At 46.2% G+C, this 288,358-nt stretch overlaps 3 protein-coding genes, 1 non-coding gene and 1 pseudogene across 4 annotated transcripts; 2 read left to right on the top strand and 3 right to left on the bottom strand.

The window, feature by feature from the left end:
* Positions 1-41,806: 41,806 nt before the first annotated feature.
* LOC121046941 lies at positions 41,807-46,768 on the bottom strand. Its single transcript, XM_040501699.1, has 3 exons — positions 46,745-46,768; positions 44,853-45,055; positions 41,807-42,323 (listed from the first exon to the last, which is right to left on the bottom strand). The coding sequence occupies exons 1-3, from the start codon at positions 46,766-46,768 to the stop codon at positions 41,807-41,809; spliced, it is 744 nt and encodes a 247-aa protein (XP_040357633.1).
* Positions 46,769-47,231: 463 nt separating this feature from the next.
* Positions 47,232-48,272, bottom strand: LOC120841607 (annotated as a pseudogene).
* A 37,750-nt stretch (positions 48,273-86,022) lies between these two features.
* LOC8052330 (N-sulphoglucosamine sulphohydrolase) lies at positions 86,023-244,404 on the bottom strand. The gene is made up of 7 exons (XM_040212533.2): positions 243,852-244,404; positions 148,150-148,416; positions 144,017-144,167; positions 140,876-141,117; positions 124,141-124,316; positions 108,056-108,379; positions 86,023-86,371 (listed from the first exon to the last, which is right to left on the bottom strand). The coding sequence occupies exons 1-7, from the start codon at positions 243,943-243,945 to the stop codon at positions 86,078-86,080; spliced, it is 1,548 nt and encodes a 515-aa protein (XP_040068467.1). The 5' UTR covers positions 243,946-244,404; the 3' UTR covers positions 86,023-86,077.
* A 3,776-nt stretch (positions 244,405-248,180) lies between these two features.
* LOC120841608 lies at positions 248,181-248,352 on the top strand. The gene has a single exon (XR_005715783.2). It is a non-coding gene; the product is annotated as a small nucleolar RNA snR85 (small nucleolar RNA).
* A 24,528-nt stretch (positions 248,353-272,880) lies between these two features.
* On the top strand, positions 272,881-275,866 carry LOC115332587 (multiple C2 and transmembrane domain-containing protein-like). The gene is made up of 6 exons (XM_042294707.1): positions 272,881-273,027; positions 274,077-274,178; positions 274,269-274,343; positions 274,919-275,038; positions 275,535-275,663; positions 275,723-275,866. The coding sequence occupies exons 1-6, from the start codon at positions 272,881-272,883 to the stop codon at positions 275,864-275,866; spliced, it is 717 nt and encodes a 238-aa protein (XP_042150641.1).
* The last annotated feature ends 12,492 nt before the right edge of the window (positions 275,867-288,358 follow it).

Genomic DNA, 288,358 nt, shown 5'->3' with positions numbered 1-288,358 from the left:
CTCGAGAGAGATGTTCGAGTCATTTAACATTAGAATGCAGGGGGATGACAAGTGCATTAGTGCCCCGTCAGTCATCTGACAGACAAAGAATTTGAATTCTTACTTGAGAAGTCCGATTGGGTATAGAAATAGTGTGTCTTCAATAAACATTCAGTTGAAACCAGCGCTTCGTGTTGTCTCACTTACTCTGTCCATGTCTTGCGGCGCATTTTGTGAAAATAAGTCATGTACCAACTGGCCCATCTTTCACTATTGATGCAAGTGACTCATTCAAAGGTCTTCTGAGTTTTTTAAACAGCCCCGGAGTGATTCGAATGGCTCTCACTTCGATTGGAAGTGAGAGCCCATCACACAGAACCACAAGCAATGAAAAACAAGGTGCGCGGTCAAGGTCCAAGTCAAATTCGTTTAAGTGTTTATACGGCGTGGGGGTACCAAAACGTGTCTTCCGCGCTTACGAACGTTATCATGACCCATGGAAAAGAAGTAAATACAAAGAATGGAACAACAATCAGCGGGAAACATAAAAGGGCGCGCACAGAACGCGGGAAGTCGCGAAAGAAAAGCGGGCGCCGTCATTGGTCGAAACGATGTGTAAATAGCGGTGCGTCAGCGCGTCTGAGGGGTAAACAAACACACGAGGTGCGAAAAGAGCTGACTAAGCCGGTTATTTTTAAAACATGGAAAACTATTGAACCCGGCTTGCAGCGTTCCTGTAAACTTTTTTCGATGCACGTCGCCGTGCTGTTCTGGGGCACGTATCGTCGGTTCGCCCAAAACTGCTTTTACTTCCCCACGCTCTTTAGAGCCTGACATTGCACAAATCGGGCAAATTGGGCACCAGCCCGTTCATGCGCTTCAGGGTCGTTCGGTGATTCGCGCAGATGACACTCGCGTACATTTCGCAATGTTTAGTTCTAGCTGACGCCTCTTGTTATTTTAGCGGTGCGCAACGATAACAACTGATTCGCACCTAAGGGACTTTCCGTAGAGTGTTCTGATACGCGAGCGTGGAGAATGCAATCGTTGCCCGTGTTTCCGAAGAAAATTGTTTGCTCGACTTTAAAGTGAGATAAAGCCCTTCGTCGAAAAGTTCACCGGAGCATTGTTTCTTTTTAATTGCGTTTGCTCTTGACCATGCGTCAGCGTGTCAAACGAGATGGCTTGTCGAAGCAATCGCTGTTCCTGATATGGAATGGCCACACCGTGCATGCGTACCGCCTGCCTCCACCGAGCTCTTTCAGCAATGAAACAGCGATCTTGTTCTCTGAACATCTAGAAAGCCGGAAGCTTTCGGAGAGAGAAAGAAAGTAAATACAGGTTGTGCAAGTTTGATGTCATTAAAAACGGCGCCGGCTCTAATGGTTCTTGTAACGTTAGAGCCGTCTATTTCGTAACGAAAGGTTACGAAATAAACATTGATCGACACAGCGTCAGGCGGCACTTCGCGAATGATAAGCTTGCTCGTTTTAATGGATTTAAAATCAACTGACGGGCCGCTCCTAACGGCCTTGAGATCCCAGCATCCAACGTCATGTCATTATATAAAACTGAATGGTAGGAAGACAACAAAACTAGCTTTTTCATGCAAAAAAACAAAAAATAAAACATTTATTGGAAGGCATCACTTAATTAATAAATTCATTTACTTCGCGGTTTGGAGAAGAGAGAGAAAATATCTTTATTAAAACAGAGAGTTTAGTCTGAGCCTTGCGCTCTAACGGCTTTCTCTGGTAGGGAAGGGGAGAGAGGACAGAAAGACAATCAACAAAGGGTCAATGATGATAAAATGAAATCTTAAATTATATACATGCTATGGTGTCTAGTTTCAGAATAAGAAATGAGAGAAAGATGACAAATATAATTGTAGCACTTTCAGCAATTCAATGTGCTTGAGAAATTTAAAAGAGAGCTTTTAAGGCTACTCAATGTTTCTTTTCGGGCCAAGGTCCGAGAAGTTTTGGTAGATCAAAAGACCTACAGTCCAGAGCGTCCGCAGATTTTTTCTAAGTTTTGTGTTAATTTTCATATGCTTGACATGTGAGTAAAATGTGTCTGATGGTTTCCGGCGCACCGCATTTCTCACAATTCGGAGTCACGCGTTGTTTTATTTTAAAGCAACAGTTCTTTGTGTACTCACAGTTGAGACGAAGTTTGTGTATAAGAGTTTCTAAATTTCGTGGTAGGTCACCAGGTAGTCGTGTTGTTAATAAGGGATCTGTCATAGAGAATTTATAGGTATAATCCGTAATGACCAAAGCATCTCACGTGCAGTTTTTGCAATTTGTTTTGTCAGAGGTGTACAATCACCTTTCTTAAAAGGAACCAGCCGTGTTGAGATGTGCTGGTGGGCCCTCTTGGATGATTTGTTAGCGCATTCGTTACCCCGTATACCGGAATGTTTTGGTACCCTTTGAAAGGTAATTTGGTGACCGTATTTGAATGCTAGGTGGAGGTACTCACTATTCAGCTATTCCTAGAAAAAAAGTAGAATACATTGATTTCTTTCCGATAGGGCTGAACGACTGTAAAGCGCATTTTGAATATGTAAATAAGGTCCACTGTTGTGGTGCTTGTTTACCTATATACTTAATTGCTTCCTTAATTCCGTGAAGCTCAGCGGCTGTTGACGTTGTATGATGGTTTAGACGACAAGATCTTGCAAGAAATCTCGATGGAGCGAAGAAGGCTGACGATGAAGTCGTCGTCCTTCTTGAGCCATCGGTATCGATGTGCGTTGTTTTAGAGCAAGTCTCATATATGTAGCTCAATACCAGTTGAAGCATAACTAAGCTACTCTGTTGAAGTTTTGCAAGGATTCCGGGGATGTTCAGATCAATATCCATTTTTCGAAGCGTCCACGGAGGTATTTTGGAGTATTTAGTAACAGTGGCCTGCTTTGGAATATTGTCAATATTTCCATTTAAAGCATCCCCGTAGCTGGAGTTTCGACGTTTTATGCGTATTTGAGTAAGATAGTGATTCTTCTGCTGAGTTTTATTGCGTAAATGAATTCGTACTATTTCTTGTTTCTGTAATACTTCCAAAGGAAGGCATCTGGCTTCTGTTACCGTGCCAGGTCTAGATGAACCTCTTGGTATACCAAGGCAGATTCGAATGCATTTGTTAAGCGCCCCTTGAAGCTGTCGTTTACTCGTCAGTCTTATATTTGTTTGCAGGGGGACAAGCTTCGCATCAATGTGACTGCTCTGTCTCGCATTCAGGGGCTCCGGGAGTATATCTGATGTGTGGAGGCGACGTCCGGGGCTCATGTCGCATCGTGTAGTTGACCTCTCTCTCTCTCTCCTCCTGTCTTCCTACATATATATATATATATATATATACAACACGGGCACTTCACACCATCGTACGTGATCTCCAAGGAAGATATAAACGAATATGTGCGGATGAATGAACCGTACTTAATCCAATTAATCAAAGAATCAAAGTTTTCAGGAACCCGCCGAAAGCCAAAAAAAAAGGCGGAGCCAGGATATGAACTCTGGGCCTCCCAATGTCCGGTCGGGTGTGCTAACCTCTACGCCACTCCACCTTGGCTTTCTGGCGTTTCCTACCTGTCTTATTAATGCACAAGAAACGAAATGTATCCAATCGGAGGTGTTCTGGAAACACACGCCGCCACGTGGAACGCGGTACGACGCTTAGTGTCACGTGGCACGTGCTCGTTTGTGCTCAAGAAATCCTCCCACTGTTTGTCTCGTCCCGTGTACATGTAGTATTCTTTGTTTATGAGCTTTAGAGACACGGTATCATCATCATCTGCGAGAATCAAGAGCCACGTTATTGAATATACAACACGGGACTTCACTGGTCTCCGAGGAGGATATAAACGAATATGTGCAGATGAATAAACCGTACCTAATCCAATTAATCAAAGAATAAAAGTGTTCAGGAATCCGGCCGAAACGTCAAAGAATAAATCGTCCGTTATTGTTGTTTTCACCAAGGTTTTTTTTTCTTCTCAGTTATATATATATATATATATATATAGGTAAAGTAAGGTAAATATGAAAACAATGGACCGGGAAAAGTTAATAAGTCAAAGATGCGTACTGTCGGAGTTACTAATTCAAAGTTTATTACGACGTTTCGAGCGGGGACCGCTCTTCATCAGGTAGCGAGTATACAGCCCGCGAATGTTTATATACCCCTAAGAAGAAATTAGAGGGAGTAAAGTGCCGTAGAAAATGGAAACAGCGTTGACAAAACAGATAGATTACACAGAAAGGAGAGGGCACCAAAACTTGACAATCATCAAAAAAAAAAAAAAAAAAAAAGTTGTTGGTGGAGAGATTATTTCCTCTCACACAAAAAAATAAAAAAAATAAAAATAAAAAAGGGGGTGGCTCGTCTTCAAACCAGAAATAGGATACATGTGACCACCGACGCCCCCAAATCCCGTGACATTCCTTTGTGCTAGAGGTCGAAGTTAAACACTTTGGGGGATTTTTCTTTGGATAAGGAGTGGTAGGGATGTGACAGTCTATGCCTGCCTGAGATTAACCGCTTGAGCCGCATCTATCCGTTTTGGAGGTTCTCTTCGGACTTAAACGTATTAGAATGTGGTTTAACTATCGATTGTTAAGTTTAAAGATCTCCTAGTGTCTTCAGTGTGTGCATCTAGAGAAGCTCAAGGGCGGAGAGGATCAGCTCTCCAACGAGCCAGCTGCAAACTAAACAGCCTTCCCGGACTTTCATTAATGCCCTGGTTGAAGGTATTAAACTTATAAATAAAATATGATTCTTTTTGCTCTCTTTCAATTTTTGTGCTGAAGCCTGATTCCAAAATTACAACAGAAATGTGCTTGATTGAGTGATTAGAAAGAGACAGGTGCTTTGAGAGCGGAAGGTCGGGGAGTGTTTGTGCGTGACATTTGTGGTTGTTAAAGCGTAGTCTGAAAGCCAAATTAGTCTGTCCGACGTACTGTTTATTACAGACATTGCAGTGCAGGAGATAAATCACGTTTGACGTGCCGCAATCGTAGCTGCCCCTTATGTTCCACGTGAACTCTGAATTTGTGCTCGTGGCGTTCTTTGTTTCTAACATGTGCTTGCATACTTTACACCTGGGCTTTCGGCATGGTCGGCAACCTAGGTTTGCGGGAGTGGTAGTTTTTGATTTTACTAAGACGTCCCGGAAATTCCTGCCGCGTCGATAGACGACCCGAGGAGCGGCGGGAAAGATTTCTTTGAGGCGGTCGCTCTGTGACAGAAGATTGTAATTTTTGCTCAATATGTTGTTGATGTTTGGAAGATTGCCTGTATACGTTAAAATAAGGTTAGACTGTCTGCTTTCTTGAGGACGCTCTATTCGGTTGCCAATGATTTCTGAGCGGTCGAGGTTTCTTGCCTTGTTTATAGCGTCATCGATTACATTTGCTGGATACCTCTGCTGGGTTAGTACGCGTTTCAGTTCCTGAGCGTTTTGTTCAAAGTCGTTGTTGTCTGAGCATATGCGCTTAAATCTGTGCGCTTGAGAGTACGGCAGACTAGTCTTACAGTGTCGAGGATGGCAGCTGTTAAAATGGAGGTATTGTTGTCTATCGGTAGGTTTTCTGTAAAGTTTCGTACTTAATTTGTTGTTGGAAATTTCCACAGTTACATCCAGGAAGTTTATGCACTTTTGTTCGGTATTTCATTTTATATATATATATATATATATATATATATATATATATATATATATATATATATATATATATATATATATATATATATATTACAATTTCTGTTGGTAGGTCCTGACAGATTACTATATTACCCAGCTATAAATAAGAAATGAAATAAATAAAAGGTGGGCTTTTTAGAAAATCGACTTCAAACTTGCAAGTCTTTCTTTAAAAAAACTTGCAAGTTTAAAGTCGATTTTCTAAAAAACAAAACTTTTATTACTTTAATTTTTAGTTACAGTTAGGTAATATAGTAGTCTGCCAGGACCCGCCAACAGAAATTGTAATGTACTATTTATATGGCGGCTATTAGGACTCGAATCTCGTGCTGTGAGGGTTTTGAATGGGATTTCGCATAGGCGCTCAGCTGAGCAGAATTTTGACCTACGTAAGGTTTTCTATTTAATGTTAGTACTTACCTCAATATCTGAGCGTAAAAGCCAGTGAAGCAACAGTATTTATCCTAACAATATTTATTTACTTGGCACTGGCGTGATTTGCAAGGTGTGTGAGCTTCGCCCTATGTATTAACGGAGAAGATACGTACTCTTGACTTTCACACAAACTTAAGTCAAGAGGAAAAAGTCAAAGTAACCCGGCATGAACCACTGAAAATAGAAATGAAGCCTAAACACATGAATCACACGTTGGAAGCCTTACACGCTACGCAATGCGTTATTTTACGAAAGAGTCCGTGCGCGCACAAAATAAACCGTACTTCCTAAGCGTCAGATACTAAATCGTACATAGGTATATGCACTGCACATCTGTTTTACGTAAGAAAATATGACAATTACATATCAAGTTCGGTATTTCAAACTCAAAGCCGAAAGCAAAAGGACCCAGGGGAATTCTTTGACGATCTGCATTCCCCAGTATTGGGAGGAAGTAAGCGCTGGGGGTCCCCCCCTTGTGGATACGGGCTTCAAAGTAAATTTGTTTAAGTGCACTACTCCAAATTGTATTAATGTTTATGGTTGGATATTGAGGTAACTGCTAACGATAAATAGAAAACCTTACATAGGCCAAAATTCTGCTCACCAGAGCGCCTGTGCGAAGTCCCGTTCAAAACGCTCATAGCACGAGATTCGAGTCTTAATAGCAAGCATACAAACAATATATTACAATTTCCGTTGGCAGTTTCTGATAGACTACTATACTAACTAACTGTGAATAAAAAATAAAAGAACTAAAAAGTAGGTTTTTTTTTTCAGAAAATTAACCCCAAACTTGCCAGTTTCTTCAAATTTTCGTTTTTCAGGCACATGTAGCGCATTATATACATATTGCAAAATAATGAATCTATATTTAAAAAAAACAGAGCGTAATTGTAGCTTTACGAGGATATAGACCTTTTCATTTCAGTAGTTGCTTGACCGCCGGGTAGAGGGCGCTGGCGCACTCGCCGCCATTAGGTTGCTTCAGTTTGGTCGGTTTCGGTTTCAACGTGCACGCGATTGTGATGCTGTTTCATGACACTTTCGATTAATTTTACGATATAAATTTCTTTCTTGTAGCACACAGCGAATGAAACAATAGTATTGAGCCACTTGGCAAACGACGAAGTGGTTTCGAGCCTAAATTGCGATCTTTTTTTACGAACACTATATGCGTCCGATTCCGTCCATCGTTAATTTCGGCCAGGTTCGGCGGTGAAACAACTGCGCTGATGCACAGGGAAAGTTCCATTGTCCAGGGCCGTACTCGCGGATACTAATTTCCAGAAGAAAAATAAATAAATAAAGAGCAGGACAAGCTCCGCCTGCAGCGTGCGCTCGTTGCCTGCCGCCGTGCTTTGGCTGTGCGTGCACCGAGTGGTACGGAAGGTCGATAGCTCGCGCTCAAGTCAGAGCTGCTACTGCTAACCTTATATTCCAACAGACTATATTGCATGAGTGCTTAGTGAAAAAGCAGATCGACAACATGATTAACAATCTGCTGAATCACCAAGAACAGATGAACTGACAAGTTTACTTTTCGATGTTTGGTTTCCGTACACCAACCTAACTGCGAGACTGGAAACGTCTTTTATAATGCCTAGAAAAGTTTTATATAATCACGTAGATAATATAAAAAGTGATATTGTCTCGACCGGTTTTATTTAAGGAAATTAAGCGTCCGAGAAATATTTTGATACACCAGCGTAGGCTGACAAGACAATTTCTTTAACTAAAGTACTCATTAACAGCATTTCAAAATATTGGCCTTATGAAATAAACTTTTTGTTATATGGACATTTGCTTACGACGTTCTCAAGGTATGAGAATAATGAGATAAGTGAATGCCAGACTTCAAATAAAATCTAATATTCATCTTCTGTAAAATTTCCCGAATGAAATTGAAGAGCGCAAAAGAAATGATCTCCGATAATTAAAACTTGTTGTTGGCCTAGTTGCTTCATGATGCAGTCTAGAGGTTTTTGCGCGACACAAGGGACGATCACAAGCGAGTAGACACGGACAAGCGCTTGTGATTGTCCGTGTCTACTCGCTTGTGATTGTCCCTTGTGTCGCGCAAAAACCTCTAGACTTCTTCTCCGATACGTTTGGCTGAAGTCGAACGCCAGGCGCCACCCAATGGACGAAAGCTGTTCACTGATTTGAAACGATGCGCTTTGCACATTTTGACGTCGCCAGCTACTGAAAATAACTCAATATTCGCCGTCGACAACCGGCTGCACTCGGGTGATTTTCATGCTGAAGCATTCTTTTCGGCGTCACATTTTGTGAATCATAGGCACTATCAAGCTGTCTGTGACAGTTTCTTACGCGGGGAGTCCAAATATTTGTGTTGAAATAAATTAATTGAATCTGCATGGTTATATTAAAAAAAAATGTCTTCAGCAATTTAAAGACTATGGACATGGGACCAAGCACGATATTCAATTCCGTAGAATTCATAAATAAACCGATAAAGCGAATGCTTATATCGCACACGCGATTAAGAACGTAAAACAGATATAGGTATGATATTGCGAACAAACAAGTTGCCTAATGTTAAGGTACCGTTATTTCTAGCATAAAAAAATAATTCAAACTAGACGTTTGTTCCCGCGTCTTGTCCACAAGTTCTCTAGTGTAATCAAAACAAACTGCTTTCGATTTGTTGTAACTACAAAACACCATGCTTTCGGGAAAAACACGTGGCTAATTACGCTGAGTGTTTTTGTTTCCTTCCTTGACACCAATGCGCACTCATATATATAATAACATTGGGCTTCCTATTGCAAATATTCCGCCCTTATTAGTAACCAAACCTCAGTTCTCATTAGATATTGGTATTTGAACCCTCGAGGCTCTCTTCAAGTCATATATGTATTCGATGTGCGCAAGTGCTAACGCTGATTCCTGTATCCCGCACGCCGACGGTAAAAAAATATTCAAAACGTGTTACAAAATCAACTACAGAAGATACGCCTATAATGATGTAGTGGAATTGCATAGTAAGTATAAGTATCTGACGACACTTTACGGAGTAAGGCAAGAGACGCGGCGAAACGCGACGAAAAACACGAATTCAAAGCATCCGCCAAGGCGCGGACGGGAGAGCGGAGCAACAAGTTGAAGCAACCTAATGGCGGCCGCATCACGTGATTCCAAGATGGCAGCGCCCATGCGGCGGAGGGTGAAAAGGTCTATAAATATCATAAACATATGTTGATTAGGTCACACAGCACAGCTTGCTGAACTTCGTCAAATATCGTCGCAGAGAGGCGGTGTGACAAATAAAAAAACAAATCATTAATAATGTTATGACTTAGACACTTAATTAGTGTGAAAAAACCTATGTCTAGAGTGTTCCCAAAACGTTATATTGATGTAGCGTAAAAAGTAAGGAAAAGGAATGGAGTGAAATATGGCACCACCGATAAGCTGGAAAAACATCAGTTTCCACCTTGGCCGCTTCAACGGTTCATAACTTGAGAACAAAAATCTGACGAAATTGCTGTTTGCGTCTTCTTTTATTATAGGAATTGTCCCAAAACATTAATTTTTGTTGTCACAATTAAAAATTCGACCCTAAATCCGTGCCTTAGTTGAGATGAAATCAGCCATATATACAACGGGCACGGTAACGGGGGCCGAAGGCTTGGGTATAACTGAGGAGAAACGAAACCCCTCGGGTGAGAACACCGGAGTCGAAGAATAAACCGTCCGTTGTTGCTGTTTTCACCAAGGGTTTTCTTTTCTTCTCAGTTATATATATATATATATATATAGGAACAGCACCGAGGATAAAAAGAAAGCACTCGAGAAAAAAAAATATTTGCATTTAAAGGGCAACTCCGCTCAATTCCGAAAAATTTAGGCTTCCATGTGATTCAAATTCACAAAGCACTACTAAACAACTCTACGTCTTCGGATTCGCGAAATGTGGAATATTATTTGTGTAATCTTAGTTTAAACATCAGCAGATACCGAAACCGAAACTTCGGTTGCGTCAGGCAACATTGGTCTCGGGTCGTCAGAGTCATGGTCACGTCACGTCGAACCACGTGGTCCTGTGACGTTTGGGAGGGAGCGAGAAACAGGACACGCGACGCGGGCAGGTCTTTTTTTTTTTTTATTGGATGCGGGCAGGTCGCTTCGCATGGTGTGGACGGTGATGGCCCGAGGGAGAGGGGGGAAGGGGAGAAGACGAAAAAGGAGAAGGCGAGCGGAGAAACCGACCGATAAGCGCGCAGGGCAGCGCAAACTAGCGCATCCGTGTTACGGTGATCACTTGAACGCCCGGTCAGCCAACACCGGGAGAATAAACTCATGACGTCATCGTCCAATTTCGCTCTGAGAAGTAAAAACAAGCAAAAACGTGAAAATGACGTATCATGCCTCTGACGTAGTGGTTCAACGTTGGCCGCTCCAACTCCGTCGCATTGACTGCGCTGATGATTGCGCCTCGCGCCGCACGCTAGAGTTGGCAGATTTCGGCGACTTGGCTCGCTTGAAGGTTTGCTGGCCAGTTTATTAAATATATAAACGGAATTAGATCGTAATATTTGACATGGGGCCTTCCTATGTGATACTGAAGAGGGCTACATAGTTTTCTAAATATCAAAATTGAAGCGGAGTTGCCCTTTAAAGGGGCCATGAAACGAATTTTGGGTTGGGATGAATGATTTTAAATGGGGACTTTACTAATCGCATATCGTTTAGTTGGGCAAAAGAAAGAGGCTAGAAAGTCAGAAGCCAGCTTTTCGGTACGAACATTTGAAAATATAGCGGACTATTTTGTACCTTCTTGCCTTCGAAAGCTCTCCGCCTTTTCACTATGATACATCCGTGGTTCCAAAAGCGCGTCACCGGCGCCAAACTGACGTCAGCAGAGCCCAGCTCACCCATTGGACACGAGAACTGCGTCACTCGGACGTATGCGCTCGTCAACAATCAATCCGTCGACGAATATTTGGATTCGTGTTCGTGGCCAATGAGTGCACTGACGGAACTTATTGTCACTGGGGAATGACAAGTTCTATGGTGTGCATAAAAAGCACGGTGGAAGCTAGGAGTCATCGCACCGGTGCCGAAGGAATGTCATGACCACGTGATTTCACAATTCGCATTTGAGTTGAGGATTAAAGCTAAGGAGGAAGAAGTAGGAAAATCGTTTCATGACCCCTTTAAGAAGCTGGTCGTCCAAATCAAGGAAAAGGTCGCCAGAAAAGTTGTGTATGGAAACGTCTCAAGCCTGGTAGCCTCTTCGTCAGTCCGTGAAAGAACACTTCGTTTTCCCTTTCTTTTAGTCAAAGCAAAAACGGCTGCAAAGACGAAGAAGTAATTTGAAAAACGCTTACCGCTCAGCGGGTATTTACTAAACTAAATTCTCGCTTAAAAGTCTCATTTATCCCGGTCAGAAAGCAATAAATAGAATTCAAATAAGTAAATATAATATTATTAACGCTATTATTATCACAAAACCAGTTTTCGGGACATGTGGTTGGACATAAGCCAATTATACCTGGTGTCATGTGAAGCCAATGAGAGGCCCAATGCAAAGCGTTTGCTGGTGTCACCTTAAACGATCAAGCGAGAAAAACAAAAAAAAGCAACAGTGCGGCACCGATTAAAAGATCTCAATTAAATGTAAAAAAAGGGAAGGCGCAATGACCCCTTTGAATTGTTAAGGCCCTTTGGTTCTAAGGTGTTCTAAGGTATTAAATTTATAGATGAATTCGGATTCTTTATTTTTTCGATCTCTAATGGTTCGAAGCTTGCCACCCTGAAGTATAATAAAATTAAAGTCAGAAAATCCTGTATCTCCTGTGGAGTTTAAGTGACGAGAGACTGGTCCGGCAACGTGTTTACATATGTGACCTTTATGTAGATTTGTGCGCTTTATTATGCTTGTTTTAGTTTCTCCTATCTATGGAATTGGGCATTTTTTACATTGTATCAAATAAATAACATTTTCCAAATTACAGTCAAAGGTATCGTTTATTTTCCAATTAAAGTTATTTCATGTGCTACGAAAAGAGTTAGCCATTCTTATATCAAGACATAGACTGCATTGTTTATTATTGCATTTTGTGCAACCAAGAGGGACCAAGCTACGTCCGGTGTAGTTTCTGGATTGTCAAAAAAAATCCAATAAATTACGTGGTCTCCTAAACGCTATACCGGGCGGTCGATGGATAACAGTCTTTAAAGCAGTGTCCATGTGTAAAATATTCATGTGTCGTCTAAGAATATTGTTTATGTTTGGAAGTTTTAACTGGTAAGGCAAGATTAGTCGTAATTCATGGTCATTTTTTTTCTGTCGCTCTACGAAACAAGCGTTCCGAGAGATCCCTCGACTTTTTGATATTGAATTATTTATTAACGGTAAGGGGTGCCCACGGTTAATGAAATCCTCTCCTAGTGCTCTAGCTTTTATAACGAAATCCTTACCTTCTGAAGTTAAGCGTCGCAATCGTAGCATTTGGCTATATGGTATACTTTTTTGTTTTGTTTTGTATTGAATGACAGCTTTTATAATATAAAAATTGACGTCTATCTGTGGGTTTTCGATATAAAGTTGTTTTCAAACCATTTTCTGTAAGTATTATTTTTATCTAGAAACTCTATTTCTGTATCGGAGTGTTTATATGTAAATTTAATATGTGGATTAAAATTTTTCTAAAATGAATAAATTCAAAGAGTTTATCTTCTCTATTATTCCAAATTATAATTATGTCATCGAGGAAACGTTTATAAAAAAGGGGTAGACATCATTTCTCTTTCTCCTATGACAGCATAGGAGGAAGAGAAACGCGATCCCATTGCTGCCCCATGTATCTGTAAATAGTGCTCATTCATAAATGTGAAGTTATTCAGTTCTAAAGCTAAGTAAAGGTCCATTGCCTTCCGTGCCTGCTAGCTGACATACACAAATACTAACACACGGAGGACGAAAACCTCGCAAGGCGAGTGGCTAATCGGTCTCCGTTGCCAAGGCAATCGCCATTTCGGCCCCTTCAAATCTTCGAAGCTTCCAGAGGGTCGTTCTAATCCAGTCGCACGAAGATCTCCATGGAGCATCATCGAACTGAAGTCGTTGCTCGCCAATATAAGCGTCTTTAGCTGTGTCTATGCAATCAACTTATCAATCATGCCCATTTATACGGATCTCTTACAATTATATTGTTCTTCTTGCGTATTTCAAACTAGAAAAATTATTTTTCAATTCCTCCAAGCTTTGACATTGCATCTTGTGCCGGTACAAAGATGTACGCTCAATTCGCCGGTGTGTAAATAACAAATCTTGGTGTACAAGAAACGTGTCTATAAAGCTGCCCGTCACCAGCGAATTTATAGGCTGACTGAAGTCGCCAGGCTCAATCTAAAATGGGCCGTAGAACTCGGCGCCTGCACGTAGAAATCTAAGCTTTTCGTCAAAGGTGTATTTCACAGGTCGGTTTTTTATGTAACATTAAAAAGCGTAGCCCCCTTTCTGTAAAAAATAGGGCCAAGGAACTTGCCAGGCACACCGGCGGGCGGCGACTCAGACGACCAAGTCGAGTGGTGTGGCGCGTTTGGCGCTCGTATAGGGGGTATTCACTGGCCGCAATATTTAAGGTCACTGTTTAGAGCGCATGCTCAGAACGAGCTCGCATTAACAGGCTGCTGAGACCGGCAATCCTGATGGTGCGGGTGCACGTTGCAAAATAACTGTGGAAGCTCGCCATCAGCACGTGCTCAGCATTAGCGCACACAGATATGCCAGTGAATACACCCTACTGACAGATGACACTACCTTCATGTCGAGACTGCTCGTGACCACCGTGGTTTGTTAAAATGAACATAATCTTTATGTAATGTACATCTAGTTAAAAAATAAATGCGGACAATAAAAGCAAAACTTAATGTAATAAAAACAAAACGCGTTTGCATAACGACGGCGCGTTTGTTGTCTACAGATTTCGTCTTACGTGTCATCTGTTTTCTTTCGCTGGTTGGTTACACCTTCCGACGCTGCTCCCAACGCCATCTATAATATAAATAAACGCGTCGAACGCGCCACGCAACTCGACTCCGTCGTCTGCGTCACCGTCCTGGCAAGTTTTTTTTTTTAACAGAAAGGGAGCTATGCTTTGTAATTTTACAAGAAAAAAACTACTTGTGAAATGCACCTTCGACGAAAAGTTCAGTTTGCTTCGTGCAGTCGCCGATTTTTACGGCCCATTTTAAATAGTGCCTGGTGACTTCAGATACCCTATCGATCGACTCCCAAAGAATAGAGGCGCCAAGGAGATATTGCTCATTTCATGAGCCGAAATGGCCACCATACGAGGAGCTTGGCGCAACTTTCCTACGATCCATGCAGTTACTTTAATACTGAACGAAACACCGGGGACGCACTGCGTATGCATCATACAAAAGACAGTCTGTGTACAGATTCGAACCCGAGTCTCGGCGAGATCCCTGCTTCGAATGCCGCATGGCAATGAGTTCAAGGAAAAACTTGGCATTCCGCATTCGAATCACTGATATCGTGGTGCTGTCTTTTGTATGATGCATGAGCACTGTGACCCCGGCTTAAAGAGCACTCGCTCACAGCTGCCTACGCACTTCCAGACATTGTACTGTACGGAAAAGAACGCATTGGCATATTCCTCAAGTCCACCACCGCAGACCTCATTGCCGCTTGGATAGCCACCTTGCGCATATCGCAACACGAACTCTCGCCCGAAGTCGCCATCTTCACGGTCTCTCGTGATGCCTTACAAGTCGTTTATTTGAAAAAAAGCCTGTCCCCTAGCCAAGTATATGACTCAGCTGGAAAAAAAAAAACTTACTGCAGATGAAGGAATGATGGTTTCAGTGAATGCGATCGCATGTGCACCTGGAAATGAGAGCGCAGATATACTGGCTGCGGAAGCCCACTTGGATTCCTACCATTTTTGTTCCCCCATCCAAAGCAGCAAAATATCCGATTTCCACGGCCATAAGAAGCGCAAATCCCCATTTTGAATTCAATACAGCACCAATCTCACTCCTAGTCTCACCAAAAGGTTATCCAAAAAACAAAAAGCCCCTCTTCAACGGTTACGAGCCGAGCGTTCGTCTACCAGCAAGCCACTTCATCTTATCAAAAAAGTTGAATCACATCAATGCAATTCGCGCGACATGATTAAAGATAGGCAGTACATCATCTGAGACTGCCACGCGCTGGAAACAGAAAGACCTTCATTAATTTTGAAGACGCTTCCCGTATCTTCGGAGTATTCCAAAGCCCTATACTCTTCCCGACGTGCTCCCCGGCAAAAAGGATGAACATAATTAAGGCCCTAATTGATGTTCCAGAGCAAGGGCCGGCAACCTTTCGCTGCAGCGGGCCGAATCGCTGCAAATTGGGGACGAAGCGGCCGGTGTAAAAGGTGGGAGGAGAGGGGGTATCCCCCCCCCCCCCTCTAAAAAGTGCCTCAAGCTTAAAGATAACTTACTAAGGGGATGAGCTGAGCTAATTGGATATTATACATCACGGGTGGAACCACTTGAACAAGGAAGGAAGGAGAAACAAAAAAGACAACCGACCGTTGATTGTCTTTGTTTCTCCTTTGTTTCTTGTTTAGCTGGTTCCACCCGTCAAGCATAAATGAAAGCGCAAAAATGTTTACTTTATTTAGGCACACTTACCCTAAGATTGCTTAAGCCAGTAGGAGTTTTAAAGCAACTAACTGAGAGTCGTGAAGCTTTTTGGAGGTACTCATTGGTTCATTAGCGCACCCAGAATTTTTGCCTGGGGAAGGGGGGGGGGGGGGGGGTGGAATTTTTGCCCTTTTGTTTTTCTTCTTTTGTGCGCGCCACTGTTAAGTTTTATTCCCACTGCGCGAATTCATTTTAATCCCATCGACAGGATTGCATTCTTTGGTATGTACATTTATTTATCAAAAACTGTTGTTTTACATTCATAGAGTGCAGTAACCTTTTTGAATTTTTCCGAGTTTTAGAGCCCATATCTTTGCTTGAACATAAAGAGGATTAAAATAGGACTTCGCCAATACCAATATTCCGTAGGATAACGCGGGAAAACGAATTTTAAACTGCATAAAACGATAATCAAAAACCACCTCGAGGATGTCTGTGAAGCTTCGATGGAATGTCTTGGCGACAACATGCCCATAAGAGCAGCACCACAACGGGAAGTACGGTCACTCATAGGCATTACTTAGGCTTGAACGTAATACCGAGGCTCTTGGTGAAGAAAGTAACAGCAGATTTGGCCACCGTTCGTTTCAGTATCGGGTGGAGTTTCCGGCAACACTTGTTTGGGGGGGTTTGGAGATTTTGTCCGAGCGATGTAATATTCACGCTACGAAATGTCTGTTTGAACGGGCCCGAGTGCCCACCTTTCCTGATGACGGGATAGCCACCTTGGTCGACCGCAACTGGTAACGAACTTGATCGCTAAGAAGTCAACACAACTACCATCGTTAATTGCTAAAAGGAGACGGCCCGTACGGCTCTGCAAAGTGGCGCGCATGAAAACAAATCGCTGCGGCGTTTTTCGGGGATGCGGAAGAGAACCAACGTCCAGGAAGATACGTTTGAAGTAAAAGAGTGTCAGCAAGATCGACGTAAATACCTGTTCGCACTGGGAGCGGAACCGCACTGGCACCGCGTTCTCGGTAACCGCTTCGGGAACGGTCCTTTACGACCGATTTTATGAACCACTGGGCCTCTTACAATCGCAACTCAATGCTGACACGACGCTCGGCAGAGAAAGATTGGACTGGCATTGAGTCGCTCCCAAAACCTCTCTAACTCGACATGTGTTGGCGTATCATCATGTCTGAATAAAATGGACATCTAAAAAAAGTGTTCGTACCCATGTTGCGAAGACAATCCATATATCGTTTTCACACACACACAAAAAAAAGAGATTGAATCGAGAAGAGTGTCGCTTCTCGACTAGAGCGTTCGTCACAGCTGCATCTGAAAACAAGCTAATGACGACGAGGGGAAGGGTTGGCCTTTTTACCCCAAATTAGAGGTCCGGGTTGAAACTGTTCATGCGAAAACGGTCCACAAAGGTCGCGTGGGCGTATTCCATTCATCAAGCCAGCCGGTCGTGTGCAGATGGTCTTGTGCCGGATCGTCGAAGTGTTTTGCTAAGCCTAGCGTCTTTGCTGGTGGCTTGGTCGGTGGGGTCCTTGTCGTTGTAGCTTTTTCAGGTATCCGTGATTCTAGCGTTTTTCTCCGCCGCGGCGTTCAGTGTCAATTACCTTTTTCTTTTCGTTTTCCTTCTTGATGGGACGCGCACAGAGAGCAAATAGAAATGCACGTTGATCGTCGCGACGACGTAAGCGAGCGATGTTGTCGGCGATGTAAATTTGATCATAAAAAGTGCGAAAAACTTTGTATCTGTCGTAGGCGTGGTCGTAGGATTTCATCGTAGCGTGCGAAAAACTTGCGATAATTTTGCTTCGTGAATACAGATCTTTTCTTAGGTTTTGCTGTAAGATCGTTTTGTGAATAAGCTCTGTTACCTGTTGTGGAGGATGAAGACAATGCAGATAGGTCGTACAAATACGACTCTAGGCCGAATCGCTTCTCGGCCATCATGACCACTGGTGATGTAGCGGCGACCGTTCACTCGAACGGTCGCGTTGGTCGGCGACCGTTCCCTCGAGGCAGCTCCGCCGGCTCCGTAATATGTTACAGCCCTCGGGCACTTCGACTATGTGAGGTTGTGACACGTTGACGCCTCCAAGTGGCAAGACTCATAACTGCGGTACGCTTGGCCCTCCTAGGCATGATAACGTCAAGACCGCGCCGGATAGGCCAGATCTCCCGAGATGCATCGCGCTCTTCGACGGTTGATCTTGAAGCGCTCGCCAAAATCCAGGCATTTAGAGCGAAGAATACAGCCATCCGCTTAAAATATAACGATGCGACTATCAATTACCAGTCTATTTGATTCTATTTGACTCACCCCTAGGTGTTTTTTCTATATTTTAATTTTCGATTCAGTATCTCTTTAAGGGGGGAGGCTGGTCTCTAAAATGGCAAAAAGCTGGAGAAAAGTCATTTTTGAGAAAAATGGCTCTTCTGATATGTGGACATACCCACCCAGCTCTGTACAAAATATTATTGCTCTGTCTAATTTTCAAATATGAAAAAAAAAATGATGTCTTAATTTTTTATGAACATTCAGTATAAATTCATATACTGCCACTACTTTTTCCCTTCTTTACACTTATTTCACAAGCGAGCGTTCCCGTGACTGAGGATGTCTCGTCTGTAAAACTTTGTTGTTCAACGTTGCACCAGTGGAACGAGGTTACCTGCGATGCAAAGAAGGCCCGGCCTGTGTGCAAGCCATCCGAACAACAGCGGTAGCGCACAGGGACCAGTCATGGGACAACGGGAGAAAAAAAAAAAACCTGGCCGAACCCGTGACATTGAACCTGTGTGTAATCCGTTATTATGTGCGAGTTACGAAAATTATGAAAACAACATTCAAGACTACAACCACTTCCCCTGGAAATGTTGTCATTTGATTATTTGATTACTTGACACGAAATATAATTGAACGTCGATCCAAAAGAAACCATTCATTTTCATTTTCTCTTTGTGTAACGTGATTATTGCGGCTCGTCGTTTTATTTAGTGTGCTAATCTTAATAAGCATAATAGAGTGGCTCTCAGCACTCTGAGTAAATACACGTAAATCTAAGAAATAACAGGTTCCGGCAGTCCAATTACGTAAAATATGCACATCATATTCGGTTAAATAGTCTCAAGGAAGAGTTATGAAACGATTACGGCTTTGCTCTTCTTGTTAGTCAACTGGCGGAAAAATTCTGAATTCCCTGGAGACGAAAAAAAGAAAGAAAAAAGACAAAAAAGATGCTCCTTGCGACTGAACACGCTGCGACTTTTCTTTGACTCGTTCGGACAATTTTTTTGAAAAACTTCAAACATAGAAACTCTGACATAACTTGAACAAGAAAGAGAAACCAAGCAAGAAAGACATCCAAAAAGGGGTCATTTCCAAAATTCCCCAAAAGTTAAAATAAATCAGTCCCGAACTTAGCATTGTTGATTTCAACTTTCAGGTCATCTTATTAGTTAGATGCAGCATACAATTTTGGACGTTATGTATATAAAAAAAAGATTGACAAAGATTTAAAAAAAAAAAAAAAAATCTCCAGTCACACTTACTGGCTTTCTAACGTAGATCTCAAAGTCATTTGGGTGAGACGCTGCAGAAACTGGAAGATGCTGGGCAGAGACGGATCGCTCAGAGGAATTCGGTGATGATGATGTCGTCTGTTGAATGATCGACTTCTCGATGCTGGGAGTCATACATTCCGATGGTAATGCATTAGTGGGCTCCAAATCGCGATTTTTTTTTTTTTTTTTTAGGGAAGTAGTAGGTAAGCACAGAATCTGGCTGGCGCTTCAATGAGGCGGCCTTGGTGATATAGGTCATCGCGGACTCTTGCATTCGTACACCGATCAGTCTTAGAAATTAGTTGTTAGACTTACACCGTGGCATGGGTGCGCACTGAGCAGTACTAGTAGAGTAGATGCTCTAAGAAAGATGAAAAGCGCCAGTTTGTTGTGTAGCTCGGATGTCGCTGCTGATGTGAGGGGGGTAGCGCACTGAACTTTATTGCATCTGTGAAGACGCGATAATTATCGGTTCTGTGAAGACGCAAATTTTCTTACTCTATCTATAAGTCCTTTCCGCCAGGCCGCCTGACGGCCTGGCGGAAAGGAGGAAATAAGTCGAAAGATAAAGAACGAGACAGAAAAGGGAACGAGAAAGAGTAAGAAAATGCACAACAAGAGAGAGAGAGAGAGAGAAGCGTAAAGAGGACACGGAAGCAAAACTTCAAGCGTTTTCCCTCTCCAGGGACGGCGAACCAACCATTTTAAAACACTCAACAGAGGCACAGCCTACAGGGTGACCCCGGCACCATAACAGGACAGTACACGACAAAACAGCACGCGACAAAACAGCACGGTCAAAACAGCAAGCGTCAAAACAGCAAGCGTCAAAACAGCAAGCGTCAAAACAGCACGGCGACAAAACAGCAAGCGTCAAAACAGCACAGCGTCAAAACACCAAGGCGACAAAACAGCACGCGTCAAAATAGCAAGCGTCAAAACAGCAAGCGTCAAAACAGCACAGCGTCAAAACAGACGGCGACAAAACACCACGCGTCAAAACAACACGGCGACAAAACAACACGCGTCAAAATAGCACGCGACAAAACAGCACAGCGTCAAAACAGCACAGCGTCAAAACAGCACGGCGACAAAACAGCACAGCGTCAAAGCAGCACGGCGACAAGACAGCACAGCGTCAAGACAGCACGGCGACAAAACAGCACGCGTCAAAACAGCACGCGTCAAAATAGCACGGTCAAAACAGCAAGCGTCAAAACAGCACAGCGGCAAAACAGCACGGCGACAAAACAGCACGCGTCAAACCAGCAAGCGTCAGAGCAGCACAGCGTCAAAACAGCACGGTAACAAAACAGCACAGCGTCAAAACAGCACGGCAACAAAACAGCGTGGTCAAAACAGCAAGCGTCAAAACAGGACAGCGTCAAAACAGCACGGTCAAAACAACAAGCGTCAAAACAGCACGGCGACAAAACAGCACGCGTCAAAACAGCAAGCGTCAGAGCAGCACAGCGTCAAAACAGCACGGTGACAAAACAGCACAGCGTCAGAACAGCACGGCAACAAAACAGCATGGTCAAAACAGCAAGCGTCAAAACAGCACAGCGTCAAAACAGCACAACGTCAAAACAGCACGGCGACAAAACAGCACGCGTCAAAACAACACAGCGTCAAAACACCACGGCGACAAAACAGCACGCGTCAAAATAGCACGCGACAAAACAGCATAGCTTCAAAAAGACACAGGGACTGAAGAGCACGTGCCAAAACAGCAGAGCGTTAAAACAGCACCAAGACAAAACAGCGCAGCGTCAAAACAGGACATTGACAATATGGACAGGGTTTGGCGCTTTTGATTTTTATTAGTTCTAAATTCGGCGTACTTTTTTTCGGTTTTTATTCCAAACAGAAATTTCCGGCTTATTGACGAAGCCCAGTATACTGACGAAAATGCAATTTTTAAAAACGTTTGTTTAAAATGTATAGTGAGTAAACCTAGGGTGCCTTCATGTGCGCTTTGCTTAGGGTGGTGGCATTTCGCCATTTTGTCACACACGTTTATTTTTATTTTTTGTTCAGAAGCGCGTGAAAGAGCGTGTCCCTGCACGCGCTTGTGGCGCTGACTGTGCTATGGCGACATTTTGTTTTCATCGATTTCTTTGTATTTTTCCCGTGAGCGCGTGCTGTCGGCATGTGGTACTACAAAGGGTGGCATCACCCTAAACAGAAGGACATTGAGGCACCCTAAGTAAACCAGGTATTGATTTTCTTATTTGTTGCTGTCTGTGGCAGCCGACGCGGCCTGTTCTGCAAGACGCACATCGGGCCCTATCGTCATCTCACATTATCGCCGTGTGCTCGTATTTATACGTACCAGAGAAGGACAAAATACATTCAAATATATATCGAAATACAAATACAAAATACTTCGTCAAAAACGTATTTGATTACAAGTCTAATTACATTTCCAAAAAAGCATTTAAGTACAAAATACAAATACAACCAAATATATTTGGTCTCCTCCAAATATTTTTCCAAATACATTCCTCAAAATTTTCGTCCGCGACTTCAGGGCACCTGCAACGGGTTTCTGGGTATCTCATTTTAATTTTGCATCGCAAACTCGGGAGTTAGTGTGCGAGGCTCTAGTAACGTAATAGAAATATAATCACAAAAAATGTAATCAGCTTGGACGTAATAGGTGAAAAAAGTACAAAACTTCAAGCAGCTTTTTTTTTTTTTTTTTTTTTTTTTTTTTGTCGATTACAATTTGGTATGGGCCAACAAAGAACCGAGACGGCCAAGACGCGCAGAAGTAGCTAGATAATTTTTTTATTGTTGCAACTCGCACCAGTTACGAAATTCTGGACGGCCCGCGCATTTAGAATGTTCCAGGCAAAAATATGGATGGAAATCAGGCTGGAAAGCATCACAAGTTGTCACAGGCTCTTATTTAGCCAGTCTGCCTGTGAACGTCGATTTCGTCATTATTCTTGCCCTGGACTAGCACCGTAATCACAAAGTCACTAAACGCTTGTGCTTGATTGAGAGACACAGCATTCGGTGCAGAACGTAGTTTTCTCCCTGCTCTGGACACGTCTTAGGAGGAGCAAAATGAGTCGTGACAATAAATTTGAGGAATGTATTTTAGCCCACAAAATTGCATTTAATTACAATTGTATTTGAAATACCCACGTTTTAGTATTTAAATACAAACGTCAAATACATTACCTAATTTGTAACTAAATAAACATGCAAAATACACAAAGTATTTGAAATACCTATTTCAAATACTTGTATTTAAAATACTGCTCATCCCTGGTACGTACAAAGGACGAACAAGAGCTTCACTACCACTACGGTGCCTGGAACGCGTCTCCGACTGGCGTGTTTACCGGGTCCCAAAAAGTGGTCCCTCAATTTCCGCCTCATGACGTCATAGAAGTGTCATGCTGTCGCCGGTCGCGAACCTGGCGGCGTCCCAATAGCTGTGGTGTATGTGACAGATGCCTGTTCTGCTGCAAGTCGCCTATTCAATGCGGCAGTCCACGGAAGATACAGCAGCCGGAAGTTGGGACGCCTGGAACGCTGTGACGACAGTGACCCTCGCGTTCGCCTGTGGTTTTCGCCAGTATTTCTGCAACCAACCGCCAGGATCGCGACAGTCAACAGCATGACACTCCGGCTTCTGTGACGTGTTTGTTGCCACTTTGGGACCACTGTTGATGTATGGGCGGGATAGGGCGCTAAACACACCAGTCGGAGACGCACTCCAGGCACCAAAACAATCGTATTGATGCCCTCCTGTAGTAGACGGAAGCTAGGGGTGTTAAAAAATGTGCGGCATTTAGGGACGTCCTTGTTTTTCACTGTTCAGTTCACGATTCAACTCTCTTCTTTGAACAAAGGATCAGGCACACAAATCCCTATCCGATGAAAAACCGAGATTTCGTCCTGAAGACAACTACGCCCCCGGAGATTTTGTTGAAAGTTAAACCGATTTCGGAGACAAGCTGGAAACGGCAAAAGGAAGTGGTCATACGGTCAGTAATGGGTCATATCTCCCCTCCCCCCCCACCCCCCCCTCCAACCAAACGCCCTCGAAAATACTGACCTTTTCAGTTGAAAGCCCGAATTTGGAAAATTGAATTTGGCGTACTTTTACCGGTTTTATCCGGTATAAGCCGAAATCGCTGAACCCTAAATATCGCGTATGGAGTTAAGAAATGAGTTTCTCAAAGTAGGCACTGTAGAGAAATGGAGGGTCTAGGCCAGGGGTGGCCCGACTGCGGCTTGCGAGCCGCATGCGGCTCTTTGCGCGTTGAAGTGCGGCTGGCGGCTTCCTTATAAATCTACTCCCTCCCCCCTACTTTTCTCGCCTTCCTCCCCGTCATACGAGCACTTCCTTAAAAAGAGAAAAGGAACGCGTTTCAAATTGAAAGACAGGTTGAAATTTGGTCTTGTGCTACTGCTACCATAGTAACCATACGTACAGTTGGGCTGCTTTTGACTGAGATATATCTAAAGTAGTTTAAGCTCTATTTATTGCTCTAAAACAAAAAGTTCGACCCCCCCCCCCCCCCCCCCCCCCTTTTCTGCTTTTCCTCTTCCAGGTGGCTCTTGGAAGTTTAGTGGATTTGTGCGCGGCTCTTTGGCCGGGTTAGCCTGGCCACCCCTTGTCTTGGCCAGTTCGTCGAAATTCAACTCGTCGACGGCCAATTTGTCGAATCTGTTTTCGTGGGAGCAAGTTCGGAGTGGGGAGTATTAGCGGCGAGGTGTTTTGGTGGCGCCCTCCCATGGTTCCCTCTCGTGACGTCATTAGACTCATTACCTTGCGAAAAACATGTTCGATGGTGTTTGTAATGAGCATGGTGTAAGCTTGAAATCATTGCGCTCTGAAACCAACACTGCAAACACCGTCAAAACTGAAGTTCTTACATTACTTTTATTTCCGTCAATGAGAAAGCCTTAGCTGACGTCATATTTAGCATTCGGCGAATCGTGAAAGGCTGAACACAGCGACCGCTTTCGATCGCGCACGTCTCTAATACTCGATGCGCACTTGAAGACTACCTGGGCAGAAGCTGGTGCGTATTCTGGCTATTTCTCGAGCATTTCCACTAATTTTGACGCGCAAATTTGCTGATGGTGTCACCTACAAAAAATGAATCAATCGTAATGTATTGTCGTTAGTTGTTAAAAGAAAAAAACAGAAAGCGTGTGCTGCAACCGTGTGTTCAGCCCAGGCTGTACACTGTGGCTGTGGCATGTTTCTGCTTCACCGGTTTTTCCTTCATCGAGGCCTTCGTAGGAAATAATCTATGAATCCGACTCAAGACAATTTCTCGCCTGCAAGCTGCAGCCGCGTGTTTCCGGGACATTTTATTCACAGCGAATGAACCGCGCAAAGTTGGTGCCCATGGTACACCTTGAATACGGTCAACATTAAAGTCACATTATCTTACCGGTTCTATCAATGCATCTAATATTGGCGCATTTCCTTCTTTTTTTTTTTACTTTTTTTTTGGGGGGGGGGGGGGGGGGGAAGGAAGACGTTTTACTCTTAGGTGCTAATTACGGAACGACGAGTACTACGAACCTCGCCGGACCGCCGCAAACCAGGCGGCTCATAGCTTGAACTTATGGATTTCTTTTTCCAAATAACTTTTCCTCTTTGGCCGGTTCTACAAAAAAGACCAGTCAACGCGGCCAACATCGAGGCCAAGATGTCACCTCTAACTACCCAACATCTTCATAGATCAGCGTAGTTAAGTAGTTGTAGTAGTAGGCCCCTATCCTTTATAAACTACCGTCAATAAATGAAAGGGTCAAGGAGGTTCGAAACTATTCGCGCAGAGAAGGGTGAAGAGCGCGCTCGAAGTTGCTGCATGCGTGCTGTTTTGTCGCTGTGCTGTTTCGACGCCGTGCTCTTTTGGCACGTGCTCTTCTGTCGCTGTGCCGTTTCGACGCTGTGCTGTTTTTGTCGTTGTGCTGTTTTAACGCTCTGCTGTGTTGGCACGTGCTCTTCTGTGCTCTTCTGTCGCTGTGCCGTTTCGACGCTGTGCTGTTTTGTCGCGTGCTGTTTTGTCGCCGTGCTGTTGACGCTGTGCTGTTTTGACGCGCGCTGTTTTGACCCTTCTGTTCTGTCGCGTGCTCTGTTCTGTCGCGTTCCCGGGTAACCCCCCCCCCCCCAATGGTCGACTGGGGGTCAGTCAACAAGCTCATTAGAATAGATTAGAATTGCAAAGGGCACAAAGTGACAGTTATGTAAAAGCATATTATTTCTTCTCTTTTTTCGGTTTGTGTCAAAGCACAGCTTTATCGTCGGGAGGATCGCCCCAGGCGGCGGGTCAGGACCGGAGTGGAGAAAGCATCACGAGAATGTCGCTCTCAGGGGCGCTTCGAGCGGGTGTATGCCTAATTCGGGAGCACGGGATGCACTGGTTCCCATGGGAAACTGCCGGATGTGGTCTCGAGTCGTAAACCGCGCCAAACATAGCGGTTTTGCGTTCATTGTGTAAGCGGGCCGGGTTCGTGGGAGCGCCCATCTTCACGGCACTTTCTTGTCATGTCCGTCGACGAGAGCGTGGTGTCTTTTTTGTTTTACTTTGGTTGTCCGCTTAAGAGAGTGTGTTGTTGTTCTGATCGTAAGCTTTTATGGCCAACCGTCTACCAGAAAGAAATTAGCGGGGGAACCTGGGATCCTCTTTGGTTTTGGAGGATGGAAAGTGTCGGGCGGCGACGTCTGGGAGCGCCCAACATTGTCAGTGTACTATGTTAAATAAATCTAAGTTAAAGTTGAATACCACCCGACTGAACTCCACTTCGAAACGTGATCGTCATCAGGCCCCTTGTGGCAAGTGTCCGAACATCGTCTACATCCACGACCTTCATAACTGTGGCACTCCCGTATATTTCGATAGAACAACCCGCCGGAGCATACCCGGCGCCACGCCAAGTCCGTTCATGACAACTAGGGATGCCGCGAACCACCCTAGGTTCGATTTCGAAAGATTTTGATATTTTCAAACCGAACTGATGTTCTAATTCAAAAGGTTTTGATATTTTCGACCGTACGGAGATTCGAAATCGAAAAATTCGCAACTTTCAAAAATCGTGGAGTTTCGAATTCAGAAAGTTCGAAGCTTTCACGGTTTCTAAAAGTTCGGGTTCGATCATTTCGAATATTTGTTTACTTGAGGTTCGAGAAATACGAAGATTTCGAACTTTCCTAACTTGAAATGTGAGAGAATCGAATGTTTCGAATTTCTTTGGATCTGAAATTCGAAAAATCGAACGATTCGAATTCTTGTAGACATGAAGTTCGATAAATTCAAAGATTTCGAATTTCTTTCTACATAAAGTTCGAAAAGGTCGAAGGTTTCGATTTTCTTTTAGCGCTAAATTCGAAAAAGAACCTTAGGTTTCGAATTTCTTTAAAGTCCTAGGGCGCAAAGTTAGAAGTCCGGTTTTCATGCTCCGCCACCCCCAGTTTCAGTCTCAAATAACGTTTTCACGCCTCACTGGTTTTCACGAAATCAGATTTAGAAATGTTCGGGTGTGATATTCAGATTGCGCGAAGTTTGTCAGGCAATTAAATGAGACGACGAGTGTCCCAGATGTGCTGGATTATTTGCCAGTGCAGAGTGACGTGTGCGGATCAGTAATTGTGGCCGCCAGCCCGAGGGGGGGGGGGGGGGGGGGGGTCTTTAACGTGCATCACGCAGTAGTGATCACACGAACGCACTGTTTAACGATACTCATCCAGTTCGAAACGACCAGGGGCAGGCAGGTGGTTGAGGGTCACTTGAGGCTCAGAAAAACCTTGAAGCGATCTGGCAAACTACCTCCCCACCTCCCTGCACGCTGGTAGCAATCCGCTCGAACGCCGCCTGAGTGACGCTGGCATATAGTAAGTTTAGTTTGTACATAATGCAAAATCCTGAGACTGGGAAGGAAATTTGAAAAAAAAAGTGTAATAAGACAGAAAAAAGGGGACATGACAACGTCTCAAACTCAGCTCAGGACAACGTCTCAAACTCAACTCAGCTGAAAACTCAGCTCAGAAATAATGTCTCAAACTCAACTCAACTGAGTTTGAAACTTTGTCCTGTCCCCTTTTTTCTTTCTTCTTACACAATTTTTTTCTAATTTCATTCCCAGTCTCGGGATTTTCCATCATGATCAACATACACCAGCTCGCCTGCATCTTGACAATTTTTTAGTTTGTAATTGTTTTGGAGGTTTATTTGCGGAGACGGAAGAAACGCCTAGCAAAAAGCACAGGAGCCGACACAACTTGAGGTCGAGGAGCGTTCTACCATACCAGCAGCGTCGGAAGAGGAAAAACGGGGGGAAGGGGGAGAGAGGGGCTCCAGTCTCTCCCCCCCCCCCCCTCCCCCGCCAGATATTTCGGGCAGTTAAAGAAAACAATACGGGGAAAGAGGCATGGTCGAGCTTATTTTAATCTGAAAATATTTATGCATATGTGTAGCTAAACTGTCACTCTTCACTGCATAAAAGATCGCGTAGATGGTCATTGTTAGAAACTCGTTGTCAGAAGGCACTACTCGTCACATGCTTAGTGGTTCGGAAGTTCAAAGCTATGTATTTTCGACCTAAATAACTGTGCCATTGGTAAAAAATAATAAATAGATACACATAACAATAAATGCAAAAAATAAAAGCTGGAGAAAAAAAAAAAAAAACTATGAAGAATCCGCCAGAAGTGTGGTATTCTTGCATATTCAGAAACCCAGAACTACGAAACAAATTTCTCCTACCAAAATGTGTACAGGCTAATAGAAACATGTCCTAAAAAAGTGAAATTAAAAAAAAATAATAATTAATGTTTTTTTTTGTATGACGTGAGCAATATTAGAAATCTTTTTCCCTGTGTTAATTTATTCCTCAACGTGAAAAGAACAATATATACATTAACTTGTATTCTGCAGATAGTAATGATATGTACTGTCTGTGGTGTTAATTCAAATGCGATACCTCAAACAATTTCGACGAAACAAATTACCAAGTTTAGGGCATAATTTCCCGTAGACACATATTTAGATATTTCTTCGAAACTCGTCTTGAACAACAATAATCCTATCTTAAGACGGCACTTACCTAGGTTATACATTGATCATTTTTAAAAAGTTTAACATCTCTACCATAAATATCTTCGGCTATAGCGCGCTTCAAATATGCCAGAAACGACAATTGTCAAAAACCCGTCGTCCTTCCTCGCTCCTTCGGATATCTATTTCTTTAAAACCAAGCATGCCAGATGATTGAAATAAACAGCATTGTCTTTCGCAAAGAATGCGGCACCACATGTAAAAATGCGGGGAAAAAAATTACGAATGTACCTAACTGCTTAAATCCAAATGAAACCGCTCGCCCGTCTTTCGAAGTTCAACGAACTTCGAACTTTTACCCTAGAAATTCGAAGTTCATCGACTTTTGACTTTTCGGGAATCGAAAGTTCGACAATTTTAGAATTCTTTAGATTAATAAGTTCGAAAGTTCGAAACTTATCGAATTTCTTAGCGTAGGAAGTTCGAAAGTTCGAAAAGATTCAAACTTTTTAGTGCAAAAAAAATCGAAAGTCCGAAAATCATCGAATTTTTTTAGTCTATCAAGGTCGAAAGTTCGACAAGCATCGAATTTTGCAGCGTAATAGTTTCAAAATTTCGAAAAGCGTCGAACTTCTTAGTTTAACAAGTTCGAAAATTCGACTTCTGTCGAATTTCTCGATATGGAAAGTTCGAAAATTCGAAATCTTTCGAGCTTTTCGAACCGCTTGATTCGATCATCGAAACTTCGATTCGAAAAAAGTTCGCGGCATCCCTAATGACAACTACTTCGCACCTTCGTAGTTTCGCTAGTGCTCCAGCCTGCCGTCTCGACGGCGCCCAGCCGAGGCCCCTCGGCAAAGTCACAATAGGTTGGGAAAGGAGACGCCGGGGACCAGCTATCTCCGAAATCTAAGTCCTTCAGACCCCTCAGAAAGCAGGCCCGCCGTAGAAAAGACATGACCCCCACGAGACGCGTGTAAGTCGGCGAAGGCCACACAGGCTCTCCAAAACGAATAAAACTAACTGACTTTGCGGACAGTGCGATCCCTGCCAAACATTTACCAAAAGAAAGAAAAAAAAAAACAAAAAAAAACAAGGAAGACATCCAAAAAGCGATGTCATCTCTAAAATTCGCTAAAAGTTAAAATCAAATATCCCGAAATTGACATTGTTGATTTCAACTTTCAGGTCGTTTGATTAGTTAGATGCAACATACAATTTTGGACGTTATGCAAATAAAAAAAAAAAAAAAAAAACAGAATGACAAGAATTTGAAGAGAAAGAAAAATCTAGTCACACTTTCCGCCTTTCTGACGTAAATCCCCAAATCATTTGGGTGAGTCACTGCAGAAACTGGAAGACGCTGGACAGAGACGGGTCGCTGCGAGGAATCCAGTGAGGATGATGGCGTCTGCCGAATGATCGACTTCTCTATTATGGGAGTCATACATTCCTTTTTTGCCCCCTCGCGCCAGAATTACCATGTCTACCCTCGCTCGCCTGCCTACTTGCGTTAAAGGGGCGGTGCAAAGATATTCAATTGGAATGTTTTTCACTTCACACGGGCTTACTGGCACCGGTGGGACTCAATGATACTCGCACGCAACGCCACTGACCGGGAAACACCTTTGTTGCGCTGTAATTTCTAGGACCAAACCGAGTGTTTTCATTCAATCTCTCCTTCGCAAAACCTGATGACGTAGCTAAGCGGTAGCAGTACCGCCGAGTGACGATATTTGAATGCGCGGTTCCTCGATTGGACCCGAGCATTGCGTGGGCACTCGATTTGGGCTCGTGATAATCACTAGCTCGAGAAGCATTCGGGTAGAGTCCTGTGTTTAATCGCTGCAACGACGACAACAGCCGAACCATAACAATGTCTGGAACTCAGCGCGTGTCCTGTGCCTTGCCAACCCCGGCGCACGGCTATGATCAACATTGGCGGAATATAATTGGCTCCAGATCACGTGGCCGCTTGTTCTGGCTGTGAGTTGAGGTTGTGAACTCTGCTCGTTTTTCTTTATTTTTTTCTGCGACTTCGATTGCGTGTGGCGAAAAATGAACGGGTATTTCACAGGTCATTAGACAGTTTTAATATAGCGTTGCTGGACCTTACGTACGCAATACGCAATATTATAGCGTACGCTAAAAATGACCTGCTCGGACCGAATTTAGTTGTGCGTTACGTTTTCGAGTGAACAGCGCGCATGATCTTAGTTAAATTTGCTAGATCCGTAGAATTCCGCGTGCTTTTAACGCAACCATGCTCCTGGAAAGAAATATCGAAAATAAAAACGTGTCCAATCATTTTATTTCAAATTAAACCAAGCCACAGCTGCCTCGCCAAGCGCGCTTTTCTGAGGGGTACAGAGGCTACGAGTACGAGTGCGTCGCCAAATTCGATCACGGAGCCTCCGTCACTCGTCCCGTGGAAACGGCACCTTTTATCAATGCTATCGCGGAATGAAATTCATGACCCTGATGTCCAGTGCATAGCGAGAACTTCGGCGATTTCTTTTAGAGTCGTTCGTCCGTCGGCGATGAACTGTGGGAATAGGCTTAGCGTTGAGCGGATCGCAGCGTCGACGCACATTCCGAGCGGCGAACATTTTCATTGTGCACTCCTTCAGCTGCACGGCGATCTGATTCGACCGCTGTAGGTCCCAGAAAGACTCGCCGAGCTGAACACCACGCAATTTCACGTAACACAGAACTTCGAAAACACCACGTCGCCCTTACTGCACCAGTCGAGGCAGCCGCCATCTTGAAACTGGCGCTCTCGTTGGGTCCGAGATTTCTCGAGAGCGTCCCACAAGGCCCGCTAGCCAGCAACGCAAAATCACCAGCGTTGCGCGCGCGCGCAATACGCTAGCCCTTTTATTGCGTTCTGCGCATGCGTATTCACGCAAAGCTATAGCGTACGGTCCACTGAAACTAGACTGTTTTAGTGGACCGTACGCTCTGAGACAAAAAACGTCTCTGAGACAAAAAAAAAAAAAAATAGAAAATGAAATGTCACACAGCAAGACGCATTAACTAAGGTTGCGTCATAATGTCCGCTATTTTATTTTTATTTCGTCTCAAAAACCAAGAAAAAAAAAAACGCTTTTATTAGCGTGCTGGATTGAACTTATCACTTTCAAGAATACTTCTCGCAAAAATACGAAGTTAATGTATAACTCGATCCTAGATGGTTCGAAATGCGATGGCGCACGCAGTCCATGCAAACAATTCATATGGAATCCTTCTGAAAAGCTTTTTGGAAACAAATCTGAAAGTTTGTGTGGAAAGCATAGCCCAGCTTTTTTTTTTTTTTTTTTACAACATTTTTGACTGCTTGCGTTACACAAAAATAAGAAAGCGCTAAAATAGCCTAAAGTGTTGAGGTTTTTTCTCTGACAGTTGGGGACCGAACGCGTTTCAAAAACGACACAACGGTTAACTACTGGAACCGCTTCGTCTTTTGAGAGTGTTTATTTCTTCATATACGGAACATGTCCGAACATAGAATTAATAATGACTTCAGAGAGATGCACAGGAGAGGAGGTACAAATAGAGGTCGCGAGCTTCGAATCCTCCGTTTATCTTGTTCTAGGGTGCCTACATGTATGTCTGTCTGAGGGTGAAGACATCCATTGTTGCCCTAAATGTGCCAGCGCGTGACGTTCTCGAGCACTCGGTGCGTGACTTAGGCGGTAAAATGGCGTCTTTGCATTAGCCAAAGCTGCGTTCATGGCAATGTGGCTCCAATGCTTCTCCCACACCGAAGGGCACCGCATAGGGAGTATTCACTGGCGGCCATAGCTGTGTGCGCGAATGCTGAGCGCGTGCTGATGGCGAGCTTCCACAGTTCTTTTGCAACGCGCATTCCGCACCATCAAAAGTGCCGGTCTTCGCAGCTTACTGATGTCAGCTCGTTCTGAGCATGCGCTCTAAACAGCACCCACAAATATGGCGTCTAGTGAATGCTCCCTATATATTGCAAATACTTTACTAGGGGGAATACATTCCACTCTGCTCATTTGCATTAGACAGAACGCCTACAGCGCCGAATCCAGCCCTGACGGAGGGGAGGTCTGCGTCAGTCCACGCGCATGTGCACGTGGATGTTCGCGGCGGCCGCGGCGGTGTCGTCTCCGATTCCACCTAAAGCCCCTTCATGTTTCAACAGTAGCGCAAGGTGCGTCGATGCATGAGACACGTGCACCGTGCAACCCTTGGGAAAATCATGGCGGCACGGTGCAGCAAAGTATCTGGCGCAGCACTGAGCTATAGATTTTAGAAGCCACGTTCTTCCTAGAAGTGACGCGCGGCACGTGTCTCGAGCATTTCCACAACAATGAATTTGGTATATAGAACAACCACCATCATCATCATAATTTACCGCCCGACAGCCGAGACCACTGATCTCTATTGTAGTAGGCTGGACCGCGGACCGCGGCCTCGGCAGCTGGGACCGAGTGTCGCCACCGGCGGTCATTGATTGACACAAGCCAATGCATGGGACTCTATGGGGAGAACGAGCAAAAATGCCGTTTCCCCCGTTCCTAAGCTGTTATCAGCACTGAAACTTTTTGGATGCTTTTCGATAAGCCCGACAAATAGCTTGCTTACAACCATTAAAACCGACAGCCCTCGCAGTTCTTATAAATAAATATTTTGCGGTCGAGAGTGCAGCTCAATAAACTGCATTCTCGACGCTGTAGTGCAGCTCAATGAGGCGGGAGTTAACTAGAGTTACCACGGAGTCGGTGGCGGTTTCGTTGAGTTGGGTTTAGCAGACGACAAGGTCGAAGGCTTTGCTACGCGGAATTCACTCATTCCCGGAAAGCCGCTGACGAGATGAAACTTTTTTGTCATTCATCAACTTCTGGGCTTCCCCGAGGACGGTCTCATTGACGGCAAGTTCCTTTGTTTACTCCACTACGACAGCAAGCTTGCCAGCTCAGCCGTAGGTGCTCCGGTACGTTTGATTTTTTTTAATCAGCGTTCAAACTATTGCCAAATACCGATTCCATCTCCAAACACCCAACATAAGGATCGCAGCACACCATAAATACTAGCTTTCGAGCACCGCGTATATGCTTCAATATTCTTACTTTTGTGCGTTTCTCCCATAGACTTGCGTGTATTGCCTGGTGTCAAGTGATGGCCGCCGGTGGCGACACCGACGGGCTCCCAATCCGCGATCCAGCCTACTACAATAGAGATCAGTGGCCGAGACCTCCCCGACCATAGATGGCTCTCGCCGAGCCCAGAAAACCTGTCGGCACCGAGGCTATTGTGTTTGAGAGAAGTGGAATGTATTCCCCCTTGTAAAGTGTTTGTATATTGGTTCGCTCCACTTTCATGCACGGTTTACGCATGGTGATTGGATGAAGTTACCTAAGCGGTAGAATCACACTGGTGAAAATCTGCTCTAAAGCCCCTTTATCCTGGGAAAAGTGGCGCCATACATTGCTGTAGAAATGCTCGAGGCACGTGCCGCGCGCCACTTCTGGGAAATTCATGGCGTCTGAAATCTAGCTCAGTGCTGCGCTGTGCCGCCATGATCTTCTCGAGGGCTGCACGTTGCACGTGGCTCGTGCAACGACAAACCTTGCGATACTTTTGAAACATGAAGGGGCTTTAGGTTGCTCAAGGTTGATACGCCACGTGTCGTGAGAATCGGGAACTAAAACAGCGTGTCCCAGAGAGCTGGCCGTCTGTGCAACACTTCAGCAGTTCATGTTGTCACCCGACTTGACAATTTTCACCGTCGGAGTACCGAATACGCGTGAGGATGAGGCTCAGGAATCAGCGTTAGCACTGAGCAGCCAGGGCCGGATTAAGGTAGGGGCTAAGGGGGCTGCAGCACCGGGCCTTCGGCTCTCTAAGGGCCCCCATGCAGGTCGTAGAAAAAAAAAAAAGCCGAAATTTAAACATATTTTGGAAAGCGATGTTGCTTTGCCGCAGCATTCGAGAAGAGGGAACGCGCACTTCGCGTAGCAGACCCCTGTCCGTGTACAAAGCCGGCCCTTTGGGTGGGTGACCGGCCCCTGAGGGTGCTTGTCCGCTTTCTTTTGAAAGCGGCTTCGAGCAAACGAAGAAAACACACGAGGGGCCCCACGATCTGGGGTTTCCGCTCCTCTTTTCTTTTTTCATCAGGAAGGGAAATGTCACCTCCCCCTTCACCCTACTCGGGCTCGTGTCTCGTGCGCGAAAACACGTGTTTTTGAGCAGCGCTTACACTTTGAAAGTGCGGCCTTCGACGCTGCTGGGGAAGGGAACAAAGCTGCATACCGCCACCGCGGTGGTCTTGCCGGAGTGCTCCCTAGTTTAAACCAGACAGGAATAATAAATCTTTTTATTTTGAGGCTATTTCGGAGCGTTAGTTTTACGAACAATGGTGGCCCTCTAGGCATGTGCACGATTGCTTATGCACACATGATTCCACTTCGCGAGAAGCTGAGTCCGGGTGGCGCGGAGTAATTCTTTTTCGATACACGACTTTTTACGGAAGCGACAGTTTTGTCCGTAACAGTGAGCTTGAAAGCCCTGCCTATGACAAGCCTGTAGGGATACCATCAGCCCCCAAGAAATAGCAGCACATGGTAGTAATTTTCAGGATTCCCAGAAAAAAAAAAAGAAAGAAAGGGAACTCTTCGAACAGCCTATGAATGACGGTCTTATAGTTACTGGACTTTACGTTTCAGTTGCAGATTGGCCGATTTCGACGAGACGATATCTGAATTTTCAAGCTTGAAGGGTCGCAAGGTGCCGTTTTGAATGTAAAGTTAGTTCGCATTCAGATTTTTGCTAGTTGTGTTAATAATTGTTGTATTTAAGACACCCGTGACAAACACTGCTGTTTATTCGCTCTTCCATTTTATTGCACGGAGACATGTAAAACGGTCCAACGTGATGGCCATTTGCGTTCCTTTGCAACGTAGGGAAACTGACAAATCACAGATATCATTTCATTGTGTATTGTTACAAATTAAGCGAACTATAGACGGCGGGCAAAGTAACTAAAACAACATTCATTTACACTTCACCCGTGACACCCGCGATTGCGGCCTTCGCGAGTGAAACCTGTTTAGCTTTTAGCTGAAAGCGCGTGACTATGTTCGAAAAGGTAGAAGACGAGAAAAAGAAGTCTCGGCGACGTGAAAAAGCAAGAGAAAAAGAAAAAGACCGAGGACAGACAGTAATGCTGAACGGGCGGAACACCATGACTGATCGCGAACGGAACGGGCGGAACGCCAGAGTAATCAGCGAACGGAACGCCAGCTGAACGCCAAATAGTGAACGGAACGAACGGAACGCCTGCTGAACGTCAGACAGTGAACGGAACGAGCTGAACGCCAGCGGAAGGCAAGCAATCGGATCGAACTGGACGGATCGAACCAGACGAACGCCATGAACTGGCTGAGAATCTTCAACTGTAAATATTTATACGTTTAATTTATCAGTGTAAATACAGTTTTCGTTTTCCTTGAAAGTTATCGGCCATTATTATAACAACGACACCCACTCGCTCTTTAATTCTGAAACATTATGGTGCCGAAACCCGGGAAAGAGACTGAACGGGGTAAGCGGAGTTTCGAACTTTGTTGACCGCCTGCCTGGAACGCTGTCAGGAAGCCTGTGGGTGTTCTGAAATGTTGAAAAATGACTGGATAAAACGGAAGGCGACAAGAACTAACGCAACCGACGACCCAAGCGTCATCCTCCTCAACGGGCTTGGAAACAACGCCATAACAAGTAAGAGGACCCTGCAACTACCAATTACTAAATTAACATAAAGAAACGAAGTCGACATGGAAACACTCAAGGAGAAACAAACCGCACTTCGAAGTCAGTTGACGCACATTTTCAATTATTTAGACGTAGCCTTCCAACATACGGTACTGAAGGAAGAACTCCATGAAAGTAAAGAAATCCTGACAAGCATTCAGTACCGGCTCAGAAGTACTGATTCTGAAATCGAGCCGCTGATACCAGACGAAGATTTAGAAGAGGAGTACCTGGACGTTTGCGAATATGAAGATCGAATTGTCGGTTACCTCTCAAGACTCAAATTTGAAATTGGAAGGGCGAAAGACAGTCCAAGGTATCAGAAAAACACTGAACAGATAAAATCCGCCATTCGATCGGTGCCTGTGGAAATGATAATGAAAGAAACTGAAGAGTTGAACGTCTTGACTACAGCACCAAAGAACAACCTTGACGTAAAAGGTGACAATCAACAGGTTATGATTTCCACAGTTGACCAAAGCTGTTGCAAGTGCCAGAGCCCCGAGAGCAACTTGCACGGTTCGGAACGGGCTGGAGCCCGAACGTCAAGATCGAAAAGCACAGATGTGAACGAAGCGCAGCTAGTGGAGGCGCAGTCCGGGAGCTCCAATCGGACAAACCCAGTACGGTGGAGTCCTAGAAACAATCTACGACGCAGGAAAGTGAGAAAGGTCTTGCCAAGAGATGAAGCTCAAAGATTTATGAGAAAGCTGCCCAAGGGGATCAGCCATGACAACAGCGGGCTACTCCGAAAAAGCCAAAGATGGACGAAAAACCTCAAGGGTCGGGGACGTCCGGTCAACGCTAAGAAGAATCGACAAAGACGCCAGGTCAGCTGTGTACAAAGACGAAGGGCCACCACCCAGTTCAGTCACAGCTCAACCTTACGTTGTGGAAAACGTGGAAAACGTCGTACAAGGAGATCGCGAAGAAAAGGGCGTGCCGCGAGAAGGACGGGAAGCACTCGAAGCTTTAGGTCATACGATTACACCCAAACGACTTATTGGCTGGCGAGGGCCAACTTGGAAATTTTAACTGCCCACATCAGAGCGACGAAAAACAGAAGGAAGACTACTGAAGTCATGAAACGTGTACGCGGAGACATACGAAAATCACGAAGCTCAAAAGCAAGTGAAACATGCCAAACCGATAAACCAGTAGCAACGCAAAAGTATACCAACGCGCACACCAGCAGCATGAGCTACCAAGACTACTTCGCTCGCCGCATGGAGGACTTCAACGATGGCCAAAGCAAAAGATCGGTGCGGTCTACCAATCCAGAAGCTGGAAGTGAGGACGAGGACACCGCATCAAAGACAAGGCCAGAGAGCAAGACTAGAAATCTACGGGCAGAAGACACATTGCGACAATATGCAGACAATATGCGATATGTACGGATTATATCGCTAGAATCTGCATTGTAAATATTGTTAATACTTGTATATTTGCGGTACCTTTTTGAACTTTCATTCAATTTCGAGCGTGATTGTTTGAATAAAATATGTTTCTCATGGAAAAGGTTTTGTTCTGCACTTCGGTCTATGCCTACGTGGCAGAGCGATCATTGTGGACAATCGAAACTCAACAAATAGACCGATCCACAAATTCCACGCCATCTAGCGGCAGGATTTCAAAACAACGCGCGGGCGCTGCTGGCAACACGCTGGCAACCGCCGACCGCCATTGATAGGGCGACAGATGGAAGCGGGTGCGCAGCGAGTGTTCCTGCAGCTGCAGCCCTCGCTCGATTCTACTCGTACGATGCCACTTCATTGCTGCGTGCCCCTCTGTAAGCAGAGAGGCGTAAGGGATGATCACGGAAACAAGGTGAGACGTTTTGTTTTGCTAATTAGTCTATCGTCTCATCTTATACTTCGTTGCACCTTATGTGCCAGCGAAGGCAAAGCTGGAAGCGCGAGCACGAAAGCTCCGTGCGTTCAGGCTTTGCTCGAGCGCGCGAGCTGGGGAGAAACGCAAAAAGCGCTGGTCTCGCGCTTTTAGCTTTGGCTTCGCTCGCAGATAAGGTGAAACGAAGTATAGCATGGACTGACCCCAGAGGCTGTGCTAGCGCGAGACGGTAGCCTTAAACTGGCGCTTGCGTTGCACGGGCGCTCGCGCAGCCGCCGACGTGTTGCTTTTAAGCTCTGTTTCACCTAATGTTGTACCGCAGGAAAAGCTGTAAGCGCGAGCTCCTCGCTCTGGGGCAGATCTCGGCGGCACGAGCTCTCGTGCAGTAAGGGCAGCTGTCAACGCTATGAGCTCGCGCTTCCAGCCTTCGCTGCGGTACAACATAAGGTGAAACGGAGTATAGCACGTGCGGCCAACAATAGTCCATGCTAAGCTGAGACGAAGTATAAGGCACGCGAAATTACTGCTTCGTGAAAAAGTTTCGCGTATATGCGTAGAACTTCAAAATGCGCTACACCGCTACTTTGAAACATGAGCTTCATTCCGCTGAGCCCAAGTTAACATCTGTTATCATTTTTGTTTTCCAGGTGTCTTTCTTTGCTTTCCCCAGCAACCCTGTTTTACGAAGAAAATGGTTGATTGCCATCAAACGAGATGAGGGAAAGCACTTCACCATTTCGAAATTCACGAAGGTGTGTTCAGCACATTTTCAAGAGAAAGACTACCTGTCAAATATGGCTTGTGGCCATCGGTTCCTAAAACAAGATACTGTGCCAAGCGTGTTTGCATTTAACGTAGCGAAAAGACCCCCAAGGAAGGCGCCCCTTCAAAGGATGCCACCGACACCCAAGATTCCCACAGCGGAAAAAGGTGCAACAGACTACACCAGCACGGACGGCGTCGCCAGCGAAGCTAAAACAAGTGCTACGACCGTTAACGAAAGTGTCGACGGAAACCTAACCAGCTATGATGTCGCAGTTGAGGGCAGTTCTGCCGACGAAAACAGAGGGGACACGATGGTCGATGACACAATGAACGCCGCCGTCGACACTGACGAAAACGAAACCAGCTACGCTGTCTCCGTTGAGGAGAGTGCTCCCGACGAGAACACAAGGGACATGATCGACAACACAGTGAACGCTGCCGCTGACATTGACAACGCCGTTAATGAAGACGGCACTGAAATCATCACTAACACGACCGCCGCCTCAGTTGCAATCTGCGACTCCTCGATGGCCGACGACGCCACCGATATGGACGGGACTGAAACTTTTGCCACCAACCTCCCTACAGATTACACCATAGTTGAGTTGGTGCCCATCACTGAATTACGACGGCTGGAGGAACAGGCTGCATCCCAAGCACAGGTTATCAAAAACTTGCAGATTCAACTGAACAGGTGCAAAGACCAGTTAACACAAGCTGAAGACACCCTGCATCATGCCCAAGCAGAGCTTCAGGCCGCTCTCGCCAAGTGTAGCTCTTTAGAGAAACATGAAGCAGAACTTAAAGAAACTAAGCATGCCCTGTGTAAGTGCCGAAGAGAGCTTGAGCTTGCGCTACAACAGTGTAAAACACTAGAGGCAAAATCAAGTCGCAGATTTTGCATCGATTGTTTTAAGGACAGCCCAGCTGATGTACTCTTCTACACCGGCCTTCCAAGCCAGGATCACTTCATGCGTCTTTTAAGGTTCTTAGACCCAGGTGAGGACGGCGAGAATGTAAAAGTTTGGTCCACCACCTACAGTGACAAAGCCAGAAAAGCCGGAAGGCGCTCGATTTTGTCTCCCGCTGAGCAGTTCTTTTTGCTACTCGTCCGCCTCCGTCTTGGACTCTTTGAAAGAGATCTTGCTTACCGCTTTCGAGTTTCTAAGGCTACAGTGTCAAAGGTGTGTATAACGTGGATAAGCTATGTGTATCTACACCTTGGTCAGCTGCACCTGTGGCTGCCAAGGGAGGCTGTGGATGACGCAATGCCACCTGCATTTAAAGATCGCTACCCAACGACAAGGGTCATCTTAGATGCAACCGAGGTAAAGTGCGAAGCCTCCAGCTCGCTCGTGCTGCAGTCGGCTACTTTTTCTCCATATAAATCTACAAACACGTTTAAAAGGTTGATCGGCATTTCTCCCGATGGGACAGTAACATTCATATCTGAGCTGTTCACTGGTTCAATGTCAGACAAGGAATGTGTAGAAAAAAGTGGTTTCCTCAAGCTGCCCTTTGATGACGGCGACTCAGTGATGGCTGATAAGGGTTTTAGGATAGAGGAGATGCTGAAAAAAATCAATGTTCGACTGAATATACCCCCATTCCTTCGTAAAGGTTACTTTACGACTGAAGAGGTAAAGGAGACAGAACAGATCGCTTCTCTCCGCATTCACGTGGAACGACGAATTCAAAGCATTAAGAATTTCCACATATTTGACCGGCCGGTTCAGGTTTCACTTGCTCCAGTTGTCAGCGAAATGTGGGCGATTTGCGTGGCTCTCACCAACTTCCAAAGTCCTCTGATGAAAGCCTCCGATGACTAAAGCATTTGGCTCTCTTAGAAAAAGCTCCTCTTTCTACAGTGATTTGTCTACCCTCAGTAAGTAAATGTCAGTGTGAGGTAAATGCTTTGCCACTTTGTGAATAGTCTTTTGTCATGAATAAAGAGACAGTATTTGAATGCAAGGTATGCACTGAAACAGCGTGCCTTCATGCTTTATTCCTCTGCCGTTTCAAGTTTCAACTAAACAAAACAAAAAAATGAGGTAGACTTATACCTCCCTATATAACTTTATTTACAAAGGCTGCACTGCTAATAATTCACAAAATTTATACAGCTGGGCTGGTGCACATTACGTTATACACTGCTAACAGTTCCCTAAATCAAACAAGATCAAAGCAAACAATATGAAGGCTCATGGTCTCGACAACAGTGCAAACAGTGTTCTTGAAAATAAACTAAGCAAGGAAAATGACCAAGGCAGGTCAAGGCGTGTACCCAACTGGCAGTGCAAACATTCGCCGACAAGCCTAACAGCTGCACTGACAGTTACGCAAAGGGGAAAGGCTCTGCAACTGCCGTAGCTTGTCATTAAATGCCCGTGTTGCAAGTTGGAACACTCTTATTCTCTATTAGTTTTTTTTTAGTTACTGTCCGATATTTTTGTAGGCTAAATCGATGCGAAATGAATGAACGCTCATGATCTCGATAACAAACAAACAATGTTCTCGAAAAAAACACTAAGAAAGGTAGCAAAGATGACCAAGGCAGGTCGAGGCGTGTACTCAACTGGCAATGGAAACATTCACCGACAAGCCCCAACGGTTGATTGGACAGTTATGCAATAAGGAAAGGCTCCGCAACTGTCATAGTTTGTCAATAAATGCCCATGTTGCAAGTTGGAACAATCTCTTATCCTGTATTAGATTCTTTTTAGTTACTGTCCAATATTTTTGTAGTTTAAATCGATGCGAAATGAATGAAACCTCATGGTCTCGACAACAGTACACAGTGTTCTCGGAAATACACTAAGAAAGGTACCAAAAATTACCAAAGCAGGTTGGGGCGTGTACCCAACTGGCAGTGTAAACAATCGCCGACAAGCCCCAACGGTTGCATGGACAGTTATGCCATGGCCAAAGGCTCTCCAACCGTCGAGTTTCGTTAATAAATGCTTCTTCTGTCGGTAGCAAGCATAGCCTATTCTGCACCATACTTTTTTTGCTTTCTGTCAGTTATTCTTGTAACTTAACTAGCACCCTCTTGACTAGGTCGAGGTTCTCTCTGGTCTGACCTACCCACTTGATAGGGTAGTAGAGTCTCAAAATAAAACTTGTCGAGCACCTCCTTGCACTTAATCCAACTAGAAGGGCAAAATCGAATCCGTTCTATGATCAAGAAGTTCTGACAATATACCACAAAATCTCCCCAGGTAACGCCAGAAAGGGCCATCTGTCCCAATAGCTGGTGGTAATGGCTATGGTCACGCTTTAGCCTGTACACACCTGCGGCATCCTTTACTACAAAAAAGCTCTTAGAGTCGGGAGTGGCACAGTTCCACATAGTGTAAGGGCACTTGACTTCGACAACCCCGTGAGGAGGTGTCTCGGCTGGATCAAAAACGCGCCTGTCTGGGGACGCTCCCAACCATGGCGAAGAGGGGTTCACCATGAGGCCACAGCAGGTAGTCTGGATCTGGTGGCCACGAGACCGCAGAGTCTTTTCATAGTGCATCACGGCATGGGGCTCCTGGGTGATACCATGCCTGAAATAAACAAGTACAGCAAAAATGCTGTTATCAGGAATCTTCACTCCCAAGAGAGAGAATAGAAAATAAACAATCCCTGCTCCCCTGAAAAAAGATTAAAAAAAAAAAGATTATAGGCAAAGGGCACGACCAGCACTGTTACAGAAGATGGCAGGACAAAACATTACAGGTCTGGGTTCCGACTGTTTTGGAAAACATTCAACGGCTCTTTATGTTTCATTTTATGATCATCTGCTAATCCTCTCTTTGATGGCTACATTCTACTGTTTGTTTTCGGAACTGCCAAATGATCCTACCAGCTCGCAGGTTGACCTCTCGGCTATTAGGGCATGAAAGTGTGACAGATGCACAAATGCCGAACGCTATATGAAATGCCAAATGTCATACGAGACGCCAAAGGCAACCGGACACCAAACATAACTAGGCGCCGAAACTGAACGGACTGGATTCTCGTGCAGACTGTGGTCGTGACGAGTGAGGGCATGTGTTCTGCAACTCGTTTAATCGAGATGAACAAGTTTGGCAACGATTTACTGCAGTGGTGTATCAGGTTAGGTGAACTTGTGGGAGAGTGCCTTTCTTGTCAACGCATTGCGGTTAGGCTTAAGCATTTGCCGCGTCGCAAATGCGGAAGGAGTGGGGGAGGCAATGACAAGGCCAATTTTTATTTAGACGTGACTTATATTTGTCAAATGTTGCACATGATCCTTCATAGCCTTATTGTGAATCATTGAAGTGTGACAAAGGTTTTACAATGTCTTTTTGTGCCTACCCTGATGGCCTAAAGAGCTGAAGATAGCCTTCACAGGGTCACTTAAGCCTAGACAGCGATTACGAAGGAGAGCCGGCAAGGTACCGTCAGTCAGCTTCTGTCGTCTTTCTTCGGGTCATTTCGCTTGCCATGACAACATGAATTGACATTGCAAATAAACAATGTGCACTGAATAGACCTTTTGCAAAATCCCCCAAGCACCCCGGCCCGCACGCGAGGAATTGTGAGAGAAGCTGTCCCTCGCCGTTGCTACCGATTCCTGTCGCGCTGTTAGCTGTTCATTTTGGTTCAATTTGACCCACGCGCAGTCGAGACGAGCCGTTTAAGAATACCCGCGCACATGTCATAGGGCTAGGCGGAGCTCTGAATCAACAATCGCGACGCGAGAGCCGAGTGCGCTGTGATTTGGCCGCCCGCACTTGCTTCGTTGACTTGCACTGTAGTGTATGCCTTCGAGTGCCGCTTACTTGACCAACATACAGCACGCCGCTTTGCTGCCGCGAATCATTTGTCCGAATGTTTGCGAAGCTGACGCACATGCAACGCTGCGGCGCCTGACAACTGTGTGTTGCGGCGCGAGCCCTTCGCACGCGCCGGTGGCCCAGAGTCGCGGCTTGTATACATTGGTTGCACGTGACGTCATTCAAAGGGTGCTACGATGATCACCAGAGAGGAGGGCAAGAAGAAGCTCCGCTCTTATCAGGGCTCCCTTTTGTGCCTCCCGGATTTGCACAGTCGTCGCTATTCTCCCCCCAGAAAATTATAGAAGATTAGCCCGTCACTCAAAATTCTTACAAAAGCAGCTTCCCTCTCCTCCTCTTACATGGAGGCCAAAAATATGCGACGTGACGTCAATGCAACCTATGTATGTGCTTATGGTATTCCTTCTTAATCTATCTGCTAAGCGGTTGTCAGTTGCAAAGAGCCTTTTCCAAGTGCTGACAACTGCGCGCCGCTGCGTGCAGTTGTCAGGCGCCGCAGCGTTGGATATGCCGAACGGTGTCACGGTTTCGCAGGCATTCGGACAAATGATTTGTGGCGACAAAGCAGCATGCTCTATCTTGGTCAAGTAAGTGGCACTCCAAGGCATACATTACAGTCGGCGGCGTCCACACAGAATGAATCGCCGCATGTCGCAATATTCATGCAAAGTTTTGCAGTGTAATGAGCCTCGGTAATTTCACTGAGGCCGTCAAGTAGTCAGACATTGCCAGGAAGACGTAGAATCAACAATTCCAACGCTTGAGAAACAGCATGGGGACTCACACTGACACCGACAACCTTATATAGCAAATGGTTTGTTTATGGGACGGCATGCTTCTTGCTCACACTCCACTGCGCATGTGCGGCACCGGTGGCATCCGCTAGGGGCGCTTTGGTTTGTTTGTGAACATGAATTAGTCTATAGGACCGTTAGTGTTAATCTCCGCTCTGTTGATCGACAAGTTGGTAGGTTTTGCACTCTGCCGGTTGCAGTGTTTTTGCAGGCCCTGGTACAGCTTAATAGCTTCGAACATCAACATTGATATCTAGAGTCACCGTTTGAGAGCTCCATCTGCCGTTTGGATCACTCAGTAGACGGTCCTTTGGAATCGAGGAAGCTGCTACTGAACGAACCAAATAAAAGCTTTGATTCAATGCGAGAATTTTTGCATGCATGCATAGCCAAGCTACTCTCCTCTGAGGAAGACCAAAATATCTGGGTAATGTACCTTCTAAAAGAGTTACATTGCATAGAAAAGTTAAGCACTCACTTGACTGCCCTGACTCGAGACAAGTCCTTCTCTTCAGTGAGGTTCCGAAGCCCGACATCAGTCCACGATTCTCTAATCAGGACTGCTCCAAAGGTGGACGCTGTGAGTCTGTTGGTGCGAGCAGCCTTCCATGTAGCGCTCTTTGACTGCTGCCGGCTGTTGTTCTCAAGCTGGCGTGCTTGGTCCGGAGTGAGAACCAGCTCCTAAGTGGACAAAGGCAAGATAATGGGCAACTGAAGGCTGGATATAGTCGGGAGCCTCTGTACCGGGGCTAAGACACCATGTGCTCCTTGATTTCTATGAGATGGTTAGACCCAAGCAGAAATTCGGAGGTCAGTTAAGCAAGGAGAATTTTTTTTTTGTTTATTAGATATATTGGAGATTTGTAGTAAGGGGGATTAAAAGATATTTATAGGAAGCGTGTGGCACCTAAGAGGACGCGCCGCTTCACCGCCAATGGTTGCATCGGCGTTGCACTGCGGGAGCCAAACCAGCGGAGTGGATGAGCACCGAGTTACTCCCATTCCCACCTTGTAGTATGCACATGCTCCATCCACGACTTGCAGCACAAGTCTTCCCACTCAAGGTCCTCAGTGTGTGTCAAAGCATCTCCTTGGCATTCAAAAACCTATCTGCATTCAGCGCTGCATCTCCTGGATTGAGTTGGAGCCCCCTTCACTCCGTCGTGTTCCTTTGTTTATCTGTTTCCGTTTTTGAATGATGAGTTTGCGGCACGCTGGTTTACCAGAACATGCTTTTAGAAATTGGTTGCGCGTCCGGCGACAGCTCGACAGCTACTACATATTCAGGAGCGAGTCAGTGCTTGATTACAAACATAACGTAAGTAGATTGCTTGTCCACGACTTTCTGCGTGCTTCTCTGCTTATCTCTGTGTGTTTTCGGTGAGTCTGATGCAAAGTGGTTCGCCGAAACATGCTTCTACAAATTGGTTGTGCATCCGACAGCTCAACAGTTACCACATGACAAATTCATGAATCCTTGTGATTACAATAATGAACGTAAGTAGTTTTCGTTCCCATTTTAATTGGTCGCTTCTCATTCGCTGTCGACGCAGTAATGTATGAGAAACTGGACATAAAGATGAGGTAGCTTCTTGAGTTTGCACGTTTTTCGCCTGCGTGCGAATTAGTGGCTCCGTGTTTTCAAGTCTCATCGCTTCTGCAAAATGGTTAGTGTCAATGTGCTACTGCAGTGACTACAAAAGAGATCGGAGGCGGCGTCCAAACTGCTCCTCGATAGGGTGCTTCGATAAACGTCCCTCTGGTATAGATCCACCCTACTCCTCGAGGCTCGTGCTGGGTTACTTTTCCCAGGGCTGACCAGAAGCAGTCCCTGCCTTTTTGATAGCTACCTTCGTGGCCTCGAGGCAAGACGATAGACAAGCGGTCCCCGGTCAGCAGGTTGGAACCGAGGTGACCTGGGCCGGCTTGCTAGAACAGTGTCTCAGCTGAGACTGGGCGAAGGAAAGCACTGCAAAGGCTGGGGCGCGCGAGCGTCTTGAGACGGGACTTGAGTTCCGCTCAGCTCGTGCGCTGGCTTTGGCAGTGCTTTCTTTCACCCAGTCTCAGCTGAGACGCTGATTCTAGCAAGCCGGCCCTGGTGCCCTTACAAAAGAAAAGGTGGTCCTCCACTGGTGCATGCCACATGGCTTTTGTTTGTTTGGCATGAAGCAGCTTCATCGGATACTAATCGGGAGCTACACAGGAATCCAGAGGCTTTAGTACTAGCGGCTGAGCCGAAGAATGCTGACGCACGATTCAGTTGTTCCCCATTTCTGCAGTACTGCCCGTCTTTGAAGTATTTTATGTGACGAAAAACTAAAAACCTTCGTTCTGGGCAAAAAAATGTTCGTAATAATGTGCACAACTCACGAAGCAAAACCTCGTTTTCGACATTTCGGTGTTCCGCTCACCGTGTACGCAATGGGATCGCTACCCGCTCTTGCAGCCAGCCGTCCTGTTAGATAGCTCCGCCAAGACACGGCGGCGCCACCATCTTGTCTCACACCTCCTATGGCAGCTTGTTCTCTGCCATTTCTTTTTTGTGACACTGTGTTTTGAGGTTACGTACACAACCCGAGGTTTTGAAAGAAATTTGCGGGATTTCTGTTTGACACTAAAAAACAAAAATAAAATCATTAGAAACGAAAACACATACAGTAACTTGCGGTTAGGAATGTGCAGGGACTGTCTGGTGAAAAGTGGATAGGTCATGAAAACTACCATGACCCTTACTTTCAGCTATTGTTAATGGTCTCATTGAAGGTACTCACTGATGCAAATTTTCCCATTAGATTGTGAAATATCTCTATTTCATATGTACTAATTCATTTCAGTACCCACCAAGGCATGAACCGTATTATACTCTTTGATCACTGAATATGGTATGTGACGATAAAGCAAGCTAGAACAATACCTTAAAAAGTGACCTTTCAGCATCACTGAGGCTCCGTGCACCAGGCCCGAAAGTGTCCGACAGGGGGAAAAGCACTGGCCAGCTGGGCAGTGCAGTGCTTGAGGCATCTCTGCCACAGGGAGCAATGTTCGGGCTGACATGCACCATAAACCCGTGTGGCGTGAGTGGTTGCTGGTAGGAGATGGGGCTGCCCTCGGGGACTTGTCCAAACATCGACGCTGTGCCCAGTACCTGCACAGTCCGCAGGTGTTTGGCAAAAGGGGAGTCCCTGAGGTTGCCGAGGTCATTTCCCAAGCGATGCATGGCCTGCTGCATGCCTGCCAGGTCTCTTGGTCGTTTTCTGGCGTCGTACAGCCTTGACCCCTGTGCTTTTGAAGGTCCTCCTTCCCGTGCACTTCTCCAATCCAGTTCCGCGACGCTGGCAGCACAGATTTGCGAACCACGGGGCCGACGCCACTGCTGCGGCAGCTCCGTGCACGTCACCTCGGGAGGTGCTTCCGTGTACCCCTGCCCCTTAAGGAGCACGATTAGCCTCAGAAGGGCTAAGGCGTGGTTACAAAGGCCTTCTTTTGGGGGCGCACTGGCAGCTGCACTCCGAAATAGAGCCGTCCGCAGCGATCGTTGTCGACACGCTGTACGGCTTACCGGTCTTCCTTTGGCTTCGGTAGCACCGCCCGCGCACAACGACGGCGGTCGCATTCCTGCGTACGCAATATGCGGGCGTTAAAAGAGAATAACCTTAGGCTACTTAACGACCAGCGATCGCTAATGTGGAATCGTCAACTCACCCATTAAGACATGTCGTTTCCAGCGACGATGGCTCAAGGTAACTTTCCGTTACGAACTTGTAACTACGCCGCCGGTTACGGTCGCTCGTTTTCCGGGCGGCGTAGTTTTGAAGTCCTGCGAGATCTTGCTTAAACTCTTAGTCCATACGAGGCTGGTAGCAGCAGAACTAGGACCAGCGACTACAACGGACGCCATATCAATGGCCGCTCCCCCCCAAACCAGCGTTGCCTGTCGTACTTCACAAGACCGCCAAAACAGGCGTCTCACAGTTGCCGGAAACAATTTCGGGAAGGGTCTATTATCCCTTAGACGATAATCAAACGCGAGCTGTAATGAATGCGTCGATGACACTGAAAAATATAGACTCTACTTTCTATTGATTAAAAACTAAAGAAAACTGCAGTATTTCCCAGGTTCATTAACTTAACCAGGCCGCATTATCATCATCATCGTCGTCATCATCATCATCATTAGGGCCCCTGGGCCCCGAAATGCCTTAATCCGGCTCTGTGAGCAGCATTGAATATGTAAATGACTAAGACAGGACGAGGCTTGAAAGGCGAATTACTTCTGACAGCTCAGCTTCTTCACTAAAAGTGGCGGACCATCTCTCCTGGAAGGTACAGTGCTAATCACACTTGTCTATAACGCGCGAGCGTGCGGCTTTCTCCGGGGAGCGCTAGACTGGTGCCATTCGCGGAAACTAAGCTAGTCACGTGGTGCAACATGGAACGACCCGCTCGAGGTGTCCTGCCCACTTTATCAGCTGGCGCCGAACGCGGAAGGCTGCTCGCAGCACACTTCACGGATATCCGGCCTTTCGGACAAAGGCCGGACTCCGGACGAAACGTCGAAAAAATAAACTCGTTCGTTGTTGCTGTTTTCACCAAGAGGTTTCTACTCCGCTACATAAAATGGTTTTTATATAATCAAAACGACAGTTGGAGGTCTGAACGACCCTCTCTCGATTCCAAATGTTATAAAGATGCTTGTGAGCATCTTCACAACTTAATTATTCCAATATTAAACATTGCGATGACGCTTTATTGGGTTTTGGTGAGGACAACCTACGGCGATGCACCCCTGGGGCCTCGGTTTGCTACTTTTTTTTTTTTTTACTAACCCAAGTGTTATTTATTCGAAAATCATCAAACAATCATTACTAGTGAAAAGGATGCACCTTGCACTCTAAAAACTCATCTTGTCAGTGGAAAGTTCGTCATCACCAGCTTGTCAATGCGATGTGCAATTTCGCATTATAATTGTTGCCCCTTTTTTAGAAGCACCTTGCGTGTAGCCTGTTCGAAGCATCGTCAAATATGAATACATTTCGAAGTAAACAGATTTTACGGAGGTATTACCTGGCACAGGCTGGCCTCCACACACTCTGTTGTTGGTCCCAGCATGTGGTGAAGCTGGACTCGTCAGAAAATAGCACCTCATTCCACTCGTCCGAACCCCAAGACACGTGCTCTTGCGCAAAGAGAAGTCGCTGGCGTCGATGGCTGTCGTAAAGACGTGGTTTCTTGGCAGCTATGCGGCAGTGGAGGCCTGCATCCCACAACCGTCTTCGAATGGTGCTTACAGAAATGTTGAGGTTTAAAAGCTTCCTAATCTCTGAAGCCGACATAAACGGATCATCCACGGCGGCGGCGACGATGAGCAGGTCTTCATTCAAAGCCGTACACGAAGGAGGACGACCCCGGGGAGCATCGTCGATGCGGCCTTCGTCCCGGTACGCCTTTATGATTCGGTTGACCGTCACTAGAGACACGTTTGTCTTCGATGAGATGTGTCGCTGGGACAACCCCGCTTCACTCATTCCGACTATCCTTGTTCGGACGTCTTTCGGCACTCGTGGTGTCATTGTCAGGGATCAGTGCTTTTTTCCCGTAGCATTCTCTCGATGCTATGCGCAATCCTGTTAAATCCAATCCATTGATATACTTTAGTTTTTTCTATAGTAGCAAGCCTTATACCAGCTTGATAAGCGATAAAAGTAAAGTCCTTAGGATATATTTTTTTTTTTTTGTTTTTTGATGACGACATTGTTGATACGCCTTGATGCATTAGTTTATTTATTGCTCGAGTAATGATGTTTGTAAAAAGCGTGCGAGCAGCCTTCCGCGTTCGCCGCCAGCTGATAGAGTGGGCAGGACACCCCTCGAGCGGACCGTTCCATGTTGCGCCACGTGACCAGCTTAGTTTCCGCGAATGGCACCAGTCTAGCGCTCCCCGGAGAAAGCCGCACGCTCGCCCGTTAAAGGTGTATCCACACGACGGACCAAATTGCTGTTTTGGTCCGCGGGCCGCGCATCACGTGATCTTACGTCACCACTTTTCGAGGTCCGCCGGCGGCCCGCGGCCCGCGCTTGTGAGAAATGCCAAGCGCTTTTTTCGCCCGGACCTTGGCGGCGGACCGGGGCGTTTTTAGTATAATTGAAGCGCTAAGTCTGGCAACAAGCTGACTTTTGTTGTTTGGATTGGAATCCAAATCCAAAGTCGTTTTCTTCTGGCGCCAACTGTTGAAGACGAAGAAGACGAACCTTTCGTTGTGCGACGATGGAACTTTTTACTTCATCGCGCTCGTGGAGCAATTGCCCGCTCTGTGGGACAATATTCGCGACGACTACTCAAATAATCATCTAAAGATGTCCCCGTGCCTTTTTCGCTTCACTTAAGTCCTTCTCGTTCTCAAGAGTCAACGCCAGGGCCACCGCGGCCAAACGTCCCTTTCGTTCAACCTCCATCTTGGCTCCTTACAAATAGCCTCAAAACAGCTCGCTGCATGCGTTTGGCCGAGCTGTGAGGTCGAGGGTTAGACCGGCCCGTTCACTCTGTCGTCTGCTCTTTTGGTCCGCCGTGTGGATGCTCATTGCAGCCGGGCGGCCCGCGGGCCGCGCATCACGTGATCAATCGGTCCGCGGCCCGGTCCGTCGTGTGGAGAAAGGTGTATCCGCACGACGGACCGGGCCGCGGACCGATTGATCACGTGATGCGCGGCCCGCGGGCCGCCCGGCTGCAATGAGCATCCACACGGCGGACCAAAAGAGCAGACGACAGAGTGAACGGGCCGGTCTAACCCTCGACCTCACAGCTCGGCCAAACGCATGCAGCGAGCTGTTTTGAGGCTATTTGTAAGGAGCCAAGATGGAGGTTGAACGAAAGAGACGTTTGGCCCCAGTGGCCCTGGCGTTGAATATTGAGGACGAGGACGACTTAACTGAACCGAAAAAGGCGTGGGGACATCTTTAGATGATTATTTGAGTAGCCGTCGCGACTATTGTCCCACAGAGCGGGGAATTGCTCCATGAGCACGATGAAGTAAAAAGTTGCATCGTCGCACAACAAAAGGTTCGTCTTCTTCGTCTTCAACAGTTGAAGCCAAAAGAAAACGACTTTGGATTTGGATTCTAATCCAAACAACAAAAGTCAGCTTGTTGCCAGACTTAGCGCTTCAATTATACTAAAAACGCCGCGGTCCGCCGCCAAGGTCCGGGTGAGAAAAGTCGCTTGGCATTTCTCAGAAGCGCGGGCCGCGGACCGCCGGCGGACCTCGAAAACCGGTGACGTAAGATCACGTGATGCGCGGCCCGCGGACCAAAACAGCAATTTGGTCCGTCGTGTGGATACACCTTTATCAGCAGCCATTTAGGCATTGTATGACACGATTTCTTGTATGTTGGCTATACGGTAAAATATATTATTTTTTGTTGCTTGATTTACGATGTTTTATATGTTTGCACTACTGTGCATGCTTTTATTTTATTATTTTTGTGTGTTTCATATATGATGTACTTACCCCCCCCCCCCCCCTTTATGTAATGTCCTTCGAAGAAGGACCTTTGAGGTATTTTAATAAATAAAAATAAATAAATAAATAAGAGGAGCTCATATTCATTATCGCGCATTTAGGATCGGAAGTTTACGATCATAGTCAAGGAAGGAGGCTATGCTTTTTTGCTGAAAGCATCTTCCTTCGTGTTTATAATAAATCGAAAACAGTTTCTCTGAATTATGAGAGGGAACTCGTGAAGGAGACAGCAACCAACGTTATACCTGCATTTTATCCGATGCGGGCAATAATGCTATGTCACATGAGGCGATTCGTTGGTACATAATATCACACCTACACGTGTTTGACGTTATCAATCGTTTTGGCGATGTAAACATTCGCTTTATAAGTTACAACTTTCTAATATGACTATCCGCGAGTCGATAGATTAGACCATAATCGCTCAAGCGGTCGTCGTGTTCAGGAATAGGTTGAGTTAGAGCAACTAAATGAGCTGCGCTTAGCGTATACCGGCACTCTGTTCCCCGACATTCCTGTGGGCCCGCCATTTTGGTGCTTGTGCAGAGGAGACGTAACTGCCGATCGTCATGGTTCAAAAGTGCGACTATCTTCAGCATTGGAATTGGTGTTAGGAAGCTCACGTAATATTGCTTTGCTCTGTCGCGAACTGTTTAAACATTTATGGAGAGCGAAAGCGTTTCCTGTGATTTCAGATAAAGCTTCAGATAACTGGCAACCATGATTTTAAGACACAATATGGCCAAGTGTCGTTACTCTGAAGCGTAGCTTATTTAATGGCCCTAGGCTGAGTATGATGCCGATGGCTGTATTTTTTGTTATAAACGGCCCCCTCTGGCAAGCGCTCGCAGAGCAGCGAGCAAAGAGCACGTGACATCCGGCGCAATCGTGACGTGGCCTTTCTGATGACGAGCAAAGCTGGGGCGAGCCTGACGTCGACAAGACGATTGCAAGCAGGGCATCTGGTAGCTGCTCGTGCGGGCAAGTGCGCGCGATTGCAAGCTTGTCAAAGCTACGTTCACGCGCGCACTGCACACGCTTGCATGCATGAGGCACCAATGAGGCTATTGGCGACGTGTTCCACGATCGGCCGAATGCTGACTTTGGCGCCAGCAAAAGATTTCCCATCGACGGAAATAAGAGTAATGAAAGAACTTCGATTTTGTCGGTGTTGGCAGTGTTGGTTTAAAAGCGCAATGATTTCCAGCTTACAGCATGCTAATTACAAACACCATCGAACTTGTTGTTCACAAGGTAATGACGTCACGAGGGGTAACCATAGGAGGGCACCACCCAAACAACTCGCCGCTAATAGTTCTAGAAACCTTTACGTTCTAGGCGAGACAGGCATCGTCACTAGCTGCCAATGTTCCTGGATGGACGTACATTACAGACGAAGCCTTTGCGAATTCCTTTTGAAACTACTTTTCGTGTCTTTTTCAACAATAAATTGCTGTATCCGATGTGATAATGCTCCCTTGAACACGTATAGACCAAGGAATAAGCGCTGAAATTTTGTTGTAGCGTCCCTTTAATGTAAGCAGGATGTCAACATGCCACCGTACACAAACTCGTCTCGATGTTACACCACTGGTGCGCGAAACAGATCGAGACATCGACGACGATTCCAGTTATCGTTCACAGCACACAACACTGCCACGGTGATGTTGGTGACTCACAGAAATATAAAACCACATTCATCGTCTGATGGCACTCGGTAACAGAAAACAAACCGAAACGTATCGCAGAAAACGCGCAAGCACCAACAAAAGAACCTGTCCTGATTTGGGCGCAAAGTTCCGGAGACGGCCATTTTAGCCGAGTGCATAGCACCGCTGAGTGCTGACAATGCTCTGGAACTTCGCTGTTTCTAACATGATAAAACAGAAAGCCTGCAAAAAATAAGCACGAAGAGAGAACACGCACGACAGACAAAGAGAAGCCACGTACTTGCGACAGCCGAAAACGTGAGGACACGTTTGCCGTACGTGTCCTCTCTTTTTCGTCCTTGCTTTTTGCGCGCTTTCTATTTTATCACAAACTGCTACCAAGTAGCCCAACTTTCAACCCTGCTGTTTCCAACTGCTTCATTCGCTCGTTTGACAGAATCAGCGGTAGAAGCGTAACCGAGGAGCCCGGCGTGTTTTAACTAGGAGAATGAATTACAGACAGCCGCCGTTGCCGCCAACGTTACTAAAACACTCAGTTGGGGGACTCACCGTTGAAACCTGGACCGCTGGTGGCCACCGAGACCAAGCTAAATTAGGGTGCCTACATGTCTGTCTGTCTCAAGGTGAAGACGTCCAATAATACCCTGAATCTGCAAGCGCGTGGCGCTCTCGCGCACTCGGTGCGTGGTTTAGGCGGTAAAATGGCGTATATGCGCTAGCCAAAGTACAGTAGACAAAGCTACGCGCTCGAGCTGTGTGACACAGGATTGCGCGCACTTCAAATGCATAAAAAAATGATTGGGCGGGAAAATGACTGAGATGTCACCACTGAAGCAAAAGCGCGCGTGTGTATGAAGCAGAGTTGGACAAAATACTTGATAAAAGTATTTAAGTTACTAAATACCTGCTTCATAAAGTATTTAAAATACTACTCAAGTTACTTTCACTGTAAAGTATCTTGAGTAGAGTACAAATACTTAGAAATTTAATTCTGTTACTTTTGAAGATACTTCCGCATTGCTTAATTTTTATCGACGTCATTGAGAACGACAATTATGCACCTCCGCAAATCTGGGTTAGCAGAATGGTTTATTAGCACGAAACAACACAAAACGGGGAAAAAACTATCGTAGGGCTATTTTATGCAGTCCGGTTATAAAGAGCAAAATATTGTCACGAATGACAAATGATGAGGCGGTGAATAACTGAAGAAACTAAACGTTTAATGGGGCGAACTTGTGCCCAAAACAAAAGAGAGAAAGGCTAGCATCACAGGCGTCGACGTCGGCGAAACAGCAGGGTCGATCGCTGTGTCGAGACTGACTCCGGACCGCCACTCGGAGCACCTTCTGTACCCGCGCGTGTTTCTGGAACGTTCGGCGTAGAAAGTTCGGCGCGTAGAACATTCGTAACTCGATCAGACGACAAGGTTCTCGAACTTACGAGACTGTCAAGTTGAAGTAACAAATAAAAGAGGAGTCCGCTTTCTGGTATCGAACCCGGAGCCTCTGCGCGAGAACCAAACGCGATAACCATTCGGCCGCGCGCTTGCTCGGCAACACGCGTGGCAATATCACAGATAGATGTTACAGAACAGATCAGACCGTGGCGTCCCAAGCGGTTAACTTTATAACTACATGGATGAGGAAAACAAACACAATGACTCAGCGCTCGGCTGACTTAACCGAACGCGGCGTCAGCGTTCGGGTAAAGTTCGTGTTCTCCGGTGAAGAGGAGGAGGGGCTCTTTTGTTACCACTCCGGCCTGCATGAACAATGCAGCATGCATGGTGCCCAGCTTAGCACAAAAGCCCAAGTTGGTCAAACTCACATCCTATGACGACTGCTTTCGGGAGAGATCCGGCACGTCACTTCACTATTTGTTGGTATTTTTCCATTACACTGTGCCCCGCGCTCTACTAAGAAGATGACATGAACATGCCCACAAGGCCTGTGGGCATGTGCACAGACCTTGTGTTGGGTAAACATCGAGGTGTGGGGTGACAAATGGGTCAGAGCTCCTCGCCAATAGTGACATCGCTGAATATCATGTCCTGCGGCGCACCTTATGCGCATCGTTTAACTACAATCCATATTTCCTATATGGGGAGTTCACTATAAACCAACTTGGGATACGGATATGAGTGAATTGATAACAAAGAGAATCCACATAATAGCCACCGCAGTGGTCACACTTTCTTCAAGTAGGTTGTGTTCAGAAAGGCACTCAGCGTTGGGGGGCGCTTTGTTGGGATTTTGAGAGGTTATTCAGATTTTAGTTCTCTGCTTATCAATGTTCGCTTACAGACATGTTCGCGAGAGCAATAAGTGTCGGACTGACGACAAAAGAAATACACAAAATAAAACCTCGACGTATTGCTTTAGCAAAATCAAATATACTAAAAGCAAACAAAAAATGTCGTTTCCTTGTTTTTTGTGTCCATTTCCGATTTTATTTTATTTGTTATTTTCTTGACACTCAAGTCTGCATTGCTGTCGTAGGTCGTTTCCCGGTCTCCGTTGCGCTCAGAGTGGCATCTTTGCTTCCGTAAAACCACACCTTTTGTTTGAGGATTTTTTTGGGGGAAACTCTATGGAAACAAACGGCGCCTTTGGGTAGGCGAGGGGGAAACCTTCATTGTACGAACTTAGGGCTGAAATATGAGTCACAGTCGACAAAAAAGCGCTATTTCCACGAGCTCAGTTAAAATCACCGTAGCTAATCGGAGCTACACTCTAAAAATGGTCACGCAGAGCAAGCGTGACGCAAAGCGATTTTTTGCACGCTTGTTCTAAGCGTGCTGTTTTTCAACGCTTATAATTCACGCTCCCTAAGCGTGAACTGTGCTATGGTTTAACGCTTGGCAGGCGTGAGGGGGCCCTTGTGTTTACACGCTCATTACGGCGTGCGTTTTCTCCACGCTTAGATAATGGCGCCTCCTAGGCGTGTGAAATGTGCGTCGCGGTGGAGACCCCTGGCCGTGGACATTGGGCTTTTTCGCATTTAGTACATCATCCCAATATTTAAGATTATCGGGACGATATACTAAATGCGAGAAAGCCCAATGTCAGCAGCCAGAGGTTTACACCACGACGCACATTTCACGCGCCTAGACGGCGTCATTCTTTGAGAGTGAAGAAAACTCACGCCGTAATACGCGTGTGAACACACGGGCCCCCATGCTTTGTCATCGGATATCGTTATAGGAGCTACAAAACAATATACTAAATCTCTCCAAGTACTCCTTTGGACGAATTTAGTAGTGCAAGAAAGATCAACGTGCTGCTTCATGTATAATTACGCACATATACGAATGGAGGTTGTGAATCATGTTGCGCCTGGTACATTGCGCTAAGTAGCTGCAAGCTGTTCACAGCTGTACAACTTGTATAAAGATTTTAGGAAATTTATCTTTGGCATTTAAAAACCCAAAGAAAGAGAGAGAGAGAGATCTCGTTAGGCTCCAGTTACAAGAAGGAACAGTCCAAAAGGAACTAAATAGAGAAAGGCATACAAATTTCAGCTTCGGGGCTAAACTCTTCATTAAAAAAAAATTTTTTTTTGCACAAATAAGCCGTTAAAAAGTATAACGCCCACTAACTGCTAAGAACTGGAACAACTATGAGTATCATAAAACAACTATGAACGAATGTCAATATCTGGAATTTTTAGCGGGTTTGAATCAGGATATGTTTTTCAGTAAATGTTAGTAAAAATATCAATATATAATTCGTTACCATATGTTTCGCAGCTACAGTGATAATTGTGTCGTGTTATACTTCTTTGCGGTTCATTTTCTACAACATACAACAATTGGTATATTAGAAAAATTGTGCTTGGTGGCAAGTTTGTGATTTTGTAAAAAAAAATTAACCACAAAATAAGAAGAAGGTCTTTCCTTCTAAAAATGGTTCGTAACGAAACACAACCAGTTTAAACAACGACAACACTTCGCTAACAAAGTTGAAACTGGCATAAATATTGGATGAGTTCAAATGAGTAAAGCGTTGACTTTGTTCGGAAAGTCAACATTTGTTAACAAAACTTGAATTGGCGTAATGACTAGATTTAGTTTTGGAGCTATCGACCACGTGGCACTTGAAATATTTTTCTACATATCTTAGATTTTTCATTATTAAGGGCCTTTTCGTTCACTTGACTAGATCTATTAATATAATGACGTACATAACTACCCTCCAATCATTCCTCAAAAACAAATATGAAAAAATAAAATCCATTTGCGAGAAAGTACAACTTTGAGAGAAGATCACGCAACCTTTTCTGGGCCCACGCTACCTCAGACCTGCTTGCTGGTTTCACTACTCTCTGTACAAAACCAAGCATCTGCCCAAATGCTGCTGGGTAAATTACGTTCCTTAAGTAGTAAACACAAAGGCATAGCCCCAGCGCTTTCTCGAGAGACGTCTCTGGTTGCAGGTCGATTCCATTTCGTGGTTTGTTGCCGCAGACTAGCCGTCTCGTTTCGCCCCACACAATGCAGGGTCCCAGAATATCCGTCGGTGCAACCTGCTAACAATAAGATTAAGATATTATGGCCTAAAAAAACTTAGTATTACAAAAATGAATATAAACACTTGAACGTTAACATTGTCCACGGTGCACAAACTGAAGCGCTCATAACAGGCTGTTCTTAGTTTGTAAAGCTGTGTAACATTAAGTGCGCTATGAGCGTGCTTGAAGTATTCTCTCTATTGCGAAAGTGCTATACTCGCCGCCGAAATCAGTGTGTTTTCTTGCGAGCGTCACGAAAAAGCGTTACGCCGACGCGTTATGGTTGCGCCGACGGCGACGCCGCTAAGCTAACTCGATATTTCTGCAAAGCTTTATCTCAAAGAAACGACTGAGTTGAGGCCGATTAAAACCAAAATGAAACATGCCTGCAAGCATCGGAATATGCAAAGATTCACGCGGCTGCCTCTGTTGTTACTCAGCATCAGCAGACTTGTACGTAATTCAACTACTCTACTCAGGTTACTGTAGTTTAACTACTTTTCGGAGTAGTTTAGTAACTTTCAATTACATCTTTATTTCGGTAATTAGTAGTTTACTTCAATTACTTTTTCTGCGTAACTTCTACTCAAATTACAAATTACTTTCGAAATTTAGTGGTCGTTTTGCCTATCAACAAACATTCCTGCACAAAGGAGATAAGATGTCGGAAGATCAGCTGTTATTTGCAAAGATATTTGCATATGGCGTAGGAAAGGGGGGGGGGGGGGGAGAGATTGTTTGGAGAGTCTGAAACCCCTACAAATTTTCACGAGCCCCCCACTGCAATTTTACTGCTACGATGCGCGGGGAACGAATAGACACGACGCAAGTAGGGCCCAGTAAATGCGGGATTAGCGCCGAAGACTGGCGTTTTTTTGTGTCCCAATGCGGAAGGAGGCTTGACTCATTTGAAGAAAGGGCTGCTCCCCGCTTCTCCCCAACGTAGAAACTCTCGCCCGCAACAAAAGATGCACACACTGCGTCCTCAGTCAAAGGAGGCAACAAAATGCAGCACCTCCTCTTGAGCTTATCTGGTGCTCCCGTAGTTTGTGCTGCACTCGAAGAACCGCGTGCTAAAGGGCAACACGAAGGGGACCTTTTTGCGTTGTCTTCCTTCCAAAACTCTGAATATGCAGTTTTTGAATGGTTCGAAGATCGTTCGAGAAACCTTAAATAGTAATTCCCCCAATGTTTTTTGTTTTGTTTTTGTTATAAAAATAATAAACAAGCAGTGTTGGGAAGTACTCAGAGCACATGGAACTTAAAGTGCTACGCTTTAGAAAGTGTACTTACTATTTTACTTGAAGTACATAACCTCTAATTTATTTTGTACTTTACTTCAAGTACTTTTTACTTTGCGCAACACTGTAAACAAGCAAACATTGTCTAAAAAATCAAGCTCAGGCAGTGCTAAACCTCAAAGCAGAAATGACACCTTTGCAGTACATCATTGACCAAACAAGCAAGAAAGTAGAAAACAATTAGGCACGCAGTAGCAGGACCAGCTATTAAAGCATTTCTGTAAAAAAACAAGCCGATTCTTATTTGGCTAGCACTATGTCGCTAATGAATCCAAACCTATGTACTTCCTTTTTATCATAAAAAAACATATAAAAGTAACTTCAAGAGTAACTTCAAAAGTAATTCGCAACTTTTTTTTACGGTAATTAGTAATTTTCTCAATTACTTTCTATTTGACTAATTTCTTCTCTACTCAAATTACTTTTTAGGACAATACTCAGTAACTTAACTTAATTACTTTTTTGAGTAACTCGTACATGTCTATGTTACTGTGATTCTTTGCGTCTCTTTCACCGCTGCGACCCTTTTCCTCCTACAATGCAACGTTGCGTACCCTTTCCCTTCTTTCCTGCTGCCACCCTTTTTCCCTTGCCACATTTCCACGTACCCATTCTCTCCTTCGCCCATATTCTGGGTGTTCGTCGATTCCGAACCGTTAAGCGCCGTTCACACTCTTGCGACCGAGTAAGACCGAGGGAGACCAGACCGGTATTTAAGCCTTTTGCGACTTCTTAGGACCGGATGGGCTGCAGCGGAGCTTGTCCTAAGAGATCGCAAGAGGCTTAAAAACGGTCTGGTCTTTCTCAGTCGTACTCGGTTGCAAGAGTGGGAACGGGCCTTTAACTTTCAACACGGGAGATCGACGCAGAGGCGGGACTTACGACAAAATATGCTTTTGAAGTTTTTGCGACAGCAATGCAACACTTGGAATAACAAGCTTATTTATGTACTGCAGTCTCCATATACATCCGAGAACAAACCCGCCCGACTACCTCAACTACGCCCCAACATGCACGGTTCATTCCTTCACCTTTCCAAATAAACATTTGTTTCAATTCCGCGCTCAATCACAAGCAGCAAAAACTGTTTCCTAGATGTGTTAGTTATGCTGAAAAGCACGTCGCTTCGAGAAAACCAACACGGTGGAGATTGTGGTACTTGATACTTGCGCTTTCACAACAAAAGAAAAAAAAAGAAAACAGCGGATTAAGACAGTGATGAGGGATAAACGAAAACGGGGTTCTTACCCAAATATTGCACTCTTTCATGAATAACTGGCGAATGGCAGCAGTAAAGGCACCAGCCAAATGGGAAGCCCTTTCCTTGGCTGGCATTCAGATACGTCTCCCGCATGAATTCGGGGCACTCGCACTCGCTGTTTGCAGCGACTTTGCGGCACTCCACGCACGTCAAGTGCGGTAAACATGGCACACTGCATACTTGGGTAGTAATTCAATTACAGTAATTGAATTACTACAATTTAATTACTTTTCCTGGTAATTTGTGATTGTAATTAATTACTTTTAGCTGAAAGGAATGGTAATTGTAATTTAATCACTTTCTAGCGTCAGTATTGGAAAATTTCAGGCACAATTACAATTACTTTGCAAGATTTTACGGCGCCGGCGCTTTTCCTCCCCTGACCACGGGTACGGCAGTACAGCCAAAAGTGACAGGGGAGAGTGTGTATATCCCAAGTTCCAACCTGCTCAAAGAAAGGGAAAGGGGGAATGGGAAAGAGAGGCTGGGATAGAACGGATTGAACGGTTTTTGCAAACTGTAAAATGATTTATTGAAAAATTTGAGAAATAATTTGATACATGAGGACTACAATCACGTCGTGTTTCGGTCGGATCGCAATTGAAATCTGTCTCGCTCGCTTCCTGTTACTCGCGCTCCTAGGGGTCTCTCTTATTTCTCACTCCCATCAGGGGGCATCGGGGTTCGAAGTCGAGCTGGTTGGGCTCCGATGACATCATCTGGTCGAGGCGGGGAGGTTCGAGGTTCTCCTTACGCGTCTTCGTCACTAGCATATTCGCTTACATATTTCAGTCAAGGTTGGGGACTTTTATTGTCCGTGAAATTATTCTCTTTTCTTTATGAGTTCTTCATGTCTCTCTACTCTAGCTTGTCTGTTGGTACCACTTGCAGTAAGTTGTGCTACTCTACCATCGAGGCGAAGAAGCAGCAGGTCTCATAACACGACTCACCCCACCTTACTTCCAACCGTTGTTGCAACACTGCTCTTCCCTCTCCCAATCCTCGTCTACCTTTCTGCATCCATTTTCATGATTTACTGCTTGCTCCAACCCCTAACCCTTTCAACCGCTTCGCAACCTGATTGGACGAGGTTCAAAAACTCGACAAACCGCGGTTTTAGACTGTCAAGAGCTTGTTTTAAAATAAAATAAAAATATGATAAAAAAATTATTTTTATCTATTGAGAATATAAGAATGTAGGAGTTCAGTACTCCAAACTGTTAAGTTCTATAATCCATTTAACAAATTTAATAAAGGAAAAGTACAATACGTGACATTTATACAGCGGCCATATAACTGATTTAAAGTTACATGGCCCAAGGTGGGTAACTCTCAGAAATAAGTAATTGCCTTACTTTTTTAAAAGTAATTTCTAATTGTAATGAATTACTTTCGCGGAGTAGTAACTGTAATTGTAGTTAAACTACTTTTGGAGCAAAATAATTGCAATTGTAATTAAATTACCTTTCGAAAGTAATTTACCCATGTATGGCACACTGTGCCCGAATTCACGCGCCGTCTCCCGCTAAATCTCGCAAGTCGCAGTCAGTCAAGCTGGTCCAGCCACCAGCCACAGCCACAAACAAGGCGTGTCGGGAACTAAATGAGCAAACCAGGGAGCAACCATAGAGTAATATACACAAGGTAAAGAGCGGACACTCCCATAGGCCCCAGCGGCCCAGATAGACCAGTGACAGGTAGCGCTCCTAGCGAGCGGTATTAAGCATTATCTGATTCCGTTTCCGGCCAAGTCAGTTTCGGTTTCGGTTTGGGCGTTTCTGCTCCGGTTCTCCAGTACCCTTCTCTATCTCTTTCCTCCCTGCCTCGCTCGGCTCTCGGGAGCTCCTTGAATCCCGAAGCCGCTGGTTTTCTTTTTTTTTTTTTTTTTTTTTAATACTGACCCACTTTTGCTTTATTTTTGCGATAGAGTCCGTGCAAAATGTGTCAAACAATAGTTCAACTTACTTCACAAAGCAGAAGTATATATATTTCTTGTTCTTTTTCTATTGTAAAGCATTGAAGTTACACAATCGCCCCATTGACTCCTGGCTGGTGGAGCATTTTGGGGTCAACAGCAGTAAGTGGTTCGAACACATTTTATTGGACCACATTCATGTATACATGATTTACTTCAGAAGCTCGGTGTGTTTTATACGAAAGAGATCGATACTCACAAAAATTAATGAATATGAAGGACTTCGGCATATCGTACACTTCGTAATAGATTCTTAGCGGAACCAAGTTAACAAAATCTTTCCACGGAGAACATGCTGTATGATACATTCACTTTCACGCCGACTCGGGTACGGGAAGTGAGTGCCACAATAAGTAAGACATCGCTATCATTACCAGACATAAGAGTATAATAACAGTGCGAAGCACACGCCGGATAGTACAAATTCCCGATTTCCGGCAAATATAAAAAAACACCAATTTGCATAGCCTCAAACTTACTGCGGGCGAGCCATTACCAAACAATGAGAACTTTATTCGAAATCTGACAAGATTCAACGTCTCTAAACATTCCCCGAAATTGTTCAGAAAAGAAATATGGTTTCAGAAAAAAGCGGCTAAAGAACTATGGACAGTAGATACAAAAGTGGATACATTTTCTTTCAAATATTTTTAGCCTCTATACACTATTTTCTATCGAATTTTTTTAGAAAGTGGACAAATATTTTTGTTATGGAGCCGTGATACACATTCGCTGGAAAAAGGGGAAACAAATATTTGGAGAGCAAGCTGCACCACCCACTTAATAAGCACTTTTTGTTTTTGGTTTGGCAACCGCCTCTGTTAATACACTATTAACAGTCAAACCTGTCTCGTTGCTTACTAGCCACTAAAGAGTACAACCGAACTTTGTCCAAATTCCGGTTAAGAAATCAAACATGTCAACACAAGCGTATTCTGCAAAACAATTTTAAAAACCCTTTGTGGTACTCCTCTGGGCAAAGGCTAAAACCACCCACACTCTTAGAAAAAAGGGTACGTATAGTCCTCCCTTACGGGAGGAACGGTCTTGTAACCTATGTTCCTTTAGAAAGGGAGAAACCTTCGTCCCTGAAGCAGGGGAGCAAAGCTCCTCCGTCGCTTGCATCTCAATATGGCGGCCCCGAATCGAGCAAATCGAGCCCAATAAGGCTTAGCGAGGACGCTACGTCTCTTGTACGGGACGAGAGCAACTGCAAATAAAAGCGTAACACGAGCTTTCCGCAAACTGTGTTTATTTCCGAAGCCAGATTCCCACCACAGGTACAGAAACTTGCGTTTCGAAAGCAGTTACTCAGTCTGCTCGTCGACAGCACTGCGATGTTAAACGGAGACAACCGATACCCAGTTACTTCGCGCACTTCGCGTCTTACCTTTGGTGTTCCTCGAGTAACAATTCCTTCGTCAACCACACTTCACAAGGAAGGGCAAACTCAATCCGCGAAACCAAAAGCCGCTCTCGGAAGAACGAACTCGAAGCCGCTGTTTATCGCGTAGCGTGAAAGAAGGTTAAATCGCTAGCCACCAGATGGCGGGGTCAAGCAGAGTAATTGCAAGTAGCTAGGCTAGGTGGCGCTAGGTACCGCCCAATTCATGTTCTACAAAAAATTATTTGCTTTTCTTAGGCCACTACTGCGCTTGAGGACCCTCTACTATACACACTTGACACCCACACTTATTACAAGCATCAGGTGAACATACATTAAGCACATGCACTGCACACACAAATATCAATACAACGGAACACCACACTAACCCGAACACTACATCCGTGCTCTGCGTTTCCGTCTTTTATACTGGTCGTTTTGAACGTGCGGAACTTTTCGGTGACTCCCTAAGCAATAAAAAATATTCCCAGCATGTTGATTTTTTCCCTGCAATGTCATACCTCTGAAAGTATTTTGAATGGCTCAGGGGTTGAATCTCTTATTAAAAAGTAAACGCTCAATCATGCCGTAATTATTTGAAAGCCAATAAATCAAGCCGCTCCAATGCGGTTCGAAGCCATGAGTTTGTTTCCCCACACGGCACGTCGTAGCTTGTATTTCTATTTGTTTTTCTATTTGTGCTGTTCGCGCAAAGCTGCAATTGCCGTTTGAATTAATCTCTGTAGAGCGGATATTCAGTCAGCTGGAAGTGATGCTTCACGAACTGAGAAATTGCTTTTCGATCAACTTGAATGTAGTCAAAGCCGCGACTTGCGGCAGGTTTAAGTGTACGGAACTACGCCGTGGCGAGCCCGAAAACTTCTAGCGCTCATCCCAGCGCGCCACGGAGGGCAGTTTCTCCAGCAACCGTAGTATAATTAAACAGCAAAATAAAGGGCAGCTTTTTTTTTCGATTTTACCTACTATTGTTTTTAATGCCGAAATTCCATACTGTAAATATACGTACTTTACGTCACGATTTCGTACTGTTCAGTCCTTGCCCCAGAGCGCAATCGCTGTCGGGGACGAGACCATTCCGACAGTCACATTGGCCACTGTACGATAGGAGCTTCTACTGTTCAGACCAGCGTTCCAACATGACTATCCGCACGTTGATCGATTGCACGTAATCCCTCAAGTGGTATTAAACTTTTTAATGTAAAGCGGAATGTCAGCCTGCGACACCCCGCACCCTCCGATCACAGCCTGACCAGCGGCATCAATGCCCAACAGTTTACGATCTCATCTTCTTGTTACACCACTGATACGCGAACACAGGGTCACATCGGCGATAATTCCAGTCTTCTGTTCACAACCCAACACTGTCATCACGATGTTGCAGCTATGTTGCTGACACGCACAATCACAAAACCACGTTGAACGCCGGTTGCACTCGGCATCGGAAAACAGAACCGAACTCAGGGGGGAAGGCACCCAGGCAGCCGGCAGCAAAACCTGCCTGTCTTGGACGCTGTTCCTGCGGTTTCCATAACGTCGAAAACGTCGACACAGTTCCGCGTGCTTTCGCTACTGTAGTCTGTAGTGCTGCAGCCTGCAGTGACTGTAGTTCCGTTGGTTCCGTGCCGCGCGAGTCACGCAATCCGGAGACGGCCATACCCCAGTGTACGTGGCGCTGCTGGCACTGCTCCGGAACTTCGCTGTTTCTAGCGGCTTCGTTGGCTCGTTTGATAAAATTAGTGATAAAAATGTCAATGCAACCGAAATGTTCTGGACGTTTAAACTGGAAGACGAAATTACAGGCGGCCTTCGCTGCTGCTGAAGCTCAATCAACTCAACATCAATTTATTAAACAACGTGTGCGATGTGCTCGAAAAACGAAACCGAAAGAAGATGAGTCGGTAGGGCGAAAGCTTTCTCCCGTCTGCCTGGAGAAGGAGAAAAACATTTCGTTCCTCCCCTTTTCTCGTGTCCGCTTGGGGGCGCGTCGGTAGAAGGGAGGAAGGCGCGCCGTTGCTACTTTTTTCCTCCATTTTTTCTTAGAGTGCAGACCTCAAAGTGTGCTATACAAGGCGGCACACACTCCTCGAACATGTGTTACACTCTGTATTATGGGAAGAAAGTGATTTTCTAGTTGCTGAATGAAATGAATGGCAGCCTGTGATGGTGCTGCTAAGTTTCCGAAGAATTTTCCAGGCACGTGGTACGCTTTAGGAACAAGACAGTACTGGTGAGGCCTGGTCAAGTTATTAGACTCATCCGATAGCAGCTGAGAACAGCCACAGCTGTAAGTTGTCTGTTCAAGCAAAAGCTTGATCAAATAGCCCCAAACGTAATAAAAAATGTGGTCGAGTCATCAATTATGTTAGACCTGAAGTCTGATGCCAGCTCAGGAATATCCTCTAGTGGCGGGAAGTTATCAATTGGAAGACATTCCACAATGTCTGAAATTAAACTTTCATGGTGCGAAGATATTTGCAACTCCTTTAGGAGGTCTAGCCTTGTCATCCTCTACGTTTTCATTGTACGACAGTTTGAACAGTTTCTTTATCGAGAGGTGTTTTAGTCCTGAGGTGAACTGATGCACATTTGGGTTTGTGTTGCGGCCCAGCATTTGTCGTATACAGCTCCAAAAACGTTCTCAAGTGTGTCTTGCTGCAGGCGTCGTGTAAGTTAGAACTTAAAGTCATGGCTACTTGAAAGCTCATCCCAGAGCATAAGGACACTTTTTATAGTAACTTGCCACCCAATGATGGCTTATGGCTGCCTCCTACTTTGGAACTGCCATGCTGAAATCCATCCGAGTTACTGGTGGAGAAAATCAAGTAATTCAGATTCTCCCTTCAGAATGGCATAACGCAACTTCTGCCCTGTCTTCTTGATTTTTTTAGCTATTTAGACAATCAAAAAGTATGCACATTCTGTCTCAGAAATAGGCTGAAGCCATGGCTGCCTCAGGAAGCTAGCAACACCTCTCTATAAGTGCGGAGCTCATCACCGCCAGATTGTCGCTACCTCTCTGAACTCCATTTCCCGACCGATCGAGCCAATTACGCAGCACCAAAAGTGCACCGTCACGGCGCTCGCCGTCTTTCTGCACTTGCTATCCCCGGCTAAACCAGTCACGCATAGAATAAGCACATCGTATGAGTTGTGAATGCGAAAGCATTCTAGGCGCCGAGAGGAGCAGATACGGCCGCAGCGCCGGCAGGGAGTGCGGCGGTGCGCCGCGCAGACCGCCCTGACTAACTGGTGACTGCTGCGCCGCTTGGTAAGGCAGCGGCGGGACTGCGAAGCTCTGCGCGGCGCCGGGAGTGCGTGACGACGCGTCTTCGTTGCTGTGCTTTTCTTTTATTTTTTTATACTTCTGAGGCGCGTCAACTTTGACCTCGAGCGGTCTCGCCGGCTTCGGTGACGAAGCATATGATATGACAGGTCGCAGCCAATCGGACTTTAGGTGCCCTTTCGCTCAGCCAATGGGAACATGGGAATCTAGGTCTCGTTTTTCGCGGTTACGGACGCCGCCGGCTTTGCTCCGCGGGACGGTTAATACTTTCGCAATAAAAAAGCGGAGGATTATGGAGCATTCACCTTGCATGATTGGTTTAGCCGGGAACGTACAGATAGTACGAGCGCTCTAACGACGCACTTTTATCACCGTTTGATTGGCTCCATTGGCTGCGGTCAGATTTCGGACAAAACGGTGTACAGACATGTTCGTCGAACCACGCTACATCACACTCTGCGTTGGCACTGCCACGATAGCCCGGGAAAGGTCGATTTTTTTGTACCCAGCTAGCCCTCGGGAACATATTGCGAGATCTAAAATAAGCCGCACGCGTGCACAGCGGCCTCGGCGCGATTGAGTCCGCTGCTCTTCTCGAAGGGATCAGCTATTGTGTACCGCTCCCCGTCGACCGCCCCGCTGCGAGCGGACGGCAATCAGCGAGAGTGCACGATCCAGCCGCCCGCGTCCATAAATCTCGTCAAGTGGCGTGTCCTCCCTGCACCCGTATCCGTCGCGTCTTCCAGTTCATATCTTTCGGACGCAGAAAAATCGCTCCGCCCGACAATCAACCGTCCCGAGCGGAGACACGGGGCTCAATGGAGGTCACGTATCCAGCCACGCCGTATATCTCGGCCCAACGGAGCACTCGGTAACAAGTGCGCTCGAGGGGCGGCTGTCAATCGGGCTTGTTCAAAATGCTCAAATGAGTATTAAGTCGCAGTCACATTCCTCATACATCTTACAAAACACAGCCTGGAGACAGTGTCCGAGGCGTGTCTTGTATGACGGTCACTTTGATCATACAAAAACTGCCTGCAGACATGTACGAAGCAAGCATGCTGGAAACATGCTTCTGGCGCGTCCACGGACAATAGACCCATTCCAAAATTCAGTCTGGCCACTTTGGTTTACAACTATCATCTAAGTGCACATCCTCTGTACATGCTAATGGCGGCCTTTTGATGGCTCGTGAAGAAAGAATTCGAAGGCAGGCATCGATGCGCTGCCTAAACATTCCAGATGTTAGCTCCCTGTATTGTTCGATGTCACCGTGACGAGACTTAGTAGCTACGATGAGCTGCGCATTTGTGGAAAGGGGGGGGGGGGAGGGTCGGGTCATCTACATCCTTGGAGTGTTCGGCTTCGGAACGCACCGACAGCTCATGACAATAGAATGTAGTGAATTTTATTGACACTTTCACTCCACAAGGCGCCTCGTACCGATCTGTGGTACATACTATTGAAAGTGAAACAACTTGAGAAATAACTGTACCGCGAAGAAAACCTTAACTTTCGTACGTCTGCCGTTAACGAATAAGCACTGAATTTTAACACTCTTAGCGTACAAAAATGAAGACTTTTAGTTGAGCTTCTAGATGGTACTGGATTTGTGGAAGGGTCTATTATTTCGTCATGTCTGCGGGAACAAAGTAGAGAGTTTTAGAATAGGGGGTCCCAACGTTTGTGTTCCCCTAAGAAATTGGGGGACCCAAACACAACACGGCTGTTGTCGACGGCTTAACGAATAGGGGTTTCGCAACGCCGCGCAGCGCGCTTAAGTTTCCCGCTTGCAGCGCCAATGCGGCTAACGAGCATAATGATCAAAAAAAGAAAAAAACATTAAAGGGATTGTCCGGTCAAATTTTGTAGTCGAGAAAACAAATGAATATCATTGTTATTGCCTCGAGACGCATCGTACGTGCAATATCTGAATTGTATATGCCCGTCTGCGTGAGTAATTGAATTTATACTGCTCCAACCGCATTCTAGCGTAAACGCTGCTTTCGTTGGCAACATTGAAGCTCTGACGTCACAAAACACAAAACGAAAATTTTCGTTTCGTCGTTTGCCTGCGAGTGAACGCCTCAGTGTGCCTCGTTTTTGCTGTGCTCGACTTGTTTCGTGGTTGGGTGAGATTTTTGTTGCGCGGTTGGGTGCCACAACCACCGGGCAGCACATGCGAGCCAGGACATGACGTTCCACACTTTTTCGCGAGACGTGGAGTGACGAGCAAAGTGGAACGTCGTCGTGCGTAGGGACTGGGTTCCCGTCAAGATCGAGATCCCGCTTATGCAGCAATCATCTCACAGAAGAGAGCTACGAGCTGAGCTCTAAGCGGACAGAAGGCTTGTTAGCTGAGGTGTGATGCTGTGCCAACGATATTAAACTACGTCCACCCTCTCCTCGCCCAAATCGGATCAGTCAATTTAGGTCTGTTCGATTCGCCTGAACTGGCTGAACTAGTTCAGCAGTGCAGGAACTGGTGCATTCGATTCAACCGGAAGTTGCACGGACTGGCGCATTCGATTCATTCCAGTTCTGAACGATTTTGAGGAACTGGGTCTGAACTCGGAATCAGTTCAGCGTCCGTGCAGAAGCAGACGACAAGAGCAGACGGCGATAGCAGACGACACTCCTCGTCCGGCTTGCTCGCGGTGCCAGTTTTCGCAGCTTTTGCTCGAATGTCTGCGATGTTTAACAATAACACCGATACGAAGGTTGCATTTCCTCTCATTTATGATAGTAACGTACCCGCGGTGGACGCGGAATCGAGATCATAACCGAGGGTAAGAGTTTGCTTGATTATGATATTCTGAAAGCGTTTTAGGCCCCTGCTCGCGCAGGTTGGGCTCCCTGTGGTGAGTGGTGAAATACTGGCTCATGTCAATTGTTTCTTTTTGAGGCTATGTTGGGATCCACAGTGTTGATATTCTTACTTACAGATACGGGAAAGGTATTTCCCTCTTGATAGTCCCCGCCTTCAGTTGCCCTTGGATGCATATTGACGACTCCGATACATTGCAGAGGTCTGGGATTTAGTGCGTTGGCATTCGCATGTCCCCGTAGCTGGGCATAATACTGCATGCTTTGTCCGCTGGTATCTGACGCCCACTAACAGGCCTGAAAAAAACGCCGAGAATCGTCATTTTTGCCGATTCTCGCTTCAACTTAACGCCAAAGTTATGGTCGATAACTGTCTTGGCCAAGACGCTATCGTCAGGCCTTCGTCTTCGAGGTGACTGGTATACCGACCGCGCGCTGCCGCCAGTGACTCCCGACGCAAAATCATCCTGATGCCGCAAACCTATCGTCGAAATGCGAAACTCGGGAGACTTGGCATGAATCTACTATTGCTAAATTAATGTGAAGGACACGAACGCTTATGGAAACGACAGGAACTGAACGGCCGTTAAAATGCAGAAAGAAACACATTTCGTGCAGGAAACGTTTTTAGTACACTCGAATAAAAAATATTCACTGAAGAGATTCCGTTATTATTCTTTAAAACTAAGGAAACACGAATGGTCACATCAAACCGCGACTAATTATAGCATAAAACGTGGCGTGGAGAAACAAGAGCCAACAGATGCAGACGACACCCTGGGCTTCCGCTCGGAAAGCCGGTCACAGCGCCACTTCTAACGCGGCGACTGCACTGGTTCTGCGCCGCCGCTGCGCGATTCCTTCACTCGTCTGAACTCGGACAGAACTAGCTCAGAACTTTCTGGCCGAATCGAACAGACCTTGATTATGCAGCGAAACTGAAACCGACAGCTAGGTCATCTCGAAACGATACCAGAAGTTGTATTTAACACGCGTGCAGCCCAATTCTGTTTGACCCGCGTGTGAAAATGGAGCGTGACACGATTCACCAAGCTCGTCCAAGTCAAGTGACGACATGCATTTGAACAATCCGCCGTTTGCCATCGACCCGCGGACATCGCCTCTAATGGAATAACTCGCAGCCTCATCGCCGACCCAGTGGATCCGCCGAGATCTGTACCCAGATGCCGCTTCGTGTACCTAGGTGCCGCTTCAGAGGCGAAATCTCCATCCTTTGCTTTGCAAGCGCCCCTAGTTCGATCGGCGTCCGTTGCAGTTGTGTTTGGGCGAAACGGCATACATTTGCTCGAAGCTTATGGCTCTCTGCGATACTTTGTTTCCCCTTATGTTGTACCGCAGGAAAGGCTATAAGCGCGAGCTCCTTTCTCTGGGGCAGATCTCGGCGGCGCACAAGCTCTCGTGCAGTAAGGGCATGCAGCTGTCAACGTTATGAGCTCGCGCTTCCAGCCTTCGCTGCGGTACAACATAAGGTGAAACGGAGTAGAGTAATATCCTGCTAAAAGTCGGTGACTTGTTTTGCACGTGCTTGGAAACTGCATTAAAAGAACCGTGTATATAATTCGAAACAAAATACAAGACATCCATCGACCAATGCTTGCTATCCCGACCATCTGACAAACCTCTGCGTTTTGTGACGTCACGCAGCACCTACGGATGTCAGCCATTGACACTGGCGAAATTCGGGCTGCAGTTTTATACATAGGCTCATGAAAGGTTTAATTAATAACGCCGAGATCATATATCAAAATAATAATGACGTTTGTCTACATGAAGGCTCCCTCGACGTAACGAGTGCAAGAATTTAAGTACTTCCGGGTTCGACCGGACAATACCTTTAATAAACGTAAGACATATGCGCTTAGCAAGAAGTTTTTGTTTACAAAAAATAGTTAATGTCAAGCCCTATCAATCCGACTAAATCAAGACACAATCTAAAATCAGTATAAATGTTGGCTGTATTCAGCAAAAAGAATCCAATCCGTAGCGCTCTAATTTGAAGCTCGTTTTCGGATTTTTTGGGCGTCCGCGTGCGCTTTGACCGTCTGACGCCGAAGATTTAGGCGTTCAACTACGCCGAAAATCAGACGAACGTGAGCGAGCATGCTCTGAGAGCAGCTGCTCTATTTATATCTGAGCTGGAGCGACTTTCAAGCCTTCAAATACTTGTTTTCAAGCTGCAGGTATCGTGCCATGAACGAAATCCACTCGGAGCCAGGGAGAAGCAATTTGTCATGTCAACGGTTACCGCGTCTCTTTAGGCTTAGGAACGGCCAGAATCGCCCACCTCTCATTTTTTTGTGACTTGAGCGAGATACAGCAAGGCGAAAGCAGGTTGGAGCATTCAATGGCAAGGAATTTGGCTAATACTGCAGCGACCATGACCAATTTGTTCCGAAGCGAGCGGAGAGGGCGCCGCCATGTTTGCCGACGCAACCCGGGCCCCACGCTATTTCTTGAATTCTGCGTCGGGGGCGAGCGCCAACCCAAAACCCCCAAGCGGACTTTCGGTTTTGCGCATGCGCAGTGGTGAGCCCCTACTTCTTTGGGGCCCCCTATACTAAAACAGTGTCTTTGGTATGACGTGGGAGCAGCGTGACCCCCGCTTTAAATGGGCCGTGCAACGTCGTTGGGTTCAAATGCCTCTATCGTAGGAACCGAAGGAGAGGAGGAGACTTCAGAACGCCGAGCTCTGGTCGGAATGATTAGTGGCTAGAGGCAAAGCTGCCTTTTGTCTCCACTCACGCTTCGAACGCGTTCGATTTGTGCCAAACTATCGTGGCGTACCGAGCGCTTTGCGTTCTGGGGTAGTTCCATGTGCCGCCGCTTCATGACGACAGAACTGGCGCTGTGGTCCGGATACCGGTTAGATTGCGTTGCGTTTCTGCTCGAAGGAGAGTGGCGTCAAGTGTCTCCTCGGTATTTGCTGCGTACTAAAATGAAGTGTTGTGCGCGAGCGCGCGGCGCACGAGAGCGTCTCGTACTCCGCGTGATCATGAGGGACGCTGAGCCTCATCGAGTGGAGCCCCATTTGTTATCATGCCTCGTTTTCCGTAAAGCTAATATCTTATCGCGTTTAGCTTGTGCTCTTTTTCGCTAAGAATTTAACAGCACTTGCTGGCTACGATTGGTGGTGCCCTCTCCTTCATAAATGAAGATAAAGAAGGGTATCAACTGCTTCACGTCTCGCTGCAGGACAGGCGCGGAAAGCAAGTCGTCTACTTCTTGTGCAGGGGCTGCAATGATGTCAGAATGCTAAGCTCTTATTGGCTGATTGAAAAAAAAAAAATAGTGGGTAAGTAAACCTCAAAGCATTTGGCATTCAGGTCTACCCACTATTATTATTATTATTTTTTTTTTTTCAATCAGTCAATAAGAGCTTGGCGTCGTTCTGATGTCGCCGCAACTCCTCCACAAGAAGCAGACAACTTTCACTCCGTATGATCCGCGAGGAAAAGGTTTTGATGTGTTATTATTTTCTGGTCCCGAAAATTCGAATATTTTTGGCAATTATCGCGCTTTGACCGGAGGATAAAGAGCTACAGCCTTAATAATTGGTTTGTTACCTCCATGGTATAGCTAAAAGAGTGCATGGAGAAAGTTCAGTGAAAACCACAATGCATTTGTAAGGAAGCAGAGTTAGCTTTTAAAAAGTTTGTACACTTCAATATGACTTCTCAACCTTTAGCATATTGACTGGAATTGTTAGTTGAGTGATTGAGTAAAATATAAAATTTCTGCATCATAAGGGTGATTGTTCAGACCTGCAGAACCGCAGTGCTTTTCCATCTCACCAGAGAAAAGCCAACTGGATTCTCGCTTATATTTTGCTTATAAGAAATAAGCTAATTCGCACACACGCGAGAGGCTCGAGGCACTAGCTACCGAAGAAAATGCAGACGAGTTTGTCGGCGGTCTTTCGATCACGCTTCACAACAAAGAAAAACTATTTACGTTGTGCTGCGGTCCATGGTGGTGGAAGAGACACATTTGAGTCGTTCCATGTCAAACGTCCCAGATGTTGCGCTCGACCCCTTCTGATTTCTGAAAAACAATTCATGGCCTTTTGCCGCAATGTCCGTAGCCATGCCTTAAAATATTTCTTGCGAAAATGTTTTTTTTGATGACGTGAGCGCGGTTTTAGCTTTTAAAAACAGCGTGAAACTAGGCATCAAGAATAATTGATGAAAAATCTGCTTTTTAATGAAACACCCAACAATATTTTTTCTTAAATTTGCACGGCTTTCGACTTGCAATGTCGTTTGGCTTTATGAAACTTGGGGAAAAAACCAAGAAGGGACGGACAAACATAATTATCCATACCAACCCGCTCGTTCTGTCCTTACATCGTTGGGCTTGTAAAGTTTTGTTTAATTTAAATATTAAAAAAAAACTAAAAAAGTTTGAAAAATTAAACATTTTTGTTATTTTATCAATTTATCAACACATATCTAATTGCTCCCGGGACTTAGTACAACATTTTACCGGCTGCTCTGCAGGTATATAATCTATAAAAAATGTTTAAAACCGCACAATTAAATATCTCGCAGTAAACAAAAATCCCGAAGCTGCAAAAACGTGCGTTTTGACGCAAAGACAGCCGTCTATTTCACCCTGAGGTGGTCCAAGTGAAAATACAACATATGATGGGTTTGGAAGAACAATCGATAATCTTTTTATTTTGAGAGTTTAATCAAAGTAAGTTTTGTTTAAAGTGAGAAAACAATTTTGTTTTCAAGTTGAACTCTCGCACCACTACCCGACGTCGGTTCTTAACACCTCTTCGCCGCACAGCACGCCACCGGCGACGATAGCTGACACGATTAGGTCCAAAGAAAGAACGGAGTTTTCTGCCGCTTTCCCTTGTCCGTCTTTCCGGCTGCAAGAGAAGAAACGGCGAGTATTGTGTTATAATTGGAGGTGCCGCCAGCCCGTAGCAATAGCAGGCCCGTTGTGCTCCTTAAGTTGAACCCGAAGGCGGCTCAAAACGCGATGCCTAATACGGGCGGCATCAGTTGAAAAGGCTCGGAGTTGACCTGGACTTCTCATAAAAGGGAAACGCAATTAAGTCGATCGTACTGCGGTGAAAAGCGGAACTATTCAGCGACGCAAGAATTTGCCGTTTCAAAGCCGATGAAACACAAACGAAGCGTGAGCCTCCAACTGCGCGCATTCGTTAACACCCCATCGCCTCGTCGTATGAGAATGTCCGTTCACGGGGCTTTTATGTTGCTGTCTACTTCTGTCCTGACGTCGAGAAGAGAGAGTGATTGCGATGTGTACGTAGGAAACAGCTAGCTTACCAGTGAATGCTCTTACCTGGCAGCGCTAAGCATTTGCTGATATCAAGACAGTGGAAGTCCATAGGAGGACAAAGCCGCACAATAGGTCAAAATAGGAAAAGCCATAAAGCAACAAGAGTAGAAAAAAGCCTCTTCCCACCAAGCTGTACCCGACAACTCGAGGTCTACCTACCTGCGTGCGCATACCGTGACACCGTCGCACGCTTTGCCGGGCTCGACGGTGGCGTGCTGTGCAGAGAAGAGGCGCAAGGAACGACGCCAGGTTGCGGTGCAAAAGCTCAACTTCAAAATGTTTTTTTTTTTGCTCTTTAGAACAAAATTACCTTAATTAAACATTCAAGAACAAAAGAAAATAAACTTTTTTGTTGGAGTCACCATGTTACGTATTTTTCTTTGGGCCACCTCAAGACAGAATTGACGACTCTTTAAACGGCAAAACGCAATTTTTGCTAAAATTTAGTTGTTTTTGTTTGCTGCAAGATATTTAGTTGTACGGCCTGAAACCTTTTTTGTGTACAGTACACCTACAGGGCTGTCAATAAGAGAATTTACAGTCGCATGCAGCAAAGCCATAGTTTGTAACAAAACTAAAAATGTGCTAAAAGGCTCATGTATTCCTTTTTTTTTAACTGCTTCGAGCATACCGAATTCCATGACCATGATCCTTATTACATAGGAATCCAAATACCATAGGGTTTTTAGGCAAAAATATTCCAGTGTTCCGTAAAAAGAATCTTACATTTCATCAATTATTGAATGACTCGTAGTTCCACTCCCCTTTTACTAGTTCAAACCGCCATCACCCCATGAAATTTGCTTTTCGTCAAAAAAGTATGTTAGAGAGGCACCACAAACGTTACGGTGAAGAGCCATCAATCTTATTTTAGGAATGGGAGGTGGCCGTGAGACCTTTGGCATGGCGTGGAGAAGTCCTGGTCACTTGATGCCGCCCGTCGTTTAGGCATCGCCTTTCGAGCCGCCCTCGGGTACAAAGGGCACACGGGTCTGCTATTGCTACGCGCTGGCTGCACCTCCGATTATTACACGATACCCGCCGTTTCCTCCCTTGCAGCCGGAAAGACGGACAAGGGAAAGCGGCAGAAAACTCCGTTCTTTCTTTGGACCTAATCGTGTCAGCTATCGTCGCAGGTGGCATGCTGTGCGGCGAAGAGGCGTTAAGAAGTGACGCCGGGTTGTGGTGCGAGAGTTCAACTTCAAAAATTGTTTTCTCGCTGTAAACAAAAATGACTTTGATTAAATTTTCAGAATCAAAAGAGTATCGATTGTTCTTCCAAACCCACCATATTTTGTATTTTTACTTGGACCAGCTAAGGGTGAAATAAACGGCTGTTTATGCGTCAACACGCACTTTTCTGCAACTTCAAGATTTTTGTTTACTGCAAGATATTTAATTGAGTCTTTTTAAATTTTTTTATAGGTTATATGCCTGCAGGGCAGCCGGTAAAAGGTTCTATTAAGTCACGGGAGCAAGTAGATATTTTGTAATAAAATAACAAAAATACTAAAATTTTCAAAAAAATCTAGTTTTTTTAAAGAAATATTTAAATTAAACAAAAAATCACAAGCCCAACCATATTGTAAGTCCAAAGCCGTGCAAATTTAAGAAAAAATATTCTTTGGTGTTTAACTAAAAACATGATTTTTCATCAATATTTGAGTGATGCCTAATTTCACGCTGTCTTTAAAAGTTAAAACAGCGCTCATATCATCAAAAAATTTGTTCGGCAGAAATATTTCAGGGCATGGCTACGGACATTGCAGGAAAAGGACATGATTCTTTTTTTTATATAAATCGGAAGGGGTCGAATGACATGGAATGACCCATTTAGGTGGTGACTCTCTGTCCGACGCGGCAGCCACTTTATGTTCGGCGCACCGAACGCACTTCATTCGCACGGGAATAGATGGCCCCCAAGTATGGGGTCCCTCCCAAACCGACCGCTCCGGTTGTTTCCCCAAGTGGTGGTCCCACATTCCCTCGCTCACCGCGTCTTGTTGTACCCACGGTGGAAGAAACATATTTGGGTTATGACTTTCTGTCCGACGCGGCGGCCATGTTATGCTCGTCGCACCGAGCGCGCTTCACTCACAGGAGGTAGATGGCGCCCAGGTATGGGGTCCGTCCCAAACCGACCGCTCCGGTTCTTTCTCCCAGCGGTGGTCCCGCATTGCTCCGCTCACCGCTTCTTGTTGTACGTCACCGCCGCCACGCCACCACCAAGTCACCGGAATCCGTAAATTTGTGTTTTCTGGTTTCTTCTTTGGGTTAAGGCTCACTTTCATGCACAATACGGTGGCACCTGTGGTCGACACAGCACCGAAGCAAAACGCGAGGCCAGCAACTGGCCACACACCGCCACCACACCACCACACCGCGAAAAACGCGAGCACGTTACGCCGCCGACACCATGGTCGCCAAGGGGGAACATCATACCGCAGCGCCCTCCGCGGCGGCGCGGAGCTAACTACTCCTGGTTCGAGGCTACGTCCGAACACGATCTGTTCGCGCGCTCCCGCGGAAACAGCGGTGAGTGGCATCACCTAAATGTGTTTCTTCCACCGTGACTGCGACACACTGACTCATAATGACAGCAAATACTTTACTAGGGAGAATACACGGCACTATCCTCCTTCGCATTAGACAGAACGACGGCCAAGCCGATTCCTCCCCTGGTGGAGGGATTTATTTGGCGACGCTTCTCCACCCAACCCTCTCCTCTTGCTGCCAAAGCACGTGACCAGACACAGGGCTGGGCGGTATATCGCGATACAAATGTATCGCGATTGTATTTTGGAGACACTTTCGAGTATCTGTATCTCTGTTTTGAGATATCCTTCAAAAATGTATATTTATTTCAGTAGTGAAATGCATTTGAGATGTATCTATTGAATCGCGATACTCTGCGCGGTTTTCTAATCTCATTATATTTCATTTTGAAAATCAAAAATCGGGTTTTTATGATAAACTGAAAAACGGACACTCCACCTTTCTGGTGCAAGGGGTTCCAGGATTCGCAATATGCACCTGCCGCACAATCCTCCCTACAGGGAGGAAGCCTACCTGTCTGGTATATATCAGCATAGCCTCCTATATACTTACAAAGCCTGGCAGTTCGACGACGGAGCCATAGAGCGCCCGGTCGCCGACTTAGAGCGCGAGGATCTGGTAGCACAGAGCATTTCTCGGGGAATCGTGTAGTGAGCGCACAGCTTTTGAGCGGCGAGGACCCGAAACACACTGTTCGCTCGGGAGGGAGAGAGATGGAACTTTATTAGGCCCAAAGAATATGAGCAGGGGCCTCAGTCCAGGCCCCATCTAATCGCGTATTCCAGAGAGGACTCGATGTACGCAGCCAGGTAAACTTGATCTGATTATATATGGTGGCCGCAGTCAGCCACTCGGGGTTGGAAAGGAAGGACAGGGAGGTGGGATTAGGGAGGGGTGGGGGAGGGGGATGGCAGATCCATAAAATGTGATGGGTATTTGGGCGGTCGCCACAGTGGATGCAGGTTGGAGGATCCTCAGGGAGTAGACCTCGTAGAAGGTGGATGCGGGCTGGGGTGGGAGGGTGTTACTTTGGGCGTCGCGAAGGATGGTGCCTTGGTGGCATGTGAGGTGAGGCTGAAGTAGGGCGAGTCGACGGGCTCGTCTATATGACTTAAGGGAACGTAAGGCCACGGGAAACGTCTGGACAGATCTGGGGATGTCGGGTGCCCGGTGGAGCGTTTCGCGGGCGAGCAGGTGTGCTTTCTTGTTGCCCGGCATGCCCCCATGACCTGGGATTCAGACGACCTCCACGGGTGATAGTAGTTCGCCTTCTATTTGTTCTGCGATGGCAAGTGGAAGTGAGTTGTGTATGAGTCGCCGGCAGGCGGCCATATAATCGGTGAAGATGATGGGGACAGACGAGGCAAAAAAGCCTGCGGAGGTATATGTGATAGCCGCTGCAATGGCGTGTTGTTCCGCCAAGCATGGGTCCATGGGCGCACGACCTACTCTATACTTACAACAACCCTATCTGGAAACACTCCAGCACGCACCCTCCAAAGGGCCGAGTTTCAGCGGCGCCTCGTGGCAAAACCTGGAACTCGGTATATTTTTTTTTCCGTCTTTTCCGCGCTGCACCAGGTTGTATTGGCCTCTATAGCGTTGGTGGCGCGCGGGCGCAGCCAATACCATCTGGTGTTGGCTGCGCAAACTAAAAAAAAAAGCAAACAAACAACGAATTGGTATCCTTTACATAGAGAAAAACATTTACAGCGTGAACGCGCTTGAAACCAGAAAGCGCGGTCGGCTGGCGCGCACCCACGGATAACAGAAGAACCCGACGAGGTAGGAGGACCGAATTTTCGTGCCGCCTACACTCTCAAGAAAAAAGGGTGTAAAAGGGTGTATAGTTACACCCTTTGTCCCATATAATACACCCCAAAACTTCATTTCAACGTACAGAGCCCGATAGTCGAACAGACGGCCCTAAATTTTGCGAGGGGCTTGATAACAGTGCAATATAACTTTTTAAATAGCTAAAGCACGTATCAAAGACCACAAAAAGAAAACACCGAGTTTTTACTGTAGGGCCAAGAAAACCGCGATTATTTTTGTTGTAGTCAATAACACGTGCATTAGCTATTTTAACAAGTTGTACCACACGGCTATCAAGCCCTTCGTAAAATGTGGGGCCGTCTGTTCCACTGTAAGGCGCTGTACGTCGAATTGGAGTTTGGGGCTGTATTATGTGGGACAAAGGGTACAACGATACACCCTTTTACGCCCTTTTTTCTTGAGAGTGTAGTGAGAACACCTCTCACTAGGCGGCGCTAAAAGTCGGCCCTGATTTTTTTTTGGCGTGTCTATTTAGTAGACGCCCGATTCAAAGGGGAATCGCCGCATAAATACATACAAATACATACATATATACATATGGCCCTCAGCCTGGACCAGGCTCTTCCATAGGGAGCGCTCCGATGGACTGGTTGTAAGTATAGAGTTGGTCGTGCATGGGAGGAAGAACGGCGGTGTGTATTGTACTGAAACGATGATCTGCGACCGCTATGGCCGTGCCTGTATCAGTCGTATGGCATCTGTGTAGAGGCATGTGCGATGAGGAGTGCGGGTGGTGTAACGTATGAAAAAGGCAATACATTGAGCGCGTCGTGCTAAATTCAGCATCGGATGCATATGCCGAGGGAGTGGTGCTATGATAAGATGTGAATGGGTGATGGTGGGGAGAGCTGCTTCTTTCGGAGGAGGTGAGGATGGGACGTTATGGCCCAATCGAGTGAGTATGTGTCTTCCCTGGGGGGTGAGAAGGAGGCGGATTTCCTGACGGCGTTAGTGGATAGCAACGAGCTCATCTACGCTATTCTGATAGCCCATATCCAGGAGGTGGTGGGTGCTAGTAGTGATGGGCAGGCCCATGGCGAGCTTGGTGTTTTTACGAATGAGAGCATCCAGTTCCATTTTAGAGCGCAGCTCCTAGGCACCCGTTTTCGGCTTGAGCGGCGTCGCCGTCGCCGTCAGCGTCGGCGTAACCGCGCGGTGCATTATGGGAGGTGTCCCATAATGCTCTGCGCGGGGAGGAGCAGGAGGGAGGAGGAGGGGAGGAGCAGGAAGGAGGAGGAGGGGACAGAGAAGGGAAGTGGGATGAGGAGGGAGGGGGAAGAGAGAGGAGGAGGAGAGGAGGGGAGGAACTTGAAGGGTGAGGAGGGGAGGAGGAAGAGAAGAGTAGCAGGAAGGATGCGGAGGTGAGGAGGGGGAGGAGTGGTATACCCTCCCCTCAGTACCCTTCCCTCCTCCCCTCAAGAGCTGCGCTCTAATTCGGCGTTAGAGGGTGTTGCAAACGTCTTTTTTGTCCTTGTGTGAGTTTAGTGTACGGGAGGTGGTAGGGCGGAAGTGGTATATCAGCGTCGCAGAGCCTCATCATGCCCCTTTCTTTAAGTCCGCTAGAGCAGTGGTTCTCAAATGGGGGTCCGCGGACCTTTTGGGGTCTGAGACGTCATTCTAGGGGTCCGCGAAGCCCATGGCCTCATCAGTCAAGCCCGGCAATAAAACTTGTCTTTTCTTAGATGTTGAAGAAAAGTTCCAATTTTCGGGTGAGTTTTCTCGTGTATATGTCGATAGGAGAAGTCTACATCACACTATATCACTTAGTTATATCCATTTATTAAATCACTATCATAATTAACCTCTCTTTCCTTCACCACAAATGGGGTCCTCCGTCATCTCTGCCCATCCACAAGGGGTCCGCGAAACATCAATGGCCGAGAACCACTGCGCTAAAGGAAGTGGAGACACGGCGGAACATGTTGAGAACCTGTTCGCCTTGTTTGAAGAGATTATTAACATGGTTGAGCCACCGCCATCACGCTGGAAGTAGAGTCCTAAAAGACGGATGTTGTTAGACTGTGGGAGGGGGCACTTTGTTGTTCAAGGTGAATCTGTTCCGGTTTCCAGCGCGGATTGTGAACTAGAAGGAGTTCCGAATTAGCGGGAGCACATTGCAGGTCTATGTGGTTGGCGGCTTGTTGGATGCTGTTGAGAGCGTGTTGAAGCGTATCCTGTATGTGTCCTTTGAGCTTCGATTTAACCAGAAGGTGATATAGTCGGCGTATATAGTGTAGTGTATGTCTGGTGTGGGAGCTAGCCCTCGATGTATATGGTACATGGCGAGATTGAAAAATAGTAGGTGAGAGTACTGAGCCTTGTGGAGTGCCGCGTTGTGGATGGTCGAAGGTAGTGGATGTGATTCCACCTAAACTGAGGGAGTATGTGCGTCCGTGAAGGAAGCATCGGACGAAACCGATGCGACTGGCTGTTGATGTCGAGGCTACGGTGATTGCGGCCGCCGAAGCCTATGGTGGAGGCTACGCCATCAGTGTGCTCAACCTCGTCGTCGCACTGTGCAGCTGCGCAGCGGAAGAACCCATAGGGAAGAACCGACTCTTTTGTTTCGACATCTATTTACGGCGTTGTTTCAGAAGCCTCTATCCTAGATGCCAACTTCTTTGTCTTCGTCGTCTTCGCCTTCGTCGTCTTTCAGAGGTCTTCGTCGGGACGAAGACATCTCGACCAACTGAGGACGTCCTCAGGACCATCAGCGTTGTCTTAGCAGTTGTGTGGCCTATGGTGCATGGACCGCCGAAAACTGAAAGCAGGGGATACTGATCCTTTCGATGCTGTTTCCGTGTATCTATTCTTAGCCACCAGAGCTAAACACAGTTTCAGAACACCCAGACTTTACTGTTTCCGTTGTTATTTATTGTTTCTAGATTTAAAATAATCACTGAAAGAAACGGCAAAAAAAAATATGCGATGCCAAAACCAACATTTAAGTCTCCCCGAGCTCTCCAGTGGGTGGCCTCGCATGTCGTATAAATCGCAAGTCAATCACGCAGTCTGGAGAATACAGTATTGTGTGTCTTTTTGTTTTGCTGGCATGAGGTTCCCCATAATTCATTTCAGACCAGCAAACGCCATGTTACCAGACGGGAACGAGCCCTTACTGCCTCCATAAGTACAGCGCTGCGTCATTATTCGCCTAGGACTCTTGTTCCAGTGAAAACATGATTCTCAAACCATAGCCTCCTGCATACCGATAATGCCTGCCCCATCGCAAGTTTCCAGCCTCAAGGGTGTGCCACTTTCCCATACTGTTCAAGACAGAAAACGTAAACAATGTGACAAAGCCTCTCTCGTACGTTCTCGCATTCTTGGTGTCATTTTGGGCGTTTGGCGTGGTAGCCGTGGGTCGTACTTATGCAGTTAATTATTTTTCTGTTTTGACCACGCTTTTTTTTTTAACTTGTTTTAGGCTGGCTCACCAAAAAAAAAAAAAAAAAGGTCAGGGTTGTCATTTCCTGAGACCCCAGGCATCAATTGGGAGCACGAAAAGTTACCAAGCTAATTTCGAAAACATACTGCGTCCCAAATTCTATCTCCTGCTACCCAAGAGAATCCAGAAGGCACCTTTTCTCGACGGATAGTAACGAAGGCCTGTCTATACAGGCCTTACTCAGCGTCTGTTCGAGTGATGCCTCAGCACGCTGCTGATGAGGCTTCACCAAAAGCCCAGCTGAGCTTGGTTCGGGTGTCCCAGTTGCCAAATCTGGATCAGCCCATGTATAACGTTCCACAACCTAGCTCTTTCGGTACTGCTTGACTGGCTCACCTGCCCAGCAGGGGCTTCCCAAGGAATTAAAATTAGGGGGGGTCTAAATATTTATGGGGGGGGGGGGGGGGTAGGGAGGGGCATTGAAAATAGAGGGCTCGTTGCGAATTAAAGAGGTGCCTTCAGAAAAACAAGAAGGGGTGTACACCTCCCCCCCCCCCCCCCCCCCTAGGGGGTGTGTAGTGAAATGACTGCTCCCCAGCTCTCTTCCGCGCGCCTCGAGCCATAGTGACAGGTACCTGATGACAGACAAAATACGTCATATACGAAATGTGAATCCCGCACTACTAAGACCTTCCACACTGATTAGGGGATATTGCAGCGGTTGTAACCCCCAAAGAACCTGGCCGTCGCAATTTCTCTTCATCTCCTGATTTTCGCCTAATCCTTTGCTTTAGCGATAACAACTGTCAATGTTCCCTGTTTCGACATTGAGAAAGTTTAGCAGCTCGTCCGTCTCACCTATAATTCGTGTTGGGTCATACCTACTGCTTCCTACATTTATTCACTCTTAAAAAATACATATGTTGCTGCTCACCCGCTATGAAATATGCGTTCCGGAAGTACTGGAATACGCCCGTTGAGGTAGTAGCAGTTCGCAGCAGACAATTATTGCCTTCATTGTATGAGAGGTGGTGCCACTGGCGGTGACTGTGTGAAACAGGCGCAACGGCATTCAAGCACGAGGAAGCCTGAAATTTGTCTGGTCTTGTTTTCTTTCGGACTGTGTCCGAAATAAAGGCCAGTACAAAAGGCTGTCAAGCCTGACGAGGCTCTTGTCATTACAGTTCAGTATACAAAACAATGTTCCGCCAAACGCCACGACAAACAAAATACTCAGAAAAACGCTTAGAAACAGACGATATAACGAAGTACATAACAAGGTATGATTATACAATATCCTCATGTAAAACACGGGAATCTGCACGAAAAATGAAATATAACCTAGATTGAGGAACAAACAACCATAACAAATATTTGTTACAGTCTAAAGTAAATTTGGTTTATTGAAAGTGTATATCGTTGCCCACCAGCAATGTCCTGCACTGTTTTCTTTTTTAAATATTGGGAAAGATTGTTTATAGTTTATACTTATAGTCTAGCAGTTCATATTCCATAGTCTAGTGGTTCATAGTCTAGTTTCTTTTTCAATATTGCGCATCCATTGTCGGTATAAAGGAGGTAATGCTCAAGCGAACGTCACCGAAGCGTTCGTGTCCAACCTTGACGTCAAATGGATGACATAGGGAATCCGGCGGTCTACCCATACTCCGTTTCACACGAAGTCCGACTGCAGCGAAATCGATGATTCTATGGAATGACTGTCGAGACCGGCTATAACGAAGTCAGTTATAACGAAATAGCGGCTACAGCGAAGCGATCACCATTTCCCATTCCCTTCTGCACTTCGTTATAACCGAAGTCGGTTATAACGAAATAGTGGATATGGCAAAGTGATTCCCGCTTCTTGCTGACTTCATTATAACCGATCTCGACAGTATAAGCGGAGAGGGAAGGGAGACGCCACAGCATGTCGTTATGGGCTCACGCGGAGAGGCTGACTTTCTCGCGGCCCTGGGATTGAATGAAAACGGTGGAACAAAACGTTTTCATGAAGTAGGGCTTAGTAAAAAACGAATCGAGAGATGGTGGCTAAGTCGACAGACATATACATGTTACGTCGGATCAAACAGGCTTAAAGGAACACTGAGAGCTCGACACCTGTACTCATTTACTTCCTTAGACGCTCCGAAATGATTTAATAATCCCCCCCCCCCCCCCAAAAAAAAAATGCAATGCGAAAAAAAAAAATTAACGCGTAAACGTACTTTTTAAGAAGGCGAGCCCTGCTCTCCTACCAAACGCCTCCTTGCGATCGCTTGTCTAATCACGTGCCGCGACGTCATCGAAGGTTGAATGTTCGTAACTCTTGATGTTGCAAAATGGAATTTTTTAACGACGTGCGTGAAACATATTTTGTACGGGCGTGACCGGCGCACGACGTTGCCGTGTTCCTAAATTATGCTGCCCTCGATAAGAGGGGCACAGAAAAATAAAAACAACAGAAAATGTTTTACGTTTAATTTGACTTTACCAATAAGCACGGAAACTTCAAACTCGCTTTCTGAACATATTTGCTTCCTCTGTGAATGCGTTGTTTCCAGGGTTCGAATTTTGAGCGCGATGTCTAAGTAATATTCCCAGCCGTCTGGTCAATTGAACAAAACTTAATTTTGAAATGTTAATGCCCCTTTAAACATTGTTTAATTTAAAGAAAAATAAAACAATTGGCTAGGCTGTGCAAGTCATCGTCCGATTCAAAAGGAACAGCCGCCATGCATCCCTCTATCCATCTATCTATCCAGCCACCCACCCAGGTCCATTTCGACCAGGAAGACAAAACCTATATGGAATCATGTCCCCGTAAGATGGACTCCAGGTATCAGAGACCGTTGAGTAATGGGAAGCACTGGGGATGTTCTTTGTAGAGTCCGCTATCCTGCAGGACGCCGTCAGGGGCGCACATCCAGGGGTCGTGGGTGATCTGCTGCCATTTGAGGAGCTGGGTCTGGAGCGCCTCTAAGACGGCCGAGTGGACGGGGTCTTTGGCGAGGTTCACCGCTTCCCTCGGGTCGTGGTCGAGGTCGAACAACTCCCACTGGTCCCTGTAGTAGTAACACCGCAGGGTCTTGGTCCAGGGCAGGGGCCTCCCTTCGCGCGTTCGGTTGAGGATGTCCTGAAAGCGATCAATACCCAGGTTTGGATTGTTTCATCACACTAAACTGAAATGTTGATAGGCACTGATTTGCCTCAAAATTAGTTCAAAACGTTAATAGATCTCAACTAGTACCCGAAGTTACAGGTCACAATAATTTTTGTTTTTCTGACAAAGTCATGGCATATTAAGGTTTGGACTGAGAGGCTGAGAAGCTCTACTGGACACCCTGAAAAAGTAATGTAAGGCGTTGGAATATCCGTACAGCTTTTTCCCGACAGTATACAAGAACTTTGATGGTGTGAACTGAATGCTGGTTAAGCTTACGCCAACAAAAATAAAATAAAACAAAAAAACATTTTTTTTATTGGTTTAGGAGAGCCACGGCACCGCAGAAAGGCAGCAGCCCGTATCATGGAGGCCCTTGATACCGCCACGTGCAAAATATTGTGTTTTTCAGGCTGCCCGCTCGACTTGCGGGTTAAGCCCCATTAACGTACGTCATCCCATCGAAGAGCGCGGGAAAATACGAATTTTGGTTTTGACATCACCTTAATTTTTTCCTTTTCTCGATAAGTATCTTTAATTCAGAGATAATGCATAGCATTTTGTGAATAGCAAACCCTGACTATTCCGAAGATGTGTTGAGTTTGCGGAGGTCAAGAGGCCGCCGGAGCTCCCCTTTACGGAGCTACCCAAACGAACTACATTTTCGGAAGACTCCTGATTTACTCTTCTCGGCGTGCTATCTATTATCTCTTAATTCAGGAGAGTTATGAGGAAACGGCAGATGGTGGTTTTGCCAAAGCCAATGTTCGAACTTCCGCGCGTTTTCCCGTGGGGTGCATTCACTTATGTCAACATAACAATCGAATAGGCACTAAAACAAAAAAAGGGTGCCGCACCTTTTTTTATCCGTGGAAGTGAGCATTTATAGAAAATATTTCGCACTACAAATATTTTTGCAATCCGCCGTCGGTGTGTCCCGTAAGAACCTTATGTTAAAAAAAGTTAAAACCAAATTAACAAAAAAAAAAAAAAAAATTCGCGCTTCCCCCCCCCCCCCCCGTTCCCGAAATCTTCCATTTGGCTAGGGCCTCCTCTCCCCCCTCCTCTTCATACAGCAATTTGTCATGGGCGCCCCCCCCCCCCCCCCCCCCCCCCCGGAAACAAAATCCCGGCTACGTGCCGGCTAATGACATTGCCAGTGGCAGAACCGGTAGTAGGAAACAAAACTATTGATCTTTCAATACCTGGTCTCATGCAAGATTCGCAATCATAAGTGCTAATGACATTGCCAGTGGAAGCACCGAACATCAAAAGTGGGCATTCAATTTATCAGCAAGCTTAGCCCTTGTACTGCACATGCCTTCAATTATAAGCTCAGAAATACATTTTCTTTCGTTTTTAGAAGGTAGGTTGTTTACATTTGTTCCACACTTTTCTCGGGTTATTATACATATCTGCGAACTTACTTTCAGGATACACATTTCGTGCTCGTTTATTATCAATGCCCAGTTTATTATTATTTTTTTTAAATTCAGCTAGACAATCCGGATGTGTTGTTTTTATAAAAAGGGCGAATAGCTTGTCTCGTTGTCTTATTCTTTTTAGAAGTGCGGCATTAATCTAAGCCTTTCTTGATTTCCTGCTCCTTTTTAATGGCACCATTGGAAATGCTTGATGATAAAATTCCTTGATTCTTGTTAAAAGAGGTTGTGTGCTGCAATGGGATCATCCAACCGAACAACGAAGCTCCAGTTCTCCTCCTCGACTAAACTTTGAAACAACATAATGTTTTCATCATTAATTACTCTATACATATGGGTGCATGGTTTGTGGGTTCTTCTTGTTGTGTTGAATAGGGTGTAAAAAAACAAGAAATGGGCAAATGGTCACTAAGATTCGACAGCAGAATACCCGCCTCTAGCTCATTCACTTGATAGTTCGTAAAGCACAGGTCAAGCAAGGTCTGAGACATTTTCTCACCCTGGTAGAGACAGGAATTAAATTTTCATGACCAAAAGAATACAAAAAAAAAATTAAGATCGAAGCCTTTGTTTGGCTGGATCTGTTTATAATACATCTGTATTAAAGTCACCAAAAACGATAGCACGTTTACCGACGTGCGCGCACCACTCCAGCATATTTTAAAGGAATTCTAAAAACGTGGCCACTGTACCCGAATATAGCCCCGAGAAGTTCGCGTGGCGCCCCCTTACGGCGAACCGTGGTGACGTCACGGCGAGGAGAGAATTTTTCCCCGACTCGTCCCGCTCGCCCTGTGGAGGCTGTGACGACGCTCGCTGTCGGAGCGCTCGTTTCTATTCAATTTTTTTGGGCGTGTTTTTCGCAGGAAGTGTAAATTTCTATATGTGCCTTTATTGAGGTATGGCCTGTAGCTACAGGCGAAACTTCAACCAACATTTTACGCAAGGTTGACAGGGAAGGCAATGCAGGAATCACAGCTGGCATAGGAAAATAAAGAAATATGGCCACAATTGCTGGAGCACCACTATAGATTTACATCTCGCACAATAAATGCTGCTGATGGCCTGAATGAATTGGCAGGTCATGTATACTTTTTTTGTTGTATCTCTGTTTTTAAACCAGATCGCCGAAGCAGAAAAGCTGCATGCTGCTCGAGCAACATGCTAAATACAGTCTGGGCCATGGGGAGAAAATCACAAGTAAGACAGCCCAAGTGCAGGGGCAAAGTAAAAAAACAAGGAACATTTATTATATACATTTCTCGCATTTCACCTTTGCTGGATTCGCATAGTATTTCAATGGACTACAGGGAAGGTATCTGTGGGCTTGTTTATATCAACCCTCAAGTAATGTATAACAAGCGTAAGCGAAGATGTCTAGCTCGTTATTAGTTCCTTAAGCCCTAAAATTGAGATTTTACTTAAATCGTATTGTCCTGAAGCTAAAATACCCGAAGCTTTTCTCACGCAGACTGTCGCCCTTCACATGATCCACATTTTCTGCTACTAGTGCTGCGTCTATACCACTGGACAGACGTTCGAATGCTTGCTTTTACTCCTGTTTTCCTCTGTTGTCAGCGAGTCCAGCTGTAGGGACAGTTTGGAGGCTGAGGAAGCTTTTGGGGACCTGCAGCAGTGTCTCTTTTAATTCGGAAATGACAATTCAGACTAAACGGTGTATTTTCCGAATACTCAAGGCTGAAATAAAGAGTGTCAGGAAAAAGTATAAACATTCCAAATTACGGCACTATTGCTGTGCATATTTTGGGCAGTTCAATACATATCATACAGGCCACTGGGGGCAATTCGGCCGTTTTTGCTGCTACCATACAAACTAATTTCCAGTAATTGTGCATCTCCTAAGAAATATGCCTGCATACGTGTATAAACTATATACTGTTAACGACTTAATTTTCGCGGGCTCAAATATTCGCGAATCGGGCCAAAGCTGAAGATTTGAAATTATTCGTGGGTTCTAATTTTTTGGCGAATCGATTGTAGCTTCCGTAGCGTTCACATATTGGCCGGATTGTTCGCGGGACGTATTTTTCGCGAAATTTAGTCGTTTACAGTAATTAATTCACAAGGAAGCTACATTTATGTAAAACGACCCTGTTCCACGAGCAAGTGAAAGATCATCAGACGCAGGGCCTTTAAAACATCTGCGAACCAGCGCATGCAGAGTGGCAGCGCAGAGTCGGCGTCGCGAGCTAATTTGCCGACCACCCAAAGGCCCATCATATAAATGCATCTTCAAATGCCTTGAAAGCGGGATGTAATATCGTCATAAATCATGAACATGCAAGGAACAGAATTCCAGCGTCTGAAACACTTACGCCACCGCTTCACCGACCCCTCGCAAGATTGCCTTGTGTCGTGTGGACGGACGGGGAGGTTCATCGGCAGAATCGCCTCCGCCGATAGCTTTCGGGATTCGTAACCCAATTTTAAAGGTAAAAGGGACAAGCGGGCTTATAAAATGTACAGAAGCACGTCGATATCGTCCTAACTCAACGTCTTGTACACCGGGTAACCGAAGTCCAGCTCCTCGAAGAGCTTGCGGCACACAACGCCAAACCAGGAAACCGGTGCTGGGAAGCGAGCCGATGCGAGATCGCGGAGCGGAGTCCTCCCCCTGACGTCACGGTACACTTCACCCAATCAGGGCGCGGCGACCGTAGCGACGCTTGTGTTCGCTCTCGGGGCTAATACACAACCACAAATATGGTACCCGCACACGTTACCATGAGAGACTCATAATGCGGGTTAATTATAGATAGGGTTCCGCGTTTTCGGTTTCTATTATTTCAAAATTTGGCGTACTTTTTTCGGTGTTTATTTTAGAATTCAATCTTCGTTTTTTTATGTTTTTTTTCGGTGTATATTTATGCCCAAAAAAGTTTATCGGCTTCTTCCGGTAAATTAAAATAAACACTAACGGACACCGGATCAGACGATCGCTGTAGCTTTGATATTGCGATCACTCAAAGAATAACTGCACAGATACATTGAAAAAGAAATCAACACTTTATTTGGAAAATGTGCGCAACTGTAAAAGAAACAACAAAAAAAGACGGAAGTATAAACAAGTCAGATATGAACCCTATGCTTAAAACACATGGAACGTCACCTTCTGTACATCGGGATTACGTGATCTTATTATAGTACACACACATGTACCTTCCCAGGTTTTCTTCGTTGATCCGCACTTTTTCTTTTTTGTTAATATGACCCTGAGCTTCGAGAATGCCCTCTCAACGCTAACACTGGACACTGACGGGCTGAGGAGATGAAGCGCTGCCCGAGCGAAAATCGGCCAATCAACCAGTCGTGACCTCCAAAAGAGACACGGTGCGACGTTTTGAAGCACAACACAACATGCAGAGCTTGCATCCAATCTTCCTTACAACGAGTTCGAAAACAGGCTCGTACATGGCGAAGTCATGGGGCATTTCGGACTTCACGTTCCGATCGATGATGCGCACATTGAACCATAACGTCATCATCGCCATTCGTGTATCCCATACATTCGAAAACTTTCGGTCGGCACTGTCGTTCCACGTTTTCGCCACGGCTCTGCGGTACGACTGGAAGGTCAAAGTGGCCTTTTCCGGTAAAACTGAATTTTAGAAAATGAATTCGACATACATTTAACGGTTTTTATTGGTTTAAGTCGAAAATGGCGAACCTACAAACTGACCTTTTTCGGTTAAAACTGAATTTCTAAAAATGTATTCGGCGTACTTTTATCGGTTTTTATCGGTTTAAACCGAAAACTCCGAACCCTAATTATAGAGTATTCTGATATGTCATGTAAATCTATGTGTTTCCGTACGTACAGCGCCACACCTCGTCCTTTCATATTGTCTCGGGATATTGACGTGCACTCAAAACCCGCGAAGATAACGACAACGTAGTTGTTTGAAAATGAAGTTTCAGTAGAAGCTAAAATATCAAAATTATGGTTTAGCTGATCTAGTAACATGTCAACACCTTCGTGTTTATTTCTTAAACGTTGAGCATTTAAATGAAACAGAGAAAATTGCTTTTTATCGCGCAGTTCATTCAAGCGTTTAAAAGAACCTGAATCATAATAACTGCGTCTTGACTGCGCTAACAATATCGTAAACTCACAAAGAAAAAAAAAATAAGTGTTGGTAGTCATTGACACAAAATAGTAATAAAATTTGGTGAGTTCCAAAACCCACAAATAAAACTCACACCATTCGCGAAAATTCTGAGACCTCTTTACCGCACATACATAAACAGTGTATCCACCCAAATGATCGATAGGCTCGCCAGAACGACGCCAAGTTTCAGTTAACGTAAGTAGACCCAAAGGTAATTCAAACTCTTCTGAAAACATACTAAACTGATCGAATTTGTTCCGCGCTGATTAATTGTTTAAGTGAAAAAGCAAAAAAAAAAATTTGGAGGGGCGCTGAATTTGTTTTTTTTTTTCTACTTTATTTGGCTGTAAATACGGGTTTTTGTTCATGATAAAGGGGTATATGATCTCGATTCTAACTTGACATACACTACTTGAGGAAACATACACTCATAACAAAGTAAGCACTGAGAGACGTAGATGGGTGCCCTCGTCTCCCTGGCACCCGTGCTTGGGGTTAACCAGTAGAGCGGCTGCCTCCGCTGGCGAAACGGCCGTCGCTGACTGCGTCGAAGCGGCCGTCTCTGTCAGCACAGACCGTTGGCTTGGTTCCTTTTGTACTACTTTTGCCGGTTTTTCTTGAAAAAGTGGCTCCACCATCTCGATCGCAGCCACAGCACCCAACGAAGCCTTACACGTCAGGTTTTGCTCGTTTACCTCCTCAGTCTCTTCGTGGTCTATCTGTGGAATGTTTGCAGTGGTGGTGCCGTCTTGTCTTGGTTGCGTAGGTGGGGACGCAGTCCTCTTCCGCGTGTCCGACCTCACGGCACAGACGACACCATGGAGCCTTACACTGGCGGCACATATGACCCAGCATGCTTGCAGCGTAGGCCCAGAGGCGGTCGGCCTGCCACTGAAACAAGTACCGGATAGCCGGAAACTCGCCTGGTGTGGCAGCTCATCCTTAGTCAGCCCGTCACGAAGCGAAAGTGAGATCATCCTGGTGGAAGTTTCGATCTCGTTCTCACCGCTCGGCGCGCGCCACATCTCTCGACGGATCTCCTTGATCCTCCCAAAAGAATACAAAGTGCCGCTAACCACCGCATCGTCCACGTGGGTCGGTAGTCAGTGCTCTCGAAGCGATGCCTCCGTCACGTTGGGGTCCACCACGACGCAACCTTTCTCTTTCACCGTCAGCTCCCCGAGAGATGTCAGCCGTTCTCGTGTCTACACATCATGAAGCGTAAACACCCACACGTGGTTCAGCTGGAAAGCGCCGAGGGCTGCGACGTTCTGCATTCCTACTGCTGCATCCAGGGCGCTTGCGAGGTCGCCGATCTTGTAGGGCTTGGCCCTCGGGTCACCGTGCAGGAATACGATGGTAGCAAGTCTCCCGCCAGAAGAGAGAGCCGAGAGGATCATCCTGTATTCCCCTTTTGACCGGCCAGTCCCAGCCAGCGCGGACGCTCCGTGGTTGCTCTCAAGGAGCTCGGTAAAAGCGCGACCGTCCCGTGCCAGCGCGCCTGGCACTGGTACGGTATCCCCATGGGTAAGACGCTAACCTATAGTCATGGTACCCCACGGAACCTTCTCGAATGTGGCGACCCCGCGCGCAAAGGTCCTCCACCGGGTCCACCCCGTAGGTTACATAGACCACGATTCCGGACACCCCGAATAACCACCCATGTGTCCACCTGGAATGCTGTGAACAACGAAAGAAAAATCGAGTGGGCCGCCAACCTACCATAAACATATAAGGAACGCATCGAAAGAGGTATTGCATGACGGGAAGTTCCAGAGCCGTTTTGTAGGCCTTACCTGTTTGGAGCGGCACCCACGAGAACCTGTAGCAGAGTACATACCAACAGAGCTCCGTCTCCTCTTCATGATTACATCGTCATCATCATGCCCAATGCCGCGGAATAAATAAAGAGGGGGGAGGGTGGAGAGGGGGGGGGGGGGAGCAAAAGAAGAACGAAGTAGTAGCTCGGGCGACAGAAGCGCGAGTGGGGAACAAAGAATACCTTGGTCTGGACGACCGGTAGAGCGCCACGGTAAAACCCTGATCTCGATATTGGTTTTGTGGTCCCCTCTCAGGCTAGGGACGGGCCCGAATTCTACAAACCCTACCCTTACTACAGCGTTTTAACTCCTTCTGAAAGGGAACCCCAATCTCACAGTGTTGGCTTCTTTGTTCAGGGTCTGATTTGGAGTAGTTACCAGAACATATCGACCCACACGTCGTGGGGCCGCTTGCTTACATAGATTTATGCGGTACACCTCTTCCTCTTCTGCTCCAAAAGATGCGAGTTTTGATCAACACGCGTTTAGCCAAACAATATTTCAATCGGCGCACTACAGTTACTTATGATGAGTACATTGGCACACATTTTAAGTCACTGTGGTCGGGGAACACTTGTTCAGGGTGCTTCAGGCAGCATTGGGCAGGGTAACATGGTCGCACCAAACCCCGGCTAGACAAAATTCCATTGCTTCTAGGCGAGAGCGCAGGCCATAAAGAACGCGTCTCTCTAGCCCGGCCACAACAAAATCCAGGGCAACACTGAGCATCTCCCTTCATTTTATTTCACAGCACTGATTGCGGACACTTCAAGAAACGCAAGAGAAGCGCGAAAACACATCACGGGTTGTGATTCTGGCTGCTTACATCTGGTTGCTACCGGTAAGTCTAATGGTGGATGTAAAACGCAGTGTAAGCTTGGAGTCGCCGCATTCTCAAAATGCAACGTCAAACTTGAGCGTCTAACATTACTAATTATCTTAATAGAATATATAAAATAATTAAGGGAAAACGAGCTATTGCCCATTGTGCAACGTTTTTGGTAGCGCACGCCTGCCTATTCGTACTTCCAAACCACGGACAGCCGAAAACGACACATTTCACGTGTTTCCACTGAGCCTAAATTTTAATTAATTTATATCTTTTTTATATTAAGATGAAAACGAGTTCCCCTTCTATGCAATCGTGTATATTAACTTTTTTTAACCAACCAAGCGTTCAAGTTTTTAATATTTCACCTCTAGATTTTGATATAAATTCAAAAAAAGGGTACCTAAATATTTTCTCCGTCAAGGTATCACGCTATTAGATCATTTGCACTTCGCCCAACCGGCCAGGAATGCTTTTATCGCTAAATCACAAAATCATGCCATAGCGACAAACAAGGCAACAAACAATGCTTTCGTATTCTCGGCCTTGCTGTTATCTCATCTGGATTGAGGTCGGATTGATTACACATAGCGTTCAGTGAACCTCAGCAAGGGCGTCGAAGGAAACAAAAAGCCAGTAAGTCTCAAGCTTTGGATCACAGTTCTTGGTTCGCTATGCAGAGTCTTTCTTATAGAATCAGACCCGAGAACAGGTATGTCGCCCGAGTCTATACAAGAAGGGGGCGGCGGAGGAAAGCTCACCGGAGAAAAGCTCACCGGAGATAAGCTCACTAGAGAAAAGCTCACCGCAAAACCGGCAGATGCGGAGAAAAGCTCACCGATTTTTTAAACTTAACGGATTCTGCGTCAAACGTGGCAATTTAGCACAATTCGCATTCGTCACTTCATTAAAAATATCTCTTTTTTTGTAATATTCTTGAAGTTCATTGGGCATATTTACTAATTCTTTAGAAATTAGTAATCACCCATTTTGTATATTAATGAAGCCGCAAGTATAAAGTCAGAACATCATACACCGGTAAAGAAGACGACCATTTATTGACAAATGACAGTGCGCCGTCGGTAGCTCTGTAAAATAAACAGATTTCTCTTTGCGAGATAATATGAATAGCGGTGTGGTGAACCGCGTCAGCTCCAAATATTGTGTAGTGCCTAATAGGTAAGTAGGTGTTAACTGATGTAATCAATTTTTTTTTTCTATTTTTTCTAGTCTCAATTTATAGTGCCGCCTGGTCGGTGTTAGGGGCACAAAACGTGTATGGGCGCATGCTTTTCCCTGAATACCTGCACACCGGGCGGCACTGTGCAATAAAAGTGCAATACAATACAATACAATGTCGGCTACGCTGCTTTCTTTCTGTTAATTTAATTAACAAAACTTTCGTTGCGAGAATAGCTTCGTCCTGTCGTGTTCGTTGTCTTCACCCCGTCGTCGTCGTTTCAGCAGTTTTCATCCTGTATAACGTTTACCAACTCGCCCTATTCGCTAACTTACAGAAGACTACATCTTATATAGGTCACGAGTGACAACGGTGCCAGTGTGCAGCTCGGAAGGTCATGGGCAGCACCGTAGAAGGTCACTATCACACAAAGGCAACGTGTCGAAACACCAGCAAGAACGGCTAGAAAACGTGCATGTCCGTGGAAGAAAGAAGCCTCGATATCCTACTGACTGTTTTATCCTCTTTTCAAAGGTTAACAAAAGCTTCAAAGAGAATTTAAGGCACCGTGTTGTTGGACATGCACTTTCGGATTTCCGGCATTCAGTTTTTATTTTTAGGTTTTAGGCAGACATTATTAAATTTTGGAACTTTTTCCTCTTCGTCAAGTTCATAAAGTTTTCAGTTAAACTTTCGTTGCCCTAGAGAGTAAGCCGCAGGAGACATTCGCCCCGCAATTATTAATTTGGGAGCAATATACCCAATAAGCTTACCAATACTGCAAAAAATTACCTTTTCTTTATTACAAAGCTGTCAAATTTTAATGAAAATAAATGTATATATGTTACGCATGATCCAACAGCCTCCATATAAAAAGAAAAAAAAATCGTTGAGCTTTTCTCCGCATCCGCCGGTTTCGCGGTGAGCTTTTCTCCGGTGAGCTTATCTCCGGTGAGCTTTTCTCCGGGATTCACAAAAAGGCCTTAGGCAGAATGGTTTATTAGACCACTTTATCGAGAATCGGATTTGACTCAAAATAACTGACTTTCTGTTACCTTACCGAGGTGCCTAGTCACTGAAATGGGTAATAACGAAGTAACCCCAAGACAGCTCTTGGACATAACACGGTTGGGTATGAAAATCAATAACTTGTCTCGCGACCACATGGGGGAAATGGAGCGTACGAAATAAGAGGAAAGAGAAATTAAAGGTCGGTTATAGCTGCGCCCATGCACACTATTGAAAAGTGTATGTATGTATTTGTCAACGATAAAATAAGCGTCACCCTAGGAATTTTCTAGAACAAGTAGTACTTCAGTTTTTGTCACAACTCAACAATGTGACAGCGGCCATGAAGCCCCTAGAGAACCTGCTAGTAGGTTTACTGCTGACTTCAGACAAAACTGAGCTGCGTTTACTCAAATACGATGCTGCTAATTTTTGAATGTGCGAGAATAATTTGTCTTGTTTAAACTAACATCACCTATCAAAGGGTAAAATATATATTAAGTAATGTTTGTGTCAAAGAAATTCGCGTTGTTCGCTGAAGTTTGAAACTTTATTTTTGTGTGTGTGTGTGTGTGTGTGTGCGGGAGGGGGGATATAAACCCAAAATTAAGAAAAGGCCTCGATAGGCAAACTGGTATATATTTAAGTTTGTCTACCAGAAGTTCGGATACATCGCGTAGACACCTAACGGCGGTGCCTTTATACTACGAAACGAAGTTTCCTTTTTTTTTTCATTTGTGTTCATTTTCATGGAAACGTTACAACAACAACAACAAAAAAAATTAGCAATACCTTTTATAATATTCAGCACCCATTTAGACTCTAAACCAATCAATACGTTACCCGTTTCAGGTTTATACACTAAGGAGGTGTCGTGGAAATTGACTGTGCATTCCTTCCTATGAAGACTGAATTGCAAGAGATGTAACCCTCAAAATAAAATGAAAATGAAAAAAAGGCACCGTAATGCGCACTATATCAAGACACCTTAAATGTTGAAACATATCTGTCCAACATAAAACTCTGCCTATTCGCACCACCACGCCATGCACGGCTGAGAACGCTACATTTCACGCGTTCCCACCGAGCTAAATTTTCAATTCAGTCATTTTACCTTACATGAAGATGAAAACAATTTTTTTCTTGTATACAGGCATATTCAACTTTTTTTAAAAAGCGACCAAGCCTTGTATTTTTAGTATTTCATTTTTAAGTCTTGAGATACAACAAAAAATCAAGCACCTAAAACGTTTTTGCGTCTAAATGTCACGCTATGGCATCATTTTCCCTCCGACCAACCAGTGAGGAGTGTTTTATCGCTGTATTACAATGCGATGCCATAGCAACCAACAAGGCAACAACTTATGCCTGCATCGTCTTGGGCTTGCTGTTATTTAATCATGAATTGAGGTCGGATCGGTCGCACGTAGCGCTCAGTAGACTACAAAAAGGACGCAGTAGAAAACAGAATGCCGGTAAGACATAAGCCTTGGATAACAGCTCTTCGCACGCTACAGAGTGTTACAGAAGCAGATTCAAGAACTGGTATGATGCCCGAGTCTCCAAGAAGACAGTTTGAACTGATTTCTGTAGCGAGCTCCATATCCCTGGTGGCGGCAACCTGCTGCAGCGGGTCAATTTAAGATATCAACTCCTTTCTCCTGAATTGGACCCATGCCGGAAACGATGTGTCCTTTGTCTGCTGTGGGGGAGCTTGGGACCCTGGCGACATTAAGTGGCAGAGGAGCGTTGCCGTGAAAGGGACACGCTGGTGCACCGTAATGTAAGTTCTCTCTTCGAACAGATCAAAGTACGTGGTGTCCGAACACTTCTTATGATGTATCGTCACCATAAAACCCCAGAAGACTGCATCGACGCGGTAGCAGAGTTTTGCAGCTTCTGGTACTCTACGAAATTAATTGTGTTAGGGCACTTCGATGCGTGCCAAGCTTCCGCAACACGCCTTTATCTAGTCAGGGCCCAGGGGTAAGCGGCGTCTTGCCACGTTTGGGGAAATCTGGAACTGCAACCAAGGGTGTTAATTGGTGTGGTGAGTGCGCACATCCAAAAAACCAATAACTTTTCGAAATACGATCGTGAGAAGAACAGCCCGCGGAGTCTCCTTTCCTTCTCGGGAAAGAGAGTAGCGATAGGCTGCAGATTGCCGCTCGTGACGTCTCTCAAACGCTCCGCTTGCAACAATCCCATGAGCAGAAGTTTACTAGAGGGTTTGACGCGGCTCAATGCAACACTATGAAGACATTGTTCTCACCCAGAGATTATCTGCAGCACTACCTCGCTAAAAAAAACGATGTCCATATGTATTTAGGACCAGTGAAGATCGAGTATATCTCACATCTTGATGTATCGCTTGTCACGGATTTGAAGGCCGTCACGTTTTACGTGAAGAAATCTGTGACCAAGCCTGTCAATGTCTGGTACATTTTCGAAGAGTCAAAGCTGTCGCTGTACTTCTTGACGCTATGTCTCGTATTTTGCTTTGTCGTGTTTCTTGTGGCTGATCTACTGGACCCCACCACGTCAGGCATGACCGTGGCCAACGACATCATGCTCTTTCTCGTTGCGGCTTTCTACTCTACCTCTTGCAACATGCCAGCAACTGTTTGTTGCTGTACCAGTCGCAGCTTTGTCATCCTAGCTTGGGTTTTAGGCAGCTTCTCACTTTCCGTGTACTTCAGAGGTCAAGTCATTTCGTGGCTGATTGCTCGCACACCAGAATACATTGTCGACGATCCGATTAAACTGGAAACGGCTCGAGACGCCAACGCAATTCTACCATGTGTAACTGAGAACACGCATGCCTACATGATAATCATAGTAATTAGTACAAACGGAACTGTTCTGCTGAATAAAGTTAAAAAGTCCGTTGGTTCGCATACGAAAGAGAGCGTTAAGACGAATGTTTTTGAATGCATGAAATGCGCTACAAGCAAGTCCTGATTTTGTGTCATACGGAGGCAGACGGAGTGTTCATTGAAGATGATACATCTCGGGGTCACCGTGTCGAAAGAGCCGATACTATACTTCGTTTCAACTTCGGTTCAAGCGCGGCCAATGTTATGAGCCGAAGGGCCAATCAAACAGTGAAAGAGACACAACGTCATGGCGTGCTCTCTGCAGTTTATAGGACCAGACGGCATTCGCCGTCTCTGTGTGCGCGTTCCTCCGCCGGCTAGTCCTATCAAGCGCTGAGAGCACGCCATGACGGTGCGCTTTTTGCGCTGTTTGATTGAACTTTTGGCACATAACATCGGCCGCGCTCGGACCGAAGCTGAAACAAAGTATAGTAGCGTAAGCTGCTGTGAATTTTTGGAAACACTACAATCTGAGGTTAGCTTTTCGGTCGCTTTCTCTAATAGCGAGTTCGTTTCACGGCACTCGTGTCCACGCGTGCCCACTCGCGGCGTAAAGCGAGTTCGTTTCGGCAGGCACTCCACGAGTGGTTGCACTCTCATGCAATCCCGTCATGCCTCGCTCCGGCGAGGCCGACGAGGAGCGGGAGCAGGCGACGAGGGTTTATCTGCTACGATGTGTCGCGGAACCGAAAGGAAAAAAAGGTAGATTTTCTGATAGAAATCGCGTCCCGCGGGCAACGGAATCAAACGCGAGCTTGAATTGTGAGTGTCTGCTATTTCATGAAGGAAGCAATTAACATCCCGTGCTTTATTTGCAGGTGTTAAGTCGCTCTGTTGCCGTCCAGACGCTGAAATATACCAGTGTGTCAAGAAATTCTCAGAACAAACGCATCAGCGGCTTCCGAGATGTTTATCACCATCCATGTGCGGGTGAAAAATTTAACACTTGTCGACAAAACTCCTCCAGCAGAAACCTCTGACTGCCCAATAAGCATCAGAGAAAGCTAAACATAGGGACTTTACCCGAAGCTTGGGCAACATCATCATGTTTGACGTTTTCCTACGTCAACTAACTTGCCCCGTCATATTTTGTTCGAGAAAGCTCTCGTTCTCCACGTCCTCACCAAGGCTAATATCTAAACCACTTGTAATGACGATCAATATCAAAACAAGTCCCACGAAAAGTTTTGCTGGATATTCCAACAGACTAGTTTTAAGCCGTACCCTTTCAGTGGTTCACGCATAATACCATGCTAAAACGGACCAAGCTTCTACTCGGACAGCATCATCAGTTTTCTTCAGTGTAAACGGTTATAAGAATTGAAAGATCGCAACCAGCTGCTTCATAGACAGCTGGGTGCCGAAGTTTACGCCGTCGGTAACTATCTCTACGGCAGCCGAGTTGCTTGAAGTCATCGCAACTATAAATTACAGGTTGCATCGTTCAACGTTTGTAGATAAACGTTGGTAGTGGCTGCACTCTCGCATCCCCACCCATCACTCCGAACAGAAAGGCGCTAGTTTCGGTTTGAGGTCGGTACTTTTTCTACAACATAGATCGCGGCAGCATCAGTCTTCTGCACTCGGTGCATTTGGAGAGTTCGTTTAGTCCAGTTCTCCGTGCAACACTCTGCGAGTGCGATGCATTCTGGGAGAGAACTCGAACGGTGCCAGTGCGTGTGAAACGAACTCGCTATAAGAATGTTTGAAACTGATTGGCTTCACATGAGCAACGCAAAGTATTTGGTTCGCTATGAAAAGCACATAATCCAGCCTATACCGGAGTCTGCTAATTTACACAAGGTAGCGCAGTTTACGCTGACGTGTTTTGGTGTGTCGGTAGCTGTTCTCCTTTTGAAGAACTCTTGGAGCGCTACTTCATTCAACGTGCTAGGAGATTGACAGGAGTGCGAGTTGCGTAAGATGTTTATGATGGAAATGGGAACATTTTTCAATCCTGGAAAACTTTTCATTTAAAAACTACTCTTGATTTTTGCGCGTTTGTGTGTATGTAATCAAATACCTTCCGATCACCCTAGATGACTATATTGATCAACCTGAAGACAAGCCACGACTGTCCATATACCGGATGATATTTTTTTATTCGAAACAGATTTATTACAACAAATACGTAAACGATGCACAAATACGGTTGGTGAAGGTGAGTTATACGCCAATGGGGACATTATGTGGGTGGCTAATCTTTGCGATAAGTCGGCTAATTAATTAAAATTCGGTGACTAACTTTTTAATTTGTGAAAATAGTCATATGGTTCAAATCAGAAACTCAGAGAGCGTTATCGAAAACCACTAAATCAACTTTTTTTAGAACGACTTGAAGCTTGTGGGAAACTCGGGGGCGTGCCAAAGTTACTACTCGTGAAGCAGGCGCAAAGCTAGCAGCGGCGGAACGCGGATGATTAGGTCATTATCGCGTTCCGCCACTGCTAGCTGACCCAAATTGGATTTCACTTTTCTCCAGACCGCTGTCATATAAATTAAGTTACAAACAATCTACCTCCCATACTATGTTACCGCCAAGGTTGTAGGCTGATCTGCTTGCAAAGTCGCTCCGGTGGCTTCCTTTACGTCGCGTAGACGGAGGCGCTACACGCCGACTCTTGGAACAGGCACTGCGAAGCATGTCACAGGGTGGCACACCTCGATCGCTCCGGCCCACGGGCATTTTTGGGTCGGTTGTATAAAAATGTATTACGAATTTTCCCTTCAAAACTACCGTCCACCTCTGTGCTGTCAATGTGTATTTTCCTGACCACCCCATGGCATTTTTACGCTTTTTCATAATAATAAAATTGTGAAAAACCGGTATGTGCACGCCCCATTTCTGGCAACCGCGTTAGCGTCAATTTGGCCATATTTCTCGCTTTATAACTTAAAAGTCACAAAAATATTGTATTTTGTTTTTTCAGACTCCGTTTGTACATAATATAAACATTAATGTCAGAGAGTTTAAAGAATATTAAAGATGGCCTTTTTTTAACGTTTTTCGAAATAATGCATATTTGAGAAATGCCCCTGTGTGAGCAATTCCTGTAAATTTCTCCCGCTAACCAGGACAACAATATTTTATGCAAAGATGAACTATATACAGGGCAACACAATGGTAAAGTTTGAAGACGTTAGCTTTTGTAGATACGGAGAAAAAAATCTTTAATCCAGAGCATTATTGCGCAATGTGTCGTGTTTGCGATTTTTTTTTTCGCAAAATAACGACCCTAATACTCGGTGATTATTACTTTCTGTCAATCCTTCCTAGGCCTAATTTGTCAGTAAATATTTCTTACCCCTAACCAGAAAAGTTTTTTGGGGGGAAGCCGCCCAAAACGTCAACCATCGCGCGATACGCAAAACATGCACGTGAATGAGAGGGTGCTTACAAATGTTTTTCGGAAAGACGAAATTTTTTTTCGAAAACAAGGATTAGTTTTATTTTTCTAGGCATGCAGCCAGGAAAATTTTTTTTTTCATCAAAATGAAAGATGGTCACCGGACATGGTTGTTCGATCTTATCTGAAAACGCCCAGTAATATTTGTATTTTTTTAAGATCTACGAATTGTTGTAGAAAAATTATTAAATTTTGTAAAACATTAATCACAAGCTATAGGTTTTATATCCCATGAGGCAGTATAACATGCACTTTTTGGGAAAATTCACACCCTCACGAGTCAGGTTACGGGAGAGACGGGGGTTCTCACAAAACGTAGACTCTCGAATGCCATTTTGGGCTGGATGATTGGGTTACAGTAACACCCTGTAAGCATTAACCCGACTTAGTAACTGCCGCTTTTTAAGTGACATTTAATTTGAGTTCTTATATAAGTTTAAAACGTGAGATGTTTTAATAACACCGGTTGCTAGACTCAACCCAAGGTGATGCACAGGGTCAAGCAAATTTTAAGACAGACGACTGAGAAGATGCAAACACAACAGAACCATAACCTAGGCGCGACCATACAAGTGAGAGGTACAAACGAAGTAGGCACCTCTTATCAGAACCCCAAGATTTATGTGAAAGTACTTTAAAAATGTTCAATGACTGCCTACATTTCTGCTATAGCCATTGGAGATGGGAGACAAAACTAAGCTCGCTGTGAAACATCACTCACAGAAACCTATGTTGGGCTCTAACTTCGATGGCATCTCGATCCATTTAACATGAGAGTGGGGTCTAATCATAGCCACCGCCGCAAAAAAAAAAGGGAACAGATACTTTTTTTTTTTTTTTGCAGAGAACTTAAATTCATTCTCATTAGTCCATTTAGTCATTCTTAAAGCCCACGGAAGAAACACCCACTGAGAAAGTTTTCTATTTAGTGAAGCAATCTGCCGCGCACTCTATACATAAACAGGTCACGCAGGATGCCATGTCTCCAAGTGGTATCGTAAGCCTTTTCTAAGTTAAAAAAGACCGATATCCAACGCTGCCTATTCACAAACGATTCACGTGCAACAGTCTCCAGCTGAACTAAATGGTCTATTATGGAGCGTCCTGATTGACAGTCACACTGAATTGCATTCAAAATATTGTGTTACTGAGGGAAATAAACGAGGCGCTTTGTAATCAACCTTTCATATGTTTTCCCCGAGAAACTAATCAGTGCAACCGGACTAACTTGAAGGAAGTGAAGGTAGTTCGCCAGGCTTCAGCAGCAGAATCATTTCTGCCTGCTTCCATTCGGCGGGGAAGGGAGCATCGTTCCACAGACCACTAACTTATGTAAGGAGGGCTGTGTGTGATTCCTCCGATAAATGCCAGATCACCTCATAATATATTCGATCAGGACCGGTAGATGGACGCTTTCGGACTTCGAGAGCCATTTAAAGCTCAGCCATTGTAAACGGTTGTTTATACTGTGCAGAGGCTACTCCAGGAAAGCTGAACCTTCGTTTTTTTCTGCATCTGATTTATACTTCATAAACGCTGGAGAATAGTGGGAGGAGTTAGAAACCGCTGCAAAATGTGCGCCTAGCATATTTGCCTGCAGTGAGCTTACAGAGGAAACAAAAACAGCAAAGCAACGGTATATGCCTTTGACCTTGTGCAGTCGGTCTCACACTTCCTTTGCTGGGACGTAGCTGCTGATAGAGGAGATACAGCCACTCCATGACCTACTTTTGGCCTGATTCCTTATCCAACGAGCTTGGTGCCCTATTTTGTAGAAACTCTGTCAAATTCACGAACGTCGGCAAGGGTCGCCAGTTCGTGGCAGTATGGCTCGCTCGTGGAGTGACTTAGTCCTGGATGTGATTTGGCGGAGAACACTTACTAGGTTGTATATGTTAAAGGGACGCTGAACCGGAACTCGTAGCTCACAAAACAAGGCTGGGAGGATAGGCGGGCCTGCAACAGCCAAAAACATCACTCGTACCGTATTTTTGGAAAAGAAGTGCGCGATCGAACACGGCCAACGAGGCCGACGAGACATGTGACGTCGCGATTCTCACTCCCCCTTCTCTTCGCTTCAACCCCCCCCCCCCCCCCCCCCTCAACAGGTGACCAAAGCGAGGAGGAGAGAAGCGAGGCCGCTTCCCTCATTCTCAACTGTTCGAAGAGAATCGTGACGTCCCATTCCTCGCTTGATCGCGCCCTTCTTTTCCTAAACTACAGCCATCTGTTTGAGATATCTATGTATGAGCGATGTATTGAAGTTAGTAGCGTTCCGTTCAACGCTTCTGCTGCCTTATTTTGTGCAATACAAATTTGGATTCAGCATCTCTTTAAAGCTTCCACAGTGCTTCCGCAACGTGCATTCCACACCATCAAGATCGCCGTTCTTTGCAGACGTTAGGTACTTGATCTGAGAAGGCTGCGGGGACCGCTGCGAGGCGCTGTGAATAACGTTCTCAAGTACGGTACCCAGTGAACACCGTATCTATAAATAGCTTCCAGATGCCGCCATTGCTAGATACTGGCGGCTATTTCTACTTACAGGTTCCCTCCAGCTGCGGTGTGAATCTAACAGGGCGAAACGAACGCTCGTGGCGCATTAAATACCGGCATGACCACGAGTGACGTTACGGGCGAGGTATAAATAGGCTATTATAGGCCATACAGCCCTCAGATATTACTATTAGGCGGGATTGTCACGCGTTGACGCCACCAAGCGGCAATGCTCGCTACTACAGTACGCTTGGCCGTACAGAGGCCCCTGACGTCACGAGCGCGATACGCATAGCGCTTTTCGCTGGCCGATTTTGAAGCGAGAGGTAGAGAGCTAGCCGCCACAACCTTTGTTTTCGTACCCCTTTAATTGCCATTTCACCAAAATCTAAAGATTTCTTGTTTTTTTATAAAAATGTTGTTTTGGAGTATTTGTACCCTCCCCCCCCCCCCCCTCTTATTCCCTTTCCTTTAAATACGCTCCTGTATATGACCGTAAACCAACTAATCGCAGATGCGTTTTATGGTGTGTTCACACGTCGGAGACTTTCTTCGCTGAGAGGATTGAGCGTAATCAAGTTTTGAGGTCACGTGATCCGTGAAACGGACATTTGCTTATCCCCAGTGTCTGCGCAGAGCCGTGCAGGATGTTAAATTCATTTGCCGGCCGATAGGTCTTGACATATCTATGCATGACTTGCATCGATGCCACTTCCGCTATCTTTGAGTAACGTTACTAGATTACCTCAATCGCGGAACTCCCCGCGGAGGGAAGTACCTCCCCTCACTCCCTCCAGTTCGCCTCTCGTCGTTTGAAGAGTCATCTAGATTTTCGTTTCAAAACCGTGCTCCAAAGAGTATGATGAAACGCCATCTAGATGGGCTGTGCTTCGAAACCTAAGTATTCCATAGAATACGCTGCAGTTACCATAGCATCCGTTCCCCAAGAAACGGTGTCGCGTAAAATGAAGGGATGCGAGCCGTGAGGGGAGAGGGGTGCTCGTGCGAGCAGCGTTTATGGGCAGTTGCGTAACTGAGCTAATCTATAGTCCGTCGCAACTCAAGAAGGTAGGGAGAGGGAAAGGAAGGCCGGGGAGGAGGAAGCAGACGGAACGCTGGAGAGAAGACGATAGTAACGTTGCTTTTGTGGCGACCTTGCTGTTGAGCGCAAACCTCTTGTAGCACACATTCCTCGCCGCATCTTTTTTCCTCGGCGAGAAAAAGTAAAGAGGAGCCCTAGCATAATGGGAGGATGTCACGAGCAAGTAGTGTTGTACGGAACGCCGTTCCAAGAAGTGACTTTCGTAGAACGCGTTCCTTTTAGGAGAAACGTAGAAACACCGCCACCATGCATCGGTGAAATAAGAACGCCTGGTATTTTTTGGTATTTTTTCTTTTTTTTTGTCTATTAATTTGCATTCCCCACCCCTTCTGCTCTCATGCCCCTGGGCAAGAGGGACGGTCGTATCCGCCATACACAAATAAACGTATTTTGAATCAATATATCTGCAGTTTTACACAAATTTCATAGGCAGTCGGGCTCTTTATAACAAACTACTATTTTAACCTCCGACTTCGAGGGGTGGGGAACTGTCGGAGTGATAGTCGCAAACAAAGAACTGGAACAACCGTGATCGTGAGGAAACGACATGTACAGTTCCATGTGGATATTGTTCCTCGCTCCGTTTATTTTATCCACGGATTATCCGCATCAACGTCTCATTAAAATACGCAAACGAAATGTTAAAGTAACGACACGCTCCAATCTAACAAACGTAACGAGAACGCGTTATTTTCGAACCACTGGGACCTGCAACTGGAACTCGTTCCGAGATTGAAGAGGAACGAGGAACGAGTTTTCGTAACTGTTTCGGAGGAACATGTACAACACGGCGAGCAGGCTATTCATGCATATAAACCAGCACGTTATGTACAGACTAGTGCCACTAAATCAGCTACGCTTCGGAGTAACGGCACTTACCCATCTTGTGACTTTAAATCATGGTTCCGAGCTATCTGAAGCCTTATATGAAATCACACGAAGCGCTTTTGCTTCCTCCACAAATATCTAAGGAGTTCGCGACAGAGAAAAGCAATATTACACGAGCTTTCTAACACCAAATCTGATGCCGAGGAAGTCGCTTTTTTAATCACGACGATCGACAGTGGCGTCTGCTCTCCACAAGTGCCAAATTGGTGGCGCCTGCAGAAGAGTATCGGGGAACGGAGTGCCGATGCTCTAAGCGTATACTCATTTAGGAACTCTAACATAGACAAGACAAAATAACATTTACAAACAAGTCGGCACCGAATATGGCACTCGGTGGGCACAGAAACCATATTCGGGTAAAGTGAAGCGTCTGGGCGCGTGTCGTACCGGCAGAAACAACGCAACAGAACGGCGTACGCCAGAGACGGCTGTTGACGCATAACCACACGTTTAAAGAAAGAACGAAGCGTAGAAGATACCTGAAAGGTGGGTGACACATAAAAGTCCTGGTCGATCGGAAACGGCATCTTGAATCCAAGGTTATGGATGAGCTTGAAGCCCCGGCTCCTGACGGCCCTCATGGGATAATACATGGTTGCTTCGTGAAGGTTGTGGCTTGCGAAGACGGCTCGTTCTTCGCCGGAGGCCCCCTCGCCGCCGCCATCAGCTCCGACCAGCGGTAGGACAGAGGCCCCCGTTAAGATCACGGGCTTGCCGAAGATGTCGTAGTCGGGTGGCTGAATGCCGAACCAGTCCAGGACAGTCGGCGTGACGTCCAGAAGGCTCACCATGGCATCCGATCTCTGGAAAGACAGAAAGAAAAGAAAAAGTAAATATATCATATTTTTTACTTATTTGTATGTTTTTGTTTACATTTATGACACAAATGTCCCGCGTGAAAGAAAAAAAGACAGGTACATTCTGCTTCACGAGGACCAGTCGCGCTGATGCATTACATCGGCAGGCCATAAAAATATAAATATGAAAGAGCAAAAAAAGAAACATCGGCAGAAAACAACAGCAAAATAGTAGAAATCCCATTACACCCGCAAAAAAGTAAAGCACCTATTGGCAGTACAAAACGAAATGTATGTGAATTCAATTTGCCGAACTAGATTTATTTATTCAGACATGGCCACAAGATACACTTTCATATCGTTTGCGAACCTGTGATGCGAAACACTATTTCGTATTATTCCCATAACATTCGTCCAGTCCTGAGAGGACATACAGTACTTCGAGTTCGTGAGGTCAGCGATAAACTCCCGAACACCTTCTGTTGTCCACCAGGCACCACCCAAGCAGGATGCGCTTTGGGGGTGGAGGAGCGATCAATCGGCAGTGACTATTTCAATTTTGACGTCCATGACGTCACTTCCGTAACCAAATGGTGACTTTATTATTTTGACGTATCCCGCCAATGCATCCGTCACAGTGGACACTGTTTAGTTCTGTTTGGTTTCTGACAGTGTTTCCTACAGCGTTGCAAGCGTTGTTTTGACATTTGTCGCTGCGTCGCGTGCCTAAGTTCTGGGTCCTACTTAGCATCCGATTCTTTGGGACGTGACACTTCCGGCGGCGATGCCCTGAGCTCTCGCACGTCATTTCGGCACGCGTCTCACTTCAAATTTCAAACCCAGAACAAAGGTGAACTGGATCTTTCCTGCACGTAACAAATGGAAGTGCGTATACTACACGGAGTTTGGAACGATTTTAAGCCTCCACGCGTGCGAGCACGTCTTCGACTGGCTGGTTGCAAAATATCGCTTTGCTTCTTCGTTGTTGAGTTTAGATTTTGATTTTTGGTGTGCTATAACGAGTCTGTGTTGGCTACGAAGCAATCGGGATGCTAAATAAAGCGTTGCGAATGCAAACATGACCTCCTTGGTGTTTCGTGAACGGTGGAACAGGTTCCGACGCACCGAGCAAAAAAATTAGTTACAGTGTACGTCGCAGATATACAAAACACGCATTTTCCGAGAAGCGAATGCCGCCCAGTAGGCTGAAATTTTTATTAAACAAGATTCAGCTTCTTCGTCTGAATAAATAACGTGGAATAAATCACGATAAGCAACGGTGCCGCAATCTGTAATGTTTAGCACAACCAAACAAACGTTACGTGCGCCCTGACAGCTGAGTTGTACTTTGATCATTTTTCACTGCAGTCGACTGCACGGGATTTGTTGTCAGAAAAAGCGTGTTGAACTGCGACGCAGACTACAATCAAAGCATATTTTCCGCCACTTTTAATTTAGTTTTACATTTGAGACTTAAAAATATTTAAAAAGAAATAATTTCATGGAAGACGTCACGATGGTTTCAAAAGTATTTTTACGTCTTAAAACAGGGGAGTTACAGACTTTAAAATAACACTCAAAATTATTTTGAAAATCCATTCCTCCCATACATAATTAAACAGCGCACAAGGAGGGGGACAGAAAAGGAAGACAGAACAGGCAAGCGCTGACTCGCAACTGACGATTTACTATGAAAAGGAGAAGGAAGAAAACTACACACATGAACATATATCGGAAAAGAGAAAGATGTGAAAAAGCTAATAAATTAAATAAAATTACACCTAAAATAATTATAGCTGAAAAGGAAAACAAAATAAAATGAAAATCAATCTCTCAAAGTCCTAGGCATGTCCAGTGCCGGCACTCCGAAGCCTTGACCATACACCTATTTGTGCGCAGCTGCCCCCATAAACTCATACTCGCTGTCTTGTAGTGTTAATGATGGCTGGCTCACACATTTGGATTCGAGCTTTCTTATCCAAAAGGCTTCCACTATTTCTCTTGTTGTTTTTTCTTTATGGGAAGCTAGAACAGTTGTTGCACAAAAATCTGGATCACATCCACAGGTTCTGCAGTGGATGGCTAGGTGGCTTCCAGTGGTGGTTTGAAGAGACTGTTTATGTTCCCTCAAGCGGTCGTTGAGGCAACGCCCAGTCTGTCCGACATAGGTTTTCCCGCAGGACAGAGGAAGATGGTAAACCACTTGTAGAATGCAAGACACAAAGTGCACCTTGTGGTTTTTCATGCAGCAAGCCCTGCTGTCATTGTTCTTGTCCACAAGCGTGCAAATTCTACCCAGTTTGTTTGGGGCTGAAAACACCATGGGCACGTTGTATCTATTGGCAACATTTTTTAAGTTGTGCGACGTCTTGTGGATGTATGGTATAACTAGTGGTCGGATATTGGTAAGGTCTTTGCTCTTTTTTCTTTTGGTCGATCCTTTACAGGTTTGTATCAGAGTGCCCGCAACTTCACTTAACATGGCTGATGGAAAGCCGGATCTTGAGAGTTTGTTTACTTGAGTGCTGAAACTCTGTTCGATGGTGTGGTGACAGGATTTTTTCAAAGCTGAATACATGCACGAACTGGCTATCCCTCTTTTTATTAATTTTGAATGGGCAGATTGGTAATTAAGAATTTCTTTTTTGGAGCGTGGTAGGTAGGACCAACAAATGTGGTGATCTGAGATTTTTATAGATAGGTCCAGGAACTGCAGCACATTTAGAATAGGTTGTTCATACGTAAAACTCAGACCTTTACCGCTTCTGGAGAAAACACTCAGGATTGTATCTATTAAGTCTTCTGTTTGTTCTTCTTGGAGGATAATAAGAAAGTCATCAACGTACCTGAAGACTTTTATAATAGACATAGTGCTCAAAAGCGGTGCGAGGATCATGTCTACGCCTCCCAGAAAGATGTCGCTTAAGATGGGAGCAACACATGACCCAATGCACACTCCAGACCGCTGTAGGTATGAAGAATCTTGCCATTTTACAAACAAGGCTTTCAGATAAAAGTCTAGTAGCTCCATGAAGCTTTCCGTTGAAGTACCACTCGAATTCTGAAACTTGATTTCTCCTGATTGTTCAATAGTTGATTTGACTAAAGCCAGGAGAGCATCCTGTGGAATGGAGTAATACAGGTCCACCACGTCTACGCTGAAGGCTCCTCTCTTCTGATTGGTGTCACTCTTCAAAAAATCAATTACCTCCTCGGAGTTGTGTATGAGGAACGGGTCAACTATGTTGAGGCTAGAGAGGTGAGTCTGGAGATAGAGGGCGATCTGTTTCTGCCAAGTACCCCTTTCTGATACAATGGCCCTGAAGGGACATGCATCTTTGTGGGTTTTTGCACTAAAAAATATATCCAGGTGCAAGCCCTCAGCTTTCTTTATTTTTACCGCCAGCTGATTGAGACTTAGCTTTTGACAGGTGGCATATGCTCTTTCCTTGATCTTTTTCAGTACTATGTCTACAGGCTTGAAATTTTTCATTACAGCAGCGTTAGCCTTTTCATTGTACATACCCTCGGGCATGACGACAAAGCCTCCTTCTTTATCTGAGAGCAGAAGTTTCTGGGAGTTTTGCCCTAAATATCTGACCACGGGTCTGACTTGAATGGGCTGTCTTCCTTTCTTGATGGAGCTTGTGATGACGTTCACACATTCTGAGATGCATCGGGGACGATCTGCTTCTGGTACTTTGAAGGCTACCTTCCTTGCCAAGGTTAGTAAAGCGGGTGGCTGTAAGGTGGGTTCCACGGAAAATTTAGGGCCTAGGTCTAAAGTCTTCCTTACAGGAGAAGGAATACTAACTTGGCAGAAACAGATCGCCCTCTATCTCCAGACTCACCTCTCTAGCCTCAACATAGTTGACCCGTTCCTCATACACAACTCCGAGGAGGTAATTGATTTTTTGAAGAGTGACACCAATCAGAAGAGAGGAGCCTTCAGCGTAGACGTGGTGGACCTGTATTACTCCATTCCACAGGATGCTCTCCTGGCTTTAGTCAAATCAACTATTGAACAATCAGGAGAAATCAAGTTTCAGAATTCGAGTGGTACTTCAACGGAAAGCTTCATGGAGCTACTAGACTTTTATCTGAAAGCCTTGTTTGTAAAATGGCAAGATTCTTCATACCTACAGCGGTCTGGAGTGTGCATTGGGTCATGTGTTGCTCCCATCTTAAGCGACATCTTTCTGGGAGGCGTAGACATGATCCTCGCACCGCTTTTGAGCACTATGTCTATTATAAAAGTCTTCAGGTACGTTGATGACTTTCTTATTATCCTCCAAGAAGAACAAACAGAAGACTTAATAGATACAATCCTGAGTGTTTTCTCCAGAAGCGGTAAAGGTCTGAGTTTTACGTATGAACAACCTATTCTAAATGTGCTGCAGTTCCTGGACCTATCTATAAAAATCTCAGATCACCACATTTGTTGGTCCTACCTACCACGCTCCAAAAAAGAAATTCTTAATTACCAATCTGCCCATTCAAAATTAATAAAAAGAGGGATAGCCAGTTCGTGCATGTATTCAGCTTTGAAAAAATCCTGTCACCACACCATCGAACAGAGTTTCAGCACTCAAGTAAACAAACTCTCAAGATCCGGCTTTCCATCAGCCATGTTAAGTGAAGTTGCGGGCACTCTGATACAAACCTGTAAAGGATCGACCAAAAGAAAAAAGAGCAAAGACCTTACCAATATCCGACCACTAGTTATACCATACATCCACAAGACGTCGCACAACTTAAAAAATGTTGCCAATAGATACAACGTGCCCATGGTGTTTTCAGCCCCAAACAAACTGGGTAGAATTTGCACGCTTGTGGACAAGAACAATGACAGCAGGGCTTGCTGCATGAAAAACCACAAGGTGCACTTTGTGTCTTGCATTCTACAAGTGGTTTACCATCTTCCTCTGTCCTGCGGGAAAACCTATGTCGGACAGACTGGGCGTTGCCTCAACGACCGCTTGAGGGAACATAAACAGTCTCTTCAAACCACCACTGGAAGCCACCTAGCCATCCACTGCAGAACCTGTGGATGTGATCCAGATTTTTGTGCAACAACTGTTCTAGCTTCCCATAAAGAAAAAACAACAAGAGAAATAGTGGAAGCCTTTTGGATAAGAAAGCTCGAATCCAAATGTGTGAGCCAGCCATCATTAACACTACAAGACAGCGAGTATGAGTTTATGGGGGCAGCTGCGCACAAATAGGTGTATGGTCAAGGCTTCGGAGTGCCGGCACTGGACATGCCTAGGACTTTGAGAGATTGATTTTCATTTTATTTTGTTTTCCTTTTCAGCTATAATTATTTTAGGTGTAATTTTATTTAATTTATTAGCTTTTTCACATCTTTCTCTTTTCCGATATATGTTCATGTGTGTAGTTTTCTTCCTTCTCCTTTTCATAGTAAATCGTCAGTTGCGAGTCAGCGCTTGCCTGTTCTGTCTTCCTTTTCTGTCCCTCTCCTTGTGCGCTGTTTAATTATGTATAGCAACCACCAACTAGCCCAAGTATCCACCATTTTGACATTCCTCCCAGCTGACCGGGAGGTAGTTCTTTGGGTAGAGTATAGTGTGTGTTCTTTAGTGTCTATCGGGTGGACAGTCCCAGGATATGTTTTTGTTAGGGTATTTTGGCCTATGGGTTGAGGTTGGGGAAAATACAGCGAGAAAGCACTGAGGACTTAAAGGAGCGCACAAACGCAGCACTGACTGGTAACGAAAAATTTTACTCCTGCACAAAACACCAAGAGACGGGAAACAGAAACAAAAATGGCCAGGAGAAAAACTTCCAGTTGCGCGTCAGCGCTGTGTTTGTGTTCTCCGTCTTCTATTGTGATCCATTTTTCGCGCTGCTTTTCACACAAGTTATGCAAAACCAACAAGTCGTTATCGGTAGCATTTAGTGTGCTTGGGTTGACCTTCGTGTCCTAACCAGTGGTGTGTTATACGTGGCGTTAGCAGGGAGCCCGTCTGGGCCCTCCGTATCAGTTTCAGACATTCAGATAAAGCTACAGACAACCAGTGACAGCAAAGTTCTTGATTACCAAGATGAATGAAGTGCCGTTCCTCTGCAGCATTGCTTAGTTGGTGGCTCTATTTGGCACTAAAGGGGATCCTGGGAGAGTAGCGCCATTGCCTTTTCTACCTGCTAGCCGGACACAAACAGACACAAACCAACAGACGACCAAAACCTCGCAATGCGATTGGCTGTTTCTGTTACTATGACAATCGCAATTTAGGTCCTTTCAGATCGTCGAAGCTTCGAAATGGTCGTTCTGAACTAGTCGCGCTAAGATCGCATGGAGCGTGATCGTCTGAAAGCATTCCTCACTAATATAAACGTCTTCGGCACTCTGCATCTAATCGACTTGTCAATCATGCTGATCGTTACAGATCTCTTATACTCATATTGTTCGTCTTGCATATTTTAAGAGATTAATATTTCTCAATACCGCTAAGCACCGACGCGCATGTGGTGGAGATTCGAATATGTGCGCTTGTTTCGCTGGCGTGTCGATAACAATATCTGGGTATACAAGAATGCCTTTAAAAGGCAACCTTACAACGTAACTTTGAATCCGCTCACCAAGAATGAAAAACTAAAGGAGAAACTGTTCATTATATAACCCAAATTAGCGATAATTCGGGGACCTTGGCGCTACTTTCGCAGTATTCAGTTACTTTGGTGGGCACCACACTCAAGGGCTATCCAAATTAAAGTCACGGTATCCCGAAAAAAAAAAATAGCGTCATTGCCTTCCCTGCCTGCTTGGGGGGCACAGAGAAATGCTAACACAAAGGCGACCGAAACTCGCAAGGTGATTGGTTGATTGATCTTTCAAAAATGTTTGACATAAATACTAAAATCAAAGGAGGTTACATTGTGTCCAACCTAACAGTCAAGAAGTACACTAAACATCCTAAGTAGTCATCTACATTTGCTGCGGTGCAATGTTGTCATACTTAGCAAACGTCACTACAAGTGTATCCACAATGTTTAACAGCACCTTTTTGGATGTGCACAATATCACTGCAGTCCCACATTCAGGGGCTAATTCAGGGGGGGGGGGGGGGAGGGGGAGACCGACGGGGACGCCCCCCCCCCCCGCCCCCGCCCCCCCCCCCCCTTTTCCGTCCTTCTCGGAGGGCAATTTGACATGGGCTGACGCCTCGAAATAAAACCGACTACCGGCCTGCCAGGTGGTATACCTCTATTTCGCCTTATAGTGAACCGCAGGGAAGGCTACGAGCGCGAGCTCCTTGCTTTAGGGAGCATCTCGGCGGCACAAGCTCTCGTGCATTAAGGGCAGCTGCCAACGCTATGAGCTCGCGCTTCTAGCCTCCGCTGCGTTACCATAAGGTGAAACGGAGTATAGAAGGCTCAGTACTCAAGGACAAGGGTTCAAAATAGGGTAGGGTCGCACCGTAGCAGGTACACTTGTACTCTGAACTTGGAGAACCACTCCGTCGCTTTAACCGAGACTGAAGTTCGCGGAGGCAGATTCAAAGCACGGCTTGGAGCCAATAAGTCGGCGCAGGGGCGCACATCTAGGGGCCGTCGGCGCAGTGTGGTTCTGCGGCGGATGAAACAAAAGGCGCAACCGGAGTCCTGTTTATGCTACTTTAGGCTCCCCCTCCCACCGCCACAAATTCCCCCCCTCTCTCCAAACAGAGTTCCGGATCCACCCCTGCCCAGATTTCGTCGAAGTTTGATTCACCATAGATACGAAATTCCTCGTTAAGGAATATTTTTAAAGCCGTACCGAGGTTTCGTCCCACGATATTGATCGGAGTAAACGAGCTGTTGAGAAAAGCCGCTGAACATTTCCTCCGCCGTATAGATCTGCGGATTGCTGTTGTCAGTATTCGTAGATTCTTCACTGCCGTTCGCAGCAACAAATTTCCTTCATGGAACTCTATCGGGATTTGTTAGCGGACGATGCGTGCGGCTCTTGTCCAAAAGTGCCTGGCGACGCGACACTCAGAACGTGTTTTGTTGTTTCTACCGACGAGCAGTAGGTACAGGAGCCAGTTCTCGAAAGTCCCCAACGGCTTAGGACTTGTCTTGTATTCAAGATCTTCATTTCTGCCCGTCAATGTAGGTCACTCTCAGGTCCGGGTAACCAAGACGGGCACGAGTTAAGCCATCTTCGCTGGGCTCTTGAACACCATGTCGTACCGAGTGCTGCCTACAGCTTCGAAATACGTGCTGCTGGGAGCCAGAACACGTCATCCAACCTCACCACTCCTCGTACGTAGTGGAAATGTGCGACAATCGAAGCGTAGTGTCGGCTAGGAGTCTCTTCTTTTAGGACTGCGTTAAAGTTGGTGAACTCGATAAGGTGACGACCGAGTGGTTTGAGCCAGTGGAGCGCAAGAACCCCTGCCGGCTGTTCCGGGTTGGCCAAGACACTGAACGTTGTACGAAGAGCAAGGAACAGAGCAATGAGAGTAGCGTTCAGAATGCTCCATCTTCCACGGTCAACGGATTGGTGCAACACAACCCGCTGGACGAGCTCCGTCTTGTTCTCCCAAAAGAAGCGAAAAAGAACGCCATGCAACGTTCTCACTTGTCGGGGCGCTGGCAGCAAGACGCATGCAAGATGCATGCAAGATGTCACGCTTTAGCACACAGAACAGTCTTGATCAGATACGCTTTCTCGCGGAACCACAAAGCGAAGGATACTTCAGACTGTACCCTGTCCTGCACCGGGATTGTCACTAAGTCCCAGTTCCGTGATACTCTACCACCAACGGCAAAGTAACACCGAAAATCTTCAGCTCCAAGACGCTGACGATTCCCAAGGAGGGGCTAAGCTAGAAAGAGCCAAGGAGGAGCACCTTTGAGTTTTGTAGGTTAAGCTACACACCGGATAAGGCTGAGTACGGCTGAAGCAAGCGAAGTACTTCCAAAATCGAGTCTTCTTCAGGAAGGGAAAAAAATCACGTCGTCTGCATGAGTTGACACGTTGAGAAAGCCGCTCCCCGGAATAGGGAGGCCACGCACGCGTGGCAAATTTAGTGCCACGCGGACGAATGGGACAATAGTGATCGTGAATTGCAAAGGTGACAGCAGTCTTGTACACGTTACTAAAAAAAAGTAATCGTTTACAATTACTATTACTCTTGGCTAAAAAGTATTCGATTATATTACTTGATTACTCGACGGCAAAAGTAATTGGACATTACTTAAAAAAGTAATCGTTACTTTTCCGATTACTTTATTGTGTGAAGACACATCTTTAGCGCTCATAACAATGAACTACTTCCAACCTATATTTCACATTTGCACAAGTATTGAAGAAGAAAAACGGGCTCCCTCTTCGTGGTCGTTGCACCTTCACAATGCGGATACAAGCATAGAATTCGTTTGAAGACGTTTGATGATTTGGGCGTTCGCCAGTATGTGTGTGTGTGGGGGGGGAGGGGGGGGGGGGAAGCGGAGGGGATTCTAGATCTTGTTAAGCTTGAGCAAGTATTGTCGTTCAAAGTTTGCGTCGCTCATTTTATTATTCACATGTGGATGAGCTCGCATGTTATACAAAGAGCAGCAGCTCCAGGATTTGAAGCGGATCATGTGTAGTATCATTAGCAGAAGAGATCGCCCCGACCACTTCTCAACTCGAAACATTGCTTTAGGAGAAATGGGGAAATATTTCAACTGCCTTTGTTATATTTTGCATCCGCTTTAGGCATTCTTCGGTTCTGGTTCTCCTACGGGCCGCGAGTAGGTACCCTAAGCAGGATTTTTTATTTTTTTTTTTATTTCTGTGTGTGTGTGCGTGAGGGGGCTAGTTTGAACGAAGGACTCACAAAGCTACATTCTGCTTCCTCCAACTTTGCCCTGAATGGCCTTTGTCACTCACTGGTGCTTCCCACTCCCAGTCCCAACTAAAAAAAAACAAAACAAAAAAAAAAAACGGATATTTCACAGAGACTGTACATAGAAAGAGATTGATCTCGTTTCCTACAGCTCCGCAAAAATCTTTCGTCTTTCCGTTCAAAAAAAAAAAAAAGCAAATTTTATTTTTGTTGTTTCATAAAAAAAAGGCGTGTGCCAGGGGGGGGGGGGGGGGGCTGTGGACAAATTGTAACGGTTACAAGTAATTTTATTACTTCAAAAAGTAATCAGATTACTCTTCTGATTACTGCGTAATAAAAGTAATCAACTGATTACAAAATTACTCCAAAAAGTAATCGATTACAAGTAATTTGATTACTTGTAATGCGTACGGTACAAGTCTGGGTGACAGGAAGAATCCCTGATGAACACCTCGTAGCGATAGGAAAAGCCGGGCTGATGCTGCCACAGGAGAAAATGCGAGCGTCACTGGAGGAGTAAGCTCGCTCCAGTAGCTGCACGAAATTGATAATAAAACCGTAGCTATGAAGAATGGTAAACAATAACTGGTGGTCTACTTAATCAAAAGCTTTTTGTTGTCTAAAGACAGTACGCAACCAGAAGCCTGGCGGCACCGAGTGTAGGATGTGAGGTCGCGTTATAACGATAAAGTTTTCACAAAAAGAAGGTGTGTCCGGAACAAATTGTGAGCAAGCTTCAGAAAGAAACATCGCAGTTCCGCCCAGAACGCTTCGTAAAAGCCAAGTGGTAAGTCACCAGGGCCAGGGGATGAATCAGCCTTTATCCGCTTGACGGCTTCTTCAAGCCCTTCAAGGAGCGGGGGCCCTTGCAAGAAAGGCTTGCTGATCTTCACATAAGTGAGGTAAAGCTTCGAGTAGAGGAGAGCTTGTAACTCGGCTTTGAGTCCCAGTTGAGCCATCGTACATTTTCCAGAAATACTCCGTAAATCTTGATAGGTTACAGTCGCACGTGACCGCTTTAGGTTGCCCTAAGCTTGACGGCCGCTCCCACGAAAGGAGGTAAGCCCGATCCAAACCAACGCTTCTTTTTGCGCCTGTAGGTCGTGCGGCTGCGGATGTGACGCATTTCGTGGCGTTTTTGCTGTTTCCGGGCGCGCTTTCTGATTCAGAACCGTGCGCTTTGGTTTGGACGGGCGAAACTTCGGGCGAGCGCGCACGCGCGCACGCAGGCACGAGCGCACAAGCAAGGTGCAACTGCGACAGACTGGCCGGCCAGACGGCGAGAGAAAGAGAGAGGGAGAGGGATCGCGTTGTCATGTTGGAAGAGAATAAAAGGGGGGGAGGAGAGGGCAGCCAGACGGCGAGAAACGCGGAGCCGGAACTAGCTTGCCCTCCACCGATTGGCCGGGACACAGGAGCGCCCTACTACGTCACCGCGCGTTTTTGTGCGCGTTGAGAAAGAAGTTGAAATGAACCAACTTTCTTGTGCGCGCCCGGAAGGAGCGAAGAAGCGGCGCGACGTCACGAAAATATGTCACATCCGCAGCCGCACGACCTACAGGCGCAAAAAGAAGCGTTGGTTTGGATCGCGCTGTAGCGAAGGGCGTCGGGGCCTCCTGTCGACTGGACACGGAAGCGTTCCACTCGAACATACAAGCATAACGACTGCAAATTCCCTTGGCGTTGCGATCGAAGTACGCCTGATTGCACAAGCGCTGAAATAGCAGGTGCGCTCGTGAGAATTCGGATTTTCGCGGAAACCGTGTTCAGCATTTCGGAATGTTCACGTGATCGTACTCCTTCCCAATGTGTATGGAGGCGGTGAAGTAGGTATTTTACATTTTCCCCGTTGTTAATTGTCGCAGGAAGATAAAGTAGGGCCTTACGAAGGTATTTCCCAACTTCCGCAACAATTGCGCCATCGCTCAAGAGACCTGACTACAACCGCCATCTGTGGCTTTGCTTTACGCCACTGCTAAATGGTTTCTCACGTGCAGACCGGTCACTGATGGAGTGATGACTTCGCAACGGCGAAGGAATGGCGCGAGTACGGAAGGTATTTATTATACGGTCGAGACGGGCACTTGACGTGCCTCTTTGCCACGTGTGGGAGTAAAGCGAGTCATGAAGATGAGCCCAAGAGCCAACGAGACCTAATTGCCGGAACAATCGTGAAGGTTTCGCGTGAACCGTTCTGGCCGAGGAGTGGAGACGATACTGCGGGAGTTCCTATGAGAGTGACACAATTACAATCTCCCCCAAGAACAATGTGTCTCTAATCTAAAAGAAACGCCTCTAAACTAGAAAAATCTATTCAAAAACTATGAATGCGCAAAAGCATAAACATTTACAATGTGAAATTCGCTGATACTTATGGTAACATTCAGGCAAATTATACGTCCTTCATTATCGGGAATAAAATAACCACTCTTAAGGAGGTCTATACGGAAAACAACAACGCCGACGCCACATGCCAGTCTTGTCGTGAGACAAAAAGAAAAAACGATCAACTCGAAATTTAGCCTTGAAATTGAACACTTCAGAACTTCTTTAAAAGCTTGCCTCCTGCAGAAACAATACATCGATTCTAGTATCCCTTGCCAAGCGAATTACTTCAGCTTGTTTGGCGTGACTTTTAAAACATTGCTCATTTAAGGATGCGACGTAGCTGCATCGATAGTAAGAAAAAAAAAACGAAATCACAAAGAAGTATCGTCCGTCGATTAAATATAACTATATAAGGAAAGTCCTTGAATTATCAGATTTTATCTAAACCCGAAATCACCGGTTTTGCTTGCTTTTTTTTATTTCGTTGCCTGATGTGTTCTTTGTTTGTTGGGGCCCGTTGTTCATAGAAACTTGGCCGCCGTCGCGTTTGTCTCGGACGTAGAATAATCAGGCAAAGAGTCTCGCACATGCCGGAGGACGAGGGCCTCCCACGTCCCCGTCTTCTAAGGCCGACTCCATCGGCGAGGCACACTCAGAACCGCAATCGGCGTCGTCGATGACAGGGTTTGGGATGGAGTCGCCAGCCGTCTCAGGGGACTGCGCTGACTTGCGGGAAACGCCATCTGTAGTGCTGCTGCCTGGAAGGGACACCGGTGCTTCCTCCGGGGGCGCGGCCGGAACAGGGAGTGGAGGCTTCTCTTCGGTCGCTGTTAAAACGGTTGACTCAGGGTTCTTCGCCGGAAGCGGCGCCGACGTGTCCTCGCTTTGATATGGCGGTTCATGTTCCCTCTCTGACGCGGCAGTAGTGACACATCTGTGTCACAACCACCACGAATGACTTCTTGCGGATACAATCCGCCGTCGTGTGATTTCCAGCACAGCGTCGACAAAGCGCGGAGCAAGCAGGTCGAGAAAGCAGGTCGACAAAGTGCGGAGACTGAAAGTCGAACATCGACCGCAGAAAGGAACAGAACACGAGTTGCGACAGTGACCCTGCTGTTTGCACCTGGTGCAGGCTCGTATAACACCCGGGTAGTCGCAAGTGACGCGTTGCTCCAAGATCCGAATAACATTGGGAACAGGCTTTTCCGGTCGAATTTCAATCCATACTAGCCGTAGACCGTTGCAAACTGTGGATCTGTCGATGTGTGTTGGCCGTTCAAGTTTTACGAGCTTGACGTAAGGGGCTAGCGCCAGCACGAGATATTCGTCTGGCACATAGCCGGGGAGGGACATGCAGGCAAACCGCGTTACTTGCAGAGCCAATAACTCAAGGGCAGCCTTCTGGTCGCAAATGGTTAGGTCACCACGAGCCTGATGATGGGTCTTTGCGGCGGGAGTATACGTACGATGCCCTGGAAAACCTCCAAGGTAATGAACCATGTAGACAAGCGGAAGCCCGACGACGCCGGCAACAGCATCGATGACATGCACAGATGATGCTTGGTTGGGCGCCACGACGTTGAACGCAAGTGTTTTAGTAGGCTGGAGAGTTGCAGCTGCGGCAAGGGTCGCATCCACGTTGCTCTGCGTGGCGATGGTGATTCTTGCCCCGGATGACCATTGCAACGCAATGGCGACCAGGGCACTACCTATTACTCAACCGGACAGGCGATCCAACAAGCGTACCTGACAACGGCCTTCAGCCTCAGTTGCCATGGCAATCGCCATTACGGTTCATTCAAATCTTCGAAGCTCCCAAAAGGTCGTTCTAAACCAGTCGCGCAAGGTCGCTTTGGAGCATCATCGTACTGAAATCATTACTCGCCAATGCAAGTGCCTTTGGCGCTGTGCAAGCGATCGACTTACCAATCACGCTTATTTCTACATATTGCCGCGCAGGGCCGAGCACGCAAGCGCACGGTCACGGTATTATATAATATTCGCATTTATTTTTAATGGGGGAGTAACTTTTATCATTTCACCCTAGTTTCTTGTTCTCGAAAGTGCCTGTTTATTCTCACCCCGAACGCTCGATGCTCGAACCTTCTGGGCCGAATTTTCGCGGTGTCGACGCACACGTGATAAGGAGCTGCCCGCGACCTTGTCGAGTCAGTCTCGCTCTCGCTTGCTGTTACGCCGCCAAATCGTTGCCCGCTTTTCTGCTCTGCTGTCTGGACGCTCGTTCTTTATTTTGTTTTCTGGCGCAAGGTCCCCAACTAAACCTTTATTTTCAGTTACTATTTGTCGATTTCTTTTCTATCCGTGTCAATCTCTCTTACATTTGTATTGTTGTTCTTGCGTATATAAAGACAAGGAAATTATTTTTCAATGCCGCCAAGCACCGGCACCACGTGTGGTGGTGGTGCCAAGGTGTGTGCTTGCTTCGCCGGTGTGTGGATAACAAAATCTCGGTATTCAAGAAACGTCTCCATAAAGCTACCCGTCACCAGCGAATTTAGATCGGCTCATACCGGATGGAAAGGTGAAAAAGAAACTGCTCGTTTTATGAACCAAAATGGCGACAATACGGGGAGCTTGGCGCTATTTTTCCAGGATGCAGTTACTTTAATCCAGAGAGTACAGGTTTTCTGCAGTCACAGCATTTGCTGTACCGGAAAAGGAGGTTTACTCCTGGTTCCGGTTCGTTCTGGTAGGTATTTTTCAGGGGGAAAAGCTGTCCTCGGCTTGAGTCCGTGGACAGAAGCTTGGAGCGTAATCAAGACGTGGGTTCAGACGGCTGCTTACACGCCCTACTGGCTGTTGTCAGGGTCTCGGCTGCTGTTGCACGTCCCCAATCTCCCGAGAGCAAGAAAGGAGAGGAGACGACGGCGAGTAGTGGAGGAGGAAAGCTGTGCTCTTTGCGTGCTTGATGTCCTCTCTGAAAACTTACGCGCACTGTTCCGTTTTCTTAAAGGGAAGCTGAGGAGGTCCTTGCGAAAAAAAGAGTTAGAGGTGAATACTAGAGAGTTTTAATTCCGTGAATCTGAATATCACGTTTGTTTTCCCCAGAGATGTAACTAAACGCGAGAAAACACGAAAACACCTCCGAACACCAGTCACGTCATAAAAATATATTTCGGCCTCCAAGCGCCTGTTGCTCGTGTGGGCAGCGCGTGCAGTTGTAAGCTTTCCCGGTATATTCCCCTGCACTGACACCAGTCATGACGTATTTTTCTGACCTTTGTGAAAATAGCAAGAGTGCGCGTGCATAACTTTGATAGGCGCTCAAGACGCGCGAGAGCACAGATTCCAAAAACTTTGGATATGACGAAACGCTCCGTCCGGGAAGGAGGGGCTTCAGGGGTACTTTGAAACTTGCTTTCTGCAGTCTCCGTGCACCAAATTGAAAAAGAATCTCGATATTCGTGATCTTAGAGGCCAGATGAAGACGAATTAAGTATTTTTACTGAAATACAGAACCGCTTCAATTTTCCTTTAAAAACGCCGGCGCTTTTTTTTTTTTTGGGGGGGGGGGGGGTGGCTATGCATGGCGTTTGTTGTGTCTGTGAGGCGACTTTTAGAATGCTCAGACAGTACCTTTCCTGCGGAGCCCGGCCGCGTTGGGTCATAAACGATGAACGGCTCACGGATGCCCGGCTCGTACACGTTGGTCCTGCCGCTGGGGAAAGGGACCCCGTTGTCGGACGAGAACAGGACCAGGGTGTCGTCTCCGAAGCCGGCAGCTTCCAGCTCCTGCAGCACCAGGCCGATCCCTGAAATCACAACATCAAGGCCTTAAAGGGCCTCTGACACGCCAAAAAAATTCAAAGTGCCCGCCAGTGCACTGTGACGTAACAATGTACCGCAAGGTGTCGGGGCTGGCAGAAGGGAGGCATGGACCTACGTCACTAAAGGTGAGTTTGCCGGAAGTCACATGACTTTCACTCCTCATAATTTCCACGACCGTGCCTAAAACTTTTTTTTATTCTGGTTTGCTCCACCAGCGATTGTAGAAAACGAAGTTTTAGGTCCACAAGCTTTTTATCGCTGCACCGTTGGTTAGTTTGCGCGCTGGAAAAGTTGAGGACGAAGGGTCAGTGGATCGACGTTATGGAGGTCAATGATGAAATAATTGCGAGTACAAGCCAGTGTACGAGTGCATGCCATCAGTCCGATGGTACAGAGCTATACTGGGCACAAAACAAGCTATAGAAAAAAATTTACAACGCTCGGAGAAATTAGGATTGCTAGCATACGACACGCCCGATCGCATTGCTGAAGGTTCAGGCACCGAGGTCGTCGAATCATCGGATACTCTCCAGGTTGAAGAAGCCTGCCGTTTAGACAATGCGAACTGGTGAGTGTACCAAGTACAAGTAAACGTCGAGCATAAAGTATGTGTCTTGTCTGCAATATGCGCATAACTTAATTACTAGGTTCACTGATTCCTCTTCTTCTACCTTTACAGCAACATTAGGCGATTAAAAGCAAATAAAAGAAACCGTGTCTGCTTGGATTGCTTCCGGAGGCCCCAAACAGCTCTGGGCATCGCAATGGGCATGCTCAGAAGTTCTGCGCATGATCAGTGGAACGCCCCAAGCTGTTTGGGGCACCCAAAGCTGTAGGGTCCCCTATTCTAAAACTCTCTAATAGTGGGTAGACCTCAATGCTACATGCCTTGAGGTCTACTCACTATTTTTTTAATCATTCAATAAGAGCCCATCGTTTTGACACCATCGCAACCCGTGAAAGAAGCAGACGAACTTGCGTTCCGCATTTAAAAGCTATAAGTGATTTCCTGAAACTTCGGAAAATGGGGCCCGTTTGCCCTATTCAGCCTGTGTGTTCGTTCATAAGCGTCGTCAGCCAACATTTTGCTTTTTTAAAATTTCCATAAATCGCTCACAACTTTTGAATAAGATGACGGTTAGTTCTGAAAATTTGACACCTGGTCCGAACCAATAGCGCTACACTTGGGCGGAGACAGAGCGTCCGGTGAAGCGTAGTTTTGTTATTGCAAATAAAAAACAATGTAAACTGCTTTCGGGGACGCCCTGTATATATGGCGTTATGAATTTAGAGATTCACTCTAGCGTGAGCCGGAAAAATCGGGGCATCCACTTCACGAGCTCGAACTTTTACCAATGGTTTTATTTAGCTCTGTAGTTTACCTCGTGAAAGCTCAAACTGTAGCTCCCTTGCTGCAAAAAAAAAAAAAAATACACCAAGATTATATGTTTCCCCTTTTACAATTTTTAATGACGGATGTCTGCGCAGGCGACAGAGTTACCAAATTACTGTGTCTGTGGCGCCATCTTCCGGTGAACAAGGAAGTCATACTCTTATAGCGTGATCGCGCGAGCGTCCAGCCGGGACGCCCACCGCTGATGGCTGCATCCCAGCTGTGGTATTTCTATATAAGCCGTTTTGAGAATAAAGCACTGCTCTTGTTCGTTGGAATGACGTCTTGGTCAGTTACTCCACATACGATGCGTCATCTACTCTCGACCGAGTGCCCTCGTCGGCTTCTAACGGGAAACGGCTCCACAGGTCTGCATGGACCGCCGTTGACGCTATCAAGCGTGTTCATTATTTTTTTCGCAGGAAGGAAAAAAGTAAAAAATATATTTTGTGAAAACTTAAAGTTGTTTCTTGCAGTGCCAATAGACCACCTGCTAAATCCCCCAAGCACCCCGGCCCGCACTCGAGGAATCATGCGAACGCTGTTCCTTCAGTTCCCTAGTGATGGGGGATTTCGAGCAATTTGATGCTTGCACAGTTTTGAATGTAATCTGGATTCATTCTGTAAAAACGTCGTGTAGATTGCAGAGACCCGTCATGCATTTCACTTCTAAAACTTCTCGTCAGTGTCAACGTTTTTGATACTGCGCATGTCATCCACCTGGCTGAGATGCAGAAATCTGTTACAATATTATCATTCTCGTACAGCTTCAAGGACGCTGATATTAACTTAGAAATGCTAAAAATGCTTTAAACAACCCCGTTGACTACGAACTAAACCTGGTTTTCGTTTTTGTGAACAGTCGGCTTGTTAAGCAATTCCTGCTAAATTGTAATCGATTTCTGCTGCTCAGAAAGGTTGAAGTAGAAACGCTGAATTGCCGAGAAACCTGAAAAGTGATATGACAGGTCTTCACACTCTATACGACGCTTATTCAGGCTGACTTCGGATTATACTAAATGTGTGTAAGCACTGAATTGGTCAAAATTACCGATGACTAGGGAACTGAACGAGCACCGTTCCCATGATTCCTGGAGTGTGGGCCGGGGCGTTCAAGGGATTTAGCAAGTGTGTTTTTTTTTTTTTTTTTTCACGCTAATATTTGGCGCCGCCGCTCAATTCAAAACACTCTAAGGCCCTTTTCATGGCAAATGTCACCAGTTGCTGCTACAGTCGTTGACGTCCCAGAGAACCGGTTCATAAAAAAAAAACGCACAAAGAATACCTTAAAGGGCAACTCCGGTCCATACTTTCGATTTTGGGATTATGACTGTTTTTAGTGCAGTTAGCGCCCCTGAGTTGCAAGGTGTAATTTTTTTTCTCGTTATTGTGCGTAGTTTTAAAGATATCGACGTCTCAAAGTTTTGTTTGGGGCGCGGCCGACAAAACCGAAACTAGCCGCTCGAGGTTCCGGCAACACTGGAAATCAGCCGCTATGTGGACGTGACGCCAAGATCGTTCTCGTTCAGCAAGTACGCAGTCCAAGCGGCACCTACCTCTGTTGCGCTAGTCGTCTAAACATAGAATGTAAACTGATTTTGTTTTAATTCTGTATACGTGGTAGTTATCCAGCATATGTAGCAAGAGTTAGTGCGTATACCCAAAAGCTAGCGACTGGAAAACCCGTCAACTCGTTCGGTGGCGTACTCGGCGGCCGCCGCCGCGCGTGCGCTATGCCGTGCCGTACTCGTTGCTTGTATACCCAAAAGCTAGCGACTGGAAAACGAGTGAACTCGTTCGGTGCCGTACTCGGCAGCTGTCGGCGTGCATGCGGTCTCCCGCACCCGTCGCTAGGCCTAAATTGTCATCGGGGCTCCGTGGATGGAGCGGCGTTGCTCTACGCCGCGCTGCCAGTGACGTACAGTGCTGGCGCTTTCGCGCGGCGGGTCAGTCCCAGACACGAAGCTTCGAGGCTCTCCGGCGCGTTCCGCAACAACCGAACAGACGTGTGTCGAGCTGCAGACGTCTGTTTTTTCGTTATTTTTTCTCAGGCGCGTAAAAGCCGAATTTGTAAGCTACGACACTAATTCAACACATAAGTTCGTCCAGGTAGTGAATCTTTGTACAAAAAAAACAAACAAAAAACTTGCCGCACTAAAAAAAGAAAAAAGTTTTTTGGGCAGTTATTTTCTTCTCAAAGCTAGCAAAAGTTTTTGTGGGTGATAAAGGAAAACAGAGAACGTTAGCAAGGTGAGAACATTTTCTTTCCCTTCCGCATTCCCACCCCCACCCACAACAATTTGTTTTTATTAGAATACATAGGATTTTAAGTTTTCCTTCGTAACTTTTGACTAAAGCAAGTGTTTTTTTTTTTTTTTTTTGCATTTTTAAATATTATATTTACCTCCAGCCGAACTCGGGCAAATTAGAGAGTTGTAACTTACAAATCCGAACTTTCGCGATTTCTTTTAAGTCCCTTGTGGTATTCACAAGCGCAATGTTAATTAATACTGCTGCGTAACGGGTTCGAACGATTGGGAGGCGAATGTTTATATCGCATGAGCTTCACGCGCCGGCCATTCGCTAATAGTCGTTACGGACCTGAATACTACGCACGAGATTGAGTAGTAAACAAGCAGTGACGCAAAGCAGAACATTCTTTTCGTTTTCATTACAAACTTCAGTGTTTGGAGCTAGTTAGTGGTTGTACTCTACATGCCCACCATTCCCCATTCAATGGAGCATGAATGCTCAATCTTCAACACTGCACTTGACAATGACTGTTTTATTTATTGATCAGGATACTCTTATCATGTTTACCTTTTCGGTACATGTATGATGGGCAAAGAGCGACGGCACGGCATCCTTTTCAAGCCTCGACTCCTTCGCTGACAAGCCACAAGCAACCAACACCTGTAGGTTTCGTTCGTAACTCTCCGGCGAAAAATGATCGGAGCAGAGCTTCGATCTGGGGGTCGACGTCCAAGGCTTTCCAAAGTCCACTCGTCGAACAGCGTTCACCCACACCTTCTCCAATTTCCGCTCCGTTGGAAACTTGTGAAAAAGCACCTCCGGGTTGCACAGCGGCTTGTTTGAGCAGCCCACAGCGCTTTAAGTTCTACTCGGCATCTTTCGAGGAACAGCTGGGCAGTCTTGGACGCACCGAGTTGCTTGCTAAAACGAGTCTAGGAGACCTCGCAAGCAAATAAACAAAAGGCTATACCGAAGCTACACGGGCTACAGGGAAAAGCAACGGCTAAACACGCCATAACAAGCCGAAGTAGCGGTGGTAGCGGCACAAAGAAGCGCACGCGACGGCTACGCCGTGCTCCCGTCCGGAACGGAGGAAAAAAAGAGAACGATGTTGACATCACGGCCCAACGTTGCTTTAGCGATCGGCAACCCGCTGGCCGCCCGCTAAGGAGCAGCGGCTCGCGGCGGGTCGCGTTTTTAATATCGGCATTAGTTGAGAATGCGGCGTCGCACGGACGTGAAATTTTGGCTGGGGTCGTATTTTGTGTCACTACAGCGATACCAGTAATTTAATTCATTTTGAGTTTTGGCCGGAGTTGCCCTTTAACTCGTACGCGGCTTCAAACATCGATTAAACCTTTAACCACCAATTCTCCAGGTGAACGCCAAAAGAATGAAGCATGAGATCTGTTGAGATTCTCGAATATTCTTGTAAACCAACTTGTCTCCTGCAAGACGTTAAATTCTACAGGCGAAGGTGCTCGTTAACTCTCCAACTTTGTTGTCCGTGTAGCATTTATGCTTTCTAGCACTGATGACATAAGCTAGCTTGACAGGCTTGCAAAGACGAAGCCACCGAAAGTCGCAAGAAAGCCTGTCTTGTCTGTTTGTCTTCAATGTCCCTCTTTCCTTATCGTAAAACGCAAGCAGCCGTTCATGTTTTTAAACAGCATAATGGTCCATAGGCATCTGCAAGCACCGCCTGCGGGGGCCGTCATCTCGCTGCAGCTGCGTGTAGATTTTCTGGTGACCATTCCTCGACAAGGCCAACGTTACTAGATCGACTCAGTTAGAGAACTGCCGTATTGTTACGAAACTGCCGGCAAATAAAGTCAGCATAATGCTGACGTTATCAAACGCGCAAACAACTGCAAACACGTGAAAAACACGGTCCGAAAACATTAATTCTACTAATGTGAGCGGTGGTCGCGCATAGCACTGGTGGCAATTGGCATGGTGGCACTGCAGATATCGATCCCGCGACCAAGCTTAAAAACCTGGTATCAGACGGCAAAACTTCAAACCACCCACTTACTTCACAAAAGGACCGTATATATCCTTTACTTCTATGAGATATATGGCAGGTTAGAAAAGATCAAAGAAAGACAAGAGTGGCTCCGGAATCATTCTAACTCCACACTGGTAACTCCGCAACACTGAACTGCAATGTATTCTATGAAATGCAAATGTTTTGAAGCACAGCCTTTTGACGGCGCTTCGCCGTATTGTATAGAATACGCAGTGTTGAATCGAAGCTCTAGATGGCGCTTCAAACGACGAGAGGCTATGGGAGGCGGACTGGATGGTGCTAGAGGGAGCACCCCCTCCACGGGAGTTTCACAATTGAGCAAACCTAGTAAAGTTGGCCAAAACTTGCCTTCGGTTGCAGGCTGGCGCCAAAAAGAGCATTTTCTATTCTCGGTGGCAAGATTATATCTTGAAGTGTGACTGCTCGAAGTCGTTCGTATGTGTATTTGTTTTAATATTCACTTCTTTTTTTTTTGACAAGTTTAGTGGTTTAATTAATCGGTAGTTCTGGCACAATTATGGTTGGCGCACATTTTCTACTTTTACGTGTCATTCTGTTACCATAAGAGTGAATTACGTCCGACCTTGTTATGAACGTTAGTTTCTCGAAGACACCCCTTAGATGTGATGTCACGTATACTTCAAAACCAGACGTCCGGCTCAGAACCTGGAGTGCGTTTATTAAAACACTGACCCTCCCCCCCCCCCCTCCATATTGTTTTTTTTTGTTAGGCGGTTTAGCATGGTGTCATAAGACTACCCAGTCAACATTTTGCTACAAAAACACGCAGTTTTAAGAAAGTAAAAAAAAAATGCAACGTTCCGAAACCGAAATTGAAACATGTGCACGGAGGCTCGGAGGAGGGAGTCGCCGGAAGTCACATGGCTATCGCTTCCTACCGACACCGCCTAGAAGACAAGGCGCGCGGATGACGTCATCGCTAGTGAATCCCCGACCCGCCCCATGCGGCACACACTCAAGCATGACGAGAGTATGGGCCAGACTTGTGCTTATCTCAAATACTCTACTCAAGATACTGTATTTCATATACTTTGAAGTATCTTGGTATACTGCAAATACTTTTGATCGAGAGTATTTTATACCGTAGTTTTATTACATTTCTGAGTGTCTTGTACTCATTATCTTAGTACATTTTAAGTACATTTTTGACATTTCGCCATTTTCCCAGTTTTGTCAGTATGAAGTGCGTGGGCGTGGCACGAGCAAACGTGAACATTCTTTCGAGCAACCAAGTCCTGTTGCTGACTCCAATAACCTACGGCGACTTGGATTAAGCTCGTGAAAAGATCGCTTTTGTGCCGATTGTAATTCATATTTCACTCCAAAATTCGTCAATAAAGGCCTCGCCTTCTCAAAGGCGCCTTTTGCTTCCCAGGGTGTCTCCCGAAAACTCCTCAAACAAAAGGGCTGGTTTTACGGAAGTAAAGATTGCCACACTGAGACGCAGCACAGAACGGGAAACAACGTCCACAGCAGCAATGCAGACTTCAGTGTCAAGAAAATAACAAATACAAGAAATGTAGAAGTACAAAAAAAAGACACTTTTTTGCATTTATATTTGACCCCGCTACGGCAAAACGCCGAGGTTTTTTTTGTTTATTTGTTTTTCTTTTCCTGCTGTTGTCAGTTTGGGCTCATTGCTCTCGCGAACACTCTCTGTAAACAATCATTGTTAAGCAGAGAACAGGAGAGGAAATGAACTACGAGCTGGATGACCACTCAAAATGCCAACAAAGCGTCTCCCAACGTTGAGTGCCTTTCTGAACGCAACCTATTTGAAGAAGGTGCGACCAGTACCGTGACTTATATGTGGGCTCTCTTTGTTATCCATTCACTCATTTCCGTATCCCAAGTTTATTTATAGTCCACTCCATATAGAAAATATGGATCGTAGTTAAACAATACGTCTAAGGTGTGCCGCAGGAAGTGATATTCAACGGTGCCATTATAACTGGAACGACCTTTTTTTAACGCGAAAGCATTAAATCTTTCGTAAGTAAACTTCGAACGTCATCAGTTTGAAGCGCGAAAACGGCCCCTGGTTTCCGCGATCCCAGTAGGGGCGATTCGCTTTCGGTTCCATTGGCTGTCGTGCGTCGACGGGACTCCGCCATGGCCTCCGAGATCTCGAAGCGCGCGTGCGCTGGTACGCGGCAGACGACAAAGGGAGCGGACGAGCAGCTTGCATGCTTCCGCATTCACAACTCCGAAAAAATGCTTATATGTACCTCGAGATTTTTTTTTGCCCGAGAAATGTTTTGTAACGTGTATCAGAAATATTCTGATCTTTATATTTGGACTGCATTAAATCCCTGCGATGTTGTATTTTTTTGTGTTTTTGTTTTTGCAGCTGTGCGTTGTTGCGTGCTAATAAGCCATTCCGGTTAACCAGATTTGCGCAACTGTAAAATTGGGTTTGTCACTGATGTTGATACAAATTACGCAATGCGGAACTATCTTCAAAACTAACTGAATTACATTTCTAAGCATTTGTACTCTACTCAAGATGCTTTACAGTGAAAGTAACGTGGATAGTATTTAAAATACATTGTGAATAAGGTATTTAGTAACTTAACTTAAATACTTTTATTGAGTATTTTGTCCAACAATGGGCCACGTCACAATCACATTGTAGCAATCAAAACGAAACTAGCAGTACTTAAGCCTGGTCTGTTCTTCGTTTCGCGCTTGATTTTTCTCTGCACTCCACAGCTGCTGCAGCGTGTATTGTGGGCTGCTCATTTAGTAGTAAAGCGGCTGACTGAATTCTTGATCATGTCGAGGACACGTTCTGGAGGCAACCAATTCTATTTGGAGCTTCCGGCACCCGCCTCAGTGCCGCCGACGGACACGCCGTGACCGTCGGCAGTGCTACAACATCGTATGTACCGTTTGTTTTTAGGACGATATGGCTCGGGAGTATATCATCCGTAGCATATAGAATACCAGGACTAGGTACCGCACATCCAGCAAAAGTATACAGGGCACAAAAACAAGAAATAAAGAAGGAACAGTTGTATGATAATTCATTGGGAAGCTCATTGCTCTTTGCAACCAGAACGTGGGTGCTAAGAATGAAAACATACAGGGCTAAATTCCAGGAAATTGACACCCTATGCAACATATGCAACCACGAAAGGGAAACTATAGAACATGCGATTTTAAGGAGCACGGGGCTTCGTTCCACCCTCTTGGCGTGGATGGCTACGGATTTGGAGGTGGCACTGGGATTTGCAGACATGGATGGATGGATGGAACATGGAATTGAAAGGTTGGTGGAAAAGATCTAGGGAGGGGTGGAAATACAGATAAAAATAAGCAAGGGGAACACTTTAGAGGGAGGGAGGGTTGTGTTAAAACAAAATTTATACGAATTTTTGAAAAAGAAGGGATGACGAATTGTTACGCTATGTGGTGCAGGCTGTCATCCATCTCAAAGGGTATAGCCATTACTATCCATCCATACATCCATGGACACGAAGCGCGTGATTGGATCCGAGTCCTTGCCGAACGCTCGTTTCCAATACGAGCTGAGCCGAGTTCACGGCGAACCCTGACGCAACCCTCGTGCCCAATACATGCTCAGTCTCAGAGTATGTGAGCAGGCAATGGCAAACAAGCGTTGGCGCGGACTTTTGAAAAGGGTCTATTGGGCGTCGTTTACCACTATACTCGTTTTCACCTTAAGAACCAAAGTAAAACAAGTCCGGCTGGTGGCGGAGTGTTCTGGGTTTCCACCAATGAAATGCCGCGATATCGCGTAGACTTCACCATTCTCCGTCGGGAGGTGGTGGGATCTACAATTAGAGACCGAAACCAAAACGAATTTAGCACGGCAGCATCCTCTAATGGCAAAAAGCTAGAACATACCTCGTTAAATAGCGTTTGTTTCAGATTAACATGCTTATGCTCTGCACAATTTTGCATCGCTTCTTTAAGCTGTATTCAATAAATATATCTTTGTGTATCTAACAATGTTTATACCGTCGGCTTTCTAAAAACACCATGAAAAAAAAAATCAATGTGTGCCAGTTTTTGCGTATTTACAGTTTTTAACGGCAACCATGGAGCGCTAAAGCAAAAAGATCAGCTGACATCATCGACATCGCCGCAAACTTGATGAACTGGGATTGACCAGACCTGCTACCAGCCACAAACCTATGTTTGCATAGTTTATTCTGTCTAATATACCTTTCTTTACGTTATTGCGTTGACGTTCATGTGTATATATTGAGTGGGCAGTCGGTTTCCTTGTGTGTCGTGGTGATTTTCAATTTTTATTCATTAATTCTGTTTTCTTAAGTTCCGTGGTGTGGGGATGGTGGTACAAATCCTGATTATAAGCAGAAACAGCGTGGTCGATGTGAGATACGTTCTTCCAGGATCCCATCAAAGCTTCTGCTTGTTGCCCGAGTGGCCCTGTGTGAGGATGGCGATAAGAATCCCGATTATAATCTGAAACAGCATGGTGAATGAGAGATACGTTTATTGCCAGAGCGACCCCAAGGCATGTGGATGGCAGTTTGTGAGTTTACTTTCCCACAAACCACCTGGGGAACTGATCACTGCAGTAACGGAGCTATCTCATTCTCAATGAAAGACTGGGCTGAACATGATGTTTAGACCTCGAAATGAGGTGTAAGCGACACTGAATTCGCATGAGGTGAGCAAGTGAAATGTTACGCTCAGGGTCACATTCCAGAACACTGGTGCCCTTTCGGCATGCCGCCCAACACTACGCCTTCTTTCTTGAATGAAAACGACCCTTAAGTGTTATTGTGTGCATATATGTTTAGCAAGCAAAAAGGCAAAATGGCGCCTGACACCTCTGCTGTAGATGGGCAAACTAGCGAGTGCAGTACAACTGCAAACTTTTTTTTATGGTGAATCTTTGTAATGGTTATCCACGGTGCAGTGGGATGCATACAACTGATTTCAAAGACCTCGAGAAGCTATGAACAAGGCTATTACGTAATGAAAGGTAGAATCACGACAACAACATGACGCTGGAGGTTAGGCGTGTATGAAGTCGGGAATCCGATTTTGCAGTATGTGAATGGTCCTCGAAAGAACCACTCTGTGTTCTAGGGTATGACAAACAAAGTCCAAAGTTCTAGCCACTTCCAGAAGAGAACATGTCCTAGGGGGACATTAGTTCACGGTCAATTCCATTTTAAAGGCTGAACACCGAAGATCTCTTCACCCTCATCCTCGTCGTCAGCTTCGTCGTCGTCTCCACTCTCCTCCTCCGTGTCGCTTGCATCGAGGGGTATGATGACTGGCTCGAGGTTCGACTCTGGGACATCACATTCTCGAAACTTCGCCTCCATTTTTTTTCCCATGCTCTACACAGTCATGCCAATGGACAGCTGTTACGTTGTCCACTGCTTCCCTCAAGAGCCGCTCCGCGTCATTGGGCTTGAATGTGATGTTCTTGGAGGCGACCTCCTGCTTGACTCGTGCCCATAACAACTCTATGGGATTTAGTTCGCAATGGTACGGTGGGAGCCTCAACACTGTGTGTCCGGCGTCCGTAGCCATGACGTCAACTTTGTGCTTTGTGTAGCGATCCTTCACCGTTGCCACGATGCTCAGAAGGTCTTTTTTCTTCATTGTGGCAGTCCAGTCTAGGTTCTTGGAAGAGAGCCACTGCTGGATCTCGCCCTTCTTTGTTGCAGTCGTGGGAACTGCTTAAGCCTTTCTGCTGTGGTATGGTGCGTTGTCTATAACAATTACGCTGTTAGGCTCGATGTGGTACTGCAGATGAAGAAACCATGCTTCAAACCTGTTCGAGTCCATTTCATCGTGGTCAGGGATGGGCAGTATTTCAAATACAAGTATTTAAAATACGTATTTTATATACTTTGTGTATTTTGCATTTGTATTTAACTACAAATTGGGTAATGTATTTGACGTGTGTATTTAAATACTAAAACGTGGGTATTGCAAATACAATTGTAATTAAATACAATTTTGTGGGCGAAATTACATCCCTCAAATTTAGTGTCACGACTCATTTTGCTCATCCTAAGACGTGTCATGAGCAGGAAGAAAACTACTTTCTGCACCGAATGCGGTGTCTCTCAATCAAGCATAAGCGTTTAGTGACTTTGTGATTATGGTGCTAGTCCAGGGCAAGATTAGTGACGAAATCGACGTTTACAGGCAGACTGGCAAAATAAGTGCCTGTGACAACTTGTGGTGCTTTCCAGCCTGATTTCCATCCATGTTTTTGCCTGGAACATTCTAAATGCGCGGGTCGTCCAGATTTTTGTAACTGGCGCGAGTTGCAACAATAAAAACCTCTCCAGCTAGTGCTGCGCGTCTTGGTCGTCTCGGTTCTTTGTTGGTCTATACCAAAATGTAATCGACAAAAAAAGCTGCTTGAAGCTCTGTACTTTTTTCATCTATTACGTCCAAGCTGATTAATTTTTTTTGTGTGTGTGTGATTATATTTCTAGTACGTTACTAGAGCCTCGCACACTAACTCCCGAATGTGAGATGCAAAATTAAAATCAGATACCCAGAAACCCGTTGCAGATGCCCTGAAGTCGGTGACGCAAATTTTGAGGAATGTATTTGGAAAAGTATTTGGAGGAGACCAAATACATTTCGTTGTATTTGTATCTTGTACTTAAATCCTTTTTTTGGAAATGTAATTACATTTGTAATAAATACATTTTGGACGAAGTATTTTGTATTTGTATTTCGATACATATTTGCATGTATTTTGCCCATCCCTGAACGTGGTAGTCCCCTTTTTGTTCCAAAGGAACACGTCCAGGCAGACGGACACGAAGCCAGTGTCACTACCTGCGTGGGTGACAATCACTCTTTCACCTTTTCCAGAAGGAACCTTTAACCCGGTCGTCAGTCCAGACATGAAGGCTTGCCTTGCTGACTTTATGGTGCTGTGGGTCCACAGCTTGTCAACTGTAAGGCCGGCGTTCACCCAAGTCTCATCTTGCGGTTCTGGGCTCTGCGCTTTCCGATTGCCCTCAAATACCGCCGCCTCCACTCGACGATGTCCTCTCTCTCAATTAGGAAGGAGTTGCGATTTCGTTTCTGTTTCTCGAAACCCATGTCCTTCAGCAGGCGATACAGCGTAGACCCGGAACAGGACGGCAGCACGTTGTCTTCTTGGAGACGAGCGGCGATTTGCTTCAACGTTGGAATCTCCCCCCGACGGAACAAATTGCGCAGGCAGCTTCTCACGGCCGTCAAAGTGCACGCGTCGTGATTTGAAATCCTCTTCCTTTTCTCAGCAAATTTCGGGCGCTTCTTTGAAGGAGATTTCACAGCTCCGTTGGCACGTTTAAAGCCACGCTTGATCTCGTAGATCGAGCTAACACTGATCCCGGTTGCGGCGGCAGTCAGGTTGACAACTTCCACCTCATTTTTTTTTTTTTTTTTTTTGGTACTGCCGCCGCATTTAAGAATAAACGTTCAAAACACACTGCCTTGTCTGGCTCGACAGGACATTTCCACTTGCGTGACGTTTGTAGTACACCCGAGGGGAAACGTCTTCAGGAAAGAGTGCTGACTTCACGGACCGATCAGCCAGAGTTGTTGGAGTCGCCATTTTGGAAGGCGAGCAACAGCGGCTGGCCGGCTGGCTACGAACATCGATCCTCAGATCTAGTGAGGCGTTGAATTAAGTGAATACAGCCGTACTAAGGAGGTGTTTTATTTATTCTACTGAGATTAACAAATTTATTTAAGCTTAAATAACGCTAGCTTCCCAGAGAGCAAACGTTTATCGGAACTACTTCGCAGAGCGGAATAATATGTGCGACGGCATGCGGCCAATAAGCATGCGACGAAAGGGACACGCCCACTCTTTTCTTAAGGGGGGACATGGCCTCGGAATTCAAAATTTTCAGAAAAAAATGTTTTTTCAAAAAGGATATGTTTATGCTTATTAACTTCCAAAGAATGGTTTCAGAAACTTTCATTTATAAACATGCAGGATTTATCTCAGAATAAATTATTTTCGACATGTCGGCAGCCCTCCGAGTCAGCAGGAAGCAAGTTTTTTGTGTTTTTTATTTAGCACTGCATCATACTCGTTTAACCTAGCCAGAACATTTCACCCTCATTGGAAGTGCCATTTACTCTAGATTTAGCCCGTAGAAGCTTTCGAAGTTTACAGGTATCAATGGCCAGGAGGACCCAATACATCCAAAAAGAAAAAATTCTGAAAATTTGGTATGAGCAATTTTATTGGTTGACACCTGAAACAGGGTTTACGGTTGGTCCCTCCCAGTGACGTGATATTTTGTCGTCTTCATTAACGCCCCTTTACAGTATCTTCCACTTCAGATCCTATTCCTGCTTTGCTGCTCTTTCTCAGTGTGATTTGCCTCTTAGTTCCTGTCAGCTTATCTGTCAGGGAATGCCTGCTACAAAAGTTAGCACGCCTACAAACAACACAAACTGGAAGCTATTGCCAGGGGAACAACAGATGTTCAAAGACGAAGGTGCTAACAATGCTCCAGGTGAATTTTGCCTACCTCGGACTCATAAAAAATAAAGAAACCTAAAGTTGAAACTTCAAATGCATTTTTCTCAGTTTCACTTTTTGGCAGGAAATGGGGTATGAGGAAATGTATCATTGGACATTTTGAAAGTGTAAAGATTTCATTCAGTGTTGTCCTTGACTCAAATTTCCTGAGGAACAAGTTAAGGTACTCATAATCTGAAAATGCTAAGTTCTTCATGACAAAAACTGAATATTTTAAAACTCACAAATTTGTTAAAATCGTTCACTCTTTTTGGGTGTTATTGTCTTTCTCTAGAATCACATTTTCTACAGTTAATTTTTACCTTAACTTGCACTATGGGTATTCTACTTCACATTAAACTAAACATTTTGTGGATTTCAATTATTATTTTTCTTAAATACATTTCCTAATAAAGTAACTTTTTTCTGGAGCTTGCTAAGCATAGTATGTGGTAGAATTGGCCTATAAGGCTGAAACTTTAGATGTCATCAATCCTAATGGGGTTCAATTCACCCTGAAAGTTTGAATCACTTTGAGACAATGGTTAAAAAGTTGACCCTCCCAGGCCATGTCCCCCCTTAAGGTGAAAACGAGTATAGTTACTCCGTTTCATGCAGCCTATGCGCGCTTGCAGTCTAACTGGTTCAAGCGCTAGCGTAACGCCATAAGCTCCAGCTTGAGGTGTTATGACTGGTTTAGACATTTGCGTCGGTTGCGTCCGCAGCAACCAAAATGCCCACAACGTCACATTCACCGGGACAACCGTGACTCACGATTGTTTCTCCAAGGTGCTACTTGCATTGCTCGCCACGTTGTGTATACTAGGGTGCCTTCATGTGCGCTTCGCTTAGGGTTGAGACATCTGGCCGTTTTGTTCCCACTTTCACATTTATTTTTTGTTCAGAAGCGCGTGAAAGAGCGTGTCCCTGCACGCGTCTGTGGCGCTGACTGTACTATGGCGACATTTTGTTTTCGTTGATTTTTTTGTATTTTCCCCGTGAGCGCGTGCTGTCGGCATCGGGTACTACAAAGGGTGGCATCACTGTAAGCAGAAGGTCATTGAGGCACCCTAGTGTATAGACGATTGCAAGCTGGGCGACTGGCCGCCGCCATGTCTCTGCTCGAACAGGCACGCCCGTGCGATTACGAGCTTGCCAAAGCTACGTTCACCCGCGCGTTGCACGCGCTTGCACGCATGGGGCACCACTTGTGGCGCCATGCTTGCAATTGTCCATTCGGCAAACTGGTTTCCTGGTTGCTTTGTCGTCTGCCGTTCTAGTTGCTGGAAACGAAACCGTCGCAAATGTCTGTCCAGGCATTTGTTTCAGAAACGAAGGCGCAGGACCGATGCTGGGCAAGACAACCTCGTTTTTTTTTTTTTTTGTGTGTAGGTAAGTAGTTGTTGTGCCCTATTGCCCTATTTCTGCCCTATTAAAAGAAAAACGAAACATATGCACCTATTCTACTTATATCAAATAATATCATATAAAATAACTATATGACTCTTTATAAGCGTTTTTCTTAATTGAGAACGTACGGGTCATGGATGGATGTATGAACGCTAACGGCTGTGCCTTTATAGCAGGCGGTAGCTTGCGCCACCTAGCCTAGAAAGTAAAAACCGAAAGTATGATTCCTCCCCCCTTCTAAACCGATTTGCTTCCCCTCTGCAATTTTTGTAACTATCACCAGGCGGTGTGACATATCAGCAGGCGGTGTGAGATACGGCACATCCCCAAGATGACTTTTGGGGGATCTGGCAAAATAAAAACTAAAAACATCAACCCCACCTCCTTACCCCAAGCAATTTAATGTTTGGTCATGGCTGCCTATCGTACTTTTCCTGTCAAATTGCACTCAAATGGCATTGTTTACTTCCCCGTCTTTAAAAATGTTCTAATCAGTGATATCTTATGTACACGTGCACAACACCGACTATATTCGGCGTGTTATAGATCCATAATATGTGTGTAAGCTAAGGTAGACTGTCTTGACTCACTTAAAATTGTGAAGTCCACCGATAAAAACAATAGATTATAATATAAAACTGGGGAAAAACCAAAGGCCGACACAACAACACAGTCTCAAACACAGCACAACTTGTTTGAGACATTGTATTGTTGTGTCGTCCTCCGGTTTTTTTTTTTTTTTTTTTTCTTTTTTTAGTTTTGGGGTTTTGTTTTAGACTATGTTCAACCATCACCAGCTGGTTTGCGGCCTAACTTTGTGTGAATTTTTTTTTTTAAATAAATTTCAGACGTCTCTTTGTGCGGGTCTTCGTGCGGTAATAAGGGATATGGATTGTACGGGTGCATATCTCATTTTTCTGTAGGTTGACGTCACCTTGGTCCATCCGCCCGACGGTGGTGTACTGGGCGGCAATGTCCTCTCTGGCCGCCGGAGTGTCCTGCACGAAGTAAGGCACGCTGACGTCGGCGGGCTCGTAGCGCTGCGGCGTCCAGTCCGGCATGTGGCCCATGCCCGGGATGCTGCCGTCGCCGAACTTCTCGCAGAACTGGCCGTACTCCGGGTGCGTGTGCCCGCAACGGTGGGGGTCATGAAAGGCCACGTACAGAAAAAATGGCCTGCGAAAAAAATTCGACCCTTCTGCTCTTACTCGTACGCGTGGAAGCACGATACAAAATTTTCAAAAGTTCGCGCCATTGCCTCTCCGCCATTGCTGGGGATCATGCACCGAGCACGTATTGGACACGAGTGCTGACGTCAGCGTTCGGCAAGGGCTCGTATCCAATCACACGCTTCGTGCCCAAGAAATGGCGACCGCTACTGTTGCTCGATGAACTTTTGAAAAGGGTCCACAATGTCTGTCACTGACAACTTCAGAAACTTTACAACTTTACGAAAATAAGAAGCGCGAAAGACAAGGACAAGAGGGGGACTACACAGGACAAGCGCTTACACGCAACTGACCTTTTACTTCGGAAGATGACGAAGACGAGGACATTAAACACCCTGATATTAAAATTTACAAATATTTATGAAAAAGGAGTGAAAGGCTTTAAAAAGACTGAGAATTAAAGAAGGTAAAAAAGAAAATAGTAAAAACAAAAGGAAATGGCGGGCATGATTAAAGTAACAGTGAAAAAAGTTACAGTGAAAAAAAATAAGAAAAAAGAGAAAGAGGAAGGTAAAGAAAATTAAGAATATCTAAGGGAAATGTTTCATGTACTCTGATTCTTTTGATGACAAAGTCACCGAAGGAGCCCTGATGCAGGCGTCTCCTTTCGTCGCAATCACTTCAGCTTCAAGGATTTCTCGAGTTCGCTTATCTGGACACCTCCTCAGGATCCTTGTGCTGGACAGTAGCGGGGCGCATCCACAGTCCCTCACATGTAGAGCGAGATGCCCCGACGGAGAGGATTTCAGAGATAGCGCATGCTCTCTGAGCCTTACGTTTATACATGTTCCCGACTGTCCCACATAAACCAGTACAAGGATTCTGAAGAGGTGTCCAGATAAGCGAACTCGAAAGATTTTTGAGGCTGAAGTCATTGCGACCAAAGGAGACGCCTGCATCAGTGCTCCTTCGGTGACTTTGTCATCAAAAGAATTAGAGTACATGAAATATTTTCCTTAGATATTCTTAATTTGGTTTACCTTCCTCTCTCTTTTTCTTAATATACTTACTGTCATTTCTTTCACTGTTACTTTAATCATGCCCACCATTTCCTATTGTTTTTACTAATTTCCTTTTTTACCTTTTTTTAATTCTCAGTCTTTTCAGATCCTTTGACTCCTTTCTCATAAATATTTGTAAATTTTAACATTAGGGTCTTTAATATCGTCGTCCTGATCTGCCGAATTAAAACGTCAGTTGCGAGTAAGCGCTTGTCCTGTTGGTTGATTAGAAAATGTCTTTAATATAAATATAAAAAGGTGATTTACGCTCGCCGATCCTGACTTAAGTCGTCTTCTTTGAGCAAATGAGTTTATATTATTTTTTTTTATATGAATTCTGTTAGTTTGGCCTCCTTCACGTATGTGAGGAGGGAATCGAGTGTTGCCTTGCGATGCTCTGGGGATCCAGTGGGCAGGACCCATTCTTCAAGGCTATTCGGTCACATTTTGTGTGGTAATGCCTCTAGGGTTTTCCGTCTCGTCTCTTGAGTGCAGGGACAGTCCCAGAAGACGTGGGTCTCCGAGGCGGTCTCCTCGCAGTATTCACAGAGGCTCTCGTTCCTGGGTTGGGTCGAGCGACCTGCTTGTGAGTCCTGAAGTTCTGTCTCTTGCTGTTTCGCTGCTAGTCTGCTCTGTAGTCTCCCTCTTGTCCTTGTCTTTCGCGCTTTTTATTTGCGTAATGTCTAACCAACTAGGCCTACAAATCATTTTGCGAACTTCAGGAACGCCGGGGGGACCGAGTCTCGAGCACGCTGGAAGCAGAAAAATATGTCCGAACAGAGCCGCCTCGTCATGAAACAATTGTGTCGAAGGTTCGCTCGCATTTCTGGCATACGTGGCGGGATGCGCGACGTGACAAGGGGCTCGAGGAACCGTAATTCGCGCGCACAGAGCGCACGAACCTCGCTTGCGCGGGAGTTCTATACGGCGAGCAAATATTCCAAAACGCGTCTTTGGCGCATCTGAACGCGAAGTGGGGCCCGCCAATCACAAGGCAACATAGATAACGCGTAGTGAACGCGTGATGGCGAAGCGGCCAAAGCTCACGCCGTCATTGGTTGAGGTCGGTGGGAAAAAACGCACCTGGGCGCATTTGGGGGTTAAAACGCACGAGGTGCGGGAGGAGCAGGCGAACTTGTGCCTCGTGTAGAGGGAGCATTCACTGGGCGTCATATTGGCGGTCGCTGTTTAGACCGCATGCTCAGGACGAGCTCAAATTAATAGGTTGCTGAGACCGGCAATCTTGGCGGTGTGAAATGCACGTTTCAAAAGAACCGTGGAAGGTCGCCGTCAGCGCGCGCTCAGCAGTCGCGCACACAGCCCCTGCCGGGAGGTGAGCGAAGCCTCGGTGAAACTTCGACCCCTTCCTGGCCTCGTTCAGACACCTCTCTCTACTTCCACAGTGGTGTCGAGCATCTAATGATCGCCCTGCAGCCGATAACATCGCGGCATGAGTCGATAAGAACACCACCGCCCCCTCCCCAGGTCACGGACCCCCCCCCCCCCCCCGAGGTCACGTGACCCCCCGGGGTCACGTGACTACCCGCAGGTGACGTGAACCCTCTCAGTACCCTTCCCTACTCCTCCTCAAGAGCTGCGCTCCAATTCGGCGTTGCAGGGCTTTCATTATTTTTCAGTTCCATCTTTGGAATTAAGATATTATTATAGCATGTTATTATAAACAACATGACGGGAAGAGAAAAGCCTGAATATTCCGAAAAATGTTTTTAGACTGGGTATCTCGAGGAACTGTCGAAGCCCCATTGTACAAGACGTGAAAGTTAGCACCCTATTGGTAAGAAATACGCTATCTCCAAAAACATAAGAGCTTAATGATTACACTACTTGGATTCGTTGGCAGAGAGAAACTTCCGGACGAGGTGCTTGATCCTGGTGATGTTCCGGCCCACTTGCAGGATCGAGTTGTTCTCCTCGGTGTGGGCAAAGTCAAACGGGTACACCACCTCCGGACCCACGTGTTTCTTTCCCACAATTCCTGAAATGCACGAAGCAGGAAATACTTGGAAACGTTTGCGTTCTGCATCGAAGGGCTGTCAAACGACATAAGATGATACCAGCATATAATAAACGTTCACCATAGCCGGTTCTATACAACCAGTTCCCGGCATTTTTTTTTCGGTGCCCTGGACTGCGCTGCAAGCTTTGCAAAAGTTCTCTTCGTCATAGAATACAAGCCAGGGCATCTTACGTGTGCTTCGGTTCTGTGTGGAAATTTCCCACATTACTGCCTGGCTACACCGGGTGTTTCAACGAAAACTTCAAAAAATTCCCACCGATAGACCGATTTCACCCACCGTACGGTGCGTGCGCGAACTTGAGCAAGCCACCTTGGGTACCGCCATAACTTTAGTCCACGGACGCGACGGAAGCAAAGAGGCTGTGTGTACACGCAGGTTCAAAGCCTAGCTGCCACCGTCGTCATGTTCCCTCGGTGACGGACGACACCGCCAGAACAAACAGAAGTGTTCCACTTTTTTTTTTTTTTTTTCACTCTAAGGAAGTATGGGTATGCTGCCCAATTTCTTTTTCAGTCCCTGGCTTTTGAACACGCGACCCACTCGAAGGAGCACCGGCTTGTCTGATACTTTTATCCCAAAGTTCATTTGCAGTTATTAGAGGGAATATAGTGTACAATATCGCCACAAGTTCTATCAATCCCTTTTGAGAGGACGTATCACCGATTAACTACGCCCTTATTGAGGCGTGACGCTGTTTCTTCAGCGGCATGCATGTTAGTGGCGGGTTTGATTTGCATGTGCGTGTGGTTTCGTTCATAAACACGCCACAGGAAGAAACAATCAACATTGCGCAATCGTTTGTGCCCGACACTTGGCGATGTGACCAGAAAGACCCCGCAAGATTGTTTGTTAAAGATAAGGCTAGCGTTTAGTGTACGCTCCTGCAACGTAAATTCTTTGACGGTTTGCTGACAAACATGCTGAGCAACATTTGCCCTTGTGGACATTTTGATCACGTTGTCTCTGCTTTGTGATGCATTAAACGCCGCGCAGCTTTTTTTTTTTTTCATAGTGGGACTTTCTTTTTTGGCGAAACAATTCTATGGTATGTTTGTAATCAAGGCATTAGTTTACAATGAGCTGCACCAATGTTAGTTTATTTCATGTTTCTGTTCGTTGCCTTTACTTTCGAATCAGGTTTTAAAACATTTCCTGCCACCCGCTCGCCGGCTGTGTCCTTAGAACGTTTACCCGCGTGCACTTGGCGAACGAGCAAAGACTATGACAAAAAGCTTGAAAATTTCGGTTTGTATGGCCAGTCGTGGGTATAAACTTGGAAAAACTTTAAACGTAGAAAACAGCGGTATGGAAAGGGTAAAGAAGGGTCGCGTGTTTAACGAATGAGTGCCGAACACGAGATGACGCATCGGGACGCAAACAAGATTGGAGGCAAGCGCGATCGTACGCTTGCCTCCAATCTTGTTTGCTTGGACGCTTGGGTCGGAGGTGTCGTACTCGGCGAACTTTGGAAATTTATTCTTCTCAGCTCAACTGCTGGTTTTTCGGAAAGCTATCAAACCCGACACCCTTGCGTCTGATGCTGTTGTTGCTGCAGCCAGGGATGCAACCGGTGAAACCCACCATAAAGGCGGAGCAAAAGAATAACAATTCGATGGAACGACACTGTTGACGCCGACCGTGCGAGACTGGCCGTCCGTCAAATCTTCACTGCATCTTCGCCCGCAACCACACCAGCCCCGCTGCAGAGAGACTAAAGTCTCACGATGCTTTGGCAGTGGCGGCGTAGCGATCCTCGCAGATGAAATCGGTCTATTGTGGAAATGAATAGGTATTACGCAATCGTCAGTCTTGATGGACTCTAGACGTTACCGTACAGGTCGGAGATACCACGTTGTTAATGGAAGAGCATTGGGTGTGATTAATCGGGAATTCAAAGGTCGAGTTGACAACAAAGCGTGAATATATGCATATATATATACATATATATATATATATATTTTTTTTTTTTTTTTTTTGTAAAAGACATTGATGAAGGACTTTGTCGAGTGCCTTGGAGAAGAAAATGAAACTTGCGTCACTTTGAACATCGGAATCAAAATCTGAATAAATGTCGGTGAGAAATGCTGTTAGTCGTGAATCGCACAAGTATGATTAACGAAATCCATGCTGATGCTCAAAAAGAAGGTTTTGCGAGTGTCGAAAGTGCATGATATTTGAGTAACGTATATGCTCCAGGAGCTTAGACGGGACACTGGTGGGGGAAATAGGGCGTCTGGAGCAATGGTCTTAATGACGATAATATATATACCCCTTAACATACAAGAAATTGTAATGGACCATGTAGAAAAATATAAATAGCTGGAGGTATACGGCTCAATGGGCGGAGGAAATATTTAGAGGAACACGGAGGAAATATAATTAAAAAAAGGGGAAATAAATTAAGCTAGAATGAAACTCAAGGCCGTAGAATTATGAAGTGGTGAGAGTTATATGCGAAGGGGTGATTATGCATGGACTATCTTTTGGCAACAGGGTTGAAGATTCAAGCAGGATTGGAGATGTTACAAAGGACGTGCTCAGATTGACGATGGGACCGTATGGGAACACACCAAATGGGGGGGTACAGGGGACATGGGCTGGTTGTCCTTAAAAGAGCAGAGGGGCAATTATGAAACTGCAATTTGAACAATAGTTTAAATAAGTCGAGGATACACGATAGGCACGGAAAGGATACAAACAATTATACACGACCAATTTTAACACAAAATGACCGAACCGAGCTCGAAATCTCATATTTAAATACTTACACACCTGTACGAGGTCGAGCAGACTAGTTCAGTGGAAAAGAGAAGAAAAAAAGTAGAGGAAAAATTGTGGGAAGGAAGTATGCAAAATAAATCAGCTTTAGCAATTTACAGAACTACAGATAAAAAAGAGACATAAAGGAATAAGTGCTTGATAATTCACGAAAAGGCGTTTTACTGATTTAGGCTAGAAGAGGAAAGTTAAACACAAGTACGTATAGGGTTCAATTTTAAGAAACACACATATGCGCCGTATGCCACAGTGATAGCGAGATGCTAGGTTATGTGGATTTGAAGTGCACGAGCCATCGTCCTGCCTTCTCTAGAGGGGTCACGGATTTTGCGGGATTGCTGGGTTTTGCTGTTGAGAACGGGAAAACAGAGGAGCGAAGGTTTATAATCACAAAAAGTAGGTGAGGAGATTAGTAGAAAGGGCCTAGAGAAGCGTGATAACACGCACAATCGATGAGGTGGATTATTTAACGAAAGGTAGAATGTATAGCTAAATTTAAAAGGGAGAGGTGTAACCGTCTCTACGCTATAGGTGGTGCAATCTACCACCCGATACGAAAGATACAATTAATGCCATCTATCCATTCATCCACCCAATGTTAAAAGTCGTACCTTGCTGGAGATGTTCTGGTCCTCTTCGCAATGCCTCTCAACAAGAACAACGTCTTCACAGCGCATCGCAAGAAGCAGCGTTTGGCTATAGACGCTTGCAAGTACGGCCTCTGGGCGCCCCCATCTTGCTACTGGTGTGGGTAGATCATCTGATAGTCAAGCATTGCTGAGGCGTACCCACGGCCTCAGCAATGCTGAACTATCAGACGATCAACCCATATCGGCAGCAAGATGGCGGCTCCCAGAGGCCGTACTTAAAACGTCTATGGACGGAGAAGCAACTTGGCCTCGTTCTGCTACGACCAAGAGCTAAGTGAAAGAACGAGGTTCGTGTCAATTAAATCAACGGAATATGGCCTTCATAAAAGAAACGTCAAGCGCTATCGCATTTCAACGTAGTCTGCAGCAGCAGCGTAGAAACAGCCCCATTTTCCTTTTGTATTTTTTTTATCGTCGCCAAAAACAGACACCATAAAAAAAAAGATTTTTGTGGGGAAAAATCAACCCAGAAAACAAGGAACCCTGGTCATATCCCGAGAATATCGCTCACCAGTCCGGATTCCATGCTGTGCCAAGATCCCGGGCAGCGACCGCACTTGCGGGAAGGACTGGAAGTTGTGCACGCCCTGGTGCAGTCCGTACATGCCGTTCTGGTGCTGCGGGAGCCCCGTGAGCAGGGACGCCCTGCTCGGGGAGCAGCTGCTCACGGAGGTGAAGGCCCTGTCGAAGACCACTCCTCTTTTGGCCAGCTCGACCAAGTGGGGCGTCTGGCAGACTGTGTTGTTGTACACCCCGGTCTCGAAGCCTCCATCGTCGGCTGCGGAAGGTGTTTCCGTGAGATTTCCTCGAGGTTTGTTTCTTTGTTTGTTTGGCTATGTTCAGAGGAAGGGAGGATAGCCGGGAAGGGTGTGGTCCTCTTTCATGGGGCATGTTGCTACGATCTTGATTCAAATCTTTAAATTTATCTTGATCATTCAAAAAACCCGGAAAAGAGAAAATGTGTCCCCAAGTATCAAAGTTCTCTGGGCCAAAATCTGATTTTCGTCTTGCACTTTAGGGCTCCGAAAAGCTCCTGAAAGCGAAGATAGAGCCTAAATTGACAATCTTTGGCGAGAGTCGGTACGTTGGCCCTAATTTGCCAAACAAGTACCAGATTCAGGCTTCACTGTCTGGTTGTTCGGTTGTCGCGTGACTTTTTTCTGCTTGTTCGGTTTCCACCTAGCAACTATGGACCTCAATTGCCAAACATGTGCTATGAAGGATGCTTGGCCAATGAGTGGTATTCTTGGCTCATATCTGGTACTTTAGATATTATATAGCGAACCAAAGAAAAGCCAAAGAAATGTACTTTGGCACTAACTAACGCCTCGAAGCAAAACCTTATTGGGCCCGAATTGGGCCAAAATTGGGCCCCGAAAATTGCCACATAGTTTGGTCAAGTTAGGCGTTTCTCTAACGTACTGCCCGAGTCCTGCAGGCGTCATGCGTGCGTTGCGATTTGTTAGGCTTGGTTAGGGAGAGCTTTGCTTGAATTCGGATGGGTTCCACGCATGACACACTCATTCTCTCCTCGGATTTATCAAAATGATCGAGACAATTAAGTTCAAATTTTTTCGGGACCCGCGACGTCGTAAAATCACTCGGGGAGCTACGCTTCAATATTCGGGAGCTGCAGGCTGCTCGCGTCGACAGTCGCCGCCTGTTGCAGGCTCTCATAAGTCATGCTTGCGCTCTCTCTCTCGCCTCCTCCTTGCGTTGCCGAGCAAAGACGTCGGGCTGCGAATCGCGTAGTCCGGGGCTCGGATCCCGCTGCGCTGCTCAGCAAATCGCTCTCACTACGATTGCCCTACTTTCTAGAGGAAAGGTCGCGTTTTTGTTTTTCTTCGAAACTTTTGTCGGTGCGTCTTCATGAGGGTGCGACTTATACCTTTGCAACCGCGATTTAGGCTGCCCGTGTTACATGGGTATTACATGCATTGGGGTTGTATTTCTTGTCCGATTGGTTGACGAGAATATAACTTGCTCTCGCTTTCGCATGAAATTATGATCACAATAAACATAAGTTTTTTGTTTGTTTGTTTTTTCTTGTTTTTCTAAGGCACAGTTTCGCCGGTGCCGATGGTACAAATATATTTTTAGGTTTTGCAGATTTCTTTAAAAAGAAGTCGTGAAAGTTACAATAATGCAGTTTGTGCCGGTGAGTTATACGGCTAGGAGGGCATAGTGCACAAGGCAAATCATCCCGATAAGCCGGTTAATTAACTCAAATATGTCAATTAAGTTTTTATTTGGTGAAATAGACATATCGTTCCGATTAGAAACATATGCCGAGCGTTATTAAAAACCACTGAATCGGTTAATTTTACAAAGACTTGGAGCACGTGAAAAGCACGGTAGCGCTAAAGTTAATTACCACTCATGCAGCAGGCGCAACTACCGATAAGATAAAGTGCCCGCGTGGTTTCTTCCACTTGTATCGTCCGCGTTTTCTCACCGATAGCCTTGTGCCTGTTGCACGAGCGGTAACTTTGGCGCACTATTGCTCTTTCCGCGCGCTCGGCCTTTACAGAGATCACTGATGTAGTGGTTTTCGATTACGCTATGTTTCTAATTGCATTCTTGGTGATTTCAATTACCCGATTATTAAGTGGTCCACCTTCTGATCCACTTCCACTCAATCATAGACCTTTGCCTAGATTACAACCGAACATATATAATTACCCAGCCAACAAGAATTACGGACTTCGGCAGCGATATACTCGACTTGTGCACAAGCCAGGATATCCTTCACTTTTCATCAGTTTTACCAGGAATTCGAGACCATCTTGTGACCGATGTAACACTCTCTCTCCCTGTACCTCGGAAATCAGACTTTTGCAAATATATTCGCGATTACGCCAGAGCCGACTACGTGTCCATCAACTCATGCCTCGAAGACTTCTACCAATCGTTCTTTGTTAATTTCGAGGAACGAACAGTCTATGAAAATTAGACTCTCTACAAAAATAAGCTAGCCAACTTAGTTGAGCGTGTCATTCCAATGACCCATATCATATCCAATAACTGTCACCCATATGGTATAATAAACCAGACCATAGTCATGCGAACAGAGAAAAACTTCGAGGGTGCTTAAGCTTCGCCGTTAAAGGGCAACTCCGCTTCATTTTTGATATTTAGAAAGCTATGTAGCCCTCTTCAGTATCATATAGGAAGACCCCATGTCAAATATTGCGATCTAATTCCGTTTATATATTTAATAAACTGGCCAGCAAACCTTCAAGCGAGCCAAGTCGCCGAAATCTGCCAACTCTAGCGTGCGGCGCGAGGCGCCATTATCAGCGGAGTCAATGCCACGGAGTTGGAGCAGCCGACATTGAGCTACTACGTCAGAGGCATGACTACGTCATTCTCACGTTTTGTTTGTTTTTACTTCTCAGAGCGAAATTGAACGATGACGTCATGAGCTTCTCCTCCCGGTGTTGGCTGACCGGGCGTTCATGTGATCACCGTAACACGGATGGGTGTATTTCGAAACAACCCATTCTTATTTGAACCCTTCTCGTCTGAACCCATTCGCGAAACGCCCTTCTCGTTTTAACCTTTCGCGTTTCGACCCTTTCTTATTTATACCCGTCTCGTTTGAACCCATTCTCATTTGATCCCTTCTCGTCTGAACCCATTCGCAAAACGCCCTTCGCGTTTTAACCTTTCGCGTTTCGACCCTTTCTCATTCGAACCCGTTGTCATTTGAATAGTGTAGTGAGGTATAGAAAGAAGGAAAAACAGTTGAGGATGAAGCTTGAAGATGAAGCGAAGCGGCACCATCTCTTGCATAGCACATGAAACAATTTTCCTTATGCCTGCGTGCCACCCCGAGTCTGTTGACGTAGCTACGTGGTTACATGGTGAGGTGGTTTCAAAAGTGCTAGCGCAGATTGGGTACTTCATTTCTCTTCTGTCGCTGTATTTCGTTAAGATGCCGTCGTGTGGAGCGGATGGATCATTGTGCTAGTCGTGTGTTATTGCTTGTAATGGCCAATTCGGGTGGTCATTTTCCCTGAGAAAAAGTTTTCCCATATCTTCGGCAAGGACGTTCGCGTGGTCAAAGGCTGGCGGGTGCAAGCTTTTCGGGTTGCGCTTCTCAGGCGTGTACCGGCAATTTACCAGCAGAAGTTTTCCCGAGCTCCAAGAGGTCGGGCAGCTTGTCTGCCAGACTATATCCGGTATCGTCACATCCGAATCGGGATGTGACGGAATCGGGACGTGACGGGAAACGAAACAATGCTCGCTGAGGCGGCAAATAGTGGGTTCGAGTGGCAAACGAAGCCATCGAGACAGGCACCCTTTTGTGCTCTGAGACAAGATAGCAAAAACAACAAAGGGAAAGATAATTTATGTTTAAAAAAAAGTCAACATTTTTGGATGAATTTATCCAGCCTGAGCAAGGTATGTTTGCTCTGAGACACAGGCTGCATCATACATCACTTTATTTTACAACTCTGTAATAACAAGTTATTACACCGCTGAAAAAAAGGTATGCATAGTGATGCAGTTTGAAACTTGAACAGGCATTACAATTTCAAGGAGGGTGGGTGCAATGAGAAGACTGAGGATTCCAAAAAAGGTACTAGAGAGTTTTAGTAGATCGTTCCGATACCCCCGATAGCCCCGATAACGATACTATGCATGCGCATGGGAGGCGGTGGCGGAGTATCGGGTATCGTTATCGGAGTCATGGGAACGATCTACTAAAACTCTCTACTAACAGTAAACAGAATATGGAAAGCGACGCTGGCAAGCCTCCGTGGCAACAGTTAATCGAAAATCCAAACAAAGTTTATTGAAATCTGACGCGCGTGCGGGCAGCACCACACTGATTTATACATCTGCCCTTTCATTGATTTTATATTTTAATATTCTGTCAGCTGTACGGACTGTGGTAATGCCAATATTTTGAAAAGTTTTGTGAAGCCACTTCTGTTTACACACATCTCAAAGAGTCGTAATTTATGTTGTAATTTATGTTGTTGGCGTATGCAGCGTGCTCATGGTACCATGGAATGATCGAAGAAGAAATTAACAGAGCTCACTCGCGACCCAGTCAAATAAAAACGCCAGTTCATTGTGCTTTGCATTTGGGTGGAGAGGGTCACGTGATGCGCCGCTGGCGCATTTTTGGTCGCCGGTGCCACAGGCAAGGGCTCGAAGGCAATTAATTACCCGAATTCGCCATAAATAGAGCAGAAAGATTGCGAGATCATGATGAGAAAAGCCTTTCTGACAATGGTCAAACCCAGAAAGTATGTTTTGAGAAATTTTAAATGAGAAAGATTAAGATGAGAAAAGTCGTTTTGAGAAGGGTCAAAACCCGAAAGTTTGTTTTGAGAGCGGTTTAAATGAGAAAGTGAGAAACGCGAAAGTTGTTTTGCGTTGGGTTGAAATGAGAAGGCAAAAACGAGAAGGTAGAAATGCGAACGGGTTCAAATGAGAACCACCCACGCGGATGCGCTAGTTTGCACTGCCCTGCGCGCTTATCGGTCTGTTTCTCCGCTCCCCTTTTCCTCTTTCGTCTTCTCCCCTCCCCCCTCTCCCCCGGGTCATCACCGCCCCACCTCCCCGCGTCGCGTGTCCTGTTTCTCGCTCCCTCCCGATCGTCAGAAGACCACGTAGTTCGACGTGACGTGGCCATGACTTTGACGACCCGACACCAATATTGCCTGACGCAACCGAAGTTTCGGTTTCGGTATCAGCTGATATTTAAATTAGGATTACACAAATAATATTTCACATTTCGCGAATTCGAAGACGTAGAGTTGTTTTGTAGTGCTTTGTCAATTTGAATCACATGTAAGCCTAATTTTTTTGGAATTGAGCGGAGTTGCCCTTTAAAGGGACACGGACGGGGTATGTATGCTTGCCGAGGCTTTTAGTTGTACGTGACATATGAGAGCCCAACTACCCAGAACAGAATTTGCGGCTTGAAATTGGGTTTCTTTCCGCCCGAAAACTGCCGATCTAGAACTGGCCGGTTTGAGTCGCGCTCACTCTCTTCTCCGTGGTCACGGGCGGTTTCGTTTTCTAAGGTTTCGACGCGAACACCACATTTAATCAAAGTCGTGGGTTATTAAAGGCACACAGTCAATATTAAAAATAGAAAAAATTATGAAACCCATTTTTTGTGGCTTCCAAAAAGCTTCAAATACGTTGATCAAGAAAAAAAAGTAGCACAGACAACCGGAAGCATTCTGTGCGTTCACTGCATATAATTCTCAACATGGCGTCGCTTTGCATATCGTGGGGACTAGCGGATGGCAGCGGACGACGGGCGTGGGACCTGTACTTCAGAACTGTCGTTCACGGTACCGGCGAATTCTGTCTTCCTTCAACGGAGAAGTTTTTGGACCGATCAAAAGAACTGATATTCATCCCGTACGACACGCCCGACCAGCAAGCCGATTGCACGAAGACGTCGCCGAGCCGCCGTCCCTTCTCGTGGCCGAAGACACCGCTCCCTCAAACGTCAAGCACGAAGTGCGTACTTCGAGTTGAATACGCACGCATACGGTTTCTCTACGCGGTGCGAATGTGGCATATGCGTGGTGCTGCCCGACTTCAAGCCGGGAGTGCACTTATTGAAGGGAAATCGGCACCAAGCTTCCGACATACAGTCTTTTCACCGCACTACTACGCATGATTGAGTTCCTTCAGTATCTCAGCAGAAAGACGTCCGCCACGCACGTAGAGGGCACGGGTTCGATGCCTAATCTAAATGTACCTTTTTTTTTTCAAGCATTTTGCGATGTTTATTTTTCTTTTTTTACAATTATCACTGAAAAAAAAATTGTTGTGGACGATACGTCGCTCAACTAAATGGTATGGGATTCCATTTTTGACACCTGCGAACTCAATGTAGTCACTTCCCACAAAATGCAAGGAGCATATGAATCGGGTAGCGTCCGCTTTCCGCGCTTCGCGAAACTGTTCTACAGGAATTGCAGCCAGCCAGCGATCTTTCGGAAGCTTTGCACTCTGCCTCACAATGCCACTTTCAGATGCAGGACATGTGAGGCAGCTCTTCACGCAACATCTTGGGAGTATTCTTTTCGGAGCCGATCACGGGAATTCACCACGACACTCGGGCACTCACTGCTAATTGTCAACACTTAAATGTACAAGACAAGTCATCTTGCAGTACAGAACAGCGAGCGGAACAAACATAACTGCGAAGGAATCGCACGGCGAACGAACGCATTTCGTCTGCTACGTGCGGAGAAAAAGAAAAACCCGCACGGTTGGGTCACTTGGGTGTAGTTACGTGACTTCCGCCACTCCCCCAATCTATCCTCTCCACTTCTTCGTGCGGTGCGGGAGTTTTGGTTTTGTTTTCAAACAGTTGCGTTTTTTGGCTTTATTAAAACAAATACGTGACTCTGTAGCAAAATATTAATTGGGTAGTGTTCCGAAACCATAATAAATCGCCTAAAAAAAAGGAAAACAATTTGGGGAGTGTCAGTCTCCCTTTAAGAGTGGAACGCGATAGCGAAAAATATAAACATAAAAACTTCCGCTCGTTCACTAGCCGTGCAAGCGTGCCTTGCGTGGCCTACCCTGGTGAAAAAGCGATTTGTATGGGAAATTTCTCGTGTCCAATAAACACATATGAATCATACAAGATATATAAGAACACATAACAACCATATGAGAACTATATAATAACTATATAAGATATATATGAACATATAAAAAAACTTATAAAAAACTTCTCACGAGTTTTTCTAATGGTTTGTATATGTTCTTATATATCCTGTAAGATTCATATGTGTTTATTGGACACAGAAATTTCTCATAAAAATTAGGTTTTTAAATAGGGTAGTTCGTAGCGTGTCTGGCTTGCCCCGGAGGGGTTGGGGGTTTGAATCCCGCCTACAATTCTTCATTTTTTTTTTAGGCAAATTAATAACTTATAAAGTCAAGTCATTCGAGACATGTGGTGATTTTTAATTTGCGCTACATGATTTTAATCACATTCCACTCGTGGCGTCACGTTTCACGTGAGGGTTGTGGGGGATTTGAAATTCCCACGCGAGGTCATGTGACCGTGACGTCATGAATCCATCGACCAATCCTGGATTTTAGCACACGTGACCAATGCCGGCTTTTCTGCGACACGAGCTCCTTGACGCTATCGCGTTAAAAACGATCTTTTAAACGAGCGAAGTCGGTCAACAACTCAATCTCGTGGGATGCACATCGCGTGTCCTGGAAAGAGGTCAACCCAGCACTGTCAGTTTCTTTGCATTTAGTAAATAACAACGGCATTCCACTTTCAGATGAAGATAGTGCTCTTTATCTTAACATTTTCTTCGCGTCAATCTTTACCAACGAAGACTTATAAAACGTTCCCAACTCATGCCCATTACACCACCCTCAGATCAATTCTATCATAATTGACTACGCAGGCGTATTGAAAGCAATAGACAACTTCAAGGTATCATCGACTTTTGTGGATCACCTAATTAACTCGAAGGTATTAATAAACACTAAACACATTTTCCTTGTTTTCCTCTGTGACATATTTTCAGTTCTTCGAGCTTTCCGTAGTTCCGAGGGACTGGAAAATCGATAACGTAATCTCTGTTCACAAACTGGTGATCGCCAACTCATAAGTAATTACCGCCCCATTTCTTTTACCAGTGTTCGGTCTAATTACTCCTGAATCATATACTGTACTCAAATATAATACACTTCCTTGACTCTCATAACCTTCTTTTTGAACATCAGTACAGACTTAGTCAATCTTACTCGTGTGAAACCCAACTAGCCGCCTTCCTTGCAGTCATTTATTCAAGCTTTGATGCTAATGCCTAAACTGACGCCCTTTTCATCGACTTCTCTAAAGCATCCGACAAAGTTCGTCATCAACGTCTTTTAACGAAGCTCAACGATATTAAATTTCACCCCTCTGTTGTGAAGTGGATTTCTGAATGTTAACCGCACGGAATATTCCTCCGTTAACAATGTAAAATGCCCCACCTATACTGTAACATCAGGCGTCCGACAGGGAATTGCACTCGGCCCCCTTCTTTTCCTAATCTACATTAATGATTTCCACCATAAAATAGCAGTGCGTCTGTTCACCAACGATTGTGTCATATACCGACCCATTCTTTCATACCATGATCATCTAATTCTCTAGGAAGACGTTGCGTCTGTAATTCAGTGGTGCGAAAAATAGTAAATGGCGCTAAACTTTAATAAATGAAAATCCCAGTTCTTTGCCCGCAGCTCACGTGCCACATCATCTTAGTATTACCTTGCTAACACTCATGTAACAACCTGCTCATCTTAAAATACCTGGGTGTTCATTTCAAGTCTGACCTCTGTCATGGCTGATACTACCCGTACTCTCGGATATTTGCGCCATAACCTTAAACTTGCTACACCCTCCAGAAAACGACTAGCATATACTACTCTTATAAGATACAAGTTATAATATGCCTGATCTATATGTCACAGATCATCTAGAATTCGTTCAAAACAGAGCCTTTCGTTTTTTTTTTTTTTTTGTACTACACAACATATATCAGCATATCAGAATTACGCTAATGGCCAACCTTCACTCACTTTCCCCTCGATGCCATTGTCACGCCTTCTCCTTCATCGAAGCTTCTATTATAATATTCACCTCAGAGAATCATTACTGTCACCTTTCCATCGTATTTTCCCTCGTTTAGATCACCCATATAAATTTCATCCAATTCGATCATCAACTGTTTCTCACCAGACTTCCACACTACCTTTGGCTACTGAGGATTGGAACTTACTACCTCACAACATCGTTTTTAGAAATGATACTACTATGTTTGTTGAACCCATTACCCTATTTCTAAGTTATATAATGAGAACTAGCTTATATTTGTGTTTACTGTTTTACTTTTTAAAGCGTTACGGGCCCTCAAGAAACAAGTGATGATGATAATGTTCATTTTCACAAATTAAAAAGTTAGTAAACTCACTTTAGGTAATTATTTCACTTATAGTGACGATTGGTCCCCTGTATTATCTCCTCGGCCGTATAATGCACTTGCGCCAACAGTGTCAAAGTAGGTTTGACGGGTTTTATGAAACAAATCTATTGGTTGCGTGCGCGAACTACAGGGGGCACTTTTCTAGCTATCATCATCATCGTTTGTGACGTCGCGGGGAGGGCAGACCAACGTTATTAGAGAGTTTTAGTAGATCGTTCCGATACCTCCGATACTGCCGATATGAATACCCGATAACGATAAGATGCACGAGCAAAGGCTGCAGCGAGTATCGGGTGTCGTTATCGGTGTCATTGGAACGTTCTACTAAAACTCTCTAGCAGATTAGCTCAGTTACAGAACTGCTAATGGACGCTGCTTGCAGAGGACGTACCCTGATCACCGCGGTTCGCCTCCCGTAAAACCCTTCTATCCTGTGAAAAGTGGCGCCATTCGTTGTTGTAGACATGCTCAAAGCACGCGTTGCGCGCCAATTCTGGGAAATTCATGGCGTCTCAAATCCAGCTCAGTGCTGCGCTGTGCCGCCATGATCTTCCCAAGGGCTGCACCTTGCACGTGCTTCGTGCATCGACGCACCTTGCGCTGCTTTTGAAACATAAAGGGGCTTTCGCCTCCCGGTCGTTCGAAGCGCCACTACATTGGAGGTGGCCGTTGCAGTGACTATAGTAGGATAGGGCGTGCGAAATGCCGTGTGAAGAGGACTATACTCTGTTTCACCTTATGTTGTACCGCAGGGAAGGCTGTAAGCGCGAGCTCCTTGCTCTGGGGCAGATCTCGGCGGCACAAGCTCTCTTGCAGTAAGGGCAGCTGCCAACGCTATGAGCTCGCGCTTCCAGCCTTCGCTGCGGTACAACATAAGGTGAAACGGAGTATAGTGAGGCCCTGTGAAGCAATATCGTCGGGATCGTCGCCATCTCCCTCCTTTATCGAAATTTCGAAAACCATGAGGACACGACGGATTGCTCATGACACGAACAAGGCTGGGTAAATAGGTAAGTGTCCAAATCGGAGTGGGGAAAAGAACCACGCAGAAGAGGAAGCCAGCTGGGTGTAAGACGTGTCTTTTCCATGGTCAGAGAGCCAGCCGGACCAGTGGTGCCCACCATATCTTCGATCGACAGGGTGCTCAAGATTCTCGGTTACAAGGTCGACCGCAAGCCGGGAGACATGTAGGCCGGCTTTCGCGAAACCGCCGCCTGGCCAACACCGGCGCCAACCCCTGGAGCTCCACCACGGGCATGCTGAACTGCATCCCACGCAGGGAGCCCTCGCCAGGCGCTCGAAACTGGCCGGCTAGAAGTCAGCAACCCGTGACGGTCCATCGAAGACCCATGTCTCAAAGGCCGGTGCTAGGCCTGACGCTATTCGCCCTCTTCCCCATCCCATCATCATCGTCATCGTCCACACAATTCAATTGTACAATACCATTTCATCGTCATTAGAAGCGGCGTCGCAGGCCTTCAAGGTTATAAATGATTTGCCTTTCTGTGGCACCGCGGCTGTCCTGAGTTAAAATAAATGTCCTGTTATATATAGAAATATATAATACAATTGTCGTATTTTATTTCGTGCCCAGCTGATTGAAAGCAGCACTGTGCCTAGAATTCATTAGGTCTGTTCGATTCGCCTGAACTGGCTAAACTAGTTCAGCAGTGCAGGAACTGGTGCATTCCATTCAACCGGAAGTTGCACGGCCGCTGCACTGGCGCGTTTGATTCATCCCAGTTCTGAACGAGTTCAGACCCAGTTCATCAAAATCTCGCACCGGCTCCGTAGTCAGTTCAGCATCCGTGCAGAAGCAAACGACAAGAGCAGACGGTGATAGCAGACGACACCCCTCGTCCGTCTCTGCTCGCGGTGCCATTTTTCGCAGCTTTGGCTCAAATGTCTGCGATGTTTAACAATAACGCCGATACGGACGTTGCATCTCCTCTCATTTATGATATTAACGTACCCGCGGTGGACGCAGAATTGATATCATAACCGGGGGCAGGAATTCGATTGATTATGATATTCTGATTATGATATTCTGAAAGCGTTTTAGACACCCGCTCGTGTAGGTTTGGCTGCCTGTGGTAAGTGTTGAAATACTGGCTCACGTAAAATGTTTCTTTTTGATGCTATGTGGGTATCCACAGTGCTGATATTCTTTTTTACCGACACTCCGATACATTGCAGAGGTCTGGGATTTAATACATTCGCATGCCCCGCAGCATGCCCTCGCATGCCCCGCAGCTGAGCATACTTTGTCCGCTGATATCTGGACGCCCACTAAAGGGCCGGGGAAAAACTACGCCAGGAATCGGCATTGGCTTGGTAGTTAAACGCAGGTCTTTCTTGAGAATCAGCATAAGCGCTTCAGTTTGACGCCAAAGTTACGGTCGATAACTGTATTGGCCAAAACGCTATCGTCAGGCCTTCGTCTACGAGGTGACCACTATAGGCCGCGCGCTGCCGCCAGTGACTCCCGACGCAAAATCATCCTGATGCCGCGAACCTATCGTCGAAATGGGAAACTCGAGAGACTTGGAATGAATCTACTATTGATAAATGAATGTGAAGGACACGAGCGCTTATGGAAAGGAGAGAAACTGAACGGCCGTTAAAAATGCAGACAGAAACAGATTTCGTGCAGAAAACGTTTTTAGTACCCGCGAATAAAAAAATATTCACAGGAAATATTCCGTTATTATACTTGAAAACTAAGGAAACACGAATGGTCTCATTAAACCGCGACTAAATTCATGCCGCATACAACGTGGCGAGGAGAAACAAGAGCCAACAGATGCAGACGACACCCAGCGCTTCCGCTCGGAAAGCCGATCACAGCGCCATTCCTAGCACTGCGGCTGCACTGGTTCTGCGGCGCCGCCTGCACGGCTCCTGCACTCCTCTGAACTCGGACAGAACTGGCTCAGAACTTTCTGGCCGAATCGAACAAACCTATTGTTCCCACTGATCTCTACTATAGGGGGCTGGATGGCGCTTAGCTGCTTTCCGAGCCTGGCGCAAGTGAAGCCACCGGAAGTTCGATGCTTGTCCCGGAAGTCGGGTGTGCGCTGGGCTTCCTAGTGCATTCAGTCGATATTCTGGACCATGCTTTTTTGTATGTTTGATTGGGTTTTAATACTCCCGTTCTGGATTAAATCTTGAGAATGAGGCATTTGAACTTGGGCCATATTCACAACTTGATCAACTAGGATCTCGAAATGTCTACATTGAAGGGCTTCCCATGATACTTCTCGGGTCTGCATGCGCTCTTACTGAGCAACAAGCAGGCTCTCTTGAGGGAACAAGTCAAAATCCAGTGCCGTCGACGCTTTTCGAACCAGCACTCGGAAGGGTTACAAAGCCTGCCAAGCGCTCACTTCCGGGACAAGCCGCTCACTTCCGGTGGCCTCAAACCTGTTTGCTCAATGCGCCATCCAGCCCCCTCTAGTGGAGATCAGTGATTGTTCCTAACTGCTTGATCGGGATCACGTGGTTTATGGACCGCTTTTGCCACACGAGCGTCGAGGAGGCGGAAGCGTCGATCGTTTGCAAGCGTCGCCAGACTTTGCTTAGCCTCACTGCTTGCTCTCTTTCTTTCTGCAGGCCACCTGAGGCGTACGCATGAGCAATCAATTTGCGTCCGAGGTGCCCGACATTAAAATGCACACGCTCCCCATGGTTTCAGTTGCTCCCTCTCTTAAATCTCCAAGAGCATGCTGATCATGATTAAAGCCCCTTCATGTTTCAAAAGTAACACGAAGCGCGTTGATGCACGAAGCACGTGCAACGTGCAGCCCTTGAAAATATCATGGCGGCACTGCGCAGCACCGATCTAGAGTGTACTAGCAAGTACGAGTGGGACGAGCTACAGGCTCATTTCATGCTTTCAGTTGCAGCTCAAAATTTGGAAAGCTATCAGGTGAAACCAAGCCACTCCGACCGCAGCGCCACCTTCGCTGCGTGCAATCGAGCAACAGCACAGGTCAAGGTGATATGCGTAGGCAATATAGGCCCTTAGGGTCTATATTGTATTTTTTTAAGATTTTGACGTCAGAGGTAACGTCAAAGCACCACGGCACGACGAAGGGACGTTACGACGACGCCACGACGTCATCGTCGACTACGACGTTACGCGACGCCAAGATGCTGTCGTAAGGCCGTCGTGACATCCCGTCGCGTCGAGGACGACGCCGTTTCGCTACATCAAGTTGCCGTTGTAACGCGGTCGTGACATCGCGTTGAGGACAACGCCGTTACGCAACATGAAGTCGCCGTTGTGACGCGGCGGGACATCGCATCGCGCTGAAGGCGACGCCGCTACGCGACATCAAGTCTCCGTTGCAACGCGGTTATGACGTCGCGCGCCGCGTCGAGGACGACGTGGACGTGGTCGTCGATGCCAACGTTGATGTCGACGCCCCACGCAACGTCAAACATCGCTAAGACGTCAAGTTAACGTCGTCCTGACGCTATCGTTAACGTCAACATCACAACGAATTGGGCACCTTTTGCCGCGGTAATCTGTTTTTTTAGTCAAGTCCAATCTATCGCAAAGTTGCAGAGCCTTTGCTTAGGAAAGATCACAACGAAGCCTTGACGGTGTGTCATGTCGTCGCCTTCGCCGGCATCAACGTCGACATGCAGTAACGACGAAGTCTTGACGTCGTATAACGCAGTCGACGATGACGTCAACGTCGACGTCCCGAAGTTTTCGGGACGTCTTCGTGACATCGAGTTCCGTCATGTCGACAACGACGTTGACGAGCTGACACCAAGCGTCCTTATGATGTCGCATTGGCAAGGACGCCGTCATCTCGACGTCTTGTGACGTTTTCGTCGTCGTCGTCAACGTCAACGTTGACATCGCCGTCGTTTTCAACGCAGTATGACGTCAGAACGCAGTCTTGATGTCGTCTAATGCACGTTGTCAACGTCGATGACGACGTTGACGTCAATGCGTCGTCCTGATGTCGCATGGCGTTATGACGACAAGTGAGGTCGCGTTGAGTTTATGTACGTGACGACTGACGTCTAGGTTGTATAAAAATGACCGCATCTCCACATGGTTAATGCTTTTGATTGGGGCGAAGCTCTGGTGGTGCTGATGATACTGATTTTGTTCATAGGTAGTGCTGATGGTGCTGATTTTTTTATTGCTCATAGGCATAGTGCTGAGTTCCGGGTTGCGTTTTGACTTCATTATTACTGCTTTATGGTCGGTGAAATGCAGAGCCAGTGGTTCTTCTAGCGGATCAGCTTGGATCCGCTAGAAGCCGTGGGAACGCATCTCCACCGCTTAAGTCAACGGTCCCTGTCAGAAAGAGAATGCGTGGTATGGAACGTGGTTGTACACGCATTTGAGCATTTGACCGCAGCGCCCTCTCGTCTATAAACGTTGAGCCAATGCAGGCAAAGTTTAACGCGATTATATACGCATTTGACCCCAGCGCCCTCTCCTGTATGTACGGTGAGCGGCTACATGCAACGTTACATCCATGACATCCCCAGCTCTTGAGTTACAACCACATCTCAAAGCCCCTACTCGTCCCGCAGTCGTGGCCGAGTGGTTAAGGCGATGGACTAGAAATCCATTGGGGTCTTCCCTCACAGGTTCGAATTCTCTCGGCTGCGCAAACATTTCTTTCTTTTTTTAAGAAGACAGATGGGATGGCAATCGATGTGAGCACGGACGCCGGACGGACAAAGCTAGACCCTAAGGAGCTTCGCCCCTAAAAATATAGTCCGGCGTTATATTGTTTCTATAACCTTGACCAGTGTGCCGGTCGAGCTTGGGTTTGGAACGAAACGCGTTTTTTTCCACATGCGGAGGTACCTAAATAGCCCTTTGGTGGCCCCACTCGTTCCTTCTAGTCAGACTTGTGCCTAACTCAAATACTCTACTCAAGATACTGTATTTTAAATACTTTTTGAAGTATCTTGATATCTTACAAATACTTTTGATCGAGAGTATTTGATACTCTATCTTAATTACATTTTTGAGTATCTTGTACTCATTATCTCAAATACGTTTTTGACATTCCGCCATTTTCCGAGTTTTTCTGTATGAAGTGGCGTGGGCGTGGCACGACCAAACGTGAACATTCTCTCGAGCAACCAAATCCTGGTGCTAGCTCCGATTAGCTACGGTGACTTTGATGGAGCTCGTGAAAACATCGCTTTTTGCCAATTTTGATTCATATTTCAAATTTCACCCCGAAGTTCGTGCAATGAAGGTTTTCCCCTCGCCTTCCCAAAGGCGCCTTTTGTTTCCTAGAGTTTCCCCAAGAAATCTTGAAACAAAAGGGACGGTTTTATGAAAGTAAAGATTGCCACACTGAGCCTCACCGCAGACCGGGAAACGACCTACGAGAACAATGCAGACTTCAACTACAAGAAATAACGAATAGAAGAAAATGAGAAGTGGACTCAAAAATAAGACTTTTTTTCTTTTTTTGTTCGTATGTTTGACAATGCTATTACAAAACTTCGTGTTTTTGTTTTTCTTTCCTTTGTGTTGCTAGTCCGTCATTTATTGCTCTCGCGAACACTGTCTGTAAACGATCATTGTTTAGCAGAAAACAGGACAGGAAATAAACTAAGAGCTCGTTGACCACTCAAAATGTCAATAAAGCGTCCCCCAACGTTGAGTGCGTTTCTGAACGCAACCTACTTGAAGGTGCGACCACTGCTGTGGCTATTACGTAGGTTATTTTTATTATTCATTCACTCATATCCGTATACCAAGTTCGCTTATAGTGAACTCCCCTAATAGGGAATATGGGTCGTAGTTAAACGATGCGTCTAAGGTGCGCCACAGGACGTGATATTCAGCGATGTCACTATCGGCGAGACGCTCTATCCCGTTTGTTGTCCCCACACCTCGGTGTTTACCCAGCACAAGGCCTGTGCACGTGCTTAGAGGCCTTGTGGGAATGCCCATGACGTTAAGTGCCGGATCTCTCCCGAAAGCAGTCGTCAGAGGATGCGAGCTTGACCCGCGTATTTTAGAACATGAGCATGCACTGCGAAAATATATTTCGTTTACCCGTTTATAGCAGCAAAAGTTGAGAGGAGGCACACGATAGAATGCATCTCTCCCTCCGTGTAAATAGAGTTTCTTGGGCAAGGACTGCGTTGCTTGCGAGAGCTCGCGCCGTCGCTTGGATCATGAATTGGGCACGCGCCCACAAGGCTCGCAGTGCTTAGCGTAGCCTCTACTAAAACTTTTTAATATCTTGAACGAAGTGCATTTGGAGAATCGGCATCGCTCGAGTTAGGCAAATAAATGACACCACTACGCGTGTAAAACAGGACTTTTCGGTAATGTCTAACATCACCGATCGTTTTGTCAATCCAGCAGCTTGGTCTACTTCATACCCATTTTAGAAGCTTCGAATACTACCTGCAACTGTGAACATGCGCGTGGAGGAATACGCAACGTCTGCCTATTTACGCGCCCCGGGCGCGTAAATACATGTAGCAATATATTTATCGCTACAAGGCAAAAATATTACACATTCGGAAGAGGTCGGTTTGAAAAAATGGAAGAATGTGCATATAGCTTGAGTTTCTTGAGGCACGTCTTTGCCAAGCTCACTGGCACAAACTGATCGTGCGTGAAGCGATCCTGAAACATAAATGCAGCATCGCATATATTTTTAGTTGCCATTTGAGAAGCACCGATCGCGGAAATATGTTGCACAAACAAAATCGCGAGGTGCTCGATCGCTGGTGACTCTCCTTTCACTGACGCGAGATGCACGCGGTAACACTACAACCCTCTTCATTTTAGCGGCGCCCTAGTCTCTCACGCATCGTTCTCAACTCGGCCGACTCAATGCAAGCGAGCTAAGAGCGAGCGAGTCGGTTTTCAATATCAAATACGCGGTAAAAGACGTCCCAAAGTCCTTCGTGCCGGTAATATAGTTCCGTGTTTGTCTCGTCTCATGATCGTACTAGATGATCTTCATCGGCGAGACCGAAAGAGACAGGTAATACGATTCAGAGTTTTACAATGATTTAACTCGCAAAGTCTCCCTTGGAGGCGGTCGCAACTTTTCTGACCGATCCGGTGGAGCCATTGGGACGGCAAAAAGCTTCTTCCCTTTCGCAATGCTGTTTGTGCAATCTACAGCGCAGCATGTTGGCATCTCGTTGCCGCCGAGGTTGTAGTAAAATATAAAAAACCTACGGCCGGGCCGCGAACAACGGAGCCACCGCTAAGCCTCGCCCAGTGATGGCGTTGGTTTCGAGCAGACGACCGAGTCGCGCGGGATCATGGGAAGACAACGGTCACGTGTCGCTCCAGACCCAATTGAAGCGAGGGGAAAGAGAACTTTTGAGAGGGAAAGGGCATCAGCAAGCAGACTTGTACACGTTACTGAAAAATAGTAAGGAATTACAGTTACAATTACTCGAGGCTAAATTGTAATTTATTACAATTACAATTACCCTCCCATGTAAGTAACTGACCGTTACTTGAAAAAGTAATCCGTTACTTTTGTGGCGTTACTTTTAACATTATTGTTATCAAGTAAGAAACAGAGGGAAGAGGGTTATTCAAGTTCTTATTCTTGCCACCTGTTCCTTTTAATGACCTTGAGTATTTTGAGCAACAGCTGGCTCTTATATGTCTCGTCAGACATTTTGCGTTATTCCTTACTCAATATGTCGATTGCTACGCTGAACGCCATTTGAACTGAGGCACTGGGTGGGAGTGCCATATCGTGCCTCACGAATGTTTCATGCTCTGCATTGGGCTTTTTCATCTGAGCAATGTAGGTGCTATTTACCTCGAAGATAGAGCTAAGCTTCGTCGTTGCAGCCGTTGCCTGATATTCGATAGTTTTAGTACAGTTGATAACAGTAAGGTGATAATTATAATAAATAAGGTTTGGCTCGATATTCTTCTTTCTTTGGTTCTGAACAGGTCGAGCCTCGGTTGAGACGTTGGTGAATCAGAAAAAAAAGTTCCCAATATTTAAATATAATTAATCGATAAAAACAAAACAGGACACTCATAACAACAATTAATTAGAACGTTGGTTAAAACAAGGAAATGTGAACGCACGTTTGCCATGTGTACCTTTCTTGGTGCCGTTTATAAACGCGCGGAGCACGGACCGACTGCAGTTTACTCCGGTGTTCTCCAAATAGACGTTCGCTGATGTCATGGGCAGCGAAGGGCAGAGAACTAAGTAAGGCGCGCAATGGCCTCGCTCGCGAGTTTCACTCTCTCCTCAAGTCCAGAATATCAAATCTACGTTAGTCACCATTATGTTTTATTTGTAAAACTATCTGCTTGAGATAAGATGCGTCCTGCTGGGGTAAAAACAGGAAGAAAAAAAAAAGGAAGACTATTACCATTTTCGAAGTGCTTGTAAAAAACTGACTCACAAAAAGGGTAACTGAGATGCAGATAACCTGGCTGCAATTCACAAATAAAGTGGGCCAGTCCTAAAAGTTGGACTATAAAAAAAAAAAGTAAATATCTTTTAAAACAGGGTCAAATAAGGTGAAAGAGGCAGGAAATAAATTGTAAGGGTGCAGGCGAGCTGGTGGAAGTTAACCATAGTTTTGTTTAACCCGAGACTGGGGTATTTCGGAAAACGGACGAGAAGAAAAGAGGCCACAAGGAGGCAGGAAAAATATACATCCTGTTTTCTAGAGATGAAGAGTGTGCATCGACGAGCGAGGATGCTTGTGGCAATGACACCTCCACATATTATCACATCTCTTTTAGTAGATCTTAGGGTAGACGGCACGTTGTCTTCTCTTGTGACATTATGAAAATGGTCCTAGTCAGTATAACTGAGAAGGACATTGCTAATTCTTGTTTGTGCACTTACGGCCTCGAGCTTCTCAAAGAGGCACACAATCACTTGGTGTCCTCCTGTCCCTGCATTCGATCGCAAAGAAAAAACAGACGCTAAAAAAAACGAATATAACTTGCCCCCCCCCCCCCTCCTTTTTTTTTGTGTTGAAATGTTTATTCGGATCTTGCGGCATTGTTGTTAGGGTATAAAAAAAAGTAAAATAAAAAACTTGGTGTTGCAAAAAAAAAAAAAAAAGGCTTTGCGGAACTGAAGAGTGCCAAGACTCCCTAGTGTCACTGCGCTCAACTTTACCAAAATGAAAACGACTTTTTCTTTAGAAAGGGGGAGGGGGGGGGGGGGGGGGGGGTGGGGGACTGGTCTTAAAAAAATGTAACGAATTACAAGGAATCCGTTACGGAAAATATGTACCGGAATTACTTTAAAATTACTCTAGAAAATATGTAATTATTCCATTACTAAATTACCAATAAATGTAACGGATTACAAGTAATTTCGTTACCTGTAACGGATTACGTAGAAGTCTGTCGGCAAGGAGAAATTTCTCTCCCCCATTTCAGGCAATGGTTTGCGCTACCTTTCAGTATACAGGGGCCTTAATTTCCTCCCCAAAGCGACCTTTCTTTTTGTCATAGGGATGTTTTGTAAAATTATGAGTGATATTGCCACGCGCGTTACAGAGCGAATGCGTGTCCGAATGGTTGCCGCGCTTGGCTCTCGCGCGGAGGCTCCGGGTTCGATTCCAGGGAGCGGACTCCTCTTTTTATTTATTATTTCAACTTGACATTCTCCCAAGTTGAAAGCCTTGTTTGATCAAGTTACGAATGTTCTACGCGCCGAACGTTCTACGCCGAATGTTCCAGAAATCCACGCTGGTACGAAAGGTGCTCCGTGTGGCGGTCTAGAGTCCGTCTCGCCCCAGCGTTCGATCCTGCTGTTTCGCCGACATCGACGCCTGCGACGCTAGTCTTTCGCTATTCTGTTTTGGGCACAAGTTCGCCCCATTAAACGTTTAGTTTCTTAAGTTATTCGCTGCCTCATAATTTTTCAGTCCTGACAATATCCTGCTCCTTATATTATAACTGCATAAAATAAGCGTAGGATGCTTCTTTTTTTTTCGTTTTGTGTTGTTGCGTGTCAATAAACCATTCTGGTAACCCAGATTTGCGCAGCTGTATAATTGTCGTTGTCGACGACGTCGATACAAATTAAGCAATACGGAAGTATCTTCAAAAGTAACTGAATTACATTTCTAAATATTTGTACTCTACTCAAGATACTTTACAGTGAAAGTAACTTGAGTAGTATTTTAAATACTTTATGAAGCAGGTATTTAGTAAATTAACTTAAATACTTTTATCGAGTATTTTGCCTTAACACTGCTTCTAGTACACTCTACCCGAGCTAGATCTCAGACGCCATGTTCTTCCCAGAAGTGGCGCGCGGCACGTGTCTCGAGCATTTCCACAACAATGAATGACGCCACTTTTCCCAGGATAGACGGGCTTTAATCCTGACGCGGCTTCAGCGCCCTCTCTGATGAGCTTTATTGAAGAATACAAGTGTTTTGACGCGCAGACCCTAGACGGTACTTCAAACGACGGGAGGTAAACGGGAGGCTAACTGAAGCGAGTGAAAGGGGGGGGGGGGGGGGTACCCTCTCGCGCGGGAGTTTCACAAATGAGGTAATCTAATAAGGTTGGTTTCGATCCCACAATTACGTCAAAAAGCTTTGCAAAGGCCAGACTGGAAGAAATAATCCCTTATTATTCTCGCAATTGCCGTAAATTCCGAGAATAATAAAATAAGATTCTATTTAATAAACTGCCACACTACGGAATCAGAGGCCTTTCGCTTAATCTGTTGCGCAGTTATCTGTCAAATCGTATTCATTTTGTGGTAGCAAATAGTATAGCATCAGACAGTGAATATATAAAATTTGGTGTTCCGCAGGGATTTACATTAGGACCTATACTATTCCTTCTTTATATCAATGACATTGTTGCTATCCCTTATACCCCAGAAATAACACTTTATGCCGTGACACGAGTGTGTTGACACGAGTGTTTTTTTTGTTTTTCTTGTTTTTGTTTTCATCCAGGGACCTACCATCTCTTATTCGTGTCACAAACGCATGGCGAAAAACTTATAGAAGTGGGTTGATGCGAATCAACTGCTTCTTAATGTTAACAAAACAAAATATATTGTTTTTTTTAATTAATAGACCAGTAAAACTTACTACCGACAAATTATTTCAGTCACGGTCACTACAAAGGGTTAACGAATACAAATTCTTAGGCATACATTGTCATGTAAACCTTCGCTGGACATGCCATGTAAATTTTGTGAAGCGTGACATTGCACAGTCTATTGGCATGCTGAATAGATTTCGTGCCTTATTACCAATGTGGCTAAAGCGTCAGCTCTACTTCACTGCCGTTCATTCGCGACTGCACTAGTGTTTACTTGTCTGGGGGGTTACATCTAAATGTAATATGACTAGTTTGTACTTAATGCAGAAAAAAAAGTATACGGTTTATTGAAAACCTATCTAGCCGCGATCATACATCCCAATACTTTGAACAATATTGTATACTGAATATTGAGGCACGGTATAATCAACGATTGTCTGAGGTTATATTCTCCCAAGCCAAAACTGACCGTGAACTATCCCTTTTTACATATACTAATACTGATGCACGCTACAATTTCAGAAATATAAACTTTATAAAAATCATAACTAGAACAAATTACGGTACGCAATTACTACCTTGGCAGATTCCTAGCCTTCTCAACCTCCATCCTGGTTTAATCGATGTAATCGATTATGATTCAAACCTCTTGACCTTCAGAAAACAATCAAAAACGTATTTTCTACTTTCCGCATAATATTCTTGTCTTTTAAATTATGTGTACACATGTAAGTGCACTAATCTAGGTCATATATTTTTGTTGTATTTTGTTGCTTGTTTAATTTTTCATTGCAACAGCAAATGTAGTGTAGTGATATAGTTACTACCTGTGTATTTTTATGTTTTTGTTTATGGCTAACTGAAGTACTGTACCACTCGTCTGCCTGCTGCATCTGCTGCAATTGTAGTCTTGTGCTAAAGGCCTAGTCAGGTGACTTATTGTCACCTTTTGCCTCAGCTCCATGACAATCCTGTATTGTCAAAAGTTACAATAAACAATAAAAATAATAAAACAAGAAGCTTCTGAATCAGTAAGGGTCCGTGCGAGCATACTTGGGCCCCCTCTTTAAAGTCATAAACATACCACCCCGACATCGTTTCATTACCCTTTAAAAAATTTGGTTCGTCATCCCTTTGAAACAGACTTGAACGCAAGCAACGCAGCTGCCAGACCCAGGCTCTAATCGACTACTAAAAAGGCTGCGCTCTGCTCCTTCCCCAGGAAATCACACAACACAATAAAAACGATGAAACGGTTTACTTGGCTCAATGTACCAATCTCCTCCCTCGTCTTCAACACCGACACAGGTTCAATCAGCCCCGTCTACCGTCCAGCTAGCAAAAATGTCCTACCATCGCCAAACTCCGCCGGGCGTGAAGAATGGCGCCATGCATACCCTGTCGACTGTACACGCATATCGCGGGGCAGGCTGGAGCCACATAATATAATCACTTCCGCCGTCTCAGCCATCCGTGTTACCTCTCCAGATAATGCGGACGACAACCTCCAAACCCACCAAGGGCTGGTGACTCCTAAACCTCGTCGATTACCCGTCAGAAAAATCGACAGTTCCGCCGAGATAAACTATTGCCATACGGCGATGCTTGTATAAATGATTTCAGGTTCGATGAGACGCGAGGCAGATTTGACTTTCACGGAGAAGGGTGTAAGTCAGTGATAAGAATGATATAAGAATATCAATATACTACATGATAAGAGCATTAATCATAAGATCAATAATAAGAACATCGTCCGCTTTTCGCATCGCCGGCCTCCCGCCTGCTGCACCGGTGGCCACTTCAGCGTACCTCGCGCTTCCCGCAGGCGTCAAGTCGTCCTAGAAACTATTGATTTTGAATTTTCTCGATGACGCTCAGCAAGTTTCTAATTGGAAACTTGCTGAGCGTCACTGCTAATTGGAAACTTGCTGAGCTGCTCATGAGTTGGTAAAATAAACAATTTCGTAAAAGAACTTTATCATTACGAAAAGATATAAAGTTATAGACGACCAACGTGCATTAAAGGAGCGGTGCAACGATTTTCAGACTTTGTATAATTAACTGCGGATATTAAACTGTCACCCGTGGAACGAAGAACAGAAAACCGTATATGATGATGATGATGATGATGAGGATGCGGCTTGTTCCCTTTGAAACGGGCGAGCTCGAACTAAGTTCGTGCCCAAGCCTGTGAGCGAGGAGGTCTTAATGCCCCCTGAGGTGGATCTTATTCCACCAATCTTCAAGTCTTCGTTTGGTGGCCACTACAAGCTTGTGCCGGCCGCTAGAAGGCCCCTTTATCTGCGCAGCTGCAGAGTTTCGTGCATCAGAGTAGTCTGCTTGGTTGCGCCCGATTTCAGTAATTGTGAAGCCCAACGCCTCAGCGAGCACTAAGGGGCTCTGCAGGCGTGGGCACCGGGACGGCTGAAGTCCCGCACAATCTAGCACAACGTGCTCCACCGTTTTATCGTAGCCTCCGCAGACCCGACATGCGTTCGAAGTCACCGTAGCATCAAACCGGCGTCTGTAAACTAGAGTCCGGAGGGCCCCGGCGCGCGCCTCAGACAACAAGCGGCTGCCCAGGCTGTTATCGTACAGCAGTGCTTCCGATGCGATGGTTGTTTTGTGGTTCAGGTACACTTGGAGCGTCGATTTTGTTTTTGCGTCTCGGAGCCATTGTTGGGCCTCGTTGTCACGGACTTTCTTCTTAACCTCTGACGCCCATTCCCTTTCTGATGACGCTTCAACGGGGTCAGAAAAAAAGCCATACTTGTGCTCAAGTTGATGAAGGCGCTTTTGCCAGCGTGTCCGCAGCCCCGTCAGGTGAGTGTACATAAACAACCTCCTGGCCCACCTGTAGCTGTCCATATGGCGAAGACGCCCGTAGTAGGTAATTTTGCTGGTTGCCTCCCGAGCCTCAAAGGAGGACCAGCCCAGCTCTCCCTGAACTGCCTCGTTGGCGACCCTCCCGTGGCAGCCCAATGCCTGGCGTCCAATCTCTCTCTGTCGGCGTTCCATATGGGCTCAGACATCACCGGGAACGCATACTACGGCATTTGCAAATGTCAGTCCAGGTACTACTACCGCTTTCCAGAGCTCCCGGGACACAATGAACCGATTGCAACTCCAAAGGCTTCGCTTGCGGAGAATGTTGGCTCCTCGTGTGGCTGCGTGGCGAAGATAAGTGTGGTGGTCTTATAGGTAGTCTGCCGCATTTGACAGTGTGATGCCCAAGTACTTATATGAGTCGAGTATTGGCACATCGCATCCGCCGAGGCGAAGGCTGCCGAGTGTTGGCTCGAGGGAGCCTGAAAACACAACCACCGCTGACTTGCCCGCGTTGAATCTCAAGCCAAGCTCCATAGCCTCATGAGTGCATATGTCAAGAAGTTGTTGCATTTCAGACACTGATGCCGCAGTCAGTACCACATCGTCTGCATAAGTTAGACCCGGCAGAACGCAGTTGACTGTCTCACCATGCTCCAAGTGAGTTAGAGAAAAGCCCAGCCCTGATCGGATGAGCTGCCTCTCTAGAGTGGTCACGTAGAGCATATATAAGAGCGGAGATAGTGGGCATCCTTGCCGCAAGCCCCTCGTCACCAGCACCTCTTCAGACGTACCCTCACCGAGTTGGGTTCTAACCGTGTTACTATCGTAAAGACGGTAGATGAGCGCTGTCCACTCCGGTCGCATGTTAAGATCCTGGAGTTGACGAACGAGCCGGGCATGTGGGACGCTATCGTAGGCCTTCGCGATGTCTAGAAAGCAACAGATAAGATTCCTTTTCTCTCTTCGGGCCACCTCAATACATTGTGTAAGGGTATACAGGTGATCTTCCAAGCGGCGCCCCCGTCGGAAACCTCCTTGGAGTTCCGTCAGTAAACCCTCTTCCTCCGCCCATGCGGTCATGTGCTCTTTCATGATGTAAGCGAAAGTCCTATACACCGTACTTGTTACGGTCAGGGGTCGGTAGTGTCGAAGATAATGACGATCACATCCTTTTTTAGGAATCAGTACGACCCGACCACCCCTCCAGTCTCGAGGAATTCCTTCTGTCCCAGACAGAATGTTCTCGAAGATATCCGCGAGCTGATCCCTGGACTCTCTCCCCAACGCCTTAAGCACACTTGCCGGAATCTTGTCTAATCCTTGGGCGGTGTTGTTCTTAATATGCGCCAGTGCGCGTATAAGGGACACCCTGCCGATTGTTACACAGGTAGCGTCATCCGGCGTCAAGGCCGTGCCTTCCGTCGGGCTTAAATCCTGTAGCGGTGCCGCTTCCGGAGGTGAGAACACCTCTACCAAATGATCTGTAAGACATTGTCCCAGTCGCTCTGTTGGCTGCCCTGTGTCTTCGTCCAGGATAGTGAGGCACTGTTCCCTTCCGTTGAGAGTTCCTAGGTACCTCCAGAACCTCCTAGGTGCATCTCTTCCGCTTGCACTGATTTCTCTCATTGTGACCATGTCAGCCTGAGCCATTTTCTCTAGGACAAGTTGCTTTGCGGCTTGCTTCTGGAGTTGGTACGCATGCCACTCTGAAGCAACTTGGTCACTGTGGCCGCCAAGAAGGACCGTGCGGTGCTCCCTGTTCAGCTCTTGTCGCAATCTGATAGCGGCTTGTACTTCCGCGTCCCACCATCGCTTTCTTTGTCGTCGTCCACCTCGTTCTTTTGTAGAATGCTGCTTGATGAGGCGCTTTAATTCGTCCATATATTCTGCGTATCCAGACACACTCACCCTCTCGCTGCTGTTCTCGAACTCCTCCACAACTTTCTCAGCTGCCGTTGGGGATAGCCGGAAACCGCCTGTTCGAGAGGGCTTTTGTTTTCTTAGTTGTGTTGCCTTTGAGAACTGTAACCTTATTCGGTTGTGATCACTCCCAACACTATGGTCACCAGCTTCATCGATGTCTGCGTGGACAAGGTAGCGGGCCAGCTTCTGTGAAACCAAGGCATAGTCAATGCAAGTTTTGCTTCCACGGGCACTCCACGTATATTGTCCTTCACATGAGGCTCTAAGAAAAAAAAAATTGGGTTGTGTGTATGTTTATACAGCCTAGAACTTGGTCTGCCTCACAGGGGGGACGAGTCTCCCAGCTGTAGATGAGAAATTTAGCCAGTGCGGTACAACCGCTAGCCTGGGGTCTTTAACGTGCATCACGCAGTAGTGATACACGACCGCACGCCGGTACGATGCTCATCCAGATCGAAACGGGCAGGGGTGGGGCTCGAACCCAGGATCCCTGGGTTCTGCAGCGCGAGCTTTCGCTCCACGTGCTCCGAGCTGGTGTGCGCTAGACCACTCGGCCACCGATCTTTTTTTTTTTTTTTTTTTTTTTTTCTTTATTGCCGGGTTTTTTTACATTGTCAAATAGGCAGGCATATCGCTCAAACCATAGGAAGCAGGGCAAGGCTAAACTAAACCAGTCCGAAGTGACTGGCGTCGGAGGCTAAAATTGTTTCATTGACAAAAGTGCCTCAATGCGCGGAAGCCACTCAGGCTCGCACTTCTGTGCTCTGTTGACTTCAACTGACAAGGATACACTTTCACGAAAATATTCCCGCGCCTCCCGTACATTAATGTCAGCGTTGTGTAGAGCCATTCAGGACTTCCAAATACTGTGCAGACCCAACAGCATAACCAGGTCAAAGGGAAAACCTTCCTCGTTTTTAACCGATAGATAACGGATTCCATGCGCATCCAGGGGGAGGTCCTTCTTCAGGGTACGTTGGAGGACGTCCCAGAAGAAGACCCCATCCCAGCACTCAAGAAACACGTGTTCGACCGTCTCTGGCTTCTTGCATAAAAAGCAGTGATCCCCCCACGGTACAAAAAGTCCCCTCTCGTTTAGCCATGTCTTGACCGGCAGTGTACCTGAATGTAATGTAAAGAAGAAAGTCTTGGTGCCTGCGGGCACCACCATACGCTTAACGCGCTTCAAGACATCTTGCCCTGGGCCTGCACAGTATAAGGCTCTGTATAGAGGTACAGGAAACACAGTATCGCACACAGCCTTATACAATCTTTTCCGAGGAACCTCACTCAAATACTCAACTGAAAAACGAGATAACAGAAATTTACATGAGGCAACGACTTCCTTTAAATATCCGTGAATACCACCCGACATCGATGACGTGGAAACAATCAACTCAGGCAACCTGCTTGCAACTCTCACTTGACACACGGCGCGCAAAAAGGGGTCACTCATGTCCCGAAAATACATGAACCGATTAACAACCTGACGTAAAAACAAATGCGTCAAACTAAGCCCCCCATTGCGTACGCGCCGGAAAAGATTCGTCCTACTCGATCGCTCCCACGTGGAACCCCAAATAAACACTGCAAATACCCAGTGCAATTTCTGCACATTTACCCGCGAACAATGCAAAACTTGTAGAACGTACCACAGTTTGCTGACAAAAAACAAATTGCAAACTGTGGCCCGTGCAAAAATAGACAGATCATACCTCCGACTTTTTTCTACTCTTTCGCGAAGCTCCATTACCTGCCGTCGCCAATAGGGTTCGCTATCGCGATAATTTTCTAGAGGCACTCCCAAATATTTTACGGGGGTGGTCAGCCACTGCATGTTGGCAAACGAACTAGGAGTAGAGCTCCACTCTCCATGCCAAAATTCCAGGCACTTGGCCCAGTTAACAGAGCTGCCACTGACTTCGCAATAACGTTTAAGTGTGTGAACGACTTGAACAATACTCTCGCGGTTGGAACAAAACACTCCAATATCATCAGAATACGCTAACACTTTAACTTCGGTCGCATGAAGCTGAAAACCACTGATTGTACTGTTTTTAAAAATACTAATGCAAAGAGATTCTATGTAAATGCAAAAAAGAAGTGGTGACAAAGGACACCCTTGGCGGACGGATCGATTCACTTTTATACGTTTTCCAACCGACTTGTTCACCATAAGTCTCGTCGAGCAACCGTTGTACGCCATGCTGACACCTTCACGGATAACAGCGCCGACGTTTACATGATCGAGAATGGTTAAAAGCAGGTCGTGAGGCACGCGATCAAAAGCCTTTTCCAAATCTACCTGGAGCATCGCAACGCAAGTACGCATTGCGTCGCAACACTCCAGAACACTACGTGCTTTGTGGATGTTGGTGCAAATAGTCCTTCCTTTAATGCCACAAGTTTGATGGGGCCCCACTATTTCCGATATTACAGATTGCAATCTCCTTGCTAAGATCTTCATTAAAATTTTGTAGTCGACATTAGTCAGACTGATCGGCCGATACGCTGTGACGTGCTGCAACTTAACTGCGTCATCTGTTTTGGGAATTAACACTGTGTGCGACGACATAAAAGATGGAGGCAACATATTCAAATCATATGCTTCATTGAATACCTTGACTAGGACTGCGGCAATCTCGTGCTTCTGAGTCTTATAAAAAACTGCACTTAGGCCGTCTGGGCCAGGTGACTTTCCCGGGTTTAGGGCTTCTGTTGCAAAGACCACTTCCTCTACGCTGATGGTCGATTCTAGTAATTCTTTCGTTTCGTCATCTATGCGCGGCATGAAACCCAAAAATTCATCTTTAAAAAGCTGGACATCTACTGGACAGGACGCAAATAATCTACTGTAATACTCGAAAAATGCGAGTTCGATTTCTTCCTTATCGGTCGTGAGTGATCCGTTCCTCTCTACCCCCGCTATCTCGTTACGCCGAGCATATCTTTTCTCGAGGCTCAGCGCACGCTTAGTTGGCGCTTCGCCTGTTGACCATCTTTCGGCTCTGGCTCTAACAATCGCCCCACAATATCGTTCCCGATCTAGAATCTCGAGTTTATCTTTCACACAAGAAATATCATCTTTGTATGCCCCAGGCATTTTAGTCTCTTCCTTTAGCAGTATCCGCAAATTATTACGCAATAACATTTCGTTGCTCCTTTCAGTGTTTTTAAGTACACCTGCCCGCTCTAACGCTTTCATTTTTATTTCCTGCTTAAAAAGCTCCCATCTCACACCATACCCTAATTTGTTCTGGCTCTCCAGTGTTTCAACTGCGGCCTGCACTTCGGCAGTGAAAACGTCATCCTCCAACAGTTTCGCGTTCAATTTCCATAATTCCCAGCTGAAGACTTTCCTGGCTTGGGATTTACTACGCATACAAAAGGAAACTAGACAGTGATCACTAAAGGAAACAGGGTGCACGCGATATTCAAAACATAATGGTATCAAATCTAAAGAAACGTACGCTCGATCTAGACGGGCGTGACTCGACCCTTGGAAATGGGTGTACTGGATTTCGCGGCCATTCCTCAAACATTCCCCGACGTCATCAAAGCCGGACTCGTTGATTAACTTCAGAAGGCTCTCTGCGCTTAAATCGCGATAGGGCGTTGAGCTGGACTTGTCCCCAGCAGAGCAGACGCAATTGAAATCGCCAAGAAAAATAATAAGGCGATCACTTTTGCAATACTGATGCATGAAATCAAAAAGCTCCTGCCGCTCATCAACCCTATTGGAGGGGTACACACAAATGACCCTCCAATCATACGATGAAAGAGAAAAATCACATACAACAAAGCGCCCTGAATCACATGTCGTCACCGCCTCGACTGTTGCACCCAAACTCTGGCGCACTAACAACAAACAGCCCGCTGACGACCCAACCGCGTGACTAACACACACTTCGTAACGCGCCGAAAAAGGTCTAACCATGAAGTTGGTCTGGTCCTCACTCTCGACCTTGGTCTCCTGCACAGCGATGATGTCGAGGTCCTGTTCGACTGCTAGACGGCAGAGTTGCCTCTGCCTCCTGCGATCTGAGAGGCCTCGGACATTAAGGGTCGCTACTCGGACAGGACTTTGTAAGGAGACCATGGGTTAGTGAGGACCAACCCGCCTACACTGCGGTTCACTGCGACAGTTTGTCGCGTGGTCCTCCTCGGTCTGCGCCGGACCGCTGGTGGCCATCCACTCCGCTCCCGCCCGACACCATTCTCCACCTGCGCTCGAGCTGACGCAGCCGAAGTTCCTGACCAGTCGTGTCCGTGACGTCTTCGAGCCTACGCTTCGCAGAGCCCAGCTCGACGTCCATCTCTGGCGTGATGGAGACCTCGTCTGGCAATGGCGAAGCACCAGCTGCCCCGCCGGCGCTCCCTGTTGGAGGTACCGTCGAGCGCTCGACTGCAGGTGGATCTGCATGAGCCGTAGTCGACGGCTTGTCCGGCAGCACGGTGTTGTTCACTTCGGGGGAGGTGCCGGAAGCGTCGTCGCTCTTGGCTTGTTCGGCCTGGGTTTTCACGGGCGCGGCCGCTCTCTCCGCCTCTTCCTCGTCCATCATGTCGTCGACGTGGTCTTCGTTGACTCCTCGTCCCACGGCTCGGGCGTAGGAGCAGACACAGTCGTCACGCTCGTGGCCATAGGCGCGGCACTCGGAGCACCTGGGAGCCCGGCAGTCTCGACGGATATGCCCCTTCCTACGGCACCGGAGGCATACTGGGGCCCTCCCAGGCACGACGACCAATACCAAGCCGCCTCCTAAGCGCAGCTGATGGGGGAGGCGGTCAAGGTTGACACCCTCCCGGAGTACCAGCCACACTATCCGGGTGGTAGACTCGGCTCCCTCGAAGCCCGGCACCTTCCAGCGATCGGACGCGACGTCCTTCACCTCGCCGTACTCCGAGAAAGCCTTGCGAATGGTGTCGTTCGACACGTCGAACGCCACCCAGTGCAGCTTGATGCGCACCTCTTGCCTGGAGGGGTCCACGACGATGCAGGTGCGTCCTTTGACAGCGAGCCGCCCTGCGTTCACCAGCTTGAGCTTGGCCGCGTCGGTCTTCAGGTCAAGCAGCCAGACATGGGACATCTGGTACGCCCCAATTCCGGCTACCTCCCTGAGGACTCCCAGTTCGTCGAGCGGTTGCCGGAAATCCTCAATCCTGTATGGCCTCCCGGCCATGTCGCAGTGAAGGACGACCGCTTTCTTCATTGAATCACCTGATGGAAGCTGGGGCAACAAAAACCTGTACTCACTTGAGCCGGGAAAAACAGTATCACCGCGGCCGGCGAGGGCCGTTATCGCCGCTCCTTCGGAGCTCATGATTTCACCTCCGTGCGCTCGCGCGTTCGAAAATGGAATGACTCGGCCACCGATCCCCCTATGAGGCTCTAAGGTTGACAATCTCCAGAGCGTTATCTTCGGCCATCTGCATCATCATTCGTCCATTTTCGTCCTCCAGTCCATCCAGTTCATGCAGGTGTCCGTTGAAGTCACCCATAATAATAAGAATCTCTCTTGTAGCAGCAAGGGCCTTGGCATCGGTTGTCACACAAGCCATTAAACGCTGGTTCTCTTCTCTGCGCGCAGTTCCTACCGACAGGTACACTATGCAAACGGCTACAGGGATACATATTATCTCCCCTGTCACCCAAATATGGTCCCAGCACTCTCGCGGCTCCTTCTGCCATGCTGATGTATTGCACCACACTACGCCCACTCCTCCACCTCGGCGCTGACCTTCCACACGATTGCGTCCAGGCCAACACCAATTTTCGTTGGTTGGAGCTTCTTCCAGATCACGTAGGTGCGTCTCGGCTACTCTGAAAAGTATCATTTTTTCGTCCTCAAACTGGCTGAACAACTCTTCCCATTTTTGCTGCCGTCGGGCTCCTTGGAGATTGAGAAATCCTACCACCTCTGTCGGTCGTCTGCTGCGTCTACGTCGCCTTCGTCGTTTCCTAATACTACTGATTCTGACATTTGCCCGCTTACCCCTGACCCCCCTCACTGAAAGCGCTTTTAAACCCCTTGCCGTTGACAGTGGTAGCCCAGCTGCTGGTTCACCATCTAGGTCACGATTGCACGCAGATCGTGGAGGGGGAGGGGAGGCATCTTGCGAGCGGTAGTTTTTATGTAAAAAAAAGAACAAGGCCACATTCCATGAAACATTTTGGCCAGCTAAAAATGAAAGCCGTTTACAACTCCCTGTAACGCCGAATTTGAGTGCAGCTCTTGAGGAGGAGGAGGGAAGGGTACTGGGGGGATCAGTTGACCTCGGAAGAGGGGGAGGGTCACGTGACCTCGGGGGAGGGGTCACGTGACCTGGGGGGTCACGTGACGATAACATCATCAGTGATGATGACGATGATGATGCGGATGCCGATTACGTCATTGGCATCCGCATCTCCATCGTCATCATCACTGATGACGTCATCAGTGACGTCACTGATGACGTCATCGTCATCGCCATCGTCATCATCGCTGATGACGTCATCGTCACGTGACCCCCAAGGTCACGTGACCCCCCCCCCCCTAAGGCCCTCCCGAAGGAACCCGAGGTCCTCCCGAGGTCCTCCCGAAGGAGCCCGAGGTCCTCCCGAGGTCCTCCCGAAGGAACCCGAGGTCCTTCCGAGGTCCTCCCGAAGGAACCCGAGGTCCTTCCGAGGCCCTCCCGAAGAAACCCGAGGTCCTTCCGAGGTCCTCCCGAAGGAACCCCAGGTCCGGGGGGGTTCACATGACGATGACGTCATCAGTGATGATGACGATGACGATGCGGATGCCGATGAAGTCATTGGCATCCGCATCGCCATCGTCATCATCACTGATGACGTCATCAGTGACGTCACTGATGACGTCATCGGCATCCGCATCGTCATCGTCATCATCACTGATGACGTCATCGTCATCCGCATCGTCATCATCACTGATGACGTCATCGTCACGTGACCCCCCCCTAGGTCTTTCCGAAGGAACCCGAGGTCCTCCCGAGGTCCTCTCGAAGGAGCCCGAGGTCCTCCCGAGGCCCTCCCGAAGGAACCCGAGGTCCTTCCGAGGTCCTTCCGAAGAAACCCGAGGTCCTCCCTAAGGACCTCGGGTTCCTTCGGGAGGACCTCGGGAGGACCTCGGGTTCCTTCGGAAAAATTTACCCATAATGCACCGCGCGGTTACGCCGACGGCGACGCCGACGCCGCTCAAGCCGGAAACGGGCGCCTAAGAGCTGCGCTCTAAAAATGAGACAGATCGAGGGTCAAAGTGCCTCTCAACTCTCCCGTCACCTTTCGAGTGATGTACTCTGGGAATCGCGTGGTTTCCCCTTGAGTCCTCTCTTTAAAGACCTCAGCCGCTTCCACCGCGCTCGTCGAAGCTCGCGGCGAGTGATCGACAGAAAAGACGGTTCGCCGAGAGGGTGACGGCGAGTGTAGCAGCGGAGGGGGACAGGTTTTGTTCACTTCAGCGTATCGCCCAGCGTACGTCACGCATCAGTTCTATTAACCCCCCCAAATGACTACAGATCAACAAATATTTCGTTTTTAGAGCGCAGCTCTTAGGCGCCCGTTCCCGGCTTGAGCGGCGTCGCCGACGCCGTCGGCGTCGGCGTCGCCGTCGGTGTCGGCGTCGCCGTCGGTGTCGGCGTAACCGCGCGGTGCATTATGGGTAAATTTGCCCGCTAAATCTAGCGGAAAAATTTCCCCGCTAAATCTAGCGGGAAAATTTCGTGGCTAAATCTAGCGAAAAATTTTCCCCGCTAAATCTAGCGGAAAAAATTTCCCCGCTAAATCTAGCGGAAAAATTTTTTTCTTTGCGATTACGCACCGGAACGGCAGTTTTTAGGGGCACGGTGACGCGTTTTTGGTCACTTGTGCTTGGATAAACAATATAAAAAAAAGTGAAAGCCGTTTATATCTCCCTGTAACACCGAATTAGAGCGCAGCTCTTGAGGAGGAGGAGGGAAGGGTACTGGGGAGGGGGGTGAAGTGACCTGGGGGGGTCACGTGACCTTGGGGGTTCACGTGACCTTGGGGGGTCACGTGAGGATGCCGATGATGTCATCAGTGACGATGATGATGCGGACTTTGATGACGTCATCAGCGATGATGACGATGACGATGCGGATGTCGGTGACGTCATCAGTTACGTCACTGATGACGTCATTCGTGATGATGACGATGACGATGCGGATGCCGGTGACGTCATCAGTGACGTCACTGATGACGTCATCAGTGATGATGACGATGACGAAGCGGATGCCGGTGACGTCATCAGCGACTATGACGTCATCGGGGAGGTCACGTGACCTCGGCGGGGGGTCACGTGACCCTGAGGGTGGTCACGTGACCTCGGGGGGGGGGGGTCACGTGACTTTGGGTGTCACGTGACCCCTCCCCAAGGTCACGTGACCTTGGGGTGACCTTGGGGGTCACGTGACCCTGGGATGACCTTGGGGGCCGCGTGACCTTGGGGTGACCTTAGTTACGCCGACGCTGACGGCGACGCCGACGCCGCTCAAGCCGGGAACGGGCTCCTAAGAGCCGCGCTCTAAAAATATAAATTGCCAATTTTTTCAACATGAAAATTGTTGCACTACCCCTTTAAGCCTATCCAATAGCTGTAGTCAAAATCGGTGAATAAAACTGAAAATAAAAATTAATACCCCCCAAAACAGACTTTGCTTGCAACTAATAAAACTACACTTTCGCTCTTTTATTTGTGCGGTTTACGAGTGTTCATTACTTGAAGTATCCTGTTTTTAATACATGAGGTCACAATTTCAAAGAAGGCGAGAGGGAAAAAGCACGTTCGTGCAATTTGCGTACAGCAGTAAAGACAAAAACCTGGGTTTCAAGGGCGAAGTTTTAACTGTGTTACACCCCCGTCAGACGGACCGCTTTAGCTCCATTAGTAAAAAGGACATTCTCCTGAAGGGAGAAGGAGTTTGTGCCACACGGCAACTCAAGTGCTCCTTCCCCTAAAGCGTCCGTTTCGGAAAAGGTGCTCGCTAGCGTCCTTTGGTACAAAGTAAGTACCCTCAACAGTAGGTCCTTACGGTATTGGAGGCGAGCTGGCCCGTCATTTCGTTTCCCTAGAGTCAGAACACTGAAAGACTGACCTCAATATAGTTCATCAGGCGTTGGTTTACGGTACTGTACCCATGAAAAGCTTTCGTCGATAATTAGAATCTTAACTGTCTCAGAGGAATTTTTCCGCGAGCAAGTTATTCCTGGTTGTAATGGCGATGGTATTCGGTTTTTTGTGTCACGAGGACTTCATCTTCTTTCATCGTCACGGTACACACCATCATAAAGACATTCATCGCCCTCATCTTTACAACGATCATCATCATGAGGACTGATCGCGGGCTGCTCGTGGCGCGACCGGGATATTCGAATCCAGCCTGCGCCCTGAGCAGTCTCATAATAAACCTCTCCGAAAACTATCACTATCTCCATCTTACAAGGGGTGGAGGTGCGGGGTGTCCTCGTTGAAGACCTCAAGCTGCTCTTCTGCCCCAAAGCCTAGGTTCCCTCTGCACTGGAGCTGCGAAGCCGGACCCTCCGACACATTATGACCACCGCTCCACCAACTGACGGCTCCACCTCAGCGGCAGGACAGGTTAGTCCACAGACAACCTTCTGTCCCGGTTCCCTTCGCCAGAGAGACCCGAAATGGTTTTCCGGAGCTGGAGACGACGACGTGGAAGATTGGCTTGACTCGTACGATAGGGCCAGCCGCCATAACAAGTGGGATGACGCCACCAAGCTAACCAACGTCATCTTTTATCTGTCGGAAGTCGCCAACACGTGGTTCAAAAACCACGAGACTTGCATGACAACATGGCCGGAGTTCACCCAGAAAATCAGGGAAGTCTTCGACAGACCCGCGGTACGTAAGCTCACAGCCGAGCGCAAGCTGGCCACGCGGGTACAACAACCCGAGAAAACGTTTACGGCCTACATTGAAGACGTCTTGAAACTGACGAGACGCGTTGACCCCGACATGCCCGAGAAGAAAAAAGTGCATCACATACTGAAAGGAATCGGCGAAGATGCATTCCAGCTGTTGGCAACTCAAAACGCACTAACCGTAGAAAAACTCGTCGAGGCGTGCCAGAACTTCCAAGAAATTAGGCATCAACGACTTCACGTTCCAGCTAGGGTCGTACCGACTCCCGAAATAGCGAGTCTCACCACACCTCACGAAGACACCATCGGCACTCGCGACAGCCTCCGGAACTTCATTCGCGACACTGTTCGCGAGGAGGTAGCGACCTTGAACGTCACCCCACCATCCCAGATAGCGCAAGCCCCACTACCTGCGGCAAGCATTCGGACTATTATCGACGAGGTCGCAGCTGCGGTTGGATGCGTTTCTTCCCTAAACGCACCACCTTTAAGACCAACGTATGCCGAGATATTGAGTAGACCAGCTGTGCACACACCTCTGCCATATGCAGCTCCAACATCGTTTCCTCAGGCCCCAAAATCAGTGCAATGGAGGGCTCCCGACGGACGTCCCGTCTGCTTCAGTTGTGGCATGGTGGGCCACATTGCAAGATATTGCCGACGCCGTCCCATCACCTACGATGCCCCGTATCGTCCATTTTCGACCCCCCAGCATGAGTCCACCTATAGGCCGCCCTCGCCCCGTGACGACTACCGTGACAGACCTCCCCTACTGAAAAAAAGTATATGAATCTATATAAGAACTGATATGAAATATCTCAAAACTGATATGCGACATATGAAACTGATATGAAATATCCAAAAACTGATATGCGATATAAGAACTGATATGAAATACCCAAAAACTAATATGCGACATATAAGAACTGATATGCAACATATGCCAACTGATATGAAATATCCAAAAACTGATATGCGATATAAGAACTGATATGAAATACCCAAAAACTGATATGCGACATATAAGAGCTGATATGCAACATTTGCCAACTGATATGAATGTGTCCAATAAACATATAAGAAATAAATTCATATAAGTTTCTTCAGTATACGACGTGCCGCGCGGGAAAGCAAACACGTGACTTGGAACCGCAGTGGAGCGGCTTGATTTACTGGCTTTCAAATAATTACGGCATGAGCGTTTACTTTTTATTAGGAGATTCGTCCCCTGAGCCGTTCTAAATACTCTCAGAGGTACGACATTACTGAAAAAAATCCAACACGCTGAAAATATTATTTATTGCGTAGGAGGTCACCGAAAAACTTCGTACTTACAAAACGACCTGTATAAAAGGCGGAAACGCAGAGCTCCGAAGTAGTTATTGGGTGTGCTGTTGTATATTCATGTTTGTTGTGCCGTGTATGTGTATATGCCCTCAATGTATTTGTTCAACTGATGCTAGTGGTATGCGTAATGTATCTACATGGTGGCGTGAGTAAATAAATATATTTTTGCAGCACATGAATTGGGCGGTACCTAGCGCCACCTAGCCTAGTGTAACTGATATGCGGCATAGGAAACTGATATGAAATAATAAGTTCTGATATGAAAAAGGTGTCCAATAAACATATCAGAAAAAAATTCATATAATTTTTTTTACTAGGGTCGTACATCAGAGCGGTACCACTCGCCGTCGCCACGCCGCAGGTCTTCCTCACCAATGCTCCCCCGCAATGTCAGCCCCACCCCTAGGTGAAACTGATACCTGCGGTTCAGGAGGCAAGAACTGCAGCATCTTCACAATCTCAAAGCCCTCATTTTCCGAACAACATGGTCGAAGTGTGCACTGAAGATTTACGTATTCAAGCTCTAGTAGATACCGGTGCTGCCGTTTCCGTCATGAGGTATGATCTTTGTAGAAGACTCAAGAAAGTAACCACCCCGTGTACCGGTCTTGTCCTTCAGACAGCTGATAAGCAAAATTTGATGCCTATTTTAAGGTGTACAACTCGTCTTTCTTTAGGCGGAGTTTTCCATGTTGTTGAATTTTTCGTTCTCGCCTCATGTTCACACGAGATAATTTTGGGTTGGGATTTTTTGTCTAAGGCTTCAGCAATTATCGATTGTTCCCACACCACAATAGAATTATCCGAAGTTCTCCCACCTGCATTTTCCAAGCCCAGCAACAGTTATAAGGTCTTTGTTGCAGAAGACACCGTAATTCCTCCTTCTTCCTCCATGAGTGGAGTAGTTTCTTCGTCGGACCCGATTCAAAGTGATGTTTTAATTTCGCCTTCAAAACCGACGTTTGCCAAGACAGGACTTCTCACCCCATACAGTTTAGCTACATTCGCAAATAAGAAAGCGTTGATCATGGTCACTAATTCGTCTTCTTCTAATTGTCTTTTACCGTCAGGCCTTGTCTTAGGAGCGGCAATAATATCTGACACACTTCAAGTAGTCGCTCTTGCCCAGCAGACCGACAACACTGGCGTTACAACCACGACTTCTCCTAGTTCGCCTCATCTACTTTAAACTATCGATCCTAACCTTCACAAAGACCAAAGGGAAAAGCTCTACGCCATTCTTCACAAACACAGCAAATGTTTCGATGTTGGTCAATTAGCCCCCGGCCAGGCGATTTCCACTAAACACCGAATCGACGTCGGGGAGCAGCAACCACTAAGGCAGCGGCCGTACCGAGTTTCCTTAGCCGAACGTAATATGATCGACGATCACGTAAGTGAGATGCTCCGGAAAGGAGTCGTGCCCCACCACCCCAAAATGAAAAAACAATGTTCGGAGTTTCTTAGGCCCCTGCTCCTATTTCAGACGCTTTGTGCGCGGATTTGCAGGCGTCGCAGCACCTCTTCACGATCTACTTAAAAAGAACACACCGTTTGCCTGGACCACGGATTGTGAACACTCATTCCACCGACTAAAACGTCGGACCCAATCCTGCGACATTTTGATAATACCGCACCGACAGAGCTTCACACTGACGCTAGTGGTTTCGGGTTGGGCGCAGTCCTTACTAAAAGAAAACAACACTATGACACCTACGTCGTCGCCTATGCCAGCAGAACGCTAACCAAACCAGAAAGAAATTATTTTACGACAAAAAAAGAGGGACTCGCCATCGTGTGGGCTATTGCGAAATTTCGTCCGCATTTATACGGACGTCATTTCGACGTAGTGACTGATCATCACGCCCTATGCTGGCTATCGTCCTTAAAAGATCCATCCGGTCGTCTTGGCAGGTGGATGTTGCGCCTCCAAGAGTACGACTATACCGTGCTGTACAAGTCGGGGAAGAAGCATGGAGATGCGGACAGCCTTTCACGCTGCCCACTGCCGGATTTACCACTCACCGATACCTCTGACGTGGAAGACCCACTTTTAATCCTACCGTTAAGTCTCCACAGTGTCGCCAGCCAGCAAATTTTGGACCCCTATACTAGCCGCATTTTGAACCACCTCAACGGCACTCACACCTCCTCGAATCGTGCCTTCCTTCGCTCCGTCCATCACTTTCAAATCCGAGACGGCCTGCTTTACAAACGAAATTACCTCCCACAGGGAAATCTCTGGTTACTATGTATCCCACAAGAACTACGAGGCGACGTTCTTCGCTCACTTCACTCCGAACCAACAAGTAGTCATGCTGGCTTTCTGAAAACCTATCGCAGAATTTCCCAGCGTTATTTCTGGCCTCGGCTCTACCGCAGCGTGCAGAGCTTCGTTCAAGCCTGTCCCGACTGTCAGCGACACAAACGCCCCCCTCAGTCCCCTACTGGTTTATTACAACCGCTACCGTGCCCCGAGCGTCCCTTCCAAAGAGCTGGGATTGACCTTATTGGGCCCCTCCATGCTTCGGCTTCTGGCAATCGCTCGATCTTAGTAGCGAGCGACCACCTTACACGCTATGCAGAAACATGCGCCCTACCCAATGCCACAGCAGATCACATTGCCCATTTTTTCCTCACCAACATTTTACTACGGCACGGAGCTCCCCAGACATTGCTTAGCGATCGTGGCCGCGTATTCTTATCCACCCTTGTGCAAGAACTCCTGCAAGCTTGCAATGTTATTCATCGTACTACATCGGCTTACCATCCTCAAACGAATGGCTTAACCGAGAAGCTCAATAGAACACTCGTAGACATGCTCGCTATGTATACAGACCTTCATCAAACAAACTGGGACAGAGTCCTACCATTCATTACATTCGCGTACAATACCAGCACTCACACCACGACCGGCTTTTCTCCATTTTTTCTTCTTTTCGGCAGAGAAGCATCGTGCACACTTGACACCGTCTTACCCTACCGGTCCGACTTCACCGAACATCAGAGCGTCTCCGACATGGCTTCATACGCTGAGGAATGCCGGCAACTAGCGCGCCTCCAAACTACTCGCGCCCAAGCCGATCAGAAACGCCGCTATGATAACCATCACCGAGATATTTCTTTCGAGACTGGAGACTTGGTCTGGCTGTCAGTCCCACAGCGCCACTTTGGATTGACCCAAAAACTTCTCGACAAATACCTCGGTCCGTATCGGATACTCGATCGCACATCACCAGTCAACTACATTGTGGAACCCTTACAAGTCCCTCAGACCACCGTCGCCGCAATCGCGACATTGTACATGTCAGCCGACTCAAAAACTACTACCCACCACCCGAACCACAATAACCTCTTCACGGCGCCAGGATGTCGCCTTCTCCTGGGAGGGACAAATGTCACGAGGACATCATCTTCTTTCATCGTCACGATACACACCATCATAAAGACATTCATCGCCCTCATCTTTACAACGATCATCATCATGAGGACTGATCGCGGGCTGCTCGTGGCGCGACCGGGATATTCGAATCCAGCCTGCGCCCTGAGCAGTCTCATAATAAACCTCTCCGAAAGCTATCACTATCTCCATCTTACAATATGTCTATATAAAGAGCACGAGTGAATTCACCGTATACGGTGAATTCACTCGTGCTTTTTACGCCGGTTTTCTCGATGGCGGCGCGGATCTCCTTGGTTGAAAAGTCTTCGGCGTTAATTTTACACACTGGTCGGAGAACAACAGTCTACATGAGCGGCTTCTTGGTCTTTGCACCAGAAGACTCACGTTGCTGCGTTGAAGTCAGTTCATATTTACATTTCCCTCGTACCGCCTGTCGGCCGTCCTCATTACTTTCCATCATGACAGGGCCGTGTTGTTTGTCAAGTTTAGGTTTTTTTTTTGTTTTTTTTTGTAAGCTCTGGGCGGCCTGCTTGCGAGCATGGGAAAGTTTTCGTGCACAGCAGAAACTTGACTGCAGGGTGGTGATCTTGCGACGAGATTTTCTTTAGAACCGTCGTCGCATTGCAGAGCTGCGAGAAAGGGTTGAAGTCTTTCCCGCTGGTCTATGCATTGCCGAATAAATGCTTGATTCGCCATGCAGGTGCTTACCCATTTTTTGTTCGTGGTGCACGTTCGCAAGTAGTCAAAGTCAATAGGACCGTTAGCAAACCGTTGCCATGCTCCGCGTGCCTCACTACCGGAGCCTTTGAAGCATGCTTTTAAAGGGGCACTGAAGTCGATTCTGAGATCGTCCTTTTCTGGTGACAACTCGATCTAAACGCTCTAAGCATAAAAAAAACGAAATCATAATTGTGTGTAGCTTATTCCCTTGTTAAAAGCGTGTTCAAAGATCGCGACACGCCCTTTTTGGGAAGAATGTTCTTCCGAGTCAAGTGGTCGATGAAGTTTGCTTGTTGGCGAGTTGCAAGCGCTGTTCAGGCAGCACACCAATGTTGGTCCGACATCGGCCTAACATTGGCAAACGCCGGCCTCGATATTCGACAATATTGGAAGCGCTACCCTATTCAACGTTGCCCCAGTCATTGGTGCCAATGTGGGGCCACTGTTCAGCCATCGTTCCAGCCAATGTCGGCCCCATCATTGGTGCCAATGTTGGGCCAATGCTAAACGATGGTTTCCGCCAATGGTGGTCCCACATTGCCAAAGACCGGCGTAATATTGGAAAATACAGAAAGCGCGATTTGATCCAATGTTGGCCGTCATTGGTGCTGATTTTTGGACATCGTTGCACTCACTCAGCTGTTTGCAAGTGCACTCGCCAAGTTGTTTGCAATAAGGAAGGTACACGAACACAAGGGAATGTTTTGAAATCTCCTAAAAGTTTATTACACACAGCCTATTCTGTAGACAAGTACAAACTAAGCAAGTTGTAATATGCGAAAAGATACTACTCAGCTGTTATACAACTGAGAAAATTAAAAAGCAAACAGCAACCGGGGTAATTCTTAGGTAGTGTCCAGGGGAAACGGAACAAATGGTCCCGGAGTAAATGGTCCTGGAATAAATGGTCCCAGAACAAATGCTCCCGGAACTAATGGTGCCAAGTACAAACTAGGAAAAAATGGTCACAGATTAATATTGCCAATATGGGTTTGGCGTTTTCGAATAAATCCGACAAAATCCAATAACACTCGCCTGTAAAACATTTTACGGTTTCCAATTTATACGAAAAGCTTCGAATTTCGATGCTGCCGGTTGCACAAACTTGTCCGGTTTTTATATTTTTCTGGGAAGCTCAGAAATGTTTTGCGCCGATTTTCTTTTTGTTTTTATTTAAACTTTTGTGCTACAAGCGTCATATATTAATATATTTTCAGCCCATAAAAAAAACAAAAAACGTTAGGTAGTCTCTTTACGACAGTAATCGAATGGGGCTCGCTTATAGAAATATACTGCTCAAAAACACTGCTATATAAAAATGATGCTCAAAAACAACTGCGAGACATGTTACCGGGGATTCAGCAGCATAGTCGGGCATAGCCATCTAACTGTATGGAAGGCGATCGACGCTCTGCGGGCGGAAGCTTTATTTGTCTGCGTAAAAACTGCTCAGGAGTTTTTACGGAGAAGAAAACAAAAACAGCGCTGGTCCAGATGCAGCGCCGAGTGCAGACTCTCTCCACCCAGTACGACTAAGGAGCAAAGACGATGGAGGTATTCCTTCGAAGAGTCAGTCGCACTGTTCAGTCGCACTGTTCGGCACGTCCATATATGTGCTATCAATAAATTGTCTAATTTCTGAGCATCTTGTCGTAAAATATAGATTAACCTAGCTAGTGCAGTTGCTGATCTGGTTAAAGAGACATGGAGGAACACCAAATGTGCATGGAAACCTAATGCACCTATAAAGGCATCGAGCTCCGCTCGTTCTGTGTGTTACCGAGATGGAAGTAATTCGAGTTTCCTGGCTTCAACAGAATGACTAAAGGTACTCGTTTTTTGTTTGAAAAAAGCCTACGGATACTATACATATCCTAAAGCCCTTTATATGAAAATAGTAGTAACTCCTATAATATCGTATAAGGTCACTAAATTAACAGTTAGGAGATAACTGTTGGACAGTATTCATTTTGAAAAAAAAGTGAAAGCTGTTTACAACTCCCTGTAACGCCGAATTAGAGCGCAGCTCTTGAGGAGGACGAGGGGAGGGCACTGGGGGGGGGGGTTAAACTAACCAGGGGGGGGGGGGTCACGTGACCTTGGGGGGTCACGTGACCTTGGGGGTCACGTGACTCCCAATGCCGATGATGTCATCACTGAGGTCACTGATGACGTCATCATTGACGATCACGATGCGGGTACCGATGACGTCTTTAGTGACGTCACTGATGACTTCACCAGTGAAGATGACGATGACGATGCGAATGTCAGTGACGTCATCAGTGACGTCGCTGATGACGTCATCAGTGATGATGACGATGACGATGCGGATGTCGGTAACGTCATCAGTGATGATGACGATGACGATGCGGATGCCGGTGACGTCATCAGTGATGATGACGATGACGATGCGGATGCCGGTGACGTCATCAGTGACGATGACGATGACGATGTGGATGCCGGTGACGACATCAGTGACGTCACTGATGACGTCATCAGTGATGATGACGATGACGATGCGGATGTCGGTAACGTCATCAGTGATGATGACGATGACGATGCGGATGCCGGTGACGTCATCAGTGATGATGACGATGACGATGTGGATGCCGGTGACGTCATCAGTGATGATGACGATGACGATGTGGATGCCGGTGACATCAGTGATGATGACGTCATCAGTGATGATGACGATGACGATGTGGATGCCGGTGACGTCATCAGTGACTATGACGTCATTGGGGGTCACGCGACATCGGCGGGGTCACGTGACCTCAGGGGAGTCACGTGACTTTGGGGGGTCACGTGACCTCGGGGGGGTCACATGCCTCCCACGAGGTCACGTGACCCCGGTGGGGGGCTCGCGCGGTGCATTATGGGACATTTCCCATGATGCACCGGGGTCACGTGACCTCGGGGGGGGGTCACGTGCCCCCCCCACGAGGTCACGTGACCCCGGTGGGGGGCTCGCGCGGTGCATTATGGGACATTTCCCATGATGCACCGCGCGGTTACGCCGACGCCGACGGCGACGCCAACGGCGACGGCAACACCGACGGCGACGCCGACGCCGCTCAAGCCGGAAACGGGCCCCTAAGAGCTGCGCTCTAATATTCTGACGATTTTGAAGAAAATTAAGTTCGATACCCGACCACTTTCTTCGAAGTAACCGGCCTCAAAATATACACGAGATCCTTCATTCCACAAGGAAATCACTGATTGCATAACGGATGAAGTATATTAAATGGTGTATCTTAGTTTCTAAACGATATTCTTACGGGACCATGTTTTCCTACCTTGGACTTGGGACCATTAGTTCCGGGACCATTTGTTCCGGGACAATTTATACCGGGACCATATGTTCCTATAGACCATTTCATTTAGCGCTCTCTGGGCGGCACCATTTTGTTCGACGGCAGCGCCCTCTCCACACATCCGGGAAGTTCAGCGGGTTCGGCGGGGTAAAACGAGAGAGAGGGCACGCGCCCGACTCCGCTAGCAGACGACCAACCGGGAGGTTGCCGTTCTCCATCTTTGGGCTGTATCGGCGGGCTCTACCGAACATCGAACTCTCGCTCGTGGCTGCCGTTGTGAAGTGGTTCGCGTTCTTAGAATAGTTGTGGCTACTCCAAAATCAGCCCATAGCTCTCTGTTGTTCTATTTTGCTAAATGATCAACTAGCATATCTTTTTTCCGTGACTTAAATAGCAGTTGAGTCAGCCGGCAGTACTACCCTAAACTACTGCTTGTATCGAGGCAGGAGAGCACGTTTTATTTATTATTTCAGACTTCCACTCAAGGTCGCTAAAGGCCTACACCAGTACGAACTTTTGTATAGTAAAAAAGGTACAGCAACCGGATTTACTTTTCGCCAAAGAGACCGGCCAATCTGACCCAGTTTTCCTTATTTTTTTGGAGCGCAGCTCTTAGGGGCAAGTTTCCGGCTTGAGCGGCGTCGGCGTCGCCGTCCGCGTCGGCGTCGCCGTTCGCGGCGCCGTCGGCGTCGGCGTAATCACGAGGTCACGTGACCCCCTGAAGTCACGTGACCCCCTAAGGTCACGTGACCCCCTGAGGTCATGTGACCCCCTGAAGTCACGTGACCCCCTCAGGTCACGTGTCCCCCCTCAGGTCACTTGACCCGCCTCAGATCACGTAACCCCCTGAGGCCACGTGACCCCACTGAGGCCACGTGAGCCCCCGAGGTCACGTGACCCCCTGAGGTCACGTGACCCCCTGAGGTAACGTGACCCCTGAAGTCACGTGACCCCTGAAGTCAGGTGTCCCCCTCAGGTCACTTGACCCGCCTCAGATCACGTAACCCCCTGAGGCCACGTGACCCCACTGAGGTCATGTGACCCCCCTAAGGTCACGTGACCCCCTTGGGGACACGTGACCCGGAGTTCACGTGACCCCCCTGAAGTCACGCGACCCCCGAGGTCACGTGACCCCCCTGACGTCACGCGAGCCCCCTTAGGTCACGTGACCTCAATGAGTCACCTATCCCTCAGTACGCTTCCATCTTCCTCCTCAAGAGCTGCGCTCTAACCGGCGTTACAGGGAATTGTAAACGGCTTCCATTTTTTTTATTTGCACGCAGGTAACAGCGCAATTGGACCGTGTGAGTCTTTTTATCTAGCATAATATTACACGACAACTCGCATACCAAAACCTGCACATCTGCGCTTGAAAGTTCCAAAATGACGCGATTTTAAACAGAATTTGCACGCCAGCCAGACGCTAGCTACAGCTCACTCGGCGGAGCGGACGACGTCCGGGGTGAGAGGGGGAGTGGATTTTTTTTCTCTTTTACCCTCTCTGCTATGACCCTAATGGAACGGTCTATACCCAGCGTCCAGTCTCCCGGCAGCTGGCAGAATTCTTTCCCAGAAATTCTAACGGTAGTCGCCCTCATTGGCGGTGCAATCAGTTCATCGAGCGACATTTCATTGACAGATTGTTTCATTAACACGCGATGTTTCATAAATAAAAAAAAACAACTAATAATAGCATTTTTTTTTTCTTTTGCAATGAATTGTTCCAGACTAGCATGAAGCGGCGTGAAAGGGTGGGCTGGTTCGTTGAGCACGCGCCTCAGGAATACACGCGCTTTGAAATGCCCCTACAACGTTCAATTCGCGTAACGAACGTCGAGGAAACGTTGCGCCTCAGGAATACACGCGCGACGAAATGCCCCTAAAGCGTGCAATTCGCGTAACGAATGTCGATGAAACGTGAATGTCGACGAAACGTGTATTCACGAAAAGGTGGCCACGAAACGTGTTTTCGCGAAACGCAGGGTGAATAAGGAAGTCAGTATTCTACCTGCAGTAGTGACATTATTTCGGACAGATAATGACAGGCGACTGTGGGTAAGATTGCGGGATAATTACTCTCCCGGCTGCCAGGAGATAGGTACTGCCTAATTCTAAAGGTTATCGGGAAGAGTGCCCGTAGGAGAACGGTCAATTGACGCCAAGTAGGTTGCAGCGCACTTACGTTGAATATACCGGCCTTCAAAGATGTACTGCAGACCAACCACTCAAACACAAAAACTAGAAGGAAGTGATGCGGGAAGATTCAACACGAGGTAGCACACGCTGCCATTTGCCGAAGCGAACACTAAACGATTCACAAGAATTTCTTGGGCTTCTTTGAAGAAATCGATATGGGTAGGACTTTTCGAACAAGATACCATTTACCACAGAAGCATAATCCACAGCAGGCCCGCAGGCCGCATCACACGCGAAACTAGGTCCGGTCTTCGCAGGCATTCCGGGTTTGTGAACGGCTAATGCGTCATCCGAGCGATCACGCTTCTGCCGTTACCCGCGCACAGAGAGCGCATTCAAGCGATGCAAAGCATACGGTTCGTTGGTCCGGCCAGTGCGCACCATCTACCACGCCTTCAGCTTAGGGAGAGAGAGAAAACGAGAGAAGGATTAGAAAGGAAGCAGGCCAGAACGGGGAGCGCTTACAAAGGCTAATCTTCTGGAACATCTCAACAATGAACACAACGAGAGGATTTGTCACTTGTACCCAAGGTTGATAGTGCAGTGGATGTTATACGTGGCCTTGGGCTGGCAGGTTCCGTGCTCTGCCTTATCACCAGCTTCGAGACTGTAGTCACGTGACCCTAACCGGAGACACGATTGGCCTAAAACACGCATAGCGTCTACCCTGCTGTCAATATCGATTGAACAGGACAGCTCTTTGAAGGCCAGCTTTTGAACTTCTAAAGAAGCTGTCCAGACCAAAAGTGATTCTAAATGGGGCAAGTTTGAAGGCACTATATTTTACATCGTACAACCCACATTATAATTTAGAATAAAAAAATTAGCACGACTATTTTTTTTGAGCACGATGTCTACAAATAAATAATTAACTATATATACATATATATATCTATATTTTATCAATAAATTTAAAATCATTTGTACACTATTAGGTTAGCGTTTTTAAACTTAAACTTTTTTACGAGCGAGGTACACATAGGAGACACGACGGATACAACATCGTCCGGCTTTCAACACGCGATGAATCGCCGACGCTCGCAGACAGAAGGTTGCGATGCTGCGCGAACGGTTTCTGAAAGATGCTGCAACGGCTTCGCGACCGTTCGAAGGGGAAATGATTCATGACGACAAAGTAGCGTCTTCCAACTTCAGTAAGCTAAAGGGGCTAGAGAGCCCCAGGCTCACATTTGCGCAGAGCGAACGCGGCCGGCCAGATCGAGGCACAGTTTGCTCTCGCGTCACGATTGCTACGTCGTTGCTCTGCCTACACTGATGACATGTGCACTGGCAGTCTAGGCAGCCCTCTCGAGACTTCATTCGAGCCCAATGGACGACTTTATAGCGCTATAGACTCTCATAAAACTAAAAGTAGAAGTCACTTCGGTTGCGGCGTAAGCGGCGGCTTTATGTTTGCTGACACCGGTGTCGACAATGACGAAAGATGCACAAAAACAATAAATATAAAAAATAGAGCAAGCAGAAAGAAATGCAAACACGGCAGGGGCGCAGACAAAGTAGAAGACGTTAACGCTACGTAATGCATATACATACAAAATACACTGAAAAAGACAAAAATAATTTAATCTAAAAAAAAACGGAATTAAGTTGTCAACACCGAGGTAAGGCAATGCGCAGGGAAAGCAGCCGGCAAAAAACAAACTACAATAGTTCTATAGGCAGCTAAGGACGCATTCGTGATCGCGGTTATAAAGCACCGGTGACGTACGCCCCATGAAGTTGGCTAAATAAAATTCTCGCCCCGAGCGGGCGCATGAATGACTCTTTTCCACTTTCCTACCTTTGCAATGCAAAAAAGAGGGTCGCGGGTCTATAGCCTAGGCAACACAAATATCGATAAGCTATTGGCTATGGCAGTACAATATTGACCAGCCTATACCAAGACATCACCAATATTAGAAAACTCTTGGCTTTCCCAGTTTGGTATTAACCAGCTTAAGCCAGCGTATATTCAATATCGGAAAGCCATTGGCTCTGACAGTCCAATATTGCACAGAGTGTGCCGGCGTATATCCAGTACTGGAAAGCTATTGGCTTTGACAGTCCAATGTTGACCAGCCTATGCCAACGTATCACCAATAATGGAAAATCATTGGCTTTGATAGTCCATTATTGCTCAATGTGATTCCAACAATGGAAACATATGGCTCAGTTGGGCCATTGTTGGGTCATTCTTTGCCACATCAAATCCAATGTTGGCCCAATACTGTGTTGCCTGGGTGGCTTCGCCGGCGGTGAAAAAGAGGGGTCTTATCTGAATGTCTACCTATTAGACTCACTCCAAAACCAGTTATAATAAAATCCTTCGGAATCTGCGCATATTGTATGGCTTTATTGGTCCAGACAGTGTAGTCCGCGAGAAAAAATGGTCCCCATGTTTTTCTCTTGTCCTGAGCAAAAACGACCTTTTTTTAAAAAAATGACTTCAGTGCCTCTTTAAGCGCGCGCCCGGGTGGTACCGTGACCGCGGAGCGTGCGCTTCAAATCATGTTTCAAAGGCTCCGGTAGTGCTGTATACGCGGAGCACGGCAGCGGTTTGCTAAAGGTCTCTAATGGCAAGGTTGCGCTGCCGAGCTGCGGCCGACATGACAGGGTTGCCGGTGCTCATTTGGACTGTATGCGCAAGAGCGGCGTTAGGCTTCGCCGCTCCGGTTCCAATGCTCATCTTCAGTCGACCCTTGAAGATCGCTTTTCGAAGAGGTCCAAGGACTCCTTGGCATGTCAGTTGGTTTGGTGAGGTCTACGCGTCGGTCCTCGGTGTCCAGGGCGGCAATGAGGGTGTGCTGGGACCCCCCTCGTATTGGGGCAATAGTTAAGCCCGAAGCGGGAGCTCAGGAACGCGCGTCTGGTCTTCCCGAGAGCTGAGGCTGAGGGAAATCCCTACCAAGCGACAAGGCTTACGGGAAGTGCAGCCCTACAAGGCACTAGGCTCCAACGAGGTGAAAGAAGTCATCTACCCTCACTCACCACATAACGAACCCGAAACTCTCGTAAGGGAACTCAACTGCGAAACGTACAAGATCATCACGGCCACGACTATTCTAATTACATTCGAGAGAAAAACGTTGCCCCGGCACGTTCGCTACGTTTTCGAAGTCTACAGGGTTGCAGAATACAGACCAAGGTCACTGGGTTGTTTCGGGTGTCACCAAATTGGCCACAAAGCCGACGTGTGCCCCAATAACATTCGGAGGTGCGGATCATGCGGACAAGAACACGCAGAGGTCGAGGACTGCTAGGCTGCACCAAAATGCGTCTACTGCAACGGAGCACACGTCGCCACAAGCAACGAGTGCCTCAAAAGGTAAATTTCGCCGAGAAGTGACTCGCACAAGAAGCGACAAAAGAACCCGCCCCCCCCCCCCCCCCCCCCCCAAGTTGACGAAGACCTCCAAGAAATTACGCTCGTTTTGACGCCGTCACCTTCCCTTTCGCTGTCGGCTCCGCCGGACGTTTTATGGGCAGATGAAGTAAGAATGAATCAAGGAGCATCCAACCCCTTCGGCCCACTCCGCCCTATGGCCTTAATGGCAGCCGCGGATAAGCAACAATTGCGAATTGGGCAACAGATTACAACAGGACAATCTGCGAATATCCTACCGAGAGACACCTTCGCTTGGGAAGCAAAGTTTTCTGCAATGTGCCAAAAGTGTTAGAAAGGTCTGGCCTCTGCCCAGTCCAACGCTAGGAGAATCAAAGGATTCGAGTCCCTAGCAATTGAGATTCTCAGCAGAATGAACTCCATCGGAGAGGAAATAGACAGATACCCTGTACCCACCAATGAGCGATAGCGAAAAAGGAAACGTGAAACCGGACGATTCGCAAAGCGAAGACACAAGCCCTCGCCCTCGGGTTCCTCAATGGAATTGTAGAGGATTCGCAAACAAAGCAGCAGAGCTGGAACTACGACTTGAAAGAATAGGCAAGAAAACACCGGCAGTCTTTCTCATCCAGGAGACCAACTCCGAAAGTGTTAAACTTAGTGGCTACAAGACATTCACAGCACCATCCATACCAAGAGCGATCCCGCACAAGAAGGGCACGAATGGAGAAGAAACGGTTATTTTAGGACAGGCACGTGGAGCAAAAGCTCGCGCTGCAGAACCTAAGGATCCTCGGTTCAATCCACACCCCTGCCCGTTTCGATCTAGATGAGCATCGTACCGGCGTGCGGTCGTGTATCACTACCGCGTGGTGCACATTGCAGACCCCAGGCTAGCGGTTGTAGTGCACTGGCTAAATTGCTCATCTACAGCCGGGAGACAAGTCGCCCGTTGAGGCAGATTAAGTTCTAGGCCGTATAAACATACACACAACCCAATTTTAGAGCCTTGTTTTACATGTCCACGTCGAGAAGGTGTAGGCAAGCACCTTCAATGTGAAGCCAATCATCCAGGAGCTAAGGAGCGCGATTCTCACACCAAGACACCACCATTCCTAAAAGTTGCGAATAGTTAAACAAGATCAGCGAAATCTGCTAATGACAATCGCACGTTTGTATTTTGCTATGTTTTTCGTTCCAAATGGCCGATTGCACGGAACGCTCGAGGAGCAGTCATTGGAGAGCGCGATGCGTCTCGAGAGATCCGGCGTCCTCAGCGCGTTTATGACGTCACTTTTCCCTTCACGGGCAAAGCTACCGAGAGGCTGGCGTGGTTGTGAACTTCGCAACTTTGTGATGACAACGCGTTACAACCTGACCGTTCAAGATGCCGGCTCCCCGCTCCCCGCAGCTGAGTTGAATACGGAGGAAAGGGAAATCTGGGGGTTCGGCCAAGTTCGACAGGACTCGCGCGCACGCAGCTTGCCGCCGTACTTCCGCTGAGCGTCACTGATTTGATGGGTAGTCCGGACTCTTGCGTTACGACATTCAGTTTCTCGAGCGAAATGTTGGTGTCGCTGTGATGTGAACAGAACGTTGTTGACATTTAGACAATAAAATACAAACTAAAATTTTTTTGCAGTTTTTATTTTCCTTTTTGCTCGAAAATACATTAAAACATTATTTAAAAGGAACTTAATGTCGTTACGTCACTATGCACTTAAAAGCAGCGCCGCTCCTGCTGCAAACTGCGTGTGCGCGAGCCCTGTCGAACCGGAGTTCCCTTTTTTTCTCGGCCTGTTTAACTGTTGCAGGGAGCGGGGACGGGCAACCCAAAACGGCCAGGTTGTAACGCGATGACGATGCTCGTTCGCAGAGCTCATAACCACGCCAGAGCCATCCTCTTAACTATGCCAGCCCCCAAGCAGCTTTGCCCCTGCTGGACCAAGTGACGTCACGTCGGTGACGTCAATTGGTTTAGTTCCCGGGACACATCGCACTTTCCCATGGCTCATCTTCGAGTGCTCGCTAGAACCGGTCCTTGGGAAGAAAAAAATATAGCCATTCGTTTATAATACAAGCGGGCGTTGTCTTTTGCAGATTGAGTTGATCATGTTTAACTTATTTCTGAGCGTGGGAGGTATATTTTTTTAGTTTGGATTCAGTATCCCTTCAAAAAAGTAATTGTCTCTGAAGGCACACGTAGATAACTGAAGCGTTACTCTCCAGCTTCACTACCTCTACTGAATTTTCGTTTGCTCAAGCACTTGCAGTAATAATTTATCTTAACCCACCTCTTGCCGTCTCGTGGTCGAAGTAGGTGTCCTCGTATTTATAACAGACCTCCATTAAAAAAACAAGACGCACGTAGTATTTCCACGTGCACTTAGAACCCGCTGCAATCTGATCTGGCCATAGCGATGCGCTTCTTATGTACACTGTTAGAAAAAAACCGTAAAATTACAGGGAGCGCCAACGGGACCAGAGCCGCTCGCGAGCCGTCGTTGCCGTTTTGCCGTAAATCCCACTACTGCACCCGCCCGGACTGGCCGAACAGACGCATCCCGGCGCCTGGGCCACTGTATGTAAGCACCCGCGTGAAGGCACCCCTGGCGCATGCGCAGTGAGCAAGGCTACAGATCCCGCGCAATTCGGCGACTATGTGGACTTTCGTTTGTTCGCCGTACGCACACCCCGAGATTTCACGGTAAGTGCATTACATCGCCTTCCTCGAACTGTTTAATGAATACCTGTCGCACCACTGTTTTCTTAGATGAGTCGCGCAGTTGCCTGGACTAACTATTATGCATTGCTCACCACACGCGTGTGCAGACGGTGTGCGCCTCGCGCTTGAGGTGCGTTTCCATAGTCTTTTCCCTGTGCTTTGGAGTTTCCTGTGCCCGGAGGAACTCTAGCATTATCATGAGACGTAGTGCTTCGCTGTTCTACGTTTCTCTGGCTCCATTCTGCTCTTTTGACACCACGTGCTACTCAAGTGCAATTCATTTCGAATACCGTTAAGTTGCATGCAAAGCGACACAGTGAAATGAGGTTAGATCTGCACCAAAGTGTGAGGTACTTGTGCCAAAAGTCCTTTTTCTTTCTTTTTTTTTTGTCCGTGCCGAGCCGACATTTTGCTTCCGTGCGCACTCATATTGTTACGGTAGACTTGTGTGAATTTAGGAAACTTCAAATTCATCGAATCGACCTTCGTGTTTAACACCGCCTCAAAGTCCTCGGTCTTTTTTCCTTGAGCTCCGTTGAGTTCATTTTTCACCGTTCGTTGGAGCACTGCTGTGTTGCGACGGCGCCGGACTCTACGTAATGACTCATGACTGAAACACATTTGCGAAAAGCGGCCGAATTTTATGAAGAAATCGCAAACAAAAATCAAACAACTAACTTCCTTTTTTTGTGTGTGTGTCAAAATTTGGGTTTTCGAATTTCGGAGGGGCGCTTGTTGCGAGATAACCAAGAAAACCCGGAGGCGGACGTCGTCATGTTGCGACGTTATTCGGGCGGTCCGTCCGTTCCGGCCCTCTCCGGGTTTTCTACCAGGGACTCAAACCATAATCGTAACCGAAACTGAAAACCGTTTTGGAACGAAATTTTTTCAGTAACCGTAACCGGAACGAAACCGTCATTTGAATTTTAAAAAACCGTCACCGTAACCGTAAATTATTTACCGGTAACCGGTTTTGACCGATATTAACAGAAAAATAATAATATTAGTTTTTTTCAAGTACGACCTGGAGGAGGGATCTTAAAATGTCGTGGCCATTTGACAGAGTTACTCTCAGCGAGTCGTGCATCTGGTAATACATTTCCGTTCAATCTAACTTTGTAATTAAGAATACTTAGTTGGGGGAATCAGTGGTCAAGCTTATAGTAAAAAAGTTTCTATTTCTAAATGCGCCACACTCCTACATCGCTTCATGAATATAGTACGTGTCGCCTTCAGGGTATTGACTAATAAGTTAGAATTCTCAGATGTCCATCCAGCTCCCTTCTATCAAAACCACCGATGTTCCTTACATGCAATAGCCAGTATTAGAGTATCAGAGTATCAGTATCAGAGTTAACCTCTTTCTTTCTGAAATACAAGTATAGGTTACAGCGTGTTTTTTATTAACTATTTTTGTTGATGTTTTTATTGTGTTCACTCCCTTGTATAATGCCCCCTGGGGCCCTCAAGGAAAATAAATGATGATGATGATGATCATGCAGAGCTAGCGGAAAAGAAAACGTATTTATTTAGTCTGAAACGTTTCGCGAGTGACGATTTTGAAACAACACAGAAAAAAAAAAGTCAGAGGTTTGATACATGCGCTTTGTATGATATATACAGTCATGTCTCGTTGGTATGGACCTTGTTAATATGAATACCTCGCTATATGGGCATCACTTTCGGGGACCAACTTGGAAAATGCATGCATTTGGTCTCGTTGTTACATAGACAAGTCACATTATGGACTATTTGTTACGGGAACGGAGGTGTTGATATGAAGGAGACATCACTGTATATATATATATATATATATGCTCGTGCTGAGAGCGGCGGAAGGAACAAGGAAACGTCCAAAGGGTTTGCGAGTTTTTTTTTTTCTTTTCCTTCCTGTGCCGAGACCCTTCTTCAAACCGAGATGCACCCGCCGCCGGCACTGCCACGCGTCTCAGCATTTCAGCATGACAAGAGAAAAAGTCAAGGAGAAGGATGTCTCGTCGTCGAACGTGCCAACGCACTTGGCCGCCGATGAAGGAGCCGCCCTCGTCAAACAGACAGGTAATGCCATTTCTGCCTACTTCGCCTCAACCTTGGGGGGGGGGGGGGGGGGGTTGTGTGTATGTTTATACAGCCTAGAACTCGGTCTGCCTCACAGGGGCGACGAGTCTCCCAGCTTTAGATGAGCAATTGAGCCAATGCAGCTCAACCTTGGGAGCTGCCCTGCTTCTAATCGTCGATGCCAAGGTCGGTCTCTCCCCCACACGGCCAGTAGTCTCAACAGTCCCCGTCGCAAAACTCTGATCGCGAGCTATTCGAACGTCAGCACGGTGAGCTCGAACGTCCACAGGCGCGCCAAGAGATCGCTTCCAGCACCGCCGGAGCCCTCCCCCTGCTGCCACCGGGGGTATGGCTTCTACGGAAATTATTTGTACCAGAGCCACGAGAGCGAACTGACTACCTCCGGTGCAGCTTCCACCGCCCATTCCCGGAGCGAGGGCCCGTCAGGCCTACGACATTTTGCGCGACCTCGCCCAGAACATCAGAAGTTTGTCCACGAGAGATGTCCACGAGATCCGGCATCTCCACCCCTATCGGTTCTACAGAGATGCCATGCTCCCCGAACACCAGCACCTCCTTTTCGATAGAGTGGAACTCTCCCACGTCGTCGCAAGAGGGAACTGGAAGACGGTTATCCTATCCCAGACGTCCAGGCTCGGGTCCGAGGTTTTCAAAGAGCTCCCTAACCAGCTACCTAACCGGCCTCGACGCAGACGCCGTACGTCTCGTGCTCTTGCGAACACCACCTCCCGCCCAGGCACCAAGTCTAAGATGCCCCTAATCCTAAGTGAGTCTGGCAGCTACCCTGGGTCTTCGAGACCCACCAGTGCCGTCATCAATGGCACGGTCATCTCCTCGACGCTCCTGGGCGTTTCCCGGTCGAGGACATTCTCGCCCATGCATTTTGCGAGGCTGGCGCCTCGGCCGACATTGGCCGTGCTTGATCTTGGATCGAAGAAAACGACCCATTAGATCCGAGGACTCAACGGCGACCGCCACCGAGCGAATCGTGGAGTGGCTCTGCAGGACCGACAGTGTCATCGAGCCCCACGCCGATGACGACTCCTTCGACACGTACGATGACGAGGAGGAAAACGACACCAACTCAAAGGAACACACTACAGACAAACAAAGCAACGTCGAAGACTCAGAGTCGGACCTGGGTAGCACTGCCTACAAGTCAAAGGCGACGGGACCTCCTCCGCCAGTCTACCCGATCCAGCAGGCACCTCAAGTCGACTGGGCAGTGTTTAGTGAGGCATATAGTTTTCACAGGCCGCCCGACTTCGGCGCACTTTCCATTCGCTGCACGAAGGTTTCTTGCTTCACGGCCCGCTCCCTTCTCCCTGACCAGGTCCCCATGATTGATGCCGCCGTAACCAACATGTTGGCGGCATCATCGAACGCTCCTCACGTGGTCCGTACCTCAACCTCGTCTTCCTCGTATCCAAATCAGCGACCGAGTCCCGCTCAGTTTTAAACTGCGCCGCACTTACTTTTCCCCTCCAGACACCTCCAGGCACCACCCGACTTACGTGCGATTGTCCAAGTGTGCGGTTAGTAGTTGTTTTATAAACACAAGTTCTTGTACTCTTACATTTTTTTATGCTGCAAGCGTAACAAATTAAAATGTCAGAATAAAGTGCCAAATTGCAAATTGGTCACTATATTCAAGCACTGGCCATCCTTTATTGATCTCCAAAAGCATAACTTACAAATATGATTGATCTCTTTTGTTTTTCAAAAAAATTAGGCTTTCTCCAACAAAAATTATTCTGGCGACTGAGCGCAAGGGTTCGCAGCACCTCTCCTAGATGGCGCCCGTCACGGCACTGGATTTTTGCGGTGGTCATTCTTGAGACCTAATATTCAAAGTATTGAAAGTTCACTTTTCATAAAAGAGGAATAAGTTTAAGCTCATATAATTTTAAGAGATCGTAGAAAGTATGGTTCGAGCTTCTGACTACGTGTGCAGCACCAAAAACACTTACATTAGCGCTAAACACTTTTATTACAATGGTGGGTCACAGCCACTGATCTTTATGACAATTACTGGATCGCGTTTGCCCGCTCCGCAAATGCGGCCACTGGCGGCCATCTTTTTGGTAGCGTTATATTACCTCTAGCCAAGGTACAGCTGCTGCAGCCACTATCATCCATCCATGGCAGACAGCGTTGCGGCGATTGTGGTGGCAGCATGCCATCAAAATAGCGTGGGTGATATTTCGTGATTGATTGAAATTGTTTGACGAAACATATTTTTGAAACCAGGCGTGAACGGTAGCTCGATCTTTGAGGACCCGGTTAAAGTTTCACGAAATCGCAGCACAGCACGCATCAAAAGTCGCATTGAAAAAGGCATCGAAAGCAGACGCCGGTACGTAGTCTGCTTTCGAAGAAAATTGCGCTGCTTTCCCCCGGTGCTGTGCGTTCGTAGAACTTTCGCGGGGTCCTCAAAAAGGAGGCTACTGTTCACGCCGGGTTTCAAGAATCTGCTTCGTCGAACAACGTCAATCAAGCGCGAAATATCACCCACGGTACACTGTACTAGATCCACGGCTATTTTTATGGCAGCCTGCCGCCATTGTGCTGTCCGCCATATTGCTATGATGGCGAGAGGTATTATAACTCTACCAAAAAGATGGCCGACCGTGGCCGCCTTCCCGTCCATAGGCGGAGCTGGTCAAACGCGATCCAGCAAATAGACATAGAGATCAGTGGTCACAGCATACCTTGCGTGGCTGTCTAGAGTGGGTTCGAAATTCGATCACACGAAATGGCGGAGGCAAGGTGCCACCTCTTGATTTCCTTGCTTCCAGCTATGGTTGCTGGACTGTCGGTATCTTCAAAAGGTTACCAAGCTCTCCCAATATAACGGGCTCTGAAATAAACTATAGCGACGAGAAGGTGCGAATGGTTCTTCCAGCACCCAGTGGGAACTTTCTTAGGGTTGTTTACAAACACTGCCGAACAACGAAGTAGGGGTGTTTATTTTCATTTTTATTATATACAATGCGATGATCCCTGGGTAGCTGAAGTAACATGTATGCTCGGGCATCAAACTATATAATGTAAGTAGATGTAGTGAACAAGCGTTGGAGATTGAAACGAGTGCGACTTTTGACCAATTAGAACTATGAAGACGTTTCTAAGTTCCTTGAATTTCACGTTGTTGAATTTCTGGACTACTTCAAACAGCTTATTATAAAACGGCTGTCTAGCATTTCATTTGAAGAAATTACTGGAAAAACCGAAATAAACAGGTTTTTAGGACCGTGTAACCGGTAACCGAAACCGTACAAATTTAAACCGTAAAAAAACCGAAGCGAAACCGTTATCAACAAGAAGCGGTAACCGTAACCGAAACGTTATATTTTTCGGTTTGAGTCCCTGTTTTCTACACTATGGCGCAGCCGCTGGGGTTGGCTGGGTGGTACCGGTGCGCTGTTCTTAATCGGCTTTGCACGAAGACTGCGATTATTGCCGATCTTTGTCGTGCATGTGGTGAACGGAGCACTGCGGAGACTGAAAACTATGAGCTGGTCGCTGTGTTGTGACACTCGGGCAATGCAAGATTGCGGTGAGTTTGCTCGTGTACGTCGTCCGATGCTCGTGTCGTTGCACATCCCAACTAAACATCGAGTGCCGACTGCGGCTGACTTCATGCATGTAACAACGACTTAATCTAATAGGAACTTCGTGAGTAAAAACGAGACAAGCGTGTGGCTGTATAAAGATATCGTAACCGGTGGCATACGTACACTGGGTTCCGCAGTTTGCTCATGTTGACGACTTTATTTGTCGTAACCGCAGTCTTTGTACCTGTGCGCGAAGGCCTCGGTTACTTCGAAAGCCAACGCTGATACAGCCAGTCTCTTGTTCTCCGATGATTCTGTCAAGTCCTAAACACGGCGTTATATATATATATAAAAAAAGAAATGCGCGTTTGGTGTTGTCTGCGTTCATTTTACTGCGGAGGACGTGGCCTTTTTCGCGGGATCAGTTTCCTCGTGTGATTTGTCTTCCAAAATTTGCGTGCAACAATTTTTACACTCTCCAATTTCCGTTCTATATTCGGTCTGGTTTCTCGCAAATGTGTTCCAGCCTTAATGATCCGCCGCGGCGAAGCTGTGTGCTCAGAGAAGAATCAGTCTCAGCGCAGCAGGGTGCACGTAAGCGCATTGTGTGTTAAAAAAAAAAAAAAGAAAATGAAATCGGGCAGTTAATGATTTGATAACTGCACCGTAATGAGATGCTGCCAGTAGAGGAAAAATAAGAAAAGCGTTGCTTCATAGTTGAAGTTAAGTCATCTGTCTTATTGCAGTAGAAAGGAGAACAAACTACAGGTTTTCCCACTCATTTTAATCCAAGCGACGGGCAATTTAATCCAAGTGCCACCCAATTTAATCCAAGCGCCACATAATTTAATCCTTGCGCTACCCAATTTAATCCCGGGGTCAGTCCAATTTAATCCACAATATATATATATATATATATATATATGCACTTATTGTCTTCGGTGGTCGTGTTTTGCTTAAACATTTGGTAGCTTTGAATAATTCTTTATACAATTAGACTTTTTAGGAGACAACTGATCATTTGGTCACTAGTGTTATTACTTAGAGTTACTAGTCCCACTATTTACGAGGTTTAATAGATATGTTGATTACTCTTTTTGTAATCTCGAGTTATTGTGGCACGCTCGAATTTATTTTAGCTGAATGGACGTTTTATTCAACCTTTCTTATTACTCGACTTAACATTGCTACAGTTCAAATGATATAAGTACAACTGCAATTTATGATTACTCTATTGGTTACTTCGTGTTATTATTGCTCCAATTGATCTATAATGAACTCAGTTGACATTGTTATTCCTCTTTTGATTACTTCGAGTTACTTTTGACCCCATTGGCCACAAATTCGAATTAAATGTCATTGTCATGACTCTTCATTACTTTTAGCTAATCTTCGACAAAATACATTTTGATTATTATCGACATTATGATTACTTTTTGATTACTTTGAGTTACTCTCTATTCAATTGATTTTAATTCAGCCTAAGTGACATTTGGTGACTCTTGTTTACTTTGTGTAATTATAGTGCCAATTTATCGGTTGTGAACTCAATCATGCATTATTATTAGTCTTGATTACTTCCCGTTAATTTTGTTCCAAAGGACTTTAATTAGGCCTCATTGATATCGCGATGACTGCTTTGATTTTTTGGGCTAATATTTAACAAAATTATTTATTATTAGCTCAATCGACATCACAATTACTGCTTTGATTACTTTGAGTAACTACTGACCGAATGGACTTTAATTCGGCCTAATTGACATTTTGGCTACTCTTTTGATTACTTCGGGTTATTATACCTCCAAATAATCTATAATGAGCTCAGTTGACATTATTATTACTCTTTCGATTATTTCGAGTTACTTTTAACCCAGTGGACTTGAATTCGACCGAAATGACACTGAGATGACTCTTTGGATTACTTTGAGCTTATCTTCATACAAAATTATTTATTATGATTACTCTTTTGATTACTTTGAGTTACCATGGCCCAATGGATTCGTCCTATTTCACAATTCGGTAAATCTTCTGATTACTTTGAGGTCACAATTGGTGTTCTAAGTGCTCGATTCACATTTTTATTACTCTTTTGACCCAATTAATTTTAATTCAGCTTAATTGAAATTATAATGACGCTTGATTATTTTCTGCTAATTCTTGGACGGCCTCAACAACTTCCTGGACGACCTCAACGATGACGCCTAGAGGACGACCTCAAGGACGACTTCTTGAATGACCTCAAGGAGGACACCTAGAGCACGACGTCTAGGACAACGTCTAGGACGACCAAGCACCATTTGGTGTGTTTGTTTAGGTTCAAGCGGTGTTGCTTTCGATGTCAGTGCAGATGACTCCTAGTAAATCGATTGTAGCTCCGAGTGTGTAACTACAGAGGCTGGAATACTGTAATTGTGTGACCATAGTATGATCTGTCGATTTTGACGAGAGCTAGATGGACGAGCACATCGTTTTGTTTCTGCAGCCTTGTCAACCATCAATGCAAAGCACATGTCCTGGTATTATACCATACTTCGGCAGTCAATGGTTGGTGAGCCAGCAAGAAAAACAAAAGATTTTATTTCGGTTTGTTAGCGCAGGTGCCGCAGAATGGCATACAGCCCAAACAGCAGGTACCTGTGTGCAGGGGCGGACGCAGGTATTTCTAGAGGGGGGGGGGGGGGGGGGGGTCAGGTGTTGGTCAGCGTATCATATGTTTAAAACCTCCCCCCCCCCCCCCACACACACACACTTCCCCTTTCCACGCCCTAAATTTTTACATATGTGGAATTCAAGAGGAGGGTCAGAACATTCGGACCCCCCCCCCCCCCCCCCTCTAAATCCGCCCCTGCCTGTGAGGCATTTGATTGTTCGGGCCTGCATCCTGTGTCTTGCCAAACCACAACAGCCCCGTTTTCTTCTTGTAGAATGCGTGGCCACATGCAGTCTTCGGTCATTTCATCTCTGACAAAAGTAATTTAAACAAAACTGACGACTTGCATCGCACGTGGGCATCACACTTCCATGCTACTGATTCTGTTCACAAACTATACAAAAAGTGTTATATTCTCCACACTCATATACAAATTTTTTGTTGCGTTCAAGCCTTCAGAAGTGCTTTGCATAACTCAACGCCATAACTGGATATGGTTGCTCAACACTATTTAGTGCAACTGCAAAGGTGACCGTTATTTGGCTTGGCAGATAAGGGTCACCTTATATGCGATTGTGATGCATATCGGTCTCAGTTGTGCGTCACAGTCCTATATCAGTGTGCCTACCTATTCACTGTTTCCGCTGGTAATGACTCTATAGAAGTTTTCAGATATAAATATCACGATGGTATTTTTCCTTCATTTTAATGCGTAAGCATTAAAACCTCTATTTTGAGAAAAAAACCGGTGTAGTGGTGTCGGTTCAGTGACCTCTCTGGTCACTTGACCAGGTGGGTTGATACATCCAATACGAAGGCATTTTCTCCGCATTGATTACATTAATCCTTTCAAATTTTTGTTTCCTAGGTCGCTCACTTTTCGAATGCAGTTGCCAGCTGTTCGTGGACCATGAGCTGATGGTGGAAGATCTGGCCTTTCTGCAAGCTGTGGAGCTCCTTTATGCCTTTTAGTATTGCTTAAACATCCAGTATGCCAAAGGTGTTGGAACTACACTTGAGTTCGTTCTGTAGTATGGTTTATTTCCTTCATAATTTTAAGCCTCATGAAAGGTATTAAAGGGCAACTCTGCTGAATTTTCGCTGGGAAAACAATGGAGTTCTCTTTATAATCATCTAGAAAGGCTACAACTAAAATATTTCTGTATGTTAAATTTGGCCTTCAAAGTATGACAAGCGCTAATCTGCTAATTTTAGCGAGCAATGTGCAGGCTAGCCAACAGTGCACTTCTTTCGGATGTGACGTCACGTTGATGTCTGTTGCATACACCGGGTTTTTCCTTTTTCAACGCCAACACATGTCCAGTCGGTTCAGACAACACTACCTAGAGTTGGCCCAGTGAGTGGCGTAAATCACGTAACCCCTTGCATCCGCCATGGACATGAGTGTGCCTGCAACTGACGTCGCTGCTCGCCCTTTGCCGAAATTTCGGTTTCAGCTTGCTACTTGAGTTAAAAGCTAGGTTGCATGAACAATATTTTCCTTTTCGCGAAACAAACGATGCAGAGTTCTTTGTGAGTGCTTTTCAAAGTAAGATAATCCACTATCTCAAAAGTTTCTAAATTGAGTGGAGTTGCACTTTAATTTGTAACTGACTACCCACATTTCCGAGTTTATTTTCAGAAGTCCAATCATTACACCGCAATAGGATGTTATATTCAAAGACTACAGAAAGAGTAAAACATACTGGGAACGAAGGACGGCAAACATTTCTTTCAACTGATAACAACATGGATGAGCTTAAAAGCACTCCCTGCAATTCAGACCGCCAGGGAATTGAGAGAAAGGGAGGCAGAAAGAGAGAAAGGAAAGTGTAAAGATAAAATTGTAACTCATGGTGTTATTTCACTTTTTATCTTATTTCCTTTAACTCATGATGTTACCTGACTTTCTATCTTATTTTCTTCGTTGCAATTTTATTTTACACTTTCCTTAATTTCTCTTCCTGTCTCCCTTTTTCTCAATTTTCTTGACAATCTGAATTGTAGTGAGTGCTTTTAAGCTCATTCATGTTTTTAGTTGAAAGAAATGTTCGTCGTCCTTTGTCCCGAGGGTGTTTTATTCTTTCAGTGGTCTGAATTTTACCAACACACTCTTCAGTTAATTTGAAGGGTGCTATATGTAGCATAATAATTCAGTTTAAAATATTTCACCTAATGTTACAATGTGATTATATTTGACCCTGTTCCAGATATCACAATAAATATGTCAATATATCTATTCCTCCAATTTTATCATTACTATATGTGTCATTCACGTATTACCTCTATTTGACCTTCAGTTGTTGCACGGCAGAGTCATAAGCAGTATAAATAAAAATTAAATTATTTTTGGCTGGGAGCAAGTTGGAGCCTCAAATTATGTTTAATATATTCAGCTAATTGGTTATTTAAGACAGCTTATTTATTGCCCCACACTATCGAGTATCACTCTAAAAGTGTCTAGAAGCAATAGGTGCAGATATTCTCTAATTAATGACTAAGTTTGACTGATATACAACCTTTTCGCAACTTTTTGAACTTAAAAAAATTGAAGTTTGTATAAAGCTTTATTTGTGAATTTTTTAGTAGCATGTGGTTTACATTTGATTTTATACCTGAATACCTTTTACTCATCTTTATAAGTATTATCAATCGAACATTGTTTTGACAGTGGCGTCCTAGACAAAGAATGATTCTATTACAACATTCCTTTTGTCATGTCTGGTGCTTTCAAGCAAACTTTAACACCTAGTCAAGTATTTTAGGTCATTCAACTGTCTGCAATACTAAGTTTGCAAATGAGTGGTTACTTAAAAGTTGAAATGCAGTAGAGGAATTGATTTGTGGCTGTATAGGACAACAGACAAATTTTAATCCTGTGTTTGTAATGAAAGAAATAAGTGTGAAGTACGTAGTTTTACTTTTTATATCGCTGCTACAAAATTGACTTTTGTTTGCTTCCAAAGGTTCTCCCGAATGACTCAGATCAATTACATTGCTGTCTGTTCAATATCTCCGTAAATCAGACTTGTACGTAACTTAAATACTGTACTCAAGTTATTGCATCTTAAATACTTTTGTGAGTAACTTCGTATCTTGAAAATACTTTCAAACATCAGTATTTAGTACTCTAACTTAAATACTTTTTCAAGTAACTTCTACTCATTTTAAAGTTACTTTTAAGTTACTTTCTATTTTTTAATTTCCTTTAGAGGCGGGAAGCTTGGAAAATATTGAACTCCAGTTATTTTGGCTAGGCGCTCTGCCATTGCAGATACATTTCGTGCCAGGTAATACAGTGCACTTCCGTGCTCCTGCTGAAAGAGGTGACACGGAGAAGCAGGTGTCGCAGCCTCAAGCCGAGCGGACGCGTGTCGTGTCTTCTAACTGGGCAAAACGTCAAAGCACATTTTCTTACAATTTGTTTGCGGCCAAGCGCAAGAGCAACAGAGCTCCCGAAGCAGAAGGGCATGCGGGTGAAAGCATAAGATGTGTACAAGGCTACAAGCCAGAGGGAGGGCACTTGCGTCGGAGAGAGGGTGGGTTCTGCAAGTGTTTGGTAAGAGTCGACAGTAAACCTGAGTTAATTTTTCTATGTTATGGAGTGAAAGCATATAAAAGAAAGCCTTCCAGCTTCAGAAATGCCTTTGCATCCGCACGCAGTCGCACACACCGCTCATTCGTTTCACTAGGCTCTCTCCGCACACGACTCGTCCATCGCTCGCGGCGTACGCAGCATTGTCTTCGGTAGCACGAATGACCGCCGGCGCCCACCACGGCAGTGTTGTCAGATGGCCGAACCGGACAGTCCTCACGTTTGCGCCAAAAAGTGCCTGTTTGACCCTACCCGGGTGTGCAAATGTCCCTACGGTTGTCCCCACAGGGGAAAGTAGTTGTATTTTATTTATTTGCTTATTTGAGTGAGCCTGGACTTCTGTACCTCTCCGTGACCACGTTACAACTGATTAATTAGCTATTTCTTGTTTTACAAACACGAGATTGAATATGTAAAAGGAAAAATACAAGTTAATCCAGGTATTTAGTATAAGATACAACAGTTACTAAAACTTGAACAGCATTTTTAAGGACACCCTGATTATTATGACCTTACGTTAACGAACATTTGCAACAATCGCCTGCGCGCTGCCACCTTTGGCTGCGCACGCGTCCACAACTCAGTGACTCTGCATTTTTTAACCTGGTGATAAGCGATGAAAAGGTCTGTAGACCCACTTTTTTCAGGGACGGTACGCTCCATAATTGGTTGGTTGGCGCAATCTGATGGCACAGGTATTCCCCAAGCCTAGCTCAATAGCACATCACACGAGGCAGATATCATCAAGGCGACAGGCTCGAACGAAGACGATAATCAAGACGATAGGTGACCTCATGAGCCGAGCGCCGCGCCTCCAATGAACGCTTCCACTGAGGCAAACATTTGGATTACCGTAACTCGAGCGAGCGTAGCAAGCACAACTCGATTCTCCGGGGCCGGGGCCCCCCTTCAAACTCAAGTGCATCTGCGCTCAACACCCCCCATCCCCCCCCCCCCCCCCCCCCCCCCAAAAAAAAAAAATCCTTAGCAATGAGCGACGTTGTTAGCGCGAATGTTGCGAGCGTAGCAGCCTTTCGAGTTTTCCATTCTGAAAGTTCTTAGAAACTCTTCGAAAGTCAAAATCCGTCCCTACGACCCTGCAGCGTAAAAAGAGGAGCGCGTGGCTCGCGGTACAGGCTGCGCCGCCTGGAAGTGAGCCCAGGAGCGAGGGTGCGCGGCCTACTCTGACGTGTTCACGCCCCTCCCTCTGCGCTCTCCTAGCTTTGGCAGTTCGCCTCTCAGTACGCTGCAAGCGTCACCGCTATCTTTGCTGGCTCAGCGCGTGCGGTGCAAAGAAGCTCGCCGCACTCGCCGAGCAGGCAAAGATAGCGGTGACAGCTTTCAGCGCACTGAGAGGCGCACTGCCGAAGCTGGGGGAGCGCCAATCGAGGGGCGTGAACACATCGAAGTAGGCCACGCACCCTCGCCCCTAGGTTCACTTCCAGGCGGCGCAGCCTGTACCGCGAGCCACGCGCTCCTCTGTTCGCATTTCATTTTTCCCCGATAGTACATGTGTGATTTGGGTGGTAAAGCTTAACATTTGACACTAGTTGTGCATGTAAAAATATTGGCACGTACTGATCCCAACTCCTGACTGCAATGGTTTTTTCAGTTGTCTGGTTTCTGACCAAATACTTTATGAGCCAATCTGATATTTATTTTAGATACCAAGTTGGTATCAAACAACATGATGGGTCACGACAGGAGGCCGGGAAATCGAAAGGAGCTCGGGCAATAGGAATCAAAGCCGTCACAGATATTGCTGCTTTTGAGAAAAAAGGGAAGTGTGAGTAAATATCTGATTTGGCATGTGTACGATGTGGTATCAAAAAGTTCTCAAACTGGTCTTGTAGCAAAAAAAAAAACAAAAAACAAATAGGGGCACGACAATGTATTCACAGGGGTCAGGGACAGCAACCTTGATTTGTCATGGTGCTGAGTGGCTCAATGTGGCGATGCACAGGCGAGTTGGTTCATGATTACAACTGGTAGCAGCATGCAAAAACTCAAGGACAAAGGGAGGAATGCACAAGACTTCGGTGTTTCCTTTTCATTAAACATTTAGTTCAAGTTCAGCGCTCGTCTTGTGAGTTCTTGCCTTTGTCCTTGTGCTTTTGCTCGCAGCTACTAGTAGCTTAGTGGCATCGCTCAGTGACCGGGTTTTTGTGACCTCGTATGCGTGAACCTCTGCCATTGATGCAAGTGATTGTGCTCCTCCTATAGGCTCTTCAATCATCTAAATATGAATCCTTTTTATTTCCAGCTCATCTGATGATCGGATGCCACGAAGGTTTTTTTTGTAGTTATGTTCCTTTACAATCTACAACATAGTTTGATTTCAAAATTGCCTCCGTTTTGTCTTGTCTTTTTTTTTTCAGACACACTACACTTATTACTAGCGATGTGTCGTTATATTACGGAACCGTACTGCGCTAGCTCATGATGCCGGACACTATCTGTGACCTTCCGTAATACCACCAAAGTCGTAGCCGAGAGTTCACGTTATTGTTATCGTACAGCGAGCGCACAGCGATAGAAGCGCAGCACGCTAGAACGGGAATAGAGCCGCAAACTAGACTTGAGGTATCCAAGCCGTCAAGCGCTCAGACGGTATCGAAGGCGTGAGGGAACGATACGGTAACTGAACTGTTACCGTTACCATACAGCAATGGAAGTGCAGTATGAAAATACGGGACTGAAACCATACCCTTCCCTTACGTCTTCAATACCGTCTGAACGCTCGACGGCTTGCATACCTCAAGCCTAGTTTGCGGCTGTGGGGAGGGAGTCGAAACTCCAGAGCATGTCACTATGGAATGTGGGAGGCTCGGCCATCCAAGGACATCACGCGGAAAGGCTGACTTCCTTACGGCTCTGGGATTCGATGAGAACGGTGCAACAAACCGTTTTCAAGAAGTAGAAATCGGTAAAATAAGATTAGAGGAATGGTGGCAAAACTCATGGGACGGGTGGATTAAATTTGATTAAATTGACTTAGTCAAAAGTCGATGTTGAACTAAAAACACTATACTCGTACTTGGCTAGGTAGCCAAACTCACAGCGCGATTCAAAGGGAATAATCGACGTCCATTCATTTAGACAGACCCGCTTATTTAGTGGCACTAGGTGACACTTTGCCACTGTTGTGAAACCCCACCGTTGGCTAGCGTGGTTCTTAACCAACAGATGGCGATGAGGTCGCTTCCATGCCTGTACATGAAAGCAATAAATTGTGTCTGGTGCGCTTCGATACAGTGTGGCATAGAGTGCCTTAATACACACGCGCGCATTTGCTTGAGTGGCGAGTGACATCTCAGCCATTTTTCTGCCCAATCGTGTTTTTTTAAGCATTTCGAAGTGCGCGCAATCCGGTGTCACTCAGCTGGAGCGCGTAGCTTTGGCTAATGCATAGACGCCATTTTACCGCCCAATTCACGCACCGAGTGCGCCAGAGCGTCACGCGCTGGCACATTCAGGGCAACAATGGATGTATTCACCCCGATACAGTGCTCTAGAGGATGTAGTGGCAAGAGTGGCGCCCGCTTACAATGGGCCACGTGAAGACGGCCAACGTAGATGCCGCGAGTGGCGCTAGAGTTCCGAGCCCTAGGACAATTTGTGGCAGATGGCAGATGTGCAATGAGCGAAGACGAAGACGAAGCTGAGGCGGTACGCTTTTTCCGAACGTAGCACCGTAGCACTTTTTTTTGTGTTGTAGTGGTGGGGAGTCTTCCCCGTTCCGTTGCCGTCTCAGTCATAGATGCAAGGAAAAAGACGAACACACACACTGCTTCGCGCCGTTCCCAAACGCGCTCGGCCTTGCACCTTAAACAACGCTGGTCCCCGCATCATGCAACACAATGACAAAAACAATACACCACTTTATTGTTCCTCTCGCCATTAAACAAGTGAGAGATTTATTAAGATTTATTTGTCTATTTTTTCTTGTTATATCAGTATCGCGTGGTTTCTTTCGCAGCTATTAAGCGTGCAGCCCAAGTGATACCGTTGCTGAACGACCTGTCAGTCAGCGAGAAGGGGGGGGGGGGGGGTCAATATTAATCAAATGATCTCCATCAAAACACGCGAATAATAAAATTAGAGGATAGCACACACTCTAGAGGCCTTAGTGCAAAGGAAAACCTACAATTTTTCACATTAAAAATTGTTCCCCGTCGCGAAAAGCTCCAGTCGAAACACAGTAGTACACGCCGAGCAGCGCCGACGACGAGGCTGACGGGGGCACGTTCCTACACTCTTAGAAAAAAGGGTCAGTATAGTCCTCCCTAAAGGGAGGAACGCTCTTGACACATATGTTCCTTCAGAAAGGGAGAAACTTTCGTCCCTTAAGCAGGAGAGGAAAAGTTCCTCCGTCGACTGCATCTCATTATGGCGGCCACGAATCGAGCAAATTGAGCTCGGTAAGGCTTAACGAGAACACTAAGTCTATTGCACGAAGCAAGAGGAGCAGGAAATAAAAACGTAACACGAGCTTTCCGCGAACTGTATTTATTTCCGAAGTTTCTTTACCCCTGCAGGTAAAGAAACTTACGTTTCGAAAGCATGCAGTCACTCAGTCTTCTCATCGTCAGCACTGCGATGTTCAACGGAGACAACCGGCACTCAGTTCGCGCACTTTATGTCCTACCTTTGCTATTCCTCGAGCCACAATTCCTTCGTCAACCGTTGCGTCAACCGCACATCACGGAGGAGTGAAAAACATTCGCCCGCAAAACCAAAAGCCGCTCTCAAAAAAAAGCAAATCCGAAGCAACCTCTTGGCTTATCTCAGCACGGTAACACGAAATTATGGCGTAGCCGCGTAGCGTAAAAGGATGTTAAATCGCTTGCCACCAGATGGCAGGGTCAAGCAGAGTAATCGCACGTAGCTAGGCTAGGTGGCGCTAGGTACCGCCCAATTCATGTTTTACAAAAAAAATATTTTTATTTCCTTACACCACAATTGCGTTTCCTTTCCCACGGAATCTCCAACACATGTAGACACGCTGCGCACACTACAAACATCAGGTCAACATATATTGAACGCATACACAGGCATCGCACATACAAACATCAATACAACAGCACACTATCCCGATCACTACTACCGAGCCCTGCGTTTCCGTCTTTTATAGTGGTCGTTTTGAACGTACGGAATTTTTCGGTGACTCCCTAAGCAAAAAAAAAATATTCCGAACATGTTCATTTTTTTCCAGCAATGTCATACATCTGGGGCTATTTTTAATGGCTCAAGGGATGAATCTCTTATTAAAAAGGAGACTCTCGATCATGCCATAATTATTTGAAAGCCAATAAATCGAGCCGCTCCAATGTGGTTCCAAGCCATGAGTTTGTTTTCCCGCACGGCCCTTCGTAGCCAGTATTTATATTGTGGTGTTCGTTTTCCTATTTGTGCTGTTCGCGCAAAGCTGCAACTGCCGTCTTGAATTAATCTCTCTAGAGCGGATATCCACTCAGCTGGAAGTGATGCTTCACGGGCACAGAAATCGCTTTTCGATCAACTTGAATACAGTCAAAGCCGCGACTTGCGACAACTGTTAAGTGTACGGAGCTGCGCCGTTGCGAGCTCGAAAACTTCTAGCGCTCATCCCAGCGCGCCACTTAGAGGGCAGTTTCTACAGGAACCGTAATATATTTAAACAGTAAATTAAAGGATAGCGTTTTTTGTTTGTTTTTTCGATTTTGCCTGTCTTTTTTTTTATACTAAACTTCCATTATAAATATACGTACTTTCCGTCATACTTTCGTAGTGTTGTCTTTTCCCCAGAGCGCAATCGCTCTCGGGGACCGAGTCACATTGGCCACTGTACGATAGGAGCTTACCGTTCAGACCAGCGTTCCAACATGACTATCCACACGTCGATCGACTGCACCTAATCCCTCAAGTGGTTTTAAACTCTTTAATGTAAAGCGGAATGTCATCCTGCGACATCCCGGCCCCTCCGATAACGGCCCGACCAGCGGCATCAATGCCCGACAGTTTACGTCATCTCATCTTGTTGTTACAGCACTGATACGCGAACACACGGTCACATCGGCGATAATTCCAGTCTTCTGTTCACAACCCACAACACTGCCATCACAATGTCGCTGACACGAAGAAATACAGAACCACGTTGACGATGTTGCTGACACGCAGAAGAATCACGTTGAACGCCGGTTGACACTCGGCACGGGACGACGGAACCGAACTCAGCGCGGAAGGCACCCAGGCAGCCGGCAGGAAAACCTGCCTTCCTTGGACGCAGTTCCCGCGATTTCCATAACGTCGAAAACGTCGACACAGTTCCTCGTGGTTTCGCTGCTGCAGCAGGCTGTAGTTCCGCATGTGTCCCGCAAATTGGAGACGGCCGTCTTACCCAGTGTATGTAGCGCTGCTGGCACTGCTCCGGAACTTCGCTGTTTCTAGCGGCTTCGTTAGGTCGTTTGATAAAATTAGTGGTAAAAACGTCAATGCAACTGAAATGTTCTGCACGTTTGGACTAGAAGACGGAATTACAGGCGGCCTTCGCTGCCGCTGAAGCTCAATCAACTCAACATTAATTTATTAAACAACGTGCGCGATGTGCTCGAATAACGAAACCGAAAGAAGATGGGTCGGGAGGGCGAAAGCTTTCTCCGGTCTGCCTGGAGGAGGAAAACGTCTCGGAGAATAATAAGGACTTTAATTTTCCTTTCATCGGTCTGGGTTTGTTTATATGTGTTTTGGTAAACAAAAAAAAAAAAAAAAAAACTTTACAAAAAAAAAAAAAAAAAAAAAAGAACCACTTTTCTGGGGATCGAACCGTTGACCACTTGGTCAGTAGCGCGATGTTCTACCCCTGCGCCAACTGAACAAGGAGGAACTCGCCCTCCTCCTTTCATCTAAACTGCCGTTCCTCCCTTCTCTGGGCAACTTGTCCGCAACAAGGAGGAACAGTCGCTTTTGCTACCTTTCTCCTCCCTTTTTTCTTAGAGTGTAGGGCTCAGAACAGTAGCGCTATGGTGTCGTCTACACGCAAAATCTTCACCGGTGTTGCCACTACAACTCTCTAGAAAACTGTAGCCCTGAGACAGACATGTAAGCACCCTAGTGTGGGGCCCAAGAAAAAAAGCTGCCTACTGCAGCTTTTTTTTTTTTGGGCCCACTATCATAAAGGATGGAAATAAAAATTATTATTATTATTATTATTATTATTATTATTATTATTATTGTATATTAAGCCCGTATTTGGTACTTTAATTCCAATTTGTGTGAAAATAAAAAAAATATATATTATTATTATTATTATTTATTCTATCAAAACGTCCGCGGCTTACGAACAAAAGCCGATTACTTTTTTCTAACGTTACAGCGTCTAATTACTCAATCTTTTGTCTAACGGAAACTTGGTTACATCCTAACATCGGGTCGTCTGATTACTTTCCGCCTGGTTTTGTTGTGTACCGGCGCGACCGTGACTTGTCTCAAGGAGCTGGAGCGGGAGGCGGTGTGTTGATCGCGGTCGACAGGCGTTACAGCTCAAGGAGGCGTCAAGATTTAGAAAACTTTCCTGAGAGTTTGTTCGTCGAAATTGAAAATGCAAAGAAAGAACGTATTCTTATTGGCCTGTTCTATCTCCCCCCACAAACGCCGCCTGATGATTTTCAGCGTTGCGTCGTTGGCTTAGAACAACTCAACGAGTTGGAAGGGTGCAAACTTAATATTTTGGGGGACTTTAAAGGGACAATGAAGACGATTTTATTTAATTTTTTTAAATGGTGTTTTTATGCTTCTTGGGAACATAGCATGCCGCCCAATTTTTTGTAGCCATTTGTGACGCGTATTTCTGTGCCTACGAAAGAAGTAAAGAAACCGAAACTGAACAATCTCTATTCTCGTTTCTGGGCCTCCGAAAACGGAGGTGACGTAGGGAGTGACGTCAAGTGTGAATAGTCGGTATCGGTAGTATTTAGGAGATCGAGACTCTGGTTACCGCGGTGCGTTATAGCAGCGCGGTGGCGCGGTCGTTTCGTCGAATCTGTCAACATGGACGGCAATGCCGCTCTCGCGAGCGAGTTCGAGCTTTCGTTCAGTAACCCAACGCAAAAGGAACGGGAGTACGTGTGTGGCGGCCTCCGCCATCACCCGAGGCAGACCGCCCAGCCGGTAACGAGCGGCCCCACTGATCTCTATTTTAGTAGGCTGCATCGCGGATCGGGAGCCCGTCGGTGTCGCCACCGGCGCCCATTGCTTGACACCAGGCAATACACGCAAGTCTATGGGAGAAACGCACAAAAGTAAGCTTATTGAAGCGTGTACGCTGCGCTCAGAGGCGAGTATTTTATGGTGCGCTGCGATCCTTATGCGGGGTGTTTGGAGATCGAATCGGTATTTGTCAAACGTCCGGTCGCCGAATAAAAAAATCAAACGTACCGGAGCACCTACGGCTGAGCTGGCAAGCTTGCTCTCGTAGTGGAGTTAACAAAGGAACTTGCCGTCAATAAGACCGTCTTTACGGAAGCACAGAAGTTGATGAATGTAAAAGAAGTTCCATCTCGAGAGCGGCTTTCCGGGTGTGATCGAATTCCGCGTAGCAAAGCCATCGAGCTTGTCGTCTGCTAAACCAGACTCAACGAAACCGCCACCGACTCCGCGGTAACACTAGGTAACTCTCTCCTCATTGAGCTGCACTACAGCGGAGTCACTCTCGACCACAAAATATTTATTTATAAGAACTGCGAGGGCTGTCAGTTTGAATGTTTGTAGGCAAGCTATTTGCCGGGCTTACTGAAAAGCATCCAAAGAGTTTCAGTGCCGACAACAGCTTAGAAACAGGGTAAAACGGCACTTTTTCTCGTTCTTCCCATAGAGTCCCATGCATTGGCTGGTGTCAATCAATGGCCGCCGGTGGCGACACTCGGCCCCAGCGGCCGAGGCCGCGGTCCGCGATCCAGCCTACTACAATAGAGATCAGTGAGCGGCCCGCATGCCGAAGTGCCCAAAGTTGCTCGTTGGCCGTTTCGCGTCCAGCGTAGCAAAGAAAAAAAACAATTATGCTGCTTTATTTACGGTTTAGTAATCCTTTCCGGTCCGATTTATACTTTTCATGGTTATTCAAGCGGAAATTAGAACAGTATTCCTAAAAACCGAGAACCAAAACGTGACTGAGGGCGCGTCTCTCGTTTCGACCAATCGCTGAGGCGTCTCTTCTGACGTCGCGCTCCTTGGCCTCGCATCGGTCACGTGAGCTCCGCTTCTCCTGGCTTCTCCCGCAACTCTCGGAGCGTCGCCCCAGTCGATCCCGGTACCATTATTACCGCGACTGTTTAATCGATTTGCGCGGCACACAAGCGCCGGTTTCGGCTGAAATTTGAGCAACGTGGCTTGGGACGTGTCTGGGACCCAGTTCAATCGCCAAAAAGATGTCCGAAATTGCCTTCATTGTCCCTTTAACGCCCCAGGCATCAACTGGACTGATCTAAACGTTTCGACTGACAACTTTTATTGTAAGCAAAAATGCAACCATCTTTTAGACTTCTCTTCTTTTTTGGATCTAAAGCAGCTCAACAATGCTATTAATAAGCAAAGTAATGCTTTAGATTTATGTTTTTCAAATACAGACAGTGTACGTGTGACTCGGAGTGATATGTCAATGGTTCCTGAAGATATTTACCACCCCGCGCTTGATGTAGTGATCTTTAGTTTTAATTATCCATCTCAAAGTAACTCTGATGCCTCTCTGCCGCAAGCGTCGTATAACCTCTCGGCAGGGGACTACGTCGGAATGTACCACCACCTCTCGGCTGTTGAGTGGTCATGTGTTTTTGAATCCACTGATGTCAGTGAGCAAGTTTTTCTGTTCACGAGGATTGTACAGGAGGCTATGGATACCTACATCCCGCTGAGAGCTCAGAATAGATCTTCTTTTCCTAGCTGGTTTTCTCGTGAATTAAGGATGCTGCTGAAAAAGAAAAACTTATTTCATAAAAAGTTGAAGAAAAGCGGTCTTCCTGAATGGGAAGCAGAATTCAAGAGTTGTCGAAAACAGTGTAAGACGCTTTTAAAGAGTGATCGCAAAACCTACCGTGCTCAAGTAGAATCGGATTTGGTTAAAAATCCGAAGAAATTCTGGAGATACGCTAGATCGCGATGTGGAAAGAATATTAGGTCCGACACTCCTTTGGACATCGGGCGAGATAGGAGGGGCGTGGCCGAGTTGTTTGCTGATTATTTTAGCTCAGTTTACAAGGATAGTACGGACTCGACATGCACCGCGGCGCTCAACCCGTCTGAGTTAGCGAAATGATGAATAGCATTCATGTCGACGAAGAATGTGTCGAGCTTTGTATTAAGAAAATGAAAGGCACATTATCTTTTGGTTATGACGGAATACCAACAGCAATTGTCAAATCTTTTCATGAACTGTTCACATCATTACTAACCACAATATTTAATAACTCTTTAAAGTCTGGAATATTCTCCATAATGTTAAAAATCGCCGTTGTGGTTCCGGTCTTGAAGTCGGGAAATAATGGTGATGTTCTTAACTACCGGCCTATTTCCCTTCTTTCTTCATTTTCTAAGCTTTTTGAAATGGTAGTTTTTCACGTTAGGCATATTTATAGATTTTAGCAAAGCCTTCGATTGTATTAATCACAAAATACTTGTTGACAAATTACACCAGAACGTCCTTCGTGGTCCCTCACTTTCACTTTTGTGTTCATATCTAGAACATCGTATGCAGTGTGTGTGCATTGATGGACATTTGTCATCTTTTATGCCGATCAAATATGGTGTCCCACAGGGTAGCATATTGGGGCCCTTACTGTTTAATATTTATATAAATGATATTATGAATACTGATGAAGACACTTATTTCATAATGTATGCGGACGACACCAGTCTGTTCCTCTCTGACGTGGATGCGGATAATTTAATAATCAAAGGAAATGTCGTGCTCTCCAAATTTGCGATGTGGTCAAATTCAAATGGGCTTAATGTTAATGAAACCAAAACTAAAGCAATATTATTTAGATCAATCAATAAACATGTAACTCTAAACAAAACTCTCCGGTTTAATTTTAAGCGAGTTGAACTAGTGAAAAATCATAAAACATTGGGTGTTATATTCTCAGAAAACTTGTCTTGGGATGAACAAATAAATCATATTACCGGTAAATTATGCAAAATCGTCGGTATTATTGCTCGATGTCGTTTCATTCTCCCTGAAAATATAAAATTACAAATATATCGTGCGTTATTTAAATCGCAAATACCGTATTGTCATCTCATTTGGGGTACGACAACAAAATCAAATCTAAACAAAACACTATTGCTTCAAAAGAGAGTGTTACGCTTTATTGCAAACGTTAATTATTCATTCCATACCGAATCATTATTTAAAAAATACAAAATTATCAATATATATCGATTATATGAATACCTTCTGACTAGGTCATTTTGTTTTTCATCACCAGAAGTGATTGGTTTTTCGAGACATACATGAAATTTAACCAGAAATATAACCACCATCCGCACCCGTTGCTCAGAGGAATGGAGGGTGTCCCGTTATCGTACAAATCATGGCATGCAGTCCCTTCATTATAACCTACCCACATTACTCAATAAATATCCTTTAGATCATCTTGACATTTATAGTTTAAATTGCAAATCAATGTACCTACTTTTTGTATAATATGTATTAGGTTATGTTAACCTTTTAGTTAACGTGTTTTTGTGCATATTTATTACCCTGATTATTTTTTCTGCATCTCTGTCACCATCTGCCAAGCTCTCGGGGCCCGGACCTCGTCAAGCCAACAAAGTTTGGCTTTTTTGTTCGTGGCTCCGGCATCTGTACTTGCAGATGCAAATAAATGATTTGGTTTGATTTGATTTGAAATTCCTGTCTTTTAAGTTTCACAACATAATAATTCATGATCAACACGGCTTCATCTCTGGCAGATCAACAACCACTAATCTTGTAACTTTTATGTCGACCGCAGCTCGGGTGGTCTGTAACAGGGGTCAGCTAGACGTTATTTAGTTTGACCTGAGTAAGGCTTTTGATGTTGTTAATCATATGATGCTATTGTCCAAGCTTTCCACCTACGGTGTGTGTGGCTCATTATTTGAGTGGCTGAAGAGTTATTTGTGCAACAGAAACGCATACGTACGTGTCAACATTTCGTCATCTTCTTGTACAAGACATGCTCTGGTGTTCCTCAGGGATCGGTCCTAGGTCCCCTTTTGTTTTCAATTTTTGTAAATGATGTTTCCCGTGTAATTTCAAATTCTATCTTTCTTCAATACGCGGATGATATAGAAATCTACAAGGAAATAGAGACGCCACAGGATTGTACTAAGCTTCAGGAAGACACATGTTCCTTTTTCCAGTAGTGCTTAGATAATGACCTTTGTTTAAACCGTTCTAAAACAAAGGTCATGACTTTTTCTCGTAAGACGGATAATACCTCTTGTTTATATAATATCCTCGGCGAAATTCTGTCTCGTGTCGATGAGATGAAAGATCTCGGTGTCACGTTTGACTCAAGTTTGAGGTTCGATGGCCATGTAACCAGGGTGGTCATCTCGTCTCTCCGCACTTTGGGTGCCGCATGTCGTGTTACGAAAGAGTTTGAAAACGCGCCTGCATTTCTCACATTGTACTGTTCATTAGTAAGGTCACAGCTGGAGTACGCCTCAGTTGTGTGGAATGGAATTTCCCAAACCAATTCTGTGAGGACTGAGCGAGTTCTAAAGAAGTTTATTTCTATCATGAAGCATCGCTATCTTAAAGAGGATGTACCTGGTAAGAATTATGAAGATGCGTTCAAACTTTTTAAATTTCTCAGCCTGCACCGGCGTCGGGAGAAAGGCGATTTGTTGTTTCTGTTTAGGGTCACGCACGGCCTAATTGATTCACCATACCTCTTGTCTCAAGTAAGTCTTAGAGTTCCACGCGTACGTACACGTCTTCAATCATCTTTTCATACCTCTGAAGCTTTTAATCAGCCAGTCCCAATCCTCAGGTTGGCTGAATGTTATAATCGTCACTCGGAAGTACTTGATATATTTGACTCGTGCTATTCGGCTTTCAATCAATTTATTGTTAACGTGTTCATGCTTGAGCAGGAGTGAAAAGTGCTGAATATTCGACTGTGTGAAATTTATCGTTTTTCCAATATGTGTGCGTTGCAGATGTCTCACTGCTTCGCGTTAACTTTTCCCGCTTTAACTTTCCTTCGAACAGATGATTCTCACCAGCAGAATTCCTATCTTTGTTACCTTCTGCATTTGTTGGGTCTTGTATAAAATTGTGTTTCTTGTGTTCTTATTAATTTGTAGTTATAAGTGTGCCAGCACCAAAACCGCGAGGTTGTTCCTGGACACTCTAATAAACATTGATTGACTGATTGATTGATTGGTTGATTATCAGTCTTTCTCGTGAAATTGACATCCTTGGCCGTTCACTTGTTTCTCGATGCGCAAGCTTTCTGTAGAACGCGGGCCGTCTGCACCAGTTATCGTGCAATGGGAGCAGTTGTCTACGTTGAGCTCGCGTTTCCAGCAAATATAGACGCTTTCAGCGCGCGCCAGATTGAGCCGCCATAGCCGACCTTCTCTTGTCTTACCGAGATGCCGAGCCACTGAAGCGGGCGTTGACGAGCCTCCACAAGGGCCTATGCTGGGGAGAAGGACGCAGTAGCACCTAAAGTGGCAATAACCTGTCCTGCTGAGGTAATCCCTACTGAAAAAACCCGTATAAAAATTCATACTGGATGACCCGTATATCTCATACGGTGTTATGGGATACGGGTCTCCCGTATGATACTGGGAACCCGTACCTGTACAGGTTGACCCATTCAGATACAGGAACCCGTTCAGATACGAAGCCCGTACCTGTACGGGTTGACCCGTTTAGGTAAGGGAAACCGTGCCTGTACGGGTCGACCCGTTTAGATATAGGAACCCGTACCTTACAGATTGACCCATTTAGATATAGGAACCAATATTTATGCATGTTCATCTGTTCAGATAGAGAAACCTATATCTTTAAAGGTTTATCCCTTCTGACGCAGTAATAGGAATCAACATGGTGTCCAACGTTTGCAAACGGATGGATGGATCTTTGCAGGTTTAACAATTCGCATGCATTTGTCATGCAAAGAATGAGCATGAGCCAGGTCATTTCAGGTTATACGTGTATTTAGAGAACGCAAATTGGCATCTGCAGAACACCAACAAGAAGCTTAACCTCTAAGCAAGCTTAGAAGTCAAACTTCTAGTTAATATCCTGCAGTAGGATATTAACAAATTTGCATACTGCAGTAGATTCACCCGAGCTGTCCTCTTCCCTGGAGAGGCCTCTCGAGGATGCCTCCATAGGTTCTCGTTGAAGGCATCTGCAGGGGAAAAGAATACAACAATAAGTCATGTATATCTACAGTTCCCTGAAAAATTTAATATTTTACTTCCTGCAATTATAAGTAAGCAATTTCCGCTACAATTTATGCTTTGTTAATATCTTGTGATACCATGTAGACCCCAAGAGTAACTTCTTACGATTACGCAGTCTGCTTAAAACAGCAGGCATGCATGATTCGGCCCGAAAGTTTTGAACCAGTTCAGACCGAGTTCAGAGGAGTGCAGAAGCAGTGCGCAAGTCGGGCTGCGGCTGCGTGAACTTAAGCTGCAGCGTTACAAACGACCCTGTAATTGGTTTCCGAAAGACCGAAGAGTTGCCATCTGTTACTGCATGAACGCTGAACTGACTTCGGCCAGCGCAAGATTCTGTGGAACTGAGGCTGAGCTCGTGCAGCACTGGAATAAATCTAACAGGCCAGTTCAGCGTCCATGCAACTTCGGGTTGAATCTAATGAGTCAGTTCTTACACTATTTGAACTAGATCGGCCAGTTCAAGCAAATCGAAAAGACCTAGTGTGACTTTCCACAACTATGCACTTAAAGTTTGCTTGCAACAGTGTGTTCCTTGCATTTCAGTGTTTATGAAAATTATAGACCTTGGAGCAGGGGACAAAAAGGAACGGAAAGACACGAAGCTCCAGAGCTTTGTGTCTGTCTGTCCCTTTTTTTCCCCATGTTCCCGGGTAACCACGTCTATCCTTAACCAGCTCGCCTGCCTGTTAACTTAAGTAAAAGTATGTTCTATAAATCTAAATATGTATATTCAATTATGAACATGGGCCTCTGATTGCCTACAACCTCTAATAGCATCTTCGATCAACTCGCACCAGGATCGCCCTGAAACCAGCACAGTGCACAGCGCTCCTCGGTCGTGCAGCGCGATGTCGGTGCAACATCGAGGACAAACTGCGCCGCGCCGGTGCACCGCGGCGAGCTCCACCTTGCGTCACTTCGCGTTTTGTTCGTTTTTTCTTGCATAGGTCAGCGCACGGTGCCCGTCTGCTGTCAATTTTTTCTATTGTTTTACTCGCGGATGTGACGGTCCCACAGAAATAAACATCGTGGACGTGACTGTCGATGGGGTCACGAAGGGGGTGACAATTCCATATGTATATGTTGGCCATCATTATTGGTTCAAGAAAACGAAACACCAGATAATAGCCGTACCTCGCTGTCATCGAAACGCCTCGCGCCGCTTTCCACGAAGTTCGTGCTTCTCGGGCGCTCCTTGCCACCGCACCAATCGCCAGTAATCGCGGCGATGGTGAGAAGCTCGTCGTCTCGACGTCAGAAGACCCGAGGAGTTATCTAGTGCAGCTGCGAGGCGTGTTCGTTTTTGCAAGATCGCCATCTCGACAGTCTGCGCGTCTGCTACTCCCGCCATCTTCTCGATTCCCGCTCCTGGCCGCAATGCCTGATGGGACTGCCCCCCGGCGCACCGCCGATTTTCTTGGTGCGCGTTGGGGCAACGAAAAGCCGCACCGGGAGGGTGCGCTTCGTTGATCGAGGACGTCCGGTGCGCACCGGTGCACTTGATCGAAGATGAAGGGGCGCACCTCAGTGCCCCGGTGCGCACCGGTGCGGATGATCAAGGATGCTATAACTTATTTCATGCCCAACAATGTCACCATGGGAACAAGTAAAATGAACACTGAACACACAATTCTCGACCGGCAGTCTTAGTGCGAAAGAAAGATTTTGACCTGCAATTGTTGTTCTGGGCATGTATATAAATTGACAACACAGATTTGATATCAAGAACCATTTAACTAATCTAATATCCGTGTTACGACCCTTCAATGGTCTATTCATACGAGATAGTTCCCTGGTAAGAAAACTGAGCACTAGAAAGGAGGAACACCCACGGTGAGAAGGCGGTTCAGAAAAAATGGGCAGTACTCAAAGGACAGAGCCAAACATAGTTCGGTTGTAGCAGTTCTAGTGAACAAACAGACTCACTTTCACAACTTTGCTAGTGCCAGCTTTTCGTTCAAAAGAAAAAATAAATGCCTCAGCAGAAGGTCCTGCAAGCAGGCCACTGATATCATGGACCTCCCCCAAAACTTGCAGGGATTAGCAGATATTTGCAATGCGGAGCATGTTACTGTAAAAAAAAAAAAAACATCAGAAAGCACCAAGGCACCTAGATGACCGTGACAAGGTCACTTTACTTTTCTTCATATATTAAAAACAAAGAGGGAGATAGGGCTTCTTCATTTCGGTTTTGCGCTCAGAGCTTCACGTTCCTAAAGCTCGAACTAGTCGAACCGTGACCTTTCAACAGCCTATAACACTGAAAGTTCTGAAAGCCTTGGAATATTTTATCACATTAATTTTGTCGTAGCAGGTTGCAACTTCAGAAGCCATAAGGTTTGAGTGACTCACCAAGTATGAGACATCTGTGAGAAGTGGGCACTTACTGCTGCCAACTTGACTGGAGTCAGGGCCCTCTCGGCGACAGCGCCCTTGAAGCGCCGGCATAGCACCCCAGTCACACTCCGCCCACGCAGGTTCTCCCTGCCGAAGATCCACTTCGTGGCCTCTTTAACGAACATGGAGTCTCCCCGGGCTCCCCTCACGTAGAACAGTTTGTCCTTTTCCACCAAGACACCATGTCAAAGGTGAACCTAGAAATAGATAGAAATGCTCTACAGGAAATGCAGCCAGCCATTGGTCCCGATCTCATTGATCTTTCGGAAACTTGTGCAGACGTCTGCCGCACAATGCCACTTTTTTCGGACGCAGGACATGCAAGGCAGCTCTTCACGCAACATCTTGGGGGTATTCTTTTCAAAGCCAATCACAGAAATTCACCACGGGCACTCACTACTCGTCTCCAACTTCTCAATGTAAAGAACACCTCATCTTGAAGTACAGAACAGAGAGTGGAACAAACATAACTGCAAAAGAATCGCATAGCAAACAGTTCCAGCCACGCATGTCGTCTGCTATGCACACAAAAAAAACACGGAGGGGAAAACAAAAAAGCTCACGGTCGGGTGTAGCCACGTGACTTCCGCCCACTCACTCTCTCCTCTCCACTTCTCCGACCTCCGTGCGCGGGTTTCAGTTTCAGTTCTGAGCAGTTGCGTTTTTTGGCTTTAATAAAAATATATGTGACTGTTGCAAAATATTAATTTGGTAGTCTTTCGACACTATTAAAAATCGGCTGGCCAAAAATGAAAACTTTTATTGGGGGGTTAAGTGTCCGTTTAAGTGAGTTCAGAGTAAAGAGAGAAAGCGAAAGGAGGGTACCAATTATAACACAATTTTAATTGGGCTCCTTGGTACATGATTTATGAAAAAGCTCGAAATAAAACAAGGACACTAGATAGAAAACGTTTCAGAAAAGTGCCAATTAATTGGGAAAGAAATATCTTATCAGTGCCCGGCCCTACTCTTTACATTCAACAGCATTCTGAAGCAGCCCGATGGTTCAATTTAAGGAAGCATATAAATAACCTCATTCAAGGAGCTGTGGAAACAATAAAATTTAGTCACTCGCCCAATATCTGGAATGCATATTCCATGAAATTCTGAACTTACCTCGTCATCAGCCTCTGCAAGCACTGGCACACACTCGGGAAATGCCTCCGGCGGGCCTGCTACAAGATCCGCTGCTGGAACAGCAGCATCAGCGGCCGGTACAGGTCGAGCGTGATCCACACCAGCTCGCACTACGTGAACTGAAGCAGGAGCGCCAGCTGCAGGAACCACTGCTGGGCAAGCTGGAGGAGCTGACCAAACACCGCCAGACGGGACATTGTCCACTGCAACATAATAAAACACTCTTTAGAAACAAGACACAGTTCAGGAGTCAACCGACTTTTCGGACGCCAAAAATTCAGACAAGCTTGATTATTCGGACTTCAGCACTTTCCTGGTTCGTTGATGGCATGAGGGCTTCATAGTACTTCATGCCACAGAAGACTACCGGCAGTGTGCTTATTTGTTTTTACGTAACACACCGGGACTGGAAAAGTAGCGCAAGCAGGACACAAAACAAAAGGATGAGAAACAAAACCAAAGAAGAAAAAGAGGAAGAAAAGAAATGCGCTCAAGTTCGCCGGCAGTGGGCGGCAGAGAGGTTGTTTAGTTTACAAAAAAAATACCGGTGAATAGCTAATGAATATTCATGCCAAGCATTTCCAACGGTTTGCGAGATATAAGCTCAATCTTTCTGACGAAATCCAATGCTGTAGCAGATCGTCTGCTCACCTTTTAACCAGTTGCACAGTTGCGTCGCTAGGCACAATCTGCCGCCCGATTAAAGTTAAGCCTTGTTGGTGCTGTGGTCATGCCTACGACCAGCTTCCTCACTCCCTCCTCCTCAACAAAAAGAACTCCTTTCTCCCCAATGACGAAAGGATGTGTGCTGGCCAGGCTCATCAGAAAGCGCATATTTAAAATGTTTTGACTGACAGAACAAACTTTCACTTCAAGCCTCATCTATGCGCACAGATCATGGTGTCTTGGTATGACATAATTGTTTGACATACTGCAGAACCAGAAAAATATTTCTTCAATCAAAGCAAAAGTGCTGCCGAGCAAAACGGGCTCATCGCCATCAGCAACAAGAAACAAACTCTCAAAGCTCCATTTGCACCCTAAGAGAAGAAAAGAGAATTATAGACACCTCTTAAACTCATTGATACATTGAGGCACCCCTGTAGTATATGCTTACTTCTGTTTGCGACCAAAAACAAAAAAATTAAAATTACTTTTGATCCCTCAGATAAAGTGTGAGCACATAATGTGTAGTGTGTGAGGTAAGCAACTGAAAGTGCCTCCACGCTTACCTAGTAGTGCCAGCAGCTGCTTCTTGATAGCGTCCTCTCTATCTGGGGCTCCTGCTCCAGGTTCAGCACCCTCTGCTTTGCCGACCTCAGCTTTTCAACCAGTCGGGCATGCTCCCCAAGCGACACAGCGGACGTCCTGTCCTCTGTCTTTTTTTTTTTCTTGTACTTGCCACCCACTGCAGGGGATGGCGACATCAAAATCTGGAAAAGAAAAAGGTCCAGGTGTTGTAATATTTATTTAATATAAACTCCAACACATAATTGGGACACACATAGTTCACACTAAATTGCTCCCCCCCTTTATTTTTTGGGTGCAGGTTTCAGCCCTATACCTGTGATTGCCCCCTCCCTGAAGAAATGCTTCCAGACGCCCCTGACAAGATATCCGGTATTCACTGTCAGTACAGGAAATAATTGGTATATCGTCCTTTACATACTCTAGTGTGTAAAGGACGATACCTGTTGTCAGAAAACACTGTGTAGGTAAACGAAATAGTATGATAAAATATTGTGTTAAAAGGTACTTCTAAGTTAGAAAGTAAAATATGATAATACTACTTTGCTCCCAGTGTACTTTCTATGAGGAACGTAAACTCTCAGTTGCTTTGTACTTGCAATTCAGTGCTTTTAAATACGATAGCATCTATAAACAAAGCATATGCACTTTAGGCGTCTGTTGGTCCGAGGATTTGTAACTGCTTTTGAAAACAGCATGTGCCGGCACATTATAATTCAGAAAAAAAAAAACATGCCGCCGGCACTGCGCCTCAAACCCACAACCGTTGAAGTCTAAGCCGGGCATCGTATCCGCTTCACTACGAGCATACATGGGTAAGCATTTGCGAAAGAGCTACTGGTTGCAGGCAAGAGCTGCGTTGATGCACGTGCCAGTGTCTCAACGCCGTTGTTGCCATAGCAATGTGCGCCGCATCTGGTCGCAGTCGCACATAGCCACATCTGAGGAGAGCTCTGTGAACCAGACTTGAGTATCATCTTTCGTTGTCGGTATGCGAAAGCAGGTCTCACCAGAGGAACATTACGCAAGCGTGCTGAGGCACAGTGAAAGCAAAGTGCCTAGGGTACTTCGGAACAACATAAAACATGTTTGTTGAAAGCTGGAGAGGCAAGTAGCAACAAGAGGACCATTGAAGCGGATGAAAAGATTAAAGAGAGGAAACTTCGGCTGCAACACAAGCAGGACGCCAAACAAATGAGGACGTCTTGCGATAGTGGAGAAGAGATGTAACTTCGTGTACAGCGAGATTTTGACTTGACTTAGAGCAGGTGAGCACATCTCGTAAGACTGAAGAGTGTCGAATTCAGATTTAATGCGGTCGAGAAACGAGCAGGAGAGTGTCTCTTGAAATTGAAGAGGGACAACTGCAGCTACAGCACAGTCGAGACCAGGAGTGGCCAAGCTGCGGCACTTTGTGTGTTAAAGTGCGGCTTGTGGTCCACTTTCATAGAGCGTTCTACCCACCGGATCTGTGTACCAGAATAGCAAGCAATTTAAAAAAAGTGTCTGTACAAATAGTCCTGACCAGCCATAATGAATGGACACAATTACTCATAAAGCGAACAAAATGCAAGATATTCTTTAGCCTAACCGTTCAATTTTACCCACAATTACTGCCCACTGGTAATGGAAGTGAAGTATGCTGCTGATTTGAAAAAGGGAAACAAAAGACGAACCCCCTCCTTCTGAACAGAGTCGAAGATGAGGTAAGAAAAACAGCCTAAAGGCACACATAAACCTCGAACCTTGAGTTCAATACCATAGGGATGGCCACGTGCTTCTTTTTCAAAGCAGCAGCCAGCTCAGCTCGTGTCTCTGTAAAACAAAACATGCACACTGAATTACATCTCAAAGTCGTCGTGTTCGTCTCCCTTTCCCTTCTTGTATCGGGGTTTATAAATATGACCGTTCACCAGCCAGCCTGCGCTATAACCCTTGTTTCAAAAATTATTTTTTTCGATATTTTTACACATTAAATGCACCACCTAGTCGAACTTATGTGGCAAATTTGTCGAGCTTACAAAGCCGATTTGTTGCGATTTATTTTGAGTGTCGTGGCTACCGTCTGGAGCGCCCTGTAGTTAAACAACGTAAAACCCTTTGCTCTTGCCGCCCAGTTCTTCACAAATCGGGCGCAAGGACCGAATCGGGCGCAAGGACATATTCGTGCCCACCACATTTCGCGAATTTTAGACGCCGGAACGGGGGACGTCGGAACGGGGGACGCCGGAACGGGAGCCCACGAAATTTCCGCTTTCCACGTGTCCTTAAATTTCGCTAATTTTTGGACGCGTGGAATTTGCAAAAAGTCGGGGGCTGGCGAACATTAGGGAGTGTTCGTAGACCGCGTTTCCCCCTCTGCAACGAAGATGTGCCTGCCCGCCGATAGTCTTGACTGTAGAGTTCCGGGTATATAGCGAGTTGCGGAGGGCGTTGCGGGACAGCGAAAACGATCTACGAAAACTCCCTATTAACGGTTTGCAGTATACGTTGCGCTTCGAGCCCCTGATGCGTAGAGAACAACTTACCATTCCCCGGCGCACGCTCCAACAGCCTCCCAGTAGACGCTTTTCGGCACGTCGGGGTCGAAGTCGCCAACGCTCGCCGGTTTGAACTTCTTGATACGGTTCACCACGCTGACTATTGCCTTCGCGCCATCAATATAAATCACGTACGCTTAGTACATATCGACACCGATACACACCGATCGAGATAGCCCTAATATGGTGGCTAGAAGGGGAAGTGTGGCGGCTGGGAGCGGAGGGCTGCACAGAGTTGCGATGAAAATAATAGAGGGCGCTGCGCGCAGCAGGCGAGTTAGCGCTGGCGTGCGGAGCATAGGAACGGAGCGCTGCGCGATATTTTCCCCTTGTTACGAATACTTTAACATAATTGATTCGCAAATAAAAGGCAACTAGACGTTTTCTTCAAGAGCTGAATCTACTGACACCTTGTTACACAATAAAAAGGAAAGAAAAAAAATATAATTTTTTATTTACATTCAGAACAAATGCGCTGCAGCAGGTGAACGTCCACCCGGTAGCATATAGTTCTGTGAAGTGGAAATTACTTTTTTTACTTGATAACTTTATGAATCGTGGATACTTCATTTGCTTCAGAGTGCAGCAGAAGAAAAATGTGACGAACAAGGCATAGAATGTAGGACTTTGTTTTATTTACCCGTACAGATATTTCATCAAGAATACAAGCCAAAGAAACTACTTGCTTCTGAAGCAGCCTTTGTTTTGACTGTCTTTTTCTTTTTCGGAAAAGTCCATGGACAGGAGTTAGTAAGCGCGCCAAGTATTTTATTTTAACAAGTCAGCAAAAAATGTCAACAAAAAGTGCGCATAGACAAATGTCCGACTGCCGCTTGATGTGGAGACGTCACACACTGAACTAGTTGAAAGGTGTACAAAATTACAGAAAAGCAGCACGTAGACCACACTTGGTGGGAGAGCTCTATTTGCACCTCCTTACCTTCAAAAGTTTTTGTCGCTCTCTTCGGTCAGCTCTCTCCTTATTCAGAGACTTTGTGAAGAAGTGCAGTCGTGTTAGCACGAAGAACTGAACAATTTTCGCCGTCAGTTCTTTCTGGTGCACCTTGCAGCCAACTTTCTGAAGTTTTAAGCTGCTTACAAACTGCATAAAATCAAATACGCTGAAGGCATGAAGTTTACCACTCGAGAAAAAGAATGTGAAAGCTTCCTCCAGCAGTGAAACAAGTTTGGCCAATTCAGCACAAGGGTACAGAAGGCCGCCTTTGTCAAAGCACCGAGTGAATTCACTGTTTACATTGCACCCAGCTTCTTCCCTGCTGACTGTGAGAGCTGAACCACACTGTTCACAGCAATGTTTTCGTGTGAACTTTCTGGCCACGTAACCGGCCATGTAAAAGACAAGGCGGCTGTCACTTGACTCTACAGCATAGCTGCTGTGATCAGGGTTCAAGGATGACTGAAGCGCGAAACCAGCCTCGTCAATGTTTCCAACTTCCAGCATGTCCTCAACAATGTCGCGTATGCCAAAGATGGTATTACCTTGGGCTGCTGATGAAGAATTGAGTAAAGCATTCACAAGCTCACCTGGAGAGTTCCCAGACTTAGGCGGTCTAGCCAGGTTATAAAAAGTTAAACAGTTCACTGTTACAAGAAACTGGGCAGGGCTTGGGTGGTCATTAGTGCCTGAATATTGCCTGACAATGCCAAACAAGTTCTCCAACTTGTCTTGGCTCAGTCTTGAAGTCATCAAGTACTTGAAGCCGAGAGACGTCACATACTTAAGAAGAGACAGTGTACTGCATATGGTCACACGCAGCCCTTCAGCAGTACTTTTGCTAATAAATCCACCTCCAGCCTCTTTTGCTGATTGTTCCCAGTCGTCTAGGAACATAAGAAAGGCCTCAAGCTCTGCAACACTCTTTGATGATGGCCTAAGCCCGTTCCGGGAGTGCCTTGATGTCATCACGGATATTAGCTGACTGACGCGCTTTACAAGATCTTCTGTGGGTGCGACTACGTCAGGATTCCAAGGCAAACGTTCCTCGTATATGAACAAGCCCTTCAGTACCTCATCACTGAAAAGGGTGAAAGCTAAATTGACTTTCATTTTTTCAAAAGAGTTGGGTCGGACGTGCGCACTAGTTACATGTGGCATTGCCTTCAGTGTTACGGAATTGTTGTCTACCTTCCATGCTGCTTCTATGTGTTCCACACACGCGCGGCCCAGTGGGGTTGTAAAACCAGTGCTTACAAATGAATTTCGCAAACATTTCACTAGATGTGGGAAGTCTGAGCAGAAATGCAGCTCTCTTGTAACGTCGACGGGATGCTTAGTCTTGCATGTGACGTGGCTCGAAGATGCTGAAAAATAAATGTAAAGTGATTACCACCTAGCACCATGCAGCCCACTATCGCTCTTAGCTTCAGAGGTGGTACAAGTGCTCGTCACATGTTTTCCTACAAGCAGAACCTCAGATGTTATAATTTAAGATGATCAGAATAAGTTACATTCACTGATTAGAGGTACTGTATGTATTCCTTGTACCTCCCTTTACCTGTGCACATCTAGGGGTTTGCAATACACCTTTTATGTGTCAGTTTAGAAAAACTAAACAAAAAGGGAAGTTTCATACCACTGATTCCGAATGACCTCCACATACTTCTGTTCCACGTTGCACCGTCACACGACACAAAGTCGACGAAAAGCCCAGCCTGTTCCGCCAGGAGGATTGCCTCAAGCAATAGTTTTGAAAGCATGTCTGCTTTGATGTTGCCCTTGGAGGAGAATACACCAAGTATTTGGGTCCAAGCACCTGCAGAATATTCAATATTGAATGCAGAAAATTATATGAGTGCAATAAAGATTATAGATTTGTTTTATATTTTCTGTAATTACAACTAAGACTGCCAGTTAGGCAGCACATACCACAAAGAAGAAATCGTCAATGAAACTTTTAAGTTCTTTTTTCATGGATTTTCAAAAAGAAAACATTCTATCATTCTGTTTTTAGAAAGAAAACACTCAATCATGGAAGGCCCATCAATACACAGGAGGCGCATAACATAGTATTTTTCACCTTGAAATGGCTGGAAAAGCATCACCATCCCATGATCTGCGGTGGTTGCCTTGTCCTCCTCACGTGTGAATTTTCCCAGGTCGACAAATCCTTCCACTTTCCCTAAAATAAAATTAGTAATGCAACATTCATGACCCTTTCCAACTGCTTATTATGGCTCGCACTATGATAGCGAAATTGTGGTTGCATGAACTTAAAGCACGCAAAACTGATGTTATCCTATTTGGGCTATTAAAAAGAGGAAAGAAAAAGCTACTACATACCTGATGTGTTGACACTGAAGTGCTCAGACAACTTCAACTCGTCAAAGACAATGCCGCCGTGCCGAGTGCAGACGTCCATCTTTGCAGTTTTCAGAGCAAGCGCTTTGAAGACACTGTCGTTGAAGCCGAAACCACTTTTGAAGTTGCGCACATAACGCTGCAGGCAAGTCCGGCTGGGCAAGACGAGTATTTTCTGCCTGCGCAGGTGTTCATACAGTTTGGGACTTCTCATGCGTAGAAGCACACATTCCAGTATCCACTCCTTTTCATAGTTCATACCAGATGTCGACTTTCGTGTTGCTGCCTTGAAGCATGTCCTCACAGCCATTTGTTGTTTTGGAGGCAGCCCTTTAATGCAATCGTTGAGCACTTCATCAGCAATTTGCTCATTGGCCACTCGCATTGCCTCTAGCTCTCTCTCTGTGTTGAGCAGCTTCTTTTGTGCGCTTCGCAAACGACGACGTGTGTTTGCGTGCATTCTTAGGCGGGCAACTGTTGCCTTGGGGCGTTTCTTTCGTGACATTTGGTTTTGGACCAGCTTTCTTAGGTATTTGCAGTGGATGCATGGCCCCTTCAGGTCGCATGTGAGTTCGCACTTGACAGAAAAAGCAGAGCCAGAAAATGACACATACCGGCTTCCATTGCAAGATTCAAATCCACAGCCTGTGCATATCACAAGCGAATGTGTGGTGTCAAGTACTGCTTGCGCCTCATCTGGCGACATCACAGCACACTCCTTGTAAAATTTGCCTCTCAGAAACACAGAGCAGATCACTGGCCCCGTCTGGTCACTTGCTTGCTTGAATTTGACCAACTTTGGCAGCAGCATGTGGTCCACGCATTCTCCCTTCTGTTCGCAAAGGCCAAAGAAAACAGTGCCTGGTTCCACAGAAAAGCATAGCCTGTTCCAGCAGGTGTCAGGTAGGCGGAGATTTCCGGAGATATAGTCCACTTTTGCTTCGTCTGGAAGCTCACCTTGTGCTGTTGTTTCGCCGGCGTCTTGCTGGTTTGATGGTCCAGCGTCGTTTACGGCAGTCCTCTTCTTTTTCTTTGCAGGAGGCGGGCCTTGCTCGCATAAGTTCCGTTCCTTCCTTTTAATAGGGGCTTTCTTCGTGAAATATTTTGGCGCATCCGGAAACACCGTTGGAATGGCGTCGCTCTTCAGCTGTGGCCGATCCCGCGGCATCTCGACAATTTCACCGCCGATTATATGCCGAAACGTCCTATCAATGAAACGTTCCTCGAAGTGCCGCTCACAAACAGCGCAGTCGCTTGTCAGGTCCTTGTCCGCCCGTTTTATGTTTTGTGCCCATTGCACTCGTCGGAAAGCGTCTTTCGGCGGTCGAAAAAGCGAAGCCTTCACCGTGCATGACTTGTACCCACTTTTGCAGCCCGGCACATAACAGGTTCGTCCTTTCAACGGCATAGCGTGCTTGCACAGAAGTCATACGAGAAAGCGCAAACAACACACCTGGAAAACGTGGAAAACAGCCAAAACCGCAGAACTCGCAGCAGCCTCGAAAGAGCGCCGGCGACCGCGAACCAACAGATCACCCGAGACCGCTGACTCCCCTGCAGACTGCAGCGCCCCTCGCGGTGGCGAAAATTTTCATCGCAACTCGCGCCCCTCTCCGACATGGCGCGCATACGGCGCCCGTCACACTTCCCCTTCCAGCCACCATAGCCCTAACGTCAATGCGGCTTTGGTTCACAGCACTGGCTGGCACTGGCCGGCTAGCCAGCGGCGCTGGTATGTAAGGATTGGATTGGATTAAATAAATAATCTGCCTTAGTTTATATTAATACTATTATTACTCAAAATAGTTTTAGAACATTTAAAAGCATAGAAACTTACCATGTTAAGTTTATTTATTGTTAAGAAAAACATTGTCCGTCGTTGGTTGTTTTTCTCCACTCTGGCTTGCAGCTACGAAATCCAACCCAATCCGACGTCAATAAACCGAAACCGAAACTACCGCGGTACAGGGCTCAAAGCTATGAAGCAAACTCTCGTTTATCTCGGCCTCGCTTCCCATGGATTTGGTTTTCTCATTTTATGACTTTAAATATGCATGTCATAAAATGGTTGAGTTTGATAGCTGAAACTGTTAAACTGAAATGACCTAATATGTGATTTTCTGATTAAAATTCTTCATTGAAAAAAATATCACAGTTTAGTTTCGCGGTGAGCGCGTTCCCGTCGAGGTCTGATAATTTCTGGTCGCGTTAAATAGACCGATCTCACCGGCCAGTTTGACTACGCCACCGCTGCCGCAATGCAGCGAGGGAACTTTAGTCTTTGGGCACGTGCGACAACCTCGCTGGAGCTCTTCGCGTGCAGAGCACGAGAAGGCACGAGCCCTCGCGTGCACGGCCGTCTGCCTCCTGTGAACTAAAGTTATGGCGGCTTTACGCATGCGCCCAACGCTTAGTGAGATCGGTCTATTGTGTATACCGCTAGAGCCTGTACAAGGTTACCGACCGCCGGTTTAAGTGCCGGCGCCGGTAAGGCGTTACCGGTCGCTCCGATACGTGGTTGCTGTTAGCCGCGCATCGATTACTGGCCACTGGTACGTTATTACGGCCCACCAGTGTGGCGTACCGGCTTCGCCTGTACGTGTTCACTCGCCGCCTGTACATGATATGGGCAACCGATACGGCGTATCGGCTTCGCCGGTACGTGGTTACCGGTTACCGGTGTGGCCTACCGGCTGTTCCCGTACGCGTTTACCGGCCGCCTGTACATGGTATGGGCAGCCGGTACGGCGTATCGGCTTCGCCAGTACGTGGTTACAGGTCTCCGGTACAGAGCTACCGGTTACCGATATGAGAATACAGGACTCCGGTGTGAACCGGTATAGGCCGGTATACATTTGTACAGGTTTTTTCAGTAGGATGATGAAGTGGAGCGAACGGAATAACAGGAAAGAAAAACAGAAGGTCGGTTATGGCGGCGCCCATGCACAGCTGCCTGAAAGCGACGCGAAAATCGTTCCGAGATGATGGCGAGGCACATGCAGGGATGATAGATTGTCGTACATGCCTCGCCATAGTGTTATGTATCGTAATATTACTAATCTAAGTGACCAGGTAGCACTTCAAATTATCTTAATAGTATTCAAACCTGGTGCAATATTTGTGGAAAATGTCATTAAACATTGATAAGTGTACATTAGTTTCCTAAACAGGACAGGTATATTTCAAATTTCGTTGAAGTATCACTTTACTGACACCCCCAAATAATAAGTATAGTTTTATTATTTAATAATAAAAATATTATTTAAAAATAGTTTTAATAAATTAAAAAAAAAACGCACCTGCTGTAAACCAAGGGTCTAGGAGAACTCGTCACAAGCCAACTCGTCGCAGCCAACTCGTCACAGGTAAACTCGTCAAATAGGGCAAGTCGTCATAGGGCATCTCGTTCACGGGGAAGTAGTAACAGAGGGCAACTGGGCACTAGTCCATTTCGTCACAATTTAACTTTTTCTCGGATCTTGCGTTTGCAATTCGGCTTTGATAACTGATGACAAATAGTAAATTACAACTAAAAAATAAAAGCACGACATCGTTTTATATAGATTTTTCTCAAAAAGAGCTTCTGCTGCCATCTCGAAGCGTTTGTGCGTATGGCGCCTGCTTTGCTCGCTTTCCGAAGCGGCAAACACGCACGTGCTGGGCTGTAAATATCGCACGCTTGGCCGTACCTGAGTATGGTGTATCGTCGGGGACAAGTAAAGAACGCGCACGTTAGCTTCCGCCGTGCTTTGGTTGGGCGTGCGCGCTCGTGCTAGCAAGGGAAGCAAACTCATTGACCCATGACCGACTGTAACAACCACTCTGAAACGGGAAAATATTGGGTCTAGGAGAACTGATCACAAGCCAACTCATCATAAGCAAACTCATCAAGTAGGGTAAGTTGTCATAGTGCATCTGAGGGCAAAGCTTCCGAAAGGTTTTAATAACAAAGGGACGTCGTAAGTAAAGATAACACCGAAAAGCCGACCACAACCGACCCCTGCAAACAAGCAAAAGGAGAGGCCAAGCTTGAAACTGCGACAAGTTCGATGCGACCACTTTCCAAAATAAAGCCCCCCCCCCCCCTTCCCCTCGCCCCTCTAAAAAAAAGTCTGTGACGAACTTTCCAAGAACGAGAAGGGCACTGCGACCACTTTCCCTACTACGAGTTCACCTAGAACGAGATGCCCTCTTTGACCAGTTCACCTATGACCGGTTTCCCTATGACGACTTGGCTGTGACGAGTGGGCCTGTTCCCGTAAACCAAAACCGACACTGTACTGGGGAGGAAAGAGAAATGTAGAGGAGGAGAGAGTTGCCGGAAATCACGTAACTACACGCGACCGCATTTTTTTTTCTTTTTTTTTTTTTCTTTTGTTGTTTTGGCGGTGCAAAGCAGAGGGGGGGGGGGGGGGGGGGGGGTCCAAAGGAGAGGAAAAACGCGCTCGTCGCAGATTGCATAAAAAACGCAAAGATCAAGCACTTTGTGTTCGGCGTTTGCGCATTTTCCAAACTACCACCACTTATAAGGCGAGCGATATTTTCAGCCAGGAGAAGGGGCGACGACTGGGCGACGTCTTCGTGCGAATCAGGTTGGTGGTCGGAATAAATCCTAATACTTTTTAATGGTAAAAGATTTGTCTTTCGAGGCTTGACAGATTCGCCAGTACCGCGAAGAACAGCTCTAAGGCAGAGGTCCCACACCCGTCTTCCTCCACCACTGCTTGGTCCGCTTTGTTCAACCGTCCAGCACGCGAGAGTTCTTCCAATTCTATGTGCAACTTTTTTTTTCGATCAACGTATTTGAAACCTTTTAGAAGCCACAAAAAAGGAGTATCATATCTTTTTTTTTTTTCTATTTTTAATATTGAGTGAGCGCCTTCAATGACCCGCGACTTTGATTATATTTGATGCGTGTGTCTTAAGTTCTAAACCTTACAGAAGGTCTTGTGACCACGAAAAAGAGTGAGCGCACCTCGAACCGGCCAGTTCTCGATCGGCGGTTTTCGGGCGGAAAAAAAAACGAATTTCTTGTGTTCCGGGTAGTAGGGCTCACAATAAAAACGTTGGCGAGCGTAAATACACTGTCAATGTCCCTTTAATTATCACCAGATTGGACGTATTCGAGTCGATAAATAATAACGCTTAGAGTATCCGCACTTTATTTCACGAATTTTGTCCGCTTAGTTATTTTCTGCGCTTAATGCAGAGCGGGCTCAATGACGATCGTTACGATTTGAAAATGCGTCTTTATGTGCATTCGATAGGGTGTCACGAAGCTCAGACGATATTATTGCGTGATGTCGCGGACTGTCTTAGACGTAAAGCCCTTTCCTGCAATTGCAGATAAAGCTTCAGATAAATGGCAACACTGATTTGAAGCACCAAGGTGGATGAAGTGTCGTTTCTTTGAAACGTGGCTTACTTAGTGAGCTCCACCAGATATGAACATGGGTATACCAATCTCGAATGCTTAGTTTACAGGCACCTGAAATGAGGCTGAATTGACAGACATATTCACTCACCAAGGATGAGGAGCACGTTCTTCTGCTTTTGAGGCACTACGAACTTCACAAGGCAGAGGGCGATTAGCAAAGCGTAAAAGAGACGCGGCAGCATGACTTCTTTCCAAGGTTCACCGACAATCTTCCGGCCCAGATAAGGAAGTTATCGGGTTCTATTTCAGACGCGCTTCACACAGTCCGTGCCTCTGGATTGCCGTGTACCGCGCGTGTCAACCGATGTTTGAAGCACCGTGTCGCTAGGGCAGACAACTGTGGTGAACAACCGTGAGCGTACAGCACGTTTGAACACGGGCGCAATGCTCCGAAGGTCGAAAGCACGGGGGGCGGATACATGAGCTATCCGAACCTGGCGCTAGCCGGTGCGGTAAAAGTTCCGCATGGGGTGCCTCCGACCAACACCACTTAGAAGATAATGCCTGCACATGACGTCATCGTGAGCGGATCCCCGACCGACCCGCCCCATGCGGCAAACGCACTGAAGTTTGACAAGAGGCGCCGCAAGGCGGCAGACACGTCCGTCTTGGCCGCCGCGTGCCATATCAGTTGCGGAACTGGCCATAAACGCTGCTTCCACAAGCAGTCCCCCTTCTCCAACCCCCCCGCCCGCCTCCCGTAACGTTCGACGCGCCACCGCTGTGGGGGCGGCTACTACGGTAAGTGCAGTGTATTCTATGGAACATTTGTGCTTGGAAACACAACGTCTTCACGGCATTTCACCGTACTCTATGGGCACACAGCCTTGTGACGAAAGACCAGACGGCACTTTAAACGACGGGACGCGAACTCAGCTCTGCGGGAGATCCGCAACTGAGCTAACCTATCGCTGGTGTTGCAGCCTGCTAGACGCAATGGCGGCGATGCTGTCGCGAGCTAGGCGGCGCTGCGTGTACCCACCAGTGATGACGTTCGGGGTGGGGATGTCCTTTTTCCTTTATGTGGTGTTGCCAGCATAGGCGGAGGTCAGCGCTGGATATCCTGACTTAACCAAGTACCGCCATCGTTCTATCGTGCCGCGGACGCTCCTATTGGAAGCCGACCACACGTCGCCATTTTTGGCTCATAGCGCATCCAATATCTAGACGCGCACGCTCCTAGTAGTCCGTTGTGACTGCCGGTGACGCTCCGCCGTTGGAGAGCGCGCTCCCATTGGTCTACTGGAGGTGCCGACGCCGCGACGAACTTGATTGAGGGCGACGCTCCGCCATTTTTGGCACAAATACGTCCGAGTGTGCGCCAGCTTGGCGGTACTTGTTCATAAAATTCAAATTCATCCAGCGATTTAAGACGGAGGCTACTGGGGGAACATGCCCCCCCCCCCCCCCCCCCCACCCCTCGCGAAGCATGGGCGTTTCTACTGCGGGGGCGCTTGGGGCTCTCTTCGAAGTTTTCCGGGGAGGGGGGGGGGGGGGGGGGGGGGCGGTGGCAGGTTGCATATCTCCCGTCTCAAAATTCTGCCGACTCTCGGACATCGAGCGAGCCTTTCCACGGCGCCGTGTTAGAGCGCAGTTAAGGGCTGTTTATACTCCAACGTAACGTCGACGGGCGCGCGCGCCCAACCGCGTTGCGTGACGTTGCTACGAAAGGAGAGTTTATACTCTGACGACAGGTGGAACGCCTCGCAACGTAACGCGCCCCGGCGCGCGCCGGCGAAGCTCACGTCGAGGCGGGCTGTTTATACTCCAACGTAACGTCGACGGGCGCGCGTTCCCGAGCGCGTTGCGTGACGTAGCTGCGGAAGGAGAGTTTATACTCCGAACACAAGTGGAACGCCTAGCAACGTAACACGCCTCGGCGCGCGCCGGCGAAGCTCACGTCGAGGCGGGCTGTTTATACTCCAACGTAACGTCGACGGGCGCGCGTCCGAGCGCGTTGCGTGACGTAGCTGCGGAAGGAGAGTTCATACTCCGAACACAAGTGGAACGCCTCGCAACGTAACGCGCCCCGGCGCGCGCCGGCGAAGCTCACGTCGAGGCGGGCTGTTTATACTCCAACGTAACGTCGACGGGCGCGCGTTCCCGAGCGCGTTGCGTGACGTAGCTGCGGAAGGAGAGTTTATACTCCGAACACAAGTGGAACGCCTCGCAACGTAACGCGCCCTGGCGCGCGCCGGCGAAGCTCACGTCGAGGCGGGCTGTTTATACTCCAACGTAACGTCGACGGGCGCGCGTTCCCGAGCGCGTTGCGTGACGTAGCTGCGGAAGGAGAGTTTATACTCCGAACACAAGTGGAACGCCTCGCAACGTAACACGCCTCGGCGCGCGCCGGCGAAGCTCACGTCGAGGCGGGCTGTTTATACTCCAACGTAACGTCGACGGGCGCGCGTTCCCGAGCGCGTTGCGTGACGTAGCTGCGGAAGGAGAGTTTATACTCCGAACACAAGTGGAACGCCTCGCAACGTAACACGCCTCGGCGCGCGCCGGCGAAGCTCACGTCGAGGCGGGCTGTTTATACTCCAACGTAACGTCGACGGGCGCGCGTTCCCGAGCGCGTTGCGTGACGTAGCTGCGGAAGGAGAGTTTATACTCCGAACACAAGTGGAACGCCTCGCAACGTAACGCGCCCCGGCGCGCGCCGGCGAAGCTCACGTCGAGGCGGGCTGTTTATACTCCAACGTAACGTCGACGGGCGCGCGTTCCCGAGCGCGTTGCGTGACGTAGCTGCGGAAGGAGAGTTTATACTCCGAACACAAGTGGAACGCCTCGCAACGTAACGCGCCCTGGCGCGCGCCGGCGAAGCTCACGTCGAGGCGGGCTGTTTATACTCCAACGTAACGTCGACGGGCGCGCGTTCCCGGGCGCGTTGCGTGACGTAGCTGCGGAAGGAGAGTTTATACTCCGAACACAAGTGGAACGCCTCGCAACGTAACACGCCTCGGCGCGCGCCGGCGAAGCTCACGTCGAGGCGGGCTGTTTATACTCCAACGTAACGTCGACGGGCGCGCGTTCCCGAGCGCGTTGCGTGACGTAGCTGCGGAAGGAGAGTTTATACTCCGAACACAAGTGGAACGCCTCGCAACGTAACGCGCCCCGGCGCGCGCCGGCGAAGCTCACGTCGAGGCGGGCTGTTTATACTCCAACGTAACGTCGACGGGCGCGCGTTCCCGAGCGCGTTGCGTGACGTAGCTGCGGAAGGAGAGTTTATACTCCGAACACAAGTGGAACGCCTCGCAACGTAACACGCCTCGGCGCGCGCCGGCGAAGCTCACGTCGAGGCGGGCTGTTTATACTCCAACGTAACGTCGACGGGCGCGCGTTCCCGAGCGCGTTGCGTGACGTAGCTGCGGAAGGAGAGTTTATACTCCGAACACAAGTGGAACGCCTCGCAACGTAACGCGCCCCGGCGCGCGCCGGCGAAGCTCACGTCGAGGCGAGCTGTTTATACTCCAACGTAACGTCGACGGGCGCGCGTTCCCGAGCGCGTTGCGTGACGTAGCTGCGGAAGGAGAGTTTATACTCCGAACACAAGTGGAACGCCTCGCAACGTAACGCGCCCTGGCGCGCGCCGGCGAAGCTCACGTCGAGGCGGGCTGTTTATACTCCAACGTAACGTCGACGGGTGCGCGTTCCCGAGCGCGTTGCGTGACGTAGCTGCGGAAGGAGAGTTTATACTCCGAACACAAGTGGAACGCCTCGCAACGTAACACGCCTCGGCGCGCGCCGGCGAAGCTCACGTCGAGGCGGGCTGTTTATACTCCAACGTAACGTCGACGGGCGCGCGTTCCCGAGCGCGTTGCGTGACGTAGCTGCGGAAGGAGAGTTTATACTCCGAACACAAGTGGAACGCCTCGCAACGTAACGCGCCCCGGCGCGCGCCGGCGAAGCTCACGTCGAGGCGGGCTGTTTATACTCCAACGTAACGTCGACGGGCGCGCGTTCCCGAGCGCGTTGCGTGACGTAGCTGCGGAAGGAGAGTTTATACTCCGAACACAAGTGGAACGCCTCGCAACGTAACACGCCTCGGCGCGCGCCGGCGAAGCTCACGTCGAGGTAGGCGCTGCTCGAATCTCGGCGTCGGCCGACGACGGTCGTCACCCAGAATTCCTCGCGCGAGCGTCAGTTGGAAAGAAAAATGGCGAACGGAGGTGCCGCGGAGTGCGAACCGAGTGATCTGACGACGGACGAGGTTGAGCGGCTCATTGAAGCGGTGAGAGAGCGCGAGTGTCTTTACGACATCGGTTCTCTAGAGTACAGGGATTCCAAGGGAAAAAAGAATGCCTGGGAGTCCGTGCGCATTGCCTGCGGCATGAAGCCCGGTAAGTTGACTAGGGTGCTTTCATGTGCGATTTGATTGGGGTGACTACATTTGGCCATTTTGTTTCGAACGCTTATTTATATATATATATATATATATATATATATATATATATATATATATATATATATATATATATATATATATATATATATCTTTTGTGTGTGCTGAAGCGCGTGAAAGAGCGTGTCCCTGCGCGCGCTCGTGGCGCTGACTGTGCTACGGCCACGGTGTAGCTACGGCGACATTTTGTTTCCTGCGATTTCTTTGTATTTTTCCTGTGAGCGCGTGCTGTCGCCATCGGGCACTACAAACGATGGCATCATCCAAACAGAAAGACATTGAGGCGCTCTAGTTATTTAGGACTTCAAACAGAAGAGCAGTGCAAGCGGCTTAACTGATATGGCAACTTGTTCGGCATTTTATTTTTGTATCACGTCTGCATTTGGGAGAACTGAATTTGACATATTTATTTAAGGTGAGGACGCACGAAAAGCGTGGAGGTGTGTACGCGACAGGTATGTTCGGGAGGTCCGCGCCGTTGAAGCTGCCACAAGGAGTGGCAGTGGCTTCGTCCGGAAAAAACAATGGGCCTTCCTGGAAATGATGTCGTTTTACGAGAAACATATCCGACCCAGAAAGTATGTAAACAAAACTTGCAGTCCTCATTTGCTGTCTAACTAAATTTCTCTCCCATATGTTAATCCACTTGCAGGGCAACCACCAACGTAAAGGCACCGCCTGTGGGCGACACAGCACAGTGTCTATTAATTAAAATGATGGAATCTTCTCCTGACGACTCGACCATTCCCACTGACTTCGAACCTGCCCAAGAAGAGCTGCTGTGCAGCCCGGAGGCTCCTGTCCCAGCCACGCCGTCCACCTCGGGTGAATCAACATCAAGCACCTCGAGGAGGTCATCAGGCCAGTCACAAAGGTGCCCAGGACCCTCCCATTCTGCACGCAGAAGGGAGGCTGACACAATGGAGAGAGAACTTTTAAATAATTTAAGGAGTAAAATGACACAGAACGAGGCGCTTGCCTACTTTGTAGCACAATCTCTGGATCGTTGGGACGAGGTCACCAGTGCCCAATTTAGGGCTTGTGTAATGCAGATCCTGTATGAATATGAATGTAAATTTCAGCAGAAATAAAACGCCCCCGACCTTTGTGCATGTGAAGGCACACGTATCCGCTCATGTCTTGATAATATACACATTCTGTTAATATGAACTACATTTTCGAAGAGCAATCTCTGCTTATGCAATTCTACTACATCGTTAGAAGAACACATAATCTGTGAAGCAGTCCATGTTCATCTGAATATTATTAATTCTGTAGTGCTATACTTCAGAATTAGTTCTTGGAGGCAAGCTGCAGGATGCCTATCGCATAAAATAGCTTGAAAGAACACCTACAGACATTTTGCAAATTTACCCAAAGCGTCATGGAAGCGGCTTGGAATGTAGGTACACACGACTGTGGACGATAGCTTGCGCAGCGAGTGTACCTGCAAACCCGGCATTACCTTTGGTGCTTGTGTAAATTAGCAAAGTGTCTAGTGCACTTAATATCTTCCTACTCAGACACACAGCCTGCACTAATACCGTTAATCAAACATGTTTTCTACCCACTACATTCGCTTCGTGGGTGGCACGCATTGCTCGAAACCTGTTTATATTTCCGAGAGAAATGCGAGTAGAAAAGCAGGCTCATCAAAAGTACATCTAGAATGTTATTTTACTCCTTTGTGGTGTAAATGAAAAGATTAAACCCGAATTTTGTAATTAATACGCAAGCTGTCCTATTTTCCAAGTGAGCCACTACTACATTCCTGCGGGTTCACTTAATGAGAAGCCAATCATTTCGCATGCGTGCCTGTGTCTCAGTGGCAAGCGAAAAACATGGATGGCCAATATTCCTCGCTAGTGAAATTACCTCGCTCTCCCCTGTACAACGAAATTCACCAAGGTAGGCAGGTAAGCTCTTTGAAGGTGAAAACAATGAGGGATTGCAAAATATATTTCGCATGTCAACCCTGTCAAGCAAGCAGAGCAGAGAAAATATATACAATTTATTTGCAAGGAAAGAAAAATTTTAAACAGCATTGATAACAACCTTGTGTCGTCGTCTACTCCCTCGTCACTATGTCGTGTTGCCACGGGATGGCTCCCCTAGGGGAGATGAAGTGGTCTGCCAGCTGGTCCCTGATGCTGATTGCTGCTGGGCTGCTGTTGCCACCTAGGCTCCTGTTGACACCAACATTCAAAATGTCAGCTCGCCACTGACCATCCACACTGGCACCCCTCCTTTCACTGTCAGCATATCCAGGAGGGCAGTAGGCTTCATCCCGAGTCAGGAAGTTGTGGAGGCAAACTCCCGCTTTTATCATGTTTTAACAGTGCTCAACAGTGCCATGCATTGGAGCCAGAAACGCCAGCCAGCGAGACAAGTATATATTCCGAAGGCGTTTTCTACTGTACGCCTGCCCCGGGAGAGCCTGTAGTTGAAGATCTTTTTTCGGTAGTCCAAACCTCTTCCGGGGAAAGGGCGCATGAGGTACGTTTTCAACGGGAAGGCTTCATCCCCCAGGAAGCACAGCGGTGGTGCAGGCTGTGAGATTACAGGGATCTGGAGGCTGTTGGCAGCTAACGCCTTTCTGAGGTTAGACTCTCTCAACACACCGCCATCGGTCTGGTGCCCGGCAGCCCCAATGTCCACCAGTCGAAACCTGTAGTGGGCGTCAACAATAGCCAGCAGCACCATCGAGTAGAATTTCTTGTAGTTGCGAGATATTGAGCCAGAGTTTGATGGGCACCTGATCGCCAAGTGCTTGCCATCTATTGATCCAATGGCGTTAGGAACGCTCCACTTTACGCATAACTCCCTCCGGATCTCTTCCCACTGTTGTGATGTGGGTGGCTGCAGCACTAACGGGGAGAGGCAGTCCAAGATGGCTGGCAGCGTTTTCTGGAGGATCCCGATAATGTTGCTCTATGCATCTGGTAACTTATAGCCACATGGCCCAGAGATCCTGGTGATGCAAGAAACCTAGAAATGTGGAAAAAAAAGTTGTGAGACTTAGTACCTAACTCAGAGCAACTGTTTGGTCAGTCATTTCCACTGTTTGTGACCGCGCGTTAAGAACGACCTACGAGAGTGCTCCGTCAGACTTATATTGCTACACACGCAATATGTAAATATGTACTAAATGTGTTTGACTGACGCTCTACGGTGCTTTGAAATAGTTTATACTCTAAAACCGCCCGCAAAAATCAAGGAATCGGCGCATGAAGTGGAAATTGACCTCGAATATGAGTTTTACTGACCTGATTTACCCATTAAAAATCCCTTCTGCTTCATTCTGCAGATTTTGGCCTTCCTTGGGACAGGGCTACCTCCTCCTCGACAGCCAGCCACCATCTCTGCACCGTCATCATGCACTGTATTCCTGGCGGCTATCGGTGACGACATCGCGCCCGTGTTCGATGCCACAGTTTCGTCCCTCCCCTTCGCCAAGCCAGCATCATCGTCAACGACAGCAGGATTCTCTGCGAATTTAAGCGCCTGGTCACCGCAGGACGCTTTCAGTGGGCACAGAGGAGCGGCGGCTATGCGGTCGCTTCAAAATCCCTTCTGCTTCATTCTGCAGATTTTGGCCTTCCTTGGGACAGGGCTACCTCCTCCTCGACAGCCAGCCACCATCTCTGCACCGTCATCATGCACTGTATTCCTGGCGGCTATCGGTGACGACATTGCGCCCGTGTTCGATGCCACAGTTTCGTCCCTCCCCTTCACCAAGCCGGCATCATCGTCAACGACAGCAGGATTCTCTGCGAATTTAAGCGCCTGGTCACCGCAGGACGCTTTCAGTGGGCACAGAGGAGCGGCGGCTATGCGGTCGCTTCAAAATCCCTTCTGCTTCATTCTGCAGGTTCGTAAATACCCATCTTTTCACGTTAAACGATCCTGTAATGGCTTTCTGCTGCTCCTCCAGTGCCCGCTGGTTTTTCTTAGAATTGCTTATATGTGTGTTCACGTTTTTAAGTTACTTTTGTTGTCTGGGGACGTTGAATTAAACCCCGGCCCTATCACTAACGCTGATATTCTGGCTGCCATTGCTGAACAGTCTTGTAAAAACGATGCTCGTCATACCGAAATGGTTGACATGCTAAATCAGGTCAAAGTTAACCAGCATCAGCTAGAATTAAAAGTGTTAGACATCAATTCAAGACTTGCAGCAGTCGAATCACTTGTAGAATTACTAGATGTGCCAAAGCATCCTACTGAACTGTCTAATGTTGTTAGTGAGGCCGTCCGAGGCGAAACTACCGTTCTGAATTCAAGACTTAATGAGCTTGAAGATAGATCCCGTTGTGACAATTTACTTTTCTACGGTATCGCCGACACCCTTTCCGAAGACTTGTCGCAGTCAGAATCTCATATCCGCGATAATCTTTCCACAATATTAGGACTAGATCTACCTGGCGAGGCAATATCCCGTGCTCATAGATTAGGCTCATACTCAACTAATAAATGCCGGCCAATAATTGTTAAATTATCTTCCTCTAAATTCAAGGCGAATGTGTTTTCTCAGCGTTTTAAGTTGAAAGGAACAGGAATTTCAGTCAGTGAGGATTTCTGTCCGGCTACGCGGCAGTTACGTAAAAAGTTAATCGATTTCGGTAAAGGCACCGGTCAGAGGTTCTCGCTCAAACAAAACAGGCTGCACGTTAATCAAAAGGTGTATACTTACTGCCCTGTAACAGATTGTGTTTGCGAAGTGACTCCTAGTCACGCTCGTGAAGCTAACAACGCCGCGTCTCTCCCTCCGGGTGCCAATAATACAGTTTCCGCGCCGCAACCGGGCACCGATAACGCAGTTTCCGCACCTGGTCCAAGCAATTATAATTCACACGCGTCATCAACATAACTATGTAAAGGCCCGGTGACTAACGCTATCTCAATATTGTATTCTAACGTGCGAAGCGTATGCAACAAACGCGACGCTTTGTCATCTCTTATCGACACGTGTACAGCTGATATTGTTATCCTGACCGAAACGTGGCTTTCTAGTAAAATTGCTGACAGTGAAGTTTTTGAGTGTGAAGGTATGTACAAATTTTATCGTTTCAATCGTGACTCGCGCTCAGGTGGCGGTGTTCTTATCGCTGTTCGTGATTCTATAATATCGAGCGTTATACCACTTAACCTATCATTAGAGTTCGTGTGTGCCCGTGTACATGTCAGAAACAAGGATTTTATTTTTTGCGCCTGCTATCGACCCCCCGCTTCGTCTAGTACATTTTGCTCTGAGATTCACGATGTCTTAAATAGATTGGTAGTACGGTTTCCTTCTTCGTCTTTGCTTCTTCTGGGGGATTTTAATTTTCCCACAATTAACTGGAAAAGTGACACCCCCACAGTAAGTGATCACTCATTACAGGCTCTTTCGTTTCTAAGCCTTTGTCTTGATTTTAATTTAAAGCAACTTGTACAAGAGCCTACACGATGTTCATCTCATTCTTCCAATGTATTAGACCTCATTCTCACTACAACCCCTGAGCTTGTGTCTCCCTTAACATACTTACCAGGTTTAAGCGACCATTGTGTTATTCAGTTCGACCTGCAGGCATCTGCTTCCTCATATAAAGCATTTAAGATTATTCGTGACTACAGAAATGCCGATTTTGTTTTAATTAATAATGAATTAGACGCGTTTCTAACTGATTACATCTCACGTTTTCATACGCGAACGGTTGAAGAAAATTGGTCTCTCTTCAAGCAAAAAGTGAGTGACCTAACTGACCAGTACATCCCTCTGAAGCGCATCCGCTCTAATTCGCAGGCACCTTGGTTTAACGCACGCCTTAAGCGTCTGCGAAATAAAAAGAAACGGTTATTTCGGCGCGCAAAATTAACAAAAAGTGCTGAGCGCTGGGACGCTTACGAAGCTGCTGATACGAAATATAAACAAGCTGTCGCACAATCAAAGCAGGTGTTTTATCAGTGTACACTGTTTTCTCTTTTAAAAGATAACCCACGAAAGTTTTGGAGCGTGGTCAGCGGTAGTCCAGTGCGGTTGAGCTTTGTGATGCGAATAATGTTCCTGTAGATCTAAACGATTGTTGCAATGTCCTGAATGATGTGTTTGCTTCTTATTTTTTCCACACGACTCCTACCTGTTACCCCATTGTTTTCAGCCCTAATTATAGTCCTATGTTTCCTGTTAGTATTGATTCATTTGGTGTCAACTGTTTAATCCAGAAGCTTAAAATTTCTGCGTGTGCTGGGATTGACGGAATCAACTCAAAATTCCTGAAGAGCACCGCCACCTATTCATCTTTGATTCTTTCCGAAATTTTTTCACAGTCTTTGCAGTGTTGCACGTTACCCAACGATTGGAAGGTAGGGAAGGTGGTTCCTTTGCATAAATCAGGTACTGCTCACTCCCCACTTAACTACAGGCCCATATCATTGACTAGTGTGCCATGTAAATTACTTGAACATATCATTTACTCTCACCTTGTTGCCTTTCTCGAGTCCAATTCTTTTTTTACTAATTGTCAACACGGGTTCCGAAAATTTTTTTCTTGTGAAACACAGCTCGTATCGTTTACTAATGACCTGATGGTTGCCATTGATGCTGGGCTAATAGTTGACTGCATTTTCTTAGATTTTGCTAAGGCTTTCGATTCTGTCTCGCACGACCTACTTCTCTTGAAACTGAGTAAACTTAATATCGATCCTAACATCTTGGGCTGGATTAAATGTTTTTTATCTAACCACTCACAATATGTTTCTGTCAATGGGCATAATTCTTCTACTACTCCTGTAACGTCCGGGGTACCACAGGGATCTGTCCTCAGGCCTCTCTTGTTTTTAGTCTACATTAACGACCTCCCATCGCAAATTGTCTCCTCTATTAAATTGTTCGCGGATGACTGTGTACTTTATCGCGTAATTACTAATGCCCAAGAGTGTGCTATACTACAGTCAGACCTCGACGTAGTTTCTTCTTGGTGCGCTGAATCCCTAATGAAGCTTAACGCTACTAAATGTAAAAGCATGCGTGTTTCGCGACTCTCTAAAAACACTGACCCTGCCATATACATCCTTGATGATATACCATTAGATGCTGTTGCTTCATACAAGTATCTTGGTATTCACATAACTCAGAACCTTTCCTGGAACATTCACGTCGACTATGTCTCTAATAATGCTAATCGTATGCTTGGGTTTTTGCGGCGCCATTTTCGTTCCGCTAATCTTCCCGTCAAACTGCAATTATATAAAGCCTTAGTCAGGCCAAAACTCGAATACGCCTGTTCCGTTTGGGATCCGGGTCATGTAACATTATCACACATTCTCGAATCAGTCCAGAACCGAGCAGCCCGTTTTATCCTTTCTAATTATTCTCGTACTGCTAGTGTTTCATCAATGAAGACAACTTTGGACTTACCTGACCTTGCTTTACGTCGTAAATACTTTCGTCTTTGTCTTTTCCATAAAGTCTATTATTCTAATCCAATTCTAAAAGATCAACTACTTTTTCATCCGTCATATGTGTCACCTCGCCACGATCACCAGTGTAAGGTTGGCACGCCGACATGTCATACGAACATCTATTTTGACTCTTTTATTCCAAGAACATCTAGCGAATGGAACCACCTCCCTGCCTCCATCGTGTCCATCCAGGACGTCACATACTTCAAGAAGCTTGCCAACGATTTCATCTGTACCACCCACTCCTCTCTGTAGAGCCTCCGGGCATTGAGAGTATGAAAATAAATAAATAAATAAATAAAATGTCAATTTCAAGTGCAAAAAAAAAAAAAAAAAAAATTAATGCCCGATGTTGTCAAATGGGTCAGCCTTTCTATTTAGTAAAATATGCGTTTTATGTAGTAAGTGTTACATTGCTGCGTTGATCCGCTTATTTATGAGTGTCTCAAAATAGAGTTACAAGCTAGAACTAACGGCCCGTCAAACATCAGCAACTGAACCTATCAAGTTGAAACTTACCTTGAATATACTTCACTAGTCCCCTTTACACATTACAAAATCAAGTCTCTATTTAAAGTACAAAAAAAAAAAAAAACTGCCCCATTTCAGGCTTTGTTTTTTGTTCTAGGAGTTCAGACTTAAAATTTGAATGCGTGCGGTACATCCAACCAGTAAAGGAAGCATTGGAGGTATGTTTCTACTTGAAACGTTACGTCCCTGATTTTTGCTGGCGATTTAAGAGCCCAAACTTTATTTTGAAACACATTGTCGAGATCGGGCCTCTCAAAATATTGGAGTAGATGAGAGCGCGTAAGTTCCCGGTTTGAGGTATTTTAATACAAGTCGGGCATGTGTACGGCGGTAGTACACCGTCTAGAAGCATAACCTAATCAGTCAAGCATCCGCGAAAAGGAAGTGTATATCAAATATATAGTACATAGAGTGCCTCAATGTCCTTCTGTTTTGGGGATGCCACCGTTTGTAGTACCCGATGCTGACAGCACGCGCTCACAGGGAAAACACAAAGAAATCGCAAGAAACAAAATGTCTCCTTAGCATAGTCACGCCAGGAGCTCGTGCAGGTACACGCTCTTTAACGCTTTCAGAACACAAAATAAAGATAAGCGTTCGAAACAAAATGGTTAAATGTCATCACCCCAAGCAAAGCGCACATGAAGGCACCCTAGTAGTACATACCTTAGTGTGATGGCCAGCCGCTCAGCGGGCGAGATGGGAGAGCGATGTGTGGGCGAGTGAACAAGACGGTTGTGGACGAGTCCGAGAAGCTCGTCGAATGAAGCCTTCGTCATCCTGCAGAAAAGAAAACGACAGAATTGATTCAGTCTGATAAGCGACATGACTATCGACCGTCGTCTTACCTGAAATATTATAAGTGGTAGTCTGGTCGGACTCGCGCAGCTCCTGTACTAGATGCTAAAATTCTCCAAACACTGTGCGCTTATCAAATATGTCTCGTACGTACATCGTGCGTGTTCTCTGGCGCCGCAGTCGGCGCCATAAAAGCACCGCTGCAATTTGTTTCCTTTTTTTGCTGATCTAAATAGATCGCGAATCGGGTCTCTATGGTTCCTCCCGTCTGAACAAGTCTGGACAGAATGCAAACGGAAACGTAAATAAACCATCAGCTTATGTCGCGGTTGTCATGGCGACGCGCATGCGCAACGCGAAGTGCACGTCGGAGCGCGCTGGAGCGCGCTGGACCGCGTTAGAGTATAAATGCCGTTGACCGCAACCTTTTCAGCGCGGCGCGTCCTGTCGTTGTTGACGACGAACGCCGGCGCACGTCACGTTCGTCGACGTCGGAGTATAAACAGCCCTTTAAAGGAGCTGTGCAACAATTTTAGGGCTTTGCTTAAATAATTGTGGAAGTTGATGCCTGACACTTCTGAAGTGAACTACAGAGAACAGATTTTGCCTGGATACCCTAGCTTTTATTTTAAAAAAAAATGAAAAAGATCCAGGTTTTTGCCGCTTCTCAACTCGTACGTCGTCTTCCGGGTCACGTGCGCAGTAACGTTGATGGGGTAGGCGCGGGGTTTCGGAAAAGTCCTCTCTTTAGGGCCATCAGTGAGCAGCGAGAACTCATCCACTCGCGACCGCGTGACCACGTGCTGGCGGCACCGCGCGAACAATATGGTGAAAGGAGGAAAATCTCATCCGGGTTCGGCCATACCCGTCCGGCCCTGTCCCCCTCCCCCTCCGGCTTCTGGCGGCTGTTCGCGGTAGCACATAGAGCTGACGGTTTTGTAGACCTAGGATAGATGGTGCCACTAAAACTCCGTATAATAAAAGTTTTGTCGATGATACCAGGTTTTTGACGCATTTATATTTATGTTGGAACGACAAGATTTATAGAAAAGTTACCGTTTATCGAGCAGGTGTTCGCACAACTTGCTATCTTTCTACAAGATTCCCCATTGACGTCATGCCGCGTGTTTCTCATGGCCGCCGCTCGCGGCTGCTGGTCGGGGAATATTCTTAGTTTTGCCTCGCTATTACGCGGCAGAATCGCAACATTTCGATGAAAGGAGGTGTGTTTTCTCTCATTTGTGACAGGGTGAACAATATCAAAAGCAGAAGATACCAATTCTTTCAACGTTAAAATCGTTGCACAGCGAACACGTGAGCGACAAAAACGGGCGCCGCGCAGCAGTTTCCATGGCAACTTGAGCGCACGCTGTGACGTGGCGTCTTGGCATAGGTCTATGTCACAGCGTATGGGCTGTTGCTATGGGAACCAGCGCGCGGTGCCCGTTTTTGCCGCTCATGCGTTCCCTGCTTTAGGCGCCCGTTTCCGGGTTGAGCGGCGTCGGCGTAACCGCGCGCGTTGCATTAGGGGACGTTTCCCCACTCAAGTTAGCGGGGAAATTTTCCCGCTAAAATTCTCCACTAACTTTAGTGGGAAAATTTCCCCGCTAACTTAAGCGGGTTAAGTTTCCCCACTAAATTTAGCGGGGAAATTGACGTCGCGTGACCTCAACACAAATTCAGTTTCCCCGATAAATTCAGCGGGGACAGGGACGTCACGAGTTCGTGTCACGTCACTCATGAACAAATTCAGCGGCAGGAGGAAAGGAAGAGAAAAGGAGGGGAGAAGAGGAGGACGTGGAGGGAATACCCTTCCCGTCCTCCTCAAGAGCTGCCCTCTAGTTTCGCATTACAAAAATTTGTAAACGTCCTTAATATTTTTTTTTTTTTCGTTCCTGCAACCGTTGTCCGAGCATAGCACTGCGACCTTCTCGCGTAAAACGTTCTTGACGTGCTTTCTCGAGAAAACATGATAGTTCGAAATCGGAGGGCGGAGGGCACGAAAACCGAAGGTAGGAGAAGGGAAAGCAGACGTATTGCCAGAGAGGAGAGGAGGGTGTGGTTTTTTAATCTGTTTTTCGCCTCCTCGAAAGAAAGAGACGCGATGATGCTTCTTCCTTTCCTCAAACTCTTTCTCTCTCAATAGTGACAGATGGGCCAGTTGGTACATGACTACTTTTTCACTCTCCCTTGGTTACCTAATTTTTTTCCTCTCTCAAGCCAACTAAAGGATTAAAGGACTACAGCTCTCTCTCTCTCTTCCTCTTGGCGAGGAGTGGGTCAGTTGCCCGTTGAAGTTGAGTGCGTAATGCCGTCTGACTAAACAAGAATCAGCTTGCCGTCTGGCTCCCGGCGTGGACTTACGACGCGGAGTCGACGGCTGCGTGCACGCTGGCCACACCGTGTTGTGACAGGCCTTCGTGGAGGGTGGAGGCCGCGTTCACCCCTCCGGGTAGCGGGGGTGTCTTACCATTGTTTGGTCCTGATTGATGATGCCTGGATGGAGAACTCCTGCAAGTGTTGAGGACCGCGCCCATCGTCAACGGATTGACCGGATTTCCGGTGAATATTTAACATTGTCTGCTTACTGTTGTAGCTAGAAGTTACAACATTGTCTCTTTAACAATAGCTATGTTTATTTTTTAATTTGTTTTGCGGGTTTTTCCGCCCAGGGGGCAGAGATAAAGGCGCGAAGCCTGACAGAGTATCTGCCCCGCAACAGTTCAACAGTGAACGGTGCAATGAATACATTCAGCCAAACATGGCCTACTCAGTAAAAATAAAAATAAAAAAAGAAGGCACAATGAAACAGCTAGCTAGTTCAACGTTGAACAGTGTGAAATGTAAAAGTAAATAAAAGGGCACAATAAAACAACTAGCAAAATCCCATGTTACACAACAAGCATGATTCGTACCGTTGAAACAAATGTAACGTCGTATGACACAGAAGCATCATATCACTGATATACACTTAAAACAAACAGCCTTACACAAAAGAAGAAAACAAGATGGAGAGAGAGGGAAGAAGGTTACAGCATAAAATAGGTCTGATGACCGCCATTTAGTTTAGCAATGAAGAATGATCGAATATATGTCAAGAGCCACATTTGTAGTTAAGTATAAGTAAATTATAAAAATAATAACTTAGCCTACATATTACACAACTGAGAAGCTGATACCACTGCCCACGAGAAAGCTTCGGCACTGTTTCATGAAGGCATAAAATGTTTTGGTATAATCTATAGTCACATCTGTTCTGTTTAGCATCTTGGTTATCTGAAATGACAAAGTTTGGCGGCCGTAATTGGTTCTTATTGAAGGCATCCTTCGCTTTGGGTCTCGTAGTTGGTAAGAACCTAAACTCGATTTTGGTGTGGAGTATATTTTATGTTTGTGAATCCATTGTAAGAGCTTAAAATAGCATATTTGTTCTGCCTGAAGCATATTATATTTGATGAATAGTGGTTGGGTTCTTATGTTTCTAATATCTCCTTTATAATTTTCACTCATGCGAAGATTCCTCTTCTGCAAGGTGATAAGTTTGACATAGTTCGAATTGATCGTCGTCTTCCAAACTAAGATGCCGCAACTGATTTTACAGTAGAACAAAGAATAGCACAACCCCTGTTTGAGCCAGGTGGGCAGCAAGTTTCGAAATTTATATATACTTCCCGTAGCACGACATAATTCACCTTTGAGTTTATTCAGTTAAGTGTCCCATGAAAGGTCCTCGGCAAACCATAGGACGAGAAATTTTTGTTCTGACACTTGCTCAAGCACAGTGTCTTCAAATTTTAAGCTTATAGGGCTGCAGTCAAGTTTATTTATCGGCTTAAAAATAATATACTTAGTTTTGCTTGTATTTAGTTTTAAACAATTTGTTTGTAACCAATTGGATAGCTTCAATAGGTAGACACTTGCAGCATTTTCTAGGCATTGTTTTGTCATTCCAGAAAAGAAGACGCTGGTATCTTCTGCATACACTATTAGATCGGGGGAACAGAATATAGTCGTTATATTACTAACATATATAAGAAAAAGAAGTGGACCTAAAACTGACCTCTGAGGAACATCATGCTGTATTTTAAGTCGATTCGACGATTCGCTGTTTATTAGTACATATTGGTAACGATCTGCAAGATACGTTTCAATTAATTTTAGAGCTACTCCGCGCACACCGTAAATTTCAAGCTTTCTACGTAAAATATTTTGCTGCACAGTATCAAAAGCTTTACTTAAATCTAATAGGAGACCAAGAGTAAATAATTTTTTCTCACTATTTTCAACTATTTTATCTTTTATATCAAGAAGCGCTATAGCTCCGCCGATTTTTGCTTTTGAAAGCCGTATTGGGAATGCGTTATTGCATTATGCTTCTCTAGAAAACCTGTTAATCTATCATCAATCACACGCTCAAATATATTTAAAAAAAACTGGAACAAGTGAAATATAGGTCTGTAGTTATTAATGTTTGTCTCACCAACGCCTTTATATACTGGAGTAACCCTGGCTATTTTTAGCTCGTCAGGGAAATCACCACACTGAAGCATCTTATTTACTGTATTCGATAGAACTGGACTAACTATGTTCACAAAGGGGCCCTGCAATCATATTTAACCGTCTACCTTTTTTGTGGTTTCCACGTCTCTTGGGGTTCGGGCAAGCTAGCGGGCACGGAGAGAGTACTAAATATCAGTGCGTCATATTTTAACTGGACGACGCGGAAACCTCCTCCACCGACGGGGGCGACCCGCGGCACCGAAAGCGCGCGATATGTGACGTCTTTGGTCTTGGGCTTCTTACTGGGCAGCGCCGCTAAAAGCTTCTTTTTAGTCGAAATACAAAATATAAGTGTCGCGAACCGCTTCAGTTATTTATGAAAGTAGTTTTTGTTCCGTATTTTAAATCAGAAAAGAAACAAATACAGTTTATAAAGTCCGGAAACCAGAAATGAGCCGTCGACATACCCGCCATCGAGCGGTAAACAAGGCGGCGCAAACTAGAAAAGAATAGAGGGATCCGGCTCCGACCAGCCGCGAGCGTAGAAAGGTCCCGCATGTACGCGGCGGTGCTGTGGTCGTTTACGGACTTGAGAATCCGACCGGTTCCGAGCGTTCCGAAGGCCTTCTGCGCAGGTTTGGCTTGCGTTTGGCCGTTTCGGGGTATGGCAGCGCGAAGTGGCTCCCGTTCTGAACTGACCTTTACCCCGAGTTTGCTGTCGTTTGTGGCGAATGAAGTGTCATGCCGAATTAGTGTTTAATCGCGCAGCAAATGAAATGCGAGCCGCCCTGGCTGCCCGCCTCATACAGCCTATCCAGAACATGCTTTAGTGGCGCCCTCTCGAGCCGTTGACACGCAGTGCGGCAGCCGTGAGCGCTCGCTGAGTTCACTACCCCTCCTCTAGTTCACGACCACTCTAGCAACCAAGGACGTCATGAGGGAGGTTATTTTTTGCTTGTTTTTGTAATTTTAATTTGCCTATAACTTTTAAACTAAAGCGAAATTCGTGAAAAGAAAGGTTTCATTAATTAACTACGTTCAATGCGCTCATTTTCGGTGCGAATTAAAAACCAGTAAAAAAGTCCTTGCAGGGTCCCACCAGCGACGACGTCGTTTTTAAGGTTTCTTATTATTTTATCGATTTCAAATAATGTCATTGGGGTAAGCATAATCGACCCAATTTGGTTTTCTGCGTCAATGCAGTCATCCATGTTGGAAGCCCTCCCAGTGTACGCACCCATGCTAATAAAACGTCTATTCATTTCATCGCCAAGTTCTTTTCCAGTGACACGTTTATTATCTATTAGTATTTCTTTCAGACTGCGTCGCGCCTGCTCTCTGTTCGTGAATTAGTTTACCGTGTCCCACACTTTTCTTTGGTCATTGTGTATATGTAGAAGTTCTTGATAGTATTCGCATTTCGCTTTTTTTAGGTTGGCATTCAGTTTGTTTCTGCATTTATTAAACTCGATAAGCAGCCGCGGATCACGATACCAAATGAAAGCGTGATACTTGGCATTTTTCTGCTTTATTCTTTCATACAGGTCTTTAATCATCCAAGGCTTTCTCATTTTTTTTTACATTTCACTCTACGTTCCTGAAGAGAAAAAGCTGCATCATAGTACTGTCTGACTTTCATCAGGCATATTTTATAGGCATTTCTAGGGTTGCACTAAGCGTAAACGTTTTCCCACATTTCTTCTTCCATAAGGCAGCCGAAAGTTCTTTGCGTTTCCTCATTAATAGTACGATGCCAAAACATCTCTATGTCTTTGTTATTTTCTCTAGCAGAGGAGGACTCGAGGCTGAAGATTGGAAGATGGTCACTAATATGATCCAGTGTTGGATAAAATACTCGATAAAAGTATTTAAGTTAAGTTTCTAACTATTTGCTTCATAAAGTATTTAAAATACTACTCAAGTTACTTTCACTGTAAATTATCTTGAGTAGAGTACCAAATACCTAGAAAAGTAATTAAAGTACTTTTGAAGATACTTCCGCATCACGTAATTTGAATCGACGTCAGTGAGAATGACAATTATACAGTTGCGCAAATCTGGGTTATCAGAATGGTTTATTAGCGCGCAACAACACAAAACGGCAAAAAAAATTGTTGGGCTATCAAATGCAGTTTGACTATAAGGAGCAGAATATTTTCACGAATGACAAATGATGAGGCGGCGAATGACTGAAGAAACTAAACGTTTAATGGGACCAACTTGTGCCCAAAACAAAAAAGAGAAAGGCTAGCGTCGCAGGCGTCGATGTCGGCGAAACAGCAAGATCGAGCTCTAAAACAAAACTGACTCCGGACCGAAAAAAAAAAAAAAAATTGGCTTGCTTTTGTATGTTTATACAGCCTTGATATTGGTACGCCTGAACGGGTGACCGGTCGCTTAGCTGTAGATGAGAAGTTTAGCCAGTGCAGTACAACAGCTAACTTTGGGTTTTTAACGTGCATCACGCTGTAGTGATTACACGAACGCCTGCCGGTACGAAACTCATCCAGATCGAAACGGGCGGGGGCTGTGGGGATGGAACCAAGGAGGTTGCCAGCGCTAGCTTTTGCTACCACCACGCCGAGCACGTTTTCTACACGCGTGGGTTTCTGAAACATTCGGCGTAGAACGTTCCGCGCGTAGAACATTCGTAACTTGATCACACGACAAGGTTCTCGAACTTGTGAGAATGCCAAGTTGAAATAATAAATATAAGAGGAGTCCGCTCTCTGGAATCAAACCTCGAGGCTCTGCGCGAGAGCCAAGCGCGGTCACCATTCGGCCACGCGCTCGCTCGGCGACGCGCGTGGCAATGTCACTGATACATGTTTCAAAACATTTCTGGGATAGAAATAAAGAGGTGGCTTTAGCTATAGTGACATCGCTGAATATCACATCCTACGGCGCACATTATACGCATCGTTTAACTGCAATCCACGGCAGTGGTCGCAACTTGTTCAAGTAGGTTGCGTTCAGAATGGCACTCAGCGTTGGGGGACGCTTTGTTGGGATTTTGAGAGGTCATCCAGCTTTTAGTTAGTTTCCTTCGCCCAGTGGCGGTCCTAAGGGGGGGGGGGGGGCGAAGGGGGCGACCGTCCACCCCCCCCCCCCCCCCCCAAATCGATCGCTTTTTATAATTTTTTATTTTTATTTTACAGCCAAGCAAAAAGAGAGCATAGTCGGTCTTGATTGGAGGATCTGTGACCTCGGACGATGTCTTCACATAGGGACGTAGGGAAGGAGACCCCTTTAAAAAGAGCAGACTCACTGGAGCGTATGTGCTCTCTGAAATCTAATTCCGCCAAAATGAATATGGTGTAAATAGACCCTTGGCCGTTAGCTGCCAACTGTAGTATTTAAAATTTTCGCTAGTTCTGTACACAGTACCTAGATGGCGCCACTGTTACGTGTCCCTCCCTTCTTCTGGGGCTCCCGCGCATCCGCTCGGTTCTTCTCATGACGTGTACAGTTTGCCAAGTGTGAATGAGGTTCTCAAAATTACTTCATTACTTCAATTATTGCTCATTTTCATTAGAAACCTTTCACTGCACTTTTTATATTTGTTATATAAAGCCCCAGTCCTACGACACCTTTCAATGGAAGGTAGTAACATTTGTGAATAAATAAGAAAAAGTATATGTAATGTTGTACGATTGTGCACGTGCCGAATGTATTTAGCGCTAAAGCTATATTGCGAGCAAAGGTTTACATGTTGCGCATTTCCGACTTGCAAACAGTGGGACTAATAAAAAAAATATCGTTATTCACAAAAAAGTGTGATTTCTCTTTTTTTGTTATTTAAGCAGCAATTTCGCCCCCCCCCCCCCCCCCCCCCCTAAAACCAATGTCTGGGACCGCCACTGCCTTCGCCTGTACTCTGCTTACCGATGTTCGCTTACAGATAGTGTTCACGAAAGCGATAAGTGACGGACTGACCACAAAAAGAAAATAAACAAAAGAAAGCCTAGACGTTTTGCAGTAGCGGGGCTAAATATACAACAAGTAAAACAAAACTGTCTTCTTTTTTTTCTCCACTTCTCATTTTATTTTATTTGTTATTTTCTTGACACTCAAGCCTGCATTGTTGTCGTAGGTTGTTTCCCAGTCTGTTTTGCGCCTCAGAGGGGCAATCCTAACTTCCGTAAAACCACCTCTTTTGTATGAGGATTTTTCGGGGAAACTTTAAGAAACAGAAGGCACCTTTGGGAAGACGAGGGGAAAACCTTCATTGTACGAACTTTGGGCTGAAATATGAGTCAGAATCGGCAAAAAAGCAATGTTTTTTTTCACGAGCTCAACCAGTCACCGTAGCTAATCGGAGCTAGCTACATGATTTGGTTGTTCGAAAGAATGTTCACATTTGCTCGTGCCACGCCCACGCCACTTCATACCGAAAAACTCGGAAAATGGCGGAAAGTCAAAAATGTATTTGAAATAATGAGTACAAAATACTCAGAAATGTAATTAAAATAGAGTATCAAGTACTCTCGATCAAAAGTATTTTCAATATACAAAGATACCTCAAAAAGTATTTAAAATACAGCATCTTGAGTACAGTATTTGAGATAGGCACTAGTCTGCGTAATATCACAGATGATGGCACGTGCTGTAATATGATTGTGACTTTATTGTGAACCTTGATTTAGGATACGTTGCGACTTAAGCACGTGCTTTGTTGTAACGATATCTGTGCCTCACCTAGACTTATTTAAACCTTGTTAATTGTCTGTTCAATTTTGACTCTGTCTGAGTCATTCTTCACGCTGCGCCGTTGGGGCATCAAAACAAGGGCCACGCATAGCTGTTTCTTTTTTTTTTCATTGTAGTACTGCTTACTGACTAAGAATTGGGTGTAACAGCGCAGATATACAGTCACACTCACAGGCACACAAGAATCGGACTCGCAGCTGAACTACCAACTAGCCCAAGCCTCCACATGAGTAAGACTTTCTACGTGAATCATCAATGTCAGTCTTATTCTGCTGCTTTCTCATTTTTAGGGTATTGAAAAAATAACAATGCGGATATACGTCTCGAGGAAGCGGAAGGCTCCGAACAAAAACGATGCGAGGCCGAGCTGCTCCTCATCGGGCGCGAGGGCTCCACCCTGTGGAGTCATCACTTGCAAAGCCTCATCTATTGATGATATCATGAGCACTTCAAGCATGTCGGCAGCCGCCGTAACTACTGCATTCGCACACTTGAAAACGATTAGCAATGCCTCGGTTCTTTGCCCTCAAGGAGGGCATGGACGACGTTACAAACCAACGTGGAAGCTTGCGACCAATGGCTTCGTTATGATGCTTCATTGTGAGACCTGTAACGCTGCTTACTAAATGCCCGTACCCCTCCCAAACACATCAGGGGACAAGGTCTCTTACCTTATCTTTGTACAAAATGGCTTTTCGACCTGGAAGAAAGGCTTGTAGAGATTTTAAAGCCATGAGGCTTGCAGTTGTCATCGGGCAGCTAGCCTTAGCCTCTAAACCATCTGTAGATAAGGGTGTAAATGTTGCTCCTTGTTGCTTTAAAGGAAAGCGAAAGGAAATGAAGGATGCTAGAAGGGCACTTCTAACCTTAGTATCTTCGTTGTACTACTTGGCATGTCAACGTCTAACGGTACGTGGCCATGATGATGCAAAAAGCAACGGGAGGCAGCTCCTCGAACTACGAGCAAATGACATACCAGAGCTGCAATCTTGGCTTTGCCGATCTGGGTAAAAATGGCTTTCTCCTAAAATGTTTAACGAACTGTTAGAAAGTATGACTTACGATGTTTTTTGCTCATTGACAAACGAAGTCCACGAAGCAGGGCATTTTGTCGTGATAGTACATGAGACAACGGATATGTCTGTCAAAGAGCAGGTATCAATTTGCTTTAGAAATGTTAAAGATAACTTCGAGTCACATTGTTTATTTTGTGGTTTCTATAACTCAGCAGACACAAAAGTGGCCACACTCTTCTCCATTCTCAGGGACAGGTCGACTCTGCCGTTTTAGTTTGCCGACTGACATGTGCCGGCGGCAATGTTACGATGGCGCCGCAAACATGAGGCAACAGCTCAATGGGCTCCAAGTGCTCATGCAGCTATAAGAGACCCGAGCGCTGTACGTGCACTCTAGAGTGCATTTCCTTAAAGGGACACTGAAACCCCCAAAAATGTTTGTTTTATTTTTGCTAAGCGATTCACTAAGGTGTCACAAGATTACCCAATCAATATTTTGCTACAGCGTTGCGCAAAATTTTAATAAAGTAAAAAAAAAAAAAAAAAAACGCAGCTGCTCGGAACCGAAATTGGACTAGGGAGGAACAAGGAATATAAAGGATGAGAGAGTTAGTGGAAGTCACGTGGCTTTGACACTTTCTTTTCTCTTCACTCAACGTGTTTGGGATTTTTTTTTTAGAAGCCACAAAAATGGGTATCGTATTCCTTTTCTATTTTAACATTGAATGTGTGCGTTCGATGACCCACGACTTTGATTATATTTGGTGGTTGTGTCTAAACCATAGAAAGTGGTTTGTATCCACGGAGAAGAGAGTGAGCTCAACTCGAACCGGCCAGTTCTCGATCGGCAATTTGTGGGCAGAAAGAAACCGAATTTCGAGCTGCAAATTGTGTTCCGGGTAGTTTGGCTCTCATATGTCATGTACAAATAAAAACCTTGGCCAGCATAAATGCCCTGTCAGTGTCCCTTTAATCTTGTGTTACAGGATTTGAATCACAATGTGAACATGTATCGTGACTTCTTAAGCATGATAACTGATCTCCTAAGCATTGTAACGTCCTCCCCAAAGCGTGTCGGTTTGTTTCAAGCGCTGCAACAAAAATATGAAAACATAAATTTGAGAAAATTTTGTCCCACAAGGTGGACCCTCAGGGCGGCTTCTCCGGTCAGTCCTTCTCAATTATAAAAAGCTGATAAAATTTTTCCACCACATAACATCTGACAAGCGAAATGACGCTGGGGCAAAAACAAGCGGATTCCTGAAAGTGTTGTTGAAATTCAGGACGTATTTCAAGCTGAAACCGCACTTACTGATATTTTCGCGGTTGTAAACTGTAAATACCGCATTGCAGAGGCCAACGCTGACATTTGACCGAACAAAGAAAGAATGCTAACAGAAATTAGGGAGATTAAACGAGCTAAGGAAGGGGTGCAGGGGCAGCTGAGCTCGACGTTGATGAACCGTCTCCTCCAACGCAAGAAGAAAGGAAGGCTCCTCGCCGATATGACAATGAATCCGCAGGTCATGTAGACCCGTTCTTTGAGGACATGCATGGACAGCGGTTCTATGAGGCAGTTGACTCGGTACACTCCTCGCTAGACAAAGTGTATGCGCTTTCGACGTGGTATCACATGGCTCACATTGAGCGTTTTATAACAGCTAAAGAAGACGGCAGGTACCTCTGTGAGTTCTACAGAACAGATCTTCAGCTGCACCGTTACATGACCCTTCATATTGTGAATCAACAAAATATGCCATTCAGCAGATTTCAGGATGCTGCAAAGGTATTCTCGGGCGCTAACGGCGAAGAGTTAAGGGCCCTCTTGCCAGAAATGACTAAGCTGGTGAAAGTTGCATTTACCATACGTATCACCTCGTGCACTTCATAAAGATCGTTTTCCTGTCTCCGTCGCATAAAAACGTATGTGAGGTCAACCAGGCCTGCTTAAATTATGTTGCACTTCTGCATGACTACAAAGATCTCACCTGCAGAATAAAGCTTAAAGGCGAAACGAAACGAAAAGAGACGAAACACTTTTTTCATCGAGTGCTGAGGTTCGTGTGAAATTGCAGTGTCCGTCTTTTTCTTTTTTCGTTTATATAACACGGGCGCTTACATGCTCGTCTTTTAGCTCCGTTTCGTTAACTCCGTAAGTCACTTGTTCATCTCTTAATGTTGCCTTTCAAGTAAGAGTTTGGTGGCATTTGTTCGTCTCCGGCCGAGTTCGTAATTTGTCATTGTATAACAGTTGAAAATTAGTTGCTTTTTGTTGATATTGTGTGTACTTGCACATTTTCCCTTGATTCTGTCGATAAGATAAAATTGTGTTTAATTCAGTCACGCTTGCGTCATGCTTATTTGTAGAATGATTATCTGGAAGAAGGTGACCTGCAGTGATATTTTGTTTCTCTTGCATTTTTGTATATGGCATTTGGAGCTACCTTGCCGTATTTATTGAAAAAATAAATAGTTTCTGGACAAAAATGTCCTATGTGAATTAACAGCAATAAGGACGTATTTGCTTGTTTTCATGTGAAGAAAAATAAAGTAACTGACGATGCCCGAGCACCTGCACGTTTGTGAAACTGCTGGGAAGCAGCGTCTCCGCGCGAGATGGGAGAGGGAGAAGAGGAGGTAAAATTGGAGGGAGAGAGGTAAGAGAAGGCAATTGGAAAAGGAGGGCAGCAAATACTTTACGAGGTATTTGGTTAAATGTTGCAATGAACTTCAGAGGCAGATCCTCTTACAGTATAACATAAGTTTCATATCACGAGCACTTTCATCATCCTACGTGGTCTCGAAAGAGGAAATAATCGAAAGTATGCAGGTGAATGAACAGTACTTGATCGAATTGATCGTAGTTTACCAAGTCCCGTAAAGACAAAACTTTTGCCGGATCCGGGATTTGTCTTTCAGCGGCTTTCTATACTTTGATTTATTCGATCATGTACGGTTCATTCATCTGCACATTTCCGATCACATTCCATATGCAACATATGGAATGTGTTAGTGTTTATACAGTCGCAAGTTAGTCGGCCTCAATGGGTGCCTGGTGTCTCAGCTGGAGATGAGAAATTTAGCCGGTGCACTACAACCGCTAGCCTGGGGTCTTTAACGTACATCACGCAGTAGTGATGCACGACCGCACGCCAGTACGATGCTCATTCAGATCGAAATGGGCAGGGGTGGAGATTGATCCCAGGATCTCTGGGTTCTGCAGCGCAAACCTACTCTCCACGTGCCCCGAGCTGGTTTGCGCTAGCCCACTTCGCCACCAATGCCCACTTTACTTATGTATATATATATATGTATATATATATATATATATTTACAGTAAAAAGGAGGTAAATGCTTTAAAACGTATTTATTGGACGACGTTCCGAGCGGGGACCGCTCTTCATCCTGTCCTTATATATATATATATATATAAATAAATAAATATATATGTATATATATATATATATTACTCAGGCACAAATTTCAAGTCGAATTTATAATTTTTTTTGAAAACGATACGTGTTATCGGGCAATTCCTTTAATAAAAGACGCAAACGTCACGTTCTTCGGATCTTTTGTTCTCAAGTTATGGACCGTTGAAGCTGCCAAGGTGGAAACTGATGTTTTTCCAGCTTGTCGGGGGTGCCATATTTCACTCCATCCCTTTTCCTTACTTTTTACGCTACATCAATATAACTTTTTGGGAACACTCTCGACAAATGATTTTTTATGCTAATTAAGCGTCTAGGTCATACATTCTTAATGTATTTTTTTTATTTGTCAAACCGCCTCTCTGCGACGATATTTGACGAAGTTCAGCAAGTTGCGTTGTCTGACCTAATCAACATATTTTTATGATATTTCCATCACTGTTAAGCTTCAATTAATTTCTTTCTTTTGACTATAATTTTAAAATTGTGCAATAAATATATAATGCGCTACATGTGCCTGAAAAACGGATATTTCGAAAACTAGCAAGTTTGGAGTCGATTTTCTAAAAAAAAGCCCACCGTTTATTTCTTTAATTTTTTATTCAGAGTGAGGTAATATAGTAGCCTACTACCAACAGAAATTGTAATGTATTGTTTGTATGGCCACTATTAAGACTCGAATGTCATGCCATGAGCTTTTTGAATGGGATTTCGCACAGGCGCTCTGCTGGGCAGATTTCTGGCCTATGTAAGGTTTTCTCTTATAGTTTCTCTTGTACCTCAATATCCAATCATAAATATGAATAAAATTTAGAGTCGTGTACTTAAAAAAAAAAGTTACTTAGAATTCCGTATCCACGAGTGCGGACACCCAGCCTTCCTCCCCAATACGGGGGAATGCAGATTGTTAGAGAATTCCTCTGGGGCCTTTTGCTTTCGGCTTTGAGTTTGAAATACCGAACTTGATATGTAATTGTCATATTTTCTTATGTCAAAAAGATATCTAATGATATACATATGCACGATTTAGTATCTGACGTTTAGGAAGTACGGTTTATTTTGTGCACATACGGACTCTTTCGTAAAATTACGAGCATTTCGTTGCGTGAACGGTTTCACGTGTGTTAGTCATGTGTTTAGGTTTCATTTCTATTTTCAGTGATTCAATCCGGATTACTTAGACTTTTCCTTCTTGACTTAAGGGGACACACCCCTAGGAGGGTGTGCCCCTTTAATCATTCCTGATTGAAGAAATTTGCATACAGCAAGAACATTTATAAATAGCCTCGATTGAACAGCGGGGTATATCGATAGATTTCATTTTACGACGAATTCGTTGTTTACCTGCTATTCCAATGTCGGCATTGGACTTTGAGGCCGCAGTCGATACATATCGTTAGACTAAAATTACTTTAGCTTAGAAACGGGCGAAGGATGGCTTAGGAGCAATCTTGACGACTTCACTTAGTTCCTTGTTCAAGCATAGTGCAGTGGTGAGAGACTTCGCAATGCTACATCGCTTGCGAGTACGTGAAAACTAGCGTCGCCCGAACGATCACAGGTCTTCAGTCGACCTTCTGAACAGCCTTGTACAACGCACAAATGTGGCATGGCTACCGCTTTGCAGGCTCCTTCGAGTGCCGTGTTCCCCATAATAAACACGACACCGACATCTGGAACCAAAACCAAACGTCTCCCGTGTGTTCCGCGCCGTGTTCTTGTTTTAAAATTTTATTTTGTTTGCCCATAGTTGCTCGTTGCCTGTTTCGCGTCCAGCGTAGCAAAGAGAAATACAATTCTTCTGATTTATTTCCGGTCCGATTAATACTTTTTATGGTTATTGAAGCGGAAATTGGAACAGCTTTCATAAAAATCACGAACCAAAACGTAACCGATGGCACGGCTCTCGTTCCGACCAATCGCTGACGCGTCTCTTGTGACGTCGCGCTTCTTGGCCCCGCATCGGTCACGTGAGCTCCGCTTCTCCTGGCTTCTCCCGCAACTCTCGGGGCGTCGCCCCAGTCGATCCCGGTACGAATTATTACCACGACTGTTTAATTGATTTGCGCGGCACGCAAGCGCCGGTTTCGGCTGAAATTTGGGCAACGTGGCCTGAGACGTGCCTGGAACCCAGTTCAATCGCCGGAAACAAAAATCCGAAATTGCCTTCATTGACCGTTTAAGCGTGAAAAACCTTGGAGTAGATGTTAAATGCAATAGTAAAAAAATAATGAAAGTGTTATTTGCATCAGACAAAGGAGACATAATAATAATTAAATTGGTAATATGTTTTCTCGAGAAGGGCATTGCCTCTCTTATTTCTTCCTCAGCAAAGTGAAGGACATGAATTCGGTATTGGAACTAACGGTGTACGACGAAGACCGGGACAAGAAGTGCGAGTTCCTCGGAAAGCTTGCCGTGCCTCTCATCAAGGTAAATACATTTTGGAAAGATTTAAAAACACTGAAGACAAATTAAAGGCTACCGCTGTGGCATACATATGAATGATTTCTGTTTGAGAGCACTTCAGCAACAGACATAAGGATGTAGATGTCTTGAGCATGAATATATAGGCAGTCAAAGAACTTCTCGCACTCCCAAGCACACACTGGAACGTTCGTCAGAACTCTGTCAAAGGCTCTTACAATTGAGCAGTATCATGATGGAAATCTTCTATTTTCACGTCATTACTTTGACTGTACTTTCTGGCACTCTCTTGTTCACTTCTGATGCCGTAAAAGCTCTTTTTTTGAAAGGTGTCAGTACTCCTGTGAAGGTCTTATGCATAAACGAATGTGTTTCAATGCAAACTGGAAATTAAGCTTAATCACATCTGTGAATAAAGATACACTACCGTAAATTCCCGTAAGCAGGCCCACCCAGAATGAAGAGATAAATCGTGATAAACATTGGGTTGGCTATCTTTAGAGATACAACAGTAAAACTTTATATAAAAAAAATAGTGATAGAACACCGGGATGTGGGGCGACCGCTCAAACCACGTAAAGCAGGAGCTGATACCCCCGCTCTAAACAGGTGGGGATTTGCGACAAACTCCTGTGTCACGGTAAAAAATACGGCGGATTGCGGACGCTGCAGATTCAGTGCGAAGGACACGCGGGAACTGCACAAACTCGCATGTCATGGGAACCGATATCGTAAATCAGGACGCAGCAGACACGCGTTTCACGATGCAAGAAACACGCGGTGTCAACTCGCGTGTCACGGGAACCAATGTCGTGTTCGCCAATTGCGGACAAAAACGCGGAAACCCACTATTAGCTCCCATGTCACACGTACCGGTACTGCATATCACGCAGGTGGTCTGTTTTCCGTCGGACATCTTATGGTGTCCGACGGGAATAGGGGGTGAGCGATGTTTAGTATTTTTAATGTTCTAGATATTTAGCCACAAAAACGGGATGGGTGATCTCTCGGGGTAGGGCCCCCTAATAGGATTTAACATGCTTTATTTCCCTCAGATAAAAAGCGAAGAAAAGAAATGGTACGGTTCGAAGGACCGGAAACTCAAGACTAGAGTCAAGGGTCAGATCCTTCTGGAGATGAACGTTGTCTACAATCCGGTAAGTTTCTGGCTTGTCGCAACCTTTCGCCATCAAACCTTCCTGTGCAATGTTGTGACTGCAGCCCCCAAAACACTGATACATCTGCAGATCAAAGCCTTCGTGAAGACATTCAATCCTAAAGAAACCAAGTTCATGCAACTCGACCAGAAGTTCAAACGCAATGTGAGTAGATCGACTCTTTTCCTTTATAAGGCTACAAAGTTCACACAACCTTCCATCTGAAACCTTAGGCCTGAACATGGTTCCTAAACCTATGAGTAACTTCACAAATTCTCTAAGAAACGACTTTCATTTATGTTCGCGTATCATATATGGTCGTAAAGTCCTCCAAAGCTTGTGTTTGGACTCTCAGAGGAGACTACAATACATACATCATTAAACCATTATATTCAAATATGTTTTTTTTTTTCAGAGTACATGTCCACTACTGTACTACCATGCTGCAGAGAAGTCATAATAGAGACGTATCCTCGACTGTTCCTTTTTCTTCTACTTTGAAACTTCCTCTTTTCCTGCCTCAGTCTCAGGCTAACATCAGAATGGTTAATTTCCACCAGCTCGCCTGCGCACTCACTACAATATCATAGTACAAGGAGCTTTAACGCACTTTTCAATGTTGTTTCGAAGTGCGTGTAGTCTCGAAGCATTGTTTAGTAGAGACAGTGCAGGTTCCCAGATAAAGGGGAACCTTGTCATTGTTTCCGCATTTTATCGTTGTTGTTTTTTTGCCTCAACAGGTGTTCATGCGCAACCTGGCGCGTATCAAGAACATTGTGATGTTTGTCATTGACATGGGCAAGTTTCTCAATAGCTGCTTCCTCTGGGAGTCTGTGCCAAGATCCCTCCTCGCCTTTGCCGTGAGCTACTTTCTTCATCGAGAATTTGCATATTCAATATAAAAGTCAGTCGACAGGAACGATCAGAGACTCAAAAACATTGGCCCTTTTTTTCTAAGTTGTGCTCTGGGTTCAACTCCTAGCGTTCAATGGTGTCTCAACACGCCCTATCAACTCTATCAAACCTTATCTGGGAATCAATGTAGTCTTTTATGAGATTTTCCTCGAGTGGTTCAGTGGAGTGAAGACATAGCGGCCAGCAAACAAACGGATTCCTTCGGATGCTGAAACATGTTACTTTTTTTAAATAGAAGCATTTCCCATTAAATAGATAAGATTGAGCTCAGTCAGGTTCAGGCTATGTAACCATCACGATTTTCAGATAATGTTTTTTTTTTTTTTAATCCAAACTAGAGAACACTGGCTATTTTGCAATCACAGAGCTCGCGAGATGGTCTGGTACAGTTGATGTTTTCCAAGCAGGGAAGTAGCAGAGGAGTGGCGTCACGTTTTCCAGGCCTTCCTCGTGATCACGTACACTGCTGAGCTGTACATGCTGCTCCTGGTGCTTCTGCTGGTCTTCCTCAAGAATCTGCTGGTGCTCACGGTAGTCGGGATTCAGGGGGGCGGCAGGGAGAAGGAAGAGGTGGGCCACGTTGCTCAAAGCTCAAGCAGAAGGCTCATCTATTTCTCTTTCTCCTGCAGCTCAATGAAGACGACGAGAAAGATGAACAGGACGACAAGGATCCCAGACAGTTGAGTTTACCTTCGATGCCAAATTTTTTGTATACGAATGTATCGGTTATAGGTGTTGCACCTTTCCGGTGTCGATTGTACTGGTGGAAGTAAAATTGTGTAGGGTCGTGCGGAAATGTTGAAATGGCGTTCTCTCCTGCCTCCACAAGGAAGAGAAGAAAAGCCTGAAAGAGCGTCTCCAAGCCGTCCAAGAGGTCACCGCTACGGTGCAGAACGTTCTCGGAGAAGTGGCATCGCTCGGCGAAAGGATCAACAAGGACCGTACACGCTTCTCCTTTTGCCGCGATACCAGAGAAAATCACGAAGGCTGGTTTGTTTAGCGAAAAAAAAAAAAACGAGCATTGATGCGAGAGCGAGTCTCTAATGAATCGAAGTGACAAAAGCCAAGAACACAGCACGAGAAATCGGTCTTGCCTAGAAATGTTTTCTAAGAACGTTTCAGAGTCCCAAACATATTTCATTCCTCAGCGACAGGACTTGAGTGAAATATCCCGCAATTAGTTGACCTGAAATGCCATAAACCGTAATAGCTGCGTAATAGTATAATGTGCTTTAGTATCGGGTGAAACGAACGTCGTACAATTTGCATCGGTGTTTGGCAGATGAGCATTGTGCTGAGGTTCGTCTCTCTCCAGCCTGAGGGTATATACCAAATCTGATCTAAGACCACCATTCCGTGTAATACTTCCCTCCGGGGTTGTTCGTTTTTGGGTTTGATATTTTCCGAAAATCAGGGGGTAAAAACTAGGCCCTTTGATTCGAGATGGTAATCGGGGAGAAATCGTTTTTTTTAAATGAATTAATATACAATTCGTATTTTTAGGTGATACTTGGAAATATCCAAGTTTACTTAACTATTGATCGGTTTAAATAGAGATATTATTTTTATCAAAGTACTGTACACAAGATATCATTGAAACAGGGTAAGAGCTCACATGGAGTTTTAAAATTTTCATGAATCCTTGTTGCTTACATAATATTCGGCATGCGCAACATCTGTCTCCATCCGAGACCTGTCCAGTTATCAGACATAGCATCTGAATTGAGAGAACGTTCTCTCAGCATTACAGCCTACGTATACATTTAAAATATATAGTTTCTCACCCTGCTTTTTTCTTTTTATTTTCGCGCTGGTTGAAACGGAAAAAGAAGGGTATTGATACTTCACAATGGACTTAAAGGCAACAGTTAAGGGCTCGATTTATTTCTCTTTTACTGGATTCAGAAAAATCTAGGATTGTTAACGAGGTCTAGCGCTATCGCGTTTGTCCCTACCAACTCTTCGGTTCCCAGAAAAAAAATTTGGAGTAGAGTCGTTTGGAAAATGCCGGTATTCAATTTTTGAATTCAGGGAAACATCGGGCTTAACCCGATTTTTAAGAAACATGTCCGGGGTGTAAATATCGGGAAATATCGTGTTTTACCCAAAAACGAAGGACCCTGCATCCTATCCCCTATGGCATCCGAACCTCCGACTCCTGTACGTGCTGTCACCTTTGACTTCTTGTGAAGACGAATTTAACTGACATCCCAAAGAGCCCCTGTAAGGTTTGACAGACACCAATTAGGTGCACGCTTAAGGGGGCGATGAGGGGCATTAACGTTTTTTGTTGTTTCATCTATAGTGCTGAAATTTGGTGCTCAGTCGCACTTTCAAACATGCAAACAGATTTCATAGAGCTGTACCATATCCTAACTTTTCAATAAATTTGTAATTTTAGTTAGGCCCTCGTTACAGGCCGTTAGGGTAAAATTCTTCACACTTTATAATAACTTTTTATATATTTGCCTTCACCAAGACAAGCCTTGTGCGGTGATGCTATTTTAAGCTTGATTTATTTGTATTATATTGGATTAAACATTTATGACCAAGTTGCACGAAATGCAAAGCTATATCTTTCGAAGACTAATAAATAAAACTATTATATATCATAAAAAGAAACAAGAACAGCATTACCGCACAAAGCATATGTCTTGCTGAATGCAAGTCTAAAAAAAAGTGATGTTTTATGAAGGATTATGCTAAGAGGATTATGTTTCCTGCTATGAAAGGACACCACCAAAATTATTTGTCACGCAGCCGCTGAGTGTAGTGGGCTTGTCCCTCTAATCACCTGCTAAACTTAGCCAAATCAATAAATCGTTATTTTTTTAAATGAATCATTATCATTAATTTATAAATCTGTTATCGTTAGGTAAAAAATCATTATTATTAATCAATACATTTTTTATCGCCACTAATCGCAAAATAATGAATTCTTTATGAAAAACATTACACGTCCTTGCACTGTACACGCTTTAAAGCATGCACTCTTCCTAGCTTTCCAGAGTTATGAGAGATGGGTAAAGGAATGGTGATGGAAATTCTTGTAGCAGGATAATGAAATCTCGCAACAAGTGTGTTTCAGCACGTGTAACTTCAGCATCCCCCAGCTGTCCTGGTTTGCCATCACCATGCTCCTACTTGTCACGTTCATCCTGTGCTACATTCCCATACGCTACGTGCTCATGGCCTCGGGTGAGTTCGCAAGCACACATTGCCCAGAGTCACAAAAAGAACCTTCACTGCTGCATATACTGAAAAGTAGATAGAGGACATTTTTACAATTTTAAAGTAAGCCAGTTTTTTTAAGCCTATCTCAAACTTACAAAGGTTTGAACACTGATTTAATGCTTCAGAAGCCAGCAGTCGAATGGCCACATACAGCAATTAAAGTTTATTTTGCTGGTCACCCGCAGTCAAGCTGTCCTTCAGATTACGCTTAAGTGCGGGCTTTTTCTAATTTACTAATTTCATGAACTTGCTTCGAAGCAGACATCCAGTCGCGATGGAATTCCAGCTTTTATTTTAATGGGATGCAGGAATATCCCTGCCCCTGTGATATATTTTAACTTATCTCTAAGGGTTGATGTTTGGGTAGTTGTGTAAGTAGAATAATGCGGTAGTTGTGTCAGTACTTCAATTGGGTCGAACCGATTTTGTTAATGGCTACAGACCATTCTCTCTGCTCTACTTTTTTGTCAAGGTATTGGAGGGAGTGACATGTAAACACAATTATCTTCATTTCAAGTCGAGCCTTGACCCCAAGCAGCATGCTTTAAATCAGGGAAGGTCAGTGGAAACAAATCGGGTTTCATATAATAAAAATACACTATCTACCTCTGGAGGGCTGGTTGATGCTATTTATTTTGACTTCACGAAAGCTTTTTATCTCGTTGATCATAAACTTAATTGAAAAACCTTCTACCTTGGGTTTGATCGGGTCATTTTCTGGTGGGATCTCCAGTTACATTGGCAGAACGTAAAATTATTATATCAGGGATGTTTTTTTTTTCCTCGTATGTTTTCTTTTAACGCTGTAATGCCTTGGGGATCTAATCTTAGACTCCTGCTATCCAATATTTTTGTTAGTGATTTGGTGCATAATGCACAGCACTCCGAGGTGCTGCAGTTTTTTTATGACATTGTGGCGAGCATGACTGAGAAGGAACGCTTCTTAGTGCTTCCAGAAGATTCGAGTTTACTCTTACCCCGAGTGTAAAAAATAAGGAAGCCAACATGACCTTGCCGAGTCAGTTTCGTCCAAGCTTACTCTCGAACAATCTAGGTTGAATATTCAAGATACTGAGCCTAGTAGATGGGGAGCCGAACGTGGCCTTGCCGATTCACTCTCTCGACGACGAGGCACACTCTCTCGCAGTCTCACTCCAGTCAGCTGTCCCGCCGACGCCGCGAGGTTTGATGCTGCTGTTTCGACGCCCATTCTATCTTTCTCTAGCACAAGTTTTCCGATTAAACCTCTATTTTCGGCTAACGTTCGTCGTGCCTTTTGCTTCCGCGACAATATTAAGATCTATCGCTAAATTAAGCAAGTTACATATTTCCTTATGTTGCATGCTGATGTCAATGCGGTCAAAAAATGGCACTTGAAAATAATCTGACACTTATCCCCTGTGAAACGCAAGTTTTTAGCTGTGCTAATATTCGAATAGTAGTTTCGAATAACACGTTATTCGATATTCGCTTCGAGATGAAGTGGAATATTCGTATTTTTTAAAGTTTTGATCGCAGTGGGTTAGCCTCGTTGGTACTCTTCTACCGAGAATCGGTGCATTGCGAAGAAGCAACGCCCGCCAAGCTCGCTTTTGTGGGTATCGCTTCATCGCAATGCATGGCTGCGCGCTAAAAAGCGCGCTCAACGGGGCTAAGCTGCCGCAATCATCGCGTGAAAAAATACGAACATCGTAGTCGCGTGCTTAGAAGAAATACACACTTTTAAAACGAGATGGTGTAGGCACGCTTCTGATGTATTAAAAAAGACGAAAAATTTGTGAATGTTTATATCTACATTCCAGTAAAATTTCCGTTACTTGCGTTAATCATTGGTGTTTTTTTTTAATTCGAAGTGAAGAAAGAACATTTGCATATAGCCTGGAGATTTATAAATCTTTGATTAAATATAGCTGGAAATCCTTGTAACTTTAATTTTTATTTCGAATGCGTCGTGTACTTGCCATCCCAGAAAAAATCGTGAGGGTGCAGGCGAGCTGGTGAATATTAACCATGTTGAATTAACCTCAGACTGGGGTAGAGAAGAAACATCAAAACGTAGAGAAGAAACGTCAAAACATAATACACGAAGGGAGCAACGATGTAAAGAGAGTAGTAAGGGAGACCGTGCGGATAAAGTCTCTGGGCAACTGCATAAGTCAGGCTTCACTACAGTTTTGAAGCAATTCAAAAAGCTTTCTAAAAATGTATTTTTTTTGTTATTTATCTATTCACTTTTTTATTTGCCATTTAGGTTGTTTGAAGTGCGACCTGCTTGTGAATTCCCAAAAAACCTGTAAAAGAATTTTGCTTTGTGTCGTTCTCTACGGGTATTGGCCCAACTACCGTTTCAGTGTTCTTTTATTATTATTATGTGGAGAGGGCGTGTTATGATTCAGAAGTATGAACGGTGTTTATAATAGTAGGGGAAGAGATCCTTTTGTTCAAGTTTGAAGGTGGATGGATGTTGCCTTATCGCGTCGACCTGTAAAGGTTGTCAACGTTCTGGCATTGTGTGATGAAGACTGTGGCACTTGAACTGTATAGACTTCGTGCTTTTGTGTTGGTGGAAATGACCTTGAGATTGAGACTATATAAGGAGGTTGACTAAATAAACGAGTTATCTGAGTTTGAGAGGTCGTCCTGTCTATTTTCTGTCCCTTCTACGTTTTGATGTTTCTTCTCTACCCCAGTCTCAGGTTAATTCAACATGGTTGCTATCCCAATTTAAGCATTGGACTTTTGAGGCCACAGTCTATAAATATGGCCCGATGAAAATGAACTTATCTTAGAAAATGGCACGTGGAGAAAGAGAGAATAAACATTTTTATTTTGGCAGGTTTGGGTTTTGAGTCAAGCGTGGTGCAGTAAAAGGCCTAAAGAAACTATTCCATATTCGATTAAAAAATATCTGGCGAAAACTACTATAAGCTTTGAATAATATTCGAACTCAAAATCCACTATTTCCAATTGCCCAATTGCATATTTTACAAAAAAGATTCTAATTAATATTTGTATTTATTGCCCAGTTTGACTATTGTGAGGTTTGATAGAATTTGCGACCTTGGAGTGCTGCTTCATTCAGTCCTTTAATTTAGGGCGTCCGTTCTGAATGTTGTTAATGATTTGTTTCAAGTTCTATGTGCTATGCATTATTTCTCGATTGATGCGAAAGTTTTAGTTCGTACGTATATCCATGACGCATCTATTTTGCACTCTTCTCCTATCAAGACTTTGTTCAGCGTCGCCTCGTGCAGATTGTTTAAATTTTTAACGGAACAGCGTGAAGGAGCTCGTGTCGCATAAATGCCGGCGTCGGTGGCGTAAGCTAAAATCCAGGATTGGCCGATAGGTTGATGACGTCAAAGCCACATGACCTCGTGCTGGAATTTGAAACAATTCACAACGCTCATGTAACGTCACGCGTGGAAGAAAAGTGATTAGGAGACGTGGCATGCAATCATTTCACTCTATAAAGTAATTCATTTGCCTTAAAGAAAAAATTTGAAGAATTTTAGCAGGGATTCAAACCCACGACCCTTCGGTTGCGAGCCAAACACGCTACTGCCTAGGTCACGCAAAGCGCGCTTGCACGGCTTGGGGACGAGCGTGAGTTTTTATGTTTATAGGTTTCGTCGTCGCTTAAGCGCCTTCCTGTAATTTTTGTTTGTTAGTTATTTGGTATGAGACCAAACGTGATAGATGGTTTGGGAGGCATATTTATTTTGACTCTGAAAAGCTTTTTAACATGCTAATCGGAGATATTAGTTTTATAAAGTTGAGAATAGCACGACTGATCCACGTTTGTTTGTTAATGACGTTTCGTTTTGAATTCCACAAAAGCGGATTCGTTTTTTTTTTTTACTTCAAGAACGTTGGTTTCGCATCTGCGATGACCCGTTTACAGTTTCTTTACATCCGTGAGAGTGACTTTAGTCTGTCACCTCGTACATTTAAAAGGTTCCTTGGTATCTTAATTACATGTTTTTGGTCAATCCTTTCTTAGTTTATATGAAAATGTTTTAGGTGTTCCTTTTTCTCACATTTTAATTTGTTTTGTTTAATGTGCACACTACAGAGGCCTTCTTCAGACGGGGCGATTTCTCCCAGCAACCTCACGTCGCAACACCAGCAGCACGGGCCACTCGCGTTCACACGCAGCAATCAGTTGCTGCAATTTGCTATTCTCATCATTAAATTTGATGCTTTTTGCACTACTTAGACACGCAGTTAGACGCTATAAACGTGTTCTTGTGCATTTAGATGGCGTTGAGAATACTAAAGCATCTTTCCGACGTGGTTTATTTCCGAAAAAAACGATCCATTTCAAACCAGAACCAAGTTTTTAGTTGTCCTCATCACCGGCACGGGGTATCACGTGAAAAGATCGCGTCCCTGATTGGCTGTTGCCGCTTCAAACGTCGTCGAATCACTCCGAGTTGCTCGCATGTTTCGAGCCGGGATCTCAGCATTTCTTGTGGATCCAGGGAAAGCTAGGGAACAAACCGCCAGCAGCCCCAAAACTGCTGAGAAAGTAGCCCCGTCTAAAACCGGCCAGCGTTTTTTTTTTTTTTTTTTTCAGTAGACGTAATAGAAACAAGCAATAAACGATGACGTTGTTAGTTTTTACAAATACGCGGCTAAGTAGTGTATTTATGTGTCTAAATTGTCCACAGTGTTAGAACGCATAACAGACCATAACAGACCCCCCAAGCGCCCCGGCCCGCGCTAAAAGAATCTTGGGAACGGTGTTCCTTCAGCTCCTTAGTGATCGGTAATTTCGACGCTACTCTTGGTTACACAACTTTGGAGGTTAATTCGGAGTCACCCTGAACAAGCGCCTATGTACCCCAATGACCTGTCATATCGCTTTTAGAATTTCTCCTCAATGTCAGCGTTTTTGATACTGTGCATGCTGTCCACCCTTCAATCTGAATGGGCCGCAGAAATCTCTTACATTATTATCATGCTGGTATTAAGTTAGAAACGCTAAAATGTTATAAACATCCGCGCGGACTCCGAGTTAAACGCTGGTTTTTGTTGTTGCGAATTATCGGCTTTTTAAGCAATTCCTGCTCAAACAACAATCACGAGAATGATAATATTGTAAAAGATTTCTGAAGCTCAGCCAGGTTGAAAGGTGGACCACATGCGCAGTATCAAAAATGCTGACATTGACGAGCAATTTTAAAAGTGATATGACAGGTCCTTGAGGTATATCAGGCGCTTGTTCAGGGTGACTCCGAATTACGCTCAAAAACTGTGTAACCATGGAGTTGGTCGAAAATCAGCGATCACTAGGGAGCTGAAACATCTCGTCGCTGTTCCTGAGTTCCTGGTTTCCTGGCTGCATCTCGTCCGGGACCTGCGTTCTGCGGTCCCTGGCTACGTGTCGTCGAGCGCCCCGGCGAGGGTGCAAACCGCCATGGCGGCCGCGTCGACGGAATCTTCTCCCCCGCCGAAAGCGCACGCTTTCGACGTTGTCGTGCCAGTAGGCACATCGGCGGACGATCTCATTGATGGGATATCCGCCATTGTGGGGCTGCCCGAAATTTTCTCGGCGCAGCACCTAGGAGGTACAAACTTCAAGTCGTCGCAACACCCGTGCAGCCGCCCTCAAGCTTCGTGAGGCCAGCAGCGTCTCCATCGCCAACCAGTCAGTCCCCATCGTGCCGACGGGTCCGCAAGTGACGAATGTGACTTGCCTCTTCCTGCCGACGTTTGTGCGCAACGACCAGCTCGTCCAAGCCCTGGCCCCGTACGGCAAAGTCATCGACGTCTCCTACGCAACCTACCACCGAACGGCGACTGTGAAAACGGGAACCCGCTTCATCCGCATGGAGATGAAGGAGGCTAACCCCCTGCCCAACTTCCTGCGCGTCGCCGGACATCGTGCTACTTTTGACTACCGCGGCCTGAAGCGCGTATGCCGACGCTGCAGGCAGGAGGGCTACGTCCGGGCACAGTGTACGACGGGCTACTGCGACCGCTGCGGTGTCTTCGGGCACCCAACCGAGGGCTGCACTGCCAACTGTGGACGCTGCGGTGGAACCCACGCGACTGTGGACTGCACGGCCAAGAGAAGCAACTCCTCCATGGTCACCGGAAACTACGCCACCGATTTCCCGGCCCTGGACCCAGGAAATGCGACCCGTCCCATCGCCCCCGAAGCTCCGGCCGTACCAACCGTCTCCACCGTCGCCCCTCCGTCACCACCTGACGCCGCAGCCGCGGCCGCACCGCCGCCTCTACCGTCGCCGCCCCCACCCGCCCCACCTGAGCCAAGCCCGACCGGCTCGGGGGTGACTTCAGCCGAAGCGACGGACTCTGCCCGAACCGCGGCGGTTATTGTAGGCGACACCGCCTATGCAGCGTGGAGCCAAGCGTCGGGTGATGGCGAGGTGTCCAGCGACAGCGAACACCTCGTCATCGACGAGAACCCCGCTCCAGGTGGCCCCGCAGCGACACCGACCGACAGTATGGATACGACCACAACTGACACACCGGACTCCGACTCGAGCCGACTACCGCACGAAGACTCCAAGCGTCCCCTCAGGAGCAGCGGTTCCCGCTCACCTGACAGTGGGGGCACACGAGCCACGTGCCCCAAGAAACCGCGAAAGGCCTCCCCCTCGCGTCGGGACCCCTCTCCAGCACCGTCCGACAGCTCCACGTTTTAAGCAACACGCCGGTGTCCCTATTCTTTATTTTTTGTTCTGGCCACCCTTCGCATATCATCCCTGAATATGCGGGGCTATCGAAACCCAGCGAAGCACACTGAAGTGATGCACTTCGCGAGGATGCAGAACGGCGATCTTCTGTGCTTGCAAGACACCAACTTTGCCCGCTTCCGTGACGTTGCGGATTTCGAAGCCCGGTTTTCTGTGACTGCTTTCTTTTCTTACGCGCCGCGCCGCGCGACGGGCGTGGGCGTGGTTGTCTGCAATCGCAGTCTGCTGGGCAACGCCACTTATCTTTTCGATACGGAGGGAAGGTCTCTTCGTTTGGACTTTTTCTTCGGCGAACAGAAATTTCGCCTCGTCACTGTCTACTCGCTAACTGTATCGACCTTCCAGCACGACTACTTCCGCAGCCTAGACGTACATCTACTCGACGCGGGCCCGTGCTTCTTGGTTGGCGACTTCAATTGCGTTCTCTACTCTTACGCCGACGTTCGGGATCCTGGTCAGGTTCGCTCAACCTGGTCCGCCCGTGAACTTAGGCGGCTCGTGAGGCACTTCGACCTAGTGGACGGATGGTCCTTACTGCATGGATCCACCCACCAGTCCACGCGGAACAGAGGGGCTTCGGGAAGTCGCATAGACCGGTTGTACTTGCCTCGCACGCTATCCGCCGCGCTACAGACCTGTACTGCGGTGGACTTCCCGTCGTGCCCCCCAGAAGAGATTTCCGATCACCGTCCGCTACTTATCAAGTTCTGCTTCGACTCTGCCGTGGCACGCTGCTCGCGTCCAGGGCGTCTGGATTCCAGGATCCTTCACGACGAGACCATGCGCCGCACGTTGGGCAACCTGGTCAAGGAGTCGCTAGTGGGCGTACGCCCGGAGCCGGCGTCTTGGGACCACCTGAAAGGTCAATGGCAAAGCTTCAGCACTCTGATGGGACGGCACCTCCGCGAACGGCATCGAATGCTTCTGCAAGACACTATCCTCCGAATCCGTATCGTCCGCCGAGGGGGCGCCTTGACCCCCTTCATGAGGACGTACCTCGACCAGCTGCAGAGACGCTACGAACGATGCCTTCGGTGGGACTCCACCGCGGCTACCGTCTTGCAGGCTCAGGGGAGCCCGTCGGTCCACCCGGAGGTACTGCGCTACACCCATCGCACAAGCCTACAAGCCTTCGAGAGACAGCAGACGCCCTCCGCGTCGGGGTCGCTCGGCCACCTTGACAATGGTCGCTTCGCAGCCCACTTACGGTCGCTGGCCCAGTCGGACGCGCCGGTTGATCGCAATTCGGTGTCCTCGCACCCTCTGCTCAGCGGCCTCCCCAAGATCTCCGCCGAGGATGACGCGGGCCTGCGACGGCCCCCGTCCCCGACCGAGCTGTGGAATGTTTTGAAGCGAATGAAGAACGGCTCCGCATCAGGACCGGACGGTCTCCCAGCGGAGTTCTACCGCACGTTCTGGCTCATTGTCGGGAACTTCTTTACCGCTGTCGTGCGGGTCTACTTTGAAGACCTCCTCCTACCGCCATCCTTTCGGCTGGGACGGATCGTACTCATCCCCAAGGAGGGTGGTGACAATGCCGACCCCGGGGCATGGCGCCGATAACGTTATTAAACAGTGACTACAAGCTCCTCGCGGCGACCCTAGCCTCGCGTCTGCAAGCTTTTCTACCGGAGCTGGTGAACCCCCGACAGACGTGCTCGGTGTCGGGCCGCAGCATACATACTTTGACGACTCTCACACGCGACGTCCTGGAGTTCACACGCTCCCGACGGGCGAACGGGCTTCTCGTGTCGTTGGACCAAGCCAAGGCGTTCGACCGCGTCGAGCACCAATACCTGCTCGGTGTTCTCGACGGGTTTGGCTTCTCCTCCGAGAGTGCTCAGCTGTTCGCAGCCTTGTACAGTGACTTGCGGAGTGACTTGTTCCTGAATGGCTCCTTAGTGGCACGCTTTCTGGTAACGCGAGGAGTTCGGCAGGGGTGCTTTCTGTCCCCAGTACTTTTCGTCCTCAGCTTAGAGCCCTTCCTGGTTGGAGTCGCCAGGCACCTCAGCATAAGCGGACTTGCTCTACCTGGGTCCGGTGAGCTTCGCGTCTCGGCGTAAGCGGACGACGTGACCCTCTACCTGCGCGACGAAGACAGCCTGGTGAAGGCCCTCCGGCTCTTCGACGAGTATGCGTGCCTCTCCGGCGCACGGTTGAACCCTGAAAAAAGCAAATCTCTCTGCATCGGGGCTCCCCCCACGTGCCCGCCATCTCTGCCGCGAGCCCAGTCCGTTGCCATTCTTGGGGTCTCGTACGATGCCTCCGGCGTGGCTCCGGAGACCTGGGCCAACCAGCGTCAAGAGATCATCGACAAGGCCGCTGAGGCTGGCCATTACGACTTCCCCATGGCTGTGCGGCGGTACCTTGTTCAGACGGTTTTCTGCGGAAGGTTGTGGCATGTGGCCCGCGTAGCCCACCCGCCGCGCCCCTTCATCCTCCGAGTGCGCTCGGCGTTGTTTAACTTCTTCTGGAACAACCGCACAGAACTCGTGAGGCGCTCCCGCTTATGCCTCCCCCGCTGTGAAGTAGGGTGGAGCTTTCCGTGCATCGAGCTGGCAGCGCCCATACTGGCCCTGAAGACAATCCTGGCAATCCTTGACGACCACGACAACCCAGCACGGCCGCTCACGCTCTACTTCCTCGGCGCCAATAACCGTCTTTTGGGAGACTCTCTTCCGAGCTCTCTTCGGCCCCGCGGGGAGACGACCCCTGCATTTTACAGGTCTACCGCGGATCTCTTCGACAAGCTCAGCGTCCACGTGTCACGAGAGGAGATACTCGAGGCCCCGGCGTCTAGGCTTGTTGAACGCCTAGTGGTGGCAGACCAACCCCCGCCGCCGCCGGGCGCGGTGCAGCCGTACCCGTGGCTGGCACTGACGTCGTCCACGCTGCCGGACCACGTGCGCGACTTTGAATGGTTAAAAGGTTGGGGTGTCCTCCCAACAAAAGACAGGCTTTTCCGCTGGGGTGTGGTACGGGACGCACAGTGCGTCAATTGTGGTGCATTAGAAACAAACGCGCACGTCGTGAGAGAGTGTGTACCGGCGAGGGACCTGGCGCATAATACAGCTCTCGTTTCGAGGTCTCGGGGTGGACGTATACGTCACACAAGGCCGTTGCCCGCAGGGCGCCTTTGCGCTGCTACTAGTGGCAGTATGTGAGTGGGTGCTGTGGCGAAACCGTTGTGTCGCGACGGCCCAGCGACAACGACGCCGCGCGTTGTGGCCGCTGTTGTGGGACATCCGAAAAGAACTCACCGCCTACCTGGACGACCAGCGGTTCTCCCTTGGCGAACAAGAG

The sequence above is a fragment of the Ixodes scapularis genome, unplaced genomic scaffold (genome assembly GCF_016920785.2).
Source record: "Ixodes scapularis isolate PalLabHiFi unplaced genomic scaffold, ASM1692078v2 PGA_scaffold6__148_contigs__length_123643588, whole genome shotgun sequence".
Lineage (NCBI taxonomy): Eukaryota > Metazoa > Arthropoda > Arachnida > Ixodida > Ixodidae > Ixodes > Ixodes scapularis.
The sequence above is the reverse complement of the archived record's forward strand: the minus strand, read 5'-3'. Positions and strand labels throughout refer to the sequence as shown.

Bases quoted from the DNA above. Each gene is read 5' to 3' on its own strand.
- LOC8052330 (XM_040212533.2), bottom strand. From the start codon at position 243,945: ATGCTGCCGCGTCTCTTTTACGCTTTGCTAATCGCCCTCTGCCTTGTG. The intron at 148,417-243,851 runs GTGAGTGAATAT...CACCTTCCGCAG, and splicing joins GAACGTGCTCCTCATCCTTG to CCGACGATGGAGGCTTCGAG. The intron at 124,317-140,875 runs GTGACGTCAACC...TTGTGATTTCAG, and splicing joins CGTCGGGCGGATGGACCAAG to GGATCGGCCTGGTGCTGCAG.
- LOC115332587 (XM_042294707.1), top strand. From the start codon at position 272,881: ATGTTTTCTCGAGAAGGGCATTGCCTCTCTTATTTCTTCCTCAGCAAA. The intron at 274,344-274,918 runs GTGAGTAGATCG...TTGCCTCAACAG, and splicing joins ACCAGAAGTTCAAACGCAAT to GTGTTCATGCGCAACCTGGC. The intron at 275,039-275,534 runs GTGAGCTACTTT...CACGTTTTCCAG, and splicing joins GATCCCTCCTCGCCTTTGCC to GCCTTCCTCGTGATCACGTA.
- LOC121046941 (XM_040501699.1), bottom strand. From the start codon at position 46,768: ATGTCGAAAACGAGGTTTTGCTTC. The intron at 45,056-46,744 runs GTGAGTTGTGCA...TTGTCCACTTAG, and splicing joins CGAAAACGAGGTTTTGCTTC to GAGCTGGTTCTCACTCCGGA. The intron at 42,324-44,852 runs GTGAGTGCTTAA...TGTTTATTTCAG, and splicing joins TCTCGAGTCAGGGCAGTCAA to GCATGGTATCACCCAGGAGC.